General features: G+C 36.6%; 10 protein-coding genes and 1 long non-coding RNA gene across 21 annotated transcripts; 7 read left to right on the top strand and 4 right to left on the bottom strand.

Annotated features, from left to right (window-relative positions):
* The first annotated feature begins 4,616 nt into the window (after positions 1 to 4,616).
* LOC149925997 (aromatic-L-amino-acid decarboxylase-like) lies at positions 4,617 to 31,026 on the top strand. 2 transcript variants are annotated; one of them, XM_090159793.1, is made up of 16 exons: positions 4,617 to 4,769; positions 12,726 to 12,855; positions 16,184 to 16,629; positions 20,300 to 20,413; positions 21,207 to 21,329; positions 21,889 to 22,023; positions 22,077 to 22,187; positions 22,249 to 22,281; positions 22,704 to 22,865; positions 23,995 to 24,062; positions 26,409 to 26,479; positions 26,549 to 26,568; positions 26,634 to 26,732; positions 26,786 to 26,887; positions 29,103 to 29,324; positions 30,201 to 31,026. In XM_090159793.1, exons 3-16 carry the CDS (start codon positions 16,249 to 16,251, stop codon positions 30,486 to 30,488), a joined length of 1,929 nt encoding a protein of 642 aa, XP_090015919.1. In that variant the 5' UTR covers positions 4,617 to 4,769; positions 12,726 to 12,855; positions 16,184 to 16,248; the 3' UTR covers positions 30,489 to 31,026. The 2 variants fall into 2 exon arrangements, with proteins under 2 accessions (XP_090015919.1, XP_090015918.1); XM_090159792.1 differs by lacking the exon at positions 12,726 to 12,855.
* Positions 31,027 to 43,223: 12,197 nt separating this feature from the next.
* On the bottom strand, positions 43,224 to 51,690 carry Neurl4 (neuralized E3 ubiquitin protein ligase 4). The gene is given in 25 exon segments (XM_090159841.1): positions 43,224 to 44,317; positions 44,396 to 44,528; positions 44,597 to 44,712; positions 44,772 to 44,910; positions 44,986 to 45,093; positions 45,152 to 45,407; positions 46,268 to 46,426; positions 46,488 to 46,652; positions 46,721 to 46,828; positions 46,892 to 46,990; positions 47,065 to 47,274; positions 47,343 to 47,482; positions 48,034 to 48,177; positions 48,239 to 48,408; positions 48,793 to 48,871; positions 48,956 to 49,216; positions 49,280 to 49,442; positions 49,504 to 49,771; positions 49,835 to 50,232; positions 50,295 to 50,383; positions 50,466 to 50,580; positions 50,639 to 50,715; positions 50,778 to 50,930; positions 50,999 to 51,347; positions 51,446 to 51,690. Coding segments are annotated over 25 exon segments (4,302 nt in total). The 5' UTR covers positions 51,638 to 51,690; the 3' UTR covers positions 43,224 to 44,106.
* A 2,483-nt stretch (positions 51,691 to 54,173) lies between these two features.
* On the top strand, positions 54,174 to 55,818 carry Ing5 (inhibitor of growth protein 5). Of its 2 annotated transcripts, none has more exons than XM_090159913.1 (7): positions 54,174 to 54,322; positions 54,586 to 54,678; positions 54,742 to 54,908; positions 54,975 to 55,083; positions 55,140 to 55,257; positions 55,326 to 55,467; positions 55,525 to 55,818. In XM_090159913.1, exons 1-7 carry the CDS (start codon positions 54,286 to 54,288, stop codon positions 55,624 to 55,626), a joined length of 768 nt encoding a protein of 255 aa, XP_090016039.1. In that variant the 5' UTR covers positions 54,174 to 54,285; the 3' UTR covers positions 55,627 to 55,818. The 2 variants fall into 2 exon arrangements, with proteins under 2 accessions (XP_090016039.1, XP_090016040.1); XM_090159914.1 differs by having other exon boundaries at positions 54,184 to 54,322; positions 54,607 to 54,678.
* An 11,052-nt stretch (positions 55,819 to 66,870) lies between these two features.
* On the top strand, positions 66,871 to 67,422 carry LOC149925994 (heparan sulfate 2-O-sulfotransferase 1-like). Its single transcript, XM_090161837.1, has 3 exons — positions 66,871 to 66,990; positions 67,067 to 67,173; positions 67,239 to 67,422. The coding sequence occupies exons 1-3, from the start codon at positions 66,871 to 66,873 to the stop codon at positions 67,420 to 67,422; spliced, it is 411 nt and encodes a 136-aa protein (XP_090017963.1).
* A 1,977-nt stretch (positions 67,423 to 69,399) lies between these two features.
* LOC149925993 (tumor protein p63-regulated gene 1-like protein) lies at positions 69,400 to 73,907 on the top strand. Of its 5 annotated transcripts, none has more exons than XM_090160688.1 (7): positions 69,401 to 69,486; positions 69,551 to 69,915; positions 70,015 to 70,130; positions 70,316 to 70,407; positions 70,491 to 70,667; positions 70,808 to 70,975; positions 72,640 to 73,907. In XM_090160688.1, exons 2-7 carry the CDS (start codon positions 69,696 to 69,698, stop codon positions 73,001 to 73,003), a joined length of 1,137 nt encoding a protein of 378 aa, XP_090016814.1. In that variant the 5' UTR covers positions 69,401 to 69,486; positions 69,551 to 69,695; the 3' UTR covers positions 73,004 to 73,907. The 5 variants fall into 5 exon arrangements, with proteins under 5 accessions (XP_090016818.1, XP_090016814.1, XP_090016817.1 ...); XM_090160691.1 differs by having other exon boundaries at positions 69,402 to 69,486; positions 70,015 to 70,124; XM_090160687.1 differs by having other exon boundaries at positions 69,402 to 69,486; positions 70,313 to 70,407.
* A 23,226-nt stretch (positions 73,908 to 97,133) lies between these two features.
* LOC149925992 (uncharacterized) lies at positions 97,134 to 170,924 on the bottom strand. The gene is made up of 4 exons (XM_090160486.1): positions 170,264 to 170,924; positions 115,423 to 115,612; positions 101,571 to 101,720; positions 97,134 to 99,354 (listed from the first exon to the last, which is right to left on the bottom strand). Exons 1-4 carry the CDS (start codon positions 170,669 to 170,671, stop codon positions 99,125 to 99,127), a joined length of 978 nt encoding a protein of 325 aa, XP_090016612.1. The 5' UTR covers positions 170,672 to 170,924; the 3' UTR covers positions 97,134 to 99,124.
* Positions 170,925 to 202,210: 31,286 nt separating this feature from the next.
* LOC149925991 (uncharacterized) lies at positions 202,211 to 203,674 on the bottom strand. Its single transcript, XR_016476927.1, has 3 exons — positions 203,070 to 203,674; positions 202,670 to 202,734; positions 202,211 to 202,550 (listed from the first exon to the last, which is right to left on the bottom strand). It is a non-coding gene; the product is annotated as an uncharacterized LOC149925991 (long non-coding RNA).
* A 1,738-nt stretch (positions 203,675 to 205,412) lies between these two features.
* Positions 205,413 to 224,324, bottom strand: Ack-like (activated Cdc42 kinase-like). 4 transcript variants are annotated; one of them, XM_090160483.1, is made up of 17 exons: positions 224,198 to 224,324; positions 211,384 to 211,675; positions 211,118 to 211,315; positions 210,904 to 211,053; positions 210,643 to 210,834; positions 210,145 to 210,242; positions 209,804 to 210,080; positions 209,624 to 209,742; positions 208,572 to 208,739; positions 208,336 to 208,475; positions 208,153 to 208,275; positions 207,914 to 208,083; positions 207,284 to 207,843; positions 206,395 to 207,126; positions 206,103 to 206,246; positions 205,968 to 206,037; positions 205,413 to 205,610 (listed from the first exon to the last, which is right to left on the bottom strand). In XM_090160483.1, the coding sequence occupies exons 2-17, from the start codon at positions 211,630 to 211,632 to the stop codon at positions 205,605 to 205,607; spliced, it is 3,396 nt and encodes a 1,131-aa protein (XP_090016609.1). In that variant the 5' UTR covers positions 211,633 to 211,675; positions 224,198 to 224,324; the 3' UTR covers positions 205,413 to 205,604. The 4 variants fall into 4 exon arrangements, with proteins under 4 accessions (XP_090016609.1, XP_090016608.1, XP_090016610.1 ...); XM_090160482.1 differs by lacking the exon at positions 224,198 to 224,324 and adding an exon at positions 211,902 to 212,336; XM_090160484.1 differs by lacking the exon at positions 224,198 to 224,324 and adding an exon at positions 211,902 to 212,336 and having other exon boundaries at positions 208,590 to 208,739.
* Positions 224,325 to 224,403: 79 nt separating this feature from the next.
* On the top strand, positions 224,404 to 225,815 carry Icmt (isoprenylcysteine carboxylmethyltransferase ste14). Its single transcript, XM_090160487.1, has 4 exons — positions 224,404 to 224,835; positions 224,910 to 225,171; positions 225,245 to 225,462; positions 225,529 to 225,815. The coding sequence occupies exons 1-4, from the start codon at positions 224,632 to 224,634 to the stop codon at positions 225,709 to 225,711; spliced, it is 867 nt and encodes a 288-aa protein (XP_090016613.1). The 5' UTR covers positions 224,404 to 224,631; the 3' UTR covers positions 225,712 to 225,815.
* Positions 225,816 to 226,385: 570 nt separating this feature from the next.
* Positions 226,386 to 227,896, top strand: LOC149925988 (cytidine deaminase-like). Of its 2 annotated transcripts, none has more exons than XM_090160910.1 (5): positions 226,386 to 226,498; positions 226,564 to 226,686; positions 226,753 to 226,867; positions 227,648 to 227,702; positions 227,765 to 227,896. In XM_090160910.1, the coding sequence occupies exons 1-5, from the start codon at positions 226,477 to 226,479 to the stop codon at positions 227,855 to 227,857; spliced, it is 408 nt and encodes a 135-aa protein (XP_090017036.1). In that variant the 5' UTR covers positions 226,386 to 226,476; the 3' UTR covers positions 227,858 to 227,896. The 2 variants fall into 2 exon arrangements, with proteins under 2 accessions (XP_090017036.1, XP_090017037.1); XM_090160911.1 differs by having other exon boundaries at positions 226,441 to 226,498; positions 226,573 to 226,686.
* Positions 227,897 to 238,751: 10,855 nt separating this feature from the next.
* LOC149925987 (histone-lysine N-methyltransferase PRDM7-like) lies at positions 238,752 to 250,570 on the top strand. Its single transcript, XM_090160297.1, has 8 exons — positions 238,752 to 238,946; positions 243,237 to 243,341; positions 243,744 to 243,850; positions 244,647 to 244,884; positions 247,314 to 247,390; positions 247,453 to 247,656; positions 248,874 to 249,243; positions 249,892 to 250,570. Exons 1-8 carry the CDS (start codon positions 238,826 to 238,828, stop codon positions 250,494 to 250,496), a joined length of 1,827 nt encoding a protein of 608 aa, XP_090016423.1. The 5' UTR covers positions 238,752 to 238,825; the 3' UTR covers positions 250,497 to 250,570.
* Positions 250,571 to 257,563: the final 6,993 nt, after the last annotated feature.

The following is a 257,563-nucleotide window of genomic DNA, read 5'->3' as shown; positions in this document are numbered from 1 at the left end:
AAACTCTGGTAAAATCCGTCAACGCCTACAAAGATCTTATCCTATTTTATTTTGAAATAAATAAGGGTAATCAGGGCCGCACCGAGTCATTTCGGGCCCCGGGGAGAAATTATGTCAGGGATGATATTATGCATGGTCTTTATGGACCCGTTCAATCAAAGGGCCCCCATCGCGATAAAAAAAACCAAAATGCATCTGATACAACCAAACTTGGGATAATTGGATAGGCCGCAAACAATATTAGTCCAGGGCCTAAAAATTGAACAGGGGGAGGGCAGGAAGAAGAAGAAAATAAGCATGGCCGAAGCCTTCATAAAACGTTTTATGTTTATCATTACAAACAGGAATTCATACCTCTACTTGGAATGGTTATCGCGGCAGATTTTCGTCTCGATGTGGCTGAGGGTGTTTTTTACGTCACTATGTTCACTTAACAAACAACAACGTGAGAGGGGAGCGCGCGCAGAGGGGATCTCGTAGGCGGGGCCAAAGCCGTCAGAGTGATCTTACCACACGCGATACGATAGGATACGCATTCCACAGCGGCGTAGGAACCAGGGGGGGGGCAGGGGGGCATTGCCCCGGCAACCCATGCAATGCCCCCCCCCCCCCCTGGAAATTGCTTTTATTCATACCATAGTCAATCGGGCGGGGACGTCGTACCTTGGTCAAAATCCAAAAATATACATAATATCATTTAGTATTTTAGTAGCCTACTAAGTCTACTTACTTTTCGTAAAACTATTTCAAAACATAACTTAGACAATGTGGGAGTTTTAAGTCTTTTTTCTAAAGTAGTATTAGCTTAGTTTCGTGATATACTTTTTCATATGTGTCGGGTACCCGGTTTTACTACTAATATCAACACTATCATGTAAAAAAAACGGTTTTGCTATTTGTGCGATAATGTTTCCCGCTTCAATGAGGCGGCAAAATTATCGCACAAATAACCTCACCTTCGCGTAGCAATACAGGTTGCCAACCCCTTTAAATCGGCCAGTTTTAATTAATTGGAGTCGTGAATAGGGTTTAGCGTCGGTACACCAGCGCCACCGCAACATCGCACTGTTCTCGTAATATATTGTTAAATAAAACAGGCGCTCTAGAGTCCTGTCTCTCCATAGACAGTATATATCCCTTAGGGATTTATACTGTCTATGGTCTCTCCTCTGCACCTTGGGAAATACCAAAATTGCGTGTTTTGCACGACCTTTATCTTGCATCCTACGATTTCTTCAGTTGGTTTCGCACCACGGCTTTGTCCAGGTAGTTAAATAGTAAATATGTTTTGAATTATTTGACAGTGTTTGTAGGCCTATTAATTTTATTTGGAATAAAAGTTTACGCAATCAGGTAAGATGTTAAAGAATAATCTAAGATCGTTTAAAAATCTATCACTGAAGCTTCTAACTTTCTATGATTCCTTTATTTAATAGACTTAATTTTTAAAATGTTGATATCTAAATGATCACTCAATTAGGTCTGATGTTGAAAATTTATATCTTACAAAGTTATCACTACTGAGCCTTCTAATTTTTTATGAATACACGTTATTTTTGTTACACTAGGCTTAACAAAAAATATATCTGATTATCTTTAGATCATATGTTTAAAATTTATTAAACAAAAAACAGTTATGACTGAGGTTTCTAGCTTTCTACGACTACATGTTTTGTTATACGAAACTTAATAAAATATATTTTACACAAAAGTGAACTTAAATATTTAAACAATAAGTGAAAGATTTTGTAAATTTAAAGTTAAAATCTTAGGTACTGTTAAAGCAACTGTCGGCTCTATCATTGCCACCTGTATTATGGAAAGGCCCCTGTTATTAGAGATGGCAATGAATCTTTCCGATTATTCGGAAAAAAGCGACTTTAATGGAGAGCGTGGTGCCATCTATTAATGGCCAAGGAAGTTAAATAAAAAATAGCCAAATGATAAAATCGTGAGAGAGCCATTGTAGAGTATTATATTTAAACAACTTAAACACTATTTTGAGGACTTTAACCTAAATTATATATCCCATGTAAAAATATTGCTTATAACTGCTGTAATGTATGTTATTGACCAATTTACAAACGATCCAATCAACGTGAGGGGTACCTATAATTATCGCATTTGGGATCAAAATGTGGCTTAAGCATCTTGTTTTGATGTCGACGATAGCGACATCTGTTGAAAAAAGAGCTACTTGACGTCGAGCCGACACTTGCTTTAAGTGTTAATAGGTTAGAGACTAGAGTACGGGAAAATTCATCATTCATAATTGTTGAGATAACGTAGGACTCGAGTTCGCGTTGAGAGAGAAGTTTAGACTAAGGCAAACAAGGGAGTATGTATTGTTTTTGAATTTTAAATATTTAACGTTTTTAGTTAGTGTCTGTAAGCGAGTCTGTAAGGGATTTGATTTTGCTTTACAGGATGGAAAGAGGTTTGGGCTAGCGGGAGAGGGATCGAATATAAATGAGGGGTAATCGGGCGGAAGAAAATTTACTTACCAAGTGTCAGAAAAATTGAACTCTACAACAGGGAAATTTTAATTTAGCGAAAATATTATCGAATTTTCCACGGTTTTAACGCATTTGACCATAATTATCCACATCTGATTTGAGTTAAGTTCGTACCGCTTTTTTCTAGTCCCGAATAAAACAAATTTGTTTTATCTAGAATCCAAATATTGCGATTCGGTCTAGCATTTATGTTCTGATTTTGAATAAAAACGTTTTATTTAATTATCATGTATTTGTATTCAATGGATTCTTTTTTTTTCAGTGAGAAACTGAGAATAGTTAAGTAAAATTTTATTTCTTTTAATTACCTAAAATTTACAAAACTTTGATCCCCCGTAGAAATTCTCACCCAAAAAGAGAAACAATAACAAAAAAAGTTATATCTGGAGGGTTCTTGTCTTTGGAAAAATAAATAGGCTTTTTTTCAACACTGGGGGAAGACTTGGAGTTTTATCGGTTTGCCCCCCCCCCCCTGAAATAAAGACCTTCCTACGCCCCTGGCATTCCAAGCAGAGGTATGGATTCCTGTTACAAACTAAAAAAGTCGAAAAAATATAGTGATTTTAAAATGATGAAATAATTTTTACGGCCATTCTTCCAAGCTACCACGGGGATTTCTTTCGATTTAGTCTTCTTAAACGTAATAATTTCGTCGCACTTTCTAACAAATCACGGTAGGCCTATTAAAGCAACAGTCGGCTCTATCATTGCCACCTGTATTATGATAAGGCCCTTGTTATTAGAGATGGCAATGAACCTATCTATCTAACGACTTTACTGGAGATCGTGGTGCCATCTCTTAATGGAAAAGGAAGCTAAAATTCAAAATAGCGAAACGATAACGTCGTCAGAGAACCATTGTAGAGTATTATAATTAGAAAATTTATACCCTATTTTTTGGACTTTAAATTAAATTATATATCCCATATAAAATATATTGTTAAAAATTACTATAATTTAAGTTATCGTCAAATTTACGAACGTGTCAAATCCACGCGAGGGGTACTTTTATGTCCCGCCTTTTGGGTCAAAATATAGCTTTAGCATCTTGTTTTGATTACGCGATCGGTGCACTAGCCCAATTACCTTCTTGCGGTGTCCGGCTCACGTTGGATTTCCTGGTAATGAGTCCGCCGATGGGCTCGCGTCTGCTACTCGGTTGATTCGTCCTTCGAAGGTAGACTTCCTTCTACCTTCTACTCTCGCGGAATTAAAGGGTACCTGCGCGTGGTCGGTCCTCTCCGCGTGGACGCAGCGCTGACAGTCTATTCCGGGCTCCTGGCCCCTACGCGAAGCGAAGACATTCCCCAGTTCTAGGGATGCCTTCACCGTTAAACTCTCGTGGCGTGACGACACTCTACTGGCGCGGCTCGGGTGTGGACGGCTCCCCACCAATTCTACCCTCAGTCGATTTCGTTTAAGCCCCACAGACTTTTACCCTCACTGTGGGGCACGGGAAGATCCTCAGCATGATTTATTTGACTGCCCCAAGCTTCGTAAGTGCCGACGTTCTCTTCTACAGACATAAAACAACTGTGCATTTCCAGAAATTGTCGTTGGAGTTCTCACGGCGGTGCATAGGGGTTCTCCAGCAGTCATCACAGCTACGTGTGCCTTATTGCGACAAGCTATTCGCACTTAATTTTTTGTTAAATTGTTTATTTTTCCGTATTTTTGTACTCTAAAAAAGGGAACACTTGTATAACATACCTTTTTGTATTCAGCTTTGACATGCTACACTCACTGTTTATCTGAAAATTGAGGGGCGCTCCTCAACTTAAAATAGTTTCGGGACTCATCGCCCCCCCAGAAAAAATGGTGGGTGCACCACTGCAAAGAGAATTATTTGTTCAAATATATTGCCCAAAACAGCTCTCGCAATCTAAGGAAGAGAATACCCCCCCTCCATTCTCTTCATCCCCGCCTCTGCTTTTAATTTCATCCCCCCCTCAGCGTCGTACTAATACGAAGGTGACGAAGCAGGGGGCGGGGAGGGGGGTGCGATTTTGGTGGTGTCAAGTCCAGTTCGGAGGGGGGGGGGGGCGGGGTATAAATATTCGACGTCGCCCCAATGTCCCCTCTTTCTGTTTCGGCCGGCGGGGCTTTTCTTCGGGCGCGTCTTTTAGGACGAGAGTGCCGGGAAGAGCGCTTTACAGGCGTCTTCCGAGAATCACTCGTTTGTCATAAGTGGGCGACGCTAAACGTTCGACTATACTGATATAGACAAACTTTATCGGCCGAGCGACGCGAACGGTAAGTTTATAAACTTTATAAGAAAGTTTTATTCCTTTTTTTTATTAATTAGTTTAACTTTATAAATAATAAAATATTTATATTATATTTAGAATTTACCTTAATCCCAAAATCAGGTTAGGTAAATTTAATTATTTTATAAGAAAGTGTTATTGATGTTTTTAATTAATTTAACGTTATAAATACTAAAATATTTACAATTTACTTTAGTTCCAAAATCAGGTATCGGTAGATTTACTAATTTTAGAAGAAAGTTTTATTAATTTTTTTTATTAGTTTAACGTTATAAATACTAAAATATTTAGATCATATTTAGAATTTACCTTAGTTCCAAAATCAGGTTAGGTAAATTTACTAATTTTATAAGAAAGGTTTATTAATTTTTTTATTAGTTCAACGCTATATATACTAAAATATTTAGATCATATTTAGAATTTACTTTAGTTCCAAAATCGGGTACCTCGAAAAAGTAATAGTAATTATAAGAGTTAAATATTTTTTTAAGTTGTATTACGAAATGCTTTTTAAAGAAAGGTTAAAAATTGATCACTTCGAAATTATTTAAAATTTTTGGCATAAAAGAAGACAAAATTGAGAATTATTTTTCTAAGAATGCCAAAAAAATCTATAAGTCGAGTTACCTGGTTTTGCGACTTAGGTAATAATTTTCCTTCTCAATGCAGCTTATTCAAATTTCAGTTGTAGTTTATTTATGAAAATATGATTTGACTAGAAATTATGACTGAGAAAACTCAAAAAACAAAATATTTATATTGATTTTAAAGTTTAATTTAATAACTGTTGTAAAACTATTTTGTTTTTACAAAAAATAGTTTAATTTAATAACTGTTGTAAAACTATTTTGTTTTTACAAAAAATAGTTTAATTTAATAACTGTTGTAAAACTATTTTTTTTTACAAAAAATCTTAGTTATGTCTTCTATGAAAACGCAATTTGAAATTCTACGACAGCGCCAGACTTTGAATATTAATAGAGAAATTAATTAGCAGACAATAATCCAACAGTTTCTAAGCTTCTCGCGTTGGCCACTACGTGGCTCTTTGCAAACTGGAAAAGCTAATTGACTGACGATAAACGTAGGATATTTTACAACGGAAAAAGTAAAGACCCTAACAGTTTACTTTTCATCGTAAAAACGTTGTATATTTACGAAATTATTTTTCGTTTACATTTCAGTTTCGTTCTTTCAGAAGAAAATAGGGGAAGTACGTATCTGTAGCTTTGAGCTGTAGAAGGCGTCGTGTGACCCACGAAAACCCCTTTTTACGCATAATTAACCAAAATGAAAAAGTAGTTCCACTTTTGTTTTGTTTCAACACGGCGATAAACGACGAGAGTAAAGACGCCTTAGCTCATTTAGCAGATAATGAAAAGGACAATATGTTACGATTGTTCAATTTGATAAAAATGTATTATTTAAACGATGTATTCATCCGCGATTTCCCGCCAAACCGTTCTGGCGCGAAAATTCGTGAAAAGTGACGCCTTTCCAATGCTGACTAGAAGCGTACTTCCCCCTATTTTCTTCTGGTTCTATTTAATAATTAACAATTATTTTTTTGCGAACATTGTTGATAGTTTTTAAACAAGTTTGCCAACAACGCGAAAATATTATTTAATTGCCTCAAGCTCGACCCTATGATACATGCTATAAACGTAGAAAATATAAAAGAAGAATAACAACTTGGCTTATTAAGGAGGTTCTGTATGCTGTAGGCTATTAACTTCCGGTAATGCTATGGCTTAAGCCTCGTTCATTGAAATATATTATTCGAAAATACCACGAGGAGACCCAGGGCCGAGCAGAGACATTTGGGGCCCGCGGGCAAATTATGTAGTTGGGTGGCCTTTCTTGCTGAAATTTACAAGGAGGGCGGGTACTGGTCAAGGGCCAGGCGATGGGTCCAGGTCTTTAAAAAAACGCTTGTGGGTTACTTTCCTCCGGGCCCCGGAGCTTTTTTCCCTTGTGCCGTCCTGAGCAAACCTCTAACTTTAGAGCCTCGAGATACATTTTAAAAAGCTATCGAAGCTAGAGTTGCTATGCCACTTTTATATTTTCTATGTACGTGTAATGCAAATGACAAGAATATTTATCCAAAGAAAATCATCAACTTTTTGTAGATTAATACCTACCGAAGACTTGGGTAGAAAATAATACTCAGTACTGAACATATCAATAACATGTATGAAACCTGCTATACCATTCTTGTTAGAAATCGTAAACTTCAAAATAAGAGATCTGAAAATTATAGAGTCGTTGTAAGTGCAGTGGTGACATCTCCCGTTGCGAATTGTAACGTAACCTGTTGTTCAAATTCCCCGTTGGACGGAAAAATTATAATTAAATAATAATATAACATAGATAATTATAATTATAATCATTTTTAATAATAAAAATAAAGTTTTAAAGATCTTTAAAAAAATATATATATTGAACCTAAAACGTTCCAATCCACAAAAACGTAGGATTCGAATAAAAATTCGCCCAAGATTACAATGCGTAAAAAATCAGTATTCGTCCGCCAATGTTATATAGTTCCACGATGCAGCTCTGCTGTTACTCGATTTTTCTCTACGAACCTTGGATTTAACCAAGAAGAGCGTTTATAATAGCTTTCTGCCAAAATGCGGCTCCTGTCTAGTTGCATTCTCTCGCACTAGATGTCGTTAGCGTAATAATCAAAACAAGTTGAGTAAGCATCAAAATCTAGTCTAAAAGGTATGTCAGCTTCTCGCGTTGTTTGGCTTTTCGGAATCACCTGATTATTAGAGGTTTCGGGAAGCCTATAGATGGCAGACAACTCGCATTAGGTCCCGGAAGGTGTTGCCACCTAGCAGCGCTTTTAAAAGCATTTTTGTAAACCTTTTTTTACTTTGTTTGATAGAGCCGCCATTTACTGACGTCTTCCCACGTGATTGAAGCGTACGTCACTGACGTTTTCCTTACCCCCTTTCGTGCAGGGGTATAGCTAAGCCATGGTGCCATCTAGGAGCAACAAACACAAGGAGAACGCAGCTAGCCTTTAAACACGCTAACGAAGGGTTGTCTACAAATTTCATTGGACGAATCTTTACGCTGAACGTTTTACGGGCGGGGGAAGGCAATTTCCGAATTTCCCCCTTCCGACGGCAGCAGGGTCTAAAGCGTCTAGCCAATGAAAAATGTACGCAAGAAAATGCACGACTTTTGATATGTTGCGTTTTCCTTGCGTGGGCAGTGCTGTGTTTGTTACTCCTAGCTGCTAAGTCTAGATAGGCTTAAATCTCGTACTCGAAGAAGGCATGTTTGCCGAAGTACGGTGATTTTATTATTAAATTTTACAGGGTCTTTTTTACTCTTTTGTCGTTACAAGAAGACTTAAGCTCGTTCACACTTTGCCTTGAAATCGATTCAAATCAATTCAAAACGTTTCGAAGGAGTTGTGTGAACCAGGCTAAATTGTTTTAAACCGATTCAAACCGTTAGTTACCGCTTACGTGTTAACGTAGCTTAAAGCAAGTGTCGGCTCTATCGTTGCCCTCTGTATTTTTGATTGGGTCTATGTAACGAAGATCGCTATGATTGGTTAGATCGTCGGGAAGGTGCTTCCATCTATTATCGACTTTCAAAAAACGGATTGTCATTTATTTGAAAGTCGACGATTACGTGATTGAAACACGTGATTGCGGAAAAGCCAATCCAAGCTAAGTTGACTGCGCACGCGATTACGCAAAGCCAATCAAAGGAAGGGGTACCTCGAGGCATCTACTTTTGAGGGAATAATTTTCTTGCTCAACTTGTTTCAATTTCGACTAAACTCGGCGTTAGTGACATCTCTCGCTCGCCAATGATACTAACCTTAAAATAGGAGGCGACACTTGCTTTAAATGTACAATAGAGACAAAGTGTAAATTACGAATTTATGAAATAGGTATGGCTCCTCCGAAAACGCGTTATAACTTTTGTTCTATCACTTTGAGTACTCTACTAGTAATACATTATATAGTTTTAGCATAAGTGTATAATATTGTTACATAAGTGTGACACTTCCTATTCTTCATATGCAAAGGTTTTACTGAGAGTTATTCACAAGACAGACTGCATTACGGGCTTCGTCGCCGTTTTGCGTCCGCTCGCTAACGCGTCACACAGCCTTTGACAGCGCCTCGTTAGGGGGAGATTTTCTTCTTGCGATGACGTCACTCCGTTACTAGCTCTCAGTAAAATATTCCACAAAGTGACAAACTTATGTAACATTATTATAGACTTATGGCTTTAGTGTTAGCACATTATTGGCGCAAAGTGTAGTGCAAAAAGATCTACATTGGAAACTATTGGTTAGTGTTTTTGTAAAGTGTAACACTAGGGCTACACCGTTTAAGCCATGACTCACAGTTCTCGAAAAATATGCCAAATTTACACTGACGCATAATGGCGGCTTTCTCAACGATAATTTCACCGCTTCCAAATATTTTTCTTTTCAGAGCCAAGGTCCAGTCAATCAAAAACTACCTTTTTGAGACAAATTAATTTAAAATCAAATCAAATCAAATTTATTGTGTCTTTCATTTTAAGAAGGCTACATTGGAATGTAGGCTAAGTCATAAATGACTTGCAAGCCCATTAAGATTAGGTTATAAGAACTAATTAAATTAAAAATATAATATTGCAGGTAGTAATAAATGTTGAAACTAACAGGGCTCCCACCAGTTTCCAAAAAGTCCTTAATTTTCTTCAAGGTCCCTAATCTGCCATAAAATCGGGGTTTGGTCCCTAAAGTACCCTATTTTCATGAAATTCAGAGTTAAAACCATCGTAAGCTTAAAATATTTTTATACATCAGCTCAAGAGCTGTCAAATCTGAGAATTTACGATAAAATAGTTCGAATATAGTACATAAGGTAGCGCCACAAGCTTGGTAACATCACAGACCAGGAAACACAGGACGTTTCAAATCTAACAACCGTACTTATGGCGCCACCAAACGTTTTTTTTTAACATTATTAAATTGTAGGACAGAGACTCACAGTTACGTTGTAATGTTTAAAACAAATATAAATAACAAGTTAGTTTTGGAATTTAGTAAAAAAAGTTTTTGTTTTACATACGTTCCCTATTTGGTTCCAATTTTGAAAAATTTTGTTCCTATTTTACCTTATTTTTATTACAAACAGTACCTATTTTTATTACAAACAGTACCTATTTTTATTACAAACAGTACCTATTTTTTCCCTAAATTTATTAAAGATTTTGATGGGAGCCCTAAACTAAACCATGGAAACGTAAGACAAATTATAAATTCATAAATAAAAACTTGGGCTAAATTATATGAGAGGTTATATAATACCCGGATGTTAACAAATTATTGTTGTGCCAACATTAAAATTTTAAGGTTTTTTTAAATGCGAAAGGTTTTTCTTTTACATTATGTTTTTCTTAAAACGTTTAACACCAATATAGAATATTGAGGTAATTTTTCGTGAGCCTTGAACTGAGGAAGTATAAACAAGTTATATAGTATTAACTGTATTTTTAGTGTGTTATATTTATAATAATTTCAATAGTAATCTAATATACAAAAAATGCAATAAAAATTAATCCTAACTGTGGACTTCTCCCTGAACACAAATGCGCCGCGTGTTGAACACTTCTACAGGCGTTTGTAGGTCATAAATAGGCCAAGGAATATATAATTAATCATATTTTCTAAACACATTTCGTATATACCAAAACTTATTAAAAAAAAACTACGTAGAACTTCGAACTGAAATTATAAGTTCCAAGGCTAGAGCCATTTAAAACGATCGTCAAAAACCAGCACTTTCCCAAATCAAACGCGTTGAAATTGGGATTTTCGAGAGATTTTCTCTGGCCTCTTAAATACGTGCATCGTATAATAATTTATTTTAGGTTGGACAACGGCGCTGGTCTATTTTTGACCGTTCCAATTGAGAGCGATCACGGGACAACCAATTCTATTCTAAAAAAAAAAATACTCAACTACAAAAAAGTTGATTGAAAAAAATAAAGAGGTCTTTTATAAACCAATAAAAAGGGAAGACATTCCTGAAGTCAGGACTGCTTATGACAGCCATTCAGCCCCCCCTGCCCGATTTCTTTCATAATAATTGTACGAACCAAGTAGAGCGAAGAACCAACTGAGGGAGGAAGTGGATGCCCCCCATGGCCCTAAAGAAGGGAGCTGAGATGGCGGCAGTCAAAGATAATAGCTACGAGGACAAAGGTGCTCCGCCAGTCCTCTATTATAGTCTTCATCGCGGAGAGCGAAAAATACCAATCATATCATCGGCGGTGGCCGAATTACGGAGCCACCACTTTCTCCATCTTTCCCTGTCATTCTCATTTTACTACCAGACCACTCTACTATTTCTAAGCGATAGCTGCGTAATTCGAACGAAAAATATGGAATTTATTAAGTATTTAAGAGGATACGTAAAGTCGTAATTAATTTAATTAGTTAATTAATCAATTAAATGATTTAATTTAGTACATAATTATCGTGGTATTCTAAATAATATGGAAGAATCGTAACTTATATTTTACCTTTGGAAAAGAGATGATTTTTCGGAAAATGAACATTAATTTAATTAGTTAATTAATCAATTAAATGATTTAATTTAGTACATAATTATCGTGGTATTCTAAATAATATGGAAGAATCGTAACTTATATTTTACCTTTGGAAAAGAGATGATTTTTCGGAAAATTAACATTAATTTAATTAGTTAATTAATCATTTAAATGATTTAATTTAGTACATAATTATCGTGGTATTCTAAATAATATGGAAGAATCGTAACTTATATTTTACCTTTGGAAAAGAGATGATTTTTCGGAAAATGAACATTAATTTAATTAGTTAATTAATCAATTAAATGATTTAATTTAGTACATAATTATCGTGGTATTCTAAATAATATGGAAGAATCGTAACTTATATTTTACCTTTGGAAAAGAGATGATTTTTCGGAAAATTAACATTAATTTAATTAGTTAATTAATCATTTAAATGATTTAATTTAGTACATAATTATCGTGGTATTCTAAATAATATGGAAGAATCGTAACTTATATTTTACCTTTGGAAAAGAGATGATTTTTCGGAAAATTAACATTAATTTAATTAGTTAATTAATCATTTAAATGATTTAATTTAGTACATAATTATCGTGGTATTCTAAATAATGTGGAAGAATCGTAACTTATATTTTACCTTTGGAAAAGAGATGATTTTTCGGAAAATTAACATTAATTTAATTAGTTAATTAATCATTTAAATGATTTAATTTAGTACATAATTATCGTGGTATTCTAAATAATATGGAAGAATCGTAACTTATATTTTAGTTTTGGAAAAGAGATGATTTTTCGGAAAATGAACATTAATTTAATTAGTTAATTAATCATTTAAATGATTTAATTTAGTACATAATTATCGTGGTATTCTAAATAATATGGAAGAATCGTAACTTATATTTTAGTTTTGGAAAAGAGATGATTTTTCGGAAAATGAACATTAATTTAATTAGTTAATTAATCATTTAAATGATTTAATTTAGTACATAATTATCGTGGTATTCTAAATAATATGGAAGAATCGTAACTTATATTTTACCTTTGGAAAAGAGATGATTTTTCTTCCAAAATATTAATACGGAAAATGAACGTTTTGGTCAATAAATTTTTACTGCATTTTTCTCAGCGCCAATTCGAAAATTATTGACTTTATAGCCCGATAATAAAACCGAAAACTTCGCGAAATGAGAGGGGGCTAGGATTATATAAAAGCGCGTGTCACTCGGGGTGAATTTCTATTTAATGAGGCCCGAAAGACGAGGTCATCTCACCCAAAATGAGGTCGTCAAAATATGATGGACGAGCCGCAATAACTAAAACTACTTCTATCCTACTTACTCACTGACTATACTCGTAGGCACTGGAATTCGGCACCAACTCCCATAGACGTCAAATAGACCAGACTCGGTGCTTCTCAACCCCAGGTTTCCTTGACGTCGTACCCAGGGTTCCGCGGATTTATTTCGAAAAATAGATAACCTGTTAACGTAAGTAACGTAATAGCTATAAGTAAGCTATCACCCAAAGTCAATTTTTGTAATGATAGTTTTGAATGACCGTATAAATTAGTATCTTTCGTAGGACTGACAACTCAGCTAGTTTGGGGTGATGAAGTGGTAGTAAGAGGGGTAATAGTAAGTGTAGGGAGCTGTTGGCTCACGTGGCTTGCGGGGCTTGTCACCACCACCCAATGAGGTAGAATAAATAGAGATACAAACAAAACTGGGATTCGCGGGACACTTTTTATTTGAGTAGGAGAATTAGGCTTCAGTTTCAACTTTATACAATCGTGTTGGCGCCATCTGTTTCTATAAGCAGACACTTTTGCAAAATATATGAAGGTTTAGTTTTCCAATAACACGATAGATGGCGCCAGCACGATTTGATTAAGTTCATTTACTAGGCCTATCTCTCCAACTCAACAAATACTGACCCGCGAAACGGTGGTTCCTGGAAGGCGGATTTGGATCTCTATTTATTCTACCTCGTTGCCACCCCCCTCTGTTAAATATTATGGGCCGACTAGCCTTTGGGAGAGCTATAGATGATAACTTGTATTAAACTCGCGGACTGAAACACGGGCTCAATAATGAACTAAATGTTCCGGGACCTGACACGTTTCTATTTCTTGAAGTAGGACGTTATTTTGTAAAAAAATTTATCGGAGGTTATAAAAGATAAACAACTTTTATTAATGATTACCAAAAGAACAACAGCTCCGCAACTAGAGCCGACACTAGCAAGGAGACATCCCGAAGTGTAACCCACCGATTTTGTTCAAACGAAAAATGTTTTTGACAACACAAAATATTAAATTTTCCCATTGAAAATAACATGGGATTTTGACCTCAAATTGATCAAAAGTTGATCAGTTTTGCTGTTTTTTTTTTGTCAATTTGTATCTATTTTTCTATTTTTGGCATTTTCGAATTTTTAAATTTGTTAAAATGTTTCACAGGAATCGGTCTGGATCCCATGTTATTTTCAATGGGAAAATTTAAATTTTTTGTTGTCAAAAATATTTTTCGTTGCCATGGCAAAACGGTTGCCCATTGAATAAATTCCCTTTAGCATTTTTCATGATACATGAAGGTCTACCAATCCCCCGAGTTTGAACAAAATCGGTGGGTTACACTTCGGGATGTCTCCTTGTAAGCTACTCTTCTAAGTGGGTGGCTACGTGATTCACCGCCACGACACTAACTGTTCCGTCTCCCTCCTCGGTCCTGCCTTGAACAGTCCAGCCCAAAACGGTAATTATTGCCATTAAATCTGGAGAGAGTCGTTCCATTTCTCCATTGACTACTCTCCAAGAGTAATCGACCCCAACTAAAACCTCGATAGGTGGGCTAGTGTCCTGGCTATTTTGATCAATTAAATCCGATAAATAAAAATTTCGGCGTCTCATTTGTGATCGAACCATTTCCCCAGGTACGGCGAAAACCACCCCGTTTATCGTGGGAGTTTACAAAGCTACGATTTCCACCCGCTCACCCGTTTTTATGTTTTTTAGGGTGACTTTGACCTTTTGGCGCTCCGACTAAATAGATACTGCACTTTCAAATGGGAAAAGACTTACGTTTTCTGTACCAACTACTTCTAATTGTAACTTTCGTGATAACTCCTCTTTTATGACACTTCGATGGCTTGCGCCATCTAACACGCATCTTATTTGTACACTTTCCCCTAACCTACCACTGATATCTGCTCGGGCAGTTTGTAGGAGGATCACAATACATTCCTCAGAGCCTGTAGCTGGGGTGACTGCACTTTGGGTTTGATCTTTATCAATTTGCGTTTTACTGTGATCATCTTGGCCTGGTGACATAGCAAACTTTGAATCTGGTTTGTACGACCTTTGCTCGCATATTACTTGATTATCTTTTATAACCTCCGCTAAATTTTTTTACAAAATAACGTCCTACTTCAAGAAATAGAAACGTGTCAGGTCCCGGAACATTTAGTTCATTATTGAGCCCGTGTTTCAGTCCGCGAGTTTAATACAAGTTATCATCTATAGCTCTCCCAAAGGCTAGTCGGCCCATAATATATTTAACACCCTCCTACGCAACTTAGCCCGGCCACCGTTAATTGGCTTCACTAGTGGGTATTAGCTTAGCTGATTATTAATAATAACCATTGTCCTATATTTTGATGGGAGCTTCTGGGATTTTAGTTTAGTCTAAGCGTGTATTCCGAGCTCTGCAGTACCAATATGTTTATTAAACCATTAAATGGCTAATTGATACCCAGTTATGAGCGTCAGCAATATTGAAACCAATTTAGAGACTTTGAGTCGGAGAAAACAGGTACAGTCCCGGACAAAAGTTTCTGGACACTTTGTTTTTCAAGTGTTTCAAAAACCGTTCACAGTAGAAAGTCGATTAATACCTTTTTGGAAAGTTAAAATACGGAAACACTTTCGGCTATTTAAAATTTTTAAATATTGAATAAGTAATTGGTGTTTGTCACGTGCAAGAATGTCACGAATTTCTATTGGTTGAAAAGGTGATGTTTTAAATATTGAATAAGTATTCGACCGAGGCTTAATAAACCAAAACATCGCCTTTTCAACCAATAGAAATTCGTGACATTCCAGCACGTGACAAACACCAATTACTTATTCAATATTTAAAAATTTTAAATAGCAGAAAGTTTTTCCGTATTTTAAACTTTCCAAAAAAGTATTAATCGACTTTCTTCTGTGAACGGTTTTTGAAACATTTGAAAAACAAAGTGTCCAGAAACTTTGCGTATAAGTATAGTAAATCTTTTTTTTTTGATTTGGCAAAAGAAAAATGTTTTTGATTCTCTCAAAGGGTTAACGCCATTAGAGGCTGATTTTTAAATACCAAATGGCACCAACGTGGAAATTTTAAATTATCAATATTAATTTTCAAATTTAGTTTATAGTGTTTACATAAAATATCGATTAATTAACTAGAATAAAATTAATAATAATAACCAGAGTTTATTGTAAAGAAAATACAAAGTGTATACACTTATTGGACTCTGTGAATTGTACAATATTTAACAAGTTAAAATTAAAAAAAATCAATTAAAATTTTACATAAACAATCACATTTAAGGAATTACATAAAATTTCAGAACAATTATATTTACATTGCATCAGTTCTTATATTTGCCCAGATGCGCTTTAATGCTACTGATTGCCGACTTAGCTTCAATTCCGTTCCAAAAAAAAGTGTAAGCAAGCGCCATCTAGTACAAATGAAAGCGTTAAAATCGAACCTCTGATGGCTTCGTTATAATTATAATAAATGGTATAACAATTTTTTTTTTCAATTCAAATAGGGAAACCTGGAAATCGAATCAAGGGCCTATTAAGAGACAGTAGCTCCCCCTACAGCCGAAAAGAGATGTTGGGTTCCCCGATATTTCAGCGGTTCAAGAAACAACCCGCCAAACGGCAAGAGAGTCCCGCATCGAGTCCCTCAAAGGCTGGCCACGGCTCGAGTAGCAACCACCCATCGACGGCGGCCAACAAGAGTCACCCGCACCACCCCAAGAACGCGACCATCAACGGGACAGCCGAATGCATGAACACCTCCGAATTCCGGAAGCGTGGACGAGAGATGGTCGACTACATCTCGGAGTACTTGGAGACCATCGGCCAGAGGCGCGTCACGCCCAACATCGAGCCGGGATACCTGCGCAAACTGATTCCTTTCGCGCCCCCCAACAAAGGCGAGGACTGGGAGACCATCATGAAGGACGTCGAGAGATACATCATGCCCGGGGTACGAACGTTTAATCCCAAATTTATTTTATACTCTTTTATTGAAGCGAAGCGAGCGATGGAGAAATGTTTGCCGTCGTCTTATTCACTGTAAAATTACAAATAAACTAAGAGAAGGATAAAATAATACCGTTGTTTAATAATTTAATTTAATTTAATTTAATTTAATAATATTTTATAAAATATAATTGAATTGAATTGAATTTAATTTAATTTAATAATATTTTATAAAATATAATTGAATTGAATTTAATATAATTTAATTTAATGGAATTTAATATAATATAATATAATTGAATATAATATAATTGAATTGAGTTTAATTTAATATAATTGAATTGAGTTTAATTTAATATAATTGAATTGAGTTTAATTTAATATAATTGAATTGAGTTTAATTTAATATAATTGAATTGAGTTTAATTTAATATAATTGAATTGAGTTTAATTTAATATAATTGAATTGAGTTTAATTTAATATAATTGAATTGAGTTTAATTTAATATAATTGAATTGAGTTTAATTTAATATAATTGAATTGAGTTTTATTTAATATAATTGAATTGAGTTTAATTTAATATAATTGAATTGAGTTTAATTTAATATAATTGAATTGAGTTTAATTTAATATAATTGAATTGAGTTTAATTTCATATAATTTAATTGAATATAATTGAATTGAGTTTAATTGAATTGAGTTTAATTTCATATAATTTAATTTAATATAATTTAATTGAGTTTAATTTCATATAATTTAATTTAATATAATTGAATTGAGTTTAATTTAATATAATTGAATTGAGTTTAATTTAATATAATTGAATTGAGTTTAATTTAATATAATTGAATTGAGTTTAATTTAATATAATTGAATTGAGTTTAATTTAATATAATTGAATTGAGTTTAATTTAATATAATTGAATTGAGTTTAATTTAATATAATTGAATTGAGTTTAATTTAATATAATTGAATTGAGTTTAATTTAATATAATTGAATTGAGTTTAATTTAATATAATTGAATTGAGTTTAATTTAATATAATTGAATTGAGTTTAATTTAATATAATTGAATTGAGTTTAATTTAATATAATTGAGTTTAATATAATTGAATTGAGTTTAATATAATTGAATTGAGTTTAATTTAATATAATTGAATTTAATATAATTGAATTTAATATAATTGAATTTAATATAATTGAATTTAATATAATTGAGTTTAATATAATTGAATTGAGTTTAATTTAATATAATTGAATTGAGTTTAATTTAATATAATTGAATTTAATATAATTGAATTTAACATAATTGAATTTAATATAATATAATTGAATTTAATATAATATAATTGAATTTAATATAATATAACTGAATTTAATATAATATAATTGAATTTAATATAATGTAATTGAATTTAATATAATATAATTGAATTTAATATAATATAATTGAATTTAATATAATATAATTGAATTTAATATAATATAATTGAATTTAATATAATATAATTGAATTTAATATAATATAATTGAATTTAATATAATATAATTGAATTTAATATAATATAATTGAATTTAATATAATATAATTGAATTTAATATAATATAATTGAATTTAATTGAATATAATACAGGGTGGAAGCCTCAGCCGTGGTCCAGCCTCGGTACTTCTCCTAGTACATCAGAGTGCTGCGGATGGAACACTTCTACAGGCGCTGGTAGGCCACAAATAGACCAATGGGAGAATTGGATGCCTCAGCCGTGGTCCAGCCTCGGTACTTTTCCTAGTCTAAAAATAGACCAATGGGATAATCTTCCAAATGCTTTTTCGGGTGATTGGATAAAGATGCGCTTCTAATTATGCCATTGGTCAATTGTTGGCCTACCAGCGCCTGTAGAAGTGTTTGACTCGCAGCACTCTGGTGTACTAAGAGAAGTACAGAGGCTGGACCATGGCTGAGGCTTCCACCCTGTATTATATTCAATTAAATTCAATTATATTATATTAAATTCAATTATATTATATTAAATTCAATTATATTATATTAAATTCAATTATATTATATTAAATTCAATTATATTATATTAAATTCAATTATATTATATTAAATTCAATTACATTATATTAAATTCAATTATATTATATTAAATTCAATTATATTATATTAAATTCAATTATATTAAATTATATTAAATTAAACTCAATTCAATTATATTAAACTCAATTATATTGAATTGAATTGAATTTAATTGAATATAGTATAATTGAATATAATTTAATTTAATTGAATATAATATAATTGAATATAATTGAATTTAATTGAATATAATATAATTGAATATAATTGAATTTAATTGAATATAATATAATTTGATTTAATATAATTTAATTTAATATAATTTAATTTTATATAACTTAATTTCATATAATTTAATTTCATATAATTTATTTCATGTAATTTAATTTCATGTAGTTTAATTTAATTTCAAATAATTTAATTTCATGTAGTTTAATTTAATTTCATATAATTTATTTCATGTAATTTAATTTCATGTAGTTTAATTTAATTTAATTAAACTTAATCGAAGATTAAAACACGGTCTAAATTTACCTTTGTCTTAGTTTATTTGTAATATTTTGACCGTTGGAGGCCTACCAAAGTTTATAGTTAAATTAAGTGATTTAAATGAAATTTGGAACGTACAACGGATCCTAATTTTTAAATTTCCATCCGTGTTCTGAGATATTCAAGTCTGTGGGTATTTCCGACCGCGTGGAAAACCAATTATCAAAAACCTTACTTAATTTTTCTTAAACTGTTAATTTTCCTAATATCAGTCGCATCACGTGACTATAGGTTTCTGAAATGATGCAACTGATATTCGTTATCAGCTTAGTTGTACCAGAAGTGTTAATGTTATTCGCATGAAACAACCATATGATTTTTGAAATAAAACAGTGCACGGTGAAATTCATCTTTTATTGGGAATTTCTAAATCTATTTCATATAAAATATTTATTAATTAGTAGATATTAGTCAGGTGGCGGAGTGTTTAGCACATTCACCTCGCAGCAAGAGCAGCTGAGTTCGATCAAAGCTTGTGGTACTGGGTGAAAACTCGGAACAACTCCTTCCGCGTTAAGCTTTGAAGTTATCTCCCCACTGGTTTCCTATTTCCGTAAAAACTTGTTGAGGTTAAAGGTAATAGTGAGCTGTTGGCTCGCGTGGCATGCAGGGCTTGCCACCACCCTCGTACGCATTGTAACCTGGCCACCTGAATAAACGGCTATAAAAGTAGCTTGATGACTTAGACCTAAGGTGGTGCATTGGCTATTAGTCTAGCTGGTTATTATTAAGCAGTGTAATTTTAACATTGGACATGGGTCATTTATACTGGGGCGGCAGCTAGTAAACTAAGTTAATTTTAAAGAATGTGTTGATCCATTTTTGGTGAATAAAGAATTAGCCTAGTTACTTTAGCGATAACAGTATTATATACTTTTGGAGTTACAATCGAAGAGTATGTTTGTTACCTCGATGTTGAATTAGTTCAATTGTAAGGTGAAGAAGCTTGATTAGTAAACTTAAAGGCACCGTGACGCGGTGTAAACACCTGCAGTACTTATAAACTTCTGTTTGTATTATATGTGACGTTGGGGTATTGGAACAGGTGACCCATTGGCAGCACCCTCGTTTCCACGCTTACTTTCCGGCCGGCAATTCGTACCCTTCAATCTTAGCCGACATGCTTTCAGATGCCATAGGATGCGTCGGATTCTCATGGGTAAAAGAATTCACGTTACTTTCCAAAGGGAATATTAGCTCTTTTAAATTATTTCGCGAAACTACACATTTTCCGTTTATGGACAAAATTTTTGTGTTTTCCCCTTCGACCGAATTCCCATTCGACCGAATCCCATCCGACCGAATAATTTCATTTTTCCAGCCCAATGGGATAGCAAATTGAAAGGTCCCATTTAATCGATAAATAGCCTTCCCATTCGACCGAATATTTTTAGGTTGGGTTAGGTCGAATGGAATTTCGGTCGAACGGGACTAAAAATATATTTAAATAAAAATCGCACATTTGGGCTACTTTCGGTCGAATGGGATGAACCCAAAATCTCCGTCGGCTGAATAGGATTTCGGTCGAGCGGGACTGAAGCAAATTTTTAACTCAAACTACAAAAGGTTGTACAATCAAGATAATAACCACAGGGGTGACACAAAGGTAATTCGTTACTACATCCTTTCTTTACAATGATGCAGGCGTGGTTTTACAGGGTGGTCCATAGGGCCTAGGCCCTTTAAAAAAATAATTCCAGTAATGTAATCGCCTTCGATAGTTTATCATTTCTAGGCTTAGGAAAATTTTAAGGTACTTACATTTTTCGAAAACTAAACTTTGATTGCGCAATAGCTCTGAAAATGAGATCGGTGATAATTTTTCCTAGTGGACATACTTATCGTTACTATGTTACTTATGGTAATACTACCCAAAAATGAGAGCAATCTTCCCTTAAAATTAGGAGAGTTGAATTGAAAAATAGTCTTTTAACCAGACTTTTGAATCATAGGCCGCTAGTCCGGCTTGTACGGAGCTGGAAATACTGATGTTAGATTGGCTGGGGAAAATGATCTCTCTACCCGAGGAGTTTTTATGTTTATCCGACAAAAGTCGAGGCGGCGGTGTTATACAGGTATGTTGTCTTCGCGGTGGGCCTTCTAAAAAATTTAAGGGGGGTGGTTCTGGTGAAGGGCAAAGCAGGCCCCTAAAAAGCACGCTTCTGGGTGCTTCTTCACCGGACCCTAGGGATTTTGCCTGTCAGCTAGGAGCAACAAACACAAGGAGAACGCAGCTAGCCTTTAAACACGCTAACGCAGTGTTGTGTACAAATTTCATTGGACAAACCTATACACTGAACATTTTACGGAAAGGGGGAAGACAATTTTCAAATTTCCCCCTTCCGACGGCAGCAGGCGCTAAAGCGTCTAACCAATGAAAACTGTACGCAAGAAAATGCACGACTTTTGATGGGTTGCGTTCTCCTTGTGTGGGCCCGTGGGGTGATGTGTTTGTACCGGGCCCGGGCGATTTTGCCTAGCAGCTAGGAGCAACAAACACAGCACCCCACACGACTTTTGACGGGTTGCGTTCTCCTTGTGTGGGGTGCTGTGTTTGTTGCTCCTAGCTGGCAGCAACCCCACTCAGCACGGATAAATGATGGTTGACTAAAAATAGATGAAAATGTTTGACAGGGATCAGCGAGCGAATGCGTCCTAGTTTCGTTATTAGCCGCTCGTCACGCCACCATACGAGCGTTAAAACAACAACACCCGTTCGTGGAGGAGGGAGTTCTACTGTCAAAATTGATGGCTTACTGTTCTAAAGAGGTAATATAGCAAACTTGAAAGGAATCGTGTTAATAATGAGAAATACATTTCAGGCTCATTCCTGCGTTGAAAAAGCGGCCATGATCGGTTTTGTAAAGTTAAGAATATTAGATACGGACGATAAATTCCAACTTAGAGGTACCACCTTATCCAAAGCGATGGAAGTAAGTTAATCCTCTCCGATCGTTAATTTAATATTAAGCTGATGAATGAAACTATTAACAGGAGGATAGAGCCATGGGTCTCATCCCGTTTTTCGTGAGTACACCGCGTTTGTTGATTAAAGCCACGAGGGGCTTTTCAATACAAATTTGCTTGTACACTCTTAAAAAAAAGGATTTATTTTCAAACCTTTAAGGGTGTTTTCTTGTCCCATATTTAATACCTTAACAGGTTAATAAAGGATGTTATTCTACACCTTAAAAAGCAGTTTTCCTGCTAGGGTGTTTATTTACACTGTTTGGGGTGCTTATGTCCGATATTACGGAGATTACGCGGATTACGCAAAATACGCCGAGATAACGGAGATTACGCGGATACGCAGAATACGCCGATGTTACGGAGATTACGCAGAATACGCTGAGATTACGTACTCTTTTCGGGAAGCCTGTACACCGATTACGTGTACTGATCAGCCCCTCGATTAAAGGTGACAAATTAGAAAGCTATTACAAATGCAGGTAGCCGCCACTCTGGGCACCACGTCGTGCTGCTCCTTCGACACCCTCCACGAAATCGGCCCAGTTTGCCAAAAGGAAAACGTGTGGCTTCACGTGGATGGGGCCTACGCCGGCAGCGCTTTCATCTGCCCAGAATTTCAGTACCTCATGAAGGGTATCGAGGTAAAGAGCTTCATATCGGAAGCGTATAATATATATCGCTCTGAGAGGTATTCATCTTTCTATACTACTACTTTTATTCGCTTGAAATCCAGGGGCTCAGGGGTCACGGGCCATTGTGCGCCCCCCCCCCCCTCGTTTACTGCTACTGCTTGACTTTACACCTTCACACGTTTAAAATAGGGTCGAATTAATGACTAGCCAAAAAAGGCAATTGCCTGGGTTCCGCATTTTCGAAGGGTCTAGATTATTAAGGTCAGTTTTCTTTTTACAGACAGGCCCAGATTGGCCAGGTCAGCTGGTCCAACGATCGCTGAGGGCCCCGGCTCAAGGGGGCCCTAAATTGCTTATAATAAATTTTTCCTAAAGGTCCTTTAGACGAGTTTGACGTTAGAATTAATGTGCACGTAGAATCTAATACACTTTAAACGTTATTTGTTGTCCTATGAATAACCATTTAGATTTTTATTTCATACCCACTCACCGCCCGGTAAGGGGGCCCCTCTTCAGCATCTAGCCGAGGGCCCCCAAATGAGACAGTCCGGGCCTATTTACAGTTATTTATTAATTCAATCCCAGCTTGTGGCACTGGGTGAATAGTCGTAACCACTCCTGCGTAGAGTTTGCAAGTTCTCTCCCCAGTGGTTAAAGAGGTTTTCGTTATAAATCTTCAGTTTCCCCTTTCCAAAAACTTGTCGAGGTTAACGGTAATAGTTAGGGTAGGGAGCTGTTGGCTCGCGTGGCATGAAGGGCTTGCCACCACCCTCCTACGCATTGCAACCCGACCACCTGATTTAATGGCTTTAAAAGTCGCTCGATGACTTAGGCCTAAGTTGGTGCCTTGGGCATTATCCTAGCTGATTATTATTATTATAATTAATTAAATGCGACTTTGGGGACTAGTTAGAAAAATTTGCCTAAGGCCCGGAAAAATCCTTACGTGACTTGCGTCACGCGAGTAAATTTTGTCCTGTTACGCGTTTTGCCGGGAATTTCACCCGTTTCATAAATAAATAAATAAATAAATATCATTATAGCCTATATGAATACTACTCTCGTTAGAGATATATAATATTCTTCAGCTAATATTTATATTTTGAATGATAAAATATTGACGGTGTATTTTTGCCAGTACGCCATGTCTTTCAATATGAACCCAAACAAATGGATGTTGGTTAATTTTGACTGCTCCACCATGTGGTAAGATTCTACAGGAAAACTTAAACTGGATTTTTATTCTGAAAACTAGAGAAACCGAAGCGTTACCATTCCCGCCCATTCCCGTCAAAACAATTCCATTTTCTTCCAATTTCCTACTTTCAAATATCTGTTTTCCAGCCTTTCTTTTTGACATTATTATTATTACCACGCATTCCCGAAATTCCCATTACCGATTCAAAGTATCACAACCAGATTTAAATTATACTCCCGAACTCGAAATTATCTTAACCATCCATTCTCTACTTGGAATGCTTATCCTGGCGTATCGCGTATGGCAAGATCACTCTGACGGCTTTGGCCCCGCCTACGAGAGAAGAAATCCCCTCTGCGCGCGCTCCCCTCTGACGTTGTTGTTTGTTCAGTTAACATAGTGACGTCAAAAACACCGTCAGCCACATCGAGACGAAACTCTGCCGCGATAAGCATTCCTAGTAGAGGTATGGATTCCTGCTGAAATCAATCTACAGTGGCGTAGAGCAGCGGTTCGCAAAAGGGGTTCCGTGGAAGGGTCACGGGGGTTCCGAGAATTCGCAGCGTGGCCATCTTTGTTTGTGTCAAGAGTCTTTTAGATATATGTAAAAAAATGAGTTGGGGTTCCGCCCGAATTAGGTGGGTAATTTAGGGTTCCATAGCAAATAAAATTGGGAACCGCTGGCGTAGACAAGGGGAGGGTTTCCGTTTTTGGACGTAACTTTGGCTGTACTAAAATTTAACCCCCTTCAGGTATTTCAGTTTCAGTTTCAGTTTATTATTATTATATAATTACAATAGTAAGTGATACATAGTGGTAAGGGGCTAAGTCAGTAAGCAAATTGTGCCTTTACGCCATAATCAAATCAATTTAAACATTCAGTTAGAAGTTTACAAAATCACTAAAATTATAAATTTAAACAACAAAACATAAGAGTAAAATATATAATAGAATTAATTTGAATTTTCCGCAATCAGGAAGATTCTATATTTATTTTCCGATTTGAAATAAATAAATTTATTGGGGGTTTGTAGAATTAAAAAGTTTGACCCATAATAATTAATAGAAATGAGTTTTTAGGACGTTTTGCAAATAGATAGTAAGGTAGTAACTATTTCGGGTAACAGAGATGTAATAACTTTTAAAAAGTTAAAACACGAACCAGGGATGTTTTTGAGCTCTTTAAAGATGACAATAAGACAATCATAGTCAAACTTTACATAGTTTGAACCCCTCCCTTGAACGATTTCTGTCTACGCCACGGTCAATCTGATCCCCACCATAAGCCTATCAACCCTAAGTTTGAATCGAAAGGCAGTGTTGGTTCAAGCTAACGACTGTCGAAAGTACAGCGCTAAATCCACCCGGTGGCAGAAAAGATAAATCTAAGCCCTCTCAATCAAATCAAAAAACCCTCAATCAAATCAAAAAACCCTCAATCAAAGTCACCTCAATCAAATCGAAGCTCCCTCAATCAAATCAAAGCCCCTCATCCAAATTAAAGCCCCTCAATCAAATCAAAGCTCCCTCAATCAAATCAAAGCCTCTCAATCAAATCTAAGCTCCCTCAATCAAATAAAAGAAACCTGAATCAAATCCAAGGCCCTTAAATCAAATCAAAGCTCCCTCGATCAAATAAAAAACCCTCAATCAAAGCCACCTCAATTGACGCAAAGCTCCCTCGATCAAATAAAAAAAACCCTCAATCAAAGCCACCTCAATTGACGCAAAGCTCCCTCGATCAAATAAAAAAACCCTCAATCAAAGCCACCTCAATTAACTCAAAGCTCCCTCAATCAAATAAAAAAACTGAATCAAATCAAAGCTCCCTCAATCAACTCAAAGCTCCATCATTCAAATCAAAGCCCCTTAAATCAAATCACAGCTCCCTCAATCAAATCAAAGCTCCCTCAATCAAATCAAAGCTCCCTCAATCAAATCAAAGCCCCCTCAATCAAATCAAAGCCCCCTCAATCAAATCAAAGCCCCCTCAATCAAATCAAAGCTCCCTCAATCAAATCAAAGCTCCTCAATCAAATCAAAGCTCCCTCAATCAAATCAAAGCTCCCTCAATCAAATCAAAGCCCCTCAATCAAATCAAAGCTCCCTCGTTCAAATTAAAGCTCCCTCAATCAAATCAAAGCCACTCCCCCGCTAAACACAATCAAATCAGCCCCGGTAACTCATTGGTTCCCTAAAACTGAAGTCTTCCAACGAGATTGAGGCGCACGCTGGTGACCATATTTCCTTCCCCCTGTCGAGCCGGGGAGAGGGATTCGGCCATGACGCCCGAGGATCGTCCTTACATTGTCCTTCTCCCGAAGTCGTTTGTTTCACACGTTTAATTTCTACAGGGTTAAAGACCGATTCAAGTTAACGCAAGCTTTGGTAGTTGATCCTCTATATTTGCAACATAGTTTTTCCGGTAACCTTATAATTGCTAAATATTTCAATCGTTAAAAGTATTAATTTTTTTCGTATCATTCGATTGCAGATAAAGCGATCGATTACAGGGCAAGTATCGAAGAGTGCTCGCTTTTAATGGTTTTTTAAATTGAAAACCCTTTTTCTACATACAGCATTGGGGCATTCCACTAAGTCGACGGTTCAGAGCTCTCAAACTTTGGTTCGTAATTAGAAAATACGGGGTTGAAGGGCTACAGAAATACATACGAGAAGTAAGACCGCGAATGTTTCGAAGCTCAATTTAATCTAAAAACATATTCTTTAGCACGTACGACTGGCCAAACGGTTTGAATCTTTAGCACTGAAGGACGATCGTTTCGAAGTAGTCAATCACGTACAATTAGGACTTGTGTGTTTTAGATTAAAGGTACGTTTAGACTAACACATAAGGGACGGTACTCTCCATAGGTAGCTAAGCTAGCTTAGAGCAACGTCTGTCGCTAGCGCTGCAGTGGCGGCTTTCGGAATTAATGGCATTAAAAGTCGATGGATGACTTTCGCCTAAGATGGTACCTTTGATTAGTAGCCTAGCTGATAAAAAATACTGCCTTCAAAACAAACTTATTATTATTATTATTATTATTATTATATATGAGATATGAAATTTCCCAAAAGGAGACGTTGCACTACCCATTCGTTTTAGCATGGCAACCGAAAATGTTTTTGACCACTTAAAACCAAAAAATCTCCTTTTAAAAAAGCAAGGGATTTTTTACTCACAAAATTGGGTAATTTGGACCACATTTAAGTAAATTTCATAAAGTTTCGGAAAATTGTAACATTTTTGGGGTAAAATTGTAACAATCTTTGGTTAAATGATCTAGGAGCAACAAACACAACACCCCACACAAGGAGAACGCAACCCGTCAAAAGACGTGGATTTTCTTGTGTACGTTTTTCATTGGCTAGACGCTTTAGCGCCTGCTGCCGTCGGAAGGGGGAAATTCGGAAACGCCCGTAGCGTAAAGGCCGTCCAATGAAATTCGTACACAACCCTTCGTTTGCGTGTTTAAAGGCTAGCTGCGTTCTCCTTGTGTTTGTTGCTCCTAGGGTTAAATAAGAGAAAAATATTATTTTTGTTTTAAGTGGTAAAAAACATTTTCGGTAGCTATGCAACATCTCCTTTTGGGAAATTTAATATCTCATATAGGTCTACATTACGGCCGATTTGAACAAAATCGGAAATAAACACCTCGGATACCCTCCTTGTCCGTGCCGGATTTAGGTGTTCGTAGGCCCTAGGCACTTAGCTCTAGATTGGATACCATCTATATAATATATTTCAATCGTAGGCCCTAGGCACTGTGCCTAGAGTGCCTAATGGTAAGTCCACTCCCTTTTACGGACCTTCTTAACGACCAATTAATCGTATATTAAAAAAGTTTTAAATGCATCTCTCGGATTTAATAAAAAATATTAATTGTTCTTAGCTCTACATGTAGGCATCACGTGTAGAGATGTGAGCCGGTAAATTTACCGGTAATGGTAAAATTACGGTAAATTTACCGAGTGGTTTTACCGGTAAATTTACCAATTACTTTCATAAAGCAAAAAACACCCAAAAATATTTTGTTAAACTTCAAATAAAAGAAGAAACAATTACATTTTACATTGGACCAGAAAACCAAATCATTTTCCTGTTAAAGACTCCGAATTCCCGGCACAGTGATTTTACGTTCCATACATTTAAATGTATTTCTAAGGGGTTATCTAGGAGGTTTCTCTAACGAGGAGACTACCCGAGGTGATAATCACCGATTTTGTTGAAACTAGGTGGGTATGTAGACCTTATGGTAACATGAAATTTCACCAAGGGAAAAGTTGCAATGGGCATTAGTTTTTCCATGGCAACCGAAAATGTTTTTGTATATTGTCCCATTGAAAATAACAATTGATCAATTTTTACATATTTTGATCAAATTGACCAAATTTATCAAAATATCATAAATTTCATTTCATTTGTCAATTTTGATCTATTTTTTTTTTGGTTTTGAAATTTGAAATTTTTTTAAACTTTTTCACAGGGGGTGGGTGCCCTTAGAAGTGCTCAGATTCCCATGTTATTTTCAATGAGAAAATATACATACTGTGTTGTCAAAAACATTTTCGCTTGCCATGGCAAAACTAATGCCCATTGCAATTTTTCCCTTGGTGAAATTTCATGTTACCATAAGGTCTACATACCCACCTAGTTTCAACCAAATCGGTGATTATCACCTCGGGTAGTTTCCTCGTAAGTTTAATGTAACCTAAGGCTATGGTAAACTTTAAATACTATTTGAATAATTATTGTGACATCAAACCATTATTTTGATTAAATAAAAAAGTTAATGGTAAATTTACCGGTAATTTTACCAGTAATTTTACCGGTAAATTTACCGTTTTTATTTTTACCGGTAAATTCACATCACTAATCACGTGATACATGAGTGGATATATTTAACACCTCTATCACGAGAGGGAGCTCGTGACCCGTGGCTATTTGGAAAACTCGCGTTTAAAAATGAATGTACCGTCCTATATTGGTTGGTTAAAATCTCCAAATAATTATTAAAAGATACATTAATTTCCTCGGCGAGCAGGGTTCCAATTTGTTCAATCAAAAGTTGTTGTCGCTGATCAACGCGTCGGGGAAGTTGCACATGGTACCATCGTCACTCAACGACCGCTTCGTCATCCGCTTTTGCGTCTGCGCCCAACACGCCACCGACGAGGACATCAACCACGCCTGGGAGGTTATCACCCAGTTCACCAACGACCTTCTCGAAATCGCCAAGATGGACAGCAACAAGGAACAAATCAAGGTAAGCAACTACATTGCGTTAGGATGGTCCGCTAATATCATGAACACTTACTATAACCATGCATGTAATGATCGTTCATAAGCGTTTAAGTTAGTTGTAATAATTACCGAATGAGTTGTGTGGAGTGACGTAGAATTGACGTCATAGCTTAAAGCTTAGCGGTTCTAGCGATAAAAATACTCACTCACTATGACGTAGCTAGGATCTTGTTTCAGGGAAGTACACGCAAAAAAAAATAAAAATAAAATAAAATTTTTTAAATAGAAATATACGTTTACTTGTCCACCCTGGTTACGCCACTAGACAAGTATAAGGTTTGGTTTCCACTAGCGTGCGTCTTAATACATTTTTCTTTACGTGCGTCAAACCGTTTGTACGTCCCAAAGTTGAGTGATGCGACGTTACGCGCGCTAGTTTAAACCAAGGCTTAAGTCTGGAGTATTGAATTTGAATTTAATAATTAATAATTAATGTACATTGTTTGAGTTTAAGAATTTTAAATTAACACCAAAGAAAATAAACAAATGCAAAATCAACACAAAAATATATAAAAAGATCACGTATATAAATTTAAGTAAATATCATCAACATCTAATAAAATCCTTTTTTTATAAGTTTCTTAAATACAGTTAGCGAAGAGTTATGACTAGATTGTAGTTTCAGGTAATTGAAAATCTTCGGGCCTATATAGCCAATACAGTTTTTACCAACAGATTTATATATTCGGGAAATTATTAGATCATGTCTCGAAATAGCCCTAGTAGTCTTAAAGGTGGTGATCGGAAAAGTATGATGTAGTTTTAGGAATTTAGCTCGGTAAGAAGTTAACTGACACATTTATTTCAACATAAACGTAAGCTAAAATATCTCCCACAGGAAGAAGACTCATCGGAAGAAGAAGAGGAAGAGGACGTGGTGGACCAACTGGAGGGAGAATCGGAGGACAAAGAGAACAAGAAGTCGCCGGAGTTACTCGACGACGTCTTTGTCCAGGACCGCAAAAAGCGACACAGCCTGCGCTACAAGAGGAGTTTCTTCGTCCGGATGGTGTCCGACCCCAAACTCTACAACCCCAAGATTGTCCGAGCCCTGTCCTCAACCAGCAGCCGGAGACACACCAGCGATCCCATGGACAATGACACCGGAGTCATCACGCCAGTCTAATCGAGAAGATCCCTTAGAAATATGGTCGTATTTCAAAAGGGCACGACCTCTCATAGACGCGATGTTCATTTTCATTTCAACGTTAATAACGCTTCGTATTCTAATTATTTGGCATTAATTGTAATTATTTAATTATCGGATAATCGGTCGGTGTTAGAACGAGTATAAAAATTATATGTTGTCGTCACTACGGATAAATTAAGTTCTAGGAAAGTCATTTTCTTACGTCTTGTTTACGTTTACATTAAGTAAATTAAAAAATCTGGGGCTCGTCAATTTGGTAAGAAATCTTAGGTTTTGTCGAAAGATTGGTAAGAATTCCTACCTTCTGATTCTGATTTATAATTAGGTTTTCGCGAGAGTTCTAACCAACTTGACGCACCCCTGTTTTGGATATTTCCTGGCGTTAAAAATTAGATCGCAATCGTTATACCGTATTTGTTATGATGCATTTGTTTTAAATACCGATGAAGTAAATTTATGTAAACTAAAAAGTAATTTTATGTAAAACTGAAGGTGAGAACCGAATAAATGAACATGATGCATTAATCGCTTTAGCGTTTGTCAATGCCAGTTTGCCAAAGCCCTAAAAATTCGAGGAAAAACTACGCTGAAAAACGGAGATTTCGAGTGAGTTATTTCTTTAGAGATGAGTCGGACCGGCTAGTTTTAAACCCCGACCTGACTCAATTAAAAAATATAGAATTGAAATCGGACCCGACCCGGTCCGCCAAAATTATTAATTTTGAAAACACGTCCCGGCCCGAACAGGCCCAAGAAAATATTTAAATTTAAAACCCGACCCGAACAGGCCCGATAATTGCTTTAAATTTTAAACCCGACCCGAACAGGCCCGATAATTGCTTTAAATTTTAAACCCGACCCGAACAGGCCAGAAAAACTTGCACTTTTGATGTTTATAGTATACGCTTGTACTAAATGCTAGGGCGGAATCTCAGATTCAAATTTTGTCAGTAGAAGTCGCTTGGAGCTCTTTGAAACTGTTAAAAGAGTATGATTAACACCATAAGTCTATAATATTATTCCACACACACACTTATGTAAATATTATTCCACACACACACTTATGTAAATATTATTCCACACACACACTTATGTAAATATTATTCCACACACACACTTATGTAAATATTATTCCACACACTTATGTAAATATTATTCCACACACACACTTATGTAAATATTATTCCACACACACACTTATGTAAATATTATTCCACACACTTATGTAAATATTATTCCACACACTTATGTAAATATTATTCCACACACTTATGTAAATATTATTCCACACACACACTTATGTAAATATTATTCCACACACACACTTATGTAAATATTATTCCACACACACACTTATGTAAATATTATTCCACACACACACTTATGTAAATATTATTCCACACACACACTTATGTAAATATTATTCCACACACACACTTATGTAAATATTATTCCACACACTTATGTAAATATTATTCCACACACTTATGTAAATATTATTCCACACACTTATGTAAATATTATTCCACACACTTATGTAAATATTATTCCACACACTTATGTAAATATTATTCCACACACTTATGTAAATATTATTCCACACACTTATGTAAATATTATTCCACACACTTATGTAAATATTATACACTTACGTTAACACGTAAAAATGAATCGCTTTCTGTACGTAGAAATTTGCTGTTGCGAATAAAATAGACACTTGAAGGCCCAATCACTAATATATAAAAAGCCCGACCCGACCTTGTCAGTTTCATGTAAAATGCCCGACCCGGTGAGAAGTCGGTGAGACCACGGACATTCAATATACAGGACGAGTCACTGAATTGAAAACTTCGCAGCGAAACGTCCCACGTCTCAGCGGATACTTTTCGCGCAAAGAGAGTCGATTTAAACAAACGATTTTGAAAGCACATGTAAAAGTCGTCTACTTTGCTCGCTTTGCCTTATCTCTTTGGAAGCAAACAAATGAAGATATATTAATTTTAGAATTTAAAATAAATTATCCTAATAATAAATTAATAAAGAAAAGATTATTACTCGGCGAAGAAAATAATTTGAAAGGTGAGGAACGAGTGTTCAAAAAAGTAAAGAGATCGCAACGGAAAAGTCTAAGCCTAGGGCTCATTTTCTAACAAATAAGGATAAACCATTCCTACTATCACCAAATGTGTGTTATTGTGGAGCATTCATACGCAAACTAATTTTAAAAAAATTGCACAACAATCTCTTATAAATGGTTTATTGTATCACCACCATACCTGTTTCTACCTGGCGATCCATTCTTTACCTAAATGATTTCGTAGGTTTTGAAAATTTTACAAAAAAACTTTTTCCTTGCTCTTCATAAAAAGCGAGTCATTTTTACAGCTCCCATTAACACATCTTTTAGCTTTTCCCATTGTTAAACTTATCTGGGATTAACTTATCAACAAAATAATGAAACATTTTCAAGACAATAGTAAAAGGCTAAAGCTCGCCTAAATAACACTCGGCTCCGCCATTTTGTTTGTTTACATCGTCTGGTCTCTTATTTTAACTGATAAATTTTGTTTCAGTACTGCCAGATTTTGGGACAAGTAAGGCGAGAATAAAAAACATGGGCGACTCCATTAAGTGACTCGTCCTGTATATTGAATGTCCGTGGTGAGACAGAAAAACAACGTAAAAGCAGAGATCCTGGTGGATCTCTGGTAAAAGCACGCGTTCCAGTTATAAGAGACTTAAAGGGGCTCCAAAGTTCGGTGGCAAAAAAAAAAGAAAATTGAGCATGCTTTTCATTCCCCCAACCCCTCACTCGGCCTTGGCAGAGGCGGGCAGAGTCAACCGTAAATTTCGCACTTTACTGACTTTACACACATTTTGCCACCGAACTTTCGAGCCCCTTTAAGCCTGCATTGCGCGATTTTAAAAGTTAGGATAGTTCGAAAATCGCTCATACGGGGTTAGGGGCGCTGGCGGCAACCCCTAAGATGGCGGCGAAAATTCAAACCCAAACACCTGGCGTTATTTTTCGTTTCAACTTTTTGGGCCAAAAGCTATTTTTTTAAGGCAAAAAAGGTACGTGTTAGTATTGTGAAGCCCAGAATTGTCGGCTTATATTTACCCCATGTACGAGAGACCAATATAAAATATAAAACAAAAACTTTATATACCAGTTAGGCATAGTCGTAATAGAAAAATTAAAAGGATTGAATAAACTAAAAACCCCTTTAAGAGAGGAAGAAAATGTCGAGTTCGTCCTTCGCTGGCTCCAGGAAAAAAAGATGTCCTTTCGTCCCGCGGCACCCCTATTTATAGAGGTCCCCTCGGATGACGCCACCGTCCTCTAAACCGATTGGCTAGAGGAAAAAGTTCGCCAAGAAATCTTGACGGACCTTCTGAGGTGCCATAAAGCGTCACCGGCGACTTCACCCCGCTCTTAACCTTTTGGGTCAGAGGTCGCCGCTTTCGGAGAATTCCGAGAGAGAGACGACGCGACCGAGGATGAGTCGTCTTGGCCCTCCCTAGCAGCGTTCACCAAAAACAACGAGAGTTTTCTCCGAAGTAAAGGGAAAGGCGGCTAGGGACAAAGCCTACATTTGCGTTTGCAAATTCGGGCTTTACAGTATATTGAACGTTAATCTTTTGATAGGGAAATAATGCCATATTTGGAAAAGTTTGGCCGTTCCCCTTTAAATCGTTTTGATTCCAAATTCTGGTTTTCTGTACGGTGGACGTGGGCATTTTTTCCAAAGTAATTATCTCCGGCCCATAGCCATTCATTACAAAAACAAGTTATCACCTCTCATATCAAATATCGCAAAATGACGTCCAAAATAACGTTTATAGAACCACGGCCCACTTTGATCTTGGGCTATAGTGGCTAACCCATTCGCCAAAATTCCGTGCGCCAGCTATAACAAGCGTGGCGCTGAACTCATACAGTTTTTATTTCGTGACCCCCTATTTGGGGGGGGGAAGAAATTTTGCGTTTACTCAATAGTGGAACAAATAGATGGTTAGCTAGTAGTGCCCGTAAAGGCGGGAGAGAACCGTTCGACATTGTAGAGAGGTCTACGGGTAACCTCTCTGAAAGAGAAGTGGGGGAGAAAACTGTAAATCAATCACCTCGTAGTGGTCGCAAAGGCGCGCTTACTGCTCCAAATACCGAAGAGCAATATCGGTTAACCTATAAAAAAAGTTATGTGGAGAAAACGGAGAAAGATAATATGGTTAGCTGGTAGTTCTCGAAATGGCTCGAGGAAGGTGAATTTTCTGTTTGAAATTCTAGAGAGTCCGGCAAAGTAACCTCTAAATAAAAAGGTGCGGAGCAAAAGAAAAAGGGAAACAGTTACCTAGTAGTGGTGACAAACTCACACTTCCAGGTTCAAATCACGCAGAGCAGTATCGGTTAACTCGAATTTGACGGCCGTCGGAAGGGGAAAATTCGAAAATTGTCTGTTTCCTTCCCGTAAAACGTTCAGAGTAAAGGTTCGTCCAATGTAATGTGTACACAACACTGCGATAGCGTGTTTAAAGGCCTGATGTTGAACTTTCTTATCGAAGCCGTGTATGGCCAGAAGTAATATATAAGTGTGGCACTACTTATCGAAGCCGAGTATGTCCGGCCCACGAGGGGTCGGAGTGTGCAATAACTGGTGGCTTTCCCGGGGAGTCAGGGTCCGGCTCTTGTAACGCCAGCACGGGCGGTGGCGCACTGGGAGATGTTAGCTCCGTCCAAATGGTCCTATCTCCACCTCCGACTTCGGTCCGGTGTGGGCTGGTAACTGAGCTTCGGTTCGGGCTAACGGAGAGGGGCCGGGCAAACTGGCCGTCTCGGCGGATTGAGTTGCCTGCTGTGGGGCTGCGGGCCTCCGTATGAGGGCACGGCGGACCCATCTCCGGCTTTTTGGGGTTCCACCGGGATATCCGGTGCCAGTGGGGCCGGGTTATGCGGGCTGCCGTGTGCCCGCCGTTCCCCTTTAGGCGCTCCTTCCAAAGGGCTTGGCTCCCTACCTTTCTAGGTGGGGTGTCGGCTGGCGTTGCCAGAGCATCCGCTCTTACTCCCACTGCTGTGTGCGAAGTGGGGGCTGGTCGACCCATTGCTGCACCTTCTGCTTGCGTCAAGGGCGCGACCAGCAGTAGTAGGGTTCTGCTACCCATGCTGGTTTTGCCGCCTGTCCGGGTCTGTGGACGCTGGCGTAGGGCATCATTACGACAGAGTGACAGACCTCCGGTGGTGTGGTTTCAACATAGATATAAGAAATGTATATAAAGGTCTAGATAAATTTCGGGGCGTCTAAGCCTAACATAAAATACGGAATTGACACCTAGCAGACACCGAGGAAGGCACGTGACCAAGAGCGCGAGCTCTCTTAGAATTTTAGTACTAAGTGCTTGACCTTTCCGCAGGCCGTAGTCTTTAGACACCATCTGTTGGTGACTTTTAGTATAATTTTTAAGCAGGAGACAATGGCTCTCGCGACGATAGCACGAGCTTTCTTACCGATAGATAGCGTCTTATAAGGATAGCCTGCAGAAATTACGCGTTTCTGCTAGCTGTCACCTCCGTATTCACTCCCTTTGAAATATTTTATCTAGACCTTTATATACATTTCTTATATCTATGGATTTCAATCTTACCGGGTACACCGGGCTATAAATCTGACGCATGTCCAGCCGAGTATGTCCAGAAGTAATAAATAAGTGTGGTACTACTTATCGAAGCCGAGTATGTCCAGTAGTAATAAATAAGTGCGGCACTTATTTATCGAAGCCGTGTATGGCCAGAAGTAATTAATAAGTGCGGCACTTATTTATCGAAGCCGTGTATGTCCAGAAGTAATAAACAAGTGCGGCACTTATTTATCGAAGCCGTGTATGTCCAGAAGTAACAAATAAGTGTGGCACTTGGTTAAGGTGTTGAATCTGGGTTCGACTCATCAAATTGAGTGTAAATGGTGTTAGAACGGTGTGAAACGAATCCCAATTTCTTGGAATGTTTTTCTTATTTAAACATTTGTATAGTGTTAAGTCACAATTTTTTTACACCTTTAAAAAGTAACTCCGTTTTGGAAGTGTTAAAACGATGTGAACGAGGTGTAACACTTGCTTAACCTATTTTAAACACCCCTCTTTCTTAGAGTGTATAACTTTTGAAAAAGCCACGAAAAAGAATAAATAAACCACTGACAACAGTGACAAAGGACAAGGACTATTATGTCTATTGTCTCAATTGGAAGAAAAAACCGTTGTATTTAGAAATAACTTCGTTTTGTCCGAACTATTGGTTTTTATTTCGCCGCGAGTTCTATGTTACTTCCAAATATGTGGAAATAAGCGAAAATAGTTTCGCCGCCTGCGCGAGACCACCTGCTTCTTTTCCTCAAACCGGAGATCGTTACGAAAAGCCCGGTGTGAAGTTGTAGCGATAACTGGTGTTTTAATAATTCTTTATGGAGAGATAAATCTTTCGAAAACCTATTTAACATTTTCAATCCTGGCTGTTACATATTCACATTTTAAATCATGAATTATTCATCCATACTTTCATTTACTTATAATTAGTGATGTAAAATACCCGGGTATTTATAACGCAGGGTAAATACCTTGGGTACTTACCCGGGTAAATACCCAAAATACATAAATACCCAGGTGTTTATAAACACCTTTAATTTCTTTGTTAAATATTTTTTAATTTATTCAATTAAGAATATGGTAATTGAAAAACCCACAAACACATCAAGTTATTCTCATATTAAATATTAATTATGGTTTTTTTACTTTTTTTGCAAATTTTACATAGTAACATTACATATGAGATAACTATTAAATATTATTTATTCATTATCTGAATGATCACTTGAAAGTTCAGTCTCTGCTGCCCCTGCCTCTCCTCAGACTCCTCATCATGACTATTTTATTACCAGGCTTAACACTAACAGTAACATGAGCAATTAAGGATTTTATTCATTTCATGTGGGCCATTAAAACATTTCCTGATATACTTTGTCATTTTGTTGACATTAGAATGTTTGTATTCCTTACAGCAATATATATGAAAGCAACACCTTTATTTTTATCTTTGAATAACTCCCAGGCTAGAAATAAAATTGACTAATATAAAACTGCTTTTAAAAATGTAGTTTGCCCAAATTTCCCTACCTAATAAGCCCAAACCAAGCAAAAGATGTAGACAAGGAGGATAACAGATAGCTCCACTCGACCCGATACTAACTAACGCTCTAATCATAAAAACCCTAGTTTTGGGTATTTACCCGTGCATGGGGTAAATACCCGGGTAAATACCTATTTAAAAATACCCTACCCACTGGGTATTTACCCGACTTACATCACTACTTATAATTGATATTTCGGCGATCAGGTGTAAGTTTTTAGAAATTTGTCATATAGAGTTTTCCATTTGACTGCTCTCAAGCGCTCTATATCGTTCTGATCAACATTTTATGTTCCATTAGCGTGCTTGGATCTGCTCCGATCAAGTTTCTCATGTTCCATTTCGCGCTCTCGTGTGCTCCGAGATCGCCCGAAACCGATCTGCCGATTTCGACAGATCAACGGATCGAGATCGAGATCGGAGCAAATTTTCGCGTGTTCCTTTTAGATTTTTTGGCAAAATGGTAGACCAATTAAGACGCGAAAAGTCAAATTACTAGCAGACGAAAAACAACAACGCGCGGGAATATGTTCATGGCATGTTCCATTTGCGGTTTTGCTCTAGTCGATTGGGGCGAGATCTATGACGTCATAGACAGATTCAGAGCGAATCTTGAGCAATCAAATGGAAAACGCTAATAGTATTTTCCATTTGATTGCTCTCGAGCGGTTTATATCGATCTGATCAACATTTTATGTTTCATTTGCGTGCTCGGATCTGCTCCGATCAAGTTTCGTGTGATACATTTCCCGCTCTCGGGTTCTCCATTTTGCTGAATTCTGTCTAGATGAAAATCAATTTCGAAATCAGCAGGGCCAATCACGTCATACACGAATCCAGGGACCGCCAAGAGAACAGCATAACAACCGCAGAGGTCGAAACGTACATATACATCAATTGGACGACGAGGATCAGGATATTAAAGAGGATGAGTATCACGACTTCTTCTTTGTGAAAGATTTCGCAGCGCTCAATGCAAGGAATTGGAAGAAAATTTACAAACTACTAACAGTATACGATATCCATGGACCAGCAACCAAGATTAAATGCCAGCTGGACACCGGGGCCACCTGCAACGTGATTTCAATTTTCGACTTGGAAGCACTAAGATTGGAGGATGGCGTTCACTTACCCAGTTGAGACTGTATGACGGACATATACTCGACCCAGTTGGTCAGACAACGTTGAAGTGCTCCTACGGAAAGCGACGGGTAACACTAACCTTCATCGTGGTAGAGGGCGCGCATATGCCCTTGCTGTCAGCCAAAACATGTATTGAACTAGGGCTAATCACCGTAAATGAGGAGGACGAAATCAATCAGGTTGCCACCGGTAAAAGAGCGACAAAATAGAAGTAGCGCTGAATGGCCGCACTAAGGTCGAGCGAACAAGGCCAATACCAGCAATCAAAATTTTAAAGGAGTAGGGGAGCTACCAGGTGAATACCACATCGATGTCGACTCATCTTTTCCTCCAGTACAACATACACCGAGAAGGGTGCCGATGGCGATGATGGACAGTCTTAAAAAGAAACTGGGGGAGCTAGCGGATATGGGTATCATCAAAAAAGTGACAAAACCGACTGACTGGATAAGTAGACTCATGATACTGGACCAAAAGGGCAAGTTACGACTGTGTATTGATCCAAAGGATCTAAACAAAGCAATACGGAGACCTCGATACCCATTGCCAGTCTTAGACAGTATTCTTCACAAACTCAGTAAGGCTAAAGTATTTACGGTACTGGACGCCAAGCAGGGCTTTTAACAAATTAAATTATCAGACAAAAGCTCGTATCTCACTACATTTTGCACACCCTTTGGACGATACAGGTATTGTCGGATGCCGTTTGGAATATCGTCGGCCCCGGAGGAATTCCAAAGGAGGCTCTTAGAGCTGTTGGACGGGCTCGAAGGAATAGTAGACATAGCAGACGATATACTTGTATTCGGCTGTGGCGATACGATAGAGGAAGCTATGAAGGACCACAACCGGAACCTGGAAGCACTGCTAAAAAGAGCCGAAGGTATAAATTTGAAGTTCAACAGAGAGAAGGTGCGAGTTGCGCAGTCAGAAGTTTCGTACATGGGTCATACCATCTCAGCGGATGGCCTTCGACCAGACCCAGAGAAGGTAAAAGCCATATTGGAGATGCCGGAACCCCAAGACAAGAAGGGAGTGCAAAGTTTTCTAGGAACTGTAAACTATTTAGCAAAATTCATACCTGACATGTCAACGATCACTTCCCCCTTGAGGAGTCTTATGGAGAAAGATAGTCTTTTTCACATGGCAGTCAGCACAAAGGCAGGCCTTCAAGCCACTGAAAGTAGTTCTTTCAAAGACACCGGTACTGGTATACTTCAATCCAAAAGAGGACATTGTAGTCCAGTGTGATGCATCGGAAGGAGGATTGGGAGTGGTGCTTCTGCAAGGAGGACAACCAGTTGCGTATGCTTCTCGAGCACTAACATCGACCGAACGTTACTACGCACAAATTGAAAAGGAATGTCTAGCAATAGTGTTCGGTTGCCTGAAATTCGAACAATATCTAGTGGGTCACTCCGAAGTCCCAATAGTCACAGACCACCTTATTACGACGCAGCAAGCATGGAGATATAACAAGTAAGCCAAGTAGAAGAGACGCACGCTGTACGCAGAAATATCGGAAATAGTAGAAGACAGATACCTTCCAGTGAGCTCGAAGACGCTTGAGATAATGAAAGAAAAATCAAAGAGCCATCTCTTCAGTAAAAATCTCATAAAGACTATAAAAAACGGCTGACCGAACATGAAGAAGGATCTCCCCTACGAACTACGACAATATCACAATGAAGCCCACTCATTTACAACAGAAAACGACTTAATTTTTAAGGGTCAGCGTCTGTATATTCCGGCCACATGCCGGCAAGAAATGCTCTTGAAGTTGCACTACTCACATCTAGTACCGGATGCCACCGTAAGGAAGGCAAGAGACACTATATTTTGGCCAGGAATTGAGAAAGAAATCAGGGATTATATAGCCAAATTCGCATTCTTGACAAAAGATAAAAGAGAAACCCTGATTTCATTTGAAATACCGACTAAAACCTTGGCAAATGATAGCGCAAGACGTGTTCACCCTCAAAGGAGAAGACTTTGCAGTCACTGTTGATTACTACAGCCACTACTGGGAAATGGATAAGTTACCAAACCTAACATCGAATGCCATTATATCATGTACGAAAGCGCATTTTGCTCGACACGAAATACCACCAATACTGGTGACAGACAATGCTAGAAACTTCGTGAGTGAAGAGTTCGATAAGTTTGCTGATCAGTGGGGGTTTGTACACATCACGTCGTCACCATATCTTAGCCCAGCCAACGGCAAAGCCGAATCCGCTGTAAAGGTGGTGAAAAAATTAATAAATAAAGCAATATATTCGAAACAAGATATCCAGTTGGTAATCCTGGACTGGAGAAATACTCCTCAATGTGATGGCTCGAGTCCAGCCCAAAAGCTGTTTTCAAGGAGGACACGAACACTGATACCAGTACCTGGAGACAAGTTGAAGCCAGAAGTAATAAAAGGGGTCCCGCAGGGATTAGCAAGGAGGAACAGAGAGGTACGCAAATACTACAATAGAGGAGCACAAGACCTCCCCGAACTCTACACAGGACAAGCCCTCAGGATGGACCCTCGGAAATCGCCTACGCTATGGATCCCAGTAACCAAGAAAGTTGGTATACGGTCATACCTGGTAAAGGCAGAAAATTGTCGTACCTATAGAAGGAATCGGTGGCATCTCCGCCCCAACAACAACAGAGAGACAACTACTAACGAACGCGAAATATGGGACCAAGCTAAGGCAACAGACATGAGAAACAGAGCGCCAATGTGTTCAGACAGGGGTAGGACGAAATGGAAACAGCCGGAACTTGTAACTCAAGAAGTTCCCAGTTTATATGCACGAGTACATCACGAAGATGGCGACGAAGATCACCTACACGAAACAACACATAATAACGAGAGGGATAAAGAGCACCAGTCGGAGTGGCCTCATCAGGCTGTTGAGAGGGAAGAAGAGTCAATGAGTGATAACAGGCCCATACAAGGAAAGAGCAAAGCCAGAGAAAAATAATTCGTCAGGATTCGTATCCAAAGTCCCACAAGGAGCGCTAACAATTCCCAGGTAGCCCAGAATATCACAGCTCTACCAGGCTGGAACATCCACAGGCAGAAAAGAACGGACAACCCGGCAGAGGGGGTTTAGGAAAGAGCAGAGAACTTCTATGACGCAGAAGGTCACTATATGAAACAGACGGAAGCACTCCAGCAAAGGGATTGTCAACGCGAACCTAGTCATGGTCAACTCCTAGAACATTTGGACCCTCACCACCACCAGCTACGGAACCGTTCCAAAATAGCACAGCCAAGTCGCTATACATAAATGTAGACAATAAATGCAATGTAACTAAATATTCAATCTCTGCACATGTTCAAGTTATGAAGAAGGGGAGATGTTGATAGGTTAACTAGAGATGGCGCTAGTGGTGCGCAGAGGTGAGGGGGCGTGTGAGCTTTGGAAGTTAGGCACTTTTTGGAGACACGGCTTACGTTTAGTTATGTCATTAAATATATGCTTTGAATTGTATACTGAAGTCTTTATTGAACATACAACATTACTAGCAGATAAAAAACAACAAAGCGCGTGAATACATTAATGTTATGTTCCATTTGCGGTTTTACTCTAGTCGATTGGGGCGAGATCTCCATGTATGACATCAGAGACAGATTCTTAGCGAATCTCTATCAATCAAATGGAAAACGCTATAAGATTAATTTTAGCAATGTTAATAATAGCGTTTTCCATTTGATTGCTCAAGATTCGCTTTGAATCTGTCTCTGACATCATAGATCTCGCCCCAATCGACTAGAGTAAAACCGCAAATGGAACATGCCATGAACATATTCCCGCGCTTTGTTGTTTTTCGTCTGCTAGTAATTTGAATTTTCGCGTCTTGGTCTGCCATTTTGCCAAAAAATCTAAAAGGAACACGCGAAAATTTGCTCCGATCTCGATCCGTTGATTTGTCGAAATTGGCAGATCGGTTTTGGGCGATCTCGGAGCACCCGAGAGTGCGAAATGGAACACGCGAAACTTGATCGGAGCAGATCCGGACACGCTAATGGAACATAAAATGTTGATCAGAGCGATCTAGAGTGCTCGATAGCAGTCAAATGGAAAATGCTTTAAAACAACACAATTATTTCCATTGAGTTGGGAGTATTATTCCCAACTCAATGATTATTTCCCCGCCATGTTTTGAAATACATTTTCCATTCACTCCGCCTTCCTATTTTAAAAGATTTAAAATAAATTGGTAAATTAAATATTTAATCAAAGGTAACCTTTCATAATTTTATTGTTAAAAATAGCATTTGAATGCTATGTGATTGTTTTGACTTTCAAATGATTTAAAATCAGAGAAGCAGTTTATAACATTTATTGTTTTACAAAAACAAAACTTTTTACAAATTTTCTTTGGCATAAAAACTTTATACATCAAAATTCATTGTATAAGATATTTGTTTAGTACAATGTGCAATTATTATTAGAGAGTTATGGGGTGATTTTTCATTAATTTAATTTTTTTCAAAATTTTAAATATTTGTCAAAATTATTAGGGATAAATTTATTATTAGATTATTGTGTTTTACGCCCTTTTAAATTAGTTCTTCAATTTATCTCTATACTGACAACCTCAAAGTAATTTCATATACTTCAAACAATATCTACAGCGTATTTGTAGTCAAGGGGGCATCTTCGACTCTACAACCCTTTCTATTATCTCGCTATTCAAACCACCATTCAGGCAGTTTTTAAATCGTCAAATGCTTTAGGAGATACTTTTCCACGATTGTAAACCGAATAAAAGACTTCTTAGTGACTGTTTAGATGTACTTTTCGTTTAAATTTCTTTAGTGCTAAAGATGCTACCAAAAATAAGCCATGGCTTACTTGGCAGTTTAGTCAAAGGCAGATAAAGGGTACAATTTACCTCTCTCTTTGCCATAACAGAGTTGTAGCTGACGATTTGCCTAAACTATAATGAAAATTGCATGTATACTTTTAGCACAGCTACTAAGCTGTTTTCTTAGTAAATTTATTGTAATCTATTTGTAGAAAAAAGTTCATTAAAATTTTAAAATGAGTATTTGAATCGTATCTACTATCTAAGTACATTATTTTTTGAGCCCCATTAAAATATGAAATAATTTAAATTATTCGTTTACCGAACTAAATAACTTAAAAGAAAAAAATAAATAATGAAGAAAAGATTGGATTTAGTCATTTATATATATTCTATAATTTTCAGGTCTATATTTAAAAAATAGTTGAAGCGTACCGTAAAATAGTCTTTTTCCAGAAAAACCAATCACAGTTCTTCTATTTTGATGAGTAGGGACTGAAGTACCGTCGCGCCCCTTTCTTTCGTGTGCCATTCCAAATCGGAATTTGAAAAGTGTTTGTCAAATGGTTCTCCAGAGCCCGATCGAGGAGGTCCGACTGTGTATGAACCCGGTCTAACATACACTTGAAAAGCTGCTCTAGCTTGAAGCTGTTTCTTTGTTTTAGGATCAATAAATCTGGGAATAAAATTAAATATTAAATTATCAATTAATAAGTTTAAGAATTAAAAGAATTCAATTCAAAAACATATTTACGGTTGTCTGGAAGCAAATACGCTACTTCCTGCATATTTTAAAGTTGGTGAAATGCAAACTTGGCAGGACTCAACATCTTTGTCCTTAAGTAATTTCCCTATGTCTTTGGCAAAAGGTCCTAAGCCCATTTGACCTTCATAATAATCAAAATATTAAGATTTTGATATGAATAATAACTTTTTGATTGTTTTAATGACATACTGATGGGTAATAACTCCCCATTATCAAGAATTCGTCTTACAGCTCCAATTTTTGTACCGTGAAATGCCACATGCCATTTATCTTGAACACAACTGTTTTCTGCTTTCGAAGTTAGCCTAAAAAGAAAGAAGATTCTTTGTAATAAATGTCTTGCAGGGAAGGCTAAATGAATTACCTGAGAGCAAACCTACACCAACCAAACGGCAAAGCGTAGTCTTTCGGAGGATCTCCTTTACGATAGTAAGGTTCATCACCTCGAATTTTATGGCACGTTTCACAGTAACACATGATCAGATCTTTTTGGAAGTAGCCCTCTGAAATTTTAAGATGTACACACATATTTATACTGCAATATAAAATCAATACGCTTAATCCATTTAAAAAATTACCTGGTAAACTTAAGAGAGACTTTAACCTCTTGCAAGCATTCAAATATTCACAATTTCTTACTAAATTTGGATCAAACATCAAAGGTTTGCTTATTTTTTCCCGGATTCCTGTAATTTCAAAGAAGTTACTGAAATTGTTAAACAATCTTGATGAACAATAACATACCAGTTTCTTTGTCTGCCTTTTCACCGTGATCGATTTCAGGTAAACAAGCCTGGGTATCACTTTCGACTAGAGTAACTTGTTCACATTGGCCATAAACATCCACAAGAGCATAGCAGAGTAAAGGTATGTCTTTGGCCACTACACCTTGGTCAATTCCATTGACTACTAAATGCAAATGACTCTCAGCATCGACTAGAATACCAACTAGATGATTAACTTGTAGACTATCCAGATTTGGACCATATCGTCCTTTAATCTGAAATTTAAATTATTAATTGATTAAGCATGAATGGTGATGTAAAATACCCGGGTATTTATAACGCAGGGTAAATACCTTGGGTACTTACCCGGGTAAATACCCAAAATACATAAATACCCAGGTGTTTATAAACACCTTTAATTTCTTTGTTAAATATTTTTTAATTTATTCAATTAAGAATATGGTAATTGAAAAACCCACAAACACATCAAGTTATTCTCATATTAAATATTAATTATGGTTTTTTTACTTTTTTTGCAAATTTTACATAGTAACATTACATATGAGATAACTATTAAATATTATTTATTCATTATCTGAATGATCACTTGAAAGTTCAGTCTCTGCTGCCCCTGCCTCTCCTCAGACTCCTCATCATGACTATTTTATTACCAGGCTTAACACTAACAGTAACATGAGCAATTAAGGATTTTATTCATTTCATGTGGGCCATTAAAACATTTCCTGATATACTTTGTCATTTTGTTGACATTAGAATGTTTGTATTCCTTACAGCAATATATATGAAAGCAACACCTTTATTTTTATCTTTGAATAACTCCCAGGCTAGAAATAAAATTGACTAATATAAAACTGCTTTTAAAAATGTAGTTTGCCCAAATTTCCCTACCTAATAAGCCCAAACCAAGCAAAAGATGTAGACAAGGAGGATAACAGATAGCTCCACTCGACCCGATACTAACTAACGCCCTAATCATAAAAACCCTAGTTTTGGGTATTTACCCGTGCATGGGGTAAATACCCGGGTAAATACCTATTTAAAATTACCCTACCCACTGGGTATTTACCCGACTTACATCACTAAGCATGAACTGCGGTAACATATAGAAATTTACCTTTACTCCATCCATAAACACAGAATCTCCACTAATAACACAGGCGGACTTCCTCAGACAGACAGCAGAGAGAGGAAGGGTTAATTTCTCCGGAGTTTGACCAACAACACCAATTTGTAACGATGAATTCCATCTACTATCTAACTTATCAATGCGAATCTGAAGTTAAAAAAAAAACATGAAAATATACATAAATTGTTTCTAAAAAGCTAATTTTTACTTGAAATAGATGATTTCTGTTGAGTGGTTTATTACTAATAACTAAACTTTGATTAAAACCGCTTTCTCGACGAGCACTGATATTACCATTTAATAATTCTATATTGCTACCATGATTTTCGTGAAATTCGTATGGTATAGTTTCTTTACAAGAAGCTTCTACTCCCTGAGTGAGAAATGAAAAAAAATTACACAAACCCAGTGGAAAAAAAGTGCCACATGTTAACAACATACATCTTCTATTGCGGGGGGTTCTTGGATGGGAGACTGAACAACAGCAACCATGCTGCAAATGGAAACGGTAGCTGTTCTGCCTTGAACATCACAAACTACATATGGTTTCTTTAAAATATAATAATTAGATTCATTCATTTGAAATAGGTTATTTAATGAAATAAAACTTACAATATGAATATTTGAAGCAACAACCCCCAAGTCCTCTCCATTGACAAAGATATGCATGTTTCCGAGGCTGCTTCGTTTTACGCCAATTCTGTCTCCAATCTACAATAAACGACCAAATGTCATTTGAAAATAAAATACCATACATGGTAAATAAAGTATAAAAATGTACTAACCGATAGCCTATGAAGTGATGGTCCGTAATTGTCCCTTATCAAGAGCCCATTCTGGAGGACCTGCGTCCCAGAGATTAACCACACGTCATTGGCATTGTAAAGATCTTGGGCTGATACAGGAATATGCTGAGTACCGGTTGTAGGAACAAAGTTAGTAAGACCGAACTGAAGAGCACCGGCCCAATTTGTGTATAAATGCTCCACTTGAATCTATTTAAAAAAAAGAAAGGTAATATTTAAAAATGTAAATTGAAGGTACCATCAATTGACAGAATTACTTCAAATATTTCTTCATTTTCCAAGGGCGTAGCACTAAAGACTAGGCTATTATTCGAGCCTCTAACACGACAAGCTGTTGTGGCATTGTTACGAAGCATGACATTTTTGCCGCAACAAGAATGAAAGTGATGACCAACCTCTTAAACAACATTTAAATGAATTACAATATTTTCATAGCAAATAATAGGTGTGCAAATACCATTGTTTTGAGCATCGAATCGAATATCAAATATTGTTTTTCTAGCCACGTCAAATACTTAATCGAATACTTAAATTTCTAAATAGTTTGGTTGAATATATTTGAATGAGAAAACAGGTCCAGTTAACTAATCTAATACCAGATAATTGGACATATTTAGTTTTAGTAAATTCCAAAACACGACAAGGCTCAATAATCTAGCCAATAAGAGACTCCACATTGATTCGGGATCAATATCTGTATTGATGGCCTTGAAACTCAACAATCAAGAAAAATCCCATGGTGATTTGATCAGTTTTGCAAATTATTTGAAATAACAAATATTCTCTACCCCTCTTATCGAATATTTAACTATTTGATAAGGAAAAAGAATATTCACGGACATTTTCAAAATCTATTTGATTCAACAATTCGAAAATTAAATTAAATTATTTGGTGTAACCAAATATCTTGCACACCTCTAGCGAATAGTGATATAAAACTTTACTGACCATTGCTAACTGGCAGTGGAATATTAACATATAAGCTCTCTGGACTGAGTGCGCTGGAATCGGAACTGCTAATAGGATAATGAGACGGTTGGACTATGGAAACCTGGGCGCATTGCCCGTAAAGATCAATTACGGCATATACACCTATGATTTTAAAAGAAAATTAGTCGCAGCAAGAGATGCTTTTGGTTTCAGTGTGTATTACCAGTAGGAATATCTGAGCAGGCAGCCCCTTGATCTTCACCGTTGACGTAATAATGCAACGTTCCATCACTGTGTCTCATCATGCCTATTCTAGTTCCCACCCTTAATTGGTCTAAATCACATTTGTAACCATTTCGAACCGTAGCACCATCTTGCATTACAGCCGAACCACTGAAAGTATTAAACAAATTAATTAATTATTTAATAAATTATTCAAATGATGAATACCCAGTTTTAGTGACAGTGTTAAATTATGATATCATCTTTACTAAGGATATCTTTCTTAGCAGAAGCTATATTGCGTTAAGTACCCAAACTACAAAGTTTAAATTACAAAACCAAGAGTATTTAACTATTTATAAATAATGTAGCTACAGTACCTCAATTTTTGATAAAAAGAAATGCATGAAAATTTAGTTTTAAAGTATCAAAGTCTACAATCGATCTTTGTTCATTTAGTATTATAATTATTATTATTCTATTCTAACAATTCAATAAAGCTTTATTACTACGTGAATGGATAGTTAAAAAAATTTATGAAGTTAAATGGCTTACCTAAGCATCCAAGTGTCATGGTTTAAATCAGTCATGGTGCTAGGAAGTTCCAATTTATCAGGGGGTATTGTAGTCACACCTACAATCGTACCAAATAAAGTGTATACGCGATTGATATTACTATATTATTAGAGCTAATAAAAGAACTCTGTAACACACTTACCAGCTTCAATGGAACCTGACCAACGATCAACCATTTGCTCAATGATTATCTCAAACATCTCATTATCTTTAAGTGGTCGATTGCTTATCAAAATGGCATCATTAAACTCTCCTTGAGCACTGGGACGAGTGGCAGTTATTCCATGGTGAATGACGCGAGCATTTTTCCCATGTATAGTGTGAAAACGCAGATCATTTCCTAATGTTAAACTACTGGATGGGGGAACTGATGTGGGAGAGTTATTCTGATTGAGACTATTGGCTAGAAATTCAATAAATCAAAATTAGTACTAATAAACCAGGAAATAGTTAAATTATAACTTACAAGAATGGTCAACAATGGAAGCTTGGGCGGCTTGGCCATACAAGTCGATGACACCAAAGACTTTTTCAGGAACATCAGTGGCTGCAACACCCTGATCAACTCCGTTAACAAAAAATTTTAACGTGCCATTTGGGAGCCTCATGACACCAACCCGATCTCCAACCTTCAATAAAACCAAATTAATTCTACTAGGAAAATGATTAAAAATATTAAATTAATTTTACATTTAGCCTATCTAAACTGTGGCCGTATTCATCTATAATCGTTGTCCCATTGTACATAACTCCATTTCCAGTCATCATCCATGTACCAGACCTCATATTAGTCATCGTAGAAGGGAACTCCAAGTCAAAGGGTGAGTGAGTGGTTACACCAATCTCAATGGAGCCAGCCCATTTTACGACCAGTCTTTCAATAACCACCTCAAATGTTTCACTCGGAAGTAAAGGGCGGTTGGTTAATAGAACTGCGTTATTGAAGTCATCCAGAGCCCTAAAAGATCTTTTTCATTAAAACTGATCGTAGCTAAAAATGTATATCAATGTAAAATGTTACTTTGGCCTATGACCACTACGGCCATTATTAATAACTGCAACATTTTTTCCATGATGGCTTGGATGAAACAATAGCTTTTCATTTTCATGGATACAGCAGTCTTCTATAAGATTATTTCCTTTTTACAGTTATTTAAAATTGAACAAAGATTTTGTTATATTACCAATGGCACTGTTTAAACTGTCAATCATGTTATCGTTGCTGGTGTGATCGAGTGTTTCTGGAGAGCTTAACTCCGAATGGTCGACTATTGTTACTTTGACAGTCATACCATATAGATCGACAACACCGTAGACGACAGATGGAACTCCGCTGGAAGCCATGCCTTGGTCAAGTCCATTGATAAAGTAATGTAAATTTCCATTTGATTTTCTTATGACGCCTATTCTATCTCCTTCCTGGAATACCCGCTGTTTAAATTTTTAGATTTTACAATTTGAAAAGAGAAAGCTAAACATACATGTAATTCATCTAGGTTAAACTCCCCATATTCCCGTCTCGTGCCCTTGCCATTTGTTAAAATTCCAGAACCACTCATCATAATAGTACCTAAAATATAATTATGAAGTTTTATCAGACCATTGGAAATTTAATTCAAAATTTTTTTTTAATTTTTGATAATCACATGCACCGTTTGACCGCATATTAGTCATCGTGGCTGGGAATTCTAGGGTATCTGGGTTGTGCGTTGTAACTCCTAATTCTATCGATCCAGACCATTTATTAACAAGTTCATCAATTCGTATCTAAAACACAGTATGAAGTTATAATTTGATAATTTTCACATACACAAGTGAAACCTACCTCAAACAATTCGTCATCTTTCAACGGTCGATTGGTCATGCAAACACCATTATTGAATTCATCAGAAGGCCTTTTCCCTGAAAGAAAATGAAATACTTAAATAACTTAAGAAAGGGGAGGGAATATTTTAAGCTTTTACTTTCTGCAGTCTGATTGTTGTTTGATAAATCTATCAGTAAACCACAACGTTCATGAAATTTTAGCTTGTCATTGCGTGAATTTTGAGAGGAATGAGATGATTGTAGAAAAGATGCGGCTAAATTCTCATTACTGATATCGTTAGCTAGAATACCTGGGATTATATCGGTAATATTTAATTGCAAATAAAAATACTTGCACAAACATGATATGAAAACTTACGCGCTTCTGTACTATCCATGAGAGTTACTTGAGCACATTTCCCATACATATCTACAACGGCGTAGATATTGGATAATATACTACTCGCAGCAACACCTTGGTTGATTCCATTTACAAAAAAATGTAAATCTCCATTGCTAGATCGCATTACTCCAACTCTGTCTCCTTCGCCCAACTGATCTAAGTCAGTTCCATATTCTTCCAAAATAGATCTACCATCATGAAGAATCGAAGTTCCAGACATAACCCAAGATCCATCACGAAGGTTGGTAGCGCTTGAAGGCAATGGAGTACAACTAGGATCTAACGTTGTAACTCCAATTTCGATTGAACCGCTCCAAGCATATATCTGCCAAATATTTGTATTACATTTGACGCAATTTTATTACACTTTATTTTGTAACCAACTTACGCAGAGGGAGGATAAAACATATAGCAAAGGCTTACTTTTCTGTCAATTCGGACTTCAAAGAGTTGGTTGTCTTTAAGTGGCTCGCTGCTCATGATCAATCCATTGTTGAATTCTTGGTGAGGATGAGCTCTGCAGGCTGTTCTATTTAAATTTGATAAACTAACTAGTGAACCGCAAACGTCGTGAAATTTTAATTTCTCATTCTGATGACTCGCAACAGGCGCCATTTTAATTGTCTAAAAATCTGCAGAAATCCGTCTGCTTACTAATCACACTGGGCATGTTTTCCAGCTTTCTGAAAAAATCTAAGTAAGAAAGTTTGCGTTCACTCATGGGCCAGTAATCATTTATTTATTTATTTATAGAACGTAAAAGACTACTAATCTACAGTAGACTTGTGTGCAGTCTTACAAGTTGTGACTTAAGGGGATATGACAATTATAGGGAAAGGAAAGAAAGTTAAAATATGGGAAAAGAGAAAAAACATGAAAAGAAAACCAAAAATGTGAATGAAACAAATGAGCCAAAAATGCAATTAGAGGTAACACATGAACAGAGCAGGGTTATTGAGAGATTGTGAGGTAGTTTCTTATGCTGTGGCGTGCCATCGGGCGTGAGGTACAGAGGAGTACTTCGTTGGGTAGTTTATTCCAAAAGGTAATTGTATGGACGGAAAAGTGCCATTGACGGGTTGTAGTACATGTGGTTTGACTATCTTGGCATCGTGACCTCTCGTTTTCCGAAGAGTGGCGAAGTCGAAGAATGTATCTGCTTTTACGGCAGAGTTGCCAGTCCATATATTCCAGATTTGAAGAAGGTCGTTGATCGTGTGTCGCAACAGTGGCGAGTCGGTGGCAAGTTTGGAATTTCACACGTCCAGCGTGAGGGTTTCAAGCCCTTTCGTCAACTTAGTGAATCTAGCGAAACTACTTCTGGAGAGGTAAATACGATACCTCTAGCACGGTCTGATTGTTCGAAGTGCGGCACGAAAATCCGCTAGAGGCGCCAGGCGTTACACTTGGTTTGCAGGCTTTTAGTGACTCCTATTTTAGGACAACCCTTTCAGAATTTTTATAAAGTTATAGTTATTCCGTTCATCCATAGGGGGCGACACTCTACTAGGCACAAAAATCATTTGTTCCACTGTTCCCCCGCTTGCTTTTCTTCTCCAGGATAGTAGTGCAGCTGTGTCACTGATTCACATTTCATTTTGTGTATGAGACCAAAATAAAAAATACCAACAACTATGCGGCGCCACGTTCTACCGAGGTAGTGCCTATGATCAATTTAGAGAAAAATTTGGGCGTTGTATTTGATATGTGTAATCATGTAGGAAAAGCAAAACAGTAAAATTGTAGTAAAATGCAAATATGAAAATTTTATAGTTTCTATTTTATTCTAACCCTCTACTAACAAAACGTTGGCTAAGCTTCGTGAAAGCTTTAGACGTGCTGAAACATATGGGAAACGGAAAGTGGACGAACTAATCCTTCACAAAGAATCACAATTACTATTCCTAATTTCATAAGTTAATGATACCTCTAAGTAGACAAATAAGCCCTTTCAAGGTGGAATCTTTGTCCAGAAAATGTTATGTCAAATCTTGTCTCTCCGATTCCCGCGAAAATGGAAGATTTGAAAAATATCTCGGACCCAGCGCCGCTTTGCGGTCGAGAATGAAACTATATTGGGCTGAGAGAAATAAACCAATAGCAAAAAAAAACGTTCTTTTGCCTCTACGGGGGGAATGAATTTTCTAAGGGAATACCGAAAGTTATCTCGTTTGGGGAAGTTCAAGCTAGCCTTGCACCAAACGGGATTAAAGAAACGTCAGCTTCGGCAGTTCCAAGTGTATGTTAAGGCTACTTTGATACGCAGTATGGAGAGACATAGGTCGATTTGGACAAGCATATCTGCCATAGGCAGCATAGCCATTTGTCTACTTAGAGGTATCATTAACTTATGCTAATTTTCAAAACACTTTATACTCCCTTTAATAGCTTTGCTTAGGGGCGCATCAATCTTCCCTGGGGAGAAAAATAGACTAGTAGTTCACTTCGCCACCTAGCGAGTAACAAATGACTGAACAGGTATAGCAGACGAAATTTAAAAGCCGATACTTCTGATTGCATTGCCTTTAGTTCCGATTGCTTCTCGTGACGTAAGAGTTTGTTGGACGCTAAAGCAGCTAAACTATCAAAACTCCAAGCCCCTACTCGTCTGCAAAAGTTTCATATCGACAGGCACAGGTTCACAATCTTCATCACCTTAATACGTTTTTGTACTTCATGACTTCTTCTACAATAATTTAACTCTCGAAAAAATTTTCCCTAAACCCGTGGCCATTCCCTTAAATTAAATAAACCGCGTGTTCTCACCTCCCACCGTCTCAAGTATTTTGCCTACTGATTGGAATTCTTTACTACAGTGTCTTATAGAAGCTTCCAGTTATTTACGTGGCTAATACTTGGGGCCCCCTCTAATCTCTAATTTCAATTCCGTTTTAATTTTAATTAAACATTTAAATTATTTTTTTACTCTAGTTTTTAAGTATTCAAATGAAATTTCTCCAAATTTGTTCTCTCATTGCTTTTATTTTATTTTGTACCTGTTCATATCAATCTGTAGTGCAGCAGCTCTCTGGCAAATAAATAAATACCAAAATTAAACAAATGGCGTACTTCATTGAATCATTTTAGGAAACAGCTTAGTAGATTTTAAAAAAAGCTAGATGGCGCAACGTTCCATTTACAAAGACGAGATCGAAAATTCGAAACAACCGTCGACGGCGCGTTTGTACCAACCAAAGAGAAAAGCGTCCCTAAGCAAAACTATTAATGGCAAGACGCAACGCTCCTATTTTTTGATATGAAAAATGGCAACGGCGGTATATTTAGAACACTATTTAGACAGTAAGTTTTTCGTGGTGCTCATATTAAGCTGTAAATTATCTTTAATATGCGATTTCATCGTATATGCATTTGCTTTCGTGGTTTTCGAGCATTTTTTCAATAAATCTCTTAACACTTGGTCTGCCTTACCCTCATTATACAATGCACCATTACTCCTATCTTGCTTTAATCAGGCAGTATTCACGCATTTCTCTTTTCTTTTGGTTAATTTTATTTTATTTCGTTTGTTTGTTATTAATTGAAAAACACTTCATTATGTGTAGCTTTTTTCTGTATTTTTCAAGGTCTGGAGACCTTGCCAGCAGAACTTCAACGAAACTTTTCGTTGATGCGCGATCTTGATACTAGGGCTCAAGGTATAATAACGAAATATCAATTCTGAAACCGAGATGCTAAATATCGTACTATACTTTTTAAAGATCTGTTAAGGAACATAGACAAATCTGCTGATGAATATTTCAAAAGCGTTAGGCACCTTAATTCTGAACAAAGAAAGGAACTCTTGGATAAAATTCAGAAAATGTTCAAAAAAACTCAAGAATACGGGGATGATAAAGTACAATTGGCCATGCAAACTTACGAAATGGTATGGAAATGCGTCTACTTTAATATAACACTCTAGTAAGATTCTATAAGTATTATTGTTAAACAGGTTGACAAGCACATAAGAAGATTAGACGCAGATTTAGCTCGTTTTGAGGCTGAACTGAAGGATAAAACTCTCAACACGCCTTCCAGTGATTCTGAAACATCTCAAAAAAGTACTAACAGACTTTGTAAAAAAGGTGTCATTTCTTGATTTCATTCATTATTTTAGAAAAAGGACGCAGGTCTCAAGAAAAAGTTGAAAAAAAGAGATCACGAGGTAGAGGAGCTTCTTCCGATGATGAAGCTCCTAAAAGCGCAAGGAAAAAGAATAAAGGACAGGCTTTACAGTATGGAAAATTAACAATAATAATAATATATGAAAGAAACCAGTTTTAATAGTTACATCCTTCCACAGACCAGAAGTAATTGTCCCAACTTTAGCCAGTATAACCCACCCGTCTGATGTTTTAGACATGCCTGTAGACCCCAATGAGCCAACGTATTGTTTGTGTCACCAAGTATCGTATGGAGAAATGATCGGCTGCGATAATCCCGATGTCAGTATTGAAATAATCAACGGCATAATGAATATACTTAACTATTTTTGTTTTCAGTGCCCTATTGAGTGGTTTCATTTCGCTTGCGTTGGTTTGACAAGTAAACCTAAAGGAAAATGGTTTTGCCCCAAATGTACCGCTGAAAGAAAGAAAAAATAAATAACTGTCAATCTCGGTGTTCTCTTTAGAAACTCAAAAACAAAAATCCTCCGGAATTATGTGCTTCTCCAAAAAGTGATACGATAATTCTTAATGTACAAAACTAAATGTTAATTTGTAAATAGTCCTACAATTAAAATTGAACTACATGTATATCTTTGTAAAGCGAATAAAATATTTTTGCTATACGTATTAATTTGGTTGCTCATGATTCTCAAAACCAAAGACTATATATACGCTTTGCTAAATAGACTGGCGTGTTCAATGGCTCAACGTGCAAAATTTTCCCTGCGCTTCAGAGTGCTACTAGTGGTGCCTCTAAAGGCGGCTGGTCATGGCTTCTCCTGTGTTTCGAAGTCTTAACACGTTTTTTGTCTGGAGACGCCTGTCTAGTATGCGAAGCGTCTTTGCTCAAATCTAACACTAGACAGGGTTGCCAAGGTACCTGGAAAACATGTGAAAGTCAGGGAATTTGAATATGGGTATAAAAGTCCGGAAATTTTAAAAATTAGGGAAATGTTAGGGAATTTAATTTCGGTTGCAAATAGGAAACTTTTTACTAAAATATAGGTAAAAAATTCAAAATAAGTCACGGAAAATCTCCGGAGATGGTACGGGAAAAACTGGAAAATTCAGGGAATTTGATTGTGAAAAAAAAGTGGCAACCCGGCTAGATGGTGGTTTAAAATCCGCGCTAAATCTGAAATGATAAAAATGGGGTCGACTCTAAGCGTTTCCCCTTTTTACCTCTCCGAGGGGACTTTGTACCCTAGGAGGGGTTATACAACCACCGTGTGTGTCTGTGGGTCTGTCTGTAGGTCTGTCTGTCAGGCCTGCGAACGCGTTCGCATTTTCGGGGCAAAGGGTAATCACTGCGTACGCAGTCGAATAACCGTTTTAGCAGTTTAAAGGTTGGCAAAACCACGGTGTGACGGTAAGCGTTAAGCCTGGTTTTCACTTGGCGGTTTTTGGGCGAAAAAGCCCGGCGTCGACGGAAAATGGGCGGAAATTCCGTCGGTTTTCGGTTTTGTGTGGCGATTTTCATTTCTATTTTTTTCGCTCAGTTGGGCGATTTCGCTCTTTTTCAACAAATCAAAAACTATTTTCGAAAGGTGACTGTGACGTCAGGGGAGATGGTTAATTTCCTGCTTCTTGCATCCGGAACTCGGCCACGTGCTTTTCTGTGTTTTGGAACGTGTTTTTTTTCTTGATACCCTTGTTGCATTCTTTTCCAGTATGTTTCTTTCACACAAACCGATCTTTCATAACTCATATTTCTTTGAACACGATAGATCATGTAAAAAAACATTAAATTTAAAATGCTTACCTGCGCTTTAATCAATAGTTCACTATTATGATCAGATTTTTTAGGCCTAGGCTTAAATCTCCACTATCAGACGAAAACCGACGAACTCGCTGGCAGAAACAAAATCGCTTTATTTCCGCCCAAAAAAAAACGCCAAGTGAAAATGTTAAAACGCCGACAGTGAGCGAAACGTCGAAAACCATATCGCCGACGTCGAACTTTCAGTCGTTGATTTTCCGCCAAGTGAAAACCAGGCTTTAACGGATAAATTTGCGACTGCGTTGAGTTTGGTTGGTTTTTTTTTCGTTGTCATGGCTGTGTTTATTCCAACTCCTTCTTATTGACTTTTGGGACGGACCGAGTGCTGAGTGTTATGGCAACCTCTCAACATCCAATGGCAGGGTTTCCACCAATTGTTCATGCTTGGAGGAATCACGGCATTCGTCTTAAGCTTGTTTTCCACTAGCGCGCGTCATAATGTTATTTTCTTTACGCGCGTAAAAACGTTTGAACGTTTCAAAACTGAGAAACGCGTCCTAGCGCGCGCCAGTGGAAAACAAGCTTAAAGCTTGGTTTCCACCAACGCGCGTAAGAGCGCGTCATAATGTTAATTTTTTGTCGTGCGTAAGAACATTTGCACGTTTCAAAGCTGAGTGTCGCTTTTTCACGAGCGCTGGTGGAAACCAAGCTTTAGAATAAATTTGCGATCGCATCGGGCGGGTTTCGAACCCGAGATGTTCTACCACAGAACCACCGACACTTGTTACGCTTCATTGAAAATTAGACCTTCAGCTTTATCGGAAGCGTATTTAATAGAGTAAGAAATTTTGGTTTAATTGATATAGAACAAGATTTCGTGTAAGATTTAAATTATTGCATCGAAGAAATTCTAATTTAGTGATTTCTCTATTGATTAAAAACAAATGCGCCACCCAGGTTTCGAACCCAGGCCATTCGGCTTGACAGTCGAGTGCTCTACCACAGAACCACCGATACCTTCTAAGGTTCACTGAAATTAAGACACTCATCGTAAGCATAATAGGTAATAAAGTCTTGAACTTTTTTATGAATGAATTTATGAAGGCCTAATCTGGTTTTTTTACGAATGAAATTATGTTGATTTAATCTTGTTATTAAATAGAACGAAATTTCGTGTTCCATTTAAATTATTGCATCGAAGTATATCTATTGTAGCGTATTCTCTGTTGATTAAAAACGAAAGCGCCGCCCAGGTTTCGAACCCGAGCCCTTCTGCATGACAGGCGAATGTTCTACCACAGAACCACCGATAGATGTTCCACTTCTTTGAAAATTATAAACTCAGCTTAGAGTATATTAATGGTTTTTAAAGTCTAAATTTTTTATGTATGCAATTTTAAAGGTCAAATCTTGTTTTAGCGCAGTCAGCCGAGATAAGAGGGTTAAATCATGGACTGTAAATTTTAGAGGACGAGTAAAGCGTAGCCTTCCCCTGTAGAATTTTGGTTTCCCCGAGCATCAATCACTTCGAACTAGAGAGAGAGAATCCGTCAAGGTCATTTGTACCACGCATAGAGATAGACCCCCCCCCCCCCCCCGCATGTTATCTGGAAATCTGGCCGACCGAATGACACGCGCTTTAGTTTTTTTTTATGACCTTGAGCGACTCCCGTCAGCCTGATCGGTGAACGGGGCGTAAAATACCTCGGGAATACCGGTCCTCTAAAATTTACAGTCCGTGGTTAAATGGTAGACCCTGTGGGTGGTCCATTTTGTTATTTTTTTGGTATTTATTTACGGGTTTTATTATCGACTAATATATAGTTGTGTTAATGCAAAGCCGATAATTTAACGTTTATTGCTTTAAGACCTGTCGGTTAGTCAAGTGGCTCTCTCTGCTTTGTTGATGGTAAAGTTTTTGCTTCTTGTAAATACATTTGGTGTGGATATTTGGATATCTACGATTTCTAACGCAGTCAATGATTTCCTGGGTGCGCGAGTCATTATATGATATTGGAAATTTGATGGTATTGGTCTTTTTCATGCGGTATGTGTCACAACGTCAATTGGAAGTCTACGAGTGTTGAAATAAAATGAGCGTTAAAGATGCGGCAAGTATTTTGTAAGCGAGAAAAATACAAATACCATCTGCAGATATTTCTTTCATTAAAATTTGCTTAGTATTATATTCAACTGATAAACATGTACTGTAAAAAGGGTTAAATTCAATTGTGCATTGTTTTAGTAAGTCTAACTCGCTGTTGTAACTGCTTAATTTATAATATTCTGAATAAATTAAACTCTATTGTTTCGTCTCAATTATTTAAATTAAAATTAAAATTTTATACCGGGCAGGGATTGAACCGAAAATACGTTTTTCGTAAATAACTCTGAATTCCGGTGATATCTTTGAGGGTCGTCTCGAATACCACTAGGGACAATTCTTCCTAGGAGAGGTTTATTTTAGCATACAACTTGTTTTGTTACGCGTTTTAGCATATGTAACATAATTACTCATTTCTTCACTAACGGTTTGTTTCACAGATATTGCGTCATCTGTACCCTACGTAATATTTGACGTTATCGAATCTCAAATGCCGATTATGCCGTCGCAGAATTAGCTCTACGTCTGATAATCCGACGGCCATTATGTTAGTAAACAAACCGGTTTGAAAAAAGACTTAGGGGCTAAACTGAACTACAATATAGTGTCAAGTTCTGTTAATGTAATTAATTTGCAAATTAATGAAGTTCTCGGAGACTCACGTTCTAAAATGGAGAGCAAACTACTTTTTCGCCACAAAGACTAAATATAGCGCTCATTAGATTTGCAAGTCCTAGGCCGCGTTAATTTCTGTGCTCAGTGTCGAAAACAACTCGTTTCAAAAGTTTGACGTTGGCGGTAGGGAGTTAGAGGCTTCTCTTATTATAGGCTTCTGCTATGATGAATAAAAAGGTTAAAATCTAACGTAGTCCACCTTTTTACTGGTTCGTGGTTAAACAAACCGTTAGTGAAGATTTTTGAATGGAATAAAGGTACAGTGGCATACTAATCGCTACCTGAATTCCAAACCCACATAAGTCGATTTGTCTGTTATTTTTTATTCGATTTTTCGAAAGCACTATCAAACATTTATACCTGGGGTTAATTTTAAAAAAAGTTATCGGAAAAATAAAAGTTATTCCACTTTTCCAAAACCGCAAAAATAATATGAAAAAAAATATTTGAGTTTCAAACCCGGGTAATCAGACTTATGCCTTTTTGCACCATGTAGCGCTGCGGCTTCTTAAATTTTATCTCTGGTCTCTGGTAGTCGCGCCGTAGGTTGCTGCTGATAAATTTAATAATAATAAATAAATAATCAGCTAGGCTAATACCCAAGGCACCACCTTAGGCCTAAGTCATCATGCGACTTTTGAAGCCCTTAATTCAGGTGGCCGGGTTACAATGCGTAGGAGGGTGGTGGCAAGCCCTGCATGCCACGAGATCGAGCCAACAGCTCCCTACACTAACTATTACCGTTAACCTAGACAAGTTTTTATGGAAGGGGAAACCGAAGAACTCGGGGGAAAACACCTTAAACTAGTGGGGAGAGAACTTGCAAACTCAACGCGGAAGGAGTTGTTCCGAGTTTTCACCCAGTGCCACAAGCTGGGATCGAACCCGGCTCCTCTTGCTGCGAGGCGAAAGTGCTAACCACTCCGCCACCCCACTCTCCGCTAGCCGATTGTAACAAATTTCTGCAATACAGGTTGCTGATCCCTTTAAGATTTTCTCGGAATTTGCTCAGGATCTAGTAAAATTTTAATGCCAAAGTGGCCTTTTAAATACAAAACACAACAAGAATAAAAGATGTTTTAAGAACCGATATTTAAATATCGGTTCTTAAAACATCTTTTATTCTTGTTGTGTTTTGTTTTTAAAGGGCCACTTTGGCATTGAAATTTTACTAGATCCCGCGCAAATTCCGAGAAAATCTTAAAGGGATCAGCAACCTGTATGGCAGAAATTTGTGAAAAGTTGCGTATAGTGAGAATACTAAGTAGGCGCGAAGCTACGTAGAAAGAAATAGTAATCAGTTTGCCCAGTACCGTAAATAGACATTGGCGGGGTTGGCCCTCGCTAAGGGCGCGCGAGGGTAAGGGGCGCCGTTTGGGGTTCAAAAAGCTTAAACCAAAAGTGACATTATTACCAAAAGTGTGACAATCCCTGTACTTTCGTATGCTAAAGGTTTAATGAATGCCACTGTGAACCAGTGGCGTAGCTACGGAGGAGCAGAGCCCGCAATGCAGGCGGGCCCACGGGCCTAGGGGGGACCATTCAAAATTATGACCATACTTTTCTAAACGGTAAATTCCAAAAAAAGGTCCATGGAGTCTAGTTGTTGGCGGGCCCAAAATCTGAAGCTACGTCACTATTGAGAACATTACATTTTTTACTCGTTTCCGGGTCCTGTGCGGCCTTACCGGTGGCACCTGCCTAGTTACGGCAATGGCTCTAGGCGCGGGGCCTCCAGAAACGGGGGGCCTGTAGCATTTGCTACTTCTGCTATATGGCTAATCCGGCACTGCAAATATTAAAACTCAACTTTGTTAGACGGTCGCGATGGGAAACTGGAAATTTTTATTTAATGGATTTAAAGGAACGTTCACAAGAAATACAGGAACCAATTTGTGTGCCAATAAGAAATACAGCAACCAATTGGTGTGCCCATAAGACATACACGAACCAATTGGTGTGCCCATAAGACATACACGAACCAATTTGTGTCAATAAAAAATACACAAACCAATTTGGGTGTCAATAAGAAATACACAAACCAATTTGTGTGTCAAGAAAAAATACACAATTTGTGTGCAAGAGTAAAATACACAAATATTGTGTAAGGATAAAATACACAAATTGTGTGTCAATAAGAAATACACAAACCGATTGGTGTGTTAATAAAGCCGTGTTCACACTATACACTTTGGAACCGTTTTTAAACGGTTTCGAAAGCTAAAATTGAACATTTGCGGTGCCATCTGTATTAATAGCCATACGATAAATACATTCGACAGCAAAATTTGACAATTTGTACTTTCGAAATCGTTTTAAAACGGTTCCAAAGTGTCTAGTGTGAACGCGGCTTAAGAAATACACAAACCAAATTGGGTGTCAGTAAGAAATACATAAACCAAATTGGGTGTCAGTAAAAAATACACAAACCAATTTGGGTGTCAATAAGAAATACACAAACCAATTTGTGTGTCAAGAAAAAATACACAATTTGTGTGCAAGAGTAAAATACACAAATATTGTGTAAGGATAAAATACACAAATTGTGTGTCAATAAGAAATACACAAACCGATTGGTGTGTTAATAAAGCCGTGTTCACACTATACACTTTGGAACCGTTTTTAAACGGTTTCGAAACCTAAATTGAACATTTGCGGTGCCATCTGTATTAATAGCCATACGATAAATACATTCGACAGCAAAATTTGACAATTTGTACTTTCGAAATCGTTTTAAAACGGTTCCAAAGTGTCTAGTGTGAACGCGGCTTAAGAAATACACAAACCAAATTGGGTGTCAGTAAGAAATACATAAACCAAATTGGGTGTCAGTAAAAAATACACAAACCAATTTGTGTGTCAAGAATAAATATACGAAGTTACGAACCAGTTTGTGTGTCAATAAGAAATACACAAACCAATTGGTGCGTGTTACTAAGATAAATAATTAAAATAGTACGTATTAAAATATTTCATTAAAATACAATGACTACCCTCTCATCAGGTCTGGAGCTGGCGTCTAATTGAAATCTTAGACGCATAATTAATACATAAATCCATTAGTTTTTTACAATGAAAATACGAATTAATCACCGCGTGTCAATAGTTTCTTCCCTAATGACACACAATGTCGAAGTAGTCAAGTGACTATTGACACAAAAAGTGTATCAATAGCTAAAAGACTATTGCCACGCTTCGAGTGCGTGTCAATAGTCACTGAGCTATTGCCACACACTTTGTGTGTCAATAGCCACAGCGATTCGCGCCGGAAACTGACGAATTTCAAACGCCGGTGGGGCCCTTTAAGTTAAACAAACATTAAAGTTTTTCTCAAAAATGCCATAATGTTTACTCTTTTTTAAATACTTAATATATATTCCATGTTCAATTATAGTCTTTATAAAACGAATATATTTTATATTCTATTAAAATATTTTTGTGTTCTGACTTTAAAAATACTTAGTTTAACATAAATCTATTAGAAAATAAGGTTTAAATCAATATATTACACTTTGGAAATGAAAGAACGATAGTGTTACCATATCTCGAATGCAAATAAACAGATTTATATGGTTTTAACTTAAGAAATAAAAATAAAATAAATTCACCATTAAAAACACACCTATACAAGTTGGCAAGCCAAAATATACCTCTCCTCGGAAGAATGGTCCCTAGTGGTATTAATTTCTCGACACGGCCCCCAAAGATATTTCCGCAATTCAGAGTTATTTACGAAAAACGTATTTTCGGTTCAATCCCTGCCTGGTATAAAATTTTAATTTTAATTTAAATAATTGAGACGAAACATTCGAGTTTAATTTATTCTGAATATTATAAATTAAGCAGTTACAACCGCGAGTTAGACTTACTAAAACAATGCACAATTGAATTTAACCCTTTTTACAGTACATGTTTATCAGTTGAATATAATACTAAGCAAATTTTAATGAAAGAAATATCTGCAGATGGTATTTGTATTTTTCTCGCTTACAAAATACTTGCCGCATCTTTAACGCTCATTTTATTTCAACACTCGTAGACTTCCAGTTGACGTTGTGACACATACCGCATGAAAAAGACCAATACCATCCAATTTCCAATATCACACTCGCGCACCCAGGAAATCATTGACTGCGTTAGAAATCGTAGATATCCAAATATCCACACCAAATGTATTTACAAGAAGCAAAAACCTTACCATCAACAAAGCACAGATAGCCACTTGACTACCGACAGCTCTTAAAGAAATAAACGTTAAATTATCGGCTTTGCATAAACACAATTATATATAGGTCGATAACAAAACCCGTAAATAAATAACAAAAAACTAACAAAGTGGACCACCCACAGGGTCTACCCTTTAACCCTCTCATCTCGGCTGACTGCGCTAAAACAAGATTTGATCTTTAAAATTTCATTCGTAAAAAAAACCAGATTAGGCCTTCATAAATTAAATCATAAAAAAAGACTTTATTGCCTATTATGCTTACGATGAGTGTCTTAATTTCAGTGAACCTAAGCAGCTATCGGTGATTCTGTGGTAGAGCGCTCGACTGCCAAGCCGAATGGCCTGGGTTCGAAACCTGGGTGGCGCATTTGTTTTTAATCAATAGAGAAAACGCTAAATTATAATTTCTTCGATGCAATAATTTCAATTTCAATTCTATTTCAATTAAACCAAAATTTCGTACTCTATTAAATACGCTTCCGATAAAGCTGAAGGTCTAATTTTCAATGCAGCGTAACAAGTGTTGGTGGTTCTGTGGTAGAACGTCCGCCTGTCAAGCAAGAGGTCTCGGGTTCAAATCCCGCCCGATGCGATCGCAAATTGATACTAAGACGAATACCGTAAACAATTGGTGGAAACCCTGCCATTAAAAGTTGAGAGGTTGTTAAACACTCAGCATTCGGTCCGTCCCAAAAGTTAACAAGAAAAAGCTGGAGAGAAAATGCACGTACACACAACCAACACAAACATAACACTAACATAACACACTCAACACCCACAACCGTCATAACACAATTCACACCCTACACATAAACATTAAAATAACGTAATATCGAATCAAACTGCATCCACATCAAAACCAAACCCAACCGCATTGTAATCCGTTAACGCTCACCGTCAAACGGTGGTTTTGCCATCCGTTAGACTTCGCTCCCTAATTCCTAGCAACTGCGAACGCAAAGAGCCCTAGCAACTGCGAACGCGGTGATTTCAACACAAAGCGTACGCAGTGATTACACTTTGCCCCGAAAATGCGTACGCGTTCGCAGGACAAACACACCCACCCACTGACACGGTGATTGTATAACCCCTCCAGGGTACAAAGTACCCTCGGAGTGGTAAAAATGTGTAAAATAACCTAATATATTTGAAAAATATTGAGGAGCAAGTTTGAAAACTACAAAAAGTCGTTTTTCTAAAATTGAACTTTTTTAGATATCTGGTTTTGGAACTCAGGTAACGCCTTATGAGTAATTATGTTACATATGGTTTTAGTAATTTACACAGCTGTTCTAAGCGGACTAGCTGCTCTTATTATCGAAAAATATTTCGCGACAATCATATTACGATGAAATTCATGGCGATTTATTCGTGTCGTATTAGAAATTTTTTCAAAATATTAGTGTTTTTTGTGGCATTTATTGCCATTTTAATTTCAATTATAACCTTATATTCCCATGAAAATACTGGAGACATTTTCAATGTTAAAGTCTTAAAACCATCATTAGGTAATTCATTTTAACAATATATATTGATATTTTTGTTTTAAACAATCAAGCCTCGAGAACGTGGGAACTTGTAGGAGTGCAGATTGCACGGAATAAATCCTCGGCTACAAGTTTCCCCGTTCACGTTATCCGGGCGTGGATTAACTGGTTCTATTATTTATATCAGTGGAAAATGAAAAGTTATTTTCAAAGTTCTTTAACAAAACTCTGGTAGACCGCCAAATATTGGTATTCAATCGGGTTCCAAAAACTGGTAGCGAAATGTTCACTCGATTGATCCAGCAACTGGCTAAACTGAACAATTTTACCAGATATCTTACCTTGGAATCGGAAAGCTTAAAATCCAAGCGATGTTTTAACGAAAGCGAACAGGTATGGTGCCAATGTCAGCGGTTTTTTTTTAATAAAGTTCCCACAAAAAGCGTTTATTTCCCACAGGAAGAATATGTAAATATCTTGGAAAATAACGTCAAGCCGTTCAGTTTTTGTCGTCACATCTATTTCCTCGATTTTACAAAGTAACGCACGCATAATTTTATTCAGGTTAAGCCACCCCTGGAAAACGAGTAGGGAAAACTTCTACAACCTTGAAAGTTCCCTCTACCCGCTTTGGAGGGGTGTCTTAATCTCCTATCAAATGGAAGATCTCAAGAATTTTAGGGACTACCTCCACAACTAACCACTAAACAGCGCCATAATGTCAAAAGTTGCCAATATTGGAAGCACGATAACTAGGGAAAATGACTATGTTGAGACGTTTTTCTTGGTGCAAACGAATACATTCTTGGTACAAACGAATACATTCTTTTTACAAACGAATACATTCTTGGTACAAACGAATACATTCTTGGTACAAACGAATACATTCTTGGTACAAACGAATACATTCTTGGTACAAACGAATACATTCTTGTTACGAACGAATACATTCTTGGTACAAACGAATACTAATAAAATATTAAAATCAGCTAGGCTAATACCCAAGGCACCACCTTAGGCCTAAGTCATCATGCGACTTTTGAAGCCCTTAATTCAGGTGGCCGGGTTACAATGCGTAGCAGGGTGGTGGCAAGCCCTGCATGCCACGAGATCGAGCCAACAGCTCCCTACACTAACTATTACCGTTAACCTAGACAAGTTTTTATGGAAGGGGAAACCGAAGAACTCGGGGGAAAACCCCTTAAACCAGTGGGGAGAGAACTTGCAAACTCAACGCAGAAGGAGTTGTTCCGAGTTTTCACCCATTGCCACAAGCTGGGATCGAACCCGGCTCCTCTTGCTGCGAGGCGAAAGTGCTAACCACTCCGCCACAAACGAATACATTCTTGCGTTGCCCTTTAAGAGGGGACAGAAATAAAAAAGGTTATATTCCCTTTAAACATTTATACTTTCAACGATATATGGATATTGCAGGTTCGGTTACCGTACTCCCATATATATAAACATGATTCGAGATCCCGTCGAAAAAATTATCTCGAGGTTTTACTACTGGAGAATGGACAACAGCACCATGTACAAGAAAACCAGAGTTAAAGGAATTTCGAAACAAAACTGGATGAGCATGGTATACCTAAGATCAGATTAATGTAACGTTTGTGAAAAAAATTGACCCCAAATTTTTCTACTTTATTTTTTCGAAGACGTTTGAGGAATGTATAGAAATGAAATTCAACGAATGCGTTCATATCGATGGCGAACGGAAGGAATTAACGATTCCGTTCTTTTGCGGACACGACCCGCGTTGTAGGTAATTAAGAATTAATTACAAATTTTATAGATATGGTTTATTGTATTATGAATCTCCTTACGAAGGCTGTTGAACAATAAGTGGGCTTTAAATCAAGCCATTGCCAATGTTGACAAACATTACTCCGTCATCGGGGTTCTGGAAGAACTTCACGAATCTTTTCGCGTCTTCGAAGCCTTCATTCCCGAATTTTTCGCCAATGTTTCCAGACTTTATAGTTATTCGCGTAAGAATTTGAGTTTTATTTAACGGTTATTTACTTCTAGCATAAGTAACATAATAAATAAAAGTATGACACCCAATGCAAATTTTTTAATGATAGTCTGTTACGCCAATGACAACGTAAACCATTACGTACCGACGGACTGACAACTCTCCGCGAGCTCCTAGTATATGGAGGAAGCCCGGAAAATCGTCGACGGTCCGCCGGCAGCCTTTTCGACGGACCAGCTAGGTCTATCGAAAATTGAAATGTTTTCAAAAGTGTAAATAACGCTTACTTTTGGAAAATAGTGATGAATTATTGAATCGGAGGATAAAAATCACTATTACAAACACTGGCTCCATTTCAGAAGTTAGTTGTTTTTTCGAATTTCAAACCTAAATGCGTGTACGCTCGTATTTCTCGCCATCAAACTAACCAACTATTTTGCCAACGGAAAGAGTAGGAAGGGATGAATTTCCGGTTCGGAAACTTCCTATTTCGAAATCACTCCATGACAGACTATCATTAAGCGAATTCGTTCTGGTTCTGTGCCAGTAGCGGTGCTAAGGTTTTTCCACAGGTGGGCTAATTATTTTGTGGCCCTTAGCGGGAACCTTGAATTGACCATATTTCGCAAAAGTGGTAAAATCGAAAAAACCCAAAATTTTCCAGTAAGCGAGAAGAGAAAGTTCGTTTTATTGTTGCGGCTCTCGTCGCGTTTTCTGGACCCCCTACTGACCTTTGTATCTGACCTGGAGGGGACACGTGCATGCCTGGGAAATTTCCCTAAATTCCCATAAGCCCCTTTCTATTCAACTTTCTCTCAATTTCCGCTACCTTCCTCCCGAATCTATATGTTTATGGTCTACTACCTTTTTGAGTAAACAAATTGATTTTGAAAGATTTTTACCAGAAAAACGTTTTTTGGTAATAAAACAAATTTCTAGAGATAATGAAAATTCATAAATTAAAATATGTGGCCTCTTAATTATGAATATGTGGCCCTTTTAATATAAATATGTGGCCCCTCTCAGAAATGCAGGGGGGCTAAAGCCCACTTCAGCCCACCCTTAGCGCCGCTACTGTTCTGTGCCATACTTATGTTTATTATGTTACTTATGCTTCTAGTGTTAACATTTAAATAAAAAACAGTTATTTAAGGGCATTTGTTGTTTTCAGCGGTGAAGCAAATTAACCGAACTCTCAGAAAGAAGACAGTTTCTTTAGAATTGAAACGGCAACTGGCTTTAAACTTAACGGACGAATACTTTTTTTACAATTACATCAGAAAGAGATTGCGCGAACAAATGAAGTTCTTAGGACTACGTAAAAATTAAATTTGTAAAATTAATTAGATTCTGGGGCTAAAGTGCCTTCATTTTTTTGTTCGCTTCATCCGCAATAAATAGTGATCCTTGGAAATGATAAAGTAACGTAAGAATTTTATCTAAGTAACCAAACCAGTCTTAAAGTGTGTAATGTAGTGGCGTCGTTAGATTTTTTACGTAGGGAGACTACACCAAATTTTCGCCAAGACAGAAAATATATTATGAGCTCGAAGTCAGCAGCATACAGAAGTACTAAGTTATTATACAGGGTGTTTCAAAAGGTTATGCAAAAATTTTTAAGGACTTGAAGGAGGTGAGTTGAGAAGTATGCCTGTTTTTCCCCCATTTTCCTACGATGAGTTAAAAGAGCGCCAGAAGGCTTCAAAGTGCGGCCTACTAGCCCCTGAAAGTAGGCTGCAACAAGCGCAAAACCAAGCAGCAGGGACTTTAAATACTGTTTAAGTTTACTTTTTTACGCTGGTTACCTCGATTTGTTTACAAAGTCCTTTTTTACCTATCACACGAACCCAAACCTTAATGTTCGCATTTCCCTGCTGCTTGGTTTTGCGCTAATTGCCGCCTATAATTTCGGAAGGTGCATAACGTCATTATAACCCTTTCTACCCAATTAAAAACGAAATATAGGTAAATAAAGTCGTATTTCAAAACCAAAACGCAATCTCTCTAAGTACTCGGAACTTCGACGCGTAGCGTAGAGCAAAACCAGGAAAATCTAGTGGGAAAACGTATAAAATACGTCTATTATGTTTTGCAGAAAAGGTAAACAAACTGGCGAAACAAAACACTACCCCTTTGAAAATATCGTACAGTTTGAACTTTATAGATCGGCCCCAGACATAACGTAGCCAATCAAGAAAGGATCTTCGATCTGGGAGAGGGTGACGTAGTCACTTTCAAACGAAGGGAGGAGGAGGTGGATTCTAGAATTATTCGATCGTAAATAAACTCGCGTAAAAGATAGCCGCAAAATGGCAGACTTTAAAGACATCAAGCTCAGCGAAGGAGCTGAGAAATCAAAACTAGCGTCTCAAAATGACGTGGAAAGGTTGGATGACTATCACGAAGCCGAATTTAGAGGTGCTACGTTATCGTTATCGGAGGAAAACAATCAAACGTCACCCGTGGTTCCGGAAGCCGCTAGCGGTGGAGTTTCAGGGACCCTTGGCCCAACAAGTGACCCTAATCAAGGTATTAGCAAAGTCCACCAGCTTGTTACTCATCAAAGACTGAAAAATCTACTGTTAGTCCGTATGAGCCAAATAATGACTTACTTCATTCCCGCCATAGAAGACAATCGTAATTCTAACGAAAGGGACCCTGCGGCGTCATCCGCGCCTAACCATCGAACATCTTCGTTTAGGGGAATGTCAGCTGAGGAAATTCGGGAGTTCTTTGCGGTGAGGGTAGGAGTTATCAGAATATCCATCTCTTTCAGTAGAGAATCCCCCTAAATATATAGCCTACTCTTCTTCAGGAATCAGTAGTTTACTTCCTGATAAATATACCTCTTGAATGGTTGTATCTGAATTCGTTTTTCCCCAATTTTTTCTTTCATTGGTGTAATTACATCATTGGGACTCAAAAGCAGACTGGTGCCTTAGAAAATGCTGCCAAACAATGTCAGCCAGTGATACTCGAAAATCTCGACGGTGAACTTAGAGGAACTTGGTTATTGACTGAGTACGTACTACATATTATAACCCTCTACTTTTGCAACCAATGTTTTATTTAACCAAATTCTTGATTTGGTATCCCAATCTAAGAATCGACCACTGGGATAATGAAAAGGAGAGAATAATTTTCTTGACAGACTACAGTTTATTAGTCTTGAAATATGACTTCATCACCCTCAGGCTACTCGACTACAAAAGGCTTCATTTAAAAGAATTTGACAGCATTATCATTGGAGAACTAAAATATCCTGATAAATCTCTCATGCCGTAAGATATTTTTAGCATCATTTCTCTCGATAGGGCCCACAAACCCAAAAAAAATATGCATTTGTTGGGGTTGGCTTGAATTTGAATATAAAAACTTGTATATTACCTTTGCAAACGAACCATTTTTGACAAAATATCAGCAAAATAACTGGAGCTGTGGATTTCATCAAAGGCAGAGTAATTCCGAAAATTCGTCAGGCTCGAACTCCCCCAAACGAAGTTCCGATTGTTGCGCAAGCTCCTCCTCCTCCTCCTCCTCAGCCCAGTTCAACGGAAGAGAATCACAAAATAGATCCATCTACGACAAGGTTGGCATTCGCATGTGCCTGATTTCAGCCTGTCTTTTTAGCCAATGTTTCTTAGCACCGCTTCAGGGTTTGTGGGGATTCTCTTTTGTCACCAACCTGCATGCTCTAATTTTCAAAATAACTCTAACCTTTGCATGTTAATTTTAAATAGTTAATACCTGTTTAAATAGGGTTAACGAGTGCAAGTTGGTATTAAAAAATTTCAATTATGGTAATTTTACAGCCATTTAATATAATAATTTTTATTGTTGTTTGGTGTCTAAAAAAAATATATAATTATTTTGTCAGTAACTAACCAAATTCTGGAGAAAGAACTATAACTAACAGTGTATAAATATTATCGTTGAAGAAATTTCAAGCTCATTTTGAATAAACACATAGTAAAAAAACGCCAGTTTTAAACTAGTGGTGTGCGAGTACTTGAAAATTGCGAGTACTCGTTATCAAGTCCAAGTCCGGGTACTCGGACTCGGACTCTGAATACGTAATTTTATTACCCGCACGGGTACCCGATTCCCACGAAAAGGGTACATAATTACTCGAAGCGGACTCGAGTAAATAGATAATTTGAAAATTACCCGGCGAGTCCATTATTATTGGGCAAGTCCATTATTTCTCGGCGATTATTTAAACAGCGACAAATAAATTTCAGACGAATTGGTCACGATAACTTAGGACTCGAATTGAACTCGATAAAAATTAGGACTCGAATTGGACTCGTTAAAAACATTCTGGACTCGTATTGGACTCGAAAGCTTTAAACCTAATTCTTTAGGACTCGAGGACTCGATCAAGTCTTTAATATTTGGACTCGAGGACTCGCGAGTCCAAGTTTCTAAGACTCGAGACTCGACTCGAATTTCAAAAAACAGGACTCGCACACCCTTATTTTAAACCTCTCAAACGAAATTTCTAGCGGTGATAATATTTAACTTTATCTTTATTTTTAAATAACTTTTAAATAAAAGTAAGATAATGTAGGAAAATTGGATGTCTATTTAGTAAATGTAATACAACAGGGTTTCCACACGTCACGGAAAACATGGAAGTGTCAGATAATTTAAAAATGGGCCTAAAACATCCCAGGGAATTCAATTTCTTATGACACTTTTTAAGGTATTTTTACTCTAGATCTATGACAAACTCTATAATTATAATATATTTCCTCGAAACTTTGGCTAGTTTTTTCAACAATTCAATAACTTTTTTACTGAAATATAAATCCATTTAAATTTATTAACTTTTAATAAAAGCAAAGTATAAAATAAAAATTTTGGCCTTAAAAAAGTCAGGGAAAATCTATTAAAATAGTCAGGGAATTTGAATCTGAAAATTTGGTGGCAACCCTGTACAAATATTAAAAAAGTAAGGTTGAACTGGCGTAATTAAATTATACTACAAAACAATCCAAGAGAAAAATCTAATCTTAATTATAAATATTACAGTTCTGTTCCATGGTTATTTTGAAATAATTAAAAGTTTTATAAAAGACTGATACTTCATGGAGTTAAAAACACTTTATTTACAATATAATAGCTTTCGGACTGAGTCCTTCCTCAGCTATTCAATATTACAATTTTCTAACCTTAATACCAAATTTCACAATTTCTAAAAAAAATTTAATCATAAAAAAGTTACAATTTTAACATGTACCTGAATTTTAGGCCACGGAATCAAATTGGTGTTAGATGTAACTGGAACCAAGGCCAGCCATTGCCTTTTCTAAAGAATTGGAATCCGTGGAGTCGGGAGATTCCTTATATCACGTATACGTCGCATCCTTTAATCAGACAAGAAGCGTCGCCGAAATCTAGCTACGACATTCAAGACTTTGCCAGAAAATTGGCCCAAACTGTGGAGAATCTGGACCTAACCAAAGCACCGCCTCACGATATGCTGACACCACTCAAGACTTGCGACATTGAATATCAACCGATCCTTATTGAAAATTATGCAGGAATAGTTGCGGCATTTCACAACGCTAATGACTTTGGCTTTTTCAAGGCACGCGGCAAAGTCAGTTTCTAAAAATGAATAAACTGCCATTCTTCAAGGGAATAATAATAAATATCAAAATATTAACTAAACACCTCACGTGAATGATATTTGTGTATATCTGTAACTAACCGAATCATAATTTTTGACTGGGTTTATATGTTCATGCAAAACGATAAATTGGGTTGATCAAAATCAAATCCAATTCTATTTACGTGTACCTACAAGTTAAAAAAAAGTTTTCGGAAAAAATAATGGAATTCTAGTCGTGGAGATTTAAAATAACGATTCATTTTACACTGTTATTTGTTACGATAAAGCTAGGCCAGTACACTCTTACTTGAACATTATTTCGTTTGTCATTTTGGCTATTGTATTTCTCGCTAGTATCATTTTAAACGTAGTATTTCAAAGGCATTGTTTAAAGGGATGGGAAATATTTTTTCAAAATTTCCATTGCTGAAAATGCCTCGTTTTGTCAAAATGTTAGAGCCACAAATGCGAAAAACTTAGAAGTTTCAGAGATACGTTTAAATTTTAAATGGTTGAAAAATTGTGATAGTAAAACAGAGTTGCCAAGTTACGTAAAACCATTTAAATATAAAAGGGTTTTTCAGTGTTCAGATAATTACATTTAACGAAACAAACATTGTAACAATGTTATTGCTTACATTTGAGCTACAATTTAAGTGCTTTTACCACTTAGGGCTTCATAAAACAAAATTCAGGTTTTAAAATATAAAATTATAAAGTATTTTTGCTGTTGTTGTGCGTTGTTAAATATTAAATTGTCATTTTCCAATCTTATTAAAAGTTTTTCGATTCTCTTATCTAGTTATCTTTTGCGTTCTTTACGAATGAATGAGGGCTCTCTTTAATTGAACATTCCTTGTAAAATTTAATTATTATATTTGAAATAAACTAAGTATTAACTGTTGTAACGTTATTTCTTAACCCGAGGCCAATGGAGGAACAGAGCATTTCACTTTCACGATGAAATAACTTTACTTGAGAAAATTAAGATTGTTATTTTCATTTGGTTTTCCAAATTATTTAAACACGGGAATCAATAGATCTTTCTATAATAACCAACTTTATTACTAACAGGACAAGAAAAATTGTTTTTGACCTATGTGCGTGCTTTTTGGTATATTTATGGCAATTTTGCCCCTTTCGTAAGTAGTAAATATGGATTAAATATTTTTAAAAATGTGATACCAAAAGTGCTTTGGTGATACCACGGCCAACTTTGATCACGCGCTGTTCGCGCTACAGCGGCCATCTCATTCGTTGACGTTTCTGTGTTAACCTATGAGCAAAAGATGTGTATGACGTCAGCGCCCCTAGCGGATTATTATTTTTAGAATAGCTTTTACATTGAAGCCATTATAACAGCCGAGCGTGGCGCTGACCTCCTACACATTATAGTACAGTTTATAGGGGGAAAATTCTTGCTCGCGGAATTTCGACGAATGTGTTGGCCGCTGTAGCGCGAGAGATGCGCGAGACATCAAAGTTGGCCGTGGTGATACACTAGAAGTATACAGGGTGTTTCAAAAGGTGATGCAAAAATTTTAAGGAGTTGTAGGGGGTGAGTTGAGAAGTACGACTGTTTTTTTCCCCATTTTCTTAGGATGAGTTAAAAGAACGCCAGAGAGCTTCAAAGTGTGGCCTACTAGCCCCTGAAAGTAGGCTGCAACAAGCAACAGAGAAATGCGATTTCAGGGGTACGATGTATTTGCGGATATGCGTGGGCCCCTGAAAGTAGGCTGCAACAAGCAACGGAGAAATGCGATTTCAGGGGTACGATGTATTTGCGGATATGCGTGGGCCCCTGAAAGTAGGCTGCAACAAGCAACAGAGAAATGCGATTTCAGGGGTACGATGTATTTGCGGATATGCGTGGGAATTGAGATAAATAACAAAAAACAAATGAGTAAATAAGAAATGTACAATGAGTTAATTAAACACAGAAGAACAAAGTAGGAAATTTTTTTTTGTACAAGTTACAATAAATGTTCGAAGTTTCTTCCTTCAACTTTTACACGACGGAATCGCGTACATGTTGAAATACTCCCGGTGTGTTCCGAATCTGTTCGGTAGTCGCTTGGATCCTTGCTACCAAATCAATGTCAGAATCTACCAGATCCTTCATGATGAGAAATCGCGGTCCATCACTACTTTAAATACTGTTTAAGTTTACTTTTTTTTTACACTGGTTACCTCGATTTGTTTACAAAGTCCTTTTTTACCTATAACACGAACCCAAACCTTAATGTTCGCATTTCCCTGCTGCTTGGTTTTGCGCGTGTAGCAGCCTACTTCCAGGGGCTAGTAGGCCACACTTGTATAAAGCTCTCTGGCGCTCTTTTAACTCATCGTAGGAAAATGGATTTAAAACAGGCATACTTCGCAACTCGACCCCTACAACTCCTTAAATTTTTTGCATAACCTTTTGAAAGACCCTGTATAATAAATAATTTACGCCAGAAATTATCTCCATATCCTGATAATGTTTTCATCCATATGCTTATTGACATATGTGTATAATATTATTACATAAGTGTGACACTTCCTATTCTTCACATGCAAAAGTTTTACTGAGAGCTATTCACAAGACACACTTCATAACGGGCTTCGCCGCCGTTTTGGATCCGCTTGCGAACGCGTCACACGTAAGCTTTGACAGCGCCTCGCTAGAGGGAGATTTTCTTCTTGTGATGACGTCACTCCGTACCTCCGTTACTAGCTCTCAGTAAAATATTCCCCAAAAGTGACCAACTTATGGAACAATAATGTAGACTTATGTTATTGAATAATTCGAAATCCGCGAGAAAATCCTACGATCGAAATCCGCGAGAAAATCCTACGATTTTTATTTACATATCCACCAAAAAATCTAGGAATCCGTAAAAAATCGAATTTCCACAAAAAATATACCTCAATGATTGTTTTTTGAAAGATTACGTTTATTAATTAAAAGACAAAAGACAACGATATTAAATTAGCAATTTAGCACCAGTAGCTAGAATTATTTTAATTAATTACGTTTATTTAACAAATTTACAAAACGATTGGTGGAAAACACAAATCCACGAAATTAATAAGCAAGTCCATAGGGATGCAATACCGGTTTTAAAAATTATTATTATAAATAAAATTATATTTGGTACATATTTTGCCTAATTTTGTTATGAAATATCCCTGAACGAGGACCATGAAATTACCGAGCAAATCCACGAAATTCTTGAGAATCTACAAATTCATGGATTTTCTTTTATAAATAAAGTTAATATTTCACAAAAATTGTCAAATCCAGGGTCCAAAATCATAAGGTCCCCAATAGGGACTTGGCATTGCTACGTCACCAGTGCCGTCTTTCCCATTGGGCCCGTTGGGCCAGGGCCCGTTGGGCCAGGGCCCAGGGCCCCGAGTTCGAAAAGGGCCCCCTCGGGCTCAAAACAAAACCATTCAACATTAAAATTTCATAATTGCAATAATGGCTAAGCGAAGGAAAGGTTTATATTGTCCCCACTTTTTTTATTTCACTGAGACATTTTATTGCAATCGGCGAGCATATTTAGTCCGAGCTGATTTCTACCTTCGATAAATGGTTTTCTCTTACCAGGGCCAGCGTTAGGGCGCGCGGGGCCCCTTTCCCCCCATAACAAATTTGCCGAGGAAATGTTCGAAACAAATAGGGTTCACCCGCTCGGTGATCAAATTCATAAAATTGCTATACACCTGATTCCAATATTCCAAATCACAAGAATCTGACCGATATTCCTAATTTTTTTCGGAATCAAAGAATCATCTTCGAATCTGGAATCGAGTTCGAATCATAAAAGCTTACCCGGAATCAAATTCGAATCATTGAATCGTCTCAGGGCCTCTGAAGGCAGCGCTTGCCGCGGGACCCAAGGCGGTCGCCTCGTTCGCCTTGCCGAAAGACCGGCTTTGTCTCTCACCAACAGTTTTCCGCACACAGCCAAATTTTTAGGGTGACTATGTTTAGAGGCGAAGTTGACGTCAAACGAGCTTGAAGTAGGTCCGTATAAGATATTGCCACTATTTGATACGACTAAATTATGACGTTAAATTTCGGGTATACTATTCCCACCGGCGGATCGAAGTTTTGTTATTAATTTTCTGAAATACCAAATAATTAATTTCAGAAAACCGAGTATTTTATTTATTCATTTTTACTATTTGATTTTGTCAAATTAACAAAATTATTTGGCATTCCCATAAAAATTTTCGCCCATAAGCCCTGAAACTTTTGCAGTGTTTGAGAGAAAGCATTAAGTTGTTTCATGACGCATTATCTTGAAGTGTTTCTCTCTTTAAGGAATGTGTATGAAATAATTATAGCAAAAAGAAAATATACTGTATCCTAACAAAAAACGTTTAGCTTCTGTATCTTTGCCTTTGTTTTGTGTGAAATTTCCTTACTCACGATAATACTTATAGCATAAATCGCATAGTACGAATAAGTATGACACTGAACGATATCTGCGAAGGAAACTATGTGACAGTGATTGTGTAATCGAAAGTTTTGGAAAGGGAGACTCTTCCCTACCTAAACTCTTCGCCGGTAAATGCCAGGTTAGTTTGATGCCGATAGTCACTATCGTAAGCGCATTTAAGTTTCAAATTCAAAAAGAAATACTCTAAAGGGAATATAGCCTCCAACGCGATCTGTATGGGAGACCACGCAATTTTAAGGATTACCTCTCAAGTAAACCACTAAGCAACGCCGATGCGTCTAAAGCCATAGGAGGAAGCGGCCAACAGCGAAACCGTTGGAGGGCGACCAAAATACCAGAAGTTATATTCCCTTTAAAGAATGAAGCGAGTGTTTATAATTCTGATATTTCACTTCCGATTCAATAATACATCATTATTTTTTAAAGTAAGCGTTATTTATATTTGCAGAAGTTAATTTTCTTCTGATACTTGTGAAAGGGTTTTAATTTTCAAAGGGTCTGGGCTCGTTCATCAAAAGTTGAAAATGGCTAACAGCAACGATTTCCCGCGCGTTGTTACCTGGAACTTACAAATAGTCAGGTAGCAGCTGTTAAGTACTTTGGAAATTTTGCCAAGTACGATTTTTCAAATGAAATAGTCTAAACACATGTTAAACTAAATATTTGGCCTTGTCTTAAAAAATTCTTTGGCCTCTTTCAATTAGTTTTAATCATTTAAAATATCGCAAATATTTCGAAATTTGTTGCCGAGTTTCGGTGTTACTTAGAGCCCGTAGCCTAATATTTAATAAGTTTTATCGAAATCGCTAAGACGCACTGTACGTCCGCAACATTGTTTTAGATTATTATAAAACTGATATGATTTAAATATTATTAATTATTAAAATATCAAACACAAATGTGAACATTGAAATAATTAAGATATTTATTTTTTACAATATTTCGCTTTTAATGTTTAACCGACTAAGTTTACATAGTATCATCTGTCGACATTTCAATGTCTCTTTTGTTTTGACAATTATCCCTACAACTACATAGGTCAGTGCATTCAAGATTGTTTTTGCAACACCCACACGATCGGTTTTTACATCCCTTTGTGCAATTACATTTTCGAAGCTCTAAAAGAGCTTCTGGTGCGGGAGGCAGGTTGCATTGTTTTGGCCTATACACATGTTCCAAATACTCCCATCCAAAGTCAGTTGCGAGTGGTAATCCCGGCAATGGTTCTTTGGATTTCTTTAAAACCAAAGTGTGGAAATGGGCGCGATTTGTGTGGGGAATTAATGTGGCTGTTGTCGGCGGAAGTTGCCTACCTTCCTTTCCTAACTTCGCAAACATTTCCCAACGAAGATGTCTCAACGACCCTGCACATTTTTCATCACGATTCTTATAAAGTAAACAAACGTATTTTTCCATTTTGCAATGAATGTCCTCTGGAACAGGCCCGGTATTATTTCCAAGGAGAGAAAAGGCATTCAAAATGTCTTGGTCACTGGCAAGAAAAGCTTGAAAGTTTGATTTTAGACCTTTAGTCACGAAACATCCAGTGCTGTCGCATCCTTTAAAGACGTACCAGCCAATTAACGCCTTCGATCGATTCGGACCTAGCCGAAAATAAATATCCTTTATATTTATTTTATCTTTATTTCTTATCATAGTTGTATTATAGGGTAATTGTTCATAAAAGCCCGTTAATAAGACGAGCACATCTGTGTCCAAAGAACATACGTCCAAATTAGTGTGCTTGTTTTTTTTGCGACATCTAAAGCGTGTAGAATTATTTGTTGGTCCGCTTCTTCTAAAGAATGCCGACCTTGTTGCATTTCTTCGGTTCTTAAGGCTTCGTGCAATGGACGATTCGACGAGATAATGTTTTGAAAAGAAACTACGCATGTCTTGCTGCTTTCTTTTCGGATATTTCAACATTTCTTGTCTCATCACGAAGACAGTTCCTATGATAACGCATATTTTTGGCAAACGCGTCGTGCTCGTCTATCAGAAATGCTAATCTAGCTCGAACTTTTTCGCTTTTACTATGAATCTTGATCGATAAAAACTTCTTACCCATATCTCCTGATTTGACACCAAAGGTTTCAGGGCTATGTTCGCTTTGATCTTGACAGAATACACAGAGGTTTTCATTAAACGATACTCTTGCGCGTTTATATTGAGTTTCATTAAGTATAGTTTTCGTATGATCCCAGTTGCTTGGTCTACCTCTTTTCTTCCGTGCTAACTTTTCGATAGACACTTGATGCTGTTTTTCGTAATGATTAATGTTGCTCTTGTTGCAAAACGTTTTGTAGCACTTTCTGTGGTAGAAAATTAAATTTTCTTCCGTGATAGTAATCGCTTGTATTCGACTAAACGATTCCATATATTTGCCCACGGTATTCCAGCGTTTTGAGAGGTTTTTAATGGTTTCCATGGATACTAGCGTGGCTTTTGAAAAGTTATCGTCACGCTGTTCATAACAAATTACACACAATCTAACTTTTTCAAATTGGGCTTCCGCCATCGCGATTAATATTTAAGTTTCGATCAAAAATTAAGAAAAGTGTTATACTGATTAAAAACGCTTTAAAAATACGAATGACCGCTTTCTATACTTATAGCAAACCAGCCCCACCTTTTTCACCTTTGTGTTCTATTTCTACGAATTTCCCAATACTTCGGACAATAGACCTCTACTCTCATTCAATTTGTTTAAATAAACTTTAAAAAGTGGTTTTTATCTTTTTCTAAAATTATATTTTTTAAATTATCTTAATTATTTTAATGTTCATATTTGTGTTTGATATTTAATTAATTAATATTTAAATCATAAGTTTTTTTAATAATCTAAAACAATGTTGTTGACATATGGGGCTTTCTTTGTGAATGATAAAACATATTAAATATTAGACTACTGGTGCTAAGTAACACCAAAACCCGGCAACATTTTTCGAAAGTTTTGCGATTTTTTAAATGATTAAAACTAATTGAAAGAAGTTAAAGATTTTTTTAAGACAAGGCCATATATTTAGTTTAACATGTGTTTGAACTATTTCAATTGAAAAATCGAACTTGGCAAATTTTCCAAAGTAGTTGAATTATTTTTACACACACAACCTGACTAAAAGACTAAGTAATTCTAGGACCGGTGTCAGTTTTTAGCAACATAATGATTTAGGTTGTCATTGGCGAAACAGAATATCAGTAAAAATGTTGCATTGGGTGATAGGAAATATAATATTTTGTTACTTATGCCTTTAGGTGTTTATTAACCCAGAGCATAAGCCGATGGAAAAGACGTAATAAAATGATATCAGCAATGCTCGTAGCACGTTTAGAAAGTTGGAGGGGAGAAAGTCCCTGAGGAATTGTTTTAATATCATCCTACGATTGATGGGGCCGAGAAGTTCAAGCTATTCCATCACATTATCTTTTCCCATTTTATGCTGTAGTGTTATTTCCTATTATTTAACAACTTTTCCCATTTTATGCTGTAGTGTTATTTACCATTATTTAACAACTTTTCCCATTTTATGCTGTGGTGTTATTTATCATTATTTAACAACTTTTCCCATTTTATGCTGTAGTGTTATTTACCATTATTTAACAACTTTTCCCATTTTATGCTGTAGTGTTATTTACCATTATTTAACAACTTTTCCCATTTTATGCTGTAGTGTTATTTACCATTATTTAACAACTTTTCCCATATGATGTAGTGTTATTTCCTATTATTTAACAACTTTTCCCATTTTATGCTGTAGTGTTATTTACCATTATTTAACAACTTTTCCCATTTTATGCTGTAGTGTTATTTACCATTATTTAACAACTTTTCAAACCGGGAGGTATTTGTTCGAATACTTCCGGTCATTTTCGAAAATAAATTTGACAGATGATTTCTAAAAACTGAAATATTTGGTTTTAGACCAATAGCCAACATGGCCAACATGATATAGCTACCTCACTCGCTTCCCTCGCTTGGCGGTCACACAGAACGGTTTGATAAATGATAATGAACGAGCTTCCCGTAAGTGATATAAGACACATTTGATATAATTACTCTACTGCAGTGTATTCCCCAAAACGAAGAACGTCAAGTAGTACGTCGGTGGGGACGGGCCGCGGTTCGTTTTTGGGTATTAGCCTAGTCTCCGACAATTAATCGAAAATAACTACGGGAAAAACTTGGACCCAAGAAAGGCAAGGGGGAATAGCTCATTGAAGGGGGGGGGGGGTGGCATCAATTTCTCCCACCCTGTGGCCGTACATGATACCAAAAATAAATGATAAATTTCTACTCGCCCTGCCCTACCTTGAAGAGTACTCGGCTACAGCCCATACTTGCTATCTCGTCGCATAGGGGGCCCTCAAAATAATAAGTGCCAGGGCATCACAATATGTAAAGACGGCCCTGTACGTCACAGTTTTTTTTTCAATAGTTTTTATCCTGGGGAGAAAAAGTATACTAGAATGGCGGCCATGGCTAAAGGTACGGCGTGACGTCATGCTGCCAAGTCCCTAGGCTATACCCCATAAGTAAAGGTCTACTATAGAGGCCCATGGTAACGGCGTTGTCCTGGAGAGAAGAAAAATTAACGTACGACGATAGGGCAGTAGCGACATCTTTTTAAAAATTTCTACATCTAAAATATACTCTTACTTGGTAGAGCAGCCACGCTCGGGTTGATAAATACCACACAAAACGCGTCTAATTTGAAAAATAAATACCTTCAGAAACGCAACTCTTATTTCTTATGAATCATTTTGCAAAGATAAGTGTTAATTTTAAGTTTTAAAGCGATAAAATGGTGAATAAGCCTTGGCTACAGTGCTAAGGGCTCGCGGCGGAGATTTCTTCGGCGTGGTTTTAAGTTTAAAAACGTTCGCGCACGGGGTGTGCGGGTTCATAATGCATTTCGCGAAACTTATTAGAGAAATGCATAGTTGATTCTAGGAGGATTCAAGTGTACCTGGACACGGCCCCCTGCACGCGCTCACGCTGCTCGCGACGATAGCGGCCCCGGCAAAGAATTTCCTCCCCATGTATTTTCGCGACAGCGATTTTCCGTCGCTTGGAACGCTGGTGTAACAACCGGAATCTATCAAAGAGGCGGGAAGTTTAACATACGTTTCAATGGCGATGAATTTGCATTAGTGAAGTTTTTTTCCAACTGTTTTATTGAATTTGGAGAAGTTTGTAACAAACAATTAGTAATAACACTTTTTAAGTATGTAAGTTTTCATTTCAAATTTTTTTTTAATAAATATCTCAATATTTTGAGTGGTAACATTTTATTGCTAAGCCTAACCATAAATGGTTTAAGTTTTGTATTGGCAATGAGTTTTCAAGTTATTAAAAACTGTATTTTGTAGTTATTTAAGACTATAATTATGATAACTGCTCATAATGTTTGTCATATTCACCAATCTTTGTTCTTTATAATTTGCATAAGATAAAACATTAATACTTTGCTCAAATGCTATTACCCTGGCTGCGTTACATCCTGTTTTTTTAATAAGTGAAAATTACCGGGAGGGGCAGGTCACTTCCATTTTGGGTGCGTCTTAATCATAGTAAAATTATTAAATCAAGGTAATCGTGATTAAATCAGGGTAATTAAAATTTAAAAAATTGTTCAAGTTTTCAACAGCAACACGGAGCAGAGCGCAGATACCGAAATAAATCCAGTGACATCAGCTACAAGTAATGAACGGTTTATTTTCGACTTGGTTAAAATATATATATACATAGCAATTAATGAAACGATGGTAGTACAACAGAAAACTGACTAGTAAGAACAGACTAGTACTGTTGAATGACTTTAACAAAAATTAATCAAGATTAGAAAATCTAATCACGCTTTAAACGAGATTTAATCATTCTAATCAGGATCTAATCTTTTTAATCAGGATTTAATCATTTTAATCAGATTTAAACATTTTAATCACAATTTAAACTTAATCATGATTTAAACATTTTAATCACGATTTAATCAATATAATCGGTCGAATCGAGATTTTATCGAGCGCGGTAAATACGAAATAATAATTCTAATCATTTAGTAAATTATTCTAATAAGCTCGATAAAATCACGCACAATTATAATCATTCCAATCAGCAATATAATCATTCTGATTCTCGTTCTAATTTCTAATCGCGATTTAATCATACTAATCACGATTTAATCATTTCAATCATTTATATCAGATTTAATCATTTAGTCATGATTAAATCAGATTTAAAGATTATATTAATTAATTAAACATGATTTAATCAACATAATCGTGATTAAATTGAATTTAATCAAAATAATCACGATTTAATCTTTTGAGAGATGCGTCGTTAATCAAGGAAGTGACCTGCCCCTCCAATTTACCCAATTAAAAAATACCAGCATTGTTCTGTTCCATTGTGTTCATCTACTTTTAAGAAGGCCAAAGTGTCATTTCATCAGTTACCCGCTGATGAAAATTTATACAAACTGTGGATTAAGAGCATCTCTAGGAATGATTTTGTAGTCAACGAAGCATACACTTCACATGGAAGATTGGTTTGTGGTTTGCATTTTAAGGTACTTCAGTTAATGATAGTCTGTTGTGAGGCTAATGCGTAATCGTAGAATTTGAAACCAGATGTACGTTGTAAGGTTTTAAGGAATTCGTCATACAATTGATGGACGTAAATATTCCTAACCCTTGCTCATAGATTTTAATTCACCAAGGCGGGGGGAAGATGGCGACAAAATGCGAGTCGTGGCCTTATCGTGGAGTGAATTAAATCTGAGAGAGGGGGTTACATACAGGGGAAAGAAAAAAATAAAAAAGAGGGGGAGATTCGAATTCAGAATGGAAACCCTTTGTCGTTAATCAATCACAAAATCTTTATTTAACACTCAAATTTATAAATAACACTAAAATACAAAAACAAATGAACAAAATTGCGGGGGGAACTGAGGGGATAATCTAACTTCGCTTCTAGTGATGGTTAGGCCATCTCTACTATGGTTCTTTTAGCTTTTTCCAATATACGAGGGGAATTTAAACATTAAAAATACACTCTTTGACCTTAAATTTGTTAATGAAATTATCTCTTACTATTTTCTATGGGATCAGTTCCGGTATCCCTACTCTCAGGCATCTTGGTTTCAAAGGATGGAGGGGGCAGAAACAAATATACACTTATACTAAATAATAATAAACACTACAATTAAATACTACAATTAAAGATTCTACAATTAAACAATGACAATAATTAACTCAAAATAATAACAACGGCGAGGGCACAACCCGAACGGAAAAAGTAATCCGAACTGTATAAATACAAGAAGCAGAATGAACTCTCAACCTCGAGGGGACCTGTCTTAAATCCTTTTCTCGGACAATAGCGAGGGATTAAGCTTTCTTTTCTAAAACTTTTTCTCTACTTTTCACTGGCTACTTCGTATTTCGACCCTGGGTACTCTACAAGGGGGGGGGGGGGTTATGATGGAAATTCTACTCATCACTTGGTTTCGGTGTCCTCCGCTACGTTGTCGTCTCTCCGTTTACGGGTTTTCTCTTTCCTCGGTTTACGTAAGATGCCCGACACACGCACTTCACAGAACGGGACGTCTTTGGGGATTGCTTGTTTACGCGTTTCTTTATTCACACTTTTCTTTAATTCTCTTTATTTACTCGTCTACGGTTTGGCGGCCGGATTGCGGGTTTCTTCCTATATTATTTTACTTCACAAGCTGACGGGGGCGTAGGTACTTCGGGTTTCAGTCTGAAATGTCCAGCTAGGCTAGGGAATCGGTCTCGGTCATCTGGCTGTCTTCTCTCGGAATGGCTAGATATTGGGTGATCAACAGGTGATTCGAGGGTGTTGAGGGCATTACGCTTCTCAGACCCATTACTGCTTGGCTTATGTTCTTCCGATCGGAATGTTCTGGCTGTGGGTCATCTAGGCAATCAGTGAGGGTTGTTCCGATCATGTGGTTTGCATTGAGGGTTAATTAATATTTAAGCGCGACTTCATCGCACATTATTTTATATTTATTTCGACATGGTTTCTCCGGATAATGCAGGTGGACTTCCTTCCTGGTAAAAGTTGAGTTCTGTCGAGTTCTGCCAAAAGCAGAGTTCTCTCCAGTTCTCTACCGTCCTGTCAAGCTTTCTAAACTTCTGTCCAGAATTCTCAACTTCTCTCTTTTTGGGGCTCTGTCTCTTGGTTTTGTTCGGATTATTGGGGGGCGGGGTTGAAACAAAAAGCAACTGGTGACCTCCCATTTTACCTAGGTCATTGGTGTATTTAAGACTCGTGTCTAGTCATGCGGTGGTGACGTTGTCCGATTTACGAAAGTTCGCTTGGGATTGCGGGGGGGGGGGGGGGGGAAATGCCAGAGAGTCTCGAGGTTCCCGATTTTCTGTCTCCAAGCGGAAACGTCCGGGCGCCCTCTTGACCCTATGGCGGCAACCTTGGAAAACGTCCGCTTTTCTTGGGATCTTGCTACCTGATAGTTAATATGAAGCTTGTGGACTTGAAATGACTTCATGGGATCGCTGTAAGCTGAGGGAGCTTTACTGGTTTAGTTCGGAAAGTTTTAGGGAAATCTGGGCTGGGAAAGTTTGCTGAATGTATTGCACCATGGTCTTGTGACCGAAATAAAAACACTTTAATTAGCGAGGGATTAATTTTAGCGTTGCCGAAGGCAGGGATTTAGTTTATAATTTATATTGAGAGAATGGTTTAATTAATTATCTTAATTTTATATTTTATCGTGGGGTTTGATCGAGTTCTATAAGGCTTATAAACACTAATTAATTTGTATGTATGGTTCAAAAGTTATTTAAGTTTTTAGTTTATCATTAAATTAAATTTATATTTAACACGGGGATTAGTTTCATTAAATAGAGCTCGGAATTCTAAGAAATTTGATGTATGGGGCTTTACGAATACTTAACAAAAACTGTAAATTTAGAGGGTCAAGAGTGCGGGGAAAACGTAATAACAAAAGTAAATAAAACACAGAAAAAGTAAAAAAAAATAAGTATACGGGGGAAAATGAACCTGAAGGGTTACAACGTCACTACCTATTACTTAATTGGTGGCATTACATATGAGCCAATATACGATAAGGTCTCAAATTCGAATATAACTACCATCAGAAACGAAAAGAATGTTTATCCACATCATCCAGCATATTCTCTACATCATCCAGCATGTTCCTACATCATCCAGCATGTTCCTACATCATCCAGCATGTTCCTACATCATCCAGCATGTTCCTACATCATCCAGTAATTTTAATTGAATCTTAATGAATTTTACTTAAAAAAAGCTGATTACTTTAATGTGAGCGTGGGACTACTAAGTTATCGAGATTCTTAGTCAGGAATGGATTAAAGGCAATTAACCAAAACCAATTTTAACTTAAATTTTGGTAAAAAAATGGGAATCTCTACATTTAGGCCTAACCCATATTGTGATTTGTGAACTGTGAGTGAGACTAGCAGAGATCCTAAATCACAGACTCACTGCCAGGATCTCTGAGACTAGTGAGTCTGTGATTTAGAATGCTTACATGTCTCATACATATATTTTCAGCAATCTTCAACATTGTCTGACTTTGTTAACTGTAAAAATAATATTCTAGTTTTATAATCTGCATTACATTTACTACTTATTTACTTAAATTGAAGTTAACTTTGTAAATATTAAAACAACTTACTATCAAAGAACTCTAAGAATAAAACGAAAAACAACAGCTGATAAGCGGACACATGACTAGTTCTTTTGTTTACATTATTAACGTCGACAGCGTCTTCTTTGTCTGGTTTTCTCGGCGCGTATTTTGATTTAAAAATATCCAAACGTATTTTACTTATTTATTAATAAGTAATTTAAAGATTACGGAAAGAAATTATAACCCTAAAATTACACAATTAGTAATAATTAATGAAACTCTAAAAATTGGAACGTTTTCGCCATATACTCCAGCCATTTCTTAGTTGTTACGTCAGCGCCAAAGGTCGATGTAGGAAAAAAGTTAACTAATTTCACTTTCGCAATTTTCAGTCGATTGCCGGGGCCGCTATCGTCGCGAGCAGCGTGAGCGCGTGCAGGGGGCCGTGACCTGGAGAAGAATTCGGCGGGCCACGGGAGAGACTGCTCAAAGCCTCAAACCCTTGGACATAAAACTACAACGGAGCCATCTAGTGGGGAAAATGTGAACTATGACCACGTGTTTGGCTTAGGAACCGGAAAAATTATATTTTTATGGCACCTAGAATCGCTACGACAGTTGTCAAAGCAACAATATTTCCCCATAATTAAATTTAAAACTTAACATTCATTGCAACTTTCTTTGAAATTATATAGTTTTCGGGCAAATTTCTTCGACGTGGCCTAAGCTAAAAACAGTACCCCCACCAGGAATTTTTAACACACTGGCCCGGTCTGATTTAGAGGCCTCCTTTATAAATATTTTAATTTAGAAATGCCCTATTTTAAAGAATTTTTTTACTGTTAATTTAAACGTTCTCTTAGGAAAAATAAAATTTTCTTCCCTGGCAATTTAATCAAAGAATGACTCTCTTCTATTAAAGCTTTTACCAAATTCATCAACCACTAAATTAGGGTTTTCTTGTAAACAATTCTACATTATCCGATTAATGGACAAAGTAGCCAGGTTTGAAAGTCAATATTATCCCACAGTTGTTCGTTGACGTGTTTCAATTCTTTTCAGGGAACTGAAACTTCTTTCTGAGATAGTGTTTGCCACAGGAATGCATGAAACAACCTTCTAGTACTTAACAAGGTCAGGGAAGCCATCTTCCATGGTCATTAAATAGTGGAAGCAGTTGCTTACGCTGCAAATTTTTTGGGGATAATTAGATTTATCGCAATTTTAGTTTGACTTTTTAAGGAATCAAGGTCGAAATGAAACCTATCGGATGTGTCACAATGTGTTAGGATATTCTCAGAGTTAGGGTCAGACGCCATGATACATTTATAATAATCAGAGTTTTCTAATAATCGTATATTCATTTCAGAAATAAATTTGTCTATTAATTCGAAATAGGTGGACCTCATCTGATCTACCAGGGTTTTGCTTCAGTTGCCCTGGTCCCCGATGTACTTGTTACCACACTATGTTTTAATCTCCTGTTGTTGCAATGACTAATTTTAAGTTATCTAATTGGGATATATACCCATGACACTCGGCAGCCTCGTCGGGTTTTCCGTTTCCAATCAGATTCTCTAAAGTTAAAACTACGGAATCGAGTCTATTTCTAAAATATAGTGAATCCCCTTTTTTTGCTCCACTATCAAGTGGCATTTTTAGTATATCGTAGCCTAGATGTTTTTGGGAGTTTTCAAAATATTCACTTCTAATGAACGAATTGCTTTGAAAGTTGTAAATGGCTTGAACCAAACCCAGTAGTTCTATAGCTGTCGATATTTTGGAGCAACGGTCAACCAAAACTAAATTTAAGCGGTGGGCGTAGCAATGAACGTACGGACAATGGCCACCTACTGCTTCGTCTACTTTCACCCTTACTCCTTTTACATGCCCACTTATTACACTTACCCCATCATAAGTCAGTGCAACACAATTCTCCAGTTTGAAACCATCCTCTTTTAAAAGATCTATAATTGCCAAGCTGATACTCTCAGAATCAAACTTGTGTAAATCTGTGAGCCCTATAAATCGTTCTACGACACCTATTTCTGCTTTAGTACATCGAATACAAAACTTAACTGATCTACTCCCGCGTTGTCTCGAGTTTCGTCAGCTATTACAGAGTAGAATCCACAGGATTCGTTGACCTATTGAAGAATAATTTTTCTCACTAAACTTGCACAAATGCCAATTATTTCGTTTTGTATGGTGCTGTGCATATATTTGGCATTATTCGGCATATTATCGCACTTGGCTTTTAAATCAGGACATTTTCTTTTTAAAAGATCTAATATTGCAATAAAGTTTCCAATATTCCCAATATTGTCGGCGGATGTGTAAGTGTTCCCCTGAAGTGCTAAATCTTGTTGGGGACATAATATAATCACTTCAACGTGTGTAGATAGGACCTCTGTATTTCTAATAATGTCTGGTTTATGGTGGTCGTTAACCTGGAAAGCTATTGATCCACGGGATTCGGATTCCATGTAGTAGAAGTACGTTTTGTAGGCTAGTTGGTGAGAAGATTTGTTGGAGGTGAAGTGTTCTTTGAATTGTTTCCCCATATTTTTCCAATCCGAAAATCCCTTTGGAAATCGAGTATTTTTACTGCCTAAAAAATGACGGCAACAAAACAATACACTGCATCCTTTGCAACTGAATATTCAATCATTTGATATTTGTCATACCTAGAAGAATTGAAACCTCGACTTTTACCTCCAATTATTCTTTTAGGAAAAGGATTTAGTTTAGGCGGAACTGGAAAGCAATCTTTATCTAGACTACTATCCAAGTTATTCAACGCGTGTAAGCCCATTTCTTTTGAATTGGACACGTTGTTTGATCTATTTTTTGCATGGTTAGAGGTGGGGTTTGCAATTACTTCTGCAATTTCTCCTTCATGAGTTAGTTCCATTTCCATGACGTTTGGAAGTACTTCAGCAGTATTACTACCACTGTTATCAGTCCCCAAGGATTCTAAACCCTCTCCCAATTATTTGCCTAGGTTTTCCTCAGAACTATCGTTATGGGTTTGCGCCGACGATTTAAAAAAACGTGCCATTGCACCTTTCTGACACTAACGAAACTATCTTCTCTATTCCCTTTTTGTCGTTTTTGAGCCACAGATAAAAATTTTCTGGTACTCATATTTAAAAATACTACTATTATATACTAATAGCGAAATAACCTTAACAAGGTTTAAGACAATGAAGCTTAGTTAAAGCTATGTAGTCTTCAAACAGACTTTATAATAATAACAGCTATATCTAGCCTTGAAAAAGGCTGTTTGAACAATTTAGGTAGAGTTGCTAATTAGCCTTGCCAATTATGGCCGGGGCTCATTTAACACGGCAACCACTGTCATCTCCTAGTCCTGGCTTCTGTCTATATCAATGTAGCCAGAGTACACTACCAATGGCCGAAACCACAGAGTTCGCTGCCATTGGTAGTGTACTCAGGTAAGATTGATTTCGAGTATAGGTGATTAAAAAGATAACGTTTTGTAAGGGCCATTTAGGACTCTTGGAAATTGGAATTGAATGGAATTTCTTTTTTACAGAGCTAGATGACCAATTTTTAAAAATAAATAAAATTTGAAAATCATATTCGGTCTCATTTGGAGACCGCAGAGGGTATTTTTTTGAAACTTTTAGAGGCCCCTAAAATAGGCCTTAAGTTTTTCAACATAGGCACGTGCCTACTTGTGCCTACTGCTGGCGGGGGCACTGGCTAAAAACCGTTAAAGTTCGAAATACTGTCTAGCAGACGAATGTTTTGGTAACTCCTAGTTACTTTGAGGGTTTGTAGGTGGCGCTAAAAACGTTATGTCCAAGTATTTGACATACCAGGCGACAGCTGTAGCCGAGCCGCGAGGCATTGGTCGGGGGAATACAAATTTCTTCTCCAGGTACACTTGAATCCTCCTAGGTTGATTACGTAGCAGATTTTGAATACCTACCTACCTCTTATGTGATCGTCAAAAATTTGGCCTAGACCTTTGCAGCTTATGGGGACTTTTGATAGGCTTATGGTTACAAATATATTCTGGTAGCGCCTCGTAGTTAATTTCTCTACAGGGTGTCCACTAAAAAACGATCCAGGGCGAATATCTCAGAAACCGTTTTCTCTAGGAATTTGAAATTTTTATGTTACGTAGCACGTGCAGGGGGCCAAAGAAGAATGATAACCTCGATGACCTTGAACCATGTCTTCAAGGTCATCCAAAAACTATCTCGAGAACCGTAAGTGCTAGAAAGTTGGTTCCAATTAGAAAAGTGTTCCCCGTCACGTTTTATGCCTACTTAGCGTGAACATGATCGGATTCGACCAATAGTAAGTCGAGAAAATTGGTACCAAAATCACAAAGGTCGTAAAAGGGAAAATTGCAAGACAGCGCTAATAACTCCAAAACAAGTCGTGCTACATTATCGAAATTTGCTAGACAATCGCATCATGGTAGGATATTTTAATATTTGGAAAATTGTACGACCTTGAACCATGTCTTCAAGGTCATACTAAAATTATCTCGAGAACCATTAGGTTTAGATCAAAAATTCCAATTAGAAATTATAATTTTAAGTTATTAATATATAAAATGTGACGAAGAACAACTTTCTAATTGGAATTTTTGCTCTAAACGTAATGGTTCTCGAGATAATTTTAGTATGACCTTGAAGACAACGGTTCAAGGTCATACAATTTTCCAAATATTAAAACATCCTACCATGATGCGATTGTCTAGCAAATTTCGATAATGTAGCACGACTTGTTTTGGAGTTATTAGCGCTGTCTTGCAATTTTCCCTTTTACGACCTTTGTGATTTTGGTAAATTTTTTCTCGACTTACTATTGGTCGAATCCGATCATGTTCACGCTATGTAGGCATAAAACGTGAGGGGGAACACTTTTCTAATTGGAACCAACTTTCTAGCACTTACGGTTCTCGAGATAGTTTTTGGATGACCTTGAAGACATGGTTCAAGGTCATCGAGGTTATCATTCTTCTTTGGCCCCCTGCACGTGCTACGTAACATAACAATTTCAAATTCCTAGAGAAAACGGTTTCTGAGATATTCGCCCTGGATCGTTTTTTAGTGGACACCCTGTATATCCGAGAGCCAGGAGTCCATTTAGTATTAGTTTTCGATTCGCGGCCGAGAAGAGTCTAGGTGGCGTAACGGCGCTAGCTTCTCCGACAGTCAAATTCAAAGTCATAAGTACATTGATGAATAAACTTATCAAAATATAAGCAACCGATGTAAAAATTATATTAATATGCAAATATCATTATTTATGAAGTTAAATTTACCAATAACGATGAGTAGAAACTAATAAGCTTCGTGCGTAGTTTAAATTTTGCTCAGAAGTATCGCCGCCTACCGACCGAGTTTTAAATTGAATTTATTAAAGCTGTCTGCTCGTTCAAAATTCTCTCTGCGCAACAGATGAAAGTTTCAACCGAAAAACATTGAAATTCAAAAGTCTGCTATTTCTTCACATATTTAGTTCACGAATATTAAGGCAGATGGCGCTGTATTTTCTAAGCTCGAAGCCGATAGAGTCTGCTTTAGCCAAAGAGTATGGAGGTAATAGAGATAAAACAACCGGGAGAGGTCCGCAACGAAACGTTCACCACCGAGGGGGTTGACAATGGGGAAAAACTCTGGAAACCGAGGCTACGTTCAGCAGCAGTCAACGGAAAAAAAACCGATTGATTTAATATTTTCCACCGATGAGCTTTTTCGTCATAATGACGTCGTAAGTTGCTGAACGCTTTTATTCAGTCATCGGCGTTTTTTAAAATGGCGTAGCTTTTATAGTAGTTTTACGTCAGAAATGACGTTAGTCATCGGAAAAACCGACTCTTCCAGCCGGTGACTTCGGTGAGTAACCGATGACTATCGTGACGTCAAAACCGGAACCGCGACAAAGCGTACAGTAGGAAACCGATGTCAGCGATTTCTAATCGGTGAGTCCGATGAGCTCTGCTGAACGTACCCCGAGCTTCAAAATAGCTACCGCAGCGCCATTTCGGGATTCTTCGTAATCGAAAAGGCACAAATTGAATTGCAACAATAGCGCCAAAGATAATTCTTTGATAGCGCCAAAGATAATTCTTTGATAGCGCTTGGTCTTTTCTTAGAGAACCTTTTTAATTTGAAAATGAATTTAGATCATAAATATGGCAAAGTGAAATATACCAAAAGTTTCAAAACGAAAAGCAGGAAAAGAGGGGGTGGTGAACGTTTCGTTGCGGACCTCTCCCGGTTGTTTTATCTCTATTACCTCCATACTCTTTGCTTTAGCCGCTACCTATCTAGGTTTCAATGGCGAAACAAAGGAGGCGTAGCGATAGTTTACGGTGGCGAATATGTATAGCAAAAATGGTCAATTTTGTACGTGATTTAATAATTTTAAGGTAATTGATGGGATTAGAGTATTGGTGACGTAATTTACTCTCACTCTGACGTCATATTCCGAAAATTTCTTGGCTGTTCTGTTAATTAGCGTTCTATACATCGATGCTCTTTCCTTTACCTTATTAGAATATTATCTTAAATTCTGCCTACCGTGCATACTCACGGCGTGGCGTTTGGTTCAGGTTCATACCTTGAGCTGACTGTACAATACTTCCGGGAATTATTCAACGTTACCCAGTTGTGGGAACAGGCCGCTGTAAGTCAAAAACTTTTATTTCCTTTAGACGCTTCAATAAAACCCATTCAGCGATTAGCTAGGAAGAATTAATACCTAGTCTGGATGTGCAAACTAGGGGCAACAAACACAGCACCCCACACAAGGAGAACGCAACCCGTCAAAAGTAGTGCATTTTTCTCGCGAACATTTTAAATTGGTTAGGGGAAAATTCGGAAATTGTCTTCCCCCTTTCCGTAAAACGCTCAGCGTAAAGGCTCCAGGGTTCATACAATATTTCAAAAACCATTTCCCCTGATATTTCAAGGCTTTCCAGAATAGTTTTGAATATTTTCCAGGTGTACTTTTTAAAACAATAGGAGTCTCTAAAATGTTAAAAGCATTACTTTTACACTTTCTAATATAATTTAGTCAAGATTGAACGTATGAATTCAATACTAAGTAATAATTTCAGTAATTCTAAAACAAATTGCACATAATTTGGAGTTCTCATAATTATTTTCTCTGATTTCCCGGATTTTTCGGTAAAATTTTACTTTTCCCCTAATATTTCCCTGACTTTTTGCGTTAAATAAATTTCACTGATATTTCCAGGTTTTCACTGATTTCCATGTTTGTATGAACTCTGGGCTCGTCCAATGAAATTTGTACACAACATTGCGTTAGCGTGTTTAAAGGCTAGCTGCGTTCTCCTTGTATTTGTTTCTCCCAGGTGCTAACTACTCTTTATACTGTCCTTGTATTGAGCTGGTTTTTATTAACGCACAGGGATATTACGGCTAAGCTTAAACAAGAAAAACGTTTGCTAATGGCGCTCTAGGGCAGGAAAATGCAAAAATATAATTGTGCATGCGCGTAAATGGGGCACGGAATTTTTTCGCGCATGCGCATACATAGTTTTGCATTTCTTTGCCGCTTGACCGTCATCACCAAACGTTTTTACGGCTGCCAGGGAAATTTTACGTTACCAGAATATGCCTTATAGTGTGACACGCGATTCTTTAGTGGTATAGTGTCGTAATCAAACCTAATGATAGCTGAATAACCCTGGTTCAGGTTATAGTAGCAGCAGGTAGGTCACAAGCGCCATCTAACAAATATATCGAAACATATATAAAATTACAATCTAATGGTAGCAAAAGTAAATGAACCGAAGTTATCAGACTGCTATACTCCCCATGTTGGAGGCGTTTTCCTTATGAAGTTACATTTTGACCACGAATTTGAAATTTTGCGCGCTCCTAGGCCGAAAAAAAAAACGTTTTTTTTTTCTTCTATGAAACCATTTTTTATACATAGAAATAGCTATACCAACAAATCCCAAGTGCAATTTATCGCGTATGGAAATTAGCTTTCATTTGACTCGATTTTCTCATCATTTTCATGAGGGAAACGCCCTCCAATTCTGAGCGCTGTTTCGATAACTTCGGTTCATTTACTTCTGATGGTAGGTAAATAAAAATTGAAATTGTGTTCCTTTAGCTGGTTCAAATAGGAGATCAATATACCTCTGCGGATAAGCTTAATATTACAGTATGGAAAATACGATTTTATTTCAAACATTTTTTATTTGTGGTTGCAGCGTAGTTTCACTCAAAAAAACTAATAAATAAATCATTATGCTCTACTTTATAAATTTGTGATATTACATAATATTTCAAATAAAAGCTTACAATTTTCGCCGAACTACAACCGATAAAATCTAAATATATTTTGACAGAATTTTACTATAAGCCAATCTACAATTTTAAAAATTATAGTAAAACTTCCAGCCATCCGAAAGAGTAAAATTTATCTGATAATTATAATTTGTACAGAAATTCAAAACCGCACTGAAAACAAACAAGATTTTTTTTAGCAAACAAGCCGCTACGATTCGGTTTAGCTTCTACACCTCATTTTTTTTAATTCATTTATTTTGTTAAATAGTTTTTAAAAATCAACATAGAGAAAGATTTTCTTATTGAGTAAAAATGTACAACAAACCTTAAACTTCAAGTATTATGTCATTTTTGTCTCTCAAATTCAAGGTTTTTTTTTCATAGTATTTCGAGGAACAATAAGTTTATTTTTTATTTTTTCAACGAAAAAGGTTTTTAAAGTGGCTAAACAAAAGGACCACAGACAAATACACTCCTAAAAATATTTTATTTTTATTTGGACACGGGTGGCGGTCGGCATTATTAATTCATTGTCTACGGATAATTGTGTAATTTCATCTCTAATATCTTTGAAATTAAATTTATTACGCCAATATTATTAAATGTTTAATTATAACAATTTATTTTAAAAACTGCATAAAATTTACTTCATTTAACCATATTTTTTGTTCATGATTAAAAAGATAATGTTTGAATTATTTAAATAATTTTTCATTAAATTAAAGTTAGTATTATATCAGTAAAACCATAAGTCTATCAAGTTTGAAAGGAATTGGATTTTAAAGTAATAATAATAACAATAATCAGCTAGGCTAATAACCCAAGACACCACCTTAGGCCTAAGTCATCAAACGACTTTTAAAGCCATTAATTCAGGCTAATGACTTGCCAAACTGGCTATATGAATCCATCTGGTGGTGAAAAATTGAAACTTACGCGAAAATCCCCCAATGCATGCTACCGGATGGTAAGAGGTAGTATAGGTGGTAGGGGTGCCTTTTTGACCAATTCAAACTTACAAGGAGAGTACCCGAGGTGTTTATTGCTGATTTTGTTGGGCGTAATGTAGACCTATATGAGATATGAAATTTCCCAAAAGGAGACGTTGCACTACCCATTCGATTTGCCATGGCAACCGAAAATGTTTTTGATCACTTAAAACAAAAAAAATCTCCATTTAAAAACGCATGGGATTTTCTCGGTTTCACCTACGAAATTTTTTAAAAAATTTCAAATTTTAATTTTTTTTAAAAATCACGAAATGGGTAATTTGAACCACATTTAGGTAAATTTCATCAAGTTTGGGCAAATTGTAACAGTTTTTGGGTGAAATAAGGAAAAAATCTAATTTTGATAAAAGTGGTAATTCTAAGAATATTGGGTAGTACAACGTCTCCTTTTGGGAAATTTCATATCTCATATAGGTCTACATTACGGCCGTATTTGAACAAAATCGGCAATAAACACCTCGGTACTCTCCTTGTTAGCGGGCGTTGAGAGTCTTATGGTAAAACTGATTAATTTTACCAATTTCGAAGCCTATGTATTCGGTGATGCCGACCTGCAGGGGATCATATTGTTTCTATTATAAACGATCTTGGTTATAGTTCATGGTAACGCAGTGTACAAAGCATTTTATATAGTTTATGTTTTACTATGTACAAGATTTCATAATATTTGATACACAATTTGACGAGGGGTTTTTCTACAAATGTTGGCTAATATTTTGAGGTACGATTGCCCAACATATTTGTTTGCAGTTGATGAATGACCCCCGAATCTATTTAGTAATGCTGAACAGTATTATAGTAAACTCTTATGGCAGCATTGCTAATTAGTTGTAGATAGCTGCATAGTGTATTACAATTGTTTTTCGAATAATGAAGATTTTAAGGGAAGTTTTTGAAATAAAAATAAATATCACTTGAAAGGCGTGGTCTGCTGAGACGTTTTCCGATTGGCCGCTTAATTTTGACGTATATAGTACGGATAAACGGGATTGGATATTACGAAATGCAACGACAAATAAAACCGTTAAAATACTAATACATCTCAGCAGAATATCAGCCAGCTATTTTTGAACGATCGAAATAAAAATGTGACGTCAACGTAGAAGACAATCGTTGGGTCTGGCGAATCACGTGATTTAATGGGATACATTTTAGAACTTTGACCGCTTAGCTAGGAAGTTAAAAAAAACCGTGGAAATACTTTTATTACATAAATCATACGGGGGTTATATTTTCACAAATGAATATAAAATTATAATATATTAAGTCATGGTTTTTATTATCATTATTATTATCATTATCAAAGCTACAGGGTATATACTTTGGACGGTAGCGCTAAAGATCTGTAAGGTTTATTATAGGTTTTAAAATTCGTTTTAATTAAAAACAAATATTGAACAAAAACCAAAGTTTAGCTTCTGACCATTTTCTGTTTTTATCAATGTTGATATTTAAATTGAATAAATGCCTAAAAAGAAACGTCAAAAATCTATTGATTTTGAACTCAATTTTTTTGAAGTATTCTGGATAAAACTTTTTGTCACAAAGACGGTTTTCTAATTCGTGGTTCAATAAAGGTGAAAATATCAACAGATTTGATAGATTTTTACAGGCACTTTGCTAATATCTACCTTCAAGACATTTTTTAGCATTTTTTACAACTTTATCGCAATATCCTTGAAATTGGAAATTTAAGACATTTTTATAAATATTATTTTTTATCCAAATTGCGATGCTAAAAAACGATTTTGACGTAAATGATATTACGATTAAGATTGGGTGTAATACGCTTTGGTGGGTTTTAAATATATCATTATTTTTTCCCAGTCTTTAACAATTATTAAAGTTTTAAACTACTTTTTTTTCAATAATTATTATTCTTATTTTCATTAAAATCGTTACTAAGATTTAATTTTATTTTATAATTTCATATAGTTTTATTTTGGTACTTGGGAAGTTTAATAAGCTACAAGAATTAGCCAAACATAAAGTTTATTTACACTTTTCTCAAAATGCTGTAGACAAAAAATATAAATAAAACGTTTTACGTAGGTTTAAAGAAAGGTCCATATTTACATTTTATCATCACTTAAAAAGTCACCAATTTTTAAGACTATAAAAATTATAGCGGTCAGAGCTGTATTTAATAGCGAATTAAATTTAAATATGGCACACTACAAAAAGATCACTCTAAAAAGGGAGGCTAAAATGTTTCGTGTAAAACCCAGCGTTATTTCATAGTCTTAAAACCGTAACTCTTAAGTAGTTTAAGCCAAACAACATAGCCAAACGCGTTCAACACACGTTTTCCATAAATAAAAACCAAATTAAGCAAATACCGAAATTAGATTTTTTTCACGTCCAAAGTTTGGATTCGCAAACTTTCGTAAACGGCAGTGAGTTTTGCTTTTTTTGCAGGATAACAAAACTACATTGTTATAAAAATTGAAGATCGGGGAAAAAAAAATAAACTGCAAAAGTTCGTTTCCCCATTTAAAAAGGGCTCAATTCTTTCAATTGTTGAAATATGATTTTTTTTGGTAACTTTTCTTCTTAGATGATTTAAAAAAGAAGGGTTTATTTTTTATTTAAAAATGGCCGCTGACACTATTGTTTTTTTTTTATAAAGAGAGAGAAAAATGGTTGTTGGCGGCTTATGGTGGAGTTTTGGTCGCGCTCATTACGCTTTGGGTTCGTGACCATGGTGATGCGTAATGGCGCGCTCTTTGTAATAGATTTCTTCAGTTTCTTTGTCGCACAGTAGCAGCAATATGGCACCGAACAGGAAAATGGCGGCTCCCCAGCCAACGCCGTAGGCCCACCCGAATTCCCACAACTGTCGATTGCTCTGCTCGATTTCGGCAGCGAAACACGCCGGGTAAATCACCAATGCCACCAGAATACACAACACTTTTTTCATTTCATTTTTATCCGCGAGGGTGCGTGGCCGGTAATAATAGATGACGCGACGAAAGGAAAGAAAAAAAGAATAAGAAAATTAGATATTGACACGACACGAGAACATTAACACGAAAATTACCTATTATAATTACCCCCTTTAAAGCTAACGAAACAGATGTTTTAGGAACAAAATACGTATTTTGGGACGAAAGGATTCTGAAAGTATCGCAGGGCCCACACTCAAATATAGGATTATATTTCTAAAAATATAGGACTTTATAGGACTATTTTTAAAAATTATAGGATTTTATAGGACTATATATGCTATTTAATTTACTAATGTATTTAATTTACTAACTTTATGCATTTAAAAACAAAATCTATATTAAGAAATATATATAGAAACTATTTAACCATTTTATCACAAAATATATACTAGTAGCTAACCATGTTAACAATAACAAAAGTATAGACTAGAATGACTTGGTATAGGAATTTATCCTATAGTTAAATCTAGCAATTTAACTGAGTGGCTGGATTTGAAATTGGCAAAATATCAAAATAATAGGATTTTATAGGACTTTTGGGGGACTTTGCTAAAAATATAGGATGTTATAGGACATTTGTGAAAATATAGGATTTTATAGGACCTCTGGGGTCCCTGGTATCGTACTAGCAGCGATTACATCAAACAGGGTTGCCAACCAAATTTTCAGATTTAAATTCCCTGACCAGAAAGTAATAAATTTAAATGGAATTATATTTCGGTAAAATGGGTATTGCTACAGGGTTGCCACAGATTTTTCACAATAAATTTCCCTGAATTTTCCAGGTTTTCCCTGACTTATTTTGCGCCAAGATTGTATTTTTTAACCTATATTTTAATAAAAGTTTCCTATTGGCAACCGAAATTAAATTCCCTTACATTTCCTTGATTTTAAAATTCCCTAACTTTTATATATACCCATATCCAAATTCCCTGACTTTTCCAGGAATTCCAGGTTTTCCAGGTACTGTGGCAACCCTGACTTTTTAAGGCCAAAATTTTTATTTTATATTTCACTTTTATCAAAAGGTAATAAAAATAAATGGACTTCTATTTCAGTAAAAAGGTTATTGCTACAGGGTGGCCAGTTTTTTTCACAATCAAATTCCCCGACTTTTCCTGGTTTTCCCTGACTTATTTTGCGCCAAGATTTTGTATTTTTTAACCTATATTTTAATAAAAGTTTTCTATTTGAAACCGAAAGTAAATTCCCTGATTTTTAGGTTAATTTTTAAAATTCCCTGACCTTTCCCTAATTTTTATACCCATATTCAAATTCTCTGACTTCCAGGTACCGTGGCAACCGTGTTGCTATGTTGAAGCCAAACTTTCAAGGAAATAAAAGATAATCATAGAATTTGCCATAGATCTAGAGTAAAATTACCTTAAAAAATGCCAAGATAAAATTGAATTCCCAGACTTTTCCCTGCATTTTTACAAATTCTTAAAATTTCCTGACATTTTAGGCCCATTTTTAAATTCCCCGACTTTTTCCCTGGCGTGTGGCAACCCTGTCAAATCCATCTATGGGTCTCGCGAAAAATAATTAGGTGAAAATGGGACTTTCACGTGGAAAATTAGATAAAATACAAATAAAATAGAAATCAATGTTAACCTAATTTAAATATTTATTTTGACTAAATTATCTCAAAAGCTGAATCCATGTTTAACTAAATGAAATATTTATTTTGACTAAATTATCTCAAAAACTGAATCAATGTTTAAATAAATGAAATATTTATTTGAAACAAATTATATCAAAAGCTGATCGGATCTCAAAAATTGATTTCATTTCAAATTATCAGAAAAATGGACTGACGAAATTTTGAGACCAAGAAATTAATTTAAGGGGGGTTTGTGGAAGGTTCGGGTGAGAACCGCTTGGGTGCGCCACTGTCTGGTAATACTTATTGCATCCAATTGATAATTTTTTCGTAAGTCCAAATAACTGCCCTTTAAATATGTGGCCTATTATTCATCTACAGCCCCTGTAAAAGTGTTCCACCCGCAGATACCCAATGCTCACGGAGAAAGCGACTAACACAAAAAGGGGTTAAGGATGACCTAGTTGGCCTATTTTTCATCTACAGCCCCTGTAAAAGTGTTCCACCCGCAGATACCCAGTGTTCAGGGAGAAGACGACTAACAGTAAAGGAGGGGTAAGGATGAGCAAACTTACGCGCGCAGACCATTACGTATAGAGCTATTCTGTAGAGGAGGTATTTCCTCTGTGGATCTTTGCTGCAAAGGCCGCATCCTGTCATCACAGTGGCTCCGATGTCGCAGAGCAGGGTTAATACGCATAAGACCGCCGCCGCTTGAATGTATCCTGCAATCATAATCACGCATTATTATAATATTATAATTAGCCCTTTTTACACACAATCCCCATGGGATTTGTGTGTATTAGTTTCACGTATGGTTTTAACCGCTGCCGGTGGTCACACGATTTCTCGCGGTACGTTAAGACATATGATACACCGTGATACACCAAACGATTAGAAATATCTTGCCCTCGCCGGCATTGTTAACATTGGTGAGATCGGGGCCCCGGAAGTAGGGCGAGTTTGTGATTTTTGGCATTACATTGAAGGGGAATATTGTCACCACCCTAAAATTGGTTAAAAACCATTTAAATGGATAGAGGACGTCCGAAAATGGTTATACAAAAGATTTCATGTTAATATTTCAGTATTTGATTTATTATAAGCAACCAAATTTCGTGTTTTATCTCCCCCCCCCCCGACTTGAGAATCTCAGAACCGCTTGGTTGAACCTACTTACATCGCCATCTCGTGGACGAAATAATATTTTCCCCGGTTTTATCGTTTTTCGGTCGGAACTGTCGTCTGCTACGACATTCTCATTCGCTTTTTAACCGAGTTATATTCGTAGATTGTAGTTAATCGTGTTTTTAATATGCCTTACACGCCACCCTTTCTCAAACTTTTGGCGCTGCACGTAGGTTCCACCGCGATTTCTGAATTTTTTGGAGCCGTTTGACCATTCTCCATGGTTTGATGTAGGTTGCGGAAAAAGTGGCGTAACCTTTTAAATACTTATCCAGTAACTATAAAACTTCAGGGATATAATCATTAATATATTTTCTATCATTCTGTAAAAAAAAACTCGTAAATTTTGGTTGAAAAATGTATTTTTAGTTGGTGCTGATCATTTCTGAACTACTTTCGATTCCATTAAGAAATTTTAATTATAAGTTATATTTGTAGCCCCACAACTTGTCATATTTGAATTTCGTACCAATTGATACATTCACCATCCAACGCTAAATTATTTCTAAAATCAGGTAACTCAAAAAACTGTCTAAAAATTAATTTAAACTAGTAATCTCGAAAAATTATTTTCCGATAAAATTCCTCTTGGGTTTATTAAGTTAATGTACAAGATGATTGGAAATTCGGATTAATTTTGGTTTACATGGCTAATAAAGGGAAATTATCAATAAATTATCCTTAGAAAAATGGGCATAAAATGCTTAAAGGGAATATAACCTGCAAAGCAATATTTATGGAAGACCCCTTCAATTTTTAAATTTCCCTGTACAGTGGCGCCAAATATTTTTAAAGCCAAAGGCAAGAGCGGCTAGAGCTGCAAGCGTTCGTGTTCCACACCAAATACCTGAGGTTATATTCCCTTTAAAAACAATAACAATTAACATAATTAATGAAATCTGTAATTATAATATTTAATGAGAGCTAGTCTCACAATACTTTATATTTAGTGTATGGTCTGAGGCGATTTTCGAATTACACGCCCGTAACATACGTTCTAAAACGCCTCACTCGGCAGCGCTGGAGTGGAGAAAACTTTAAATTGTGATGACGTATTTTAACCCCCTCTACCACTCTCTTTTTACTTCGCCACAACAAGGAAGATCAGAGAAGGAATGGAAATGTTGAGCGAAATCGTTTCCTGTACCGTGAGCTACAACTCCCACTACGGGAGAAAAGGGGTAGATACAGAAAAGGGGGTTTCTTGGTAAACTCTTGTCACGTGAAAAACCAGACTCACTACTTGGCGCCCTCTCTAGAACCAAATAGGAACGATATGGCGGATATTTTCGAAATTCCTTATAACACTCCACGAATTTTTTCTTTGTTTATCGGCTTTATCCTAACACGTGACATAACTTAAATAAAATGAATTTAGACGATCATAACTATTTTAAAGCTTCAAATGTTAAAAAGGTTACTAAGGCTCAGCGACAAAAATATGATAAAGGTATGGAAATATTATTGAAATATTTAGTAGAATATTTTTTTCAAGCAATTGTTTATCTTTTTTAGGTATTGCTTTCAACAAGGAATTTTTAGTTAAAAATTTAACTACCATTCTTGCTAATTCTTCAGAATTGCATAAAGTTACTTATGTGGGGAGACCAAAAAACATCATTGTAATAAATTTTATAAACAAAATGATATTAATTATCTAAAGTTTAAATTTCATCGTTATATTTTAATTTTTAGGATACGTTGCAAACTATAAAGGAAACCAAAATTATGACTATAACTGATGACACAATCGATTATCTGTCTGTTTTTTCAAGCAAGACTGGGCTTTTAGATAAAGAAACATTCGTCAAAAATAGGCACGAGCTTGTGACCAACATAAATTTCATTTTAGAATTAAAGAAGTCTTTCACGAATATAGCGCCTTTTAAAGCTCTTCAACCCAAAGATCAGAACCTTGTAACTGCTATATTTTCCAATCGTCTTTTCAATGAAATACTTTCCAATTACCTTGAAAATGAAGCAAATATTGCCCAGCCGCAACTGACACCTATAGACAAATCTAAAACTAAAAAATTAAGCCTTGGCCACAAGCTCTTATTAAACATTATACCGTCCCGTGATGGGCACCGCTCCTCTCATTGTGAGCGCTTTTGTTGTTATGAACGAAATTGAGCGGCCAAATGTTTTAAAAGAGTGCGAAATGAAAATGAGAGGAGCGCCGATTTTCCCGCTCAAAAAAGAGCGAAAAGAGAGGAGCGGCAATTTTCCCGCTCAAAAAAGAGCGAAAAGAGAGGAGCGGCAATTTTCCCGCTCAAAAAAGAGCGAAAAGAGAGGAGCGGCAATTTTCCCGCTCAAAAAAGAGCGAAAAGAGAGGAGCGGCAATTTTCCCGCTCAAAAAAGAGCGAAAAGAGAGGAGCGGCAATTTTCCCGCTCAAAAAAGAGCGAAAAGAGAGGAGCGGCAATTTTCCCGCTCAAAAAAGAGCGAAAAGAGAGGAGCGGCAATTTTCCCGCTCAAAAAAGAGCGAAAAGAGAGGAGCGGCAATTTTCCCGCTCAAAAAAGAGCGAAAAGAGAGGAGCGGCAATTTTTCCACTCAAAAATATATGAGCGTGAACGGATATTAAGCTAGCGAATGCGAACGGTGAGTGAGCTAAGCGGCTCTTTGACGAAATTGCCCAACACTGATACCATTTGCCATTAATACAAATAAAAAAAAAATCAATGATACTCGTTTAAATCTAATAAATGCATTTTTTAGATTTCTTAAAAATAAATCAAAATCTGGATAGTGGTGACAAAGAGTTCTTAAATGGAGTATAACCTAATTCCAAAGGCCAAGTAGGTCTAAAAGTAACGGATCTCGACTTGCTGAACGTTCGCAATCAGACAGCAAAGACGGAAAAAATTTAAAGTGTAAGGAATAAAGAATTGACATCCAAGAAACGTTAGAAAAAAAATGACTTCTTTATCAGCATTTTTTCTCGTTTTCCAGTTTTAAAACTATTAATATTTATCACGTTCTAAAGGGAAAAAGGTAAGAAAAAAAGTCTGAAAATATCCCGAACCAAATCCCATTTTTTACTTTTTCACTATTTTGGCGAATGAAAGAAAATTGTAAGAACTGAAGAGAAATCGAACTGCCCCATTAATTTATCTTCAAACATCTCCCTCCACTCAGCCGGGCCTAGTATGGCCAAATAAGATTTCAAGGCAGGGGTTAAAACTCGGCCCTTTTCATTGGCTAAAGCGCATTTTTACCGCCTCATTTGAATCGATAATTGGATCACGGTGGAAAGAAACAAACGAGATGAAATAAGTTGGCCGAGATATAATAAATAATAATAATAATCAGCTAGGCTAATACCCAAGGTACCTTAGGCCTAAGTCATCTAGCGACTTTTGTAGCCATTAATTCAGGTGGCCCGGTTACAATGCGTAGGAGGGTGGTGGCGAGCCCTTCCTGCCACGCGAGCCAACAGCTCCCTAGACTTACTATTACCGTTAACCTCAACAAGTTTTTTAGGGAAGGGGAAACCGAAGGTCTCGGGGGAAAACCCCTTAAACCAGTGGAGAGAGAACTTGTATGTTACCTCGATTTGTTTGCAAAGTCCTTATTTAGCTTTCACACAAACCCAAACCTTAATGTTCGCCCTGTATTTTGATATTGTTTAACTAGAATTTTGTAATGATATAATTATTTTTTTAGTTCTATATTAAAGTTTGTGTTTTTTTTTGACAAAAATGTAATATTTATATTAAATAAATTGATAAACCAATAAATTTAAGGTGTTAATTATACATAATATAATATAATATAATATAACATAATATAATATTTTTGTTACAGTTAAGTTAGCAAGGATTTAAAATAATTGCTACTTGGCGTCACAGAACACCACCCACAAAAAAGGCAGGGATGTCACAGTTTTGTCACATTCAAATTCCCCGACTTTTCCAGGTTTTCCCTCGCCATTTCCAGAAATTTTCCCTGACTTATTTTAAGTTAAAACTTTGCCAATTTCTTACCCTAATTTTAGTTCCTATTTGCAACCAAAATTAAACTATACCTGACGTTAATACTAATTTTAAAAATTCCCCGACTATTCCAGGAATTCTAGGTACCGTAGCAACCCTGAATACGTACCAAAGCTACGAAATTCTACTATCCCGAATTGAAAAATAACTTTATCCGCAACTCGCTCATTCATTCAGTCCATCTCAAACGGAGAACGATGGAACGATTGAAAAAATTCTCGATTTCAATACTTCCAACAAGAAACGGGAAGAGCGAAATTTTTTTTCAAAAGAAATAAGAGTTAGTAGAGAGGGGGGGTGAGAAGGGGTGAACAGGGTTCCATTTGGTTTGGAATCCCCGTGGCAGATTATCATACAAGATGAGCAACGATTTTCCAGCCAGGTAAACGCGAGCGCGGTCACATCTCCCCCTCCGAGCGTGCGTGCGCTATCACACAGCCCTTTACATTACTTCGTAACGGTGCCAAAGGAACCCAAAATATATTACCTAGGCGAAGGATTACCCGCTAGGGAGCGCGCCACTCACTTTTTTCGTTTATCGTTTTTTAAGCAAGATTATGGTATCACCCCCCCCTGGTAGTTTTAGTAGCACTTGGTAATCTTAAAAATAGTAGTCGATCCGGTTAAAATCTTAATCTGAAACTTCGTATTTATTTATCGACTATTTCTGATCACCCCCCCCCATAGAGGTGGATGACGTCACGTATCGGCAAAGATGGGCACTATCATATCTTTTTTGAATTTGATACTTTTTTGAGCGATTTCAGAAATTTCCCTTAGAATTCTATCAATTTCGATACGATTTTTAACCAAAAAATTCTATAAAAAATGAGTTTCATATGTTTCAGAAAACCGTAAAAAAATTGATTGATTGTGATTCCACGGATTTTTAATGATAGAAAAAATTGATTGATTGTGATTCCACGGATTTTTAATGATAGAAATAAATTGATTGATTGTGATTCCACGGATTTTTAATGATAGAAATAAATTGATTGATTGTGATTCCACGGATTTTTAATGATAGAAATAAATTGATTGAGTGTGATTCCACGGATTTTTAATGATAGAAAAAATTGATCGGCATAGTGATAGTGGCATTATATTAAAAATTATGAGGAAAAAATTGATCGAGAAAAGTTACTCATCTTAGATTTTAAATTGATATTTAAACGTTGCGGGGTTAATTTTTTTATCGTGATAGTGATATTGGCGCCATCTTGGTGATTTTCGGAGGTAAAAAGATAGATGAGAAAAAAGTGCCCTTTGTACTTTTGCGCAACTTTTATATTACGACCTGTTCAACTTGTTTTAATTTGATAAGAAGCGCGCGCTTATTTTGCAGAAAAAGTTCCATTTTCAGCGGGGGGCTAGTAATAATCCCGGTTTCTACCCCCGCTTCATTAATACTTTAAACGATAAGTCGCTAAACGTGATATTTGGAAATAAGCAAAAAAAGCACCCGTGTATAGCTAAATCATACTCGCTTTAAGGCTACCCCCTAAGCTTAACAAGTGGGCCCAGACGTTATATTAGTTTCACATGTGTTTGGGTTTTTACCGTATATTGTAATTTTTTAATAAACGTATAACACTCTCGGATAAACCAAACGAACAATTTTTAAACAGGAAAATATAGGATAAGTTCCATTAAAATTACAGTAAATATAGGAGAAATTCCATTAAAATTACACGGAAATATAGGAGAAATTCAATTAAAATTACACGAAAATATAGGGGAAGTTCCATTAAAATTACAGGGAAATATAGGATAAATGCCATTAAAATTACAAGAAAATATAGGATAAATGCCATTAAATTTACAGAAAAATATAGGATAAATTCATGGTTTCCTGGTGGAACTTGGTTTAATAATTGGTTGAGCGAGCGAACATTTCTTATATTTCTCAAAATTATTTCTTACTTTGTAGATTTTGATATCAGAAGATCTAATTGCAACAGTTGAAGCCCGAAAATTTCAACAAATATAGGAACAATTATAAAATATAGGAGGTGTAGTCGCTCGATTTACATTTCTTATCCCGATTATCTCAAATGTATCAAATGCAACACTTTTGGGGCTTTTAATTGCACACGTTGATATTACTTCTTCGAGTTATGGATTGATGTAAAATTTATAATTTTTTCCCAACGGTATAGTATAATAGTGACGTGGCATGAAGGGCTTGCCACCACCCTCCTACGCGTTGTAACCCGGCCCCTTAATAAATGGCTTTAAAAGTCGCTTGATGACTTAGGCATAGGGTGGTGCCTTGGGTATTAGCCTAGCAGATTATTATTATTGTTATTATTATTATAATTTTAGGTGGTTTCTTTTCGCTTTTCATTTCGGGGTAGGGTAAGAAGGGTAAGGCTATGACGTCATTTTATTCTGTGGTGGAGAATAGTTTGAGTCGGAGTAAAAACGTTCTTCCAAAATGGCTGCCTGTGGCCTTTTCAGCGGATAAATTCTGGCTAGCAGACGACAAAATTAGATTTACTCCTCAACACCTTTTCAGAAGGAGTAAAAAGAGTAGCCCTAATACTCCGGAACAGGCGAATAAAACGTTTTACGGTAAAAAGAGTACACTAACAAGGAGACTACCCGAGGTGGTTATCACCGATTTTGTTGAAGCTCGGGGGTTAGGTAGACCTTATGGTAGAATGAAAATTGCCAAAGGGAAAAGTTGCAATGGGCTTTAGTTTTCCCATGGCAACCGAAAATGTTTTTGATCTCTCAAAACAAAAAAATCTCCATTTAAAAAAGCATGGGATTTTCTCGGTTTCACAGGGTACTTATTACTTAAAAAATTTGAAAAAATTAAATTTTCAAAACAAACCCAAAAAGATGAATTTGACCTATTTTGGGTGAAATTGATCGATGATTTGGGGTAAAATTGATCAATTTTGTTTAAATTTTAACAAAATTTGGGTATCCGAGAAAATCCCATGCTTATTCAAATGGAGAGGTCAAAAACATTTTGGGTTGCCATGGGAAAACTAAAGCCCATTGCAACTTTTCCCTTTGCGAATTTTCATACTACCATAAGTTCTTCCTAGCCCCCGAGTTTCAACAAAATCGGTGATAACCACCTCGGGTAGTCTCCTCGTAAGTCCGACAACAGCGACAGCATCGAACTATACTTCGGGTAATACAGTAGTTTCACTCAAAAAGCCATTTCGAAATAAAACTAAATTTAATCATTATTTAATCATTTTTAAATCTTTGTACAGATTTAATTTGAATCTAATCTAATCATGATTTAATAGGGCTGTGCGAGTACTCGAACATCATTAGGTACTCGGCCTTTTTTGAGGTCAAGTACTCGAACTCGAACTCGACCTCGAATAAGTAATTGGATTACCGAGTACTAAAAAATTGCATAGTCGGGTACCCGATTACTCGAATAAGCTGCTCTCTAAACACTTCAGAGTATTTTTTTTCTATCCTCGCTCTTTCAAAGTTCAAACAGGGGTTTTTTACAACTTTTTGGGGGGCGATAAACGGTACCTACAAAGTTGTGAAAACTGTGGTTCATTTAAATTAAAGGAATATTTTTCAGCATTGAAAGTTACTTAACACTCCTTTTAAATTTAATTTCATAATTACTCGAATAAAACCAGCTCGTAATCAACTACTCGATAACCCTACTCGGTAAAAATATTTAGAGGTTTTTTCTGAATTACTTGACTCGAATAAGAGAAAATTACCCCTTAATCAAGTACTCGATTACTCGACTTCAATATTACTCGACTTCAATATTACTCGACTTCAATATTACTCGACTTCAATATTACTCGACTTCAATATTACTCGACTTCAATATTACTCGACTTCAATATTACTCGACTTCAATATTACTCGACTTCAATATTACTCGACTTCAATATTACTCGACTTCAATATTACTCGACTTCAATATTACTCGACTTCAATATTACTCGACTTCAATATTACTCGACTTCAATATTACTCGACTTCAATATTACTCGACTTCAATATTACTCGACTTCAATATTACTCGACTCGAATACTCGATGAAAAAAATTTGATAGTCGATAATCGACTTGATTGCCTAAAACCATTAATCGCAACGCCCTATGATTTAATCATAGGAGGGTGTCCTAATAATCATTGGAGTGAACTGCCCCTCGATAGTTAAAAGGATAAATTAAAGTCATCAACAAAAAGGAAATTGACAAAAAAGTGGATCACACTAGCTTCGTATATTTGGCGAAATAGGGAGGGGCCGACCAACCCCCCAAAAAAGGCCGAATTAGGGGCAATTTGCCGAAACACCTTTCCATTAGAAAATGGTGTCTCTCTGTCCGTAGTCTCTTGGGCCAAAAACCAAAGAAATATCAAAAAAAAAATATGTAAAAAGCGAAAGTCGTTAGTAACACTCGAAAAAAATGGCTCTTTTCTCGGAAAACACCGCCTCGTGGCGCTCTCATCAAGCAAATTGCCTTTTTTTTTCATCTTCACACCCCGTCACTGGTAATGATTATAAATATTCCCTTTATGAGGCTACAACAAAAGATGACAAAATATGATCTAATTATACCCGCTAACGATTGATAATTTTACGCAATAAGCATCATTAATTATTTTTGGGAGGCGTTCTTTAATGAAATTAATTCGTCTAATTTAAATTAATGGAAGGGAATTGAAATTTTCGAAATATATTGAGATTCGTCGCGATATTTTCTTTTCATCTTCAATTTAAAAATATATTTCGAAATTCACGCTGGAAAATTTAAACAATATGAAAATCATCGTAAATATTTGAATTTACCGGGTAAATTTAGAAATAATAATAATAAAATAATAATAATAATAATCAGCTAGGCTAATACCCAAGGCACCACCTTAGGCCTAAGTCATCTAGCGACTTTTAAAGCCGTTAATTCAGGTGGCCGGGTTAAAATGCGTAGGAGGGTGGTGGCAAGCCCTTCAAGCCACGTGAGCCAACAGCTCCCTACAATCACTAATAAATATGGAAAGGAGAAACAGCAGAACTCGAGGGGGAAACCCCTCTAACCGGGGGAAGAGAAAAACTAAAAATAATAATAATCAGCTAGGCTAATACCCAAGGCACTAAGTCATCGAGCGACTTTTAAAGCCGTTAATTCAGCCAACAGCTCCCTACACTCACTATTACCGTTAACCTCTACAAGTTTTTATGGAAGGGGAAACCGAAGAGCTAGGAGGAAAACCGAAGAGCTAGGAGGAAAACCGAAGAGCTAGGAGGAAAACCGAAGAGCTAGGAGGAAAACCGAAGAGCTAGGAGGAAAACCGAAGAGCTAGGAGGAAAACCGAAGAGCTAGGAGGAAAACCGAAGAGCTAGGAGGGAAACCGAAGAGCTAGGAGGGAAACCCCTTAAACCAGTGGAGAGAGAACTTGCAAACTCAACGCGGAAGAAGTGGTTCCGAGTTTTCACCCAATGCCGCAAGCTGGGATTTCAAGAGTTCAAATTGAACAACTTGTCCACTAAACGTTGGAAAGGGAAGAGAAGCAATGAGATTAAAATTAGGCCTAAATGAAATGGCGAACGAAGCCCGTTAGCAAGCTGTATAACAAATAGCTAGTTGAAAATTGTATTACATAGCGGCAAACGCCTTTTATTACGTCATAACATCCCCAATTAACAAACGACCTCCTAGCGGAAACATTTTCAACTAACGCTCTAGACCGTTTGGGTCAAAGGGACGAGGACGAAACTAAGTTTACCTGGCAACGCGAATAAATTGAGCTCGGTAGGTACGGTCGGCGCTTTAAACTAGTAACGTCCTTCTGTCGGGTGACAGGCTAAAGTCAACTTCGCTAAAACCTCTAACTGGGGCTTTCAAAAGGGGCAATTTCATTAACAAACTGCTTTTCAGAAATGACCGAAAGTTGGGATGCCTTAGCCTCGGGCGGAGCTTGAATTATTTAAATTATAATTAGGAGGAAAAGTAGCGGGGAATTAGAGAAAAATTATGGCGCCATCTATCGGCGAAGTAGCCGCAACTCCTTTCCACTTTTCGCTCCGGTCTGGCAACGGACTCGACAGTCATTAGGCGAGACGAAAATTTGTCTTGGTCGCCTGATATATATTTAACGTGGCACCCGTTTCGCGGCTAGCCTCGTATTTGGATCTTTTCTAATTGCTCGGAAGAGAAGGGAGGTTTTCTTGCGGCTCCTAATTGCCGCGGACAAAAGAAACTCCTAGTATAAAATATTATGATGCTAAATAGATGCTGTTTACGCAGGATGAGCACAGAAAACTTTCAAAATCTCATAGGAAAAATAGGAATTTTAAAGAATTTTATAGGAAGGATTATATTGCGAAATAACGGAAAATATAGGATAAATTCCAATAAAACTACAGGGAAATATAGGATAAATTCCAATAAAACCACAGGGAAATATAGGATAAATTCCAATAAAACTACAGGGAAATATAGGATAAATTCCAATAAAACCACAGGGAAATATAGGATAAATTCCAATAAAACCACAGGGAAATATAGGATAAATTCCAATAAAACCACAGGGAAATAAATGATAAATTCCAATAAAACCACAGGGAAATAAAGGATAAATTCCAATAAAACCACAGGGAAATAAAGGATAAATTCCAATAAAACCACAGGGAAATATAGGATAAATTCCAATAAAATTACAGGGAAATATAGGATAAATTCCAATAAAATTACAGGAAAATATAGGATAAATTCCATTAAAATTACAAGGAAAGGATAAATTGTTTTTAAGAACATATAAAGTGAAATTCCATGGTTTTATGGTGGAATCTGGTTTAGTTGGTTGAGGGTGCGAAAAATTCTTATATTTCTAAAATTATTTTTAACTTTGTAGATTTTTATATCAAAAGATATAATTGCAACCGTTGAAGCCCGAAAAATTCCACAAATAAAGGAAAATAGCGTAAATATAGGATGTTATAGGAACACATGGAAAATATACGGAAAATTACAAAATATAGGAGGTGTGGTCACACTGCATACAGAGTATGTTGAGTCGTTGGAAATAATTTATTTCACCGGATCTGTCGTACAACATCACACTTGATATAAAGTTGGGCTTAAAGGCCGACTACATAAATATTCGGTTTACTCTGTCTTTCACTGGAAGTCGGCTGACTGCAATTCACGTGTGCCATGCAATCAGCCGACTTCCAGTGAAAGACAGAGTAAACCGAAGATTTATGTAGTCGGCCTTTAAGCAGTATGGTGTGAAAGCGGGATCTTTATACGGAGAGGTTAGCGGACTGGCCTATAACGGAACTCGACAACGTTCATCCACTCCTGGTGGAGGAAATAGCCAAATCATCATACCATCTAGTGGAACTAATACGATTTAAATATAATAATAATGCTGTTATGTTTAAATATTTGTATATTATTAGATATAATTGATTCCATTAAATAATTTATTTTATATAATTTGTTATACCAAGAACCAAAAGTGACATAATTACCAAAAGTGTGACAATCCCTGTACTTTCGTATGCTAAAGGTTTAATGAATGCTCGACTCGAGATCGACCACATAAAAGACTATTTATTAGAGTCTATGGTATTATATCGTAGGTAGATGGCGATAGCATCTCCACAGAACGACGAAAAATAAAAAAATACACTGACTTTGACCACTGCTACTTAGTTCCTCCGTTCTTCACTACGAGGCGTTATTTGTGGGTTTTAACTTCCTTCCCTCCCCAAGGCATACATTCCCTTTTCCCCTCTCAACTTGTATTTCGCTCGAAACATTCATTCGGAAATAGGTCCGATTGACACACTTTTGGGTAATTATGTCACTTTTGCAAGAACGCATAAACGTAACTAAGAAAGTTTTTGTGTTTCCTACTTTCGTTATTGAAATATTAATATTATTAATTTAATAATAATATTATAATTATAATTATATAATAATATTAACAGCTTTGGTGCTTTAATTTATTCTTTTTAAGAAATCGTATTTAGCCATGGATTTTTTAAATGGTTAAATCCGGTCTGGTTGGTTCTTGCCAACCCTGATTGATTAGCGCCCTCTAGTGCCTACATTTTCATATAGCCATGAAAAATGAAACCTAAATTATAATTTATGGTTATTATTTTTAGAATAATAAATTAAAATTATCATAATTAAAAAATGATCTTCAAAGTTTGAAATTTCAATTAGAGCGTGGGAAAGATATCCTACTTAGTTTGTGGTAGCACAGGGTTGCCACCCAATTTTCAGATTCAAATTCCCCATTTTCCCCGACTTTTTTAAGGCCAAAATTTGGATTTTATATTTTTTTAAATAAAAAGTATTAAATTTAAAATGGACTTATATTTCAGTAAAAAGTTTATGGCAATGTGGAAATAATAATCATAGAATTTGTCGTAGATCTAGAGTAAAATTACCTTCAAAAAGTTTCACGACAAAATTGAATTCCCTGACTTTCCTTGATTTTTTAGGCCCATTTATTAATTCTCTGACTTTTTACTAATTCTTAAAATTACCTGACCTTTCCCCGACTTTTTACTAATTCTTAAAATTCCCTGACCTTTCCCTGACTTTTTACTAATTCTTAAAATTCCCTGACCTTTCCCTGCCTTTTTACTAATTCTTAAAATTCCCTGACATTTCCCCGCCTTTTTACTAATTCTTAAAATTCCCTGCCGTTTTACTAATTCTTAAAATTCCCTGACCTTTCCTTGACTTTTTACTAATTCTTAAAATTCCCTGCCTTTTTACTAATTCTTAAAATAACCTGACCTTCCCCTGCCTTTTTACTAATTCTTAAAATTCCCTGACCTTTCCCTGCCATTTTACTAATTCTTAAAATTCCCTGCCCTTTTACTAATTCTTAAAATTCCCTGAAATTTCCCGGCCTTTTTACAAATTCATAAAATTCCCTGCCCTTTTACTAATTCTTAAAATTCCCTGAAATTTCCCGGCCTTTTTACAAATTCATAAAATTCCCTGAAATTTCCCGGCCTTTTTACAAAATCATAAAATTCCCTGAAATTTCCCGGCCTTTTTACAAATTCATAAAATTCCCTGAAATTTCCCGGCCTTTTTACAAATTCATAAAATTCCCTAAACTTTTAGGCCCATTTTTAAATTCCCTGACGTGTGGCAACCCTGTAGCAGTGCAGATGGCGCTAAACGGAACAATGAGAACTTCCCCGGGCTGAAAGCGAGTGCGCGGCAACCTCTCCTCCGAAGGATCCTGTACGAGAAAGGGGTACTCGCCTACTGCGCGGACGGGATAACAGCCGCCCTTCTTGACTTCCAGGTTGAAGGGCAGCGGCTGCGGGGCTTTGTCGTCGATGCACTGCTCCCAGAGGCCCTGCCGGAAGTGGTCCGCCGTCAGCCAGTTGGAGGACGCCAGGCACAGGATCATCAGCAGCACCACGATCAAGCCGCAAATGAACGCTATCACCTGCGAACGGACCAAAATACATTCCATTAAAGAAAAGGCGACCAGCGACAAACAACAAAAAAGAGTCCAATAAAAACCGTGACAATAATTGCAACGGTACATTAAAGGGAAAATAATGATTTCCCTCGCAGGGCTGATACTCAAATTCATAACTAATTTTAGTGGAAATAGTAACTAACCTCTTCAAAAATAGTAACCAAAAAGTAACCTAAAAGTAACTAAGAAATAACTTGAAAACACGAATTTAACTAAAAATCACAGTTTATTGCTTAAAAATATCGCACTACATAAAGTATTTGCTAATTAGGAACTTTACTCTCCCGCTAGTTTTGTAGCTAAACACTTTTCCCTTCGTTACGAATAAAGGATTTTGTTATAAGACGGCATTTTTGATTTCTATGGGCAGTACTAAAATTAAATATGATACAATTAAATATGGTAAAATATTTTTTCGTAGAGATAACCTAACAAATTTCAAAAAAGTAACTTTTAGTAACCAAATTAGACAAATAGTAACTTTTAGTAACCGATTTAAAAAAAAGTAACTTTTAGTTAAAAAAGTAACCCAGTATCAGCCCTGCCTCGGGTAGTCCCAAATACCCGTTATTTAGTTCTGGATTTTAAAACTTTACGAGCAGGGTGACCAGGGAAAGGCTTGGAAAATTTTATAGGAAAAATAGGAATTTTAGAGGCGAATTATAGGAAAATATAGGAATATAAATGAGCGAATTTTAGGAAAATATATTGAACTAAATAGGAAAATAACAAGGTAATTATTGCATATCGGTATATTTCGACTCGAATCACCTAGAAAATTGAGAATTTTTTGTACACTGATTTCTTGCATTATTGGATCACTCAGCGAATTTACAAAGCCCGCACATTTCAAGATTTGGTTCGAAAGTGGCAGTTTTTATGACACGTACTTAAAAAATTCTCATTTTCGACAAATCGTGAAATTATAGGAAAATGGGTGATAATAAAGAAATTTATAGGAAGGCATTAAAAATATAGGAATATTTAGGAAATATAGGAAGTCTGGTCACCCTGTACGAGTGATCAGACCTTGGACGAATAATTACTGGACTCGAAACCTAAGCCAAATCCCCGGTTCCACAATTTGCATCGCCCGTCAGCGCTCCTACCGAGAGAATCGCGAAATATTTCTATCCAAATACAAAACACGTGCGTAAAAATGTCAGATGACCCGCTCTGCTGTTTCAAATAGAAGTGAGGCTTTTGGAATTTTAATAGGCTTTAGATTATTTAGTAATAATTGTATTGGAATAAAACGAAACTGTAATGAGTTATGCCACACAATTTTGAGATTTAAATACCCTGACTATATTGAGATATTTTTTCCGACTTTTTAAAGACAAAATTTTTATTTTATGTGTTAATTTTAACCGAAGTTAATAAATTTAAGAGGACTTGTATTTCAGTAAAAACGTTATTACAATGTTGAAAAAATTAGCCAAACTTTCAAGGAAATAAAATTAATGATAATCAAAGAATTTGTCATAGATATAGAGTAAAATTACCTGCAAAGTGTCAAGAGAAAATCGAATTCCCTGACCTTTAACAAACTCTTAAAATTCCCTGACTTTTTAGGCCATTTTTAATTTTCCTGATTTCCCTGACGTGTGGTAACCCTGATGGTGACAATAATTGCAACGATACATTAAAAGGAAAATAATGATTTCCCTCGGGTAGTCCCTCACACCCGAAAGGCGTGTACCCCATCTAGTGCTGGATTTTAAATGAGTTTTAAAACTTAACGCGTGATCAGAAGAGGCTAGGCCAGTGTTGTTAATTTTCCGGAAAAAAAAATTTAAACCCATTTCTTTTTAAAGGTTTTTTATGTTTTTTAACTTATTATCGATATAAAATGTCTATTAACAGTAAATATGATACTACAAAACATTAATAGTGTTACATTGTTAATTAGTTTTTAACTTGTCTAGAGGTTTAGTTTTACTTTTAGATTCGAAAAATTAGGCGAAAATGACGTTTAATTTAAATTTGCAAACAATATATTAGACTAATCATGGAATAAAATCTTTTTTTAACGGAAAATCACGGATAATTTTAGTTGAATGTGGACAAACTTGGCGTCGCTGAAGTCGATTTCCGGCCTAGTTTCGCAGAGAAGGGTCCATTAAGTTGGACCGCGACTTCATCAAATCAAGTAGTTTAATAGCCTATCATGTTGCAACCATATTGAACCATTTTGCACAGTTAATGCCGAATTTTGCACCGAAACAGTTGAGTAGCAATTAAAATAATTAAGTTTCGCGGGTAAACTTAATGGACCCCGCAGGGAAGCTGGAGCATTCACTTTCAATGTTGTCAAAATGGCGCCGTTGTTGTCGGTTAAATGATGAGGCTTACTGGTTATTTTTACTTAACACAATGGTTAATTACCATTACTTAAACTTTTCAAAAACCAATTTGAAAAATTAAAGGTCTAAAACTTACAAGGAGATGACCCGAGGTGATAATCACCGATTTTGTTCAAAGTCGGGTATAATGTACACCTCCATGTAACTTGAAAAACCTGCAAGGTAAAAGTTGCGTCGGGCTTTCGTTTTGCCATGGCAACCGAAAACGTTTTTGACAACATGATTTGGATTTTTTTCCATTGAAAATAACATGGGAATCTGAAGGATTTTAAGGGTCCCCCCCCCCTGGGAAACCTTTTAAAAAAAATGAAAATCTTTGAAAATTTCAAAAACGTTAAAAATACATATAAATTGATTTTAAAAATTTAATTTAATCAAGTTTAAATGCAATTTGGTCAATTGGGGGACCCTTAAAATCCTTCATTCATTCCATTATTTTCAATGGAAATGATTCCAAATCAAGGTGTCAAAAACGTTTTCGGTTGCCATGGCAAAACGAAAGCCCGTCGCAACTTTTCCCTCGCAGGTTTTTCAAGTTACATGGAGGTGTACATTATACCCGACTTTGAACAAAATCGGTGATTATCACCTCGGGTCATCTCCTTGTAAGTTTTAGACCTTTAATTTTTCAAATTGGTTTTTGAAAAGTTTAAGTAATGGTAATTAACCATTGTGTTAAGTAAAAATAACCAGTAATTAACATATGGCTGAGGTTAAAATTAACTGGAATCCATTTCATTTCTAACCTAACTTTCTCACACGTACTTTCGCCGAAGCCCCGACTAAGATTATCGTAGGGATAGTTGAACCGAATTCTTGAGGCGCCTCAAATCGGCTGATGTACCTCAGTAAGTAGGGCTGTGCGAGTACTCGAACATCATCGATTACTCGGCATTTTTTGAGGTCGAGTACTCGAACTCGACCTCGAATAAGTTATTGGAAAATACTCGTCGGTTATCGATTACCAAAAAATTGTCGAGTATTTGTTTTTCTATCCTCGTTGCTTCAAAGTTCAATGAGGGGTTTTTAAAACTTTTTGGGGGGCAATAAACGGTAACTACAAAGTTGTGGAAACTGTGGTTCATTTAAATTAAAGGAATATATTTCAGCATTGAACGTTACATTATACTCCTTTTAAATTTAATTTCCTAATGACTCGAATAAAACCAGCTCGTAATCAAGTACTCGATAACCCGACTCGGTAAAAATATTTAGAGGTTTTTTCTGAATTACTTGACTCAAATAAGAGAAAGTTTCCCCTTAAAGGGAATATAACCTCAGGTATTTGGTGTGGAACACCAACGCTTGCAGCTCTGACCGCTCTTGCCTTTCGCTTTAAAAATATTTAGCGCCACTGTACAGCGAAATTTGAAAACTGAAGGGGTCTTCCATAAAGATTGCTTTGCAGGTTATATTCCCTTTAATCAAGTACTCGATTCCTCAACTCGACTTCAATATTACTCGACTCGAATACTCGATGAAAACAATTTGATACTCGATAACCGACTCGATTGCCTAAAACCACTAATCGCACAGCCCTATCAGTAAGCCTTCCGATTGACACGCCTACCGTGTCAAAATATCGAGAACAGCGAGTCCCCTTAGATTCTTGGTCCATGGTGAGATATTCTCCTAGTAGAAACGCGGGATTGTGGTTTTTTAAGTCGAGTGGAGCGACATCTGCTGTTACGTTTTATAATCTTTAAAGTTGCTTCGTAAATTATTTAATTAAAATATGAAACACTTTTGGAGATATTACCAATAAGAGCATCGAAGTTTCTTATTAAAATTAGTACTTAGTCAAAATATTAAATATTTTACGAAGCTATATTTAAAAGCTTATATTAACTGACAAATGATGGCGCCACCAAAATTAATCCGCCATCGTCAGTTTACTAATATTTTCAGTGTAACGTAACGAGTCCCATTAGATATAAGTGGTCCGAGGCTCAATTAAACGGCGCTTTAATATTAGCGCGGATAAACTTTTCGAGTTGACCAAAATACCTTTGTTTGAGCGAGGTCAAACAGTCGTTTTTAGCAACGACCCAAAATTTAAAACCCTCATTATTAAATTTTGATATAAAAGTGGAAAAATTGCCCGCGTAAATCTTGCCAAATAAAAACCGAAGTCCATTAACTGGGAGGCAAAATAGGAAGACCGACAATTAGGGAAAATCACGTAAGCCGGCCCATTAACGCGCGTCTGGAGAAACACAAAAGGCGGGACCCCAGTTATTAACGACACCACCGCTATCACATTAAACAAAAGGAGAGATATATATACGAAAGGCGACCGGAAGTCGAGCCTAACCGACCCCCCTACCCCTTACGTCGAATAAAGAAACGGGCACAATGAGCTTTAGGCTTAGATGGCTCGTTAAATTTGCGAAGCGCAAACCCCTTCCCCACAGGGCATCAGCATCAGTCAAGGATGTCACGTCAGACTGCCAATGGCAATATTAGCCAATCTTCATATACAATTACAAAATGGACGTTATTAAAATTCTAAATTTACAAAGACAATGAAAAGTAAACCTGATTTTATTAAATAATTAAGATAATTATTCATTTTGTCCCTTATTGGGCTGCACCGATATGGGTACGTCCGATATATTGGCGGTAACATCGAACGATATATCGGCGGTGACATCGAACGATATATCGGCGGTAACATCGAACGATATATCGGCGGTAACATCGAACGATATATCGGCGGTAACATCGAACGATATATCGGCGGTGACATCGAACGATATATCGGCGGTGACATCGAACGATATATCGGCGGTGACATCGAACGATATATCGGCGGTGACATCGAACGATATATCGGCGGTGACATCGAACGATATATCGGCGGTGACATCGAACGATATATCGGCGGTGACATCGAACGATATATCGGCGGTGACATCGAACGATATATCGGCGGTGACATCGAACGATATATCGGCGGTGACATCGAACGATATATCGGCGGTGACATCGAACGATATATCGGCGGTGACATCGAACGATATATCGGCGGTGACATCGAACGATATATCGGCGGTAACATCGAACGATATATCGGCGGTAACTTCGAACATATTATCAAAGTTATACACTACTGTTATCATAGATATGATAAAATGGTTGTAAAAGACGGTTCAGTACACTGTCATAACATTTTATTCTAATATTTCATTAAAAATAGTTTTGCAAGAGCATATCCGAATATGTTTCTTTTCATTTTACCTGATACATATTTTCTATCACAAATCGAATATCGTTTTTTTATTTGTTTACACTCGAACCCCCGGTCTAAAAAAGGTATGCTCTAGCTTCTGAAGTCTGGCGTCCATGGCGCGGCCAGTCAAATAAAATATTACCATTAGTTATAATTAATCGAGAATTTTCTTATTTTTAAATGTTTTTCTGAAAATATTTTTCCAATACCGGTATAGGCCGATATATCAATGCATCCCTAGTACCTTATAAAATAGGCTATATCTGGTAAATTTAATAAAAATCTTAATTTCATTTATTTATTTAGAGTAAGTGGCGGCTCTATCATTGCTACCTTCGAAAAACGCGTCTTTACTGGAGAACGTGGTGCCATCTATTTATGGCAAAGGAAGCTCAAATTTAAAATAGCAAAATGAGAACATCGTCAGAGAGCCATTGTAGAGTATTAATTCTATTTAGTGGACTTTAACCTAAATTATATATCCCATGTAAAAATATTGTTTATAATTGCTGTAATTTATGTTATTGACCAATTTACAAACGATCCAATCAACGCGATGGGTACCTATAAGTACCGCCTTTTTTATTTCGACGCTAGCGACATCTATTTAAAAAAGAGCTTATCCCGAAATGAGAATTAATATAAATTAAAAAATTTAATTTGAACAGCGAGGTTTAAAATAAATATAGCCGAAATGACAAAAAGGTGCGAAAAGCTATTTAAATTACAAGGCTAAAGGGAACGAAACGAGCTATAGATAATGGAGTAATTAAATTATTAAAAAGGAGAGACTAGAAAGGAGAGGTTTAGAAAGGGCCAATAAAACTGAGAAAAGTTTGGGCCAAAGTTCGCTTTGGCAACTTTGTAACTTTGACAACGGACGTTGGGGGCCTGGCCGCGATAATAAATAGATGAATATCATTTTAGAATTTTCCGGGCGGGGAGTGCGGGAGAAGGGTACCACCGGGTTAAACCGCTTAATAAAGAGGGTGTACCCCCCGCGTTAATAGCCTCGGGAGGTCGGGGGCCTGAACCATATTTCAATGTCGGGGCCGCCCGGGTTCGGAATTCGTCAAAATTAATTAACGTTTCCAAGGCACTCCTCTCCTCCGCCGATTTTTTCTCTTTCGTTTGGGAAGGTTGTAAATCATAAAGCGAAACTTAAAACCGAGGCGGGCAACTTTCCCCTTTTTCTTATATCTAGACGTATCAGTCCATTAGGGCCATACAGGCCAGCGTGATCAACTCGATATAGCTCCGAGGAAAGGGCGTAGGTGGATGGAGTGAGTTGCGAACGAGGGTCGTCGCTCGAGAAAGGGGACAAGTCCGTCTTGACTGGCTTTTATGGATTCAAACATTAAGAGACGATCAATCAACAAGATTAATTTCGACACGTACGAAAGTAGTTTCGAGTATTGATACGGTATCAAGTTAAAGGTGTTACACGCCCTAACTATAATAGCGTAACGGTTGTCACGGTAACACCGGAGGAGCCGGGTTCGATCCCAGCTGGTGGCACTGGGTGAAAGCTCGGAACAACTCCTTCCAGGCTTCATACAATATTTCAAAAACCATTAACCCTGATATTTCCAGGTTTTCCAGAGTAGTTTTGAATATTTTACAGGTGTACTTTTTAAAACAATAGGGGCCTCTAAAGTGTTATAAGCATTACTGTTACACTTTCTAATATAATATAGTCAAGATTAAACGTATGAATTCAATACTAAGTAATAATTTCAGTAATACTTAAACAAATTGCGCATAATTTGGAGTTCTCATAATAATAATTTTCCTGATTTTTCAGGAAAATTTTCATTTTCACAGATATTTCCCTGACTTTTTTGATTTAAATAAATTTCACTGATATTTCCAGATTTTCATTGAGTTCCATGTTTGTATGAACCCTGTCCTTCCGCGTTGAGTTTGCAAGATCTCTCCCCACGGGTTGAAGCGGTTTCCCTCGAGTTCTTCGGTTTCCCCTTCCACTAAAAACTTGAGGTTAACGGTAATAGCGAGTGTAGGGAGCTGTTGGCTCGCGTGGAATGCAGGACTTGCCACCACCCTCCTACGCGTCGTAACCCGGCCACCCGAATTAATGGTTTTAAAAGTCGCTAGATGACTTAGACAGGTGGTACCTTGGGTATTAGCCTAGCTGATTATTATTATCATTAAAATCGTTACCTTTCCCATTTAAATAAAAATTGAGCTGTAAGCAGGGTTTCCAAGAAGCAGCCAGACTGGTTTAAGCCACCGCAAAAAATCCATGGTTAAAACCACTTTTCGTTATTAAAAAATATTGAGAAATGAATTAGAAATATTAAAAATTTTAAATACTATTTATTTCAATTAAAAAATGCAAAATAATAATAAAAAAACGTCGTCTTACGAAGTAATGAGGGATAGATATAAGAAATTGGGGAATCTTAAAATTAATTTCGCACGTGAAAATACGCCGCCATGTTAGGGTATAAAAGCGGGTAAATAAGCCTGCTATACATCACTATGTAAAGGTACTGTCACGCGCAAAAACATACTTGTGAAATCGGGCAATTTGAGCATTTTTAAAGTAATGAGGGCTAGATATAAGCAATTTGAGCATTTTTTTTATTAGTGGTTTTAACCATACCGAATTTTTTTAATTTTAAAAAAGGCGGTTTTTTTCCCAACCCTAGTTGTAAGTCGGAAAGTTTTTCGGATAATGACTGAGGCCTTTTTCCGAAAAAAATAAAAAAAGATTTTAAATCCATGATTAGTCTAATATTGCTTGCAAATTTAAATGAAGTGGCATTTTCGCCTCATTTTTTCGAATCTAAAACTAAAATTAAACCTCTAGACTAGTTTGAACTGATTAACTATGTAACACTATTAATGTTTTGTAGTATTTTTACTGTTATTAGACATTTTTTATTTTATATCAATAAAAACATTAAATTCTTAAAAAGTAATTTATGTTTTAATTTTTCCGATTTCCGGAAATTTCTCCGCATTTCTTTTTTCCGGAAAATTAACAACTCTAAATAAAAAAAGAAATAACCTAGTTTATTTTTGACCTATTGCGCCTGTAGAAGTGTTCTTAACGTCTCGCACCGCTGTCCACGGTGAAGCGAACATTCGATTTTACAAGGAGCATCGTTGACTTAGAAAGGTATCCTTTGTTGTATTTTATTTTAGTTTGTTTATTTTGTGTGCATTTTAAGCTTTATATGAATATAAGAAAAAGAATTGTTAAACATAACTTTAGTAAAAACCCCGTAATTTGTACAATATGTCCCTCTCCTCGTCAAGAGGTTTTTTAGAGTTGAAAGAGAACGCATGTAGAGGCAAAAATAAAGTATGTTTTTCACTTCAGCTGGATTTAATTTAATTCAAGGGCCCTATTAAATTTACATTAGAGTATGATAAGAGTAGAGTAGAGCCCTAGAGTTATAAATTAAATCGTTACAATTTGGAGGGTATTACTAGCGCATAAATGAAGGTAAATTCCAAAAGAAACCGCCATTTGGCCAAAACATAACAGTCGTAGCTGGGAATTAAAGAGGCCTACGTAAGACGATAAAGGTGTCTTTTGTAACCAATTCGGGAGTTTCTAAGAATGCGAGGAAATGAGGCGCATGAGGCGCATCGCAGGATTAATTGCGTTGGCGATTCCCTCGAGGAAAGCTAACTTAAGGGGGAAGAATACAGTAAAAGCCTCTTTTTCGTTCAAGCTGAACGTTTCTGTTTCAACAATTACATAATTGAATTATATTTTTCTTATTAGCCTGAACCTTCCTCTAGCGCTTAAAATAATTTTGATAATTCTAATATTAATAGTTAACGAGATATAAGGTCCTAACTAAAGGGTAGTTTGGGCGCTTGTCCAACTTGTTTAGTTCCGGGGGTCCGAATTAAAACGTAATAACTTAATTACTTTTAAATTTAAATTTGTCAAAATTATTTTAGACACTAAACAAGAGACTGATCTACACTTAAATATTAATTTTATAAGTTAAAATACAAAATTAAAAGAGTTCAGCTTGAAATAGCGCGAAAGTAGACAATGGCCACAGTAGTCTTCCCCCTTAAGGGGGCAGAACAAACAAAATGTATTCAGAAATCCCCAATGCAATTGCTTTTTACACACAATCCCTAAGATTTGTGACCACAGAAAACTTAGAAAAATATTATAGGATACTATACAGGATTGCCACAGTTTTATTTGATTTTTTCAGGTTTTCCCTGACTTATTTTGTGCCAAGATTTTGTATTTTTTAATTTAAATTTTAGAAGTTTCCCATTTGAAACAGAAATTAAATTCCCTGACATTTCCCTAATTTTTAAAATTTCCCGACTTTTCCCCGATTTTAATACCCATATATAAATTTTCTGACTTTTCCCCGATTTTAATACCCATATATAAATTTTCTGACTTTTCCCCGATTTTAATACCCATATATAAATTTCCTGACTTTTCCCTGATCTTAATACCCATATTTAAATTTCCAGACTTTTCCCTGATATTTATACCCATATTTAAATGTCCTGACTTTTCCCTGATATTTATACCCATATTTAAATGTCCTGACTTTTAACCGATTTTAATACCCATATATAAATTTCCTAACTTTTCCCTGATCTTAATACCCATATTTAAATTTCCAAACTTTTCCCTGATTTTTATACCCATATTTAAATTCCCCGACTTTTCCCTGATTTTTATACCCATATTTAAATTCCCTGACTTTTCCAGGAATTCCAGGTTTTCCAGGTACCGTGGCAACCCTGTTTTAGGAGTGTTTTGGCAAAATCAATTGAAACATGTGATAAATTCCATTACAATTACAGGAAAATATAGGATTCAAAAGGAAATTTGGTTTAATAATCGGTTGAACGAGCGAAGATTTATAATATTTCTAAAATTATTTCCAACTCTGTAGATTTTGATATCCGAAGACATAATTTCCACAGGTGAGCACCGAAATTTTCCTTAAACATACGAAAAAAATAGAAAAATAGTGTAATTATAGAAATAAATTATAAACTATAAGTGTGGTCAGCCCGGCCTTATAAGCAATTCCGAAATGACGCAATCTTAATTATTTAATATAGAAAAATACCTCGACGGAAGAATTTGGGCACGCGAACGTACGGATCGTGGAAATATGCCAAACTGAGTCACCCTATTTATTTGGCGCGCGCTTGCCGGCCTCGCGTCGAGAGCTACTCCCCGACGGGTTGATGACGCCCGGGAAGGTGAAGTCCACCACCGACTGGAGGCGCCAGAAAGATGCTTTCTCGACTACTTTATGACAAAATTCTTCCACCTTTTTTTTTCTAGCCGCGCGAGATATTTTTTCCCAGCGTCTATTCTTCGGCTTTCATTTCGCCATCCCACAAAAATTCGGAATAATTAAATAAAGGATTACGAAGGCGGGAAAGCCCCGACTTCGGCTGCCGGCTGAACGTCACTTTCCGAAAACGCGCTTCTTCACATACACACGAAAAAAATAATAATTTCGTGGTTAGAATGGCAATTAGCATCTTGCCGTTTTGGTTATTCGGGAGGAAGGGAAAAATTGCAACATTTTAGACCGCGAGAATGAAAACTATTGGCTCTGAGACCGCAAATAATTATTAATTAATTAAATAAGTTTGTCACTTTGGCGAATATTTTACCGATGGCTTCGGGAACTATTTTACCGAGGGTTTGCTGAATTATTTTACTGAGGGCTTGGGGAATTATTTAACCGAGAGCGTGGGGAAATAATTTACCGACGGCTTGGGGAAATATTTTACCGACGGCTAGGGGAAATATTTTAACGAGGGCTTGGGGAAATATTTTAACGAGGGCTTGGGGAAATATTTTAACGAGGGCTTGGGGAAATATTTTAACGAGGGCTTGGGGAAATATTTTAACGAGGGCTTGGGGAAATATTTTAACGAGGGCTTGGGGAAATATTTTAACGAGGGCTTGGGGAAATATTTTAACGAGGGCTTGGGGAAATATTTTAACGAGGGCTTGGGGAAATATTTTAACGAGGGCTTGGGGAAATATTTTAACGAGGGCTTGGGGAAATATTTTAACGAGGGCTTGGGGAAATATTTTAAAGAGGGCTTGGGGAAATATTTTACCGAGGGCTTGGGGAAATATTTTAATGAGGGCTTGGGGAAATATTTTAATGAGGGCTTGGGGAAATATTTTACCGAGGGCTTGGGGAAATATTTTACCGAGGGCTTGGGGAAATATTTTACCGAGGGCTTGGGGAAATATTTTACCGAGGGCTTGGGGAAATATTTTAAAGAGGGCTTGGGGAAATATTTTAAAGAGGGCTTGGGGAAATATTTTACCGAGGGCTTGGTTAAATATTTTACCGAGGGCTAGTAACGAAGTGACGTCAACACAAGAAGAAAATCTCCCCCTAGCGAGGCGCTGTCAAAGGCTACGTGTGGCGCGTTCGCAAGCGGACCCAAAATGGCGGCGAAGCCCGTAATGCAGTCTGTCTTGTGAATAACTCTCAGTAAAACTTTTCCATGTGAAGAATAGGAAGAGTCACACTTATGTAATAATATTACACACTTATGGTATAAGTGATGAAGGACAGTTTTGTACATAAATTTAGATAAAAAATAGTTTTAAACCAACGCGTCGAAACGGCCGTAGCGAATATAAATAAAAATAATTTTTGTACAAAAACCGTTTAAATTATTTTTTTCTAGTTTATGTACAAATTTAAAAGTTATATAAATGAAAATCATTTCTAGATTCATTGGTGCAACGTTTACATTTATAAACACGCGCAAAGATATCAATGGCAATTCAGAACAAATTATTGAAGTTATTAAATTTTTATTAATATACATTTCAGTTTAAATTATCGCAAATCATTGATAAAATGCTTAAAATTCAATGAGATAAAAAAATCGATTTAAAAAGTCTATTAAAATGAACAAACGATTTAAATAAAAGAATCTATTATAATGAAAAATCCGAATTTAAATAAACCTTTTTTTTTCCGAATCAACAACCTTGTTCAGAGACATCGGGACAAATGTATTCCCCAATTCAGGCAATGACTCTCCAGACAAACCCTTGTAAAACCCTATTGTCATAAATGGGTGGAGGGAGGGAGGTGAAACAGAGCCAGAAACACTTCCAGGGGAATTTAATTCGCGGGTCGGCCCTTCTGTCCTTGTGGAGGAGATAAGGGAGACTACCTCTCGTCTAGTACCTCGATGGCTCAATAGATGTCGTTGCCGTCAGTGAATTAGGCCCGATTGGTGGAGATTTTTAAAAGCTACGTACTAAATAACTACCGCATATATTTACAAAGGGCTTTATGATTCCATTCTACCAGAAATAGTGTTGTTAATTTTCCGGAAAAATAAAATGCGGAAAATTTGCCGCAAAAAGGAAAAATAAACAAATTGAAACAAATTACTTTTTAAGAGTTTTTTATGTTTTTAACTTTTAATTTATATAAAATAAAGAATGTTTAATTTATTACGGAGGACTCATGAGGCATATGATTTTAATTAATTTTAATTTATTTAAGACATATATACAACTTAAAATAAAGCTGGACACAACGTTTCGGGTCTTAACGAGACCCTTTGTCAAGTCTGTTGTGTCCAGCTATATTTTAAGTTGTATATATGTTTTTAATAAATTAAAATTAATTAAAATCATATGCCTCATGAGTCCACCGCAATAAATTTAACATTCTTTATTACAACACCATGACAAAAATTAGTGCCTTTATATAAAATGTCTAATATCAGTAAACATACTACAAAACATTAATAGTGTTACATTTTTAATCAGTTTAAACTAGTTTAAAGGTCTAGTTTTACTTTTAGATTCGAAAAAATTAGGCAAAAATGCCTCCTCATTGAAATTTTCGATTTGCAAACAATATCAGGGTTCATACAACATTTTGAAAATTAATTTCCCTGATATTTCCAGGTTTTCTCCTGGAAATTTCCCTGATATTTCCAGGTGCTAAAGCACCCTATGTTTTCGTTTAATCGAAAAACATTATATATAATTATTGAGGCACTTCCGGACTCAAACGAATTTCCCTGATATATCCAGGTTTTGGTTAAATATTTAAAATTTCCCTGATATTTCCCTGATTTTTTTGGAAAGAATCTGTTTCACTGATATTTCCAGGTTTTCCAGGTTCTCCAGGTTTGTATGAACCCTGAATATAATAAACTAATCATGGAATGAAAACTTTTATTTATTGTATTCGGAAAAATACGGAAAAGTTTCCGGGAAAAAAGGCCTCGGGTCATTTTCCGGAAAATTTTCCGACTTACAACACTAACCAGAAGCAAATGAACCGAGGTTATCGAAATAGCGCTCGGAATACGAGGGCGTTTTCCTTATGAAAATGATGATAAAATCCGAGTCAAATAAAAGCTAATTTCCATCCCCGTCTTTTGACGCGATAAATTGCACTTGGGAATTATGGGTATAGCTATTTCTAAAAATGGTTTCATAAAAACAAAAACCTTTTTTTATCGGCCTAGGAGCGTGCAAAATTTCAAATTCGAGGTCAAAATGTAACTTCATAAGGAAAACGCCTCCAACATGAGGAGTATAGTAGTCAAATAACTTCGGTTCATTTACTTCTGATTCTACTGTCTGTATCTCGTCTAACGATTGGTGACAGAGGCTTAACGGAAACTTTTACAGGGTGATCACAGATAAATCAAAATTATAATAGTAATTATAGGTGATATATTTTATTTTGCAATAACAATAAGATAATATCCTTTAAATTTACAGGAAAATATAGCTTTGGGGTGCCTATGAAGTGAAATTCATAATTTTATAAGGAAATTTGGTTTAATAATTGGTTGAGCGAATGAAGATTTATAATATTTCCAAAGTTATTTCTAACTTTGCAGATTTTGATATCAAAAGACATAATTGCAACGGGAGTAATACTATCAAACTCGAAAAATTTGTTAATCAGGGTTCGGGAATTAAATTCCCTGACATATCCAGGATTTCCCTGACCAAATTGGCAAATTTTTCCCGACTATTTTTTGTAGAATAAATGAATGGTTTGAGGTAAAAGTCTTAAAAATATTTTCATTCAAAAATTTGCCCGATTTTTTTGGGGTCATTTTAAAAATCCCTGACCTTTCGGGACCATTTTCAAATTCCTTGACTTTTTCCCTGACCTTTCGGGACCATTTTCAAATTCCTTGACTTTTCCCTGACCTTTTGGGACCATTTTCAAATTCCCTGACTTTTTCCCTGACCTTTTGGGACCATTTTCAAATTCCTTGACTTTTCCCTGACCTTTTGGAAACATTTTCAAATTCCCTGACCATTTCGAAACATTTTCAAATTCCCTCACTATTCCAGGTTATCCAGGTCGTGTACGAACCCTGTTAATGTTTACTAGTCGGCGATTAATATACGGTTCGAGCTAATAACGTTTTTCGGCTGCAGATGGCGGTAACAGATAAGGGTTAATAAGAAACACTTGGGCAAAACGAAACGCCAATAAAATGCAATAAACGACTCAGAAGGTATCTTTCCCCCTTTTGAATAAATACAATTTCAGTGCCTCATCGAAATGAACCCCCGTTCGTGTATTTTTCCTAGTTCCGCGTTAGTTCCAGAGCGTACAATATTACGGCGCTTGGCCGGAAAGCCGGGGAAAAGGGGCAGCCGAAGAAAAATAAGGCCAGAAACAGTCATCAACGAAGAAACGGCGCCTAGTGGCAATAACCGCGAATCGACAATTACGATATAGGAAAAAAAGGAGCCCGATAAGTGACGTATTTGGCCCCCCCAACAACCGGTAGGGCGAGCCACCAGCGCGATGATTAACGCCGAAGCAAAGCAGATGGCATCTTCGGGAAACATCAGCCGAATATCCAGCGCCGACTCGCCTATAAGCGATCTTCTCCCGCGAGCGCGCTGTTAGGCGAGTCGGCCCCCGTTGACTGTTAATATCTTGCCGACAAAACTTCAACGGGAGAGGGAGGAAACACGCCCCTTCTAGGCGAATGGTGGGGAGAATTTAGTGTTCCAAAATTAGATTTTTATAAAGCGTAATAACTTCCCCCGCGCGATGGGGCGAATAGGAAATGAAGCAGTGATTCGATGGATGATGAAAAATATTTCTCAAGTGATGGGAGTACGCCTGACTAAACATTCATTTTCGAAATTTCTATATTTTACAGAATAAACACGGTTATATTAAAAAGCATTTGTCAAAAGTCATTCTACGGAAAAAATTATTTAAAAACCCCCGAAGGTTCGAAATCTCGACTAACAGCTCGAAATCTCGACTTACAGCTCGAAATCTCGACTAACAGCTCGAAATCTCGACTTACAGCTCGAAATCTCGACTTACAGCTCGAAATCTCGACTTACAGCTCGAAATCTCGACTTACAGCTCGAAATCTCGACTTACAGCTCGAAATCTCGACTTACAGCTCGAAATCTCGACTTACAGCTCGAAATCTCGACTTACAGCTCGAAATCTCGACTTACAGCTCGAAATCTCGACTTACAGCTCGAAATCTCGACTTACAGCTCGAAATCTCGACTTGAAGCTCGAAATCTCGACTTGAAGCTCGAAATCTCGACTTGAAGCTCGAAATCTCGACTTGAAGCTCGAAATCTCGACTTGAAGCTCGAAATCTCGACTTGAAGCTCGAAATCTCGACTTGAAGCTCGAAATCTCGACTTGAAGCTCGAAATCTCGACTTGAAGCTCGAAATCTCGACTTGAAGCTCGAAATCTCGACTTGAAGCTCGAAATCTCGACTTGAAGCTCGAAATCTCGACTTGAAGCTCGAAAACTCGACTTGAAGCTCGAAAACTCGACTTGAAGCTCGAAAACTCGACTTGAAGCTCGAAAACTCGACTTACAGCTCGAAAACTCGACTTACAGCTCGAAAACTCGACTTACAGCTCGAAATCTCGACTTACAGCTCGAAAACTCGACTTACAGCTCGAAAGCTCGACTAAAAGCTCGAAATCAAGGAGAAAATCTTTCTCTAATATCTCGGCGGATTTCCGAAATCACTTTAAATTCAAATTCGCTTTTAGGAACTTTCTTTTTTCAACCGCAGCGGGGCCTGGGGAGAAAAAGACCCAAAAGCAACCTCCAAATATAACGCGATACGTCTTTTGACCCAGAGAAGAACAAGATGTCACGGACATTTAAGTACACACAATCCCCCCCCCCGATTTATTAAATATAATTTAAATATTAAATTTCAATTTCAACAAATTTTCAATTATCTTACACATTAACTTAGAGGGCCACACCGGATTTACCACGTGATAGCAGATATGACCGATCATATTCTTTAAACAAGTCCGTGAAACTGGTTAAATTCAAACGTCCCTTTGACAAACCCTAGAAGAATTTCATCGAAAATGATTTTTTAGAGTTACCTGGTTTTGGAATTAAGGTAGCGATATGCAAACACGTTCATTTAAATTAATTTTTAGACAAACCGATTTTTAAAGTTACCTGGTTTTGGAAATAAGGTAGGGAATCGCGAACACATTAATTTAAAATCATTTTTAGAGAAACTGAATTATCCGAGTTTGGAAATAAGGTAGCGAAACGCTAACACGTTGAACGCACTCAATTATTTTTGGAGTTAGAAAGCGCCTGTATCAATTGGTTCGAAATTCAAACATCACAATAGCGCGTGAATAATCGAATTGGCCAGAAATTTCATTTAATTTTTTAAATGCAACCGTAAATGATCAGCACTAACTAAAAGTATAATTTTTAAAAACATTTAGAGTTTATGTCGAATATCGTTTAAAATCACTGAAATGGGCAAATGGCCCAATATCGGCTTTCGATCTCGCCAAAAATTTATAACAGGCTACCGAGGGTAGAGCTCTGCGTAACAGATAAATTAACTGACAAAATTTCGATTAATCGTAAATATTTTGGTTAACTGTTTATTTATGGATATTATCCATGGATAAACAACGATTTAACATGCAAAAAATAATTTATATTTTCGGATAATTGTAGGTTATGGATTAAAATAAAATAAGTGGTTAATTTTTATTTCCTTTCGATTGAGATTTTCTTGGCCCTTCTAGCCCTAATAGTTGATTTTATAAAATGTCTTTACGCTTGCCCAACTTGCTGAAATGTTGCCCTGGAATAGTTCAGCCAATGCCTAAGAATGAGTTCATAAACTCTTTAGTGGGAGAGAAAACGGATCCACAGCTGAAGCGAGGAGGCAACATTTCAACAAGATGGCCAAGGTAATTTTATAAAAAGAACTATTCTTGTAGAGTTATGTGGAATTCGGCGGCGGCATCGGCTACACTGTACGCGAGCCCGGTACACACAAATCCCTTAGGGATTGCGTGTAAAAAGAAACGTCGATATTTGGAAAATAGTATATCAACACATTGGCCAAAATATGTACCGCGATAATATAATCTCGAGATTGGAGGGCGGTTCGGGAAGCGAAGGCGCCTTGGAGATGCTTTCCCATCATTACACGCGCGGGAGGAAAGGACGACGAAAAGACGAGACCTCGGGACCAGGAAATTGCCGGGCGGAAATTACTCCAAGAGCAGCCAGAGAAGCGAAAGTTCTCCGGATCTCAAAGATTAAAGAGTTTGCTCTTTTTCCGAGACCAACTCTCAAACTCGAAAGAGAGGGGGGGGGTAGCTCAATCCATAACCGCCCCCCCCGCATATATCTAAAGTAGGATGCCTTCAACTCCGGAAGTTGGACGCCAATTTGGACACGCTTTTAGTTTTATATATGAAAAATAGGAGAACGTATAACCATCATTTTTAAAAAAATGAATTTTTTTACATTATCCCATGTTTATCCTTTTTCAAGGAAATAGGGAATTTTTCAGGCTAGAAATAGGGTTAAATATAAATCAAATTTTAAAAAGTAGGAACGAAATAGGGAACATATTAATTAAAAAATTAGATCTTTATTTAAATTTTAATTTTTACAAAAATGACTTTAAAAATAGGATATTTCTAAAACACACATAGGTTTAATTTGTAAAAATATTTTATCACAAAAATGACCTATCTTTACTCAAAATTATATAGTTCAACTTTACAACAGGGAGGCTCATTATGAATTTTACCGAATATTTCAATTTAGCCGAGCTCGTGGCGTCATCTAATGTAGTAAATTATAGCTATAAACGTGAATCGATACAATTCTGGTTCAAATTTATTAAAAAAACGTGGGAAGGTTTCAAATATGTTTCGTTAGCACTTTTTAAATTCATCACAAATAAAATTGATAAAGTCATAACTTAACAAAAGGATTTTAATCACTATTTAACTCGAGTGATTTAAAAAAAACATTGATTTAAGATCACCTAATGTTATTAAGTAATTAAAATACAAAAAAATAACCAAACCGAAATTTTAAAGTTATAAAAATTTGGTTAAGATTTAATTTAGTTCGGATGTATTAACGCTAGTAGCAAATATCTGATAACCGAGAATATAGCGGAACAAATTATAAACGTAATACCGTTGACATCGCAACCGCGTTGGAGCAAAGGTTAATATTTGTACACTTTTCAATACCAACGTACAAAATAATAAATCATCACGCCTAATTACAAATATTCACATAAAATGGAAATTAGCGCGACAAGCGACTTTTCCATTATGTTCGTATCAACGTTAACTACTCCGGTTCGGGGCGACTGTAGCAAGTCGATTTTGACAAGGTGATTGGGTACGTTGTTCGGCCAGAGTGAACCCCCTAATTGTCCCGTGAATGTGAACGATAGGACCTCTCGATTAGATTAGTGACTCGCCGTAATTCGCAGCCGTTCACCATCGCTCAACCAATTTCCTCCCGGGCCTCAGTTCCACTATTTCGCATTCGATATATCAATACATCCAAATTGGGGCTTCGATAGGGTTAAGCTTAAAAGGATAACAGGGTTGCCACATTTTGTCACATTCAAATTCCCCGACTTTTACAGGTTTTCCCTGGCCATTTTCAGAGATTTTCCCTGACTTATTTTACGTTAAACTTGGTCAATTTTTAACCAATATTTAAGTAAGAACATTCCTATTTCCAAGCGAAATTAACCTCCCTGACTTTGATAGCCATATTCAAATTCCCCGACTTTTCCACGTTTTCCCTGGCCATTCCCAGAGATTTCCCCCAACTTATTTTACGTCAAACCTTTTCCAATTTCTAACCTATATTTTAGTAAAGGTTCCAAAATTAAACACCCTGACGTTCATACTAATTTTTAAAATTCCCCGACTGTGAGAGCCATATTCAAATTCCCCGACTTTTCCACGTTTTCCCTGGCCATTCCCAGAGATTTCCCCCAACTTATTTTACGTCAAACCTTTGCCAATTTCTAACCTATATTTTAGTAAAGGTTCCAAAATTAAACACCCTGACGTTCATACTAATTTTTAAAATTCCCCGACTGTGAGAGCCATATTCAAATTCCCCGACTTTTCCACGTTTTCCCTGGCCATTCCCAGAGATTTCCCCCAACTTATTTTACGTCAAACCTTTTCCAATTTCTAACCTATATTTTAGTAAAGGTTCCAAAATTAAACACCCTGACGTTCATACTAATTTTTAAAATTCCCCGACTGTGAGAGCCATATTCAAATTCCCCGACTTTTCCACGTTTTCCCTGGCCATTCCCAGAGATTTCCCCCAACTTATTTTACGTCAAACCTTTGCCAATTTCTAACCTATATTTTAGTAAAGGTTCCAAAATTAAACACCCTGACGTTCATACTAATTTTTAAAATTCCCCGACTGTGAGAGCCATATTCAAATTCCCCGACTTTTCCACGTTTTCCCTGGCCATTCCCAGAGATTTCCCCCAACTTATTTTACGTCAAACCTTTTCCAATTTCTAACCTATATTTTAGTAAAGGTTCCAAAATTAAACACCCTGACGTTCATACTAATTTTTAAAATTCCCCGACTGTGAGAGCCATATTCAAATTCCCCGACTTTTCCACGTTTTCCCTGGCCATTCCCAGAGATTTCCCCCAACTTATTTTACGTCAAACCTTTGCCAATTTCTAACCTATATTTTAGTAAAGGTTTAAAAATTAAACTCCCTGACGTTCGTTCATACTAATTTTTAAAATTCCCCGACTTTGAGAGCCATATTCAAATTCCCCGACTTTTCCCGGAATTTCCGATTTCCCGTGTACGGTGGCAACCCTGGATAATGAAACCTCCCACTATTCAAGACGGCGATCCCACTCTTAAGTTCATTAACGTTTATTCGACATTTAACCTACCGTAAATTCTGGTCATAGCAGGCGGGCTTTTGTAATAAGACTACCGCCGTCTATAGATCCGTTGCCAAACCACAAATTAGCAGACGATAATGTCTAGAATCCCGCGAGCGTCTCTAACTAATAGTTCAGCGATAGATCCAGAGATGGCGCCACGTTTGAGGCTGTTGGCTAATTAGTTGGGAGGGACTCCAGATTAACGAAACCATACGTAACATAACCACTCATAAGTATGCCATAAAAGCATTTTCTTTAACAGGGTTCGTACAAAATTTCCTTAATGATATTTAAATAATAATCGACTTTTATACAATAAAAATTACTTTATTTTTAACAATAAAGCACTACATTTTTCAGGTGCACCTGACGACGACGTGAGTGCACGTCGAAACATGTAATGCTTTATTGATAAAAATAAAGTAATTTTTATTATGTGAAAGTCGATTATTATTTAAATATTTATATGCACAAGAAAAAACGCCTATTTTTCCATTTAATTTCCATAAAAAATTTCCCTGACTTTTCCAGGTTTTTCCTGGCCAATTTACCATATTTTCCTAGACCAATTTGGTATAAATGAATGGATTGAGGTAAATTCTTGCTAAATATTTAATATGTATTTTTAATACATCTTCCAAAAATTTATTTGCCTGACTTCTTGGAGTCATTTTCACGTTCCCTGACTTTTCCAGGTTTTTCCTGGCCAATTTACCATATTTTCCTAGACCAATTTGGTAGAATAAATGAATGGATTGAGGTAAATTCTTGCTAAATATTTAATACGTATTTTTAATACATCTTTCAAAAATTTATTTGCCTGACTTCTTGGAGTCATTTTCACGTTCCCTGACTTTTTGGAACCGTTTTCGAATTCCCAGACTTTTCCAGGTCTTAAACCCTGTTTAGTGAAACCTTGTTCGCGGCTTCTAAATTTTCTACGGAAATGTTATGCAGAAGCAGAATTTCGAGTGATTCTGTTACCAGGGTTCGTAGGAAATATTCGTATTTCAAATCTCTCACTTATTCATGTTATCCCAGACCGTTTTTTTGGCAATATCCCTGACGTTTTTGGTAATATTCATGATTTCTTGGGTAAAAGTACAAAGTGAAACTTTTTTTTAAATATAACAGACTTAATTATATTTTATAACAGCATACCGAGATAGTTTCTCTCTTCGATCAGGGAAAAAGTGCCAGACGTGAGCGCCCAAGAGAAGATACTTCATTTTTCTCGGCGATGCAAAGTTTGTTGACTAATAAAATCCCCGACTTTTTACGATATTATTTAGATCCCCGACTTTTTACTATATTATTTAAATCCCTGACTTTTAACTATATTATTTAAATCCCTAACTTTTTACGATATTATTTAAATCCCTGACTTTTAACGGAATTATTTAAATCCCTGACTTTTAACGGAATTATTTAAATCCCTGACTTTTTACGGTATTATTTAAATCCCTGATTTTCCCCCAAATTTAACAATCCCTGACTTATCTAGATTCCGTACGAACCCTGGTTACGTATGCTGAAACGGATAGTTGAAAAAATTCTCGCAGAAAATATTTTTATATTTACAAAAGCGATAAAAGTCAATTCTAGCCACGGTGATCAGGCCGCCGTTAAAATTAATGCTATAGATTAATTTCGTTAACGGGGGGCTTCGGCGTATGAAAATAGATTGGGTCGATTTGAAGCCTATCGAGAAATTCCTAGACTTTAGTCACGACGACTGACAAATTTTCGTTTCTTTCTACGAAAACGTGGCGTAAGGCGGAAATCGAAAAACATTTCGGCGAGTGCGAACCAAGCTTAAGCCAACTTGTCAATTTTACTTTTCTGGAAAGTAACCTTTTTTTCATTTTCGAGACGGGAGAATTTACGCGGTTCGATTTTATCCGGGACTTTAGCGAATTTATCAATACATTCCGATGGAGTAAACGGGCGAAAAACCCGATAAAAACGAGCCTATTTGGAATGGACCATTGCATTGGATTTAAAGGGCCACACCGGCGCGCAGTGCGGCCCAAGGCCATTAAAGTTGGGCAAAATTGGAAAAAACAAAATGGCCATTTAAATTGAATTTTCCTTTAAAAAATATAATTAAAGGTCTTGGGCATCATATCTCGTAGATTAAATTAATTGAAAAGTGTTGCTGTCGAGCATAGCACCAATCTTCACTCATTACTACTCGCAATTGCTTTAACCCCCGCGACTTCGGCTATATTTTCTGAAATTATACAGGGTGTTTCAAATATTTGAAGGAGTTACAGGGGGTGAGTTGTGAAGTATGTCTGTTTTTTTCCACATTTTCCTACGATGAGTTAAAAGAGCGGCCTACTAGCCCCTGGAAGTAGGCTGCAACAAGCGCAAAACCAAGCAGCAGGGACTTTAAATACTGTTTAAGTTTACTTTTGTACGCTGATTACCTCGATTTGTTTACAAAGTCCTTTTTTACCTATCACACGAACCCAAACCTAAAGGTTCGCGTTTCCCTGCTGCTTGGTTTGGCGCTTGTCGCAGCCTACTTCCAGGGGATAGTAGGCCACACTTTGAAGCTCTCTGGCGCTCTTTTCCCTCAACGTAAGAAAATGGGACAAAAACAGGCATACTTCTCAACTCACCCCTATAACTAATTCAAATTTTTGAATAACCTTTTGAAACACCCTGTATATGGAAAGAGGTATTTACTAAAGCCAACAAATCCGTTAATTTATAGCATATACAGTTTGAATTAAATTAATAATGAAATTATAACCCACGGTACCAATAAAGCTAATGCCATTAATTCTGGCACCGCAACATTGACAACGAAGAAATATAAAAGTGGCTACAACGTAAACAAAACATAGGCTAATTAAATTAGGAAGAGACGAGGTGGAGAGGGCCCTAAAAATAAAGAGTTCATCTGGGCGTTTTACGGGCCCGTGCCGGGGAGGCCCGGAAGAAAATGAGAAGGTTTCAGTCCGAAAAAATGACTCCCATAAAAATAGGGCTCGTAAAATGTCGGCCGCCGGAGGGTCGAAGTTAGTTCGGCGTTCGGTTACGAGAGGGCGCGCTGAGAGGTCACCGCCATCGAATTCCAATCACGTTGTTTTTATATCGGCCCTCAGGCGAAACTCTAAATAAAGAATCGCCCGCGAGGAGTGCGCGAAGGGAAAAGCGGCGCCACCTTTTGGCGGAATAAAGAAGCTGCATTTTATGGCCGTGCCAGAAAAAATACGTTTTATTTTATTTCCTCGGATCATTTTATTTTATTTTTTCCTCGCCAGAGAGCGCCACCGAAGGCTGATACACCGTTTTTTCCTTTTAAGAGCGATCAAATGAAAAGTTCGACTTATAAGTAATTTAAAAACGGGACCTATACTGTTTAGAAAATTATTTGCTTTCGATATTACGAAATATAGGAAATCAAGCGGTTTATGTCACAAAATTACAAATGTTTTACGAAAATATGAAAGGGTTATTTTTACTTTTGAATATTTTTTAACGATTATACTGATGCCTTAGAAACTAAGATTCCCACAGTTTTCATCTCTTTATTTTTTTAAATAATTGACTAAATTAATATTTTATTTTTCATTGACTAAATTTAATATTTAATAAAATTTAATTTTTCATAGTCAAAATTTAATATATCATACAATTTAATTTTTCAGTCTAAATTTAATAGTTCATAAAATTTTATTTTATTTCTCATTGATTAAATTATTAGTATTGTATTTCTCATTGATTAAATTATTAGTATTGTATTTCTCATTGATTAAATTATTAGTATTGTATTTCTCATTGATTAAATTATTAGTATTGTATTTCTCATTGATTAAATTATTAGTATTGTATTTCTCATTGATTAAATTATTAGTATTGTATTTCTCATTGATTAAATTATTAGTATTGTATTTCTCATTGATTAAATTCTTACTATTGTATTTCTCATTGATTAAATTCTTACTATTGTATTTCTCATTGATTAAATTCTTACTATTGTATTTCTCATTGATTAAATTCTTAGTATTGTATTTCTCATTGATTAAATTCTTAGTATTGTATTTCTCATTGATCAAATTTATTTTTTCTCATTGATTAAATTTATTTTTTCTCATTGATTAAATTTATTTTTTCTCATTGATTAAATTTATTTTTTCTCATTGATTAAATTTATTTTTTCTCATTGATTAAATTTATTTTTTCTCATTGATTAAATTTATTTTTTCTCATTGATTAAATTTATTTTTTCTCATCGATTAAATTTATTTTTTCTCATTGATTAAATTTATTTTTTCTCATTGATTAAATTTATTTTTCTCATTGATTAAATTTATTTTTCTCATTGATTAAATTTATTTTTTCTCATTGATTAAATTTATTTTTTCTCATCGATTAAATTTATTTTTTCTCATTGTTTAAACTTATTACATTTTATTTCTCATTGTTGAATTTATATTTTAATTTTCATAGTTTAAAATTATATAATATATTTTTCATTGTTTAAATTTATATTTTAATTTACATTGTTTAAAATTATATTATGTTATATAATTGATTAAATTTATCATTTTATTTTTCACTGATTTAATATTTATTTCACATTGATTAAATGGATTTATTTTATATTGGTAAAATTTATCATAGCCTCTTATGACCAAGATATTCCGTTTCGGTCGAAGGACAGTTAAGCCTTTGCGCGTTTTATACTAGACTAACGATCGAGTTATATCAAATTTAGTTGTTAAATTTGCAGGGTTTTCGGGGTCAACTGCAACATCATTTACAGACACGATAAGGTCCTGAATTACCGTTTGTTAGATTAACTCTTACGCGAAAGGATGTACCCGGACTGAGTTAGCGTTGGTTATTCGCTCCAGATTTTATCCTCCATCTCCATGGTAACGCCGAACCTATCGGGAGTGGATTTCAAGCGATATATCTGTTTGTAGCCATGGCGATGGTTTTATTAGGTTCCGAAAAAAACCTATTTCGGATAGCACACATCTAACGTTTTTTTGGCGTTGTGGTAGATCCTTAAACGACACTAGTTAGTTAATCCACGGTTAAAAGTAAAATTACCAAACAGGAAGATATTTTGCTGAAGTAGCTAAAAAGAATGGGCTTGTTAAGCCAGGTTCACACTTAAACCTAAAACTAGTTTTCAAAACCAGCGTGAGTTTTAAGCTCTAGTGTGACCGTGGCTTTAGTGTCCTCAAAATAAACTCCGAGAGCGACTGTTGGCAAGGATCATTCGAGACACCGAGGATGACAAAAGCCGGTACGGTTAAGTAACGGGCTTCTGTTGAGATAAGGGTGACACTACAGAAGCAATCTGCTAGGTAGCCATGGTAGTGCAGTGGACTAATCAAATTTGTCACAGATTTCTATATTTAAATTTCGTAATCATTTCCACAGATTTTCCGACCTTATATTTTAATAAATATTTTCTATTTTTCTATTTCCATCCAGAATTTAATTGCTGGACTTTTAAAGTTTTACCAGGTACCGTGGCTAATGAACTCGTAGATTGGTTTTGTATTTCAAAGGTAAAAGAAGCTTTTCAATTAATTTCATTATCTTAGCCTACTAAGTATATTTTTATATTTAATGATATTTTTCTAAGAATAAGGCCATTTTCAACCAATACCAAACAATAATTAAATGATTAAATTTATTATTATCATAAGGAAGCATTCTACAACCCTCCTTATAATTCGTAAGGATAAAAAAATCTATACATAAATATTGAAATTATACTTATACTCGAAATTTCGAATTCTACTCTTATCCTTGAGAAAAATTAACCTTAGTAAGGAGCGAAAATAGTCCTTAAGATAAAGTTAGGGTAAAACATATCCTTATAGGCGTCCAAGAGTTATCCTTATTTGGCTCATATTTAAGATGCCCGCCTTGATGAATTATGACATTTTATATTTAACTGTTATAGCGAATGCAGGGCTCCCACCAAAATCTGAAAAACAAAATAGGGAAATAGGGGATTTCTTAGGCTAGAAATATGGTGAAATAGGAACCAAATTTTGATAAGTAGGAACCAAATAGGGACCATTTTAATAAAAAATTAGATAATTATTTAAACTTTAATTTTTACAAAAATGACTTTAAAATAGGATATTTCTAAAACTGCCTTAGTTTTAATTTGTAAAAATATTTAATAACAAATCTTTACTCCAACATATATAGTTCAACTTTACGACAGGGAGGCTCATTATGAATTTTACCGAGTATTTCAATTTAGCCGAGCTCGTGGCGCCACCTAATGTAGTAAATAGCTATAAACGTGAATCGATACAATTCTGGTTCAATATTATAAGCCGATGGATGGTACTTTTCAGCAAATTTACTAGAAATAGGGTAATTTAGGTACCAAATTAATATTTTAAGGTGGTTTAGGGACCTCGAAAAAAAGTAGGGGCTTTTTGGTATTTTAGGGACCTGGTGGGAGCCCTGCGAATGTCAAAGAAAACACGATTAGCCTAATATTTTCGAATCATTTTGTCGAATCCTTAAAGGGAATATAACCTCAGGTTTTAGGTGTGGAACACCAAACTTCGACCATTTTCCTATGACTTTAGATATTTTTGGCGCTGGAGGTTATATTCCCTTTAAGTAAATATAAACTTCTAAACTAGTCTTAAAATAAAAACACGTAAAAAGTCAAGTATGTTTCAATCTTTTATTTTTCCATTTGCGGAAAATTTTCCGCATTTAATTTTCCCGGAAAATTAACAACTCTATACCGGACTGAATCTACAGGCGCAAGAGCAATCAATGTTTTGAGATATCCTAAATAGAAACTAAGGTTTATCTGATTACGTCGCAAACACTCACCAAGTGTAACTCTCCGTGTCATTGCTAACTTCACAAATCTTTTCAAGAAGAAGTATAGGGCCAATTATTAAGAATACTTTACGGAAATTTGTATTCCTTTGGGCAAACTTTCTGAGCCCTCATATTTCCCAGATTTTTACTGAATAATGATAATTACCCGGATTTTTACTGAATAATGATAATTACCCGGATTTTTACTGAATAATGATAATTACCCAGATTTTTACTGAATAATGATAATTACCCATATTTTAAGTTAATAATGATAATTACCCAGATTTTTAGATAATAATGATAATTACCCAGATTTTTAGATAATAATGATAATTACCCAGATTTTTACTGAATAATGATAATTACCCAGATTTTTAGTTAATAATGATAATTACCCAGATTTTTAGTTAATAATGATAACTACTTAGATTTTTAATTAATTATGATAATTACTTAGATTTTTAGTTAATTATGATAATTACCCATATTGTTACTAAATTAATATTTCCCGGATTTTTATTAAATTAATATTTTCCAGATTTTACTAGGCGAATATTTTCCGGATTTTTACTAAATTAATATTTTGCGACATTTATTTAAACAATGAGTACTTTCCGGATTTTACTAAATGATAATTTCTCTAATTTGGACTAAATAATGATATTTTCCCAGATTTTTCCTAATTAATGATAATTTCCCAGATTTTTCCTAATTAATGATAATTTCCCAGATTTTTCCTAATTAATGATAATTCCCCAGATTTTTCCCAAATAATGATAATTTCCCAGATTTTTCCTAATTAATATAATTTCCCAAATTTTTACTAAATAATGATAATTAAATTTTTACTAAATAATGATAATTTCCCAGATTTTTACTAAATAATGATAATTTCCCTCGCTTTTCTGTCGACAATCTAATTCAGTGATATATCCCAGTTTCCCAGGTCTGCATGAGCCCTGTCATATCCTTCTAACGTCTAGGTCAGTGGTTCTCAACCTTTGTCACCTCGTGGAAACCTATTTCAGTTTGAAATTTATCGTGGAACCTTCGCTTGAAAAAAAGTTCGGTACTTAAATTTTTTCTGCCGAAACTAATTCTATCAAAGCGCAGCTCAAAGTATCCCGGAGTCACTAGCATTTTAAAAGTAGCCACGGGGTTCCACGGGGCACCATTTAAGAATCACTGGTCTAGGTCGAAGTACTAAGGAAGATTCCGACTAACCAGTCAAGTAGTTAACGTTGAGACAAATTAAAGTCGCGATCAAATCCCGTCAGGGGGAGCTAAATCTCGACTAACTCTGAACCCGAAAGAACCATTTACGAAAGTAACGCCGCGAAAACGATACAGCCGCCATCTAGTAATGGAAAAAGTTTAATATAACTTTCTTCTCCCACCGCCAGGCGGAGAGAGAGACGTAAGTCCCCATCTATACGAGGGAGGGAAAAGTAATTTCAATCGAAGTTACCAGCCGAAAATTTATTATTTCTTTTATTCACCGCGGCCCCCGCGACACGACACAGCCAGTTACAAAGGCAGGAGGGAGATAGAACTTCGTGTTAGCGTTTAGTACGAACAAAGAAACCTTATATTGGCTGCAGCCATTTCCACTAAAAAAGAAAAAGTTCCTTATTTCGTTACATTTCCCGCGTTGTCTTTTGTTGTTATTTTTTCGCCAGGACACAGTTCCAGATTAGTTCGGCCACAGTGTGACGGGGTTGATTCTATAAGGGTATATATATATATATATATATAGTTCTTAGATCCCCCTTTAAACTCCAGGGTTCGATTCTTCACAATTAAAGGGTAGGTATGAGCTACCCTCCACCCCCGACAAATCAATGTTAAACAAGATGGGCAAGTCGCGATGCGTAAGTTGCGCAGGATCGTTGTATTCGGTATGCCTATAACATCGCAACCTCTACAATCATATACATAATAAGTATACTATAAAGTATTTTCTAAAGGGTGAATAATAATAATAATAATAATCAGCTAGGCTAATACCCAAGGTACCTTAGGCCTAAGTCATCAAGCGACTTTTAAAGCCATTAATTCAGTTGGCCAGGTTACAATGCGTAGGAGGGTGGTGGCAAGCTCTTCATGACCAGGAGCGGATCCAGGCCATCAAGTAAGGAGGGGCGATCATGGGCATTCAAAAGTCATCTGCTATTTCTTCACAAATTTAGTTGGCAGGTATTAAAGTAGATGGCGCTATCGTTTCTAAGCTCGAAGCCTATATGGAGCTCTCATTTTCGTTTGCTTAAACGAAGTACTTTCTACAACTAGAAAGTCTAGTATACTCTAGTCTCTATAAATATATTTCAATAACTTCAAAAATTGTTATGTTTTTTCAAGTATTCTAAGGGGGGGCGATCACCCCCATCGCCCCCCCTATGGATCCGCCCCTGTTCATGACACGCGAGCCAACAGCTCCCTTCACTCACAATTACCGTTAACCTCTACAAATTTTTATAATAATAATAATAATAATAATAATAATAATAATAATAAATTTATTAGCACGCTTTCGAAATTCATTACATATATTCCGGCTAAGTTATATGTGACTTTTGGCCGCACTTCAGACACAGCGTTACAAATGTCTCGCTGAATTAATTTTAAATTGAAATAATAAAAAAAACATTAAACCGACATAAGTTACTTTATAAAAACAAATTTCTTTGCTATACTTTTGAAATTAGAAAGATTATTTACATTATCGAGATTTAATTTATATAATTTTACGGAAGGGGAAACCGAAGAGCTCGGGGAAAACCCCTCGAACCAGTGGAGAGGGAACTTGCAGACACAATTCGCGGAAGGAGTTGTTCCGAGTTTTCACCCACAATATTTTCAGATTCAAATTCCCTGTTTTCCCCGACCATTTTAAGAGATTTTCTCCGACGTTTTTTAGGTCAAAATTAGACAATTTTTAATTTTATATTTTACTTTTATAAATTTCAATACATTATATTTCAGTACGAAAGTTATTGCAACGTTAAAAAATTAGCAACATTTTCAAGGATCTAAATAAAAATCACCTAATTAAAATTTGTACTAGATCGAAAGTAAAATTACCTTAAAGTGTCAAAATTAAATTGAATTATCTGACGTTTTACTCATTCTTAAAATTCCGTCTTTTAAGGCCCATTTTTAAATTCCCTGTTCTTTAATGAAACCCTGTTTACAGAATATGACGTAAATTCAAATTCAGGAAACTATATTTATTGTGATAGCGCATTTTTTCAAATTATTGTAATAAAGTAACATGGCCTTCGTGTTTGAACGTTTCGTACTAACTTTTTGATTTTAATAAAAATCAATCGATTTTTTTTATTTTATTGATTTTTATACAATGGCACTTTTCCTGCATAATAATATTTTACTTTTATCAGTTAGCTAATCTTTAATTAAATTAAATAAATAAATCAAATACCATTTAATGTATTTTAATTTTTTAAGAACCTATTTTTTAAGAACCTATTTTTTGCCATTTTTTATTCCGCCATTGAAATACAGGGTGTGATTTAAATCCATGATTTTTTTTAAAAATCAGTTGATTTTAATCATGATTTAATGAGCTAGCCCTGCACCGAAGAGCGTATGAATTCATGCATAGGCTTTGACTGCACTATTACAAGACTACACAAAAACCATTAGGGCTGGCGTAGCGACTTTATAAGACCTGCTGACATCCAAAGTATCTTGGTATAAATACATCCTTGTTTTTACTTGTTTACTCATCGAGCCTGAGGGGGATTGGAAGCCACGTTCAACATAGTCATTTTCCCTAACTAAAGATAAATACTATTTTTGGTGCATGACACTATAATATCCAGCCAATTCAGCAAAAATACTTAAACGAAAAATGTGCTGTTAGCACGTTCTTGGTATTTTCAATGTATTTAGCGGGATTTTTATATTTGATATACAAATATAAAATAAATTGAAGAAAAACTTGACATATAAAATGTTTCTCTTACGTCACAAGACAGAGCATAATGAGTATAATCCAGGGTTCATACAATATTTCAAAAACCATTTTCCCAGATATTTCCAGGTTTTCCAGAGTAGTTTTGAATATTTTCCAGGTCAGGGTTCGTACGAAAATTTCTAAAATCCCTGACTTTTCCAGGTTATCCCTGACCAATGTTTGCCAAAGTTCCTGACCTTTTTGATTATATTTTTGGACATTTAGGTCAAAAATTCTTTGTTAATATGTGGTTTGGTTGACTAAGTAAAATACCTGACTTTCAACGAAATTATTTGAATCCTTGACTTATCCAGTTTTTCCAGGATATCCAGGTTCTGTACGAACCCTGCAGGTGTACTTTTTAAAACAATAGGGGTCTCTAAAATGTTAAAAGCATTACTGTTACACTTTCTAATATAATATAGTCAAGATTGAACGTATGAATTTAATACTAACAAGGAGAGTACCCGAGGTGTTTATTGCCGATTTTGTTCAAAGTCGGCCGTAATGTAGACCTATATGAGATATGAAATTTCCCAAAAGGAGACGTTGCACTACTCATTCGTTTTGCCATGGCAACCGAAAATGTTTTTGACCACTTAGAACCAAAATAAGATTTTTTCCTTATTTTATCCAAAAAATGTTACAATTTTAACCCAAAAATGTTCCAATTTACCCAAATTTGATATTTCCAGGTTTTCACTGATTTCCATGTTTGTATGAACCCTGATAATCGCAGCACGCGCGCTAGAAAATCCGAAATTCCTCGCGATTCTTATCACGCGCTCCTAGAGCTGGCTACACACGTGAGAGGCGAAATTATAAAAAATCCTAGTTTGGCTTGCTTGGGGGCGAACTTGGTTTTCGAAATTCGCTTGCGAGCTTAAGTGTGCAGCCGGCTGAGACAGTGACGTTAAAGGAACATTCAAACAAGAAAGCCAAGTTACTTCATTGAAAGACCTATTTATTTGAATTTTAATTTTTTATCTTTAGGAAAATTTTCGATTTTTTACTAATTTTGGCGGAATTCACAAAAATTTTGCTTTGGTCCCATTCGACCGAATACGTTTTTTTTTGGTGTCCAATTCAACCGAAAGTAGCCCAAATGTGTGATTTTAATTATATTTTTGGTCCCATTCGACCGAAATTTCATTTCATTTTACTACCGTCTACGGAGGCCCATTGGACGGGAAAAATGAATTTATTCGGTCGAAAGGAACGATACCAAAATCTTGGGATTTTATAACAATAACTTCATTTTTTTTTAAAATTTTAAGGAATATTAATAGTAAAATATTAAAAATCATAATCCCTATCAAAGGCAACCGATAGCGAATCCGTAATAGCGCTAAGACTACTACGGCGGCGGCGACGACGACAACAACAACAACAACAACGCGTGTGGCCAAGTCAGTAGCTTCCATCCCGCGTGGGGTGAAAGGGGAAAGGGGTATTATTACTCGGGGAAATGGCCCAAAAAGGGAAGCGAGTGTCTGTAAAATGGCAGTCGGAGGTCGAAATAGACGGAGCGGAATAAAAGGGGGATCATTGCGGGGCTGCAGCGCCTGGACACCTCATTTCTGCAGGTGAAAGCCGCGGGAATATTAGCCAATAAAAGCGCCGCGTCTCTCAGTAAAGAGGATAAAAGATTGGCACTTTACTAAGAAGTAAAAATGGGAAGAATTGATTCGGACGCGTCGGAAACGATAGTATCGGCCGGCCAGATTGACCCTTCGATTCGCGGCCAGAGTACTGGCCAGGGTGCCGGCTCGCTAAGGGTGTCGTTACGACCTCCTCCCAAAGTACCGGCTCGAGTTATAAAAGTGACGTCCTACGGCCGTTTTTATTGCCGGGCTTGTTGTTTTCGAACCGTTTATTAAAACTTATCGTTCTCGAAAAATCTTGCCAATAGAAAACGAAATACCGTAGACGGGTTGCCACAGTTTTTTCATGTTCAAATTCCTTGGCCATTTCTTGAGATTTTCCCAGACTTATTATAAGTCGAACTTTCAAGGTGACCATGGAATATTTTTAATTCCTTTAAAGGAATCATAGGGAATTTATCAGTGAAATATAGGAAATTTATCAGTGAAATATAGGAAATTTATCAGTGAAATATGGGAAATTTATCAGTGAAATATGGGAAATTTATCAGTGAAATATGGGAAATTTATCAGTGAAATATGGGAAATTTATCAGTGAAATATGGGAAATTTATCAGTGAAATATGGGAAATTTATCAGTGAAATATGGGAAATTTATCAGTGAAATATGGGAAATTTATCAGTGAAATATGGGAAATTTATCAGTGAAATATAGGAAATTTATCAGTGAAATATGGGAAATTTATCAGTGAAATATGGGAAATTTATCAGTGAAATATAGGGAATTTATCAGTGAAATATGGGAAATTTATCAGTGACATATGGGAAATTTATCAGTGAAATATAGGAAATTTATCAGTGAAATATAGGAAATTTATCAGTGAAATATAGGAAATTTATCAGTGAAATATAGGAAATTTATCAGTGAAATATAGGAAAATATATAGAAAATTGGGAGGAGAAAGGAAGAAATAGGAGAAAATTAATTATACAATAAGAGAAAACGGTTGCCAAAATTGTTTAAAGGGGGAATAACATTAAAAAAAAAGTTGATAACCGATAGAAATAGTCGAAAACTATCGGCGAACAATGTTGGAAATAAGCATCTTTAAAAACTAGGTCGTTTTGAAGACTTCTAAGGACTAAGGAAAGTAAGGATAAAATATCAGCTATTTTAATTTCTTCAGACTTTTGAGGTAAAATAAAGGTAATTATAGGAAATTTAATGAAATTATAGGAGAAAAAGAAAAGACGTTAAATTATAGGAAAAAATAGGAAATATAGGAACTGTGGTCACCCTGAACTTTACTAAAGTATAGGTAAGAAATTGCAAAAGGCTATTTGCTACTACCTGACGTTTCCCTGACGTGTATACTAATTTTTTTTTAAAATTCCCTGACCTTTTCAGGAATTACAGGTTTTCAAGTACTACTGTACTAGGGCAACAACTCTGCGTAGAATTTAGCGCAAATTTCCCTACTTTGGTATATTTTTGTTGATTTAAAAAATCACTTGATCTATATACTAAATAAAAATTAAATTTATTGCACAATATTTAAAAACAATGAAACATTGCGCAATAAACACAGTTGGATCTTAAAGTAATTTAGTGATTTTACGCGAATGTAGTAAAAACAACTTTAAATTTTAAAATTTATTCAATGGTCTTATTTATTGATATTTCGATTGTATTGACAATTTAAATTAATCTTAATTAAATCTACTTATTATTCGATTCGAATTGTTACGGAATTTGGTAATTTCATATTGAACACGCCATTGAGATACATGATTTAAATCGATGTTTATGAAACAATTCAGATTATTTCAACCTAGTTAATATATTTTCCACTGAAAACAAAAAACTCCATTTCCTTATTTTACCCGAAAATTGTTACAATTTTACCCAAAATGAAATTTACCTAAATGTGGTTAAAATTACCCATTTCGTGACTGTCAAAAATTAAAAAAAAAAATCGTAGGTAGGATACTGTAAAACCGAAAAAATGCCATGCTTTTTTACATGGAGATTTTTGTTTTAAGTGGTCAAAAACATTTTCGGTTGGCATGGCAAATCGAATGGGTAGTGCAACGTCTCCTTTTGCGAAATTTCAGATCTCATATAGGCCTACATCGACTACATTACGGCCGACTTTGAACAAAATCGGAAATAAACACCTCGGGTACTCTTCTTGCGAGTCCCCGACTCCAAGAACAAACTTCCGTATCATTAAATGGGCGGAGATTAGTAACACGGCGCCATCTGTGTTTACAAAATGACAGCTTCGGCGACACGTTGCTGACAACGCCAGGTAATCGAGGAAAAGTACGTTAAATTTTTGAAGACAATAGGCCCCAAGCAGACTTTAAATTTTTGGCAAGTTCTAGCGACGAGCTGAGAGGAAAAATAAGAACAAAGGGGCATTTTATTTCGCTCTACTAAGTTTGAAAACCTCCTGGTATACATTTAGAAAAAATCGATTAGTCGATTACTTAAAATCTTGCATTATTTTTTAATAAAATCTCTGGGAATCTAAATAAATATTTGGAAAACCAATAGGGAAATCTTTAATCACGGTTGCTACAGTTTTTTCATATTCAAATTCCCTAATCATATCCGGAGATTTTCCCTGACTTATTTTGTGCCAAACATTGTTTTTTTTTAAATATATTTTAGTAATGGTTTTCTATTTGCCACCGAAATTAAATTCCCTGGCATTACTCTGTTTTTGGACTAACTGTTAACATTATCCGACTTTTCCCTGACTTTTAGATGCATATTCAAATTCCCAGACTTTTCTGGAAATTCCAGGTTTTCGAGATTAATATAAATACGGAATTGGGGAAATCTTTGGTAATCAGTAAAAACCGGGAAATCTTTAATAAAAACCTTAAAATTTTAAGCCCAATACAATTTATGAAATCACAAAATCACTGGGAATCAAAATAAATCTTTAGAAATCGTGGAAATATTTGGAAATTAAATTTGGAATTTCCCTGACTTTTCTGTCGACTATCGAATTCCCTGATACTTCCAGGTTTTCGAGGCCTGTATGAACCCTGTTAAATTGTCCAAAACACCGGCTCAATTTAAATAAAATTATTTAAAAAGCATTGATTTAAATAACCTCTTACACTTCAATGTAGCTATGTCAATTCAGATCAAACTCAATTCAATAATTTTTTATTTAATAATTAAATTTGTTGAAGATTAATTTAAATTTTAGTTTACATTACCGCTGTACTCAAAATATTAACGAATTTGTCAAGAAAAACCACCATAAAACCTCAAAAATCAAATATCCAAAATATTAAGTACGATAACAAATTGAGGTTTTTAAATCCATTGTTTTATAAGCCTATTTTGCGCGGGAAGATCGCCTACTTGTTACCATGGATGATAAAATTGGCGAATAAGTAGATAAGTCCATAAAGCTAAACCCTCAACAAATTTTTAAGAAATTTAAAAACTTACTAATAGCTCGTACCGATAGGTCTTCGAGCAGACAAAAACGCGAAACTCGGACCAAATAGATCTTCGAGTGAATAATTAAACTAAATTAAATTAAAAAAAATAAAATAGCTAGAAAATCCAACGGTAGACCGGTTTCGTCCTATTTGTTACCATGACGACGCATTCGTTTCGAGCCAATGAATTAGAAATGTCGTGTTACGTCTTACGCTTGACGTAGTTAAGCCGCGCCTTTTTCTCGACGCGCTTTCGTATCACCGTCCCAATGGCACCTTAGACGTTCCAAGTGTAAACCTCGATAGTTTCCCGTTTGTAGCGATTGCCTTTTGACCGAGAAGCGGTGTTGATATATTTAATGAATCGCGATCCCCTCAGAGCCACTTTGATAGGCCGATCGCTCAGGTAGAAATAATTATCATTCAAAAGGAATATACTCTTAGACTGCGATTTCAATTTGCTATTCATACCTGCACGCTGTTGCCAGATATTAATTTCGGATCAAATTTCCTAATAAAACCGCCCAATAAACGCCGAAAATAAAATCGCCCAGAAGTAAAACCGGGTGACCAGGGAAATTTAAGGCTTTGAAAATTTTACAGGAAAAATAGGAATTTTATGGGCGAATTATACGAAAATATAGGACACTAAATAGGAAAATATAGGAAAAATAATAACAGGGTTGCCACAAAATTTTGAGATTCAAATTCCCTGACTATTTCCTGTTTTGCCTGACCATATTGAGAGATTTTCCCTGACTTTTTAAGGCCAAATTTTTATTTTATATTTACTTTTATCAGAAATTAATACATTTTAATGAGCTTATATAATATAAGCTCATTAAAATTTATTAATTAATTTCAACATTGCAATAACCTTTTTACTGACAGTAAAAAGGTTATTGCAATGTTGAAATTTTTTGCCAAACTTTCAAGGAAATAAATGATAATCATAGAATTTGTCATAGATCTGGTCTAAAATAACCTTAAAAAAGTGCCAAAATTAAATTTAATTCCCTGACTTTTCACAAATTCTAAAACTTCCTTGACATTTCCCCGACTTTTTAGGTCCATTCTTAAGTTCCCTGACTTTTCCCTGACGTGTGGCAACTCTGAATAAGTTAATTATTGCATATCGGTATCACCTAGAATATTGATAATGTTTAGTACACCGACTACATTATTGGACAACTTAGCGGCGTACATTTCAAGATTATGTTCGAAAGTTTTCACTAAATGTTCTATGACATACATAAATTCTTTCATTTTCAAAAGACCGTGAAATTACAGGAAAATAGGTTAAAATAAAGGAATTTATAGGAAGGCATAGAAAATATAGGAAGTCTGGTCACCCTGGTAATATATCAGAGATCCAAGACCTGAAAGTTACTGTTTATATATAGTGTTTGTTGAAATAATGGAAACTTTTCTCCTATAAACCGAACGTCGAAAAAAGCTACCTGGTTAAAAGGGAACACTTGTTGCATACCATATAGGTGAAAAGTTTCCTTTATTTCAACAAGGACTTCATAAACAGTAACTTCCAGGTCCTCGCTCCTGGAAATATTACTTCTTGGCGATTTCCTTGTTGTTTTTTTTTATTAAAAAAAACTTAAAAATGATCAGACCAAATACGTTTTTAAATAACCATTTTGGGTGGCTCTACCCAACCAAAATCCAACTGCTGCTTTGCTTACTGAAAAGGATTATTTTCAGTATAAAAATAAGATTAATTTTCCCTGATATTTCCAGGTTTACCAACTAATATTTTCAGGTGCAAGATAACGTCAATAAAAACTAGGGTTCTATCTTATTACGTTGCAAAACACTGACCTAGTGTCACTCTCCATGTCAGAACTCAACCAATCATTTCACAAAGTCCTATTTGGATTTGGGATATAAATTTGTATTCTTTAGAGCAAACGTTTTGAACCCTCATAAATTTCCCCCATTTTGTTCTAAAAAAAAAGGGAATTTCCATGTTATTTCTGTCGATAATTTAATCCCCTGATATTTTCAGGTTTTCCAGGTAACATTTGTAAAATTAACGTTATTCTTAGAAAAACGAAGTTTCCAGACAAAATATATCACAATTATAAATGGATATTAAAACCGCCAAATTGGGCTGGAAACGTTCGGGCTGACAACACTGCGCGTTAGGAAATAGTCTCTATACACCGGCAGCGAGTGAGTGAGATGAATCCGAAAGGTAAGCTTCCTAACATGACTCGACTTAATTTTAAAAGGATAGAGGGGGGGGGGGTGCGAACAAAGGGGGGTGGTAGCGGAGGATGTAAGGGCACGCGAGGAGCTCGTTACAAGCGGGGGTGGGCGCGGGTAATAGCACAATTCGGACGCGTCTAACGAGCAATAAGCAAAATTGCCACCCTTCGCTTTTAGCTGCGGAAATAAAAGAGTGAATTGGTAAAGAGGCGCTTGGAAGCACTTTGGGGGAAAGTGCCCTTGTTAAGACGACCCGCGTGTGGAGCGAAAAGGTGAGTATTGATGCCATTTTAAGGAGTTGCCGTTTAAACCCTTTCGTGTGTATTTATTTTTTGTCTATTTCGATAATAAACTTGAGGGATTCTTAGGGTTCGATCGATAGCTTTAAACGTGGGGTGGCGGAGTGGTTAGCGCTTTCGCCTCGCAGCAAGAGGAGCCGGGTTCGATCCCAGTTTGTGGCACTGGGTGAAAACTCGGAACAACTCCTTCGGCGTTGAGTTTGCAAGTTCTCTCCCCAATGGTTTAAGGGTTATAACCCCGAACTCTTCGTTTTCCCCTTCCATAAACACTTGTTGAGGTTAAAGGTAATAGTGAGTGTAGGGAGCTATTGTTAATTTTCCAGAAAAAATTTACGGAAAATTTTCCGAATTGCGCAAATCGGAAATAAAAAATTGAAATAAATTACTTTTTAAGGGTTTTTAACTTTTTATCGATATAAAATATCTAATAACAGTAAACCAAGGTGCAACAAAAACAGCACCCCACACAAGGAGAACGCAACCCGTCAAAAGTCGGGCATTTTCCTGTGTACATTTTTTAAAACGTTCAGCGTGAAGGCTCGTCCAATGAAATCTGTACACAACACTGGGTTAGCGTGTTTAAGGCTACGCTGCGTTCTCCTTGTGTTTGTTGCTCCTAGGTGGCAGTGTTCTATGACACGTACAAAAAACGTTCTTTCATTTTCAAAAGCCCGTGAAAATTTTGGAAAATAGATGAAAATAAAGGAATTTATATGAAGGCATTAAAAATATCGGAAATATAGGAAGTCTTTCTTTTAACATAAAAATAAAAAAGTACTTAATATGAAAATAAATAAAATTATCAGCCCTAAAATTACCAAAATTATACCCATAAATATAACACTAAAAATAACGCGTAGCATAATTTTGAGTGGTATCTGGGAGGCTACACAGACAGACCCATTATCACCCCCCCCCCCTCAAACTCCACACTACAAGAAGCGACGCCAAGCGGGTCAAATTGATAAACCAGCTGAAAAAAATTCCTCGCGATAACCAGATGGCAGCACCAACCGAAAAAGAGGTTTATATTTCACACAAAACTCTGTAAAACGTCACCTTTTTTGATTTAAAAAAAGAAGCTAAACAGAATTTACGACCATTTAAAAATCTCGAGCGAGACCGAAAAACTTTGAGTGAACCTATAAACATGTCAGTTTAAAAAAGCCCTCTGCCGGGTGAGCGAGGAAACGGAACTAAAAGGACTTGTTCTTCATCATAGAATAAGAAGGAAAAAAAAAACATTTATAAGTTTTGTTTCAAGTGGGATTTGGATCAATGCTGCCAAAAATACGAAAGAAAACTTCAAGAACTTAAATAGAATTTTCCAAAAAAAAAACACACACACGGGGTTGCAAGCCCACAAACAATAGGAAAAATGACCATTTTCAATTCATTCGATGCTCCGCTGACAGAAGCCGCAGGGTTTGTTTAGCTTTCGATTGAAGAAAAAATAATCCTGATATTTATAGAATGGGTTTAAGTGGATCCCTTAAGGTTAAAAAATTTATTCGGGTTAGCGGGCTTTTTCTCATTGATCATGAAATCACAAGCTATTGCAATTCTTGGGTTAATCCATAACAGCGAACCGTAAACCAAGGAGGTTAAACAGGGTTCGTATTAAATTCCCTGCACAAATTGCCAAATTTTCCTTTAATTTAATACATCTTTCAAAAATTTATTTGCCTCATTTTTTTGGGGTTATTTTAAAATTCCCTTACTTGGTTAGACCCATTTTCAAATTCCTTGAATTTCCCCGACCTTTAGGGATAATTTCCAAATTTCCCCGACCTTTAGGGATAATTTCCAAATTTCCCCGACCTTTAGGGATAATTTCCAAATTTCCCCGACCTTTAGGGATAATTTCCAAATTTCCCCGACCTTTAGGGATAATTTCCAAATTTCCCCGACCTTTAGGGATAATTTCCAAATTTCCCCGACCTTTAGGGATAATTTCCAAATTTCCCCGACCTTTAGGGATAATTTCCAAATTTCCCCGACCTTTAGGGATAATTTCCAAATTTCCCCGACCTTTAGGGATAATTTCCAAATTTCCCCGACCTTTAGGGATAATTTCCAAATTTCCCCGACCTTTAGGGATAATTTCCAAATTTCCCCGACCTTTAGGGATAATTTCCAAATTTCCCCGACCTTTAGGGATAATTTCCAAATTTCCCCGACCTTTAGGGATAATTTCCAAATTTCCCCGACCTTTAGGGATAATTTCCAAATTTCCCCGACCTTTAGGGATAATTTCCAAATTTCCCCGACCTTTAGGGATAATTTCCAAATTTCCCCGACCTTTAGGGATAATTTCCAAATTTCCCCGACCTTTAGGGATAATTTCCAAATTTCCCCGACCTTTAGGGATAATTTCCAAATTTCCCCGACCTTTAGGGATAATTTCCAAATTTCGCCGACCTTTAAGGATAATTTCCAAATTTCCCCGACCTTTAAGGATAATTTTCGAAATTCCCCGACTGTTCCAGGTCGTGTACGAACCCTGTTAAAATACAGTTTCTATTCCAACCCCCTCTGTCCAGCATCTTCAAAAAAGGTTTCCATCTCGGGGCCATTGTTAACCCCCAGTGTCTCCTGTTGACCTCTTTCGCTTTTCAGCCCCGTCGAGGAGGAAGAAAGTGGGCTTCAGAGAAGGGATGCAACTTTAATACGGAGCGAAATCGACGCAGTCAACCGGAAAAACCAATAGTCATCTCCAAGCGAATAACCCTGTTTCCTCCTCCAGATAAAAAAAAAATTTGCCCTATAACTCTCCAAAAATCCTGATCCAAAGCCTCTTTTCTTCCTAGACCCTTACAACAATTGCGTATTTGACGCGGTACTTGAGATTGCACCCTAAGTAAATAAAATTATTTTCGATAGTTGAATCGCGATTTAACTTTTATGTTTAAAGACTTATGTACTGGATTTTGATTTATTTGATGCACGGGATTTGGATAAATTCCTATTATTTCGAGATTTTAAAGGATTATTCCAATACATTTACGTATTTAATTCTACTATTTTTGGGCAGAGCGAATGACATACTAGAGGTTAAATTAACTTTCAATTTTTCAACATCTAGTTAACCCTTAAAAATAGAAAAGCCTTAAAGACATTTATATTGGAAAATTGTTGTGGATCAATAGGATTTTATAGGAGGGATATTTAGGAAAATAAACGAAAAAATTTGATATTTCATATTCAAATTATTTAGTTTTTTTATTCGAAAAATGCATAATTTCAAAACAAAACGAAAAAATAATCAACTAAGCTAATACCCAACATGAAACCAATTACCATTAAATTGAGTAGAAGGGTGGTGGTGGCAAGCCCTTCATGCCAGACTGGTCAACAGCTCCTTACATTCACTATATTACCGTTAACCTTAGCAAGTTTTTATGGAAAGGGGAAACATAAGAGCTCGGGGGAAAAACCCTCTGACCAGCTAGAAAATAACTTACAAGGGGTGGAAACAATATTCTCGGATTCAAATTCCTTGACTATTTAATAAAATAAAAAAATAACGATTACCGGTTTACTATAAAATAATTTTAATAAATAAAAATTGCGTTACATGATTCGGCATATTGGCGTGTACGCCGCCGTTTGAAAACGAATCGAGTGAAACGTTTGAAAACGAATCGAGTGAAGCGTTTGAAAACGGTGGCATACACGGTACACGCCAGCATGCCGAAACATGTAACGCAATTTTATTTATTTATTAAAATTATTTTATAGTGTACCGGTAATTGTGGTAAATTTTTATTTTAATTACTTAGTTTACACTAGCAAAGTTGCCACATTTTCATCACAATCAAATTCCTCGACTTTTCCAGGTTTTCCCTCACCATCTACGGAGATTTCCCCGACTTATTTTGTGCCAAGATTTTGTAATTTTTTACCTATATTTCAGTAGAAGTTTCCTATTTGCAACCGAAATTAGATTCCCTGACATTTCCTTGATTTTTAGACTATTTTATAAAATTCCCTGACTTTTCCCTGATTTTCATACCCATATTCAAATTCCCTGACTTCTCCAGGAATTCCAGGTACCATGGCAACCCTGACTATTTCGGAGTATTGTTTACTTCCCTGATCATTTTAAGGCCAAAATTAGTCAATTTAACTTTGACATTTATTAGAAGTTAATAAATTTCAATAAGTTGTATTTCAGTACAAAAGTTAATTCAACGTTAAAAAACCTTTCAAGGAACTAAATAATAATAATAACATAATTTGCCATAAATCTAGAGTAAAATTACATCAAAAAAGTGTCAAGATAAAACTGACGAGTGGCAATCCCGTTACAAACTCAACGCGGAAGGAGTTATTCCGGGTTTTCACCCAGCGCCACAAGCTGGTATCGAACCAGTCTCCCGAAGAGTCGTTATTAAATTTTTCTCGAATTAGCAACGCGAGCGAAAATTTGAAAGCCGCTCACCAATTTCCTGGAGGTCTGCAGAACTTCTTTAACAACCTTGGTAGCAATCATAGCGTATCAAAAATATCCAGCGTTTCAACGGTGCGAAAGCGAAATTAAACTGTTTCCTCTTTCAAAAACATAAACAATATTATTATTAGTAGTTCCTTAAAACGCAGCCCGGATATATTTCGGAAAGGCTAGAGCTAGATTTAATATTCACCCGGCGAAAACTTCCGTTCCAATGGCATTGGCACTTCTTGGCTGGAGCCGCTCCAAGATTCGCACCCGCGCGCCCTCCCAAATAGAAACCTTCGCAGATTTTAAAGGACAGAATGCAAAGAGGCTAGAGAGATTTTTTTCAACGTTTTTAACCCGTTTCTTTTGATTATATTCCTTTCCGTTTCAAAGTCAGTCGCTGGTTTGGATCGAGGCGAAGATTTTAAAAATAGATATGAAAGAAGATTAAAAATAGAACATTTTGACTGACACGAGAAACCTCTCGTTGGCATGGCGCGCTTTCGTCTCAAACCAATAAAGAGTTATTTTTAACGACAAAATTTATACCGTTCATTTTGCTAATTCAGACTGAAGAGATTTTTTTTATTTCAATTTTAACAAGTTGGCAAGCCAAAATATACCTCTCCTCGGAAGAATTTTTAATTTTTAGTGAAGCGTAACTGTATCCGTGGTTCTGCGGTAGAACGCTCACCTGTCGTGCAAGAGGGCTCGGGTTCGAATCCCGGCCGATTCAAAAACTATACTACACCCAATGACAAAAAGAGGGCGCTTTTGGAAAAACCTTTTCCCTGATTCTAAGAAACTGGGTACGCAGTGATTACCCTTTGCCCCGAAAATGCGAACACGTTCGCAGGCCTGACAGACAGACCCACAGACAGACAGACACGGTGGTTGTATAACCCCTCCTAGGGTACAAAGTCCCCTCGGAGAGGTAAAAACATCATTCGATTGAAAGCACTAAATTTCCAGGGTTCGAAAACAAAAAACCCAGTGGGTTTTTTGGACAAACACCCAAAATACCCACTTTGAAATTTCATATTTTAATGAAAAGGCAGTTTTTCAAGGTGCAATGACCACTTTAATATATATATATATATATATATATATATATATATATAGTTTAGTAATTTACAAAGTTAACCGGCTTGTTAACTTAATAGTTGAGACTTGAGACTTCAGATTTCTACCAGTCGTTGGGTTCAGCTTTGCTGCCTTTGCAGTATCTGTACACTTTTACAAGCTTTTCAGCTTTTTCTGACACAAACAAAAGTGAAGCAGTCTACCTAGCAGACGATATCTAGTCCTTACAATCTTTTTAGCAGGGCTCGACATAAGACATTTCTAATTTCTCTTGATTTGGGTTTTTTTTTGACATATCATGTTATACAAATATGGAAATAGTATACTAAAATAAAAAACCACCATATATTTTACGTGGTATTTTAAAACTAAACTAGATTATTTTTAACAGAGTTGCCACAGAATTTTCAGATTCAAATTCCCTGACCATTTAAGAGATTTTCCATGACTTTTAAGGCCAAAATTTCTATTTTATACTTTACTTGTATCAGGAGTTAATAAATTTAAATGGACTTATATTTCAGTAAAAAGGTTTTGGCAAATTTGCAATGTTGAAAAAATTATCCAAACTTTCAGGGAAATAAATGATTATCATAGAGTAAAATTAACTTCTAAAAGTTTCAAAATAAAATTCGATTCCCTGACTTTTTTTAGGCCTGTTTATAAATTTCCCGACTTTCCCTACCGTGTGGCAACACTGTTTAACTTTATATTTAACTTTTAATCAGAAGTTAATAAATATCAGCGTAAATTTTGTTGTAACTAAGAAATCTTTAATTGCAACGTTCGAGTTACAACACTATCGCAGAACTACAGTCAAATTACGTTCATAAAATTTTCAAGATATATTTTAATGGGTGTTTCTATACGGGAGGTCATGTGACAATGTTTTGTCTACGTCATTTAGCTGTACTGCCGTGCAAAGCACAAAAGCATTAATGACCAAAACCAAAATATGGTGAAAACCCGCGAAATTCAAACTTTCTTTGCCTTAAGATACCCCAACTTACTTCTTTCAAGTTTATATAGTAGACTTGGATTTTTCAACTCAAATTATATTCTGGTACTAAACAATTTACAGGCCAAACGATATTTCAGAAATATCATTAAAACCATGTCTTAAAACGCGAAAAAAATGCGTTTTGATTTGACTTTTAAAGAAAATAAACACATTATTGCGTTTTTGGTTTGAAAATAATGCAAAAACCTAAAATTATGCGTTTTGCAACAAGTCATTTCTCTAAGAACAAAAATTTTAAATTCGAAAATTAGTTCAAAATTGAATTTAACGTATAAATCTGTAAATCGAAAATTTGGTCGTTAATGCTTTTGTGCTTTGCACGGCAGTGTAGCTCTTGAAGGTAGAGAGCACGCGCTGCAGTCCCGAGACCTTTCGGAATTTAAAACAGGCGTGCAAAACTCGCGTGCAAGTAAAGCACTTAGATAACCGGCGCTCGTGACGCAGATAAAAACATGTTATACTTTTAATTTTTATTGTTTTATTTTATAGAAACATCTATTCCCGGTTTCTTAAATGTCAACTAACTTTTTAGGCCTATTTTCAAATTCCCTGACCTGGGGCAACTCTGAAATAAGCCTATAGCAATAATAACTTAAATTGTTAAAAATGTTCGCAGTCTTAAATTAAAATAGTTTTCCGAAATATTGCTTATCTTAAGTCCCCGATTTTAAGAACTATTGAAAGTGTAATATTATTAACTAATTTCTTACATTCCCCGACTTTAAGGCCCAGATCCAAATTCCCCGACTTTAATAATAATAATAATAATCAGCTAGGCTAATACCCAAGGCACCACCCTAGGCCTAAGTCATCGAGCGACTTTTAAATCCTTTAATTCAGGTGGCCGGGTTACAATGCGTAGGAGGGTGGTGGCAAGCCCTGCAAGCCACGCGAGCCAACAGCTCCCTAGACTAACAATTACCGTTAACCTCCACAAGTTTTTCTGGAAAGGGGAAACCAAAGAACTCGGGGAAAACCACTTTAACCAGTGGGGAGAGAACTTGCAAACTCAACGCAGAAGGAGTTGTTCCGAGTTTTTACCAAGTGCCACAAGCTGGGATCGAACCCGGCTCCTCTTGCTGCGAGGCGAAAGTGCTAACCACTCCGCCACCCCACCAAATTCCCAGACTATAAGGCCCAGATCCAAATTCCCCAACTTAATAACCCAGATCAAAATTCCCCGACTTTAATAACCCAGATCAAAATTCCCCGACTTTAATAACCCAGATCAAAATTCCCCGACTTTAATAACCCAGATCAAAATTCCCCGACTTTAATAACCCAAATCAAAATTCCCCGACTTTAATAACCCAAATCAAAATTCCCCGACTTTAATAACCCAGATCAAAATTCCCCGACTTTAATAACCCAAATCAAAATTCCCCGACTTTAATAACCCAAATCAAAATTCCCCGACTTTAATAACCCAAATCAAAATTCCCCGACTTTAATAACCCAAATCAAAATTCCCCGACTTTAATAACCCAAATCAAAATTCCCCGACTTTAATAACCCAAATCAAAATTCCCCGACTTTAATAACCCAAATCAAAATTCCCCGACTTTAATAACCCAAATCAAAATTCCCCGACTTAATAACCCAAATCAAAATTCCCCGACTTAATAACCCAAATCAAAATTCCCCGACTTTAAAGGCCCAGATCAAAATTCCCCGACTTAATAACCCAGATCCAAATTCCCCGACTTAATAACCCAGATCCAAATTCCCCGACTTAATAACCCAGATCCAAATTCCCCGACTTAATAACCCAGATCCAAATTCCCCGACTTAATAACCCAGATCCAAATTCCCCAACTTAATAACCCAGATCCCAATTTCCCCGACTTAATAACCCGTATCCAAATTCCCCGACTTAATAACCCATATCCAAATTCCCCGACTATTTCACGAATTCCAGGTTTTCCAGACACTTTGGAAACCTTGCGTAAAGTTCGAATATTTTTCCCCAACTGAAATGAATGACGTAAAATAAAGCGGAAAAAAATTGTCACCCAAAAATAAACTGTAGCAATCAACACGTTGACACTTATCGCGAATTTCAAACGTTCGGTAAAAAAAGTTCAGAGAAAAAGTGAAAAAAAAAAAATTCGTACGTGTCATTTCTGAGTCTATTCAAAACGCGCGAAGGAAAAGAGGAAACTCCAGCGGAGAAAGTGGGAAAAATCTATTTCCATTTTTAAGGCACTCGGTATCAAGAGGAAGCGAAGATCGGAAGAAAGTAGCCCCTCGACTAGTAGGCCTTTCAAATGGCTATTGATCCAAAAATAAGAAGCAAAATCTAGGTGCCTTCCTTTCTCAGAGAGTTGCCGCGTATCTCGAGAAAAAACTTATTTGTTGCAAAACCCAAAAGGAAGGTGTGAAATGAAAACCAAAATACAACAAACGGTCGGTTATTCTCCCCGGTGAGCAGTGATGGGCACCGCTTCTCTAATTGTGGGCGCTTTTGATATTATGAGCGAAATTGAGCACCAAAATGTTTTTTAAAAGAGCGCGAAACGAAAAAAAAAGCTAAAAGAGAGGAACGCTTATTTCGTCGCTTAAAAAGAGCGAAAAGAGGGGAGCGCTTATTTCGGCGCTCTAAAAAAGAGCGAACAGAGGGGAGCGCTTATTTCGGCGCTCTAAAAAAGAGCGAACAGAGGGGAGCGCTTATTTCGGCGCTCTAAAAAAGAGCGAAAAGAGGGGAGCGCTTATTTCGGCGCTCTAAAAAAGAGCGAACAGAGGGGAGCGCTTATTTCGGCGCTCTAAAAAAGAGCGAAAAGAGGGGAGCGCTTATTTCGGCGCTCTAAAAAAGAGCGAACAGAGGGGAGCGCTTATTTCGGCGCTCTAAAAAAGAGCGAACAGAGGGGAGCGCTTATTTCGGCGCTCTAAAAAAGAGCGAACAGAGGGGAGCGCTTATTTCGGCGCTCTAAAAAAGAGCGAACAGAGGGGAGCGCTTATTTCGGCGCTCTAAAAAAGAGCGAAAAGAGGGGAGCGCTTATTTCGGCGCTCTAAAAAAGAGCGAACAGAGGGGAGCGCTTATTTCGGCGCTCTAAACAAGAGCGAAAAGAGGGGAGCGCTTATTTCGGCGCTCTAAAAAAGAGCGAAAAGAGGGGAGCGCTTATTTCGGCGCTCTAAAAAAGAGCGAACAGAGGGGAGCGCTTATTTCGGCGCTCTAAAAAAGAGCGAACAGAGGGGAGCGCTTATTTCGGCGCTCTAAAAAAGAGCGAACAGAGGGGAGCGCTTATTTCGGCGCTCTAAAAAAGAGCGAACAGAGGGGAGCGCTTATTTCGGCGCTCTAAAAAAGAGCGAACAGAGGGGAGCGCTTATTTCGGCGCTCTAAAAAAGAGCGAACAGAGGGAAGCGCTCAAAAATGCGTGAGCGGATATTAGGCTAGCGAGTGCGAGCGGTGAGTGAGCTGAGCGGCTCTTTGACGAAAATGCCCAACACTGCCGGAGGGTCCGCAGTTGCAGATAAGTCATTCTTTCGGCGTATCTCCCCATCACGCGATGCATTATCTTTCGATGACGCTCATCTAAGCCTCGGCCGCTCTTCAAAACAATCCCCACCATGCATAATCGTAAATCATTCGAACTCTCCTGATGTATCGATATTCTTCGTTGGAACAAACCTCTATTTACTTTACTTTCATAAATATTAAAATCTGTACTGCAAATAAATGATAGAAGATTGCCACCAAAAGTTCGGTTTCTAATTCCCTGAACACTTTCATAAATTTTCCCTGACCTTTTCTAACGTCAAACTTTTTCATTTTGGAACTTTAAATTCCCTGACTTTTCCCAAACCTGTGGAGGGTTGGGGAAAAACCCTATTTTTGGTTTAAACCAGGTTTTTTTAAACACTGCTTTATTTTCCTTTTAATCTATTTTTCGCTTTTGTTTAACCGTGCATACATATTACCAATCAACTAAAAAAGTTTTAGTTTCGTTTCTTGCAAGTCTCACCTGAACGAAGTTTTAGTTTTAGTTTCATTTTGGATTTTGTATAAATGCAGGGTGACCAGGAAAATGCCTCGAAAATTTTATAGAAAAAAATACGAAATTTTCAAGGGAATTAAAGGAAAATATAGGAAAAACCTTAAGCAAAAATAAGGATTCTTATCGAAAAACAGTAGATTAAATAAAGTTGAAATATAGGATGAAGAAGGGTACGCGACGACGGAATGTTTTCGGGTTATACTACATGAGAAAACCTAAGGTATTTTTAGGAAGGTATTGAAAATATAGGAAATGTGGTCACCTTGTAAATGTTTTAGAAATGTAATCATTTCGGTAAGAAAATGTACAAACATTATGGAATAATTTTTAGTTAATGAAAAAAATTAAAAAATCACTTTGTTTAAAGGGGAACGGTCAAGCTTTAACCAGTTAGATAGCCCTATAGCCCGATAAAAACTAAAATTTATGGCGAAAACCGCATCAAAAAGTGATTAATTTTTAATCGAAAAGCGCGCGTCCCCTGCGACACCTGGTGAGAAATCGGGGAGACAGAAAAACAATATAAAAGCGCGCGCTGCTGAAGACGCGAAAAATCTGTTAGAGTTATACGAGACCTAAGCCTAAATTGCGCGATTTCAAAAGTTAGGATAGTTCGCAAATCGCTCACTAAAGCGCTGCTGGCACTGGCGATACACCTTAAGATGGCGGCGAAAATTCAACCCCAAATACTCGGCGTTATTTTGCGTTTCAACTTTTTAGGCCAAAAACTATTTTTTCAAGACAAAATAAGGTACGTGTAAGTATATTGAATGTCTTGTTGATCTTTTGATATGCAAATAAGGCGATATTTGGAAAAGCTTGGCCGTTCTCCTTTAATAGTGCCTTCAAATATTACCTACCGCAGTGTTTGCTAGCTTATTTAACCCGCTCGCGATCACATGACATAGTTATCCAATAGAAAATCGTTTTACCCCTGTAATTTTTTTCAAAAGTACTTCGGGAGAGTTCTGGGATATATTGTTTCGGCTGCAGTTCCTTTTAGAGTTTTTACAAAATTACAAAATAAATGCTCCACCGTAGTGCAAGATTAGTTTTCTTATATTTTAATATATTTTTTTTAAATAAAAAATGCCCAATGGTATTATAAACGCTACTAAATCCGATTACAGAATCAACGCAATGTAATTTCTATTTTTAAGCCTTGGCTAGTCATTTGGAATTGCAAACGGAATATTTACTTTTCAAGTTCTGGCAATAAAAATGAAAAGTTCTGAGATGTCATGAAATAGAAGTAATAGACTTAGTATCGTAAATTGTATAAAATCCTTACCTTTAAATGTTTAACAAATAAAATTTAAGGCGAATAAATCTTTATAGCCGATACCCGTTGCATCAAACGGTTGACAGTTTGTGTGTATTTACTTTTTGGCTCTAAACACTGTATTTTCTAAGCCTAAATATTTATCAGTTTCAAAAAGATAATTTCAAGGTATTTAAATAGTCTTACTACGGTAAACTAATTTGTTTGCAAAAACTTTTACCGTAATATGCGATAGCATAAATACCGAGGTATAATGAGTAAAATTTATTTCGGGAAACATTTGAGCGCCATTAAACGGTAGAAGCCTTTAAAAAGTCACGTGGTTATAAAATTGCTTTAAAGTTTACCGTTAAACAGCGACTTCTAACTCCATAAAATAAATCTTTAAAAGTAAAACTTTTTAAAAGTCATTCTTAAAATTTTGTGGTGAGTTACGTTTTTAAATATTTATACTTTTTTAATAGAAAAAAATATTGTTTAACTTAATTTAACGACGACTCTAACATTAGTGCTCATTATTATTGTGATAGTGATGTTAAGTCTCCGACTAGAACATTGTAAAAAAAAAATTCAAGACTATAGCACGTTTTTAAACTAGGCTTAGTGACGCAGCCCCTATGTTTTGACCACGGCCAACCCCGATCGCGGAAGCGCGTTATTGAAGTTGTCAGTGCTATGACGGATTTCCGGGAACATTTTAACCAGTTCGCTACGACCAATGATAATTTAACGAATTTTTTTGGTATATTTCAATTTTTAGGTTTATTCAGGGTTCGTACAAAATTTCCGTAAATAAATTCCCTGATTTTCCCTGACCAAATTGCAAAATTTCCCTGACCATTTTTGTAGAATAAATTTATGTTTTGAGGTAAAATCTTGAAAACTATTTATTATGTATTTTTAATACATCTTTCAAAAATTTATTTGTTGGATTTTTTGGGGGTCGTTTTAAAATTCCCTGACTATTCCCTGACCTTTTGGAAACATTTTCGAATTCCATGACTTTTCCAGGTTTTCCAGTTCATGTACGAACCCTGTTATTATTTGCAATATATGAAACGAACTGTTTTTTTTAAATGGATTTCATTAATATTTATACTTTTTTATAACAGTTTGGAAAGTGGTTGTCGATTTTTGTTCGAAAATTTATTTATTTTTAAATTTATCTCGACAAATTAATAATTTGAGTTCAGCGGCTGTACCGTAGTATTAGTTATTTGACCTTCCTAGAAGACCTACTTTTGCACATTTTCATAACTACATAGAAGTATAATAGGTGAATTTAATCATTTAAAAATCACTAGCTTATAATTGCAATAGATGGTTTGGAACATTTTCGTGTAAATGACTCAAATTTCGGTATTTTCTAGCGTTGGAAGTCGGAAAATATTGCGCGGAAAATGACCGGCGACCTCTTTTCGGGAAAATTTTCCGAAAAAATTAAAAAAAAAGTTTTAGATTTAGAGTTTTTTAGACTAATCATGGAATGAAAACTTTTTTTATTTTCATAGTTTACAAATTTAAATAAAGCTGCATTTTCACCTAATTTTTTCGAATATGAAAGTAAAACTAAACCTCTAGACTAGTTTAAACTGATTAACAATGTAACACTATTAATATTTTGTAGTATGTTTATTTTATATCGATAAAAAGTAAAAAAAAATTAAAAACCCTTAAAATAATTTATGTTTGTATTTTTTATTTTTCAGATTTGCGGACAATTTTCCGCAATTCAGAAAATTTTCTGGAAAAACGTAGTATTTTCTATAGCGAATTTTATAGCCATTTCTAAGAGGTAATAAATAAGTTTTAAAGTAATAGAAAAATATTTAACGAATTCCTGCAATGGTTCCATCCAATCCAATCCAATACTTCAACTTCATCCAGCTCCTCAACCCCCCAAAAAAGGTTCGATAGATCGACCCCCAGAACAGGCACGCCCCCACCTTCCAAAATCTCTTCCCGGCCCCCGAACGACGCCCATGAGCAGGCGACAGCTCCGGCCCAACTGGGATTTTAGTTTCTACATTTGTTTTTTTTATAACGGTTTATTTCTTCGATTCTATTTTTTACCTGAAAACTTGAAGCGTTTTTCCCTTGGTTCGCAACGGAGTTTGGTGCAAAAACCCGTAACAACATAAGTAACATAGCAAGATAAGTATGTCAATTAGGAAAAATTACCACCGATCTGATTTTCAGAGCTATTGCGCAATCGAGGTTTAGTTCTCAGCACAGAGCCCCCTAGTGACTAAATATGTCCAAGGCAAAATAAAATAATACCATTAAGTAACATTATGACAATAAGTGTGTCAATTAGGTAAAATTAATAAATTACCACCAATCTGATTTTCAGAGCTTTGCGCAATAGTTGATTTTATAAAATGTCTTTACGCTTGCCCAACTTGCTGAAATGTTGCCCTGGAATAGTTCAGCCAATGCCTAAGAATGAGTTCATAAACTCTTTAGTGGGAGAGAAAACGGATCCACAGCTGAAGCGAGGAGGCAACATTTCAACAAGATGGCCAAGGTTATTTTATTAAAAGAACTATTTAGGTTTAGTTCATAGTACAGAGCCCCCTAGTGGATAAATATGCCCAAAGTATTATTAATACCGAAGATGATAACACGCTACTCAGTTCGAGTGCATGTCCAAATCGGAACTGGGCGAGTGTCAATGTCGAAAACCCGTTCGTACGTAGACTACGTAACGTAGCGGCTAAGCAGACGATTTGCTATTATTAAATTTAAAACGCGTCTGCTTAGCAGACGAATCTCCATAATTTATCGCGTTGGCCACTACGTTGCTCTATGCACATTGAACAGGCTAATTTTGCCGTGAAAATTTACTTTTTTTAATATAAATAACGCGTTACCGTGACCCCTAATATTATCGACCAAAGCGACCCAAATTACCCCGGTCAAAGCGACCCAAATTACCCCGGTCAAAGCGACCCAAATTACCCCGGTCAAAGCGACCCAAATTACCCCGGTCAAAGCGACCCAAATTACCCCGGTCAAAGCGACCCAAATTACCCCGGTCAAAGCGACCCAAATTACCCCGGTCAAAGCGACCCAAATTACCCCGGTCAAAGCGACCCAAATTACCCCGGTCAAAGCGACCCAAATTACCCCGGTCAAAGCGACTCAAATTACCCCGGTCAAAGCGACCCAAATTACCCCGGTCAAAGCGACCCAAATTACCCCGGTCAAAGCGGCCCAAATTACCCCGGTCAAAGCGGCCCAAATTACCCCGGTCAAAGCGACCCAAATTACCCCGGTCAAAGCGACCCAAATTACCTCGGTATAAACTGTTGAATTATATTACGCGTAATAATGAAGTGAAACGTATTCGTTTAATACGTGACAAAACGTTAAAAAACTAACCCCGAACTCGTCATAGTAAGTGTAGATTAGCGTAGAGTATGCGTGGGCGTCCAGAGCGGACACGCGACAGGTCCCCGAATCCTTCCCCCGCGCGCAAGTAGGTCATCGCTAGCGGCGCATGCAAGGCGAGAGGCGAGTCAAACCTGTATAAAATCGCAGTGGCGGCAAAGGCTGGAGAGGCAACAGCAACCTCCGGCGTCCTCGTCCGAATAGTAATCGACCCCGGTCACGTAGCGGTGCGAGTAGCCTCGGGAAGAAGTGGCGTGCACCGGCGGCGGGGGCGGCGGCGCCGACGACGGGACCTGACGCCCCGAACCGCCGCTTCGTGTCCCGCTCGACGAGCCCGTCACGGGGCCTCCTCGATGTCCGCCGCGTTGTTGTCCGGCAGAACGGCTTTGTTTTAGTCGCGTCTGACCACCAGCGACGCCTCCGCTCACGGCCACCATTCTACGCGGGTCGTGATGATGTTGTTGTTGCGGGTAGTACTGAAGATGGCCGACGGACTGCGAAGTCCTGCCGGCAGCGGCTGAAGCCGCCGCCGACGCCGCCATCGACTAAGCCTCGGTTCGATTTTCCAGCCGAACTCGACGCGAAACGAACTCGGGGGAAGCGGGAAAATATTACTAAGCCTCGGCCACCGCGGTAACCTCCCACGTCCTTTCGACTATGTTTTTTCGACGACTTCCCCTCTACGGTCGGCGACGAACTCGCGTCAATAACGGCCGGAAGAGACGAGAGAACTGGGCAAACCTTTTTCACTCGTTGATTACCGACGTTGGAATTAAAAAGCGACCGTCTAGTTGGTCGAAAAAAGCGAGGGCGACTAACGCGTCCGGAAGGCGGGGGAGGAGAGGAGTGAAAATCAGTTAGAAGACTTCGCGCGCTTTTTCCAATCGTAGCTGCACGCGGACACTCGATTTCGGTTTAGCGCCGAAATTGAAAACGCCAGATGTCCCCCCCCGCGCGCGTACACGGTAGACGCGCCACCAATTTCGGCCACTAGGTTTCCGAGGAGAGCGTAGTAGCGTACGAGTACACGCGCGCACGAGAGAGAGAGGAGAGGGGCGGGTGAGCGCGTCACGAGCGGACTGGCAGCGACCTCTGCGCGTGGGGCGACGAAACAAAAATGCGCGCTCACTCATCTATCCCCGGCAGCTGGGTCACTCCTTTCGCGGGAGGGGGTTTCGCTTGATTTCTTGCTAGTCCGAAAGCGGGACGATGCCTATAGACGACATTTCGTCTACTGGTCCATTTCTACTCGATTTTACTTTAAACAATTTAAAATCCATTAATGTTGTTTCGTATTTTTAGAGATTTTTCATAACTTTTCCCGATTTTAGAGATATTCCGCCATTTCCCCGATTTTAAATATTCCTCGACGCCTTTTCCCCGATTTTAGAGATGTTCTTCCATTTCCCCGATTTTAGAGATGTTCTTCCATTTCCCCGATTTTAAAGATTTCCCCGACGCCTTTTCCCCGATTTTAAAGATTTCCCCGACGCCTTTTCCCCGATTTTAAAGATTTCCCCGACGCCTTTTCCCCGATTTTAAAGATTTCCCCGACGCCTTTTCCCCGATTTTAAAGATTTCCCCGACGCCTTTTCCCCGATTTTAAAGATTTCCCCGACGCCTTTTCCCCGATTTTAAAGATTTCCCCGACGCCTTTTCCCCGATTTTAAAGATTTCCCCGACGCCTTTTCCCCGATTTTAAAGATTTCCCCGACGCCTTTTCCCCGATTTTAAAGATTTCCCCGACGCCTTTTCCCCGATTTTAAAGATTTCCCCGACGCCTTTTCCCCGATTTTAAAGATTTCCCCGACGCCTTTTCCCCGATTTTAAAGATTTCCCCGACGCCTTTTCCCCGATTTTAAAGATTTCCCTTAACCCTATAAAGGTCCAAATTAGAGACTTTTGAACTTCATATTTCAATAGATATTTCTAGGAAGTAAAATTGTCCTTATTGTTTTGATGTTGCTGCTGCGTCACGGGTGACGTATCGATGACGTTTTATTACGAGAAGCCCTGGACAAAGAGTAAATTGGACGAGGCATTGCAACCCGGACACCTGAATTAATGACTTCAGAAGTCGCATGATGACTTAGGCCTAAGGTGGTACCTTGGGTATTAGCCTAGCTGATTATTATTTTTAAGCATAAACTGAACTGAACTACGTATTTCGTGATCAGATATTAAAGAAATTACTTAAGCTTATGTTTTAACTAAATTATGTATATTTTTCGAGGGGCAGGTCACTTCCTTGGTTAACGACGCACCCCTCGAAAGATTAATTCTGATTATTTTGATTAAAATCAATTTAGCTGATTATGTTGATTAAATCACGTTTAATCATGATTATAATGTTTAAATCTGATTTAATCATGATTAAATGATTAAAATGAATAAATCATCATTGAAACGATTAAATCGCGATTAGAAATCAGAACGAGAATCAAACACAATTGCGATAGTAATAATAATAATAATTATTATTTAATTATTGTACTTTTGATTTTAATTATAAAATCTCGATTCGACCGATTATGATTAAATCGTGTTTAAAATGATCAAATGTAATTAAAATGATTAAATCTGGTTAAAATGATTAAATCTGGTTAAAATGATTAAATCTGGTTAAAATGATTAAATCTGGTTAAAATGATTAAATCTGGTTAAAATGATTAAATCTGGTAAAATGATTAAATCTGGTAAAATGATTAAATCTGGTAAAATGATTAAATCTGGTAAAATGATTAAATCTGGTAAAATGATTAAATCTGGTAAAATGATTAAATCTGGTAAAATGATTAAATCTGGTTAAAATGATTAAATCTGGTTAAAATGATTAAATCTGGTTAAAATGATTAGATCATGATTAAAGGCTTCAAAAGTCGCTTGATGACTTAGGCCTAAGGTGGTGCCTTGGGTATTAGCCTAGCTGATTATTATTATTATTATTATTATTATTATAATTATAATGATTAAATCGTGATTCGATTTTCTAACCTGGATTAGATTTTTTTAATTTAATCATTTTACTACGATTCAGACGCACCCAAAATGGAAGTGACCTGCCCCTCGGTATTCTTAAAATTGCCTATTTAACCGGATGGTAGGCAACCCTGATGGAAACGGGCCACATCGGAATGACAATCGGCATCTTCAAATTCATCCCAACTCGATTAAAAATGCATCGCTCCAATCGGGAGCCAAGAAAAAGCACTGCCTTCTCCAACTAATCACGTCCCGAATCTCCGAAGAAAACAAACGTCATACGGACGGAGAAAAAAATCCTATTAATATTAATAAGATAATTTCGGATGCGTTGGCACGACCTCATATTCTCCAGCCTCGGATACAAAAATTCCCAACAGTCAGCCATTTTTCAAGTAAATCTCGCTAATTGTCATTAGCGATCGATTTTTGCTATTCGGGGGAGTTCGTGACGGGGGGCGCCGAGTGTGACGGCAGCCTCCCAAAAGCAATTAGTCGAAGCGTAGAATAATTATGACGAACGAGAATCAATTGAAATTAATCAAATCGATCTTCGAAATGAGTTCACCCCGCTACGCTCTAAGCCAGGCGTACGAATTATGATTTCCTCACTTTCGATATTAATTGAATTTCGCTTCCTTTTTGCCAGCGGGCTGCGATTCCTCGTTCTTATTCATTTTTCGGCTCGAGTTAAAGTGTCGAGATTGGATTGTTTGAATTGATATAATATCGAATTGATTTACGCGAGGCTTTAGGACTTCCAACCGCTCATCGGGGTTGCCGCGAAAGATTGATATTCAAATTCCCCGACTATTCCCTTTTTTCCCTGACCATTTTAAGAGATTTTTTCCTGACTTATTAAGGCCTAAATATTTACGTTATATTTTACTTTTATCAGAAGTTAATACATTTAAATGAACTTATATTTCAGTAAAAATGTTATCGCAATGTTGAAAAAATTAGCCGAACTTTCTGGGAAATAAAATTAATGATAATCATAGAATTTGTCATAGATCTAGAGTAAAATTACCTTCAAAAAGTGTCACGATAAAATTGAATTCCCCGACTTTTCAGGTCCATTTTTAAATTCCCCGACTTTTCAGGTCCATTTTTAAATTCCCCGACTTTTCAGGTCCATTTTTAAATTCCCCGACTTTTCAGGTCCATTTTTAAATTCCCCGACTTTTCAGGTCCATTTCTAAATTCCCCGACTTTTCAGGTCCATTTCTAAATTCCCCGACTTTTCAGGTCCATTTCCAAATTCCCCGACTTTTCAGGTCCATTTCCAAATTCCGACTTTTCAGGTCCATTTCCAAATTCCGACTTTTCAGGTCCATTTCCAAATTCCGACTTTTCAGGTCCATTTCCAAATTCCGACTTTTCAGGTCCATTTCCAAATTCCGACTTTTCAGGTCCATTTCCAAATTCCGACTTTTCAGGTCCATTTCCAAATTCCGACTTTTCAGGTCCATTTCCAAATTCCGACTTTTCAGGTCCATTTCCAAATTCCGACTTTTCAGGTCCATTTCCAAATTCCGACTTTTCAGGTCCATTTCCAAATTCCGACTTTTCAGGTCCATTTCCAAATTCCGACTTTTCAGGTCCATTTCCAAATTCCGACTTTTCAGGTCCATTTCCAAATTCCGACTTCAGGTCCATTTCCAAATTCCCTGACTCCTCCATGATTTCCCTAACGTGTGGCAACCTTGTTCCTTCTTTAAAAAAAAGAGTGAATACGAACTAGGGCTGCAAATGACGAGTAGATTCATCCTATTTATTATAACGTTAGAATGTTATTGAATACGTAACGAAAATCGCGAACCTCGCCAATATTATCGATAAATATCAAGACGAAAGCCAACTGCAGCAAATGAGCGATAGCGTTTGGGGTGATGCAGTCCGAATGGGGTCGGAAAACGTGAGAAAATGGAAGGCGAAGGGGGTGCTGATCCATCCGCGCAACTGCCGCTGATGGAAGGGCACGCGCCAAAGTCCAAAGGGGGACGAAAGTCAGCGGGGAACGCTCCAGCCAGCCCACCATCTTTCACTCAGCCCCCAGCCAGGATTTATAACCCGCCGCTCTCTGAAATTGAGCACCCTCCCAAAAACAGTCTGACACCCCACCTTTTCTTCCTCCCACGGGTACTTGGGGCCCCTTTATAATAAGACTTCGAACAAGCTAGTCAGCAGTACGTGCAATCTAAGATTTCGAATTAAAAAGGTATTTCTGAACTTTTTTTACGTAGCTCATTCGTCATGAAATACGTAAATGTTCAGTTTATGCTTAAAAACAGGGCACCTCGTCGAAAGGTGGCGGAGTGGTTAGCGCTTTCGCCTCGCAGCAAGAGGAGCCGGGTTCGATTCCAGCTTGTGGCACTGGCTGAAAACTCAAACCCACACCTCCTAAGTTGAGTTTGCAAGTTCTCTGCCCACAATGTACTCATATTCTTATAAGCTTTAATTGTTTGCAGACATTGTTAACCTATACTCTCAAAAATATGCAGGATAAATTAGAAATAGAATTGAAGGACTCGAAGACTCGATAACTAACTCTTCTAGGACTCTAGGCTCGACTCGATACCCTAAAAAGTGGACTTGCAAACCCCTAAACAGGGTTGCCACAAAATTTTCAGATTCAAATTCCCTAACTATTCCGTTTTCCCTGCCTTTTTAAAGCCAAAATTTTTATGTTATATTTTACTTTTACCAGAAGTTAGTAAATTTAAATGGACTTATATTTCAGTAACATGGTTATTGCAATGTTGAAATAATTAGCCAAATTTTTAAGGAAATAAATGATTATCATAGAATTTGTCATAGATATAGAGTAAAATTACCTTCAAAAAGTGTCAAGATAAAATTTAATTCCCTAACTTCTTAAAAATACTTAAAATTACCTCATTTTTAGGCCCATTTTTAATTTCCCTGACGAGTGGAAACCCTGTCAGTTTCAGGGTTCGTACGAAATTTTATAATTAAGAAAAATACGGGAAAATGTCTGATTAAATTACAGAAAATACAGGTTTCAAATACTTATGCAGTTGTTATTAAAGGTTTAAATTCCCAGATATATCAATACACGTAATTGCACCGGGTCAAATATGGAAAAGTCAAAAAAAAAGTAAAATAGTGTATTTATAAAATAAAACCTTTAAATAGTACAAATCGAAAATAAATTGATAGCCTGCGATTACTATTTTGAAATTGTTGCTGATTGGAACCATTCAATTTCGAAACTAGTGTCTTAAGTCTGAAAATTTACCTGAAAATGACCGAGTCCTTTTTTCCAGAAAAGTTTCCGTATTTTTCTAAAAAATTAAAGTTTTCATTTCATGATTTGTCTAATATTGTTCGCGAATTTAAATAAAGCGGCATTTTCGCCTCATTTTTCGAATCTGAAAGTAAAACTAAACCTCTAGACTAGTTTGAACTGATTAACACTAATGTTTTGTAGTATGTTTACTGTTATTAGACGTTTTATATCGATAAAAAGTTAAAAACATTAAAAACCCTTAAAAAGTAATTTATGTTTCAATTTTTTATTTTTTCTAATTTGAGGGAAAATGTTTCAATTTTTTATTTTTCCGCTTTATTTTCTGGAAATTATTCCGCAAAATTAATAACTGTATTCGAAACCATAATCTTGCGTTTTACGTCACTAAAAAGTTCCCTACACGAAGCTCAATTGTAATAGTTTCATCGTACGTGCGCACTATGGTGCGAGTGAAACGGGAGTCTGGATAGCAATTCCCGTGTCATTCCATCATTGGTCTCCACCCAGAAAAACAAACTCGTTTATAACTAGGCAAAAATCGGCACCTCCATACGAAGCAGTATCCCCAAACGTAACCCCAGGCTACGAACACTCGAAGTACCGACGTACGAGTACCGGAAACGCCTCGACCGCGTACGGAAACGTTATTGAGGCCGATATTACTATTCTTCTCCGAGTTTCTCTTTCAAACGCTTCTCTTCATTCCCAATATTCCAATATATTTACAAATCGACAAATATTACGAACTATGTTCCGATAGTGGAAAAAATGCTAAATATAACTTTATTTAGTTCAGCAACAGCTTTTACGATCAATGAAGGACCCGTTTGCCAACAATAGATGTGGAAACTGAAATTTCTAGGAAAAGAAATCGATATATTTAGTCTATTTTTGGTCTACTAGGGCCTGTAAAAGTGTTCCAGTAGCAATACATCCGTGTTCGAGGTAGAGTACACATTTAGGAACAGAATTTAAATTGCTAAAAAAAAAAAAGTGAATTATTTTTAAATGGTTTATTTAATAGCTACAAAATGGGTACATTAAAATTCACAATGGACCTTACCCAATTCAGTACCCACAATAGCTTTCTACCTAATATAATACGATTAATACCCACAATGGCTTCCTATCTAATATAATACGGCAGGAATCCATAGCTCTACTTGGAATGCTTATCCTGGCGTATCGCGTATGGTAAGATCACTCTGACGGCTTTGGCCACGCCTACGAGAGGAAAAAACACCTCTGCGCGCGCTCCCCTCTCACGTTGTTGTTTGTTAAGTGAACATAGTGACGTCAAAAAAACCGTCAGCCACATCGAGACGAAAATCTGCCGCGATAAGCATTCCAAGTAGAAGTATGGATTCCTGAATACAATTAATACCTACAATGGATTTTACCTAAAATGGATTTTACATAATTCAATCCCAACAATAGTTTTAGAGCTAATTTTATAATCAACCCGTTTTTTTTTAATTGAATGGGCATATTTTGGTTAATTTAATAGTCACAACTAGATAGTTTAATAGCCGCAGTATTTTTTGTGGAATGAAATAAAAATATTTCCTCATAAAAGCTATTTAGAGATTCGTGGAATCGCGGATGGCAAAACTTGATTTAAAACAAAGATAAGAGTACCGAGCGTAACGCTTACTATAAAGTTCACTTAGGAAAGGGTCAAGTTACAATCACGAAAGCCTATTCAAAGAGAGACCACAATGAAGTGGACGTGTTTGAAAACAGAAGCGTGCCCGTGATAATCGTCGCCAGAACGGACCGGAAAGAGATAAAGCATTTCCCATCGCTCGGCGTTTGCAGCTTTCGTACACCAGGAGGCGCTGCTAGCATTTTCGTATGCAAATCAAAGCGAGTCCCCGCACGCGTATTTGGCATTCCTCTGGGCGGCCAAATTAACACGCAAACAAAAGTATGTACAATAAAAATGTCTCAAGGCGAGAGTGTCAAACGAAACTGTTAGAAATCGCGAGTCCAAGAATTCTAATTTAACGTTTTCACATTTTGATTTTTTCGGGTTGTAATATCAACTAATAATTAAAGACGATTTAGGAGGGTATCCATAAAAAGTAAAAAAAATAATGTTTCCGCTATTCATATGAAAAAATAATTACGCCTTGTATTAAATTGCAATTTTCATACATTTTAGTAAAACAAGATGACTACAGAAAACTAAAAAAAAACATTCAGTTAAAATAGAAAATTTGTAGAATATTTATAGGATTTTGCAAAATGAAGGGAAATATAGGATAAATTGTATTAAAATTACAGGAAAGTAATCAAAATGTAGGTGTTAAGTACTTTTATTATGGAATTTGGTTTAATAATTGGGATTATTTCTAACTTTGTAGTTTTTGATATCAAAATATAATTTCAACAGTCGAACCCCGAAAAATTCCACAAATATAGGAACATAGTGTAATTATAGGAAGTTATAGGAACACATTGAAAATATAGAGAAAATATAAAATATAGGAGGTGTGTAGACTATTTTACAATAATATAAAAAAAATTATACTTTATTCTACATGTTTAATCAGCTAGGCTAATACCCAAGGCACCATCTTAAGTCATCAAGCGACTTTTAAAGCCATTAATTCCGGTGGCCGGGTTACCATGTATTAGGGCGATCCTTATTTTATTTATTAAATGATACATTATTACCCTATAATATTGTTCCAATGTATAAAAAAATAAATCAAGACCAATTTGGAATAAATCAAATGTAAAAGCGCTACCTCTAAATGTTTTCATACATTATAACAAATTTAGAGGGTAAAACTTCAACATTTGAGAAATAAATATTTATATAAATGTACTTATTAATGTCAGGAAACTCAGCCAAAAATTAAAATTCTTTACAGGAAAGATATAATTATAGTTATATTTTTCAATTATTAAGATTATACAATGAAGGACTAAAATTTCTAATACAATTATTATTGTAATGCTTTCCAGTCGCTTGTAGCGCCACGGTGTCCGATATTGGAAATAATACTATCCAAATAATGAACAGGCGCATAAATTAAAGGCCCTAGGTTTTCTTCCGACTTTCACCCTTTAAATTTACTTTCCTCCCAAATAAACAAGAGCAGAACACGTTGGCCTACCACCAGGGTATTTGTTTTTAAAGGAAAGTAAATTTAAAGGGTGACCAGCAGAAGAAAACCTAAGCCTTTCCAACAACATTTAAGCCTAAAATCGAAATGTAACATTGTTACGCGCGTGTTTGGTATTTAGGAGGGGAATTGTTTTCCCATTCTCCCGGTAGGAGCGCAGGTGCGTGATGCAATTTGAAGAATGAGCTTATTATTTATGATTCGGGTCGATTTCTTTTAAATTCAAATTAATTGCCTTAGTAGTACAATGAACCGTGTAATTAAAAACATTTTAAGGAAAACGCCACCCAACAATCTAATAATTAATTAATTCTCTTAATTAATAGTAACTCTTCTTTAACGGCCAAATAAGAATTATTATCGAAACCCATTTTTTACGTGTAGAGGAATAAAACCACGCAATAAGCTCTCGATCCGGGATTTATCTCGAATGGCTGGTGTTTGTTTAGGGTGGTTGCGGGCCCAGTGGCGCCCCCTCTCGCTCAATTGAGTTTCGCCAGTTTAATTTAGAGAAAAGAGCGCTCCTTTTTAGAGGATGCAATCTACGTTTGAAGCTGAGGTCAGCGCGAAGCTGGATTAATTCCAGTCGAGCTTTCCCTTTTTGATAGCAGAGGGCGTTAGTCGACGCCCCCACCCCCGATCCGATAAGCCAATTACAAAAGAGGCGCCATAAGAATTCCTAGCTCTCTTCCTCCCTTTAATATTATCGCATCGCGATTGAAATTTGACAGAAATATTGAGATAAGAGCTACGCTAGAGCCGACTTTTAGATAAAAGATAGTTTCAATACAGGATTGCCACCACATTTTCTGATTCAATTTCCGTTTTCCCAGACCATTTTAAGTTATTTTCCCTGTTTTCCCAGACCATTAAGTTATTTTCCCTGTTTTCCCAGACCATTAAGTTATTTTCCCTGTTTTCCCAGACCATTAAGTTATTTTCTCTGTTTTCCCAGACCATTAAGTTATTTTCCCTGTTTTCCCAGACCATTAAGTTATTTTCCCAGACCATTTTAAGTTATTTTCCCTGTTTTCCTAGACCATTTTAAGTTATTTTCCCTGGACCTTTTAAAGCCAAAATTAGACCGTTTTTAGCTTTTACGTTATTAGAAGTTAATAAATAAAAAACAACTTATATTTCGGTACAAATGTTATTTCAACGTTAAAAGGTTAACCTTTCAAGGATCTAAATAATAATAACAGAATTTGCCTTAGATCGAGAGTAAAATTACCTTAATGTGTCAAGATTAAACTTAATTCCCTGACTTTACAAATTTTTTAAATTCCATTACACATCTATTCCAGGAGAGGGCGTTGCTATTTAGAAACGCGGGTTTAACATTGAGAGTACCTATGTCCCTTATTCAAGGTTCAACTGGTTCGTACAAAATTTCCGGAATTAAATTCCCTGACATTTCCAGGTATTCCCTGACGAATTGCCAAATTTTCCCTGACCATTTTGTACAATAAACGAATGGTTTGAGGTTAAAATCTTGAAAAACATTTATTACGTATTTTAATACATCTTTCAAATTCCCTGACCTAAATTTTGGAATCATTTTAAAATTCCCAACTATTCCCCGACCTAAATTTTGGAATCATTTTAAAATTCCCAACTATTCCCCGACCTTAATTTTGGAATAATTTTAAAATTCCCCGACCTTAATTTTGGAATCATTTTCATATTCCCCGACCTTAATTTTGGAATCATTTTAAAATTCCCAACTATTCCCCGACCTTAATTTTGGAATCATTTTAAAATTCCCAACTATTCCCCGACCTAAATTTTGGAATCATTTTAAAATTCCCAACTATTCCCCGACCTTAATTTTGGAATAATTTTAAAATTCCCCGACCATTCCCCGACCTTAATTTTGGAATCATTTTCATATTCCCCGACCTTAATTTTGGAATCATTTTAAAATTCCCAACTATTCCCCGACCTTAATTTTGGAATCATTTTAAAATTCCCAACTATTCCCCGACCTTAATTTTGGAATCATTTTAAAATTCCCAACTATTCCCCGACCTTAATTTTGGAATCATTTTCATATTCCCCGCTATTAAATTTGGAATCATTTTCAAATTCCCCGACTATTCCCCGACCTTAATTTTGGAATCATTTTCAAATTCCCCGACCTTAATTTTGGAATCATTTTCATATTCCCCGACCTTAATTTTGGAATCATTTTCATATTCCCCGACCTTAATTTTGGAATCATTTTCATATTCCCCGACCTTAAATTTGGAATCATTTTCATATTCCCCGACCTTAAATTTGGAATCATTTTCATATTCCCCGACTATTCCCCGACCTTAAATTTGGAATCATTTTCAAATTCCCCGACTATTCCCCGACCTTAAATTTGGAATCATTTTCAAATTCCCCGACTATTCCCCGACCTTAATTTTGGAAACATTTTCAAATTGCCTGACCCCTTGGAAACATTTTCAAATTGTCTGACCCATTGGAAACATTTTCAAATTGGCTGACCCTGTGGAAACATTTTCAAATTGCCTGACCCCTTGGGATCATTTTCAAATTCCCCGACCTTAATTTTGGAATCATTTTCAAATTCCCTGACCCTGTGGAAAATTCCCTGAACCTGTGGAAACATTTTCAAATTGCCTGACTTTTCCAGGTCGTGTACGAACCCTGTTATTTGTTGGTCTAAGAAAGACCAAGTTCGACGAACCTGGCTTAAATCCCATAACTGACCAAAGGTCAACAAAGTCAAGCAACGATTTTAACCCTTATAACAAGAACGAAACTAAAGCTATAATAAATGTGGACGCGAGGGTTCTTATTTCGAGAGGGCCCCGCGAAGAAACCTTCTTACCGTCTTAGCATTTTCGATCGCCTTCCCCCTGGCCCGGCGACAAAAAGACGTCATATTTCGGTCATTTTAACGGCGGAAAAAGGCTTTCGGATTCAAGGCCCATAAAGACAAGAAAGATGTTCAGAAGCCAAAAAGGAGAAACAAAAAAAAACGTCTCCCCCTACCGGAGATCTTCCGGGTACGGCACGTTCAAAGTGGAAAGGTTCTTAGTTAAAAAGAAGAACCCAAAAGATAGCCGACAATGGGTCCAAGGCGTAGGATATATGGGCCGTCCCTTCGCAGAAATGTCAGGTGAGGGAGGGCGTGGAAAGGATGTCGGATGAGCCAGGTGCCCCGGTAAGGCCAAGGCGGACCAAGAGGAGAAGGGGCTCGTTACGGAGGTCTATTTAATTAAGCCAAGGCCCGGGGCTGTAACGACTTTTTTACGACGCCGACCCGTTGTATTCTAAGGGGAAATGTCTCTAAGAAAGTGCTCCCACAGCACCCGAATCCGGGTGTATCGGATCGGCCCGAGGGTCCCCCCCCCCCCTTCTTTCGGGGCCCGCTGGCCCATTCGATTAGTAATTAGGCCATCGCATCCTCCCAATGCTACTCTCATCTAAGAAGAAACAACGCTCGTAAACCTTTGTTGTCGTTATTGATCATTCGGTACAAGAGTATGTACGAGACTGAACCCGATACTAATTTTAATTTAATTCTATTTGTTTAGGTTTGCTAAAGAAATGCTTATTGTTAAGAGTTGTAAGTCAGAAAGGTAGAAAATTACCGTGCCTTTTTTCCGGAATATTTTCCATATTTTTTCCGGAAAAAAAAAAGAAAAATAAGGTTTCCATTCCATGATTAGCTTAAAAGGGAATTGTCACCAAAACCAAAATTTACGAGGTTTTTTTTACAGAATGACAGAAAATATATTAATGATTATGTCCCTGAAATTTTATAGTTATTGGAAAAGCATTTAAATAGTTACGCTACTTTTTCCGCAACCTACATCAAACGGCTCCAAAAATTTCAGAAACCGCGGTTGAACCTACGTGCAGCGCCAAAAGAATGAAGCGTCAAAAAGTTTAGAAACTGCGGCGTGTAAGGCATTGTAAAAACACGATAAACTACCATCTACGAATATAACTCGGTCGAAAAGCCAAGGAGAATGTCGAAGCAGTCGACAGTTCCGACCCAAAAACGATAAAACCGGGGAAGATAATATTTCGTACACGAGATGGCGCTGCAGGTAGGTTTGCCATATTAATAATATGGCGAGCAACAACTTTCTAATTGGAACCAAGTCCGTAAACCCAACAGTTCCGGAGATAGTTTTCGGATGACCTTGAAGACATGGTTCAAGGTTATTCAATTTTACACTAGAAAATGTCCCCCTTAAAAAAAGAAAACGTTTTTCAGTTATTTAGTTTTTTAGTATAGCTAATACAGGGTTGCCACAAAATTTTCAGATTCAAATTCCTTGACTATTCCCTGCTTTCCCTGACCATTTTAAGAGATTTTCCTGACTTATTAAGGCCAAAATTTTTCTTTTATATTTTACTTTTATCAGAAGTTAATAAATCTAGATGGACTTATATTTCAGCAAAACGGTTATTGCAATGTTGAAAAAATTGGCCAAACATTCAAGGAAATAAAGGATAATCGTGGAATTTGTCATAGATCTAGAGTTAAATTACCTTCAAAAAGTGTCCAGATAAAATTGAATTCTCTGATTTTTCTAGAGGTCGGGGACGGTTAATCATTATCCATGATTAAATTGATTTTCTCGGGAAAAAAATGTAAACAAAGAAATTTACCGGTTAATATTTCGGAAAATGATTAAAAAACATGTATTATTCGGAAAATTTGAGCTTTTTATCGAAAAAAAGCGTCGTTTATAAAAAAATTAATCGGATAATACAGAAATATAAATTACTTGATCAAAACATTTTACGAAAAATTTTGAGAGCTTTATCTATTGAATAAAAGTTAACCATCCCCGACCTCTAGACTTTTCCCTGATTTTTTAGCAATTCTTAAAATTCCCCGACTTTTCCCTGACGTGTGGCAACCCTGTAATATATGGGACCGAAAAAATACAAATTATACAATTTTTCCTCAAACTATACGGCCAAAAATACATTCAAGATTCAGCGAAAGTCGAACAAAATGTAACAACGTACATCCGCACCGTTAAGCCTTATTATTTCGCAACAGAAGAGAGTCTAAGGTAATAGATCATTGTGGGCAAAAAATGGCCCAAATTGCCGTTCAATTAGCCGCGAAAGAAGCGAGGGAGAAAAGGTACCTAATCAGGATTGGCGGCGTTGCAGCCCCGCTCCGACGCGAATCCCTGACGTCTACAACGAGTGCCCCTCAAAGGCAGGGGCGAATACGTCCCTAAGTCGCGACGACCGTGACCGGAGTAGCCGGATAATACGATACTACAGCTATAACCGTACAGCGAGTATATTAGCGAGGATCGGTGTACAGTCTGTACTGACAATTGTGAGTGCGCAGGTTCAACCGTGTCCCGTTAGCGGAGACGGTTTTGGCGAAAATCCATCTCGAATAAAGAGATTCTGTATCTATTATTAATGGAATCGCGTATCCCCGGAGACATTGACTATCTCCCAATTATCTACCTAGTTGACGATAAAATAGAGCCTATTTTGTCCATAAAACGAGTTCGCCAATATTTTATTGGGTTACAAGTTCAAAACTTTCTTATTTCAAGGGTAAATTAATAAAATTCTTATGTAGGAAATTTTTTTACTATTCTTTGTGATCTATCTTAATTTTTCATGAGAGAAATATCTATACGATTAACAGAAAAATAATGCAGATAGTTTCATCAAACAGATCACCGAACACAGAAAACTAACTACAATAGGGACTTGGCAGTGCTACGTCACAGGTTTTTTTTCAATAGTTTTGATCATGGGGAGAAAAATATGACCACAATGGCAGCCATGGCCAAAGCTACGGAGTGCCAAGTCTCTATAGATGTTTCTACAAAATAAAATGAATAAAAAGTAAACAAATATAATCCGTAGCTCATACGTCACAGCTTTATTAGTTTATTCTTCACACGCGCTATTTGCGTAAGAGCCACATCAAAACAAGAAGGCCACGTTACTTTATAAAAAATAAAGTATTCTTTAAAATTACTGAAATTTGACAAAACAATATAAAAGTTTGTAAAATCGAGGTAAAAAAAAAAGAGTAAAAATTCACCTGGCGCGTGAAAATACGCCGCCATGTTGGGGTAAATAAGCCTGTTATACACTCTTCTGGGAAACGTTTACTGGGCGCCGCCATTTATCGTACAGACAACCGACGAGCAAGCCCTCTACCGCAGAAATATCATCCCACCAAAACCGGTTTTTTCATCACCCTCCCCGTAGACTGTAAGGTAATGGCGGTCGATTGGGAAGACATAAGAAGGTACCGTCACGCGCAAAAACCTAATTTTGAAATGGGCCAATTGCATAGCCAGGAAAACCGATTTTAAGCCTAATACATGTTTCTGTGAAATAAAATGAATAAGAAGTAAAAAAAAATGACACGGCTTTATCAGTGTACTATATTTCTCCGGCGTATAATCAGAGATCCTGGCAGTTATAGAGATGCGAAACTCCCTATACCCTAAGCAAACCAGTTTTTTTTTCAAATTTTAGCCGATCGCAGCGCCGCCTGTACGTGGGGAGTAATCGCAGAGATCCTAGGATTGTTACCGTTGTTTACAATTTTTGCGTCTCTCGGCTTGAAACGGGCGCTTCTTTCCGGCCGAAGGGCGGCGCTGATGCTTGCATTTTTTGTCAGGTTTTCGACGGAGTTTCGCATCTCTATAACTGCCAGGATCTCTGGTATAATAGTTGATTTTATAAAATAAAAAGGGATCTTGCCCAGCTTGTTAAAATGTTGCTCTTACGTCACAAAACACGGCTTTATTAGTATATTCTTCGCACGAGCGATTTGCACGCGCGCTAGAAAAAGCTATATTCCTCGCGACTGTAGCGCGTGCTCGTCGACTTGTAAAAGCAAGAGCAGGGCCCCGACTCAAATCATCAATTTTTTTATAGGAAGAATAGGATTATTTTTCTAAAAATATAGGACTTTATAGGACTATTTTTACAAAATTATAGGATTTTAAAGGACTATATATGCTATTTAATAAACTAACTTAATGTATTTAAAAACAAAATCTATATTTAGTGAAATAAATCTTTGATTTTCACTTAAAAAATTGAAACTATTTAACCATTTTATCACGAAAAATACTAGTAGCTAACCATGTTAACAATAACAAAAGTATAGACTAGAATGACTTGGTATAAGAATTTATCCTATAGCTAAATCTAGCAATTTAACTGACGACGTGAGTGGCTGGATTTGAAATTGGCAAAATATCAAAATTATAGGATTTTATAGGACTTTTGGGGGATTTTGATACAAATATAGGATGTTATAGGACATTTTTGAAAATATAGGATTTTATAGGAATTATAAGAGACTGACGTAGGAGCAACATTTAAACAAGAAGACCACGTTACTTTATAAAAAGAACTATTGCGATTCGCTGGTCTCAAAATGAGCGTACTCATCAACGCTGGAAATTTCGTTGAAAGGTATGTCGAGCAACGCGCGTGCGTGGAAGATTGCATAATTCATGGCGTCATCAAAGATAAAGTGGCCAGAAAGAAACCTAGGCGCGTGGCTCCCCCTGCCGAGCTGCCAGGGAACTTTCGGATAACAGCGACTAGCGCTCCTAATCCAATTTGAATCCTCGGGCAGACCCCGATAATGATGATACCAGCCACATACCCCCGGTGCCGAAGCTCACCTCGCTCGCCGTTCCACCCGCTTTTGAATTTCCGAAATGCCCGCAGCCTACCTTACCATAAATTCCTCGTTGTAAGGGATCTTGGAATACGACCGGCCCTTTCCCCCGACTACAGTGACCTACCAATCAAATAATAAACGCCATTTCTAACTCAAGCGTTCCATCGACGTCAGCGCCGTCACCCGTTCAAAATTGGAAACTCTAAAGGAACGTGACAAATTCGCGTCAAAATGAAGATAAGCATCAGGGTGACCACAGAATATTTTAAAGGAATTATAGGAAATTTATCAGGATAATATAGGAAGAAAATTTGGGGGAAAATACGAAAAAATTGGATAAAATTAATTAACAACCATTTTCTCTTATTGTATAAGTGTTTAAAGGGGGTCTAACTAACAAGGAGACTACCCGAGGTGGTTATCTCCGATTTCGTTCAAACTCGGGTGGTAAGTAGAGCTTCGTATAACTTGAAAATCCCTAAAAGGGTGGGCAATAATGGGCTTTCGTTTTGCCATGGCAACCAAAAATGTTTTTCACAACTTAAAAACTGATTTTCTCTATGAAAATTAACATGGGAAAATCGAAGATTTTAAGGGTCCCCCTAATAATATTTTTCAAAAACTTAAAAAAGGTTCATCAATTAGATACATAATTCAGATCATGGCTAAATCTGGTACATTTGGACCAATATACGTCAATTTTGGAAAATATGAGTAAATATACATATATTGGCTAAATACGAGTAATCAGTTTTTAAGTTGTGAAAAACATTTTTGGTTGCCATGGCAAAACGAAAGCCCATTCTAGTCCACCCTTTTAGGGATTTTCAAGTTACATGAAGGTCTACTTACCACCTGAGTTATAACAAAATTGGAGATAAACACCTCGGGTAGTCTCCTTGTAACGGGGGTAGGTACATTTGTTCGAATTTCGATCGTCCGAACGGTGGAACAAATGTTCGAATTTCATTCGTCCGAACCGCCGAAATAACAAATATTTCAATTGTTCGAGTTGGACAACTTGTTTGTTTCATTCGTCCGAATCGGTAGCATCACTTGTCCGAATTCGGTCGCTAAATTAGTTATTTCTTATTGCTGTTTATTTTTGGTCCGGATTTTTTTTAGTGCAAGAATTAAAAATAAAAAACTACATTGTAAATATCGTTGTTTGTTAGTAAGTGGGAATTGCGTTGAATGTTGTTGATATTTTAGGTTAGGTTAGGTTAACGTTAATTTTACTATTTACTTATATTGACAATATTTAAAGAAAAACAACCAATTCCTAATGTTCGAAAAAACGGACAAACGATTGTTCGAAAAAACGGACAAACGATTATTCGAACAAATGAAATTCGCCAGTAAAGTTAACATAAATTGAACGACTAAATCACCAACAAAAAATGTGATAAATTTTTCGGGCAAATGAAATACGTTTTTAGACATACGATCCTGTTTTCCAGCATTTGGACAAATGATCATTCGGATATTTGTACCACCGTTCGGACGAATGAAATTCGAACAAATGTACCCAAATCAACTAAGGATGCACCGATATTAACGAAGTTATCTATAATAACAGTAGTGTATATGATAAAATCATTGTAAAAGACGGTTCAGTACACTGTCATACCATTTTATTCCAAGTTTTCACGAAAAAAGTTTGCAAGAGCATATCCGAATATGTTTCTTTTCATTTTACCTGATACATATTTTCTATCACAAATCGAAAATCGTGGTTTTTTATTGGTTTGCACTCGTAACCCCCTGTCTAAAAAAGGTATGATCTAGCTTCTTAAGACTGGCGTACGTGGCGCGGCCAGCCAAATAAAATATTCTCATTAGTTAGTTAATCGAGAATTTTCTTATTTTAAAATGTTTTTTCTGAAAATATTTTTCTAATACCGATATTGGTCGATACCGATATTAGAAAAATAGGATATCAGCCTAAGTATAACATTCAAAATAAACTTGATAACCGATATAAATAGTCGAAAATTATCGGCGAACAGTGTTTGGAAATAAGCATCTTTAAAAACTAGGATGTTTTAAAGACTTCTAAGGACTAAGGATAAAATAAGTTAAAATATTATCATAGGAAATTTGATAAAATTATAGGAGAAAAACAAAGGACGTTAAATTACAGAAAAAATAGGAAATATAGGAACTGTGGTTCTTTTAGAAATTATCCATTGTTCAAGGCGTCGAAGCAAATATTCGACGTGGCGTCATTTTCTCGCTTAGTTAGGTCTAATCCCCCCATTTATTTTAAACAAGCGGACAATTCCTTATCTCTCTCCGAACAGACGAAAACATGAAAAGGGGAGTATGATGACACAGTAAAGACCCCTTTCCAACTCTTCGAAACGCGCCGTTCACCTTGCTCCAGAAATAGTTATAAGGTTCCGAATTCCGTAGAGAATAACATTATATATAATCTTCAAACTTAATCCAAAATCCTACCCGAAAAATCCCCAAAACTCGGCGTCATTGAAAACGTAAGCTTTTAAAACAAAGAAATGTCGTTCCTTTTAGTAGGAATCCCCCCGCCTTCAAGTCGCCGGCAACTTAAAAACCACAAAAGGATAAATATAGAACAAAATACGGGTTCTCTTTACGCCCGCTAGAGGTCGTTCGACGAAATGGTTTCGAGATTTTTCCCAAAAAAAAACAGAAGAAACTGCGTCTTTTCGAAGCGGCTTTTATCGCATCAAGGATGTATACGCACTCCAGCCTGTTTTTATGCCTCCCGGAATGTAATCTCTGCCTACACACAGACAGCAGGCCTAAGAACATACCGAAGCAGATTTGCCACAGTATTTTCATATTTGAATTGCCTGACTGTTAAGAACTTGGTAAAATGCTAATTTAATTTAATTAAAGGGAATATAACCTCACGTATTTAGTGGGGAACACCATGGTTTGCAGATCTGGCCACTCTAGCCTTTGGCTTTAGAAATATTTGGCGCCACTGTACAGGCTAATTTGATAAATTGAAGGGGTCTTCTATAAAGATTGCTTTGCAGGTTATATTCCCTTTAACCGTAGTTTACAATAATTATTTAACATATCCGTAAAATTTAAAATTCTGATTTAATACTTAAAATTTTGAATAAATTTATATAAATAATTTTGTATTTTAATAAGTATCTATTGTAAGAGAAAAGTCATTTGAACTTCACTGACCACGAAACAGTCACCGAAAATAAAACAAATTATATTCTAACCAAATTTGACTTCTCCTTAAAACTAAGTTAAGTTACATTCTACAGTTCGCGATAACCCCAATTCCATAAAAATTAAACTAAATCAAAATAAAATTTGCCTTAGGTAGACCGACTGAAAAATCTCCTAAATAAACGATTCTCCCCCTCAAACCAATATCTGAGCTGTTTCGCAAAACTGACTTTCCAAGGTTTATCCCGATTGTTTCCAGAAAATTTCCCCGACATTTTAAGCTACAAATTGGTAATTGTAAGAGTTTTTAATTTCCCGAAAACAATGAAATGTGGAAAAATGTCCGGCAAATTGGAAAAATAAAAAATGGATACATATATTACTTTTTAAGGGTTTTAATTCTAGACTAGTCTTGAGGTTTAGTTTTACTTTTGGATTCTAAAAATTCAAAATGAGGCGCAATAGTATTAGGCTAATCATGAAATTAAGTTTTCTTTTTTGTCGGAAAAATACGGAAACTTTTCCGGAAAAAAAGACCTTCGTAAATTTTTCGGAACATTTTCGGAGCGGAAAATTTTCTGACTTACAACCATTTTCCAAATCCCCGCCTTTTGCCCGAACTTTAAATCCATTTTCCAAAACCCCCGAATTTTACACCCATTTTCAAAACCCCCGAATTTTACACCCATTTTCAAAACCCCCGAATTTTACACCCATTTTCAAAACCCCCGAATTTTACACCCATTTTCAAAACCCCCGAATTTTACACCCATTTTCAAAACCCCCGAATTTTACACCCATTTTCAAAAACCTCGAATTTTACACCCATTTTCAAAACCCTCGAAATTTTATTCAAAATCCCTGACTTTCCAAGTACTAGGTCAACCCTGCAGGGTGCCCTCCACGTCCCTCTTACTGGTAGAAACGTAAGAAAGAGAGGAAGATTACGCGAGGGGCGTGGTTTTTCTTCCGGGAAACGAAGTTTTGCGAAAATACAGCTATCGATATTATTAATTATTAACAAAGAAGAGTACTCGAGAGGAAGAAGAAGTCGTTAGAAGAAGATTACACCTTCGTTACATTATCGAAAAAAAATCGTACAGAGAAATTGATCTTCGTCCAAGGTTATTTGTTTCTCCTTACAAGGACATTGAACGAACGTTTATACCAGGGTTGCCACAAAACGTTCAGTTTCAAATTCCTGGGTTTTTTTCTCTGGCCTTTCTTAACGACAAAATTAGTTTTTTTTCAGCTTTTATTTTTTAGTGTAGGTGACTCTTCGGGTTATAGTTTGAATTTCCCGACTTTTCTCAAATTCTTAAAAACCCTTGATATTTCCCTGGCCTGCGGAGGAGGGAGATCAGGCAGAGCAGGTCCTTTCGCGAATGATTTCATTAAGAATATATCAGGTTAATACAGACTCCCGTAGGCTTTCCACAAATTCAAAATCCTAAATTATTTTTTGAAGGATTTTACGAAAATCAAGAGATTTGATAAAATAAATCAAGATATCCGATATAAAATGACGAAATCCGAGAAATCATGGGGGGAAACGATAAGAAATCCAAAAATATCGCGAAGTTCAAAACCAAATAACGCGAAGCCCCAAAAACCAAAACCCGAAATTAAAATTAAGAGATGTAAAATTCAAGATAAAATTAAATTTTTTTAGACAAGCAACGCCGCGGCGTTTATTAAAAAGGGGGCTAGACTGCTTCCCGCGGCACATCGGAGCGTTGCCGTTAGAACACTTTTACAGGCGCAATAGGTCAAAAATAGACCAAATTCGGAATAAAGCTGCAAGGTAGCTTTCGAGTGAAGACGGTAAAGCGGTTCAAGTTTAAGTGCTAAGGCAGGGGTCAATAGACAATGGCCAGAATCATTCATCACCAAACCGGGGGTGGAATAGTGGGGGTCGTAGAAAGGAAAAAAAGGGGTGCCCAGTACCACGGGTCACAAATTTCGGGGGCTGGAGAGGCCATTTGGGCCAGTCGTTAAAAAAACTACGTCGGAAAAAAGGGGTTACGCGTATACATTATGTACCGAAGAGGGGGGTAGGGCCAAGGGGGGTGCCATCATTTACGAGTGGAGAATTTATCGACAACAAGGAATCGTACATCACCCTTTAAGAGTCTTACACGCTCCATTGGCTCTGAGCCCATTGGGGCCCCCAACTCTCCCCATAGGGCCGGGGCCCTACTTAGGGCGGGTTACGCGCGATTGGGAGCCAAGATTGAACGGAAGAGCCGGAGATCGAAAAACAACAACGTTTTTCGGTATGTTCCGATAAAAGATCAATAAAGAATGTTATGACTCTATTTATTGCCCGACTGGTTGAACATATCTGCTTTTGTTAGATACAAGATTTACACTTGCCATTAACAAATACCAAAACATTTAAATATGTTTATTTTATTTAAAATATAATGCAATTTTTAATCCGACTATGCTAAAGATGGCGCTACCCAACACTTGAAGACCCCAAGTGTTGCGTGGCGCCATCTACAGTATAGTTATTGAACAGAAGAGGGGAAGACCCAAGTGTTGCGTGGCGCTATCTACAGCAGTTATTGAACAGAAGAGGAGAAGACCCCAAGCGTTGCGTGGCGCCATCTACAGTATAGTTATTGAACAGAAGAGGGGGAGTTTTTAAATTAATATAATAATAATAGTAATAATAATAATTTAAATAGTTATTGCCATTTTGAAAAAGTTCATGGAAATAAATGATAATCATAGAATTTGCCATAGATCTAGAGTAAAATTACCTTCAAAAAGTGTCAAGATAAAATATTATTCTCTAACTTTTCCCTGAATTTTTGCAAATTCCTAAAATTCCCTGATTTCCCCGACGTGTGGCAGCCCTGTTAAATCTTATTTTTTATTGATTTGTTAAGGTTTACGCCTGACTTTATTGACAAATTCATTAATAATCGGAATAAAAAGGTTTACGCCTAAATTCATTAATAATCTGAATAAAATCAAGCAAGATCAATTTTAAGGAACCAATGAAATATCGCGATGATTTGATATTTTTGGAGCAAGAGGAGCTGGGTTCGATCCCAGCTTGTGGCACTGGGTGAAAACTCTGAACCACTCCTTCCGCGTTGAGTTTGCAAGTTTTCTCCCCACTGGTTTAAAGGCTTTTCCTCCGAGCTCTTCGGTTTCCCCTTCCATAAAAACTAGTCGAGGTTTACGGTAATACTGACGAGGAGTGTCCCCGAGGTGTAAATCACCGATTTTGATGAAACTCGGGGGGTATGTAGACCTTGGGATAACATGAATTTTCACCAAGGGAAAAGTTACGCTGGGCTTCCGTTTTGCTATGGCAACCGAAAATGTTTTTGACAACTTAAAATTAAAAAATCTACGTTTAAAAAAGCATGGGATTTTATCGGTTTCACAGGGGGGTACCCTCTGAAAATTTTTGCAAACCCAAAAAAATTAAAAATTTAAATTTCAACTAAAATGCTAAATTTGAACAAATTTGGGTGAAATTCATCAAGTAGCGCCCCTGTGAAACCGAGAAAATCCCATGCTTTTTTAAATGTAGCAGGGGCGTAGGAACCGGGAGGGGCAGGGGGGGGCAATGCCCCTCTCTAGAATTTTGCTGTGAGGGGCAACTAATGTTATTGCCCCCTCCAACCTTTGGTCAGTTGAAATCTTCAAAAGGCTCAAATTATCATTTTAAAAGCATATACAGTTTATAGAACCTCAACTGTGTTTAAATTTCAGTCTTTTCCCGCCAATTTACATAGTAGTAACAAGTACACATGCATTCTGAGAAGCTACACTCCATTAAAAATTAAAAACCATTCTCCAGACCCCTTTTCGTTTATCTTTGCCCCCTCCAACTTCTAGATCGTTCCTACGCCCCTGAAATGTAGATTTTTTAATTTTAAGTTGTCAAAAACATTTTCAGTTGCCATAGCAAAACGGAAGCCCAGCGTAACTTTTCCCTTGGTGAAAATTCATATTACCCCAAGGTCTACATTCCCCCGGAGTTTCATCAAAATCGGTGATTTACACCTCGGGTACACTCCTCGTGAGTGTAGGGAGCTGTTGGCTCGCGTGGCATGAAGGGCTTGCCACCACCCTCCTACGCATTGTAACCCGGCCACCTGTTTAAAGGCATTAAAAGTCGCTAGATGACTTGGGCCTAAGGTGGGGCCTTGGGTAGAGCCTAGCTGATTATTTATTCTAAGATAATTATCTCAACAGTCATCCCCCCAAGTAAAAATAAGTATCGTTTAAGAAACATTTAATTGTCTTTTATAATATTAATATTCAAAAACCGCCACTGAAAGAATGCAAAGAAAAGTAATCACGGGGTAAAATGGCCTTAAGATTCAAATAAGGAATGCAGACACTTTTCTTTAAAAGTTAAATTTGGGACGAGAATTTTTAACAGAGAAAAATCCCAATTTACAGAAGCGGATCGAGAATGCTTCCACCCCAACATCGTTTCGTTAGGAAATAAAATAGCCGGGACTCTTGAGTTCAAAATACAGTTCGGAAAATGGACTGTAACAAGGCGGAGATAGAGGTCGAGTGGACAGTAGTCGAAATCCGCTCAAAATGGACTCTTAACAGAAAAGAAATAAGGGAGGGGTAATGGTTCTTTTCGTAATCGTCTTCTTTTCGTCCCGCGATAAGACGGCTCTAGTCACACTGCACGTTATAGATCGATTTACAATTTTTAAGAAGCAAAGACGACTTTGAAGGGGTAATATTCATCCGAGGTAACGTGGTGGTGGCGTTATTTGTTAGTAGATGGCGCTCTGATAGCAGCATGACGTCATAATTTTGATTTTCAACGATTGGTTGAAAGTTTTCAGTTTTTAGTGGAGAACGGTTTTGTCGAGATTTCAATACCAAATTCTCTTCCCTGATTGGAGAGTTTAAAATTGTATTATAGTGCCATCTATGGCAGAGTGTGTTAACTACCGTTAAAATTAATTGTTAATTTAAATTACAAAAATTATATATTTTTAATAAGAATTTAAAGTACTATAATTTAGTAATTAATTAATAACATTTTAAAAGTGTTTATTTTTCATTAATTTATAGTGTCGTCATTTACCTCAAACATTATTAAATAGAAAGGTACCTCGGGTGGATTTCGCCCCTTTTTGCATATTTCCCTGTTGGCAATATGTGAATGCGTCTATATCGCGAGTTCTGGATTGTATCTCTGCAACCTCCTTTACTTAAGAACCGAGCTCTATCATCGCTCTATCATCGCTAATCCAATAATAGAGCTACGGGATTTGGGCTTTCAACTGGTTGTAACAAACGCGAGTTCTAATTTCGCCCAAAGATATAACCAGGGTTCGTACAAAATTTCCGGAATTAAATTCCCTGACATTTAAAGGTTTTCCCTGACCAAATTGCAAAAATTCCCTGACCATTTTTGTAGAATAAATTAACGTTTTGAGGTAAAATCTTGAAAAATATTGATTATATATTTTTAATACATCTTTCAAAAATTTATTTGCCGGGTTTTTTTTTGGGTAATTTTAAAATTCCCTGACTTTTCCCTGACCTTTTGGAAACATTTTCAAATTTCCTGACTTTTCCCTGATCTTTTGGAAACATTTTCCAATTCCCTGATCTTTTGGAAACATTTTCAAATTCCCTGATCTTTTGGAAACATTTTCAAATTCCCTGATCTTTTGGAAACATTTTCAAATTCCTTGACTTTTCCAGATATTCCAGGTCGCGTACGAACCCTGATAACAGCGGATTAGGTAGACTCAAACGATAGTTTTAGTTCCAACTTCCTCCGATAGAAGGCGCTTCGTTAAAAGCGGAATTTGGATGATAAATAACTAAGGAAATTCTTTTACGTCCGAATATAGTCCGAGCGTATTTTCAATCTTGATTTATTCTCGAGAAGGAAAAGATTTACACTAACACTCTACGTTTGGGCCGAGTTCTCAACTGCAGATACTCCGAAATAGATAGCATTTCTTAGTCGAGAGGGCCAAGAAGGGACGAGGTAAGCTGCCAACAACTTCGACGATATTTATTCGGAAGAGTGAATGACAGAGATCGATAAAAGAAGCCGTGGCTTCGCCATAAACAAATATACAAATAATATTATCTCGATACGTAGTTTCGGAGAATATTTGGGCAGGCTAGGGAATCCCACGCCCCTTGGCCACGCCTTCTCTCCGTGCCGCCGGAAAATCTCATAGGAATAGTGAAAACACAGTTGCAGTTGCGTATTCTCTAGTAACCCGAATATATCACGCAGGGTTGCCACAGAATTTTAAGATTCAAATTCCCTGACCATATTAAGGACAAACAATTTTTCTTTTATATTTCCCTTTTATCAAAAGTTAATAAATTTAAATAGACATATTCAATTAAAAGGTTATGGCAATGTTGAAAAAACTTACAATTTTCTAAGAAATAAATGATAATCATAGAATTTGTCACCATAGATCTAGAGTATAATTACCTTAAAAAAAGTGCCAAGATAAAATTGAATTCCCTGACTTTTCCCTGACTTTTTTTACAAATTCTTAAAAATCCCTGACTTTTTTAGACCCATTTTTTAATTACCCGACTTTTCCCTGACGTGTGGAAACCCTGTCGAGGTTTCGCATTTCCAATCCTTGACTTATCCAGGTTATCCCTGACCAATTTTTGGCAATATCCCTGACGTTTTCGGTAACATTCCTGGTAATTTTCATGATTTCTTGGGTAAAAGTACACAGTGAAACGTTTTTTTAAATATAACAGCATACCGAGATGGTTTTTCTCCTCTCTCGGGAAAAGGTGCCAGCTATATTGGGGATATTCTCCGCGATGCAAAGTTTGTTGAATAATAAATGACGATATTTAAATCCCTCACTTAAGCCTGACTTGTTTCTCCAATTTGGCAATTCCTGACTTACCCAGGTTATACAGGTTTCTATACACGATGATAATTTATAATGCGCTTTACAAAAAAGTGCCAATCACATTAAAATATTGGCTTAAAATTTCCGACTTTTTCCATCCAGATATCAGCGCCACCTACCGATCCAAATTGTAAGCTAAAACAAAGGTTTTGTTTGCATTGACATTTCCATGCTGTGTGCTATATACACCAATTTGTCACTCTTGTTATTCTGCCACCCCCCCCTCCCCCCGAGCCCAGCTAAAATTATTTTATAGGATAACGTTTCGGCCGTTTATAGGATAACGTTTTGGCAATATTTTTTCAAATATAGGAAATTTTATATGCAAATTTCATGTTAATAAAACAAAATGCTTTCAAAAAATTACAAAAGGAAAATTTTATATACATTTTAAATAAAGAATTTTTGTCACAGAAACGAGCATTAGGTGCCCCTAGTCAAGTCTGTCACCGAAAGAGGGCATAGCGATAGTTTTTTAATGAAGCTAAATATTTCAGTTTACCTCATAGGACTTTATAGGACATTTCAAGAAATTAAAGGATAAAATAGGATTTTAAAGTAAATCATCAAACCCTTTGATGAAACGGAATTGTGTAAAGCACTTATAAGGTTAGAAAAATCCCTAGCATTTGGATCGAATAACTACTTTTCAAGGGCTAGGATGTAAGTACCTTTATTATTTTTTAAAATTCTAAAAGAGGTTATTTTTTAACAATTTCCTGAGAGGAGAGGCTTGCTTTAGGTTTGGTTCCCGCAGCTAGAACTCTTAAACATTTAAGGAACAAGCTTCCGCTACTGAGCACGTACGATCATATAAAAGTTATATTCGGAAAACTCGGTACACCTTTACCTTTTTCCTCTCGTAGGAACAGAAATTTATTAGCTTAGAAGCTTTTAACGTTTTCTGGATCGGGTAAAGTTAGAGAATTTTGGCAGAGCGGCTACAACTTCCGCGCCGCCGACGGAAATTACGTAGTAGTAACGACACTAGACAATCCGAAATATCCGAGACATTTCGCGTTGACGTTAAATAAATTTTGGCTTACGTCGTTGACCTCGGAGGAATTCAAAATTCCGCTAGATGGCGATATAAGGTTATTTTCAGGTAGACCTAGAGAGTATTTTACGGCGAGAAAAAATAACGGCACTGCGAGAGCGATCGAATCAATAATCCGAAGAGAATAAGAACAAAAAATTCGAGACGAAAGATGGGGATCGCTCGCTATCAAAAAACTTCGCGTTAAGGTCGTTCGTAGGCAGCGAACACGAAAAAGGACTACCCCCCAGTTGCAAAAAAATGAGATCCACGGATGGGTGCGTAAAACAAGGATCACGGCATCTTCAAAACAGCTCCGCGTTTTCTTTTTTTAGGAGAGACCGAGTACGGGTAGCGTGGCTTGGCTGACATCTCAAGTGGGCCAATAATGATACAACTACCGCTATCCTACTGCTGCTACGACGGACAAAATGTCTCGTCTCTACAATACTGCATCGGAACTTTCAATCTTGCACAAAAATATTAGATTATATTATATTCTTCTATTTTATTCTTTTATTTTAGATTATTAAAAAATCGAATGAAATTTAAACTAATGTCCCAAAATTTACCAACTTTCGTTTTGATTTTAATCAGATGTTTATTGATTTTAATTATTTTTAGGTTTACTAATTTCAATAAATTTTAATTGATTTTAATTATTTTTAGGTTTACTAATTTCAATAAATTTTAATTGATTTTAATTATCTTTAGGTTTACTAATTTCAATAAATTTTAATTGATTTTAATTATCTTTAGGTTTACTAATTTTAATAAATTGTTAGGTTTACTAATTTTAATAAATTGTTAGGTTTACTAATTTTAATAAATTGTTAGGTTTACTAATTTTAATAAATTGTTAGGTTTACTAATTTTAATAAATTGTTAGGTTTACTAATTTTAATAAATTGTTAGGTTTACTAATTTTAATAAATTGTTAGGTTTACTAATTTTAATAAATTGTTAGGTTTACTAATTTTAATAAATTGTTAGGTTTACTAATTTTAATAAATTGTTAGGTTTACTAATTTTAATAAATTGTTAGGTTTACTAATTTTAATAAATTGTTAGGTTTAATAATTTTAATAAATTGTTAGGTTTAATAATTTTAATAAATTGTTAGGTTTAATAATTTTAATAAATTGTTAGGTTTAATAATTTTAATAAATTTTTAGGTTTAATAACTTTAATAAATTTTTAGGTTTAATAACTTTAATAAATTTTTAGGTTTAATAACTTTAATAAATTTTTAGGTTTAATAACTTTAATAAATTTTTAGGTTTAATAACTTTAATAAATTTTTAGGTTTAATAACTTTAATAAATTTTTAGGTTTAATAACTTTAATAAATTTTTAGGTTTAATAACTTTAATAAATTTTTAGGTTTAATAACTTTAATAAATTTTTAGGTTTAATAACTTTAATAAATTTTTAGGTTTAATAACTTTAATAAATTTTTAGGTTTAATAACTTTAATAAATTTTTAGGTTTAATAACTTTAATAAATTTTTAGGTTTAATAACTTTAATAAATTTTTAGGTTTAATAACTTTAATAAATTTTTAGGTTTAATAACTTTAATAAATTTTTAGGTTTAATAACTTTAATAAATTTTTAGGTTTAATAACTTTAATAAATTTTTAGGTTTAATAACTTTAATAAATTTTTAGGTTTAATAACTTTAATAAATTTTTAGGTTTAATAACTTTAATAAATTTTTAGGTTTAATAACTTTAATAAATTTTTAGGTTTAATAACTTTGATAAATTTTTAGGTTTAATAACTTTGATAAATTTTTAGGTTTAATAACTTTAATAAATTTTTAGGTTTAATAACTTTAATTATATTTCAGGTTTAATATTTTTAAATATTTTTAAGGTTTACTATTTTTAATTATTTTTTAGGTTTACTAATTTTAATTATATTTCAGGTTTACAGATTTAAATTAATTTTTGTTTACAGATTTAAATTAATTTTTGGTTTACTGATTAAATTAATTTTTAGGTTTACTGATTTAAATTAATTTTTAGGTTTACTGATTTAAAGGGAATATAACCTCAGGTATTTGGTGTGGAACACCAACGTTTGCAGCTCTGGCCGCTCTTGCCTTCGGTTTTGGAAATGTTTGGCGCCACTGTACAGGGATATTTGAAAAATTGAAGGGGTCTTCCATAAAGATTGCTTTGCAGTTTATATTCCCTTTAAATTAATTTTTAGGTTTACTGATTTAAATCACAAGCCTTAAAATAAGGTTTTTCTTTCAAGACAATTTCTATTTTAGCGAATTTTTGTTGCAATATTGAAGGCAAAATATTCAAATTTTTTAACAGAGTTTAAATCAGTGCTAGAGAACGACTAGCGAAAACGTGCAACAAGATTCAAAATCTTTTTGTATTGAATTAAACCTCTCTGAAAGGTCCTAAAGGTTAAATATAAATAATAAGGTGATCTTATTTCGTCAGTGTGTATATTTTGGATCCTATAACAATGGAGGTCAAATAAAAATAGAATTGAAGATCGGGCGATATAAAATATTCAGACACAGCCTACAATGACGGGCGTGCCATTGGACGCTGTACCGGATTTCCTATCCCAGTCTACAGAATCTGATATTGTATCAAATCCCTAAACCCAACTGAATTTTGCTAATAAGCAATTCTTAAAAAATCTAACGTGGGTGGTTCACAGCGTTGCCAGTTCCTGAAACTCAAATTATCGTAAAAGGTCCAAAATATTATCGAACTCTGAAACAAATTATCTTATGCCTGAAAACTGGCAGTAGATTAAAATTGGGTGACGTTATTTAAGCTAATTAAAAAACTTATCGTTCATTATCGTACGCGTGAGTTGAATTATCGAAAAATGCGTACTATATAGTACGCTATTGAAAATATCGTACGTCTTAAAAATTGTCTCGAAATTATCGACGTGTACGATAATTATCGAACGGTTGGCAACCCTGGTATACGGTATGCATAAGATAAAAAGCTTAAAAAAAGAATATCAAAATAAATTATTGCGTTGTTTAGGGTTACTCATAAAAATAAGTTTATCTTTACAATCTTGTTCAATAACATGATACTTTAAGGGGAGCAAATTATGTCAAAGAATACTACTAAACTTATAGAAATTCCGCTCAATTTGCGACATATAACGAAAAATAGATTAAATTGGACGTACTCAGGTTTAGATCTACGATGGACAAGCATTGTTTGAAAGATGAATAACGTATTACATCTCAGTAAATCCCCGAAACACGAAATCGCCAAATCCGGTTCGTCAGGGGGAGTAGTCGTGCGCTTTATTTCCCCCCACATCCTCAAATTCCTCTTCCAAAGCGATAAAGTTAAAAATTTCGGGTCGGTCGAAACGTCTCTTCCACCCCTCCAAAAAAATAGGCTTAAAAAACAATACAAAGGGAAGGGTGAAGTAGGTCAATCCTTCCAAAGACAACGCGCCTCTGTATGGGTTAAATTGAGTGGCGTTTGTGAACGTTAGCCTGCTGTGTAACTTATTAAAAACCACAATGAAAATCAATTATAAATGGTCTCTGGGCATTTTTGCGTAGGTGGTTTTTGTTCTGATAAAAAAATTTCCTTTCATAAAAAAAAGGTGAATTACTGAGTGAAATATTATGCTCAAGATTTTGCATTATTTTTGAAAGTGTAAAACAACTTTAATAAATAAATCTGCAAAAGAAGAGAGCGCAACATTTTTATGGGATTCTTGGTTAGAAGATACATCAAAACTGACATACATTTTCTAAATCTCCCGACTGAAAGCAGGTGATAGTATTAATAGAAGGGAGAAAAATCACCTGCCTTATATTTTTGTTTATTTCCTTAAAAAAGTTCAATTCAGTTACATCGACGATAATAAAGTGAAATAAAAAAATCAATTCGCAGATAAAAGGGTTTCTTTTCCAGGTATTATTTTTAGTCCAGGTGAAAATTTAATCTACGAAGCTTTAAGGCTTCTATCAAAAATCAATACACAGACCATGTGGGAAATGCTTTTATCAAACCTATCTTTTCCATTACTTTTATTACAGTGGTTTATTTTCCCAATACCCAAGGTTTATATGAAGAGAAATTCCTAGGAGAAAACAATGACTAATAATCCACGGTGCAACAACTCAAACGTTACAAAAACAACTTGGTAAAGTGAAGCCATACCGCAACTACCGATTTTGCCAGAGACTGCCCAACATCCAACCCCTAATCTGCTTTTAATTAGGTCTACTGGTTGCTGCGAAGCCAAAGATTTAAAATAAAGGAGCTTAGCATTTACAGTAAGATAAAAATCATCATTCATCGCTCACTCGTAAATACGTTATGCAAATTTTAGCAGTTAAAAATGTTACTTACTTTGAGTGGTCTCACGACTGTGACAGTTTCAATTGTAGTTGTTGGAGCCATCATCATGCTTTGAGCTAAAATGATAAATTATATTTTATTTACAAATTTTAGGAACACGCAAATAACATTACCAGTTGGCAACCATGCAAATGATAATTTCAAAAATAATGCAGACCAAAAAGGAACGTCAATAATACCTATATATATATATATATATATATATATACGTAATGCATTGGTGCTGCGCCAAAATTTGACAACACGAAAACATTACTCTAAATATTCACATCAAATATGCAAATCTAGGCCACGGGGAAATGACCAAGGCTAGATAGAACCTTGGAAATGGGAAACGACTAAGCCTAGGATTAGGGTCAATGATAGTGGAATTAAAATAGAATTAACTTACGTTTAGTTTTATTCAGTAGAACACAACACGGTTTTCCTTCAATCAACGTCAAAAATACACCAGTTAATCCAAATACGAACGTGAAATACTAGGTAAGTTCATAAACGCTGTTAATTTATCGAAAACCGTCATGATTGAATAATAGATCCCCGAAATTAATGTACGTTGATGCCCGCAAGGCCCTCGCCGACTTACAAGAGAATGCCGAAATTCACTTCCTACTACTCCGGCCTTAGGAAAAACAAATTTTTGTAATGATCTTTGCTAAGATTGAGACCTCTAGCGGCGGTTTTTGGAAGCTTGGAGTTAAGAGGAATTTCTTAGCGACGATATTGGTTTCTCATTATCGTATAGCATTGCAGCCTTTTCGTGGAACTTTAATAATAAACTTATTGTAATTAAACGTGGTTAATAAATTCAAATTAATGGCCCAATGATTTCAAAAAGGTTTGGTAAATAAAATTTTGTCAACGTAAACTACCAATTTTCACTATAAATCACGGGGAAAATATGATCAAGCTTTTTAAGCCTCGGTCGTCACAACCCTTTTTATATATGATCTAGCCAGACAAATTAAAAAGTCATAACAACGTTTTCTCTTCAATAAACTTATCAAAATATAAGAAAACAATGCAAAAATTATATTAAAATGCAAGTATCAATATATTTAAAAAAAAAAACTATTTCTTGACCGAAAAGAGTCTAGGTGGCGTAACGGCGCTAGCTTTTCGGAGGTAGCGCTTAATTGTGATCTAGCGTCTGCTACAGTCAAATTAGAAATTCATAAGAACATTTTTTTTAAATAAACTATCAAAATAAAAGCGAACGAGGTAAAAATTATTCTAAAATGCAACTATTATTATTTTTATAGCCAAATTTACCTATAACGATGAAGAAAAATTAAAAGCGTAGCTATAGTTTTCGGTCGCCAATAGCGTCTGCTTTAGCCGCTACCTATCTAGGTTTCAATGGCAAACAAAAGGGGGCGTAGCAATAGTTTTCAGTCGCGAATTGATATAGTGTCTTCCAGGGCACACCAAACAGGATAAATTTGTCCATTATCTTACATCGTATAATTGCACACTAGCTTAAATTTTGTGATAGCGTTAATCTAAAAATTGCATACACAATATAGAAATGGTTGTTAGCACCTGGGCTGGTTAAAAAAATTTGGCCCATCTTATTGAATTTAATAAATTTTAATGTTTGACTTTACTTGTCCCTCCACTTCGTTTGGACCTCGACTAATTGTTCAAAAGGAGGGATAAAAAGATGAACTCTGTAAAATCAGCGAAACAGAGTTTCCAGAAACTTCCAACGGCGCTTTCTCATTGCACTCTACAAACCTTGAAGTACGGACAATGCGTGACGCACCTAGAAAATCCAAGGAAGGGCGCTTGCAGCAAAGAGTTTGAAGAATTGAATGAATGCGTTAGAAGATCCTTGAAACAAATGAAATAGCCCACTTCCACAGTATATACTTTTCAATATTTTATTTCATGTTACAAAACAGATCTTCAGGCTTTACAAAAATGGCACTTTCTTGTGCTATTTATAAAAATGGCCAATTTGCTTAAACTTGGTCAGGCAGTTTCTAATTTTGCGACACTAGTGTTAAAAAGTGTATATGCGTAATAAAGTCTTCTCCATTTTTATTACTATTGTTGTAAAGTCCAAAAATTAAAAATCCTTGGATTAAAAGTTAATTTGGTTTATCAAAAATTTCAATTAAAAAAAAGGCAAATTCAGTAGTTTTGGAAGACTAGTTATACCACAATTACTACACAGCAACTAACATTATTACACAAACCACTTTAAACAATTGGCCACGACTGATACTGATCTAATAATTAGAGGACAAATATTAATTTCTTTTTCTAAGATTTCATTCAAAGTATTCATATCTATATTATTATGAAGAGTATCAGCCACTTGTGAAATTTAGAGACCGATACATTTTGTATGAAACATAATTTCAATAAAAAAATCTAACAATGCCATTTATATTTATAAATAAGCTCAAACTATAAGAGAATTTTCTACACAACACATTTTCTTACAACATCAAAACTTCCTCATAAAACTATAACTTAAATATTCTAGTTTTCTATTAAAAAAAGTTAAATGACTTAGTTTAGTTTTAAATACAACATTTTTGAAAAAACATAAAAAATAAAAATTAATAATTGCATTTATGATAAAAGAAAAAGTCTTACATGTTTTGAACGGTGCAACAATAACGAATGCTCAAATATGTTTTACTCAGACTTCAGTCGTAGTTTCTTGCGGTGTGGTGTTGGTTGCCAGCAAAAAGTTTGCTGCCTGTTGGACATCCCAATTACAGCTAATTAATGTTTCGCGATAGTTGTTTAACGGAGGCACAAGATGAGAGTCAAGAATGCAAATAAGTCTTTGATATTTGATGGCCTTGTGAATATCCCAGTCGGTCTCATTTAGTGACCGAAGACAAGCCTCTTGCGTGACCTGCTGTTATTACGATTCAGAAACCAAAAGGGTACACAAGGTTACTTTGCTTCAAACCTAGAAGTAGGAAAAAATAATACCAAAATTCAAAGAGAAACAAGGCTCACGCAAAATAACATGCCCATACTGCATATACCATACTACAAGATCAGATTGTCAAAGACTAAGTTAAGCCTTGGTTAGGACTGACCTAAGCCTTGGTTAAAAGCATCAAAAAGCTTTTAACAAAGCTCTGTAAAGCGTCGCCCTTTTTCCAAAGCAAATTATATCTTTAAACTTAGTTAAATTCAAATACATGCTAAAAAGCTCGATCTAGTAGCAATATTGGCTATTAAAAAGCTTCAGTGACTGTGCAAAGAAAAATTATGCGTGATAATAATAGTGTATTGATTAACATGGAAAAATGTAAAATACCTCCTTCGTTAGAACTTTTTGCATGATCCTTACTTCATCAGAATACGCTCCTTGATTTCTGCCTCTTGTTCTATAATAATGCGCAAATAAGTTTGATATAAAGTAATGATGGGTCTATAACTTTTTAATTATAACCTGTTGGTGTTGGGTTTGTCCATTGCAAACTCCAACAGATCTTCGCAACTAACATGGTCAGTCTTTTTCAACACAGATTCCTCGGGAATTTCATCTAGGCAGTCAATTTGGGCCTGTATTCTAGTTTCAAAAGAGTCATCCAGGCTGAAAAAATTATATTTAGTGAAAAATTCCAACGCACAATACATCAAGTCATTCCATAAGTTAACTAATTCTATATAAATATTTATTAATTAGCTAAAATGCATTTATGGGATGACCCGATTGAACATATTGTCAAATAAAAACTAACTCCGAGAGCTTTTTAATGGCAGAATGTTTGCCTTCGTTAGACAAGGTAGGCGAAGTAAGACTAGAGGAGGGTGAATGTTCAACACTGGGAGATTCAGGAGAACTACTTTCAGGTACTGCAATTGGTGCGGAGATAGTTGAGCTATCACTAATAGTCCGGTCTCTCTTCACAAGCACATTGCTGTAAGTATGCTCTCCAATTCTATCAACTAACCCTTGGTTAATTACAGGAGCTTTCAGACTAGAAAGTTGTTCCGTAACTTTTGTACCCAGATTCTCAACCGGCATTACCAAGGGGTGTTTCCTCGTATGTTGCTTTAGGATTGGCAAAGGCTTAGTTCGATCACGAGGAGGCAGGGGTAAAGGGTTAGCCGGATCAATTTCAGAATCAATTTGAGAATTTTCCAAATGAGATTTCAGATCAAGTTCCTCGGCCTGTTTAGAGAGGCTCAAAGGAGGGGGAGGTGGTGCCCCCAGTCCTGCTCTGCCAGTAGCTGTCGTTAAAGTGTTACTGGAATGAGAATTGAAGGAAAACGAAGCGTTGGCCGCTAATCTAGCAACAGCGGCTGAATGGGGAGTCGAGGCTCTACCACTAGCGGGGATACCGTGTTTGTTGCCGCGCACTTTGGGTCGAACAGGTACGCCACTCCTTAAAATTCTTAAAGGATTGGCTTCAACAGCTTCATTCTCTTGATCAGATACTTCTGTAACTGGTTGAGATCTCAACGAAGATCTAAACATTCAAAACACAAGGTATCTATATAAGGCCAAAAGAAAGGTTTCGAGTCATCCCATAAATAACCGAGAAAGGGGTGAGGACTACAATTTGAAATTGAGAACACTAAAAAGAATTATTTATGGGATTATAAAATATTGAGAATAATTATTACCTAGAGGGTATCGGGAATTGATGTATTTCAGGAGCAACTGATCTTATCTCTGATATCGAATGACCCTTTTCTACTAGAGAATTATAAGCTTCCTTTGCTTCTTCCGATAAAGTATCTTGAATATCAGGAATAGCTTCAGCTTCTTTGCTGAAGTTCCTTTTCTCCTGTTTAGGACTACTTTTGAACTTAAAAGAAAACTTTCGATGTCTTCCGGGAGAGTTGGGAGTCTTGGGGCTTTCGGGAACATCATCAGACTCGCCCGATTTGGCATCCAGTTCAACCATACTTTTAGAAGCCAGTTCTTTAGCCATGGCTATGGCTGATTGTAAAGTCTGTTGATCATGAGCCGATATTGGTTTAACGGTAGCCTGCTTTTTCTTGCTACCAGTATTGAAGCCATCTCTGGATCCCATTACTTTAGAGGTTATTTCTTTAATTTCATTTCGAACATTGTTACTTTCATTGGACTGTTGATCATCCAGGTCAAAATCACTTTTAACTGAGGAAGTATTAAGCGCTTTGAATACCTCGTCCATCAGTGAGGGTCCAAAATCAAGGCTCTTTTTGAAAATAGATAACAATTGACTGTAGTAAAAAAAATTGGAGTATTTTGTGATAAGTGTATCTCACCTCAAACTGGGGGCTTTCCATTGATTCAAAATCGTCATCCACAAGCTCATCGTCACTTATCTCATGGTACTCGTGAGATGTTCCCTGGCCTTTAGAAGAACCGTTTATCATCTGTTTTTGCAGACTTCTAGCCTTTGCAAGTTTCCCATCTTCAGACACAGACCAAGTTTCTAAAAGATAAGATAAGCTAAAGACAATATTGTCATTATTAGCTGAGCCAGTTTGTGCAATTTAACTACCAGATGCGGGTCCACTCTTCCCATCACTCAAGGAATGTGATTTTGATAAAAGCGGAGCTTTATCCGAAAGATCTGATGAGGCTCTAGTTAATGAGCTTTGTTCCCGGTCTTCTTGAGGTTTATCTGTCCAGCATTTAATAAAAATAAATAACTCAAATTTAGATCCAATTGAATTGAACTTACAAGGAGTCACAACTTGTTTGGGTAATTGATGATATTTATCTCCTAGAAAAGAAATATCACCAAAAAAGGCTCCATCCAATCCAACATGTCCGGTATGTTTACAATCACCTTGCGGTCCCGATATCATGTCAGTTCGTAACCTTTAACAAACAAATCACATTAAATTGTAAAATCCCTTTTTAATTTAAACAATAAGGTAATAAAAAGCAGGCTTCAAGCGCTTATTTAAAAGAAACCTTCTCCTGCTCGCATACACTCCTGATTTTCCATCCGTTTTCACAAAATTGGGTCGCATCGTTGGCAAATTTTGTCCTAAGTAAGCCACAGTGTTTGCCGGATTGAACAGACCAGTTTTCCCATTGTTTGAGACTCCTTTCCACATTTGAGTTGAGTCAGTAACAGGCCTGCGTTTCAAGAAAACATTAGATCAATAGTTGATAGGGATGTGCGGATTATGTATTTTTGTACCGGTTTGGATATCGAATAACAGTTAAATTTAAAAAAATAGTTCAGTTTGGTCATCGGTTTATAGAAACTTGGAAATAGGTTATCGGCTTCAATTTTAAAAATTTCAGTTTCCTAATCGATTAATCATTTTTTTTATTAATCGTTTTTATTAGAATAATAAACGATTAACTATTAACCTAATTATCAGCTGAGGTTTCATCTGACATCGTAACCTGAAGACTAAAAAACAGCTTTCTTCAAACAAAAAATTGGCATTAGCCTAATTTAAAAGTTTTACAGTTTTAGGGAGATAGATTGATAAAAAGGCAGTTTCTGAAGTGGTGAGAGATGTAGAGAGAAGAAAGTAAAACCTAAACGTATCTCAAACATGCGGCTTCCCCCTTTAAATTGGCCAGCTTTTTTCCTTCCAAAGCGGCTGCCCAAAAAAAAGAAACCTCTGACCTCACTTTGGATCCTTCTCTACCTTTCGGCTCCCCCTTTATCCCACTAATATTTTCAGTTGAAAATAGGGATACAGATGTTATAATAACTCTGATACTCTATATATTTATTTTTTTATTCGGATATTTATTTAGAAATTCAAAAAATAAGTTAATTGAAATCGATTAGCCAAATTAAAAATAATTCTTAAGTAATAAATCGATAACCAAAATTATGGAATACTTTATGAGCCCCCCTAAAACAAATTTTGAACCGATTACGGTTTTTTCAAAAAACCATAATGGAAAATTCCGTTTGATTAACCGAACCAATAAGCTTTGATAAATGGTTATCTACACACCCCTAATGATTAATCACAAAAAGCAAGCGAAAAGCATACCTTTTGTCAAGAACGGTAATAACATCACCAATTTTGTACTGTAACATTTCTTTTTTGGCTTTAGGGCTACCAGCTACATCTAAGCAATCCTTTACCGCTTGTACTTGTTCAGCTTTACACTATATATGACACAAACTCATCACCAAATGAAATATAATATTCTTAAGCTTATCGACATACATCCGGAAGACTGTTGAGTATTTCGGAGAATTTTGGCCGCTTGTTCGGGTCGTGTTGCCAACATTTCAACATTAAAGTGTAATATTCCTTCGGACAACACTCGGGTTGCTCGAGTCGTTGAAAATTTGGTTCGTCTATGGCTTCTAATATTTGTTGGCCAGTTAAAGCTGCCCACGGTTGAAAACCATAACTGAACATTTCCCACAGAGTAACACCGTAAGCCCATACATCACTGGCCGAAGTAAACCTTAAATAATTTATACATTCCGGTGCACACCTAATTGATAAAAAAAATTGTAAATCCAAAATTTAGAAATTAATTTAAAAAAATTTAAACTGACCAGGCAATTGGCAACTTGAGATTCACATTGAAGTTTGTCTGATAATAGTCTTTCCCAACTCCAAGCGCGCGAGAGAGACCAAAATCTGAGATTTTCACCTATTTGTTTTGAAAATATTAGTTTTATCAAAAGTAGCATAAGACCCAAAAGTGTGTCAGAACGGTATAGTAGTTAATGAGAGTTTGTTGCAAAGTAAAAAAGGGAAACGAAGCGGGGGTCGGAAAATATGTCATCAAAATAGAGTTACTCCAGCTCCGACGAGAGAGGCGTTTTAGAACGTATGTCTACGGGCGAGTAAATCGAAGAGAGAAAATCGCGCCAGTCTAAAGATTAATTAAAAAGTTTCTAATACTATTCCAACTAGTAGGTTATGTAGTCTATAGTGTGACTAGGTCTAACTAGAAATGTTAATAGGTGCGAAGGTACAGCTGACACACTTTTGGGTCTTATGCTACTTTTGGTTTTATAAATATCAAAATAGTAGTTATAATATATTACATTGTTTTTGGCAAACACAAGAATATTTCTCGCAGCCAAGTCTCTATGAATGAGTCGTTTGCTCTCTAAATAATTCATTCCTTCGCAAATTTGAAGTGCAAAGTCACAAAGTAAAATTACTGGAAAACTCAGCCTCAAAGCTGGTTCTTTTAAACATTCTAGTAAAGAGCGCAAAGGAGCCAGCTCCGTTACCTTAAGATAAAGTCAAAATTAAATTGGTGGGGGAATAACATTAAAATGATATTACGAATCAAATCTTACAAGCATTAAAGCAGTGGTATCTAAAACAACACCGTACAATCGAACTATGTGTTCGTGGTCAATTGTATGCATAATAGCAGCTTCTTTTAAAAATTCCATGTAATTATTTTGCATACGTTCTTTACTAAGGCATTTAATGGCTACTTGAATCTGCAAAATGTAATAATTTATTTAGTTTTTCGGCAGTTAATGAAAAATTGATATGTAATCTTACTCTTTCACCGTCCTCATTGGTCCAAACACCTTGTTGCACAACCCCAAATTCACCAACTCCCAGTTCTTTGTTAATGACAATCGTATCTGCTGATATTATGTGTTTGCTAGGAACTCTAACGCTGCTCCTATCTTGAGATGAATCCAGCAAAAAAATTGAGGTACGATCCGGATCTTCCTTGTGTTTCGGAAGAATCATCTACACCAAAAACACAGTATAAAATGTTAAGGCTGAGTCGAAATTGGTTGAGAAACCAGCAAATTTACCTTTTTAATCTTCATTATGTAGTTTTGGGGGTAATACTTGTTGAAAAATTTCCTTAGTCTTCTTTGTTCGGGTTTACTCATTCCCATTTGAGCGAGATCATCCTCCTCTACGTATTTCAGTTGAGAAATGGTGGCAATTTTCAGATCATTCTTCAGTGCATTGTAATAATGGGCTAGTTCGGCTTCTAAAAGAAACTCGTACAAATTTGGCCATGAAGTTGATGCAGAAACGCTACTACTCGTAGACATTATGGAAGCGTTGCAGTTTCTGTCACTTCATAATCACATTAAACTAGGAATAAGAAAAAAGATAAGAACAAGTTAGGGAATTAATAAAAATGAGAAGAAACGCAGAATGTCATCTATCCGGAATTTAATATGGAATTTTAAAAGGGTTGATAAAACAGTTGGAAACCCAAAAACCGTGAAAGAAACCGGTTCTTCCCTATGCTACTGGCTGTCAAACTAAAATATTCCCAACTACCGAGGACAAAGTATCACAAGAACCCGATTCTCACCTGATAATTTGATCAAGAGCAGCGAGTATTACTACCCGCGCAGCCTTGATTACTCCCCCGAGTCACGTTAAACTGTCAGGTGATGTTCGACGCTGAATTTGAAACCGAACCAGAAAAAGGAAAACGGACTCTAAAAACGTGGATTCCTCGCAATTTCTAGGCGAGATTTTAGCAAGTTGTATCGATGACGGAAACGTAATTTATCCAGCAAATCAGCGTTCACACGAATAATCATTTACACAATTCCAAAAACGGCGGAAAGTCATCGAAAACGCGAGGAAACAACGCTGGAGAAATGAACCTAAAATCATTCACTGACTCATCTTTCAGCTTTCCAACGAAAGCAGCGACTCGCGTGCTGCGCCTTTACCGACACATTCATCCCTCGACCCTCTTTCCCATCCACCGAAAAAACTCCAGTGAGGGGGGCCCGAAACGCTACGCTTTCACGACCCCTTCCTACTCCCGTAACGCGTAGACGGGTAAAATGTGTTGGGGGGGGGGGCATAGTTATCTAGAGGGGGAAAATAGGGATGCGGGAATGAACTGTGAAAGACAGAAAAAATAATGACAGCTCTATAAAAAGGTTTTAAGCCCACGAAAAACATAATATTAGGTACACAACATGATGTTGTTACGTTAAAAGCGTGTAAAAAAAACCGCCAGAGATTGCGAGATGAGTAATAGATCTGTAGATCCCCTTTACCCTCGAAGAATCGTGAGAAAACATACATTATCTAAGCCTTGTAAGGGGTAAAAAACGCTAAAATTGTTGTTAGCGTTTAGCAAAAATGTGACATTTATAAGCGCTTTTAGTAAAATAAAACGGAAAAATCCATCGTGGGTTTCTTTCTGATTTACCATGTACTTTTTGATAGAACATTAGGGGCTAAAATCCTTGATTTTTGGGTAAAATAACCTTGGGGTTTTATTTAAAATTTAGATGTTCTAAGGCGATATAAAAAATTGTATATTTATTTTTTACTCTCCCACTATGGAGTTTCTAAACGAACTCTCTTTGTTTTCAACTTATCTTTTTATATTTCAAAATAAGAAAACTGCGCGACTCTGGGACGCTAAATTTGTCGGTGGTAAAGGGTTTTGAGTTGATTAAACCTCCTCGATAACAAAACACAAAGGTTGCGTTTGGTTAAAGTTAGTAGACCGTGCGAGGGGATAAGGGCGGGGGGAGGTTGGCGTATAAAAAGCGTCCAAAATAATTGTCAAAGGGGGCCCCAGAAACATCGCAATTAAAGTGCCACCCTTCCCCCCCGTTTAATGAAACAATGTCCCCCCCCCCCTCTGGCGGTACCTCTCGAGTACGTCACGGCTTTTCGCTCTCGTCATGAAAATTTAAGAAGTTAGTAATGCCATCTGAACCATCTGGTATTTTTACAACACCTGAAGTTTTAATTGGTTCATCTTTTGATGTGGGTTATAAATAATAATTTAAAGAAATAATGTCCGTAGTTAATCATTAGCGTAGACTTCTACATATAATAAAAACATTTCCGGCTTTTGTTTCTTAATAATCAGAGACATATTTAAGAAAGCTCAGGGGCAAATAGCATTTGACCTTGATAAAAAGCATTTAATGAATAGAAAGAAAAAACGCGTTTAAAGTACAGTTTTATTAAAATGTGCTAAATCCAGGAATTTTATCATAAGTAACGTAATACTCATAAGTATGACACTTTCTTTTTTTTCTCCTAATGCTACTTTTTTTAGCTCGCCAATGACCGTTACGTGGGTTTTTGGAATGGGCAATGACATGGATAAATAAATCAAATCGTCTTCTCGATGTAGACTACTAGCGCCACCTTTTGGAAAAATGTTGGAAACTAGGATTTACGTCACTTTAGGAATTTCTAAACAGACGAATGTGGAACCGGCAAAACAAGCTGGTGAGGAAAGCTGTCCTGGATAATTTTTTATTGTCGTACCATAAGTAACATAATACCATAAGTGTATAATATTTTTACATAAGCGTGACATTTCCTACTCTTCAGATGTCAAAATTTTACTGAGAGCTATTCACAAGACACGACTGCATTACGGGCTTCGTCGATGTTTTGCGTCCTCTTGCTAACGCGTCACACGTAGCCTTTGACAACGCCTCGCTAGGGGGAGATTTTCTTCTGGTGATGACGTCACTTCGTTACTAGCTATCATTAAAATATTCCCCAAAGTGACAAACTTATGGTACAATATTATAGACTTATGATAATACCAATAAGAATGTCAATTAACAAAAATTAGAATTCATAGCTATTGCACAATCAAGAGAACGTCTTAGCACAGAGCCCCCTAGAGTCTAAATAGGGAACTAACACTCCGTAGCTTTGACTGTGGCCGAAATGTTGGGTAGAATATTTTTCCAATAGGAAAAAGCATGGGTGACGTCGTGTGACGTCGAACTGTTAGCTGCCTATATGACTAAGGCGAAACATACTACTGCTTCTCAGTTCAAGTGCGAGTCCAAGATGGAGCTGGGCGAAAAAATGTTCAGTCAGCTAATAAGCATTAAAACAAAAGGAAGTGCCATACTTATAGTTATGTTACTTATGATACTATAAATATGGAAAGCTGGGAAATTCGATTACCAGCACGAAGGGTCCGGATATTCTCAAAAATCCAGTACACTACAGACAAAAACGATTTTAGAAATCTTGAAATCCCCTAGAAAAATCCCAAATTCTGGAGAATCAGTTCCATAATATCGAAACTAACGCGAAAATTGTGCTTTGAAATCTATAAATAATTTTCTGATTTCTGAAATCAACCTCATTATCACCAACAATAAACATACTTAAGTGTCATACTTATCACTATTACGTTACTTATGGTAGTATTTTTTGAAGCGCGCGTGTACGAGAACAAAATGACGAAAACATTTCGGATTTAGGAGCAAAGTAAAACTAAAGTCACACGTGATTGGACGGGGTGGGGTAAAATAACATTTATTCCCGAATTCAATGTCGCAATAGCTCCGAGTTATTTTTCCTCGAGCGGGATTGAAATTTGATTCCTACAACTATTACTACTTCTACGGCGGGGTCTCGACTTCTGAGCTCGAAAAAAAGCAAAATTGAAAGGGGGGAGGCCATAAGGTTACGGCTAATAAATGCTGGCTCCAGACGTCGCTGTGACATTTAAACAAAAAAATAGGCGCTAAAGGGGGGGGGGATATCTCTTGATAACCTACTTAACCGACATCCCCAAAAATAGCCAACAGATTCGGGCCTCCAGTCTCTTTATGAAAATCCCCCTCAACAGCTTATCAATGGGGACATTTTTCGCGCGGGTTTTTTTTAACGTAAGCCGATTTATGGGGGGTTGCTTAATGTGGCTAATTTTGTCTGTCTGACCAAAGAGTTTACTAGTGTTGTAAGTCGGAAAATGACCGAGGACTTTTTTTCCGGAAATTTTTCTGTATTTCCGAAAAAAATAAAAAAAGTTTTCATACCTTGATTAGTCCATGGAACCATATGTAACATAATTACTCATAAGTATGCCTCTGTATAACATTTACATTGAAAAAAATTCACGCGGAACATACATTAAGCGGACCCAAAAATGCAAAAATGCTTATAATCCTTGCGCTATTGAAAAGGTAACCATGGAAATGAAATCATGTGATCGCGAGGCACGAGCTATTGACATGGGCAAAGCCAGAAACGCGCGAGGAATTATCACTAACTTCCGTCTCCCATCAGTAAAATTGATGACGCATAATTCGTAAGTGACGTAATTTACGTCATATCCCGTGAACAAGGTTTCATTAACAAAAATACTTTTATGGCATACTTATGAGTGATTATGTTACATATGATGGAACTAACTAACTAACAATTGTAAGTTCCATGATTAGTCTAATACATTGTTTGCAAAGTTAAATAAAGCGGAATTTCCACCTCATTTTTCCGAATCTAAAAGTAAAACTAAACCTTTAAACAGATGGCCGGGATACAATACGTAGGAGGTAGGTGGAAAGCCCTTCATGCCACGCGAGCCAACAGCTCCCTACACTAACTATTACCGTGAACCTCAACAAGTTTTTAACTACCGGACACCACGGACATTCTATACCTTAAATTGTTCCTCTTTAAATGGAATCTTCTAACAAAGAATGCTAGCGCTGCTATTTAAACCTCGGCTACGCCATTTTATTTGTTTACAAAAACTTTCCTGTTCTAGTGCTAATACGAACCGAAGATAATACATACCTCGTACCCTAGATTCGAATTCTGTGAGCTTTCCAATTGATCACGGCCAGCCAGCGTTGCCAGGTTAAAAACTGAAAATTATTGCACCCCTGATCGAGAATTATTGAATTCTTGGAAAAATTATTGCATTTCCTCTTATTCAGAGAACTTGTAGTTATTTAAAATTTTAATATTATTTTCATTATGAAACATGAGTCAAGACAACCCAATTTAGAGATATTAAGGCGGAAGTCGGTGGTTTTGTGTTTAGGGAAAAATAAGAGATGGCGCTATCGTGCTGGAGCTGAGTAGAACGGAACTGTCAAACTGCCGCAAACTGAGTTTAGTAACTTTAGTTGTGAGTTACAGCTCCAGACAATTTTGTTTGGATGGGGCTGAACATGAATAAAAATCATAATATTCGATTTATGTAAAAATTATTGAAAATATGGTATATCTTAAGGAAATTATTGCAAAAAAGCGTACCATATGGTACACGGCTAAAATTATGGTTCGACCAAGATTTCGAAGTAAAATTATTGAAGTGTACCATAATTATGGTACGCCTGGCAACGCTGCGGCCAGCTGTGGAGTGAACCGCAGCGCGTCATCAAAGTTGGCCGTTATAGGACTATGGCAGCCGACATTTTGGAAATCACGTGGTGGAAGTGGGTAAACGCTTCGTTACAAAACCGTCAATCAGATTTCTATTATCTTTGTACGAACCTTGCTCCGGTCAAAGATATGCTCGTCCCCTAGATTGGAAATAACTGCCTCGCGCGTAGTCAACAGCGTTTAGTCACTTCCTGCCGGTACTCCGAAAAAATAGCTCCATTGTTACCATGGTAACCAACAATAGATAGCGCCATAATCAGAAACCGATGGAGGCCGATTTTTCGGAGGTCACGAGCCGGAAGTAGGTAATCGCATCGTTACTTAACCGCCAATCGGAAAGATATTTAAATTCGAATCTAGGGTACTGACGACGTCAGTTGTATATTATCTTTGTTTACATCGACTCTCATGTTCAGCTCGATAAAAATTTACAGCACTGTCAGATTTTTGGACAAATACCCGTCCCGGTAATTTAATACCCATGTGGACACTTGGTTATATTAGAATAGCCCCGCTTCTAGCGACACTGTGTCTGATATTGGAAATATTTACACTACGCGAACAACATTAGGCCTAATATTTTTAGTTCATAATCTAATGTTTTTAAGCATGATCTTTGTATTTGGCTTGATATGTTTAGCGATTCTCTCGACAGGAACGCTGAAGGGCGATGCGATTTGAAAGTGTGGGGTTTGCTTATGATACGTCCAAGCAAGGTCCAAGGTTCTTTGCCATCACCTAGGTACCGATCGTCGACGGTTAAAATTCGTGTTAGGCCTAATGGAAAATTTTTGCGTCGAGGAAAACAAATTGCCTTAAGCCTAAGAGAGGTTTTGCGTCGAGAAAAAAAAATTCCTTAAGTCTAAGCGATAATTTTTGCGTCAATAGGCGCTTAAATAATTCATCCTCCAAGGAAATCACCAAGAAGTAATATTTCCGAGAGCCAGGACCCGCAAGGTATTGTTTATATAATGCTTTAAAAATAAAAACAACAGTATTTTAAAAGCCAAGATACTTCATGGTTAAATTTTTTTTGTTTATTTACATTGGCGAGCTTTCGGACCGCGGTCCCTTTTCAAGCCGAGAGTTACAATAAATGAAATTTACAAAATTAACAATTTCCGACATTATCTCTTAACATTTAAAATTAATGATTATATAATACTTGTTGAAATAATGGAAGTTTTCACCTGTAAACAGAACGTCGTGTTTTTGCTAAGCCTTAATACGTCAAAAAAGCTACCTGATTAAAAGGGAACACTTGTTGCATACCGTACAGGTGGAAAATTTCCATTATTTTAAGAAGCACTATATAAACAGTGACTTGCAGATCCTGGCTCTCGGAAATATTACTTCTTGGCGATTTCCTTGGAGGATAATTTATTGAAGCGTCTATTCTCGACACCCCACCGTTTTTGTTTTTTGAAAAGTTAAAATTAAAGAAAAAATTGCGTTTTTGTGAATGTCGAACCTAGTTGACTTAATTTGGCTTGTGTATTCTTTTATTTCTTTAGCTAGCCACAGTGCCGGATTAAGGACTAGGCCTATGGCCCCCCACCAACAGAAGGTCCCACCACCGATGAAAGCAATGGATTTTTCACTGATTCGGTTTAAGAGAAAACTTTATTATTTGAAAAATCATTATTCTCTAGACATAAGCTCAGCTTCCGGACCAAACGGGAATATTTCATTCAGCGATCGCCATTTTCGTCAAGTAACAAGAGAAAGGGACTTTATTGAAGCGCCTATTGTAGCCTTTTTAAGTTATAGTTAATTTGGTGTTTCTAAGGAAAATGAGATATCATTTACAAAATATTTCAAATAATATAAACAAAACTATACTTATTTCTACTTAAGACGATGTAACTCCCAATAACAAAAATTAAATCAGCCCTGTATCTCATTGATATAAGAGTGTTATACCGTATAACACTCTTTTTAGGAACGTCTGGGCGCCGCCATTATCGTACAGGCAACCGGCGACGAGCAAGAGCTCTACCGCAGAAATTTCATCCCCCCAAAACCGGTTTTTTCATCACCCTCCCCGTAGACTGTAAGGTAATGGCGGTCGATTGGGGGGGCGCGTTTAAGAAAAACCGGCCACACATTTCACAAAGACTATTCGACCAAGTTTATGGGACTAGCAACGGTCTCTATTCTTTGGTTTCAAAACTTTGGTTCATTTTAAAGCATTTCTAGACATTTTTTTTAGAAACTGATCACAGGTTTGCCAGATAAATAATTTTATCTCCGTCGAAAATCTGGTTAAACTTTCACATCCTTCATACTTGAAAGCTAGGAGCAGAAACACAAGGAGAACGCAGCTAGCCTTTAAATACGCTAACGCAGTGTTGTGTACAAATTTCATTGGACGAGCCTTTACGCTGAGCGTTTTACGGAAAGGGGGAAGCTCTTCGGTTTCCTCTTCCATAAAAACTTGTTGAGGTTAACGCCAATAGTTAGTGTAGCAGTGGCGGCCTAAGGGGGGGGGGGCGAGCCGCACCGGGCACCAGGGTAGCCAGGGGTGCCATCGGAGAAGCTCGAGGGGGGGGGGGGGTGCAAATCAGAACGATTAAACTTGAAGAAGACGGTCGGACGTGAAAACTTCTGCACGGTCCTGGGGGGTTTCACAAAACACTGCCGCCGCCCCGGGGACCCAGCCTTTTTAAGCCGCCACTGTAGTTTAGGGAGCTGTTGGCTCGCGTGGCATGCAGGGCTTGCCACCACCCTCCTACGCATCGTAACCCGGCCACCTGTTTAATGGCATTATAAGTCGCTTTATGACTTAGGCCTAAGGTGGTGCGCCCCTCGGTGCGCCTTGGGTATTTACTATTATCCTAGCTGATTATTATTATTAATATTAATTTCCGAATTATCCCCTTCCGACGGCAGCAGGCGCTAAAGCGTCTAACCAATGAAAACTGTACGCAAGAAAATGCACGACTTTTGACGGGTTGCGTTCTCCTTGTGTGGGGTGCTGTGTTTGTTGCTCCTAGTTGAAAGAGATAATGCTGGTTTTATTGAACAGTCCTCCTGTCGGGGGAAAATACGATAATGATGACCACGGATAGTCTCAACTTAAATAGGCCTTTCTATAAATTAACGTGCCTTCTTGTTTACTGTTTTTTTCTCACTGCCACGGTCAACTTTGACACTCGTGCAATAGCCAACCCATTCGTTGAAGATTCTATGTTAACCTACGAAATAAAATGTATCTCGGCGTTGAGCGCCCATAGCGGAAAATTATATTTCGAATAGTTTTTGCATTGAAGCCAATATAAAAACAAGCTGAACGCCGATATGGAATTTCGGCGAATGGGTTGGCCGATATTGCGCGAGTGTCCAAGTTGGCCGTGCTTCTACAAAGCTTCCCCAGCTCTCCCACTAAATAGAGCTAATGAATTCGTTCATAGGTTTGACTTCACAATTTCAAGAACAAGTTGGGCAGTCGAAGCGAATTTATTTACAGGCATATTGTTAGTAAGTATAAATAAATTCTTTCTTTGTATAATATAACGCGACTACTTGTTGGGTATGGATGTCCCTAAAAATAAAAGACACGTGCGAGATGGTGTTTTAAGCTATATCTTCTTTTACTTGTTTTACGATCTATACTTTCCAACTACAACATCCGGTTGAGAAAAAATGTACTACGGAAACATCTCATTTTAGCTCGAGAAGAGGTAAAACCAGCGTTTTCTTTAAGTCTACTCACAGATTTTATGTTAATACCACATAAAATTGATATAAATACTACAATACTCAATTTAGAGCTTTTAAAATTGATCTAAATATTTGACATACTCAATTTAGAGCGTTTAAAATTGATCAAAATAGCAATACTCAATTTAGAGCGTTTAAAATTGATATAAATACTACAATACTCAATTTAGAGCGTTTAAAATTGATCAAAATAGCAATACTCCATTTTATAGAGATTAAAATTGATCAAAATAGCAATACTCAATTTTATAGAGATTAAAATTGATCAAAATGGCAATACTCAACTTTATAGAGATTAAAATAGCAATACTCCATTTTATAGAGATTAAAATTGATCAAAATAGCAATACTCAATTTAGAGAGTTTAAAATACTAGCAATATTCAATTTATAGAGATTAAAATTGATCAAAATAACAATACTCAATTTAGAGTGTTTAAAATTAATCAGAATATTAGCAAATACTCAATTTAAAATTGATCAAAATACTCGCAAAATATATTCAATTAAGAAAGTTTAAAATTTGTCAAAATGTTCACTAGGAAGGGTTCTGTGTTCAAATTTAACCCGGGCAGTTTTACCCCCTTTGACCAAATTTTTTACTAGGCTTATATAATTTAGAAATAACAATTTCGATTATTTTGCCAAACTAATTTTTAGGATAGTGAATTCTATACTAATTTATTATTATATAAATTACATTAACTAAAATTGGTTGTTTATTTAAAAGAATTACCTTCGCTTAGGAAGTTAGGCCACTTACTGTTCTAAAATCTAAATCATTACGTGTCATTATGAAAGGTTGGTAAAAGTATTTTAGAACAGTTCAAATAAAGCCGACACTGAAAACTATTTCGCAAAAACTGAACCATTTTTCTGTCAAAGACAATTTGTCGTCAGAAATATATTAGAGAACCAGCAATTAGAGGGTAGCGTGAAGATATAATTAATCTAATTGTTACCCTCAGAACTCAATTTTTAGTAGGCCCCTAATTTATCTCGTACTACTAAACTAAATTCTAGAAAATGAGTAATTTGAAAGATACAACGACGAAATTTCATTTCCCAACGCAAGCGTGATAGAACATTAATTTTCTGGGGGAGAGTTATGAGGAGGGGTTTCCACAGAAACCGAGGCATAAAGAAAGAAAAGTAGACGAAAATTTAACGCGTAACCCGATAATAAGCGTTAATTGCCTTCTTAAGAAAATAAAATACGCTTTGGAAAACCGACCCAAAAATAGTTGGAATACTTTCAAGTTCTTTCCATAAAATCCTCCCCTACTGTCTCCGCCCCCCTGCCAAACTGTGCTGCCAGAACTTTGACAACGGCTTTGGCAGCAGGGCTGGAAATAAGGATATTTTTATTAGTAGTCAGCCTGACTAGTGAGCCTACTATATAAATTTATTTTAGTAGTCACTGATTAGTGGGGGTAAAAATGGGGGTATAAAAACAAGAAGGGCAGCCCGTATTTTGCTTTACCCGTAGTCAGAGCATTTATTTTAGTTTTGAAATTTTTAATATTTAGGCTTCGGTTCTCTATTTGGTGTTATAGTCGCAAGCCAGATTTCCCGCACGGTACAGACGAGTCCCAAATAGGACGAAACCGGTCTACCGTTGGAATTTCTGGCTATTTTATTTTATTTAATTTAGTTTTTCACTCGAAGATCTATTTGGTCCGAGTTTCGCGTCTTTTTGTTAGCTCGAAGACCTATCGGTACGAGCTATTAGTAACTTTTTAAATTTCTTCAAATTTGTTTAGGATTTAGCTTTATTATCCCTTTTCATAATGGACTAATCTACTTATTCACTAATTTTATAATCATTTATTTTAGTAATCAAATGCCGTGACTAGTGCCTTATGTTCAACCCTGTTTGGCAGTATAAATGAAAACTGGTTGTTTGATTTGGAGGGGTATTTTATGTAAGGATATATTTGTTCACTAGGAAAGAGTTTTGTATCGAATATTTTCACATTTTATTTCGAGCTCTTTAAGGTTCCGGGAAATGGTTAGGCTACAATCGGACAAATGGCTTGCTTTATGAACTTTGTTCAATGTTTCTAGCGCGTAAAAAAAAAACATTCCGCGTCAGGCCTTTGAACTCATTTACGAGATATAGCACTGTCAAGAGTACTTGGAAGTGGAGGCATCGAACAAGTGCGTCAAAACAGCTTGCTATTCATTACAGAGTACAGACCCTCAAAATATTAATTAGACCCCGTGTGTGCTTGGCATAAGGAGCCCTTGAAGGACCAATGACATTCTTATAGTGTTTTTGATAAGGTAGACTTACCGCTCTAACCGAAAAGCCAATTTTGAAGAAGTAATACTTCCGATAGCCAGGACCTGCAAATCACTGTTTAAATGGTGCTTGTTGAAATAATGGAAACCTTTCATCTGTAAACAGAACATCGTGTTTTTGCAAAGCCTTAATAGGTCAAAAAAGCTACCTGATTAAAAGGGAACACTTGTTGCATACCGTACAGGTGAAAAATTTCCATTATTTTAACAAGCACTATATAAACAGTCACTTGCAGTTCCTGGCTCTCGGAAATATTACTTCTTGGCGATTTCCTTGGAGAGGTTTTATTGAAGCGTCAATTGTCCTAACAGACATACATTTCGCAGGAGGCTACTCCACTATCTAAGCCTTGGCCTAAGTCCTAACTCGTCATATCGTTAAGTCAAAATTCGTCGAATAAAATTGTAATTTATGTCAAACCAGAGATGCAGTGTCCGTGGTTAAACGAAATGTAATACTCGTGACCAATAGCCGTTTCCAACAAAGCAGTTTTTAACGCGAAAAAGGGTCAACACCGCCTAAAGAAGTATACAGAAAATTATCGGTTTCAAAGCGGCGGCGGAGTTACGCTCGTTAACGCGCGTAGAAATCACGAAAATGAAAAGGAAACCTGGGGAATAGGTAGGAAAACAATGGGGGTTCAGGGGGGGGGGGGGGGCATCCCCAACTCGCGTAACAAACATTTCCCCACCCTAGAAGAATGCTACGAAGATACGGTGTAGCAGCGACAAGTCACGCGTGAAACCAAATGGGAATCGTATTTTTACTTTTTAAGAGCAACTTCAGTCCCCACCCAATTTTGTTTACAAAATCCCCTTTTTCCACCCAAGGGTGGTAACGCACGGTCCTATTTTTGAAGTAGAAAAATCGGAAATATCAATGAACCCTTTCATTTTAACAGGCCAAATGCAACTTCGTTCGTGAAAGCCGTAGCTTTGTTTATTGATGCAACATCGAAAGCGAGGGGGAAGGTAAAAGGGGTGAAAAAGCTCGGATATCATTCCCCGCATCCCTTCATTGATAATGGGCCCCGTTCAGAGTTATAATCTCATACTAGTGCCTGGACACAAACAAGGAAATGAACGCTTCAGCAACTTGGATGTTATTTCCTTATTCCGATCGAGTAGGCAGATTTAACTAGTCTATTGTCGTGTAATTTATCGTTTTTTGTTGGTTATTTTAACATTGAGGGGTAACCTCACATAACTTCCAAAATTTAAATCATCCGCGGGTACTAATCAATTCCGATCTATTGGGGTACCAAAATTGTCATCATCTGGAAATCATTTTATGGAAAGTAAAAATGGGAGCCCCTCGCAAAAAAAAACGATAAATAAATTAACAGCCCTGATCCCCCCATCGTTTATCATGGTGAATACATTACGACACATCTGACATTAATTTTGAAAATCCCGCAACTTAGTAAATAAATAAATAAGCGAGACTTACAAAATATTTTCGTGTTCTTGAAGAACTTTCAATAAAATACGCAATGTCGTGACAGGACGCGCAATAATATCGAAATTGACGAATTTTAAAATGCGCGTCAGTCGCGCACACTGCAGTTTTTCTTGATTTTTAATTTCTTTCTGCTTCTAAATTTTGTAGATAAAAAGCACTGAGAAACTGTCGCCATCTATGATCCATAAATTTCTTACTTTATTAAAAAAGCAAATGAGGTTAAAGTTCGCGCCGATTGTCGAGTTGAAAAATATGCTTCTGGTTTAACCAGTATTTCTTGTTAAATATCTATATTTTTGTATTAAAACTATTTACGTAAACATAGCTATATAGTAGTTTTTAACGATAAAATCATGCTCACTAAGTATAAAACGTTGAAATTTTAAATTTTGCCCTGAAACCCCCAAGCCTTGGCTATAGAAATGGTTTTGTCTACAAGCGGAAGAATTAGTTTATATTGCTTTTTGGTGGGATGTACCGTCTTAAGTTTGATGTTATTAACTTTATTTGGTCAAACATGCATCTATATAATTGAAGATTATTGGCTTCACCTCTTCTGCATCTATTCTCTCTGCGCGCAAGGTCTACTATATAGCGTATATAAAAAGCGAGGGTACCCATATAAAGTAATAAACACTCTCGATAATGAAGATCACAGCACAAATACATCATTTTACAAACATGATTTCTTTATTTATAGATTGCTTGGCGAGCTTGTTTATTAGGCGCCGGATTCAGTTTAGGATTACTTATATGCTACCAAGCTGCGACATCGTGGAAAATATTTGGGATTTATTTAATGTTTCTCGCTCTATTCCATTTTTCTGAGTACTTAACCACTGCCATCATCAACCCTCGCACACTTAGTATAGATTCCTTTTTACTAAACCATAGTAAAGAATATGGCATTGCGGCTGGTTTTAGTTTTATGGAATTTGTTCTCGAGAGATGTTTCTATCCAGGTTGTTAGATTATCTATGCATTTCAATTTAGTTAATATAATGGAACCTTATTTTACATAAAATATAATTTCAGAAATGAAAGAAATCATGTGGATTAGCATGATAGGGGTGTTTCTATGTGTAGGAGGTGAAATCCTCCGTAAAGCTGCAATGATAACAGCAGGCTCAAATTTTAATCACATTATTCAAAGTCATCGCGAAGAAGGTCATGTTTTGGTCACTCACGGCATATACGCTTATACCAGACATCCTTCTTACGTTGGTTGGTTTTGGTGGTCTGTAGGGACGCAAGTAAGTTTGGATGTTTGAAGAGAAACATTTTCAGAATTAAAAAATCCTCGTAACCATCTATTATAGGTAATTTTATGCAATCCCATATGCCTAGTGGGTTACGCATTGGCTTCCTGGAAGTTTTTCAAGCACAGGGTCTTGGAAGAAGAAATTCTTTTGTTAAATTTCTTTGGGGAAGATTACGTGAATTATCAAAGAAGAGTGTGTACTGGTCTTCCTTTTATTTATGGCTACCGGCTTGAATTGTAAATATTATTCCTAGATCTGTTATCGATGATGATAGGTTGTTGTCAAAGTCAAAATAAAAATGTGTTAATTTTATTTCTGTAAATATTGCCATTCAAAATATAATTTCATTAAAATATTTGAAATCATTGAACATTTTTCTTACATTCTCTGTTACCCTAAATCACATTAACTCAAAAAATAATTTAATTTTCTATTCCTAACAAAATTTAGCCAAAAAACAGTTTCTTGATAAAAATTTCTCTTTATTATATTATCTTGTTGATACGTCCGCCTCTTAATGAAGGAAGTACATGTATAATACAATTTATACTCTAAAGGTTTATTAGAATATTATAAAATTCCAAAACTAATTAACAAAACCAAATATGGGAAACTTCCTACATTTTCTAGCTAGTTAAAAATCCAACCAGTTTCATTACGCCATGTTTACAACATAGATTCTTTAATAATATTATAATTATGGTTATTATTTCTGTCACTAATTGCTATTATTTCTTCTATATACAGGTATTTTAACATTACATATGTATTCTTGTATCTGTTATAGATACATGCGCACAAAGAGAAAACGGCTTTTGGTTGTTTTAAATAAAATTTCGGAAATATCCCGCTAGCCTCTTTTTTGACAAAAATGTCAAGATAACTTGAATAACACTCAAATCGCGGACATCGTCATATAACACTCTTCAATTCGTTTAAATAAGTTTGAAGATAATTTCTAATCTGTGATAGCGACGAGTGTAGAGTTAAAACTCGGAAAAAAATATGGAGGGAGAAGCAAAAAATGGTAAGCGTTTTTTTAAGTTTTTTCCATCGTAGAAAAAAAAAACATATTTTAAACTACTAAAATAGTTTCGTTAGACGTTGCCAAGTTAATAGATCTAAGCGTACAAGGTATGCAACAAACGTACAGTCCATATAGCAATTTTCCCGTCGGAGCAGCCTTACTTTGCGAGGATGGAACAATTTTCACCGGTATATATCCGGTATTTTGGAACGAATTTGAATTTTAAGGGCTTAACTTTAAACCAATGTTTGCAGGCTGCAATGTTGAAAATTCAACGTTGGGATTAACTATATGCGCCGAAAGAACGGCTCTAGTAAAAGCAGTTTCTAATGGTCACAGAAATTTCGTCGCGATTGCTATCTCGTCAAAGTAGGTTTCGGAATAAGCATGAGTACCATAACAATTATAAGTATGACAATTAGCCAAAATTATCACTACGTTGATTTTCAGAGCTATTGTGAAATCGAGGTTTAGTTTAGTGACAAAAGTGACTTATCAAAAGGGTGCCAGTTCCTATACCTTCCAATGCTTACACTCTTTTTTTTTGGGAATTTTGCTGGGCGCGTTCATGTTGAGTTTACCCTCCTTAACCCCCATTCTCCATATCCTGGGACCAAAGACCCGAGCTTAGACCCCCCCACCGGTTGTTTCAGGTAAGAGCCGACTAGCGGGTGGCCAAAAAGAGGGGTCGAAAAGACCGCGAAAAAGAGCGTATAGATTTACTGAATTCTGCCAAGGATTATAAAGAATCCTTGATTCTGCTACATAGAAGGCTAGGCGAGGATGGACTATGGACTCACTTTCTGGTTTGTTCTTTCGTGTTTTGTATTAAAACGAAGATAGATGGCGGGAGCATTTCCGTCGAGTGGCAAAAAACAATAATAAGCCTACTAGAGTCCTACCCAGTTTAACCTTAGGTTCTACTTTTGACCTTCGTTCCCTCCCTTCCCTACCAACTTTCACGATTACACTGACACACTTTTGGTAATTATGTCACTTTCGGTATACTCTTGAAATTTCAAATTTTGACGGAAGGTAAAATTCGACCCGAATTTTTCAAACGATTCTTAGACACTATACGAAATGTTATGTTACTTATGATTTCAACCATTTAGCCGATCTCCCTGTTTATGTTTTTCACTTCATTAGGAACCAAAACGACTACATTTATCCCTGTGGATCTTGCCGACAGTTTTTGGCCGAGGTAACACGTGAAAGATTACAAATATATAACTTTTACATTACTTCTCCAATTTTTCGATTTAGTTTAAAAATATGGATATGAAAGTGATTTGTACTAAACCCGATTTAACATACACCGAATTTACTTTAAAAGATCTACTACCTCATCATTTTTAAATTTTTATGATCTTTTGTCGAAATAAATTCTTTTTAACATTGGTTGCTTTATTAATGACCCCTTAACAGCTGTTATATTACAGGATCTTCAAACCAAAAGTTGACGAAACCCTGAGGAACGATAATATAGAACCAAGGACTCAGTGCCCTCTTCCTCCGTCGGTGGCGTGGGTAAATGCTACTCGCTACATGCGAGGCAATTAATTCGATTCTAGGCCTATAATAAGCTAGGAGGATTCAAGTACCGAGTTTTCATATTCCTAGTCATAAGCAAAGGTCTAGGCAAGATTTTTTACGATCACATACCCGTAGGTATTCAAAATGCACCTCTATAGTGGTTATGTTCTCAACTAAGCATTTCCCCAAATGAATTTCGCGCGTTGCATGATGAATGCGCAGAAGGCGTGCGCGAACGTTTTGGCTTGACAACGTGTAAGCCATTGAACTTAATACCATAAAGACATCTAGCGGAAATAGTTTGAACCTAAGTAAATATTTTCGTCTGCTAGTTATTATAAGAGGATATACGTTTATTTCAATAGAGGTTTAGTGCACATTTAAAAAAATATATTTTTCGTATAGACTTTATGATGGGCATTTATCGATTAATAAAATCAAGAACGCATACTTACTAAGAACTATGAAGGACTTAAATTTTGGCGCCATGAAATTATGACCTTGGATTAATAATATTAATATATATATCCAAGTTATGACTTTGCCAATGCTTAGACTGCTTCTGAAAGTATAACAACAAGGCAGCATGGACGAATGTTAAGGTTCATAGTTCTTAGTACCAAGAATGTATTGAAGTGACTAAGAATATTGGACTACAGGATTCTGATTCCCATCCTCTCAGCCTTTGTAGGTTAAATTCGTCTGCTTTCCCATTCAAGTTTGCTATATGGTATGACCTTGAATGCGCCTTAAATGCAGACGAACTTTCTCCACAAAAGCTATGAGGATGGTACCAGGGGTTAATGCTATGCTGTAATATTCTTTGTAACTTCAATACATTCTTGTTAGTACCTCTATGCGTTCTTGATAAAATTGAGCAAAGATGCTATGAAGTTCAATACAGCCATTTTCCCGTTGGGGCATCTCTAATAACAGAAGACGGAACTATTTTTTAGGTATACCTTCAGTTTTATACAATAGGATTGAAATTTAAATTAATTTGCGTAATATCAGATTGTTACTTTTCATTTAAATTACGCGCCGAAACCAGTGGCGAAGAATAAAGCGACTACTGCGCCCCCAGTTTCTTTTGGCGCGACATTTGAAATGAAAACCACAAATAATATTTTTCAGGACCGAATCCAATATCAAATATTCATTGTTTAGCTATGTCAAATACCAAATCAAATAGTTTAGTCGAATAATTTTGAATTAAACAAGACGTACGACGGTCAGAATACACACAATACTTCTAATGTGTTAAGTTTGTTTGAGCTATTCACAGCAACCTGCAACGCCGGTATCACAACCAATATATATCCACGGTCACACATAATTGTATTTACACTTATTTGTTACGTCTACTCATAATTTGAAAGCATCGAAGATTCCTTCGATCACTGTCACTCTTATTTTTTACTTCTGATCACACTTATTTGTTACTACTTGTCAGCCGTTGAGTGTCACACTTATTTTTTCTGGTTATACGACAAGGACTAGTTCGATCAGTTTCATACTTATTTGTTACTTCTGATCACACTTATTTGTTACGTTGAGTGTCACACTTATTAATTCTGGTCATACGCCGAAGACTAGGTCAATCAGTGTCATACTTAATTGTTACTTCTGGTCATACGTTGAAAGCGCGGTGCACTCTGAACGGCCTTGAAAAATGCTAGAGGGAAATGGGCGCGTAGACCCTTATAAACACGCGGATTTACAATGTTGTAAATTGCGGGGGTCCGTAAACGCTGCCCAAAAAATCTTACTTAGAATTAAAATTAAGGAACGTATTTGCCACTCTAGGTTATATGTAAACCACAGCTATTCAAAAATATAACTTTCATGGAAATCGGACTTAAATTAAGGAACTGTATGTAGATTTTTAGGCGAAAATATAAAACCACGAAAATTGGGGTCCCGTAAATTACCCTGAAAACTATACTTAAATTTAATATTTACTGATATAACCGAAGTTGTAGGTCCGCTGAATCCTAACCTATCCAATAATATTTTTTTAACGTTATCGGACTTAATTTTAAATAAAATATCTACCACATAAAGCAAAACCACCGAAAATAGTAAATTGGGCAAATGCCCAACTTCTAGGGCTCCGATTTGAAAACTTTATGAAAGGTTATCAATGGCGATGTATCTACATTCGAACGAGATATCATTGACTCTTCTAGCCCAGGCATTTTCCCCAAAAACTATATCTTCTAGAAATGAGAAATTTTCAGTATGTACTCTCTCGGTGGAGATCGTTGTTATTTGTGAATTTCAGAAAAATCGTGAAATTTTTCACGGTTTTAGAATTTGTAGTTTTTGAACGCTAGGTGGTAGACGAAAGGTTTCAATGAGTAAGTTGTAGAGCATACTCTAAAACCTTTAATGGAGTTGGTAAATATGGTCAAAATCGTACATTTTGTCACTGAAATAATAGGTCATGAAATATAACAAGTTGGTACTACCCAAATGTTTTTACGCCTCATGTTATTGTAATGATTGTCTGTGAAAAATGAACATGTTTTGAGCCAAATCATTGTTTTACTTTTACAAATTAAGTGTTAGAACAAGTGCAATTATTATAAAAATGAATTGCAGAAAGGTTTTTACGAATACGGTTCAATAATGCCACCGTCCGTTGCTATAAAAATCCGTACGCGATGAAGTAGCCTCTGGGGCTCTATTAAGTTAGCACCACCAAAGTCCTTTATTGCACCGTCATGAAAGGCGTGAAATTTAAAAAAAACATAAAATGACCGTAATATCTAATATTTGGTATTGATAAAAACAACAAGTCTAATCGAATGCACCAATGGTGCACCAGTATGCACCAGCAATTTTTTTATTGCACCGTCAAAAAAGGCGGGAAATTTAAAAAATCTTGAATTATTAATGTGGGGGCTAAGTTAACGACAGCCCCCCACTTTCAATTTCGATAATTAAAACGTGGCTAAACCAATGCACCAACGATACACTACCGTGCACCACAGAGATTTATCATTGCACCATACCCCTTTATGAGATATAATTGAATTTGCTCTTTCCAAGCTTTTAAAAAAATTAAAATATTTCTGGGGGGGGGGATAAGTTAACGACAGCCCCCCCCCACTTTCGATTTTGATAATTAAAACGTGACTAAAAGAAAGCACCAACGATGCACTACCGTGCACCGCAGAGATTTCTCATTGCACCATACCCCTTTATGAGATATAATTGAATTTGCTCTTTCCCATATAAAAAAATCTGAAATTATTCATGTGGGGGCTAGTTTAACGACAGCCCCCTCGTATTCGAATTTGATAATTTTAACGCGCCTAATCGATTGCACCCTCAATGTAGTACTATGCACCACAGTTAGTTTCCCTTGCACCGCACTCCTTTTGGAGATATGGCGTATATTCAGTATCAAGCATTCGGGGCGCTTAATACAAAAATATTAACGTTAGGGCTAGGTTAACGACAACCCCAACCAATGATCTTATTTTTTAAAATGACTTCTCAACTGTAAGATAGTCGACATTTTTAGCAGCTTATAAAACATGCGTTCGGTTTTGTAAAGTCTTTGAGATGTCCCCAAAGATAAAAATCGCATGGGTTCAAATCGGGAGATCGTGCCGGTCATGGAATGGCTCATCCTCGTCCTACCCACCTGAATTTTTCTTGGTGCGATGCGACAACAGCTCCGTTAGTGTTGTTTTGGCTCACTGTATCAACTTCTGCCAGTGGTTTCTGGACAGTGCGCAGGATGATCCGCAGTTCCCAAGTATCATCCTAGCACGGGATGTGGCCAATATCTCCCGAGATTGTATTCTCAATTTGCACAAAAATCACCAGTATAGCCAAAACAACCCTCACAGAGCTGTTGTTGCATCGCACCAAGAGAAATTCAGTCTCAACATCTGGTATGGCATTTTTGGAGACAATTTAGTAGAACCCTACTTATTACCGCCTACGATAAATGAATTTCTTCAACGAGCCTTACCAGAGCCACTGGATGACGTCCCATTAGCGACTAGACAGCGAATGTGGTTCTTGCACGATGGAGCTCCACCGGCCTCCCGATTTGAACCCATAAAATTTTTATCTTTGCAAACGTTCGTCAATCATTTTTACGCCGTTGTCGTTTGTGTATTAAAGCCCAAGGTGGACATTTAGAATAGAGGTTGTAAAAATTATTATTATTTTTTTTTAATTATAACAATTTCATTATTTGTCCTTGGTTTTTGCGTATCACTCACTACAAGAGTTCAGCTGATTTTATCATTAACGTGAAAGATTTACTAAATTTAAGCTGGAAAAATTGACTAATTATTAATTTCAAAAACCGGTTGTGCATACTCCTGAACGATCTCTTAATGATCTTTTGATATTTGACAATCTGTTTATCACTTTATCGCTAAGAAACCACCGATAAATTTATGAAAACCATTGGGGTCAAGGAAGAATAAAGATTTCACATTACCGTTGATTTCGATGTTTTTCAGACCCATTTTTGAGAGCTCGTAATTCTGAAACGGGGCTTTTTAGGACCATGGTCATTTGATATTTTAAACTCACAGGGACGGATAGAATAAATTATAAACGTTTCGGTTCTCTTATCCGCAACACGCTGTAAATCTAGAATACGCAACTTTATTATTGGCCCTATACTTTACTTTGACTTCAGATTAAGCCACTTGATGTCGTGCGCGACTAAGAAGCTAAGCTTGATCTTCATTTTTCTATAACACAGTTTCAGCAGCTAATAAGAATTTATATACCGGTGCTAATAAGACAACCGTAATACGACTTTCCTGTTCCAACGTTAGGAAAAACCGTAGACGTTTGCGTTTACGCATGTTTTATAAGCAGCTAAAAATGTCGACTATCTTACAGTTGAGAAGTCATTTTGGAAATAAGATCATTAGTTGGGGCTGTCGTTAACCTAGCCCTAACGTTAATATTTTTGTATTGAGCGCCCCGAACGCTTGATACGGAATATACGCCATATCTCCAAAAGGAGTGCGATGCAATGAAAACTAACTGCGGTGGATAGTACTACATTAAGGGTGCAATCGTATAGGCGCGTTAAAATTATCAAATTCGAATACGAGGGGGCTGTCGTTAAACTACCCTCCCCCCAAAAAACCATTTCGTTATTATTTTAACTAATACCCTTTATATTTCCTTAACGAGTGCTGTGCAATGAGAAATCTCTGTGGTGCATGGTAGTGCATCGTTGGTGCTTTCTTTTAGTCACGTTTTAATTATCAAAATCGAAAGTGGGGGGGCTGTCGTTAACTTAGCCCCCCCCCCCCAGAAATATTTTAATTTTTTTAAAAGCTTGGAAAGAGCAAATTCAATTATATCTCATAAAGGGGTATGGTGCAATGATAAATCTCTGTGGTGCATGGTAATGCATCGTGGGTGCATTCGATTAGGCAGGTTTAAATTATTGAAATCAAAAGTGGGGGGGCTGTCGTTAACTTAGCCCCCACATGAATAATTTAAGATTTTTTTAAATTTACCGCCTTTTTTGACGGTGCAATAAAAATTTTGCTGGTGCATGCTGGTGCATCATTGGTGCATTCGATTAGACTTGTGGTTTTTATCAATACCGAATATTAGATATTACGGTCATATTATGTTTTTTTTAAATTTCACGCCTTTCTTGACGGTGCAATAAAATATTTTGGTGGTGCACGATAGTGCACTCTTGGTGCAATAGATTAGGTACGTTATTATTATCAAAATCGAATATGGGGGGGGGGCTGTCGTTAACTTAGCCCCCACTTTGATTTTTGAATTTCCCGCCTTACCCCGATGGTGCATAAAATATTTTTGGTGGTGCACTACGGTGCATGATGGGTGCAATAAGGTGAACTAACTAATTTTAAAATTGCTTACTTGGGGGGGGGGCTAACTTAATGGAGCCATATTGGCTAACGAACCACGGACCATATCTGGAGTAACGGGTTGGAACGATGCAATGATTCTCTGGCGCAAGTCGCTTTCGCTAGTGTTTTCACAGACAATCATTACAATAACATGAGGCGTAAAAACATTTGGGTAGTACCAACTTGTTATTTTTGACCTATTATTTCAGTGACTAAATGTACGATTTTGATCATACCAACTCCATTAAAGGTTTTCGAGTATGCTCTACAATTTACTCATAGAAACTTTTCATCTACCACCTAGCGTTCAAAAACAACAAATTCTAAAACCGTGAAACATTTCACGATTTTTTTTAAATTCACAAATAACAACCATCTCTACCGAGGGAGTACACACTGAAAATTTCACATTTCTTGAAGGTATAGTGTTTGAGAAAAATGACTGGGCCGATCAAATGGAGACACCCTGTATATCAGATGTGGATAATGGGGGGGGGGGGGAGTATGAAAATAGCCCAAAATCGCGTGATATGAAAGTTTCGCCCTATTTCGTCGTTTAGCTACGCATAGAGTTACAGTGATTTACTGCTTGTAGAATTCATACGCGGTAAAGCGATCTCAATCTATGGCACGCCAAACCGGACAAAATTCTCACTCGCTCGTTAGTATACTCACCGCTCGCGCCGACATAGTCAAAACGCTCGCGTCAATATACTCAAACTCTCGCATCGATAGAGTCGTTTCTCTCTCGTTTATATAGTCGTTTCTCTCTCGTTTAAATAGTCGATTTATTCTATCGTTAATATAGTCGATTTACTCTCTCGTTAATATAGTCGATTTACTATCGCGTTGACATAGTCGTTACCTCTCGTCAATATAGTCATTTCTCTCTCTCGTCAATATAGTCGTTTGAAAGACTTGCACTGTCTTTACTCGAAGATTGCACTGGCTTTACTCGAAGATTGCACTGGCTTTACGCTTATTTTTAGCAAAGTCGAAGTCCGAAGTTCCTTTTCTGAAATAGTTCATCGCGAGTGGCGAATACGAAGGTAATTTTCGTTGACTGAATTAGATTGCGGTCCGTTTTTCTTTCGTAGAACCAACGTAGGTAACGGTAGAACCTACTCTTTTAAATGTTCTCTTTGGTTTAGCGCGTAGCTGTTGATATAGTTTTCCAACAAAAAATTGGTTTATTTAAAATATTTCGTAAGTGAAATGGCAGGAAATGTAGGACAATTAGACGTGGCGAATTACATTCAAAGTCTAAGTAACTGGTACGAATCTTTTATAAGGTATCGTCATACTGATGATTTAAACCTGATAGAAATGCTCCGTAGAAAACTTCAGAACCATTATTTTATTGGCTTAATATGGGAAATCTTAAACGGAGAGCTCGTCCTACTGGGTCTAATATATTGAGCCTTTCTCTTATCCTCCATCTTGGCACGTGTCTTGCAATACCAATTCTTCTAAGTCCGCCGATGACATAAGTTTCTCCAATGTTATGGGTAGAATTTAAGAGATTTAAAATATTCCGATCTAATTCTTCGTTGGTGATTTCAGCTTCTTCCAATATTCCGAATTCTTCCCGACGTCTGTAGATAGTTCTAACATTAACACCAAATACAGATGCTGTTCTGGTCCAAGAAAGACACAAAGGATTTCTACACCAAGAAAGCTGATTCATGGAGATATCATATGGAGGTCTACCCGCTGCACCCGTACGAACCACTTGGCAAGAGTATGGGTTGGAAACAAAATTATTTTGACTATATAAACGATTTTCAAGTTCCAATAAATGAGCATTTAAGGCATTCAGTAATGTCCCGAAAATCTCGCTTAAGACATTCCTGGTGTCATCTGTAATTCGGTGATGATCCAAAGCCAATAAAAATTGACCGAATATAAAAGAATGGTTCTGAAGTTTTCTATGGAGCATTTCTATCAGGTTTAAATCATCAGTATGACGATACCTTATAAAAGATTCGTACCAGTTACTTAGACTTTGAATGTAATTCGCCACGTCTAATTATCCTACATTTCCTGCCATTTCACTCACGAAATATTTTAAATAAACCCATTTTTGTTGGAAAACTATATCAACAGCTACGCGCTGAACCAAAGAGAACATTTAAAAGGGTAGGTTCTACCGTTACCTACGTTGGTTCTACGAAAGAAAAACGGACCGCAATCTAATTCAGTCAACGAAAATTACTTTCGTATTCGCCACTCGCGATGAACTATTTCAGAAAAGGAACTTCGGACTTCGACTTTGCTAAAAGCCAGTGCAATCTTCGAGTAAAGAAAGTGCAATCTTCGAGTAAAGCCAGTGCAAGTCTTTCAAACGACTATATTGACGCAAGAGAGAAATGACTATATTGACGAGAGAGAGAAATGAATATATTGACGAGAGAGAGAAATGACTATATTGACGAGAGGTAACGACTATGTCAACGCGAGAGTAAATCGACTATATTGAAGATAGAGAAAATCGACTATGTTAACGATATTATAAATCGACTATTTAAACGAGAGAGAAACGACTATATAAACGAGAGAGAAACGACTCTATCGATGCGAGAGTTTGAGTATATTGACGCGAGCGTTTTGACTATGTCGGCGCGAGCGGTGAGTATACTAACGAGCGAGTGAGAATTTTGTCCGGTTTGGCGTGCCATATCAATCGTCTGCTATAAAATCTGATGCTGCCTAGTTTGTCTACTCTGTGGCAGTCTTGGATATAACACACTTCCACTGGTCCAAAACCAGTTTATTAATTGCTTGGACCAGTTTTTTAATTAAAATACTGGGGGTCACTTTTTTATGGGCATTGAGGCGGGACCAGTTTAAAAATTCAAGCTTTCTTCCAATTTCTACTCCGACTTTCTTCTTTCTAACACAATAAACGTCACACTAGAGATAAAGGCCTTACGAAGTTACCAGCAACCTTTAGTAGTGGTATTAAGTTACAATGAATAATGAAATAAAACGATTCGCGCCTTCTCGAATTATAAACATTTATATGGTTTCTAGAGTCTAGACCTATCCACATTTCACATTCCATAAAAAATAATTTACAATGGGACCAATAGAAAAAAACATGGTAAGGGTCACTGGTCCTAAGGACCAGTTTATTTTTGTAGACAATAGGGGTCACTAATCCTAAGGACTAGTTTTAAAAAATTCCTTATTTCCAAGACTGCTCTGTGGAGACTTGGCCTTGCTTTTACATGGAAGAGTGTAGTGTAGTGATTAATTGTTATATTAATTATAGATTTAACAAGGGGATACAAGTTATAGAGGAGTGAATTAGACAACACTTTTAAAGTAAATTTATGTACTTCCGCAATGAATTTTTGAACAAATCTTCAACTTTCCCGAGGGAAAACTTAGGCTTGCCTTCTTATAAGGCTATGCCTTATAATTTTTAAGTAATTATGACAAAATATATCTTAACCTATTTGGGAGTACTGCTCGAGGCATCAACGCAAGGTAAAGATAACAAATGTGGAGAAAAAATTGGTATCATGGTATGGCAGCATAAGTGAAGATTTCCTGTACTTGTCAACGTTTTTTTAACTTTTGTGGAGTTAATAACTCCTATAAACATGTTAATAGTTTATAGAGAGCGGTTGCAATTAATAAATAGAGTAATTTAAATGATAGTAGATAGTATAATTATTTTAAGAAGTATATCTTAGAATGAAAGTTGAAACTAACAAATGTGTTGTAGCTTTATTATGACCAAGGCTTAAATTTACCTGAAGTTTTTCTTCTTATCTCCTCTTTTTCTTGGGGAGTTCTTCTTTAATTTCGGGACAGACACAAATATGATCTCGTTTCAACAATACATTGTATTTTACAGTTGTTTTACTAGTTTTGTCAATATCAAATGCAAAATTGCAAACTGGTTAGCTTCTGCGTCGACCTCCACCAGTGTTGAAACGTGCACTACTAGGCTGCTGGCGATACCGGTGGCGCCATCTCTTATCTGGATCCTATGGACTTTTACTTGCCAGAAAAATTATACTATACACTCTCTCAGTGGCGTAGTATGCATGGGTAGCACGCGGTGCGGATATCATGGTGTGCTTCTTACTAGTCAAAACGCGTAACAAAGTTTTTTCGAATTTCTCTATAGTTTGTGTAAGTTTTTATTTTTTCACGGTTGGGTGTCACCCCCAAAACGGCCTCAAACGGGTGGCACCCGATGCGGGTCGTCCACCCTAGCTACGCCACTGCACTCCTTGCTTTTAATGACATGGGCGATCGTTTTTCCATCCTTTCTGGTTCAAACCATCTATCAGAACATTAATTTTTTACCAGGGCCGTATCAACCACTACAAGGCGCCATTAGTAATGATCTTGTAGCGTACACAAAATTAATAATGCCGTTTTGTGCTTTCGTTTGAAAACGTGAGACGTCACAGCTATAGTGTACACCGTGGTCGCCATGACAATTACCGGTTTTTCTCAATAGGCGACATACATTGGTGACGTCATGAGTTTCAAATTGAAAGCACTCTATAGCTTGAACGAATATAGTTTTTGACCAGCAAGCCACGCTTATTTCCAAGGAGCAGCTACAGAAATTTTAATGTTATTATTTAATCTTATTTTTCTGAATAGAAAAATTAGAAAGCTTCGTCAATATCAACTATCCCTCCTCTATTTATTTCCGAGACTGAACCAAATTACCCTAACGAATTTTTAAAAACATTTCAGCCGTCGGAAGAGTTTTTCAGCCAATGAAAATCATTCAATCAGAAGCGTTATTAGCCAATAAAAATAATTCTATCAGACGCGTTACGCGTTCCTTAGAGGGTATTCCAAGGCGGCAGGACGCAAAAACTTTGAGAGCTCTGCTTTCTCATTTAGATTATCATTTTGTTACTATTAATTTACCAAAATGGAAAAATTCCGAGCGGTAGAAAAGTATTTTTCGAAAGAAGAGTGGACGGATTTTAACGACTACGTTAAACAACGGCTTTTGAACATGAAAGATATATATGATGAAATGAACGAGTTGGGTAAGGCTAAAAATATTCTATTAACTAGTATTTAGAGTAGGTCCCAGCAATTCCAAACATATTTTACAAATTCTTGAACTACAGAAGTCATTGTTAACCAAATAGAAAAAATAAAAGGGGGATATTAAGAAGATCTACCAAATTTTAAATGAACGAAATTTCATTAGTTTTCGATTGACTCCCTACATGTTACATAACTCCAAAAACACTCTCTAGCTCCGAACTCCGCAGCGGAACTCCGGGCAGTTATGAAAGGGTATATATGCCACTTATGCATAGTAGGGAAGGTATCTAGCTTATCTTATACCTATAGCCTACTTATTTCTTTAATGATCAGGGGTGGAAATAGCTATTCTTAAAGATAAAATCATTATGAAAACCTCATCGGTGGGCTTTCATCTTAAAACCGTTTTCTCCAGCAATAATCATTGCGACGACGCAAAAAATCTCCGTTAGGCCTAGGCTTTCCTAATACTTTTTTTGCGTCCACCACACTCTCCCGTGGCGGTTTTGGCTTGAGAGCTTGGGAAAACAAGCCTCATATAAACAGTCGGATATACATAGAATTATTTTTGAAAGATGATGGCGAACAATTTCGTTTTAATTTTAATTAAATATAATCAAAGTTAAATTATTCATACACCGGCGTGTTTGAAGTCGGGAAATGTACTTTCAAAATAGTTTTAAAATTAAGTTTTGAAACAATTCGACACCTAAAGAGTTGATATTGCAGAAAAAGGTTTACTTTAGGTTAAGTTTTTAAATTTATTTAATTTAATTATCAAATTCCTTGATAAAAAAGCTATAAAATGAGATGAATTTGATTAATTCAATATCAAAAGTAACATATTACACATAAGTTTGACATGCCCTATTATTTTAATGGTAGTTTTCTGACCGAAACTTTGTTTGGCACTGACACTGTCACCCCAGCTCCGACTTTTACCAGCAAACGACCTGAGCAGTATATTATCGTCCTTGCGCATTTTAAAACTATATTTTAATCGTGCAAATAATATTTTTTATAATTGCCATACTTATAATTAAGATATTCCTTAGGCCAAAATTAAAATGTGTTTTTATGAATTTATGGTGGACCCATGAATTTAAAATTTCTGCCACTTGGTTAAACAGAGTCTGGAGCAGTGACGTCATTTCAGGATTTTTCAGGAGTGGGCAGAACTTGAGCTCCGGAAAGTAGTTTTCTTAAAGGGTGAAAACACGACCAATTTAATATTTTTGGGATTGTTAATCGAAATAGTTATTGCATATTTGCTACTTATTTTCCGGATAATAGAACGAACAAAACATTATCTTAAGATAAGCCTTGTACTACATCCGATTCTGAGTGGGTATTAGTATAATTCGTTAACTTTTTTAGCTCATAAATATTCAGGGGGGGGGGGGGCAATGCACTCACTTGCCTTGCCCAAATGAGTGGGCCGGTGTTAGGGGGGGGGGCGGTAAGCGGGGCAAAAGTACCCCGGGAAAGGGGTCCACCGGGACGGGTGCCTAACTAAAATTTTCTGACTATTTCGAAAAAAAACAAATTTTGGAGTAAAAATTACCTGGGCCCGAAAATCCTAGCGCCGGCCCTGCAAATGATTGACGCTAATTACAAAAAAACAAGTTGTAGAGAGTGGGTCCTATTACTGGCTCGAGGACGATTACTACTCCGCCTAGCAGTATTAAATGGAACCAGTGGCGTAACTAACTTCCTCGAGGCCCCCCCGCGAAAGTCTTTTTGGGGGCCCCTTATGTGACTCTTTTTGAGAGGCTATTGTTTACTATTAATAATCAATGGCGTATTTAAGATGAGTTTTGGGGATTTAGCACTTTCAAAGATATTATTTCTGCCAACCTTCCCGAATAGCTAAAAACCACTCCGAAATGGATGTCCCGTAGCTACTCAGGGCAGGACACACTGCCTATGTGAAGGCAAAAATGGAGAATTGTCATATGGCACAGTAAGAGAGGGAATATAATAGGTGCACTATGAACAAAATAGCCAGGAGAGCTGGTAGTTGGTTTCATTTTATAAATATGAAGTAGACCAGGGTTTTCTAGGAAGCACATTTTTCATTTAGCCCTTTAATTAAAATTAAATAATTTTGTAAAGTAGGTGATTTTAGCCACACTATGGGAAATATTCGCGATACTTATATCGCCAACAATTCTAAACACGTAACAACTTATACTTATCAATTTACTTACTTTGCGGGAAAAAAATGAATTAAATAAACTTTGATGTTTTCAAGCGAAAAAAAATTATTTAACGTCGGAGTAAGTATGTTTATTTAATACAGTATCAGAAAATTTAAGCTACGGTTACACTACGAGGTAGAAAAAGTTTCGAACCATTTAGAAACAATTCGAAACGGGGTTGAGTGAACCGTCCCAGTAGCATAACTAGCTTTTTATGCGACCAGTGCGAGCTTCTCTGCTTTGCGAGCGCTCGTTGAAAATGGGGCACCTTCGCCATCTACTTAACTGCAGGTACATTATTACGCTTTGTGAAAAATGCAGTGTTGCCAAAACTGGGTCCTAGTCTGGTCATTTCTGCGCCCCTCCAGGGTCTGCGCCCTGTGCCAGGGCACCGCCGGCACCGCCCTAGTTACGGCACTTAACCGCCCTTAAAGTTATTGATGTTACTTTTAACCTACGTATTTTAGTACAGTTTAACACTTGCATTTTATTATTTTTCCTTTCATCAAAAGCGGCGGTTTAATTTGAACATCCAATCAAAAAAAGTATAAATTTAGTTAATAGAATTTCGGAGAGCATAATCATGAAATTATTAGGAAAAAAGAATTGCTCAATAAGCCTCAGATGGGTTTTGTTTGAATATCGCTACAGAAGGACGAAAAAATGCAATCTTTCAAAATAATTTAGTGACTGTGACCAATCATGTTATATTGACTACCGTAGAGATTAGAAGACATTGGGATGTTTATTACTAACACCCAGTCACAAGCTTAAGTATATTTTAATTTTATTAGATAAAAAATTAACTTACGGTTTCATACAAAGTTGAGTCTCGACATACTCTCTAAATCGAGAAGTGAAAACCTTTCACGAGCTGCACTTACTTTGATCCCTCGAACCAAAGAGTATAAAAACTACGTAACCTAGAGATATAATGACGGTCGAAAGCAGTAAAGGAAGTTGTAGCAACCGGGGGGGAAGTCACTCAGTGAATTTGCACTTCAAATTTCGGTACCGCAGCGCCACTACGGCAGTTTTAAGTGGCAATCATTTTAATTTAGTTCAACATTCTTGAAAATTCCTTAAGGAATTGATTACCTTTAGGACTTGGCAACGTTAGAGAACAAACGCCTTATTCTTCACTTTTTGAAAATAAACACCGAAACAACGAATCCACAAATTCTAACTAAAAAAATCACGAAACAGTAACCAATTACTGTCACTTTTTTGAATTGACAGATATTAGACAATTAAATATCCAAAATGCCAAATTTAGCACCTCCGCAACACCGTAACTGCCATTTTTCTACGGTTTTATTATTTATTGTACTAAATACTGCCGTGCCGTAGTGGCGCTGCGGTACCGAAATTTGAAGTGCAAATTCACTGAGTGCCTTCCCCCCCGGTTGCTTCAACTTCCTTTACTGCTTTCGACCGTTATTATATCTCTAGGTTACGTAGTTTTTATACTCTTTGCTCGAACTAAACTGTGCCTGAATTTCCCTAATTCAGCGTAGATCGGAACTCTGCCGTTATATTACTAAATAAAAGCTCTTAACACGCGTCGACTAAATACGCGAAAATTATGAGACATTGCGATTAAAGGCTGCGTCCGTTAACTGCCAGGCAGAAAGTTTGGTAATTTAAAAACAAAATCTTCTACCTAGCAATTTTTCCAATTATCATTTATAATTGCCGTGCTAGAATAGAACCAAAGCAACGCGGGGGGCGGGGTCCATATTTACGCCACTGAATGGAACACTCGGATGTAATACTTATAAAATGTTACCGCGTTAAAAAGTTTTCTTACGAAACCATTTTTATGTAAAATCAACGGGCGTCTGGGAAGGTAACATATGTTTCGAGCAAAATAACATTACCACAATTTTAAAGATTGCTTGAATAAAGAAGGACTTAATTGAGACGATATTTGGGGTAGCTCCCAATTCCCCTCCTGCTCTAAGAGTAAGCTCCTCCCCCTAAACTGACGTCGGTGACATTTTTTCAATCCTTTCTCGTGCCCGGATGTCCGCGGCTCGATTTATTTAACGATATTTTGAAGAGTGTAATCGACTCCGTGTGTAGGGTTGGATCCACCGTTGCCTTACTTTATGAAACCGAAGAAAAGGTGCCCAACGCCCGAGCCCCCGGAGTCATCCGAAAGTGACGAGGATTGGTCGTGGAAAACTGGTAAGTCACTTAAACACGTATGCTCACACTCTAAAATTCCCAACGCCACATTTCATTAAATTAATTAATTTAATTTAATTAATTAATTTATTTATTTATTTATTAATTAATTAATTTACTTAGTTAATTAATTAATTTAATTTAGTTGATTAATTAATTTAATTTAATTTAGGTTATTAATTAATTTAATTTAATTTAGTTAATTAATTAATTTAAATTAATTAATTAAGTTAATTAATAAACTAAATTAAATTAAATTAATTAATAAACTAAATTAAATTAATTAATAAACTAAATTAAATTAATTAATAAACTAAATTAAATTAATTAATAAACTAAATTAAATTAAATTAATTTAATTTAGTTAATTAATCAATTTAATTTAATTAATTTAATTTTAAGAGCAAGAAAGGGGTCGAAAGAAGAATTACCATCAACCTCCAACCCGCAAAAAGTCGACCACCAGAACCAGTGCTGCCGCCTCGAACACGCAGCGGAAGTCGGAATTCGTAAGACCCCAAATATCGCTTTAAAGGGCCACTACGGCGTTTGAAAAAAATGGAGTAGCTCCTCCCCCTTCCGTCCGACCAATCATATTCCGTCATTTTCACAGCCCTAGTTCCGGAGCACGCGCAATAACCGAAGCGCTAACCACTGTCAGTTAACCTGTACACCGATTAGGCGCACTAACAAGGAGAGTACCCGAGGTGTTTATTGCCGATTTAGTTCAAAGTCGACCGTAATGTGTACCTATATGAGATATGAAATTTCCCAATCGATTTTCCATGGCAACCGAAAATGTTTTTGACCACTTAAAACAAAAATAAGATTTTTTCCTTATTTTACCCAAATAATGTTAAAATTTTACCTAAATAATTTTCCAATTTACCGAAACTTGATGAAATTAACCTAAATGTAATCCCAATTACCTATTTTGTGATTTAAAATTAAAAAAATTCGTAACCGAGAAAATCCCATGCTTTTTTAAAAGGAGATTTTTGTCTTAGTGCTCAAAAACATTTTCGGTTGCCATAGAAAATTGAATGGGTAGTGCAACGTCTCCTTTTGGGAAATTTCATATCTCATATAGGTCTACATTACTCCCGACTTTGAACATAATCGGCAATAAACACCTCGGGTACTATCCTTGTAAGCACTGTTAAAGGTACAGTCAAAGTTATGGCCGTGTACACCGATAGCAAGAAGTGACTAGCCCCTCGGCAGAAACTAATGAAATTCAAACGCTAATATTGGCTTGTAATTACGCCATGACAACTAACGCGGTGATCAAATCCCTAATTCCAGCATTTCCAAATGGAAGAGTTCCCCGCCGACAGCGTGTTCCTCGGCTTTGAGATGGAAGACATCCTCATGGTGAAGAACCTGATCAGGAAACTCAAGACGAGCGCCACCAGGAAGACCAACCAGCTGAAGCAGCTCGGCCTGTCGGTGGCCAAACCCGCCAAGAAATACCCGGCCCGGAATGTCCAGCATCCCTCGAGTTACCTCGAACCGGAAGTCCCCGATGACGACGACTACTTGCGTACGTTCATTTCGTAATCCCTTTAAGCTCAAACCCCGAAACTCAAAGCAGGGCGAAACGTAGATGGCGCTGTAGTTCAGCTCCTACTTGTGACGTCAGAGATAGAATCGAAGCTGCGCCGGGTGTAAACCGTTTGCGCATTCTTTAGATTAGTGCTCAGAACAATACATAGATGGCGCTGTAGTTCAGCTCCTACTTATGACGTCAGAGATAGAAGCGTTGCTGCGGTGTAAAGCGTTATCGCATTCTTAAGTTTAGTGCTCATAACAATACGTAGATGGCGCTGTAGTTCAGCTCCTACTTATGACGTCAGAAATAGTAGCTCAGAAACCATTTGCTCAGAAATTTGATTCAAATCTAATTAGAATAATTTTAAATTTTTATTAAAATTTTATTTAAATCTAGTAAGAGTAATTTTAATTTTTTATTAAAATCTAATTAGTTTTATTACCAAAAATTAAGTTTTATTACAATTTTATCACCAAAAATTAAGTTTTATTAAAATTTTATCACCAAAAATTAAAACTTTTATTAAAATTTTCATTATAATAAAATTAGTCGAAACTTGTTATAATCCAGAATTGTTTACAAAGAGAAAATTTTATTATTTTTAAATCGTTATTTCTAAATTTAATAGTTTAAAGGCGCGGCCATCTTGATTCCTTGTAAAAATATACCCCTAAAAGCAGTAGCGGCGCTAAGGGTGGGCTGAGGTGGGCTTTGGCCCACCTGCATTTCTGAGAGGGGCCACATATTTATATTAAAAGAGCCACATATTTATAATGAAGAGGCCCCATATTTTAATTTTCGGATACAAATCATTTGGGGGTCCAGTAAACGCGACGATAGCGGCAAAACCACCTTGCTCTTCTCGCTTCTTGGAAAATTTTGGGTTTTTTCGATTTCACAACTTTGGCAAAATATGGTCAATCCAATGTTCCCGCTAAGCCGCTTATTTTTGTAAATATTTATCGCCATTTCGTTTTGAGCTCCAGAACGAGATATTTGTCTGTTGCAAGTCTTTCTCGAGTTGTTGTTTAGTCTTTTCTGTTCTATTATTTTAGCAAGAGCGGACGTCTACCTCCTCGAGCCTTTTTCAAGGCTAATTAACTATTATTAGTTAATTTTTCCAAACAGCCTTTTTAAGGCTAACTATTAGTAGATATATATTTTACAGTCTTTTCTAAGGCTAATTACTATTAGTAGTTAGCTTTTTTCTAAGACTTAGAATCTTAGTCTTGTGATTTACTAAACTAAATTAATGATCGTAGCATGTGATGAAATTTAAGGTTTAAGAAATGTGTTGTCTGAATATTTGCAAAATCCCAAAGTAGTTATAACTCAAGCCGTAGCAATCTGCGGTGCCAGAATAAAAAAGTTAGAAACGGACCGAAATTCTGAAAGCTTCGACCAAATTTGGGATTTTGCGAAAAAATTGCCTCTCTCAGCCTCAATTCCAGTACCCGAAAAGAATAGTTCCGTCAAAGTACCCATGAAAAGAAAAATTATTCAAAACAAAAGGTTGAAAGGTACCATAATAATGGGTACTATAGGAAGTCGAGAAACGGAGTTCAAAACTATTGGTGACCAATTTAAAGCATTTTATTTTGAAATTATAGATAGATTCGTATTAGAAATGAAAAATAGATTGTTAGAAAATTTTTCTATTTATGAAGAACTTTGTGCTCAGATCCAAATTCAAGCGAGTTTTTGAACGTTGAAAAAATTACTGCGTTTTGTCAAAACTATGAAAGATTTAAATTTGAAAAGGAGTCCCTGAAACATCAGGTCAACGTTGCTAAAATGTTATTTAGTACCAAAACTTCAAAAGCGGCGAAAACATAAAAATAGAAATTTTACAAAACCGGCGTGACACCAATGAATATCTTAAACCTCAAAATATTCAAAATGTTTCCGATTGCTATAGATATTTATTGACATACGAGCAGGCATTCCCAGATCTCGTAAAATATTTCAAAATTGTATTACGTATACCTGGTGCTAGTACTATTTCAGAGCGTAGTTTTAGTACACTCAATAGACTGGAATCATTTTTAAGAACAACTATGTCTGAAAATCGATTATCCAATTTAGCCTTGCTCTCTATAAATAGAGATTTATCGAATAGGTTGAAAGACAATCCTTTATTGCTTCTTGACGAGTTTAGTAAAAAAAAAAGAGGAGTGAAATTTATACTTTCAGTTAAATTTTAAAAATTTTAAATATGTATACGTTATAAGAGACATTTGGGAAGGCAAGCCACAAAATTATAAGAGGTCACTAAAGTTGTAAGGGCCACGAAATTTTTAGGGGCCACTAAATAATTAGCCCACCTGTGAAAAAACCTTAGCGCCGCTACTGCCTAAAAGCAATCTAACATTGACATTACTCCAATAATTAAATTAGAATAATGATGGTTTTTGGTACAGTTTGCGACGACTGCGAGGAGTTTTACGAGGGCGACTGTCCAATCCACGGACCACTGGTCATCGTGGCCAACGTTCAGGTATTTAAGGAATTGAATTGTCTATATGCCCGAGTGAATGAACGAGTGCATCGCGTCCTCAGCTGCCCAGCGACGGATCCGTGGCGGAGAGGGCCCTGCGCACCTTCCCGGCCCAAATGCGCTTGAAGGAGTCGTCCATTGCGGGGGCCGGCCAGGGCGTCTTCGCGGAGGCCCCGATCGCTAGAGGGATCCGCTTCGGGCCCTACGAGGGATGGCCCATCGAGCGCTTGGACGCCGACGCCTACGCCAACGGCTACTGCTGGCAGGTCAGTTCCTATTTATTATTCTTCGCCAGTGGCCGATTCGCCAATAGAGGCCCGCGGGACTCGCCAATAGCACTTAACCATAGTTAGTAGATTGACACTTTAGTTCTGATAAAACGAAAAGCTAACATCATATGTCACATAATCAGTCGTAAGTGGGCCTTTGTCAGGGTTGCCACGGTATCTGGAAAACCTGGAATTCCTGGAAAAGTCAGGGAATTTGAATATGGGTCTAAAAATCAAGGACTATTCAGGGAATTTGAATATGGGTCTAAAAATCAGGGACAATTCAGGGAATATAAATTAGGTGGCAAACATTGAGTTGGGAATATTAATCTAGAGGTCCAATCGAAACGTCGGATTTCAGTATTTCGCGAAACAAGTTTTTAAAAATAAGAATACTGTCGTCTGCTCCCATCGGCGTCCCAAATGACGAGAAAACGTTATCATTCTACCCGTGGCGCCGTCTATCTCTCAATGATTCGTTCAAATAAGACGCGTTTTCAAGCAAAAAGATTTTTTTTCTTCAAAATAATGGATGGCGCCACGGGTCATATGATAACGTTTGCTCGTCATTTTAGAGCAGACCGCACATTCGTATTTTTCAAAAACTTGTTTCGCGGGGAGCAGATTTGATTGGATCTCTAGATTAATATTCCCAACTCAATGGTGGAAAATAGAAAACCGTTAATAAAATTAAGGTAAAAAATTCTAAGTTTTCGCACAAAATAAGTCAGGGAAAATGTCCGGAGATGGTCAGGGAAAACCTGGAAAAGTCAGGGAATTTGAAAGTGAAAAAACTGTGGCAACCCTGTCCAGGGCTGCCACGGTACCTGGAAAACCTGGAAAACTCAGGGATTTTAAAAGTTGGTCTAAAAATTAGGGAATTTAATTTCGGTTGCAAATAGGAAACTTTTTCTAAAATAAAGGTTAAAAAATACAAAATCTTAGCACAAAATAAGTCAGGGAAAATCTCTGGAAATGGTCAGGGAAAAACTGGAAAAGTCAGGGAATTTGATTGTGAAAAAACTGTAGCAACCCTGTTGACGCAATTTACGTCACATCCCTTGAACAAAGTTCCATTAGGGTTAAATAAAGTTTTGGCATACTTTCGAGTGATTATGTTTCACACGCCGCCATCAAAGTGTAGCTTCGGTACTCGCTGTGCCGCCCTACAATGTCCAAGATCAAAGTGTAGTAACCTCCGCCCGATTTGTTAGATCTTCAAAAACAATCGCAGTGACCATTTCGTGGACGCCACGGACCCCAACAAGTCCAACTGGCTTCGATTCGTCAACTGCGCGTGTCACGAGCCGCAGCAAAACCTGCTGGCGTTCCAGTTCCGCGGAGACATCTACTACCGCACCTACAAGGACGTCCAGCCCGGCCAGGAGCTGCTGGTCTGGTACGGCGACAGCTACGCCCGGGAGCTGGGGCTGCTGGACGAAAGCGAGGACCACGAACAGCCGTCCATCAGCGCTGTTCCCCACCAGGAGGCGCCAGCGGCGGCCAAGGATGAACCGCAACCAAATCCATGTACATCGGTTGTACCCGCGAAGAAGGGAGGGCGCAAATACGTCCCGAAAGAAGGTAAGCAGATCGTTTAATTCAGTTGACGCGCGTTAAAACGGACACAGACTGGAAATAGGCACTAGCACAAATTATTCGTGTCTTGTTCAACTTGTTAAAATGTTCCACGCGCTTTTTAATATTTTAGCGTAAAAGGCTCGTGCATTTTTTTTTATGTTCAGGGAGCACGCGCGAAATCGCTCGAGCCCGTTTACGCTAAAATATTAAAGAGCGCGTGGAACCTTTTAACAAGTTGAATAAGCCATAAATAGAGTTTATGCTAGCGCCTATTCGCTCGCACAATGATTTCATCCGCGTTTATTTCGCATTGTGTAAATAATAATAGCAAAATGGCGGCCGTAGAATCTGTATCAACTTTCGTACTATTACTTTAGGAACAATAATTAAACATTTTGTCCAGTAATGAAATAGATGAAACTATATTTTGTTGAATGTGCACCCGCAGTTAACGTTCGAATATTCGCGCTGTCACTCGAAGCGCTCTTACTACGAATTTTACTGAGCGAACTCAATCTCTTTTGAAATTTTGCGTGTTGCCCGTTTTCTTTGGAGTAATGTCGTGTTGTTCCGCTGTTGTAGTCGTGAGCTGTACGCGTTCGCGGGTTGAAGCTTAATCTCTCTAATTATCACGTTGGTTTTATTGCGCAGGGGACCAGAACAAACGATTCCAATGCCAGCAATGCCACTATGCTACCGAGCGTAAAGGCGACTTTGATAAGCATGTAAGAACGCACACGGGAGAGAGACCTTACCCGTGTGACGTGTGCGGACTAAGGTTCAATCAGCTTGGTCATTTTAAAACCCACCAACGTGTGCACACTGGTGAGAAACCTTATTCGTGTGACGTGTGCGGACTAAGGTTCAATCAGCTTGGTCATTTTAAAACCCACCAACGTGTGCACACTGGTGAGAAACCTTATTCGTGTGACGTGTGCGGACTAAGGTTCAATTGGCTTGGTAATTTGAAAACCCACCAACGTGTGCACACTGGTGAGAAACCTTATTCGTGTGACGTGTGCGGACTAAGGTTCAATCAGCTTGGTCATTTTAAAACCCACCAACGTGTGCACACGGGTGAGAAACCTTATTCGTGTGACGTGTGCGGAGGAAGGTTCAGTGAGCTTGGTCATTTGAAAACCCACCAACGTGTGCACACTGGTGAGAAACCTTATTCGTGTGACGTGTGCGGACTAAGGTTCAATCAGCTTGGTAATTTGAAAAGGCACCAACGTGTGCACACTCAGAAGAGCTAAAACCACGCAACGGGTTCAATGACATCGTTAAAAATAGTTTTAAAATTATTATTTTGTTAACATGAAACGTGTAAATGTGGGTTTCTGAAATAAATATTTCCATTGTTAAATTGAAGAGCCCAAAGGATTTATTTGAAAGGTAGTATACCTCTACAGTCAAGGCCTAGAAATTATTTCCAACGAGCGCAGCGGCATCCCCTGGTGACTTCGTTCTCAACTAGTAATTTGTGTTCCATATTTCCGCCCAAGGCATCACCTTGTCAAGTAAATTCACGTCTCAAAATCATAGTCTTTCCATTATTGACGATACTTTTATTCTGTCAGATAATTAGATTACTAAGATCAGAAGTAAATGAGGTTCATCAACTTCCGCTTAGATACAATACTAATGTAGTTCAGATAGTCACCGCTGCGTAGAGCTATATCGACATTTTTAGTCGTCACTGCGAAAAAGGCTAATACCACTATCATAAGTAACAAAATAAAAATAAGTATGACAACTAACGAGATTTACAACCAAACTGATTTTCATCATTTTGGCGTAATCAAGATGTTTTCTCAGCGCAGAGCTCTCTAGTGTCTAAAATATGCGAGACTTCCGCTAAGCCGAAAAATCTAGTTTCCGATAAATAGGCAGAATATTAGGCTAAAATTATAAAAATTAAAAACGTTATTCTCGGCGCCACGAGCTCATGTTTTCTATAACGCGTGATTCGCAATTTCGCACGCGGGCTTCGAAACAAAGCCAAAGCCCCTCGCGACTCCAAAACGTGCTCTCCGATATTAGGCTTAAATTTTTATAAAAAAAAGTAGTCATCCAAAACAGCTTGAAGAGAGTATCAGTGTAGCAAAAAGGTTCGGTTAGAAAATTAGCATTAAAGCAATAGGAAGTGTCATACCTATCGGTATTATGTTACTTATGCCACTATTCGTATTTCACCAAAACAAGTTATCCACCGACATAACCGAAATTAATTATCATAAATGATCAGCTTTATAATACATTTTTTAGTCAAGTTGAATGAATAAACTGAAATTATGGCCCCTATCGGCACGCCACTAGCCCCTTCGAGTGTTCAAAGAAAATACAAACTAAATTAGAAGTTAAAAAGTTAATACCTAAACAAACAAAAGTAGTTCAACAAAATATTTAAAATACTAAAATGTACATTTATCTGATTTGATTTTCTTTGGGTGTAAATTCTCCAACGAAAAGAACTCCAGCAAATTTTAACAGAAGGAGAATAAATTAAAGGCATTAAAAGTCGCTAGATGACTTGGGAATTAGCCTAGCTGATTATTACAACACAACACTATCAAAATGGAAACCATTACATATCTGAAATGAATAGTGGAACACATTTCTTATTTCTTATGACAAAATCTGGCTTTTTATTATTAATCAAATTGTGTATTTACACAAATTCGGGTTTTTAGAATTTGAGAGGTTCACATTTTGCGACGTTGTGAATTCAAGGTTTTAAATTGTACCGAGTACAGTTGCTTCTAAGACCGGAGGAACAGGTACTTACAGCAATTTGATTCAACTAGTTTTTGATTAAAACATGTTATTCGATATGATCCGTCTTACCTTTTAGTTAAGTAAATTACTTTACCAACGTGAATTTAAACAATAATTACTTTAGAATCTTACCATTGCCGAAAACGATCCTGGAACAAGTACCCGGCGAGTTGGGAGACAATTGGGGTGTAAATCAATCACGTTATTAATGGTTTGACGATTTCTTCAAGGTCATCAATTTAACTCACCTTCAAAAGGTTCAAGCTCTGAACGACGCGGACTATCCTAGTCGAGTATTCCCTCGAGCACTTCGGTTTCCCCTTCCATAAAAACTTGTTGAGGTTAAAGGTAATAGTTAGTGTAGGGAGCTGTTGGCTCGCGTGGATTGAAGGGCTTGTCACCATCCTCCTACGCGTTGTAACCCGGCCACCTGAATTAATGGCTTCAAAAGTCGCTTGATGACTTAGGCCTAAGGTGAAGCCTTGAGAATTAGTCTAGCTGATTATTATTATTATTATTATTATATTATTATTAGTTGACTTTTCTCAGTGGTTTGTTGACTCAGTTCAGTCAAGATAGCCCCCACGGGTCTAGTGTTAGATCTCATCAAGTGCAGTTTAGCCTAAATGTTTGGAGTGGTATTGTTTGTTACCATTTAGTTGGTCCTTTTTTCCTTCCAACTAGGATAAATGGTCAGGCATACTTACAAACAGAGCTGCTCGAAGACGTGCCGTTAGAAACCAGAAGGCGCGTGTGGGTTCGGCATGATGGAGCTCCACCCCATTTTATCCGCGACGTAAGAAATCATCTTGACGCGACGATAGGTCGTGGTGGACTAGTTGTGTGGCCAGCATGATCTCCCGATTTAATCCCAGGCGACCTATTCCTCTTAGTTTAAAAGACTGAAGTTCGGGACGTTGGTGACCTTCGCATAATTGATGGCTATGAAACTATCCGCAACACAGCTGTATTAGACCCTGAGGTGGCCATTTTGAAAAAGATTTGTGATGTTTTAAATAAAACCGAAATATTCATTCGTAACTTCAATTCAAAGTAATTAACATTTATGTTATTAAATACGTTGAAGGACTTGTTACACTAAATACTCAAGTCTATTAATGACATCAGTTATGGGCATTATCGTTTCACTAATAAAAAACAAATCATTACTAAATGTAAGCAATTGTAATCATTCGCAAGTACCATTTCACGTATTCAACACCAACAAGTACCATTCCGTGTCCTTAACACTCGTATTTTACTCTTGCGCTCTCCAAAACAATGAGCACTAGCAGGAATTATATAGGTATACACTTGGAATGTCTAAGGAAGATTTTTACGGCAGTGATGAAGCTCGCAGAAACGGGCGTGTCTTAAAGCGGGAAAACTCACTAAAAAACTCTCGCGCCTCGCAACCCCAATTTTATTTATTTATTTATTTATTTATTTATTTGCAATAAAAAAACCACGAAGCTAGGATAGCTTATATGAAGCGGTAAGTCCATTTAGACAATACAGTAGGTATATACTAAATAATGTTAATAAAAAGGGAGAAAAGGAAGGAATAAATATAAAAAAAATAACAATAGGTATATTACAGGGAACTATGTTAGTAGTATTATAAATGAGAGAACGCTCTATGGGGCACCTAATGGGGCACCGGAGTACCGGGCACCGTGCCCCATAGAATTAACATGAGGTACTATTTGACAGCATCTCACCGGGCACCGTGCCGCGTAGAATTAACTTATATTGACGGTATTTGATATGTTCGCCGACCGTAAATGAACAACGATAAAGCAGAGATCCTGGCAGTTCAGGATCTCTGGATAAAGCGGCGGGCACCGTACCCTGAGAACGGTCTATGGGGCACCAGTCACCGTACCTCATAGAAATAACATGGGGTATTATTTTGACGGTATCTATAAAAAAAGTACCGGCTCAACATCGATGCGTTCGCCGACCGTAAATGTACTGCGAGAGAACTGTGAGCACCGTATCTCGTAGAAAATACATGGAGACGGGGATTTGAATATCGTCTGTGAATTGGAAATACCCTTAAATTCCAAAGCCCGCTTAATCTGCTGTTTCGAACGTGGTGGTATAATCCTAATTGTTTAAGACGTGGTACAAAGTACAATAAAATTTACCATATAAAGGTGAGTTGTTCCCCCAAAAGAGCATTCTAATTGTACATCCCCGAGTCTCTTAAACCTCGGAATTCGAATACTAAGAAAATGTAAGTAGAAACGTTTACGTGTTAAATTACTTTAAGTGATTTCTAACGATTTCGATACCCCTTTTAGGAACGTCAGTAATGTTTTCCCTATTTCTACTACGAAGAGGGTATCTGTAACCCCAGACTGTAATATTAACGTCGGTACTTTGGATGGTAGTGTTGGAATTGCGTTGACGGAAAGCCAGTTCAAGCAACTACGGAGAGCGAGCGATCAAATAACTACGTTCTTGGAAGATGATTCGATTCCAAACTCTACGTGGTTCTTTGAAGGATCAGAAACGAGACGAGCCAAGCTATGCATTTTCCAAACGCGGAAGGTAGTGGACGTGAGGGAAATAATCCTTGGAACTGGGACCAACTACGGAAAGCGCGTCTTAACCAAACAGGGCTTTTCTGTCACGCAAAACCCTTGGAAGACGATGATGGATAAATACGACGAAGTGATGACGTATAACAACGAAGTAAAACGCGTCTTCAATGATATTAAAGGAACCGTACTGACCGCGATTACAGACTACGTGAATATGCAATGCGAAAGTTGCAAAATTGATCATCCCTCACAAAGGCAGCACGATTGTCTGATGATTGATTGAAACTCTCGTTTAGATATACATTTGTTTGACGCGATGGATAAAATTAGTTATTCCGAAATCACTTTAAAACTTGACACGTTTTTAAGTGAGGATTTTTGCGATACTATATTTAATTTTATAATGTGCAACGCTAAAAATTTTTTGAATAAAACTGAAGACTTTTGAAATTGTCAATAAAAAACTTGACTATTAGAAACTGGGCTCTTTATTTTGTAGCTCATTTAGAGACATGGAACCAGTAATGAAACATCCGTTCACCGGGCTCGTCGCTGGGCCCACGCAATGTGGAAAGTCCCACTTCATCGCCAAATTAATTAAACATTTCTCCTCCACCTCAAAGAATAGTTTGGTGTTATACTGAGTACCAAGATAAATTATTTAATTTGGTATTTTAACATAATCCTACCATAGAGTTTCACGAGGGTTTATTAGACCCAAACAATTTAAATCCGACGATTAGAAATTTTGTAATTCTTGTAGATCCCTTATGTGAAATAGCGAATAACAAAGACGCGACAAATTTATTTACACGAGGTGCGCATCATCGTAACACGTCCGTACTGATTTTAATGCAAAATTTGTTTTATCACGGGAAATAAGTTAGAACTCTCAATTTGAATTCACAGTACCTCGTAATTTTCCGTTCGGCTAGAGACGTTTCCAGCGTGCTAAATATCGCTAAACAAATTTCACCGGCTAATACCAAATTCGTTGGTTTGACGCGTTTCGTCAAGCCGTGGTGAAACCATACGGTTATTTATTCATCGACTTGAAACCAAATACCGCGGATGAATATCGGCTGCGAACGGGGATCATACCGGGAGAAGAAGCCGCGATTTTCATCCCGAAATAAAATCAAAATGACTATAGCAACGTCAAAACGAGTGTGTAAAGACTTGGATTCTTTAAAATAATTGAGCACGTGTAATGTGAAACAGAGGAAAGCTATCATTAAACTAGCAAATCGCGACGCTATCTTAGCGCTGGTCGAATGTTGTATAAATGTACTACGCGGGAACATTCAGTTAACAGATGGACAAAAAAGTCGATTGAAGAGACATCTTAAATGGAAACGATCCTCGACGATCCCAATATGACCGAATCCGAAAAATTAACGTTATATAATCAAACTTTGCAGCGACACATATCTAAGCGCAAACCAGTTGAAAAACAACAGACTGTTAAAAACAAAACGTGGTACGAAGAAATTGCGACGTCTATTCCGTCAAGTATGCTTACCGACGCGATATCGTTGTACAATTGGACATTACGTTTTATTTCGTGGAACGAACTCGGTGAAATGACATTTGGAGGACGAGTCGTTTCTGGATCAAACGCAATCGATTTAATTTACGACGCGGTTAGAAAAACCAAGTCAAATTCCGACCCTACAGGATTCAAGAACTTCTACGAAGTGTTGCAAAACAATAATGTACCAAAAAATATATCAAGAATCCTACTAGAATAAGTTCTTTAAAGTCGTTATCTTTTAACACGACACCACCTAGACAAAATCAGTGGGTGACGATTTGAATGTATTTACCAATAAACAGGGCCGGATTAAGGGGGGGGGGGCAGAGGGGGCAATTGCCCCCGGGCGCCATCCAAATAGGGGTGCTGAAGAAATCTTGTTATACCCATAGCGAATTCGGAAAACACTAAAACATCTAAAAACGAAATTTACCCGTTTGAAATTTGAATAATGGCATTGTTACACACTTTATTTTGGCGCGATAAAGTCTTTTTTAGTCTTAGTAAGACTCCTGGTCTCGCTCCATTGTCCGGCGTCCGCCGCCGCCGCCGCCGTAGGCATGACACGGCACGGTAGAAATCATACTAAACTTAGAAGAATCCTCGCACGCGATTGCGAATAACAGCCACGCGAGGAAATTCAGCCTCTAGAAGTAACAATCAAAAGCTAGAAGAATCTTCTTACAACTCTTAGAGAAAGAGACACGGGAGAATCACGTGACACACGAGAGGACGCGGGAATCGTCACTACGTCTAGACTGGCGCTGGGGTAGAGCTGTACCGCGAAATGGCTGGGGAGAGGACGTGGGAATCGTCACTACGTCTAGACTGGCGCTGGGGTAGAGCTGTACCACGAAATGGCTGGGGAGAGGACGTGGGAATCGTCACTACGTCTAGACTGGCGCTGGGGTAGAGCTGTACCGCGAAATGGCTGGGGAGAGGACGTGGGAATCGTCACTACGTCTAGACTGGCGCTGGGGTAGAGCTGTACCACGAAATGGCTGGGGAGAGGACGTGGGAATCGTCACTACGTCTAGACTGGCACTGGGGTAGAGCTGTACCGCGAAATGGCTGGGGAGAGGACGCGGGAATCGTCACTATGTCTAGACTGGCGCTGGGGTAGACCTGTACCGCGAAATATCTGGGGAGAGGACGCGGGAATCGTCATTACGTTTAGACTGGCGCTGGGGAATAGTAGTTTAATAAATATATGTACACTTAAATAAATCGTCGTGCTTATTTATTTTTGGCTTAGTTTAACTCACAAACTCGATACAGTAAGCTCGTGTAAGACTATTATTTGGGTCACGTGACCCACTTGTTAAAATTTAGTTTTAGTGACTGAGAGGGAAGAACGTAGTCCCGTTTTGATTATAGGATTAATCTCGCGTTGAGGCGATAATGTTCCGACACCCAGCACCATCCACGGCAATCGTGTCTCTCCTCGGGTTATACTTCCTTA

This window comes from Leiobunum rupestre, chromosome 10 (genome assembly GCF_980474605.1).
Source record: "Leiobunum rupestre chromosome 10, qqLeiRupe1.1.hap1, whole genome shotgun sequence".
NCBI lineage: Eukaryota > Metazoa > Arthropoda > Arachnida > Opiliones > Sclerosomatidae > Leiobunum > Leiobunum rupestre.
Note: the sequence above shows the minus strand (reverse complement) of the source record. Positions and strands in the feature narration are given on the sequence as shown.

Coding starts and splice junctions, on each gene's coding strand:
- LOC149925988 (XM_090160910.1), top strand. CDS start 226,477: ATGGAGGGAGAAGCAAAAAATG. Junction 226,499..226,563: donor GGAGGGAGAAGCAAAAAATG/GTAAGCGTTTTT, acceptor CTACTAAAATAG/TTTCGTTAGACGTTGCCAAG. Junction 227,703..227,764: donor GCCGACAGTTTTTGGCCGAG/GTAACACGTGAA, acceptor TTTTCGATTTAG/TTTAAAAATATGGATATGAA.
- Ing5 (XM_090159913.1), top strand. CDS start 54,286: ATGGCAACGGCGGTATATTTAGAACACTATTTAGACA. Junction 54,323..54,585: donor TTTAGAACACTATTTAGACA/GTAAGTTTTTCG, acceptor CATTATGTGTAG/CTTTTTTCTGTATTTTTCAA. Junction 55,084..55,139: donor TTCTGAAACATCTCAAAAAA/GTACTAACAGAC, acceptor TCATTATTTTAG/AAAAAGGACGCAGGTCTCAA.
- LOC149925997 (XM_090159792.1), top strand. CDS start 16,249: ATGTTGGGTTCCCCGATATTTCAGCGGTTCAAGAAACAACCCGCCAAA. Junction 16,630..20,299: donor AGAGATACATCATGCCCGGG/GTACGAACGTTT, acceptor GTATTGGAACAG/GTGACCCATTGGCAGCACCC. Junction 26,733..26,785: donor TACAGAAATACATACGAGAA/GTAAGACCGCGA, acceptor CATATTCTTTAG/CACGTACGACTGGCCAAACG.
- Icmt (XM_090160487.1), top strand. CDS start 224,632: ATGGTTTTGTCTACAAGCGGAAGAATTAGTTTATATTGCTTTTTGGTG. Junction 225,172..225,244: donor CGAGAGATGTTTCTATCCAG/GTTGTTAGATTA, acceptor ATATAATTTCAG/AAATGAAAGAAATCATGTGG. Junction 225,463..225,528: donor GGTGGTCTGTAGGGACGCAA/GTAAGTTTGGAT, acceptor CATCTATTATAG/GTAATTTTATGCAATCCCAT.
- Ack-like (XM_090160483.1), bottom strand. CDS start 211,632: ATGTCTACGAGTAGTAGCGTTTCTGCATCAACTTCATGGCCAAATTTG. Junction 208,476..208,571: donor GTGTATGCGAGCAGGAGAAG/GTTTCTTTTAAA, acceptor TGTTTGTTAAAG/GTTACGAACTGACATGATAT. Junction 207,127..207,283: donor CAATTCCCGATACCCTCTAG/GTAATAATTATT, acceptor TTGAATGTTTAG/ATCTTCGTTGAGATCTCAAC.
- LOC149925993 (XM_090160687.1), top strand. CDS start 69,696: ATGGCAGACTTTAAAGACATCAAGCTCAGCGAAGGAGCTGAGAAATCA. Junction 69,916..70,014: donor AACAAGTGACCCTAATCAAG/GTATTAGCAAAG, acceptor TTCCCGCCATAG/AAGACAATCGTAATTCTAAC. Junction 70,668..70,807: donor CCTGATAAATCTCTCATGCC/GTAAGATATTTT, acceptor ACAAAATATCAG/CAAAATAACTGGAGCTGTGG.
- LOC149925992 (XM_090160486.1), bottom strand. CDS start 170,671: ATGGCGGCGTCGGCGGCGGCTTCAGCCGCTGCCGGCAGGACTTCGCAG. Junction 115,613..170,263: donor GCCACTGCGATTTTATACAG/GTTTGACTCGCC, acceptor GTCCGTTCGCAG/GTGATAGCGTTCATTTGCGG. Junction 101,721..115,422: donor TTATCCCGTCCGCGCAGTAG/GCGAGTACCCCT, acceptor TTATGATTGCAG/GATACATTCAAGCGGCGGCG.
- LOC149925994 (XM_090161837.1), top strand. CDS start 66,871: ATGATTCGAGATCCCGTCGAAAAAATTATCTCGAGGTTTTACTACTGG. Junction 66,991..67,066: donor AACAAAACTGGATGAGCATG/GTATACCTAAGA, acceptor ATTTTTTCGAAG/ACGTTTGAGGAATGTATAGA. Junction 67,174..67,238: donor GGACACGACCCGCGTTGTAG/GTAATTAAGAAT, acceptor CTCCTTACGAAG/GCTGTTGAACAATAAGTGGG.
- LOC149925987 (XM_090160297.1), top strand. CDS start 238,826: ATGGAAAAATTCCGAGCGGTAGAAAAGTATTTTTCGAAAGAAGAGTGG. Junction 244,885..247,313: donor CGATGACGACGACTACTTGC/GTACGTTCATTT, acceptor TTTTTGGTACAG/TTTGCGACGACTGCGAGGAG. Junction 247,657..248,873: donor CCAACGGCTACTGCTGGCAG/GTCAGTTCCTAT, acceptor CCGATTTGTTAG/ATCTTCAAAAACAATCGCAG.